Source organism: Sander vitreus, chromosome 11 (genome assembly GCF_031162955.1).
Source record: "Sander vitreus isolate 19-12246 chromosome 11, sanVit1, whole genome shotgun sequence".
Classification (NCBI taxonomy): domain Eukaryota; kingdom Metazoa; phylum Chordata; class Actinopteri; order Perciformes; family Percidae; genus Sander; species Sander vitreus.
The window spans coordinates 13,412,787-13,614,746 of record NC_135865.1 but is presented as its reverse complement, the minus strand read 5'-3'; the positions used below and the strand labels follow the sequence as shown (position 1 = coordinate 13,614,746).

The 201,960-nt window shown below is 40.6% G+C and overlaps 9 protein-coding genes across 22 annotated transcripts; 4 read left to right on the top strand and 5 right to left on the bottom strand.

Annotated features, from left to right (window-relative positions):
• Window positions 1–3,604: 3,604 nt before the first annotated feature.
• LOC144525157 (hyccin 2) lies at window positions 3,605–48,230 on the bottom strand. 5 transcript variants are annotated; one of them, XM_078261710.1, is made up of 13 exons: window positions 47,997–48,230; window positions 32,011–32,095; window positions 25,344–25,422; window positions 22,585–22,686; window positions 20,904–21,083; window positions 18,041–18,121; window positions 15,722–15,837; window positions 12,429–12,524; window positions 11,517–11,633; window positions 9,459–9,546; window positions 9,108–9,264; window positions 8,201–8,374; window positions 3,605–4,725 (listed from the first exon to the last, which is right to left on the bottom strand). In XM_078261710.1, exons 3-13 carry the CDS (start codon window positions 25,392–25,394, stop codon window positions 4,076–4,078), a joined length of 1,812 nt encoding a protein of 603 aa, XP_078117836.1. In that variant the 5' UTR covers window positions 25,395–25,422; window positions 32,011–32,095; window positions 47,997–48,230; the 3' UTR covers window positions 3,605–4,075. The 5 variants fall into 5 exon arrangements, with proteins under 5 accessions (XP_078117836.1, XP_078117840.1, XP_078117838.1 ...); XM_078261714.1 differs by having other exon boundaries at window positions 25,344–25,418; XM_078261712.1 differs by lacking the exon at window positions 47,997–48,230 and adding an exon at window positions 35,070–35,158.
• Window positions 48,231–48,977: 747 nt separating this feature from the next.
• Window positions 48,978–54,389, top strand: LOC144525158 (CASP8 and FADD-like apoptosis regulator). Of its 3 annotated transcripts, none has more exons than XM_078261718.1 (10): window positions 48,978–49,262; window positions 49,413–49,731; window positions 49,832–49,937; window positions 50,094–50,229; window positions 50,915–50,964; window positions 51,052–51,115; window positions 51,323–51,369; window positions 51,477–51,555; window positions 52,215–52,716; window positions 52,814–54,389. In XM_078261718.1, the coding sequence occupies exons 2-10, from the start codon at window positions 49,442–49,444 to the stop codon at window positions 52,941–52,943; spliced, it is 1,404 nt and encodes a 467-aa protein (XP_078117844.1). In that variant the 5' UTR covers window positions 48,978–49,262; window positions 49,413–49,441; the 3' UTR covers window positions 52,944–54,389. The 3 variants fall into 3 exon arrangements, with proteins under 3 accessions (XP_078117844.1, XP_078117842.1, XP_078117843.1); XM_078261716.1 differs by having other exon boundaries at window positions 49,345–49,731; XM_078261717.1 differs by lacking the exon at window positions 48,978–49,262 and having other exon boundaries at window positions 49,269–49,731.
• Window positions 54,390–55,252: 863 nt separating this feature from the next.
• Window positions 55,253–140,063, top strand: dip2a (disco-interacting protein 2 homolog A). Of its 6 annotated transcripts, none has more exons than XM_078261705.1 (39): window positions 55,253–55,792; window positions 105,177–105,248; window positions 109,747–109,866; window positions 109,957–110,076; window positions 114,199–114,468; window positions 116,747–116,884; window positions 118,130–118,171; window positions 120,455–120,574; window positions 121,689–121,886; window positions 122,150–122,241; window positions 122,729–122,839; window positions 123,837–123,960; window positions 124,042–124,151; window positions 124,296–124,398; window positions 125,021–125,085; window positions 125,456–125,549; window positions 126,256–126,375; window positions 126,569–126,683; window positions 127,295–127,434; window positions 127,971–128,107; window positions 128,261–128,341; window positions 129,014–129,141; window positions 129,286–129,400; window positions 130,045–130,246; window positions 130,356–130,456; window positions 130,846–130,926; window positions 131,326–131,443; window positions 131,616–131,737; window positions 131,947–132,058; window positions 132,211–132,320; window positions 132,711–132,841; window positions 132,972–133,140; window positions 133,628–133,798; window positions 135,836–135,897; window positions 136,477–136,534; window positions 136,643–136,717; window positions 137,156–137,330; window positions 137,482–137,605; window positions 137,888–140,063. In XM_078261705.1, exons 1-39 carry the CDS (start codon window positions 55,669–55,671, stop codon window positions 138,138–138,140), a joined length of 4,803 nt encoding a protein of 1,600 aa, XP_078117831.1. In that variant the 5' UTR covers window positions 55,253–55,668; the 3' UTR covers window positions 138,141–140,063. The 6 variants fall into 6 exon arrangements, with proteins under 6 accessions (XP_078117831.1, XP_078117830.1, XP_078117833.1 ...); XM_078261704.1 differs by having other exon boundaries at window positions 130,356–130,465; XM_078261707.1 differs by lacking the exon at window positions 118,130–118,171.
• A 739-nt stretch (window positions 140,064–140,802) lies between these two features.
• On the bottom strand, window positions 140,803–162,144 carry sacs2 (sacsin molecular chaperone 2). Its single transcript, XM_078261703.1, has 8 exons — window positions 162,029–162,144; window positions 159,157–159,202; window positions 157,162–157,249; window positions 155,228–155,339; window positions 154,397–154,543; window positions 152,851–154,282; window positions 152,534–152,622; window positions 140,803–152,427 (listed from the first exon to the last, which is right to left on the bottom strand). Exons 2-8 carry the CDS (start codon window positions 159,183–159,185, stop codon window positions 141,494–141,496), a joined length of 12,831 nt encoding a protein of 4,276 aa, XP_078117829.1. The 5' UTR covers window positions 159,186–159,202; window positions 162,029–162,144; the 3' UTR covers window positions 140,803–141,493.
• Window positions 162,145–162,394: 250 nt separating this feature from the next.
• Window positions 162,395–166,361, top strand: LOC144525152 (uncharacterized). The gene is made up of 2 exons (XM_078261701.1): window positions 162,395–162,750; window positions 163,115–166,361. Exon 2 carries the CDS (start codon window positions 163,180–163,182, stop codon window positions 164,215–164,217), a length of 1,038 nt encoding a protein of 345 aa, XP_078117827.1. The 5' UTR covers window positions 162,395–162,750; window positions 163,115–163,179; the 3' UTR covers window positions 164,218–166,361.
• Window positions 165,142–172,380, bottom strand: prmt2 (protein arginine methyltransferase 2). 2 transcript variants are annotated; one of them, XM_078261699.1, is made up of 10 exons: window positions 172,315–172,380; window positions 172,087–172,215; window positions 171,780–171,983; window positions 170,519–170,680; window positions 169,122–169,286; window positions 168,779–168,954; window positions 166,055–166,184; window positions 165,828–165,964; window positions 165,441–165,615; window positions 165,142–165,231 (listed from the first exon to the last, which is right to left on the bottom strand). In XM_078261699.1, the coding sequence occupies exons 1-10, from the start codon at window positions 172,315–172,317 to the stop codon at window positions 165,199–165,201; spliced, it is 1,314 nt and encodes a 437-aa protein (XP_078117825.1). In that variant the 5' UTR covers window positions 172,318–172,380; the 3' UTR covers window positions 165,142–165,198. The 2 variants fall into 2 exon arrangements, with proteins under 2 accessions (XP_078117825.1, XP_078117826.1); XM_078261700.1 differs by having other exon boundaries at window positions 172,333–172,352.
• Window positions 172,381–175,879: 3,499 nt separating this feature from the next.
• LOC144525817 (DNA excision repair protein ERCC-1-like) lies at window positions 175,880–182,318 on the bottom strand. Its single transcript, XM_078262882.1, is given in 13 exon segments — window positions 175,880–176,202; window positions 176,301–176,369; window positions 176,520–176,591; window positions 176,814–176,913; window positions 177,257–177,333; window positions 178,493–178,592; window positions 178,850–178,953; window positions 179,202–179,354; window positions 179,356–179,433; window positions 179,435–179,502; window positions 179,505–179,634; window positions 179,789–179,939; window positions 182,296–182,318. Coding segments are annotated over 13 exon segments (1,188 nt in total). The 3' UTR covers window positions 175,880–176,139.
• Window positions 182,319–184,346: 2,028 nt separating this feature from the next.
• Window positions 184,347–187,018, bottom strand: LOC144525153 (uncharacterized). The gene is made up of 5 exons (XM_078261702.1): window positions 186,880–187,018; window positions 186,285–186,716; window positions 185,933–186,036; window positions 185,606–185,705; window positions 184,347–184,446 (listed from the first exon to the last, which is right to left on the bottom strand). The coding sequence occupies exons 1-5, from the start codon at window positions 186,937–186,939 to the stop codon at window positions 184,366–184,368; spliced, it is 777 nt and encodes a 258-aa protein (XP_078117828.1). The 5' UTR covers window positions 186,940–187,018; the 3' UTR covers window positions 184,347–184,365.
• A 2,410-nt stretch (window positions 187,019–189,428) lies between these two features.
• sona (SON DNA and RNA binding protein a) lies at window positions 189,429–201,689 on the top strand. 2 transcript variants are annotated; one of them, XM_078261697.1, is made up of 11 exons: window positions 189,429–189,573; window positions 191,023–191,136; window positions 191,354–191,451; window positions 192,439–192,646; window positions 193,219–193,295; window positions 193,396–195,186; window positions 195,703–196,018; window positions 196,261–196,772; window positions 198,456–198,943; window positions 199,145–199,237; window positions 199,363–201,689. In XM_078261697.1, the coding sequence occupies exons 3-10, from the start codon at window positions 191,424–191,426 to the stop codon at window positions 199,217–199,219; spliced, it is 3,495 nt and encodes a 1,164-aa protein (XP_078117823.1). In that variant the 5' UTR covers window positions 189,429–189,573; window positions 191,023–191,136; window positions 191,354–191,423; the 3' UTR covers window positions 199,220–199,237; window positions 199,363–201,689. The 2 variants fall into 2 exon arrangements, with proteins under 2 accessions (XP_078117823.1, XP_078117822.1); XM_078261696.1 differs by lacking the exon at window positions 191,023–191,136.
• Window positions 201,690–201,960: the final 271 nt, after the last annotated feature.

The following is a 201,960-nucleotide window of genomic DNA, read 5'->3' as shown; positions in this document are numbered from 1 at the left end:
GTGGATATTTGTGAAATGATCTTAATAACAGAGCAGTTGTATGGTGATGAGTCACTGTGAGCTCTATCATATTGTACCCCTTGCACATATACAAAGCAGACAGACACTCATATATCCCTTACGCCACAATATTTATTCAACAATATACAGATTAGTTTCTCTCTACATCTCAGACTGATCTTCAGTTATGTTATATTTATCTTGCTTTCACCTTTGTACATTTTATATTTACAAGATTTAAAATAAGTCTTTTTCTCCATTTATATAACATCAATAGTACAGTGTTATCACATCGTCCAGCAGCTTTCCTCGGAGCATCTAGATTAGATTCATCATTGATAATCTGTCTATATCTCATACACCATCTGACGTCTTTGAGCCACAGAGCAGTGAACTGACAAAAGGGCCCGGCCTGCACCATAAGTCCCGGTGCGGCGTTCTCTTTGTGAGCGCAGGCGGATGACAATTGGATGGCCTTCTTCACCCACATGAGAGAGGTCCTTCACGCTGAATCACGGAATGGGGAAGCTATTGAGCACTTGCACCTTAAAAATCATCTTAAATGCATCTGCTCGTCTCACCCGACACGGATCAATGAAAGCCGGTAACACCAAAAACAAAAAAGGGGAAAAAATGTTGCATAGAATCAATTTTTTTTTTTTTAATGTGGCTTTTTAATAAACTCCTGAGACCTTCCAGACCCCTTAATATTTTATTTTTGGTTTTGAAAATAAAAAAATAACAGCTGTACCCTTAGACTTTAACAAAAATAGCATTGTGTTGGATGTGACATCACATAGAAGTACTACTTTAAAGAGACTAAAACCCTGCATTGAGTGTATACACATACATCATTTCAATAACTATCTTGAGGAAAGAGGTGGATGGATTAAAGTGCATTATACTGTATGAAAACAAAGCCCACAGTTATCACATGCAGGACAGGAAATGAACTTTGTCCACCAGCGACAGTGGCTGACCAAGTACACGTTGAATCTCTCTTTTTTTTTTTTTAAACCACATACATACATTATATATATATATATATATATATATATATATATATATATATATATATATATATATATATATATATATATATACACACACACACATACATATATATAAACCTTTTTTGAAATGTAAGCGGACCTTATGTGGATTTCAGGGCTAATTATTCTGCCAAATTAAATAGATCAAATTTCCAGCCACAGTCCAGTTGTATCAACATTCACTGGCTGGTGTTCATTTTCCACCCTGATAACATGCAAATCAGACACTGAGGAATATTTGTCTATCCGTTACTCTAAGTCAACCTACAGAACCAACATGGCTGCTGGTAACGTTGGTCAGGGGCACTCATATTAATGACATGAACACGTCACCAGTTATAAAAACAGCAAAAAAGTGCCACTCAACTCACGGTAAAATACAGCAAATGGGAACACGGCTCGTGAGCCACACAGCACAGGGATGATAGCAGACAGACCAGGTGAGAGTGTGAACTGTAGCTGCACTCCTCTCCTCTTCTTCTTACACAGTCCAGTCCAGGAGGAGCATGGGAGCCCAAAGAGCTGACGACCAAGGCTTTTTGGCCTGAAATGTTTAAGGCTAAAGCGCACACAGGACTCACTCAGGACCAGGAACAGCAGCTGTGAAGGTTTCCAGCACAGCGGGAGCATGAGTGTGTGGGATTTTCACTGCGGACTGAACTGACTTGTCTATATACATTAATCATTCATCCTTATTTTAAATAAGCACTTGAGCAAGACATGGGAAATGCAATACAACAGCTGACATCTACGGTACACAGACGCATAATATACTGCTTTTACATGTGAACAGCAAATAGTGATGACAGTGAAAGTCCAGTGTGTCGCACACACCTGTGATGAGTGAAAAGAATATTCATGTCAAAATAGGTAGAACTAAGGGCACGCTGAGCCATACGTCCAAACATCCCTTTTTTTTTTTGTCCCTTAACTTTGAAATAAGACCAGTAAATGGAACAAAATAGTCATTTTAACATAAGACATCCAAGCAAAACGTAAAATTTCCTTAAGGAGAGGATGTGTATTGGCACATCTGGCAAAGACGAGGACGAGACTTGGGTTTGGCTCGCTGGCTGTTTCACGCATCTGAAACAGCAGTGCTTTGCAGGGCACTAAACATGCAGACAAGCACGCCATGTTCAAATCACTCAGCCTGGGCAGGGAGCACTACAGAAGGCTAGCTAGCACTGTGCAGGCAGATGCAGGCATTTAACAGCAGAGAAGATCCAACTCCATGCACATGAGCATAACAAAATTGCACTTCAAAAATTACATAAAAACAAAAAAGATCAGCAGGACATTTTTGGGAATTCAAATAATCAGGTTAATCCTGTGGTTGTTTGATATATGACAGAAAACCTGAAGACAGTTGTGTTCTTGTTTTGCAGCTAGGTTTTGTGCATGGTGTGATTAAACTGAAATGCGAGGCCGAGATATTCAGTCAAAACTCCTCACGTGAACACAGATTTTACAGTGTCATTACAGTTGCAGTGTGAAACCAGTTTGGTCCCCACTATTTACTCCCCCAGTTTAAAACCTAATGGGGTCTTTAAATCCTGCGTCTGATTGGGAGACAGGTGACTGAGTTGCAGGGTGAACACACAATGAGGTAGAACAAAATGTATCATGAGCATCCAATCAGAGTGCAAAGCGTGAGACCATCGTCATGGTGACTGCTGAAAGCGCAGTGACTAATGCAAGCCTCCAGAGGGCAGTATGTCACCGGCTCAGACATGACACCGCACACAAGCCAGAGCCTGACAAACACACTGACAACTGCGTTGGGATGGAAGGACCCATTAAATGGTTTGAACCATAATAACAATCCAATATAAAATACAGTCATTGCCTTTTAGCTTCAGACCCAAAGCTGCACTGTCAACAATGTTTTCATCCAGTTCTTCCACAAGATTCAGCTTCAGATTTGAAGTCACAAGATGAATTCATTCCTCTTGTAGCTGCACAGTACTGATTTCTTTAGATTTGTCCAGTTAAAAGCTTGGGGCAAGACAAACCCTTACCATATTCCAGTTTGGTTTGACAACAATCTTAAAAGTCAGATTTTATAGATCAAATGAGAATATTATAAATTACACAATAAAAGGAAGTCCATGGGCTGAAGACTAGATAATATCTCTTGGATCTGTCCGATTTCTGCCAAATAACAAGTAAAGAACAAATGCTACCTTATTTGGATTGTGATTTAATAAAAAAAACATTTAAAAAGGAATTTTATTCATTTAAAACCATTTATGCCTATTTTAAAAACAGCAATTAACAAGGAAGATAATCAGCTAGAACGATTGCACGTGAGCCCGGGAAATGAAAGCGAAGGAATTAAGAGAAAGAGCAATAATCCCCACTCTTCTCTACATGAGCGACGGTAAGTGTTATTGCTGATTCATTGACTGATTCAGTCAGGAACTCAAAAAATCTGATAGATACATCTCTCATATATATATATATATATATATATATATATGTGATGCTATATATATATATGTGATGCTATATATATATATGTGATGATATATATATATATATATATATATATGTGTCCCCTACAGCTAGCATGGCATCCTTACATGTTTTCTTTCAACACTTCCTTGTTTTGAGGAGTTTCTGCGTGGAATGCTCAGCTTGGTTAGACAGGAGGATGCAGTGACATGCTGGACTGTAGTAACAGCAATGGGCAGTCATCACTTACTACTTTTCTCTGGTTCCATTTTCAGTAAAGCTAAACCCACCAGCAACAACTGCAGGTCACGATTGTAATGGATGTTAAAAGGGTGGAGACACGACTATTTAGCACACACACGCACACACGCACACCAACACATACAGTATAGGTAGACAATTGTCATAATAGGGTTGTAAAGAGTCGCAGAGAAAAACTGCATGAGGATGAGTGTTATGAACAGGTTGTGTGTGTGTGTGTGTGTGTGTGTGTGTGTGTGTGAGAGAGAGAGAGTGTGCGTGCGTGCGTGTGTGTGTGTGTGCGTGCACCATGTCCTGCACTGTATTTAGACCTGTGATATGATCTGCATGTTGAAACTGGGGGAGCGGGACTGCTTGGTGAGAGGAGCTCCAGGAGACAGGAGGTCCTGGGCGTCCTCTGGCCTGATGAGGTGCTCCTCCTTCAGGCTAATGGTGGAGTGGCGGTGGGAGCCGCCTGCTGGAAGCCCTCCTTCCTTGTCAGAGCCTCCTGCCGCCTTCTCTCGCTCATCATTGCCTCCATTCAGGTTGAAATTCATGCAGTCAAAGGACTTGCTGGAGGAGGTGCTGCCAGTCCGCACCAGCATGGGTCCCGCAGGGAAGCTCAGGTGCTTCTTTATGGGGCTCAGCTGGATGGCATCCAATGTGATGCTGGCTGGAGGTGATTGCTGCCTCTGGTGGTGCCTCCTCACAACAGCCTGGTGATCAGTTGACAAATCTGCCCGTTTCTCTGCTTCCCGCTCCCGCTCCCTCTCCCTCTCTTTGTCCCGAGACAGCCGGGCCGTGATGGCTTTCTTGATGCTGCTGCTGCTGCTGTTCAGGCTGCCGCCCCTCGGCCCCACACTGCCGCCCGCCTTGGTACCGCTGGGCTGGCTGCTGTTAGACGCCCCGGAGGAGAAACCCTCGTCTGGGTCGTTGACATTGAAGGAATCTTCCCCGCCGCTCATACCATCTGCATCTGAACGTGAACATACACGAACAGAAAGAACGAAAGCATGATAGACAAACAGAAAAGTAAGCAAGGTCAGACAACGAAGGTAATGTTGACAAAAGTAAGTAAACTTTTAACCCTAAAGTCTTGTGGCGCATATTGATTTAAAAAGGAGAAGAAAATCTTGACACAGCGCTTTCAAAATACTAATAAACCAATTACTATTAATAGTAAAGTGCCAAAATTCTGAATCTAGACAAACATAATCCAGAGAAATAGAAAGGTTTATAGCTGCTGATTCTTGTTAACAGTGATGTAAACAGGCCTGCGACAAACTGATTAATCTGAGCAGTAACATTATTTTTTATAAAGAATGTAGAACAAATTAGACTAAATGAAGAGCCTTCTAGCACACTAAACAAATCATGCTGTTTCTCTAGCTAACTCATTATGCACCAAAGGTTCAATTCAATACGCTGCACAATGACTTTGAGCTTTGCTCATCTCATGCCATTCAGATCGACTAAAATCTAACTTGCTGTTTGTTTTGGAAAAGTTTGAATTCAATAACCTGCCAGATAAGAGAGCAGAGCTTGTCTAGCAACATATGTCATAATCCATATATATATATATATATATATATATATATATATATATATATATATATATATATATATATATATATATATATATATATATATATATAAAAGTCAATTGTTATCAGGTGATAATTTGATGGAACGGGCACAACATTGACATGAAGACATCTAAACAATTAAACATTTAATAATCCATCTATGAACTCCTTTGAAAGCTGAAAGGGAAAAAGATGATAAATTGAGTTAGAAAAAAAAAAAAAGCATGTTATCGACATACAGTATGCAGGGTAAAGCCTGTTAAACAGAAGAGACAGAGGATCAGCCGTCTGTCTTCGTCATGCATCGCTGGGACAAGCAAAATTTGACGACGGGGAACCACAGGCAGCACCAGAAAAGAAATCGAGAAGAAAAGGTCTGGACTGACATGCACATATAACATGAGGAGAAGACGCATGCTCTCCTGCCCCATCCCTCGTTTCTCTTGCAGCAGTAACCCAGCTGTCAGATGGTTGGCCAGCTGAGACGTGAGCCTGTGGAGAGCACCGAGGCGGGTCCATACACCTCATCAGATCAATAGTACTCCAGTTAGAGCTGACAGTCCACAGGCTAAATGGGCCAGTCTGCAAGCCATTACAAGTCAGTCCAATCTCAGATGAAGAGCTAAAAGTTCTTCAAAGCTTTGCAATTAGAGGATCATAGCAGTGTTTTTACATATTTTAGCCTTTTGACTACAATTTGCTTACGTTTGTTTGTGCAACACATTCATATGCTTGCTATTGGTTTCCGGTCATTGCGACAAAAATCTGTCTGCAGAGCCTAAAATGTACTTTAGACGGATAATCCACTATGGTAACGTTTCTTTGCCTTCATTTTTAATATGTTATTTTGTTGTGTGCTAATGCAACTGTGGAGCAGGGACCACTTTAAAAACTCATCCTTGATGGTGCATTCAAGGACACTGTGACATGCAACATTTTAGAACTGACTGTTGAAAATAATTTTGAGGAATTAAAAAACACTAAAATCACATATATGGATCATATGAAAAGGATAATGTAAGTTTTGTAATAACAAAAACAAGGAAGCGCTACTTGGATCTGGCAGCGATGTAACACAAAGAAGGTGCTCCTGATGTAGGCAAACATCATCCACATGTAGGGAAGTGGATTCCCCGAAAACTTGAAGCATGCAGCTTTGTTAAAATATTTAAGTTAAAAAGCCTATATTATCATGGCTACATTATATAAAAAAAAAAATATTTAAAAAAAAATTAAAACATGACGTATATCCACTGTGTTCTTTGTAATGTCTAGCATTAAAAACATGTTTGGCAGCCGAATTAATCAAATCTAAGATCCAAGCATCCTTAACAATTTTAAAACTGTCCCTTTCTTCTCAATGGCAGAACAAAAAATAAAGCGATTAAATATTTCATAATATATAATTAGAGTAGCTAGCTTGGGTCTGCACATTTATTGGAAACCAATGGCTTCCAAGAAGGAAGGGAAATCTATTATATTTTCCCCAGGAGGGATTAATCAAGTACTGATAATCAAAATATGTATGCTATACCATGGAAAATGGTTGCGGAACAAAGTAAATGCAATTTGTAGTTAACGGGATTAAACAGGCAAAGCCATCAGTATGGTCATTTCCAATATCACTGCAATGCAGCCCAAAACTAAAAGGTCATGTGTTAAGATATTTCTTTCTGCAACAGAATGTCCAGTAAATATACACAGACACTGAGCAATCAATCATCTTTTTAAATAATCACAGTTCTCTCCTAACTGGGTGGCAGATTTCTAGCTTATGAAACAACTTTGGAGATTCTTTCACCACAGCTACACAGAGTTAAATCAACGATCATGGAAAGAAGACGGGATGGCCCTCAGACTGTTAAGCCAGGGAATGAGCTAATTTTCAGTCATGACAAAAGAATGTTTCAAGATTTGAAAAAAAAAAAAAAAAATAATAAAAAAATGTAGCAACCACACATGGAAATGGACACACATTCAACAAGACAAAATGGGCCAAATAACTCCCTGGCAGTGAAGTAGCCTTTGCATCTGACAATATTCAGTCTGCTCACTTGGCCTTGTCATTTGAAATGTTAGTGTTCCAGGGTTTTGTGTTTTAGTGGAAATTTTCGAAGCTTGCCGTAGTGTGCGCATGCATGATGAAGGGCTGGTTCCCACTCACTGAGCTGAGGAAAAGAAATGTGGTAGAACACAAAGTTAGCATACAATAAAGCTGCTGGACTAAGAAACAAAATGGAAGGCCTCTTCCTGCAGAATGGCGGCAGCAGATGGTTCGCTGCTGGCCTGAGTGACCGAAAACTTGTGGTGCTGTCAAGCACCGCGAGGGGCACAACAGAAACAGGATGTCTGTTGCGCTGTGCCAGTTTTGTAAAAATTTATGTCTTTTTCTGAACTACATTATTATTTTTAAAACTACCGAAAAAATAAATCTATAAAACCTTTTATCAGACGTGGAGAGTTGAGAAAGGCCAGAGTAAAAGGTCAAGATGCAGGCCGGGCACTGAACATGCTCAGTGAGTGACAAGGGCACCAGTTTAAAGTATGTTGCAGACATGATGAGGAAAAAGAGAGGATATGACATGATGACAGGCCCATGCAAAATGGCCACTAGCCACACTTCCTTCAAACCCAGAATAGGCGACTCTTCCATTCTCAGATGAGACGGAAAATAGGACAATAGGGTCTTATAGGATGAGTTAGTATACTCTGGGGAATTGAAGAGGCAGCCAAAATGGGAACAGCAGTGTTAACCCCTTGAAGTTGAGGAGGGGTAGGAGGAGGAGGGTTGAGGGGATACAGATCGAAAAGGGGCACCTCCTCCTGAGACCCCCTCTGCTCTGAGTGTCCGCCCCTGTCCCATACCCTCAAATGTGATGGGGGGGATGATGCTGCTGCTGCTGCTGCTGTGGTGGCTGTGAGGCCGCCCTTCTCTCTCCTCTTTGGCTGCGGGGTCCCAGGGAGTGTGGTGGTGGCGGGCGAGGCTAGGAGGATTGACGATGAGGCTCAAGTCTGCACCGGTTGAGTAGTCAAAACAATCTGGGAGTCAACACAGACGGGGAAACGTGTTTCTTTAGTGGCAGCAAGCGTCAACCGATTTGGGCCTCATCATGGGCACAGCAGGCCTAACAGCTGTCTGTAAATTCATTTGTAGATTTACAAAATGAACGCAATGTTATTTTGAAAAGGAGCTGCCCCATTAATCACCCATCTAGTGGTGAAAATGGACCATTTTGTCGTGAGTTTCTCTTAAACCGCAAACCATCAATTTAACTGGTGATAGAAAGCACTGCACACACTTGATAGACAAGACAAGCAAAAACGGAGCAATAAGGAGCAGTGAGTGGCACAAGCACTGCGACACAGAGACTATATGACCACAATTACATACAATAACTGACATGAAACACCCTTTGGACGATGCTAATGGTGTGGCTGGTTTACAGAGAAACAGATTTCCTTCTCACTGTTAAGGTCAACCACCAGAAAAGTCATTCTCTCACCAAATAGTTCCCTCTTGCGGTCTTTCACTGATCGGGAAAAAAAAGTTTATAAGTTTACAGCTTGAATCATAACTGATCGTTGGGGCTTTTTCTTGCATAGCAGAACTCTAACCAACCCTAGAGTGCTAAATCAATAACAAGGGCAATAAAAAAAAGAAAAAAAATAGTATTGTAATGGATGTACTGTGCTGTCTGTCTATCTACTGAGATCTCTCCTGATTATCTTTGCTGTGTGCTTCAGCCATGAGCCAGGGCTGCTGCGGTCTTACCCTCTCTCTTCCAGCGGTGGCGTCGTATGGAGGCGGTGGTGATGGCTGAGATAGAAATGCGGCTAATGGTGGGTGTCACCTCCACCTGGAGCACCTTGCGCCCCCGCGGCTCATCGGGAGCCCTCTCTGGCAGCGAGTTCTTCATGGCGTTCCCCAGCTGGAGATGAGACATACACAGATGCAGATCGATAAGCAGTTCAGTGATAAAACCAGGAAGGTATTACAAGATTTGAAGCCTGATTATGACCCTGATTTTGCATCATCATTACTGATTTGAAGTATTGTGCTGAGCCTGAGCTGACATGTGTGAAACATGGATTGACTCCACAGACATGGTGCTGTTGCTCTTACCAAGAGAGGCTGGGAGTAAAGCTCCAGCTGGGCTCTGTACAGAATGTCCTCCAGTGCTTCCTGCCCCATCTCCCACTCCCCATTGTATCTACACATCACAAAACACAAATGCACACACACCGGCATTTAACAACGTCATGTTGTGAGCTTATTTGAGTGCCTGACAAGATACTTTGATGTCTTAGTCACATCCCCGTGAACTAGAATTAGTTATTTAGTAATGCCTGCAGCTTCAGTCAGGGAGGGAATGAGAAATTGTCTTTAACCTGTGCTTCACCTTATTTTCTTACAAAGGTAAAGTGTTTTAAAAGGAAACACATACATCCCTTAATTAAATCACAAAAATGCACGCAGAAGAACTTCACCATGCATATTTGGCAATTATGAAACCGTTAGAATCACTAATTTGTGTAAATGTAATGTGTTCAAATAATGTGCAAATAGTGTGAGTAAATGATGGATGGAAGTGTAGGTATAGGTAAATCTTTGTGTTCATCACCTGGCTCTTTGCTAAAAGAGGATGAGGGATGTCTTTAGCTTTGCATGGGGTGATGTCACAACCCCGTAAAGGGATTAAAGGAACAGAAACAAGAAATAAATACATTACACATTAAAATAAAAAGAAAAGAATTAGAACTGCACGGCTGAGCTCTCTTTGATCTGGTCCTGCACATGAAATAATCACACAGCCAGGGACAAATGTGTTGAGTTTCCTTTAAACTCAAGATGAAAAAGATGGAATGAATGGGCAGGTTAAAACAGACTCTCTGATGTTGTAAAGGCTGGAAAATCGGTCTGAATACATTTCAAACTTGTTAGAAGAAAATCTCTCTCTCTCTCTCTCTCTCTCTCTCTAGCATTAGCAGACATATTAACCCAAATCCCAGAGTGTCCTCAACCAGTGCCAAGGTCCCTCTGCATGTGTGGAGCTGTGAATTCATGTTTATCTGCCCTTCATGTGTAGGTTTTTTTTTCCAGCAGCATGGACTGCTCCAATCTCCCGATTGCTGCTGTGTACCCTCGTTGGGGCAATGAGACAATGCATCCTCCTTCTCTCCCCCCTCTTCTTGCTACACTATCCTGAACAGTGGTGATTCCAGTCACTGTCGTATCAGGGGATGCACCTCGAGGATAAGCTATCATCGTGGAGCCGTAATTAGCTTTGCAACGACTGTCCTCCTCATAGGGCATGAAATCACCTGCTCCCACAATGCACTGCCGATATAATAATACATTAAATATAAAAGTCTGTACAGTGGGGAGCTTCTGTCTTTATCAAATGCTGTTGGAGATTTTCTGCAGTATATCACAGCAAAATAGAAGAGAGACTGCCCTCATTAGTGATGCCCCGCAGAGGCACAATAACAAAATGAGAAACATTGTGATATGTAGCTCATGAAAGATCTCTTGTGCATGATCATATCTGTTAAGGTGAGCAACAAAAACGAGATTATCTTCCTACCAATTACCTGTTATGTAGTGTCCTCAATAATCTTCCAATAAAGATTGGTGATGTGAAAGGCCATGGATGAAAGCCACTTAAAGCAGCTGCTATATTTAGATTTTTTTAATAATAATGTATCAAATGACAATGTGAAAACAATGTGACAATTTGAAAGAGGTCGCTAGAATGATCACCTGAATCTGCAGCCCCCCTCGGCTTTACAGAGATTCATAGTGAGTTTCAGCTCATTGTTTAGCTGTCCAGCTGCTATTTTACAGTGTTGGTTTACTCTCACTGCTCCCATAGCGTCATTTTTGGCTGCCGCAGTCAGCTGTTTTCAGACTGTTTTTGTACAGTAGCTGTTCAGTACCAAACATCAGAAGGACACTGAGAGTGCCTAGCTGGTGAACATAGTGGAAGATTTAGCAGCTAAAGAGACAGATATTACCCGCAGGAGTTGTTAGACCAAAAACAGAGCTAACAAGAGAGTGAATATTGGGCTTGTATTCACCAGGTAGCCACCAACACAACTCCACATAAATTATAATGTTGCTCCGTCACTGCTAGATGTGTAAATGAGCAACTCATTATTGCAGCTATAAAAAGGTACATACATGGCGTGATAAACTGCAGTCAGCATCTGCACCATGAACTCGGGGTCCAACAGAACGCGGTTGCAAGGTTCCCTCCAAAGCTTCTGCTGCTGCCGGGGGAAGCCACATACGCACAGCCTGAGGAGGGAACACACATACAGTCACGAAAGTAAGGTGAGTAAAGTCATACTGCAAAGGGAGGTAGCATAGATCAGATGACCCTGGATGAGAAGAAGAACTAAATCAGTCACCTCCCCAGTAAACGACACAGAAAGTGCAAACATATCAAACAGTTAGCAAGGGGAACACATTTTTAACTACTTACTTCACACTTGTAGAGGTCAGGCAAAAGTTAGACGACGGGGTGTTCAACACATAGAGGCTAAATTCAAACAGTGAGCATTGTTCTCGTGAGCATTGTACTCTGAAGTCTTCACAGTCACAGTTTGCCGTATGTCTAGACTGAGCTTGCTTCAGGCGTTGTCCGTCTGCTCACTCACAGTAGGGAAGTCTTCATATCCTGAACCGTCTGCGCGCTGCGGTGGGACAATCACCGGCCGGCGGCTCCACTACAGAGCCTCATATTGTGAATTCCACATTGATTCTTTCTCCTAACTCCAGGGCATCTCAGTGTACCCCAGACGGACCGACTCAGACAGGCATCCAGCAAGGATGCTTTCATTTGGCCAATCACAGACAACTAAGCCCTAACAAAATGGTACTTATTATGGTATCAAATCCTCCTGCAACCAGGACAGTCCGTATTGAGGTCAGTATATGGCTACATGGTAAAGGTGGTGATTTAATGCTAGATTCAGTAAAGCAAGTAATGGAGGTAAAAGAGGAGAGGGTGGTCACTAACTGGGTACAAAAAGGACAAGGCTGTGGGTTAAAGACACACAAAAAGGCATGCTTTTCACACGTTTTCCTCACCGTGAGCTCATTCTGCATACTGACTGATAGGAAGATAGGGGCATGTACACCACAGCGGAGTTGTAGCAGAGCATGAGGAAACACAGCACTTCAAACCTGCAACCAGAAAACAATACATCAAGCACAGTAATACAGACTCTCAGTAGGTTCTAATTAACTCAGTTATTGCGCAACACCAAGAATGATATCATATACAAATTTTGAAAACTGATTTCAGCTAAACCTAAACCATGTCCATTTTTGTTTAACATTCTATCCACTAATTTCTGACACTGAACTGTAAAATAGTCTGTTAAGCAAACTGCTTGCCTAACCAGTTTTGTTCATTGTGAACTACTGTATGTAGATGCACAGCCTATTATACTGCACTAATCACCCTTACACTCTCAACACACACACACACACACACACACACACACACACACACACACACACACACACACAGTGTCAGTTGTGTAGAATCCGGCCAAATGCAGTGTGTGAAGACGTTATTGGTATAATAATTGCCAATAAGGCAGTAATTAGTACTGGAATTGACATCAGAATTATATCTGACATATTGCAATCTTTGGATACGATTCAACGGTTAATAAAAAAGGGTGCCTTTTTAAAACTAATAATAAGCCATTTCTGTTTAAATGTAATGTGAATTACTAGCTCAGGTCTCATTTTCACTTGACGCAGCAGGTTGCATGGAGCTGTCCAGACTCTACCTGCTGTAGCAGAACTGCAATAACAGATGTTTGAAATTGTAAAGCCAAAGCCCAAATAAATAACATTTGAGTTAAAGTGATTTGTGATCACCTGGGGCCTCATGTATAAACGTTGCGTAAGCACAAAAAGCTTGCGTACGCTGGTTTTCACGGACACTTTGTGATGTATAAAAAAATGAACTTGACGTGAGAATGTGCAGCCCGTCACGCAAACTGTTGAGCAGTCGTGAGAATGTGCGGGCCGTCCGCAAAGACTTGCCTGGCTCTGTAACGTGGCGAATTCTAACTGAAAAGTGCCGAAAATCACCAAACATCACAAAATAAAGTTTCCACTTACTGGCATATACGTCTGTGATGTTGTCTATGAAAAAACATAATTTTATCCGCCAATACTCCATAAAAGTTTGATAATTTATGTCAATAATGTTTCACATCTTTCACACTACTAACTGTTTAATTTGCAGGCTCCTTAACCTCTGTTAAACATGAGGATGGGAAATTAATGAAAAATCCACTTAGAAAATACTTTCAGTCATCCTCTGTATTTCCCATAGATGAAATATCTACTCACTGTGCAACAAAAAGATCGGCACAGAAAATGAAATGGCGCCTGTGATTCTGTAGTTGCTGAGGATCAGACATCCATGGCGCACAGGAGGTGGGACGCACGGATCCATCTCCCCAGGAACAAACGCTGTGTTGGGTGGGCAAACTCATGTGATGCGTAATTGATCCGTGGATGATTTGTAGGTTATGTAAGCGAACAAGGTGTACCCGGTCCACCAAACACTGGGCCGTCTTGATTCTGCACATATTTTTGTTGCTGTAGTCCTATTTACCATTTCATTATTTTCATCCATTTTTTCACCTGCCGCGGAGACGCTGGCCTCACTAACCTCTCCTCTCCTGAGTTGGGTCTCCCTCGCGCTGGACACGTAGAACATCAATGGCATTACGTCAGTGAGTTCAAACTGCTTATTGTGTGTAATTTGGACTGACACTGAAGTGCATGTTTGGTAACTGGTGTGGCGCTGCTACTATTCTCTTGATTTCCAGTTTGAAATCTTTTTTAATTTCTGCCATGGTTCGGTGCATTCACCGACCAGTCACCATTTGCCACTCTGGGCATTTTCTTTTATTGCTTATCCAAGATGACAAAACTACAAACAGAAAAAGATTTTTTTCGCCCCCCACCCCAGTGATCAGCACCTCAACCTCACAGTCGGTGAAGTTTTTTTTTCCGTCTGCAGAGGTATTACCTGTTGTGATTGGACAAAGAATGACGTCAGAGGCGCATTTATAGTAATTTCCATATATTTATGGGAGGACGGTGTGAGTGGCTCGTTCCCGTGCGCTCAATTTCACGTGGATTGTGATGTATAAAGGAAAGGTGCGCAGGACCTGGCGTACGCCCGGTTTTATACATGTGAATATTTCTGTGCGTAGGTACTTTTCAAGTTTTGGCCGTACGTCATCTTCTGGTATGAAAGCGGCGCAGTTTTTTATACATGAGGCCCCAGGACACCTTTGACTGACTGCAGATACTCGACAACAGTAACTTGTGTAGAGATCAATTGGGACCGAAGCAGCGTTTGTATGGCATCATAGATAATACTGGTATGGTGAAAGGGTAAATGATGGTATTGAAATGATAGTAAAACAAAAATCAGATATCTGTGAAAATATCAATATTGTGCATCTCTATTTGGTGCATGTGTGTTTCAGAGTGTGTGTGAGATGGAAGACAACCAGGAGGAGGACATCGAGTGTAAGGGCCATAATTGACTCTGTGCGCAGGGGGAGGTAAATGGCCTGGTTGTATATCATTAGTCGGAGTGAGCCGGCACCTCTCAGGAGCTCCGGGCTTTCTTCTCATAAACGCCATCTCAGGCCCAGGCACACAAATGGGTTTCCAGATATGCTATGAGGCATGGCCCTGCTGAAATCCATTCACCATATTTATGACGCTCTATGTTCATCACACTGAGGGCCACGCTGCTCTGGACAATGCGCAGGATGACCAGTGTTATCTGTGCTGCTCTTACACATCTGAAGTATCAGAGCCGATTATGTTTCTGTCTCTGCGCATGGGTCACTGAAACATACAGCAGACCATTTTCTGGCAGGACTCCAGCACGCTTCATTACTATGCTAAGATTATCATTCATCCATAGCAGCAGAGAAATTGGGAGAGCCAAAAAAGCTTTCAGGCCTGCTGAGTCTGGCCAGAGGAGGCTGATTTAGAGTCAAGGGTTCTGCTCTGATCATCTTAAAAGGTCTTTTTCACCTTATGGGGAAGGATGAGATGTGAGTTGAAAGAAACATAAAATATATAAATAAATACAAGAGAATGATGACAGTCTGGTGGTGTCACCTGTGTTCACTGAGGCTGAACGGCCTACAGCGCTGCCACTTCTCTGTATCCAAAATGCAACAAAAGGTTTCGCCCGCTGGTAAGTCATTCAGTCTGGTAGACTTGGCACAATGTCTCTAAACTGCTGCAATTTAATCTCTTTTGTGACGTTGCTGCGTCTCAGATTATTCCCCCTCTGTTAACAGCTGGTGGAGTCGAAGAGGTACCTGTTCTGAGCTGTGAAGGTCTCTCTCTGTGGGTGGAGGCCGCTGTACACCACTCTGATCAGGTCATGTTGACAGAGGGCCCCCTCTGTCAGTGCCATGGACCCCAGGCTAGAAGGCTACACACACACACACACACACACAAAAGAAAAACAAATTAAACACTTGTCCACTATGGTGGATCTTACAACATGCTAAGTAAATTGGCAGTGATGATGTTGCGATTGTAGCAGGGCGCACACAAGCTGCTGTGCCCTTCAAGCTGTTGATTGACAAACCGGGCTGTGCTCTGATGGAAAACTGCTGCGATAGTGGTCAGATTTTACAACTGGACTTCTGCCAAACTCTCACCTCTGACTGGTTTAACTGACAGCACCTCATTTCTTTGTTATCGGTTTACAAATTTGGGATTTGCTGATTGTAGAACTTCTCTACTAAAAGGATATGTTTTGCAATTTTCCCTGTATCTGCTACAAAGTCCTTCATGCAACATTAGGCTCGGACGTTCTGCGCCCTACATTCTTTTAACTACTTAATCCACGTTTCTATTTGAGTCTCTCCACTTTCTTAAAAGGCGTCTGCACACATAAACTGACAGGTCAGGGTTTCCTGCAGTATTTTACAGTGGAAGTGAGTCACCTCACCTGACATGATAAAAGGTAATTCACTGAAATAAAACATTAACCATGTCAGGGTGCTATTTCACACATCACATGAGATACCTTTAATGAGTCAGGCACTCGTTTAGGCCGCCATCTACTGACTAAACAGATCATGAGACGAGATCGCTATGGCTTACTACCTCTGCTAAACAATTTCCTGTTTTTTTATTGTAAAGCCTGCCACTTTTTGCTTCTGTAGATCTTTTTGATTTGTTATTATATTTCATAATTATTGGCAAAAGGAATGTAGAGTATACTGTACTTGTACCTTTTGTCACGTTCCTAGCAAATATGGTTGGTATGGCAATAAGCAAATTCATGTTAAATCTTCTCTTTCTTTCATAGAAAGAGGAAGTGGCTCAGTTAATGACTGAAAAAGTGATTTATGTCCAACTGAGAATATGTCACAGGGCCACTTTATTCTGATGGCGAGCAGAGCAATAGTCACCCCGAAATTTAATTGATATTCGGTCCTAAGTATCTTGGGCGATCCTGAGCAGAGAAGCATGGGAGCATGGATTAAAAGAGAGACTGGAGTGTATGCTAATGCTGGAGGCCTGTGATGTGTGGAGCTGTACTACAGCCTAGGAAGCTTGTTGTGAGTCATGCACACACGAAACCCCCCCCCCCCCAATCCCACCTCCATGCTTTCTTCATTCTCACAGCATGGAGGGAAGAGCCTCTCAAGCCTGCAATTACAGTGATAAATCGCCCTCAGCACACGCTGTAGTCTCATCAACACTCACTAACACACTAGCACCCACTGAGTGCCATCATACTGTATGAAAATATCCTGTACATATTTTGCTCTGCTTTGAGTAGCAGAAAAAAAAGCTGGACGACAAGACACACTGCTTCTTTCTGCCCTTAGTAAATGTTCCTAGGTCAGCATGTCCTGTTAAACAAACACCTTCCTAATGAATTCCAGCTCAACACAATAGGCAATAGTGTGCCCTGTTTTAGCAGTCAGGTCAGAAAGTTGGGGGCGTTGCACAAACCAGGACAGAGTGAGTGACTGAAAACCAAAGTTAAGTCTTTTTTTTTTTTTTTTTTTTTTTAGAAACAGAAAAGTTTGAGTATAAGTGCAAACAATTATGGATTTATTCCTGGATAGTCCTTGACGGCCAGCCCAAACTTTTTACGCTAGATGTTTTCATTAGACAGAAAAAGAGAGAGAGACTTCAGGTGTTAGAATGCTCAAAACAAAATGGCAACACTCTAAGACAAGGTGAAAAGCCAGCACAATGAGTGGGACAATCTTTCCTCAAAGACCTTCATAGTGAAGCGTTGTACACACAAAAAGTGACAGAGGTAACTGTGTGAAAAGGGCCCCCAGTTCTGATGTCAGACGCATACTGACACCTTAAAACACACAGATGGATAAGCCCTGGGAGGTGAGGTTAATGAAAATTGACCTCCTGTAGCACCACTAAGGAGGCGTCATCTTCCAAACAGCCACTTAAATAAGTCTCTATAACGATCCAATAGTCAGTGGGAAGGAGGCAAAGACAGAGAGAAAAAGACAGAAGCAGCAAAAGAGGGGGAGAAAGATGAAAAAGGCAGGAATAGTGAAAGTAAATAGTAGAGTACACTGAGAAGAGAGGTGTGGTAGAAAAAAAAACTTCAAAATATTGATTGATAGTACAGACAGGAGCCCCACCTCATGATATATCGATGGCTTGGACAGAGATGGGATTGTGAAGGAGAGGAGCTTGCTGTTGCCATCTTTGTCCACGATCTCCTGCAAAACCAAAGAGAGGGAGGAAGACACAGAAAGGCTGCGTCATTTACATATTATCCAAATGTGCCGGTAAACTGAAATTCCTGTATCGCAGGACAAGGCATCTAGATTATTCTATCAAGAAATTACTGGTTGTATCATTGATTCAATGTCATTTCGATTATGCATGTTCTGCTTGGTACTGTGGATTATCAGTTAAACTAAAAAACAGACTGCAAGTGATGCAAAATAATGTTATCCGCTACCTGTTAAATATACCCCATAATATTTATGGAATAGAGTAGCCAATATTTTTTAATTAGAGTAGACTGATTATTTTATGTGATTTATGATTCTCTGATTATAGAATGCTTATAAACCTTGAATGATCTGTATTATATGTTATTGTCTTTGACCTGAAATAGGTCTTCATTATGTGTTGCATGTTTTAACACCAAGGACCATGTTGGAAATAAGTGTTTACACTTTAACATGCTATCCTTTGGCTTATGTTGTTTGTCAAATCCAAAATAAATCAAATCAAAATACAGTGAGAGTTCGTAAATGTCTGATTTGCATTCAGATTTCTACCTGCATAACCCTAACCCAGTTAAGCCCTTCTCTGTGGACCGGGGGAAAGCATTTAGCAGCATACGGTTAATAACTAATGTACAGTGGTCCAGTGATCCACTGTCCCTCACGCTGTTGAGCTGGTGGAAGACCGTCCTGCTGGTACGTGTTACGGACTCTGACAGATTAAATGCCACTGCTAGCACCCTCACCACTCATTTCCAATTTGACACTGTGATACATAACACAAAGATGAATGCATCCCTGAAAATGATGCCATTTCTAAAAGTTATACCTGATTATGTCTGCCAGTCACAACTGCAGTCAAATCGATAATGAAGTACATTCACAGAGATATGGAGTTGAGCATTTTTCATTTGGCAGAAAGCACTTGTTTTTAGCTGTAAACCAATTATGTGCAGCTGAGGGGGATTCAAGTGGTGTGTAAGAGTTATCAAAGCAATTGTTTTTTTTACTCCATGTGAGCATAGTAGGCATTAACTGATTGAGAGACAGAAATAATCTTGTTTTCTTTGAATGTATCCTCGGTTTGATCTTTATAATCTACGGTAGATGTGGAAGGTGGGGGAGTTTAAGTTATATCATTAAATATTATTCATTATTTCATATTAATGTTTAATAGGTTTGTTTGTTTATGTGTGAACCAACCACAAAGGCAAATCCCTAAAGTCTAACTTACTTTAGCAATAAACCATTTTCTAAATATGGATTTTTAAATATTTATTTAAATGAACATAAAGGAACAACAACGCCACCAGTTCATTCATCCACCGGTCCAAGCATCCATAATCTAGGTTTTGGAACATGGTACCAAAAAGGCTTTATCCCTTTTATCTCCAATTCTACTTGTCGGTTCAAGCCTTGTCCTGTCCTTCACTGGCTAACAGTATATCTCTGAATATCTGATGGGACTGCTGAGAGCAAACCTGTTTATCATAGCTCAATGACCATAAGAGAAAGGTCTATGAGTGTGTGTGTGTGTGTGTGTGTGTGTGTGTGTGTGTGTGTGTGTGTAGTATAGACAGAGGTATAAATTATGCATGGATATATCTTTAGTGCTGGCTGACATGAGAGCTCTTTCTATTGATATTTCCAGCTCTTAACCCATTTCCCCAAGGGTGTTTCCTGGTGATGCAATCTATCCTGGGTCTATCCATTAACTAGGGTATTTCCCTGTAGATTGGCTTTAATGTCATCAGATATGTTTCAAGGAAAAGTACAGCATTCCTCTAAAAATAGCATATCTACCATATCGATCAGTAAAGCAATTATTATGATGTCCTGAAAGTAGGATATTGAGGCTGCTAATGAATAATGTACAAGTGGATGAGTTCTGGACATAGCTAAGGCCTTCTCTTTCAATCGACAGCAATGTGGCAATGTAACAGCCACGCCAATTATCACTTCATGCGTTTAAAGCGTTCAACTGAAGGAATTTGGAGACTAGCGCCATCCCTGCTGGCCATGACCATAATGATGGTGATAACAATGGTGGGATTCTCTGTCAGGGTCAGTTACAGGCAAGGTTCTTGCAGGTTTTAGTCAAATTTAAGACCTTTTTAAGACATTTTAAGACAAAGATTGAAATTTAAGACCTACACGACGCATTACCAAAAAAATGGGTACCGCTTGTAACCAACAGCGGAAATCACTGTGATCTAGCCATGTCTCGTTAAAAGTACACTTTCCCCATTTTCCACACGTAGGCCTAGCCGAACTTAAACGGAGGCAGACGTATTTCGCAGGCAGGTATTGCATTTATCACGCATTTATTTTAAGGCCTTAAATTTAAAGTTCAGAATTTTAGACTTTTTAAGACCCCGTGAGAACCCTGTACAGGGCAACATCCCCTCAAGCTGTAGGGACTCAGAGTATCTATAAAGAACACTTCACCTAGATGTTCGTTGCAGTCACATCTACACACACACACAATCCAGTTGATTGTGTGTGCAGCACAGTTGAAACAATATTCATTTCCTCATTCTTTTTACTGATGCTTTGCTCCGTTTCATTTCAGCTCCTTCTCGGCAGCCACTTTGTGGTTGCCATTTTGCATTCCTCTTTGTAACCATAAAGATACTTTGAATTGGGGATGCAAAATGGCTCACACGTGTTTATCTCACAGCTAGCATGTTAAGAATGAATTGCCCCGAATGTATATAGTGTGCAAGGTCTTGCATGTACCCCCTCACACCCCACTATAGACACCTACCAGGTTATAGATGCCCAGGAGGAGAGCCTCGATGCACCCGTTGCTCTGGCGATCCCTACTGGCTGTGATGCGCAGATATACCCACACCAGCTCAGGCAGGAACTGCAGGGTGAAGCGGCGCAGGCGGTCATCAGAGCTACGATACAGCTCGAAGAGTTGGTGGCACACAGGCTCCAACAGCTGGATTGTAAGGGGTGGGGGCACAAGTTAATGCAATTGCTTACAAGCAAATAAGTAAAGGTCTGACACCCTAGTGAAGAAATACAATATTCAACAAATTAACATGAACGTATGTCTGTGGTGACAGAAAAATCCCAAAATAAGTACAAGTCAAGATGGAGGAGGAGATATGATCAGCTAAAACCTCAATGAATAGCCATGAGAAATACATTTAGAAAGTATCTTTAATTCCCAGCTCCTATTTCAAATCTAAACATGAATGAATGTTATCCTGACTATACCACAGTGGGATGGACAGATGGAGGGAAAGTTTTGCTGTGGGTCAAGAGTGGGAGGTGTGTAGGAGCAGAGGGGATAAATCACTACAATGGAAGTCTGGTCAGATGTATTCTCAGGGGAGCCAGCTGAGCCAATGTGTTTATACTGTTCAGGGGACAGTGAAGTGAGTGCCCACACAGCACTACTGTGTACGTGTGTGTGTGTGTGTTGGACTGTGGCTGACCCTGAAATAGGGGGCAACTCATTAATGAACTTGGCAAGGCCCTCCATGTCATCTGCAAAGAAAACATGCAACAGTCAAGCACTTTCCAACTCATCACACACACTCTTCTGGATCACTTGTCTGACCATTAATGGGATTGTGTCGCCAGATTGACAACATTAATGGAATTTAGATCCCTGCTTGCTTGACACCCAAATTTGACCATGAAAAAGTAGGAAAGGGGGGGAATTGGAGGTACCAACTGTATCATTAGAGTGAAATTAAAGTCTCGTCTCATTGAGTGCATCAGGCCTTTGCTCAGAAATTGTCTCATTGGGTCTTTTAGAGACAAAAACTGGTTTGGCCATGCTGGTATAGGAGACATTAAAGAAACAGTGAGGTGCTTTTGTGTTGCAGCACACCTAATAATAAACTGAGTTTGTGACCAGGTGTGTGTGTGTGTGTGTGTGTGTGTGTGTGTGTGTGTGTGTGTGTGTGTAAGCACAACTCCCCTTAAAACACTTTGCCCCTTGATAAAACTGAGCCAAAAACTGAGTGGTGGACAAAATACTACAACAATAAAAGACGTAGGCATGCTTTACTGTAACTATGATTGCATTAGTAGCCTATATAAACGTTGCACATCATGCAAACTTTCTTAACGAGAATTGAAGCTTTTCTATCTGCTTAGGCAGACAAAAACTCATGATAGACCTCTTCAAATTAAAGCAGAGGGCCTCTTGAAATTGAAAAAAAAATTATATATCTATCTATCCATCTATCTCTCTGCTCGAAGGGGGTCTCGCCCTGGGTGTAATTCAATGTAGAACCGCCCCTGTGTGCCGTCCATCATATTCTTTTTCAGTGTGCATGTATAACTCAGACACAGTCGTTTGTCAAGTTCTTGCTCACTGCCAGTGCCAACTGAGGCTACATCATATGAGTCACAAGCAACACAGAGCTAAAAACAGCTATATTTGGGACTCTCTGTATGAGTGTGTGCCCTCGGTGCCCTCTCACCTCATTGTTGGGGTCCTGGATGACTCTGTAGAGTGCTTGCACCAGGGACTTCTTCAGATGAAGGCTGCCGGCGTAGTTGGGGATGTGGGTTTCTGGTAAGGACTTGAGTAAGGAGAGAGGAAGGTTTTTTTGCTGAGCAATTGCACACAATTTTGTTTTTAAACATTTGTTCAAAATAGTGGTATGAACAAGCGGCAACCTCCGGTGCTGAAAAATGAAGCTAATAGTTTTATTGCATGTTCAAGTTCAACATGGCTCCAAAAAGAAGTCAATCATCACAGACCCCCTGGTTAAAATGCCCAACTTTACAGCAGAATGAAACATGTTTACAGCCTGGTATAAAAAAAACGGTTTTGGTCTCTATAGCTATGTTGCCCCTTCATGACAACTCACCCATTTAATTATATTCAGGCTTAAAGTTCTGCATGAATAAGTGACAGGTGGGTTGCCGTCACAGGAGGCGAGCATACACTGTAGGCTTCATTCAGCTCGCCTTCAGCTCTATCCATGCTCCACATCTTTGTCCGTTTTTGGATTGGACGACGTCAGGCTCTGACAAGATGGTGACAGCCGGAGCCACTGGGACCTGCCCACTTTGAGTTTCATTTCGGGCTTTTCAGAAACCTATGGGCGTCCATATTTCATACAGCGTATGCGTAAGACACAAAAGGCCCCTGCATCATTTCACTGCATCATTGTCACTATTATATGCATGGGAAACAGCAATTTCAAATTAAAAAGAAGTTTAGAAAAACAAATATCTACTGGGTTTAATGTCAGTGGACACATTTATTTATATTTACATTGCAAAGATGGCCCCTTACAAGTTAAAGCCCATGCACACAGGTGTTTGCACTTCTGTAGCCTGATTAGACTTCTTTTCAGGACCATGTGGGCCTGTACAAACTGCAACTGAGTGACATCTCCATCATCACTTTGTTGCACCTATTGGGGCAGGACCACTTACACGGTGTCTGAAATTGCTCCCTTCTTCACTCATTCACCTCTCCCTATACAATAAACACTCAATAGTTTACTTAATAGGGAGCAGTAAAATGAGATGTTGGACATTTACTGTACTAATCATCACCGACAGGTGTAGGACCACATCAATATAAAAGCCAGATCTCTAGATTGCTGGCAGAAAAAAAGTGTACATGCTGTGAACGCTACGATTTTTGTGGAATGTTTTCCCCAAATTTAACCTGATGAAAGATCTAATCAGCCAGCATGATTGAAAACACCCTTGTGAGTGGTCAACAATCATTCAGAAATAAATCCTTCATAGAAGAGGTAGATACACCAAGGTCTCCACCAGCAGCTGCCCGAATAGTCCATCATTTTGGTCTATTGCAAGTCTATTTGAAACCTCATGCTATGCTATCACTCTCTCCACCGAGATGTATGACCCACACCTGAAGGGCACAAATTCACACCGATATGCCTTTTTCTCAGCACGAAGCTCACAGGTGTTCCTAATCACATTAACGATGGCTCTGCCTTTTCCAAGTGTCCCAGTAAGCCATGACAATGTGACAGTGAGCCAGCGTGCACAATACCAGGAGCCTGAAACTGAAGCAGCTAAATAGAATTCAGCCAGCATTAATTGCATTATTTACACCATGTGTTTTTCCTACCGTAACATGCCAACAAAGGGCTTATTTTTGTAGGTAGTGTTCAAAAGCATTCTAGGAAATGTTGAGAAATCACTGACTGGGCAATTCAGTAAGGCATGAAAGGAATCACAAAATAACTATTTGAACTGAACTGACTATTGGAACTGAATGTCAGAAAGGTATGATATCTGACAGGCTCAGAATATCCTGAAGTGAAATTCTTTAAATGGTCAAGACTGTGTGTTAGACTGCAGATGACAGAAGGCAGAGATAGCCTCTCATCATGGCCTAAGTATGGTCATTTTGAGGACAGAACACAATGTGCCCGGTCTGCACCAACTCACACAATGAGTCATACCAATCCATTTCCCTCACTATTCATCATAACTCCCTCGGTTCTCTCTTCCACAATTTTGTGCTCTCCTCTGCACTGCACATAAATTCCTTCTTTTTTTCACATGTCTTCTATTTGCTCTCTCTAGATCTCAGACAGAGCTCTTACAGTTGCAGTAAAACGAAAGCATTGCTTCTACTGTTTCAAAGACTTTGGACATGTGACATAAACAATATACTGTATATATACACACACACACACACACACACACACACACACACACACACACACAAGTCAATAACAAATTAAATACATTATCGAATGTTAAATTATTGTCAGTTTACAAGTATTATCAGCACATTCACAAGTGAATTTTTTGACACAAGCTAGTCCATCAAAAATAGACCTGGTGAGTAAAAATAGCACAATGAAGAAAAGAGCTGGTCACGAGTCTGGCGTGAACTGGAGGTTAGGTCTGTGTCAGTCAGCGTGCATCACTTCCTCATGTTTAAATGAAATTCATCAGACCCAGCTATACTGGTTGCATACATGTATCTGAAGCACACATGTAGCATGCACTCACTGCATTCACTAAAATGAATCACAATTTCCAACAGACTTTAGTCTCCAACAGACTTTAGTCTGTTGGAAATGTGTGACATGCCCACACTTGCACGCTCAACACTCTTTCATCAGTTGTTTCACCAACAGTGGGCGGTTTCTCTGGAGAGAAAATAGATGACCTCCAGGAGAACATTTCACTGACATGAGTCATGATGGACAACAGAGGAGAGAAGAGGTCCTTTTACCTTGAATTCTGAGAGCCATTCTTCAACAACACTGCGCTCTGAACCAAGCATCTTCCTCAGAGACCCCCCCCGCGGCTGCCTGGTGGACAGAGAAACACAGGAGAGGGGGGAGAGAGGGAAGATGGAGATATAGTGACAGAAAAGGAGAACAGAGATTGTGAGAGAGGAGGAGATATGGGTGGGGACAGAGTGGAAGAGAAGCAAAGCAAACAAACAGTTAGTTAGAGGAAGAGATTGAGAACAGTGAGTACTTACTCAGATCACATGTGCTTGCAACGACATGGGGGGCTAACACAAGTGCTTTTTTCATGTTTGTGCCCATTCGCCATTTTTAAAGTGCATGTACTTCAGATTACTGCCAACCATTTTCCAAAGGTAGCCATTGGTTTTCTCTTCAGTTAAGTTCAGTTCAGTACTGTATGCAAATTAACTGTCTTGCAGAGACTTAAAGGTACACTGTGTAGGAATTTCTCCCATCTAGCAGTGAAATTGTATTTTGCATTCAAACGAATAGTGCTCTCTAGCGCCTCGCTTTTTCAAATGCGTGTTGCAACTACGGTAGCCGTTATGTACCAAGAAGCTATGACAACATGTCTTCCAATTTTCGCTTCTCCTGTGGCTCGGCATAAGTATGATCCTCCATTATGAACTAAAGTCCAGTGCAGTCTTTCAAATTTTCCGGGGCAGTGACAAGTGCCTCTCACTGATCTCCTTCTCCGTTTCAGCTGGTTTCAGTCATGTGATGCTGTCTCTGAACTTTTTTAGCTAATAAAATACTTAAAACCCTACACAGTGTACACACCTTTAAAACCTGCTTGAACCGTAGGCACGGTTATGCACATGAACCATTAGGTCTACCAGGGCGCCCAATCATTTTTTTCAAACTAACCTCTGTGTATTACAACGGTAAAATGTTTACTTAAATGGATTGCCTGTTTAAAGTCTTGCAAGTTGAAAAATAAAAAAAACATTTCCTGCTTGGACAAAAGTAATTAGTAATCTTGAAAACGATGGTATGCTTTGGAAAGTGGTCAACAGTAATTTAATGAACATAAACTACTACAGGCAGTGATATGCACTTTCCCAGACTAATCAAATCTGAGGTGGCCAAGCTTGTTTGTTGTTTGGTCCTTGGCTCATGTGCATTCTTATGAAATCTTGCGATAGGCTTTGAAACACTAAACTAAAAAAACTAAAATAAAAACAGAAAACTAGACATGTGAATTTCCTAAATGTTCATACACATTTTATTCATAGCACATTAAGAGAGATGAGATAACAAAAGACAGTTATTTTCTAGTCTCTTCATACAAATTCTGATCTCAAGCTACAGGCACACAGTTATCCCTAGTCTTGCTCTGTGTATCCAGCAGCTAAAATTAATGTCAGCAAACTGCCCAAAATAAAAATTAATTTCTCCTTTAGACTTCATTTCATGGAAAACATATTCTCATTAATTATCTGACAAAAAGGCTAGCAATGATGAAGGCATGTGTCTAAGCAAGTGTGTGTGTGTGTGTGTGTGTGTGTGTGTGTGTGTGTGTGTGTGTGTGTGTGTGTGTGTGTGTGTGTGTGTGTGTGTGTGTGTGTGTGTGTGTGTTGATTGGTGGAGTGAGAGGTGGAGTGAGAGGTGGAGCAGTCAGACTCCAGTGACCGTTTGGATACAGACTGTAGGCGATTGCTAGAAACACAGAGTGCCTAGCTGCCAAAATGACAGACAAACAATGCTTATCTACATTTTAGAGTTAGGGTATAGCTTACCATAAATGCCAAAATCCTTTCACACAAATTGACAACCTTCACTTAAGACGGTCACAATTGAGCTACCATTGTAAGCCTTTAAGAAAGCCAAGAGCACACAATATAATGACAACAACCTGCTCTCTGCAATAAAACTAGCAAAAATGTAAAAAAGTCAACAATATATTAAAGGAAGAAAGAACAACTGGCAAAATGAGCCACAAACCCCTGATTTAGGTCACAGTCACTTTAAAGCCTTTTTCAAAACACAAGCTTACAGTTAACATGACATGCATTCTCAACATGCTGCAGGTCTTATCTTTTGATAATAGAAATGTTTTGAGTCATTGTCAATAACCTCCGTCATTTCAAGGACATGGTGCTACTGTAAAAACGTGTTTCTGACAGAAGTTTGGTTATCTGTGTTGATCTGCGACTGCCATGCTACCTTTGCCCTTAGAAAAACTGTGGCTCATTGGGGTTTTGAGTTGATGGGATTAGGGATTAGGACTAACTCAATATATTCTCATTTCAAAGTGGGAAGATCCCACTTATCATTGCAGGCAACAGCCTCTGTTAAAGGAACACGGGACTTTAGCCTATTCACCGTATCCCCCAGAGTTAGACAAGTCCATACATACCCTTCTCATCTCCGTGCATGTTGTAACTCTGTCTGACACCCCCAGCGCTAGCTAAGCCTAGCACAGATCCTGGAGGTAACCAGTTCCAACAAGCCTACTGCTCCGAATAAGTGACAAAATAACGCCAACATGTTCCTATTTACATGTTGTGATTTGTATAGTCAAAGGGTGTACAAATAACTAGGTAATATGAGACATCTTGTAACTGTATACAAACTGAGAACTATATTCTCAGAAAGGCAAAGCACTGCTACTTCTGTTACTTGGGCAGAGTGATTTGTTAGCAGCACCTGAAGCCCTGTGGTGAGGAGCAGAGAGTTCGCCTGGAGTTCGCTCAGAGTTGGAGTAATAGAGTCAACAATTACTAGATAGTAAAAGCATAGTGATTTTGTTATTTGTACACCCTGTGACTATACAAATCACAACATGTAAATAGGAACATGTTGGCGTTATTTTGTCACTTATTGGGAGCAGTAGGCTAGATGGAGCTGGTTACCTCCAGGATCTGTGCTAGGCTTAGCTAGCGCTGGGGGCGTCAGACAGTTACAACACGCACGGAGATGAGAAGGGTATGTATTGACTTATCTAACTCTGGGGGATACTGTGAATAGGCTAAAGTCCCAATAAGTCGCCATGTTCCTTTAAAAAGGGCAATTCTCTTTTATCAAATACTGTGGATGTGACAGCAATGTTCAATTGTCATAAATGAACAGACTATAATAAAGATATACAGTCATGTGAACAAATTAGGACACCCATGCCAAAGTCGACTAAAAAGAGGAATAAAAAAAATCATCTTTAGGAAATTGATCTTAATGCCTTAATTAAAAAAATGAGGAAAAATCCAATCTTTAAGGACACCAATTTTCTTTGTGAATGAATAATGTATCGTAAATAAATAAATGTTCTTCCTTAAAATACAGGAGGCATAAGTAAGTACACCCCTATGTTAAATTAGAGGCAGGCAGATTTTTATTTTTAAAGGCCAGTTATTTGATGGATCCAGGATACTATGCATCCTGATAAAGTTCCCTTGGCCTTTGGAATTAAAATAGCCCCACATCATCACATACCCTTCACCATACCTAGATATTGGCATGGTTTTATTTCAGTTAGCCTAATAGCTGGTTTAATTTGCATTGAGAGATGATTTTATGGAAAGTACCCCATGCCAGTCTCTATGTACACTATATATATATAGTATATATATATATATATATATATATATATATATATATATATATATATATATATATATATATATATATATATATATATATATATATAAAAACAAGACTCTTTATGATTACATCATGTTATTTGTACTGTTAATGTTGGTTATTGCACAAATGCCACAGCCTAGACAAAAGATAATTCAACACTCTACTTAAGTGCTTTGCAATGAGCTATTTAAAGCAAACGTCTTCAAACTGTGAAGTGATCACAATCTAAGAGTTGACCAGTTCACTCCTTCCCTGTCGTATGTTCCTCCATTTGACACAAACACGTGCTCCTACAGTGTGCAACATGTGACAGAAAGGTTTGGTAAATAATAATAATGGTCAGTGTCCTCTGTTAACTTTGACACATACAGAACTAAAAAAAGTCAGACCACAGAGATTATGCAGACAGTTATTCAGAGACTTAAGACCTATGAAATTGTTCAGATTCAAGAAGAAAAAGCTGTGGGCACAAAATTGTGAATATGCATACAAAGACTGTCAGATTTAGCAACCCCTGCTTATAAGATGTTCACACGCTGTTCCTTTTTGTAAATCCCACACAGGGTAAAACTGTGTGCACACAGTACTCAGTACTCATGCTCACTCCCACAGTAAACCAGAACACTGACACACCCCTGTTTAATCCTATTTGGTACACCCAAATCATTTGCACAAGCTCTAAAGGCTTCTCTGGATGTATTTACATGTCTCCTTCTCTATGTTTCTGACAGTTTTTATACTGCAAGACAGGATAGGTAAACTTTCTTACTTTTGCTGCTACTACTGTAGGCAAATGTAATTTAATTAAATTAAGCACAAGAAACATACAGATATACAGTACGTACACGATACAAAGTAGAAAAGATATGTAAACTTTCTTACTTTTGTTGACCGAAGAAACGACTGCTACTAATCGATGCAAATAAATAAATGCGACAATCAAAACTGTATTCAAGGTCTAAAAAAGTACAATTTCACATGTACTGATAATTTTAATCCCCAAACACAATGCTGTCAAATTTATAGTGCTCATATTATGCTTTTTGGCTTTTTCCCTTTCCTTTATTGTGTTATATATATTTTTTGTGCACATTATAGGTTTACAATGTGAAAAAGCCCAAAGCCCACCCCAAAGGCATCTCCAACAGAAAACTGCTCCAAACAGCTCTATTGTAGTCCAGCCTTTACCTCCGTGACAAACGTGCGTCACTTTGTAACACACGTTATAATGCTCGCCTAGCTGCTAGCATGGCACGCCCTCATAATCTGATTCTGACTGGCTAGTAGTCCTTACCTAGCTACTGAGCATGTGAAACTCCCAAAAAAGACATAATAGAAGTGAGATGCCTCACTCTGTAGCTAAAACAGAGAGCTCAACACACAGGGTGAAAAGAGGAGCTGCAGCAATGTGCAGTACAACAAATATATGGTGTTTTTTGAAAATTAAACCACATAAACCTATTCTGACATAACCTCTAAATACAACTATAAACCTGAAAATGAGCCTCATATGAGCACTTTAAGTAAAATGTAATTCAATTCTTTGATATTATATATTACACTAACTGAATAAACTTCTGTTTGTATTTCAACTACTAGAATGTGAATATTGTTTTAAAGAAGCACAACTAGTTTTCTGGCTTCTTTTTTTAAATTCATACCATTTCCACTTCATTGAGATTCAAACATTTATCTTGGATTACCTTTTGCACCCTCTAACAGTTTAAAGGCACTTCAGTATTTCAAACCAGTATGTGTTACCGACTTAAACAAATCCAACATAAAACGAACGGCTCTCTGAACGGTGCAGATAAGCCTGAAAATGTTACAAAACAGGCTTAGGGGAGCAAAATATCCGATTTGCTGTGTGGCTGAAGAAGATCATGTATGCTGCTCAGAGCAGATGATGATCTGGAAGTCAAATCTTTTTGTGTGAGCTCACTCCTTAAAATCTGAGTGTGAAAGTCACCATTTAGTAAGCTTGTTCAGCTTTTCATGAAGGGCTGACTCATTTATTTCCTCTGTCTTGTCAAACTGTCAAAGACTCACTGGAGTGAAATTCTCCATCGGCAGGGCAGGCTTATCAGTTACCATGGGAACTGTAGTCCTATGACTTTCAGGCAATGGCAAATATTCACACAAAAATAGTCAATTTTGTAAAATCAACGTGGATTATATTGCTCTTATGATGTATATAAAACAGGGGACTGCCAAAGTGGCAGGTAAAAGATCAGCTCATTCACTACCACAATTTAAATGTGTCCATATGTCAATAGCACCATGATGCTTTAACTGTGAGAGCTTTTGTGTTTTATTTTGTTGCTTTTTTGGTTTAATTGCATTCAGAAGACATAAAGTGAAAACATTAAATCTGAGGAAACAAACATGTGCTTAACCTTGATGAAAACATCTGTAACTGCAACATTAAGGAAAAAACATCCATTAAAAAGGTGCTGGAGGTAGGCTTGGGAAGATCCAGGACTTAGCCAAAGAATTTGAACATCAACAACTTCTCAGTCCCTCCCCCCTTTCTGCTAAAGCCCAAAACGGTCTTCTAAGCCCCTCCTCCCCCCACAAGGGAGAATGATTGCATGTGCATAAGCAGTGATTGACACGTAGTTAGACATCCCCCCTGCCCTGATTGGTGCATCTGAACAGGGAGCGGTGGATTTTTGCAAATCACACTACAGGCTGTAGGTGGTGCCAGAGGAGCCAGATTTTTCATGTAATTCGACTTGAACATAGGGTCAGTTTCAGCAACTATGACAGAAAGTTAGTTTTATATTACCTACTGCACCTTTAATGAGATGATTAGGGCAAGAATTGTCAACATCTTATATTTAAATCTCATTTGCATTTTCTGGCATAATGATTCAGATTAATATATAATCATTTTCAAGAGTAACATTTTATGTGATAATGACAATCTATATATATTGAAATAATGTATGCATTCATTTATATCATCAAGGCAGAAAATGAATTCTAGAACTTCCCGATTCAGGTGACCATGAGTATCAATGAAATACAAAATATGAGCCCCTCCCCCTCCCCCGTGCTTACCTCAGTGTCCCAGAACTCAGATCTCCACTGGGAGAGGCAAATTTTTCTCCACGGTGTCACACATCTGTCTATCACTGAGGGTCACCTGCAACACCAAGGAAAAAAAAAAAAGATCCATCAATCAGATTATCACTGGAAGAACTATCATAGGAAAAGTGGTCATCTGCATTAAACGATATAGCTTGAATACATAACATTTGATGGTTCCAGATTCTGACACGTGAGAATGTGCTGCCTTTTCTCGTCTTACATTATAGCAAAATTAATATCTTTGGGTTTTAGACTGCTGGTCAAACAAAACAAGGCATTTGATGACATCACCTGAGGCTCTCAAGAATTTTGATTGCCATTTTTGTCTGTTTTTTTCAAAACGTTGTATAGCCCAAACAAGCTATTGTTCTGTAAAGGAAAGATTGACGACGTTGAAAGGAATTACAAATACACTTCAAACAGTGCTTTTGAATCATTTGTTAAAATAAATAAATAAATAAATAAATAAATAAATAGGAAATTCGCTTGGCAGTGCATGAATTACATGAAAGAGAATCACTCAAGACATTTTACAAAGCAGCTGACAACATGGAGACTGGAAAACCAACAGATGGTCGCTACAACAGCATGGCGCTCCACTAAAAGGTGCACGTTTAACATCAAAGGAGACTTATGGTCATGTCTGACTTGTATTTTGTTTTTCTACTAGAACATGTATACATGCTTTATTGTTAAAAAAAAAAACACACCGTTTCTCATACTGCCCATGGCTGCTGCACCTGCATTCACCCTCTGTCTGAGACACTCTCCCAAAAAGCCCAGTCTGCTCTGAACGCGTCAGCGTTTCCGGGTCTCCGCATCTGTGCTTTGCTCTCGCCGTCTCTGTACCGTCACGACAGTATAGCAGCACTTTCTACCGTGAAAAAACACCTATAAAAAGGCTTCTAAACAATAACCTACCCAACGTGTTCCAGCAGGAATGTGATCCAAAATTGGGGATAAATGAACAAGATCAGCTAGCAAGATTACAGCTTTCCCTAGCGTAAGCATGCAACAACATTCAGTTAGCAGCGGACTGTAAACACTGCAGTAGTGCGCCTGAAGCAGATGACAATATAAAGAAATCTGGCACAGATTGACGTCACCTTGAGCCGAGAGTAGAAAAAGAAAAAAAAAAACGTTCAGAGCGGTCTGAAATCTGAGGTTTTTGCTCAGTGATTTAAAAAAAACAATACATTTACCTACAGGTTTAATTTGAACATACAACATATTGTAACATTATATAACGTATATGACAGAAAATAAGGAACAGCATAATAGGTCTCCTTTAAAGAACATTACTGTGATGCAGAGAAGCCTTCCTGCATGTATTTTGTTTCATAATAACTACGCAATTGTTCAAGAAACGCTTTGTTTGAAAGTTATTTTTAGGCATGGCACAAGGAGTCAATTTTCAAGTTTCTTATTGTTGCATAGCAACAGTCAGCTGGCCAACTTGTTGTTCTTGCCGGCTAAAAATGCATCTTGAGGATCCACACCCATAGTATTTACTGTACTCAGCAGAATGAACCAAGTCTTCAGTGGCACAAAAGACGACGCCGGAGAGCCGGCTCTGCTCTGCTGCGTGTCCATGAAAAGCAGATGGACTGCATCACTTAGCACTCCACCTGACGTCAAGCATTTCCAACACAACCTTGTGTTTATCTGAAGGACTCATTACATTAGCAATTCTTCACAAAGACTCGAGTAAATTAGCCATCTGTATAGAGTTATGTGTATAAAGAAGGTATTCATTTTCCTTGGCCAGATAAAGCAGACTCATTCTGTATGACTCAAAGCTGAAGGTACATCCAGGTCGATGGAATACAGCAAAGGGAGGGACGCGGGATGAATACTACTACTACTACTACTACTACTATTATACTGTTTATATTGAGGTATCTCTCCCTTTAATATCTCTTGATGTACAAGGCCATTCCGGGCAATATTGCAAATCAATGAGCAGGGCTGTTTGATAGTAATATTGGGTTTTTATGTCATTTTTGCATCAGTGTAATGAAGTGCTTTGATTTATGAGGCATTTAACTTACTGGATTAGCCCAAAACCGACAATCCATTTTGGTTACTTTTCTCATTAACAATTCCTTAATAGATTTTCTATTAAAAGTATTACGATATATCAATATTGCAATACACAATTAAATATACTGGATAGAGGATTAAATCCATAACGCCAACACTCACACAAACAATTTTAGGAAGTGTTTTTGTCTTTGTTTCACACACCTCTTACAACAAATGTATTAGATATCTTTAATACGTTTGTCCCATTGTGTTTTTCTCTCCTGCTTTTTCAAAAGCACAGCTCTGTAATAAGGAACCGATAAAAGCAGGAGGTATCTTCTAGAGATGTTCTGATACTGCCTAAAACGCTGGTATCGGTAAGTACTGGAGTTTATGCACCGATCCGATACCACGTAATAAAGTCCTAAAGAAAATCTATGTTAAAGTAGTTTATTTATATTCTTTTTCCGTTATAACTGACTGTCTGGATAATAAAAGAACTTTCTGTGGCATTCATGTTTCACAAAGAGTTTAACCTGAGCCAGACCGACAAAGATAGAAATAATATCACATCCATACAGGGATAGTAGTATACAGTTCTTAAAACATAATAAAATATATGACACACTGGTATCGGATCAGTATTCAAAATCATTTGAACTGCAGTGGACTGCTCTGTGAAATGTTGCACAAGTCAGACAGCATTTTGTAGGTGCTTCAAATTATACAGTATGAGGTCAAATGATTGCACTTTATCAAAAGAACATGCAATTTCTTCAACAATTTCAGTCAAAACTATTTTTGCCTTAAGCCTAGGATATTATGAGAATTTTCCCCATCGTACAAGTTGAACCCAAAGCCACAGTATCAATATACAACTACTGTAAGAATTAGACATTACACCTCCAGCTAAGGCTAGGTAACAGGAACAAAAGGACTAACAGAAATGACAATTCTGTCCCTCCCTTCTACTTACAACAACGCATAATTAGCTGTAACCGTACCTTGGGAGTACAGTATAATTCCTCTCCACTCTGCACCCATCTCATCCCAGTATTTGCATGTCCAGTAACAGCAGTGCTCCACAGCCAACTGTCACTGTTGGCTAAATATGTCATACACCTAATGAGGCCTGGCGAATGACAATAAGCAAACTTTCCTTCGAGGGCGGCTCTTCCTTTAGGCAGGACCTGCTTATTGTTCTGTGGCGGGGTTTACAAGGGAATAGTAGAGTGCCAACCCATCCTGTTTACGGCACTTCAAACCCAAGAATCACAATGACATTGCTAACCACACTGCTTAACGGTGCACAAGGTTGAAACAAAGCCAACAAGTGTATTTTGTGTATTTGCTTTTTCAAAACAGAGCAGTTAACACACAATATGTTCCCAAGTGAATATGCAGTCAGGCAAGTGGATGTCCGTACCAATTGTGTGTCAATCCATCTAGTAGATTATGAGATATTTCACTGTGAAAACTTTGACCTGTATACCAATAGTATTACATTAAAACCCAAACATGTCAACCTCATGGTGGTGCTAGAGGAAAGGTCAGGGGTTCACCAAAGTCATTAGGATTCATCATCTGGGCATCGCAAATTCGGTACAAAGTGTCGTGGAAATCGATCTAATAGGTAAATCTAAAGAGATTATTCAGTCCGGACCAAAGTAGTAGACTGACCAACTGTCTGTCCAACCAACATTGCCATCCTTAACTCTGTGCCGCTAGTGTGTCTAAAAAAAAATGTAGCTTGTCAAATACACAGTTACAAACAACTGTTGCAATTTTTGTTGTATTGTTAATCTGTGTTCAATCCTCCACGGTGCACACAGTTTCCTTTCTCAGTCTCCACACAACAAATTTTTTTTTTTTTTTGGGGGGCTAAAACAGTGGAACCTTTCACACAGCAACTGATTTATACATAACTGAGAAAAGGGCCAATAAGCAGCCCAGTCAGGGAGATATTGAGTGCTACATGTTGTTCTAACTGCACTCATGAGGGAGGGGAACAGCACTGCTCACTATTCACACTCTCTGACTGAGATGGTTTTCATATTGGAGCCTGGAACCTCAGCAGTCTCATGACTCAATACGTACTGTATTTGTTTAGCTAAGCTGGTAAATGAAAATGCAATCAGTCAAGTCAGTGCTAAAATCTGGGGCAGGGGCAAATGTTGGGACAGGACTGCTGTGTGTTTACCATGACTTCAATCTTACCCACACACCGTCTTAGCTAGTCCTCTCTGCCAGTTGCCAGGACATACAGGACTAACAACAGCTGCAGCATGCTAATTGACATGCTGTGCAACTCCATAAACAAACACTACAAGCACGCTAATCAAGTCAGTTCTATGGCAGATAGTACGCTTGTGTGCTAATCCCACACTGCTGTTCTGTATACTGTAAGTGTGTTTACCATACTTGCCTGAACAATAACTTACTGTAGGTGGCAGGCTCAAGTACAACTGATGAGTGTGCTGATAAAAGAACATATATGCAATAATGCAGCTTTAGCCTACAAGCTATCCCCTTAGTAACAGGAGTACGAAAGGGGGGCTCTCTCAAGCACCTAACAATGCTCATCATTCATTACAGACAAATGAATCGCACGAGTATCCTGGACTAAGTGACTCATTAAACCAATGTAAACATACACAAGGTTACAGCCCTGCAAACAACAGAGAACCTCTCTTAACCACTGCCGCACCCAGGACAGGGGAGAGGACAGACATGGATGATTTAAATAGTTGGTCTGTCCAACTTAGTTGTGTTACCAAAGATAACCAATCAACACTGAACTTGTATTAGTTCTTTTTGGCACACAATTTTCCATTTTCCCAGCCAGTATTGGCAGTTTTGTTGTTTTGGCTTCTGAATAAACCACTGTTGAGCAGCCATTGTAAAGTGACTTAAAAACTACTGAAATATCTGACATGATCAACACTTATTTGGGTATAATGTTGCAAAGAGCGTATCTCTTGAGCATGGCTGCAATTGCTACATGATGGAAAGAAAACAAAACATTTTATTTACCCACAAACAATTGGGTGTCAGTGTCAGTTCTAAACATGAGACTGGAAGTTAGTGTCCACAACATCCATTAAAGCAGGACAAATTTTGGAACATTTGGAGGGTAAAAAATATATATATATATAAATATATAAAATTGTTGCAACACTTTTAAAAACAATAAAAAAGTGTTGCATCATTATAACAAATGCAAATGCTGCAGTAGCCTTTGTCAGCGGGTGTGACAACTAGGTGCAATACTTCTCAGCATGATGTGTAAATAAATGTACTAAACACTCAAGCAAAAGACAGTTGCTGCAAATCTCCAAACAAGGGGTGTGATCCTGCCTACAGTTTTTCTCTGCTGCACCACAGCTGAAAACTGTTTTGCGTTTTCATGTTTTGTTTGTTTAGGTTGCACAGAACCATAACTTGTAATAAAAACTGATATCCACACATGGATTATTTGGGAGTTCAATTATGAGACTGATTTTTGGAGAACTGTTGTGCCATTAGATTAGAAAGAGATTTTGGAAAAAAGGAATCTGATTTCAGTCCCTGTTACTTTAGCAAAGCATGATGGGCCTGCTTATTGCCATTATGATTGTAGTGGCAATCTGACCACATCCGCCATCGTCTTAAGGTTAATCCTTTATTTTATAATTGCATTTAAAAACACCTACAAAAAGACTGACTGTGAAAGATTAAAAACGAGCAGACGAGATCTAAAAACATCACTCACACACAGCTGAGGTTGAAAAACTGTGTGGCTTCCCAGATCCTAATTCCTCAATCCCCTTCTCACCTGTGAGTCCCTTTCTAACCTCTGATTACACACATACACACAGGTGCGCAGGTGACGTAGCGAATAAACCACTGACACAAACCTACCACACACACACACACACACACAATACATGCACGCAGCACATGTCCAAATTGGTCACAACAATGATGTTTGTACAGTACCAGGTAGGGGTGGAACGGTACACAGAAGTCACGGTTCGGTTCATACCTCGGTTCAGACAACATGGTTCGGTTCAATGGAGGGAAAAGCAAAACAAAAATGCAGAAGAGCTAAGGGCAGGGCTACAGATTAGGTGTCCCTAAAGAACCGCGTGTCTAACAGTAGTTCCGCATGACATTAATTAATTTGCGGTTTTCTTTATTTTTATACCGTGCATTCTCTGTGTAAATTCATGTACCGAACCGAGACGCCCGTACCGTTTCGGTTCAATACGAATACATGTACCGTTCCACCCCTAGTACCAGCTGCAGTAGTAAGAAATGAAAAACATAGCTGAATATGAAAATCAGTCCAGACTGTAGAAGGGTTTGCAAGTCAGGATCCATTTATTTAGCCATAAAACAGCACGAGTTGCCTCATGTGCCCGATTGCTATGGACAGTTCTTTTTTATGCCTTTTCACAATAAAATCTCATAGAACAGCAAACAGGCTGCGTTCCTTTCTTTACATGACACAGTTGTGGAACACGTTTCTCTCTCACATGTGAATTCAAACCTAGTGAAGATCCAAAAAACAATCAAAGTCAAATAAAGAGCACATGTGAACAAAAGAGTGTTCTTCTTTGTGATAAAGAGAACAGCAATGATGACTCCCTTTACCTGCATGTAAATGTAGGAAAGAAGTACCAAAAAGGCAACTAAAAAATATACTGTGTACGTGGGTTTGTATCTGTCGGTCTCAACTTCTCCTCTCTGCCCTAAATGAGCAGTGCCAGGTTTCAACAGTCCAACACTGGGGATTCTCCAAGGTCAGCTTAGCTCAGTCAGCCATGAATTATTGAGCTTGAGCAAGCTAGGACCCGTTTGTGCCACTTCTGACGCTGTCCTTCCTTTAAGTTTGTTTGCTCTGACCATGACAAACTAAATATCCAACAATAATGGTGTGATAAGTTATTGATCCCTATTGGGAAAGTTTCTTTGTATTTAACCTCAACAGGAAGGTCAGATCACAGGGTCAAGCACAGACCAGGAGGGATTCAGTGCCATGCTCAAAGACACCTAAGCAGGGTGGATGCATGCCATTTTCAGGACTTAAAATGTATAATTAATATGTTGTACTTTCTAAATTAGGGCCATTTAACGGCCCCAATCAGAAATTATAAGTTTAGACACACACACACAATCTTTGTCAGAGGAACAGAAGTGTTCATGACAACTTCTATATTTACTTTGAATTCAATTAACAACGTGGATAAGAATGTATGGGGGTCGTACATTTGTATTTGTTGTATTTAACACAGACACACCCCTAGGTAAAGGGATTAACTCTAATACCGGACCACAGAGAACCAATCAGCTGTAATGTCCATCCCTGTGTTTCTCTCATTCATAACAAGAACCACCCACTCACCAGTGGAGTAGGCTGTCTGCACAGAAATAGAATGTGGTTTATTAATAGCAAATACAGCATTGGAAAATGACCCCTATTGCCGGTTTTTTTTTTAACAAAGAAAATGCATGAAAAAGACATACTACAGGTTATAATACAGAAAGAAAAATAGGTGCACAGAGGAGAGAGTAAAAGATTGGCTCCTCTTTCTCCCTCATCTCTCATAGGCTGGGTGAGGGGAACTGAGGCCTACGCACATATTCTGGGCTAAAATTAGCTCTGCTGCAGGGCCAGCCGTGTTGGGATGGGACACGCACGCACGCACAGGTGAATGCCAATAGCATCCTGCCTCCTTCCTCTCTGCTCTTCACACTGTGGCATACAAATGCTTTTAATGCAAATGTTGCGTGTATACATCCACATACAGGATAAACACATACACGTGCCCTCCAGAGTGCCCCACAACAACCTCGCTTGCAATTATTAGTGCTAGGATCAAGGAGGAACAACTCAACTTGTGAAAGCCAATGGCATTTGCTATCTTTCTAGCAATAACGATCGTGCTCTTTTCCAGAATGACATACAATGGGCTATTGTGCACGGCCAATAATTTTTGGACAAATAAACAAGCAGTTGTATAGACTGCAAGTGTTGCGACAGTGGGGTCTTGATCCTCATGAAGGTTGTAATGTTCAGTTGTTGTCACAGAACTCAATTTCCTAAGCTGTAGTTAGTGGTGGTGTTTTAAAGGATTGCATTGAAAGGTATTTCTAATCAGGGCTGCAACTAACGATTATTTTCATTGTCAATTAATCTGTCCAATGTAACGTCCTCAAATGAAGCAAACTGATTATTACAATGGTTGGCGATTCATTTAATATTTGACAACTCATCGATTAATCTTTGCAGCTTTATTTCTAATATTCTGTTCCATTCATGTATATAAAGGAGTAAACATTACAAACACCTTATCGTTATTATACTGTCCAATAGAGCACCACCTAGGGCTGGGCGATATGGAGAAAATCAGATATCACAATATTCTTGACCAAATACCTCGATATCGATATTGCGGCGATATTCTACAATTGGTGCTTTAACAAAATATCTTCACACTTAGATTTTAGATAATCATCAGTAATGTGGACATAATGTCTAAGTGGGGAAAAGGCAAATAATAGAACAGCTAGAACAGTTTGGTAAGTTCAGAAAAGTACATCACTTTACAGTAATGCAGCCTTTAAAAGCAGTAAAAGACAACACTTATGCCATATTACAATATCCAAAATCTAAGACGATATGTAGTCTCATATCCCGATATCGATATATCGCCCAGCCCTAGCACCACCCCTCGCGACATCCTCAGCGTTAACAAAAACTCAAGTAGGATTTGCATTAGGCCTAATTTGTACAGGGGTACATAATAAACAGTATAAAACAAGAGCCATGAGGTGGAAGTCAATTGTTTTTATGAAAGCTTCGGCAGTCACAAGTTCACTGACAGTTCAAAACATCAGACACATGACCACTAATTCCACAGTATTTAGCACGGCTACTGACTTGGTGCATGGTGTGCGGGGGAGCAGCTAAGCATTTAACTCTATTTCAGAGAAACACGAAAAGAGGAAAAATGCTGTCCTGCCAAATAACCTGCTCAGCATTCTTTTAACAATAGGCCACCTTGAGCCTTTGTGACATGCCAAGACCACTGCACAGTTCACCGGCCTTAGACCACAGCCTGCTTGACCAAAGGATCAACCGGGGGGGGAAATAGAGGAGAGTGGGTGCATTACTACACTGCACTGCACTGCCACCTCAGATGCGGGGGGGGGGGGGTTGCAAAACCACTGAATACCAAGAAACTCAAGCCAGAGAGCTTGGCCTCTCAACGTCTTCCCACCCCAGAGACTCATAATGGTTGTTAAATCCAATTGGTTCCTACTGTATCAAAAACAACAATATGGGCTACATTTTTGCTCCATCTACCCCACTGCAGCAGACGCAAAGAATTTACACTAGCTGGAAAACTACAGAGTTCTGCTAGAAACTGTAGCAAAGCTAATACACATTAAGCCAATGAAACACTACATTTTTTAAGGACATAGACACCTAAAAAAATGACATAACTGTTCCTTTTGACTGTCTATATTTCAGTTAGGTTGCATAATTTTAGAAGTCACCCACCTCTTATTACCAAACAATACTCCAGTGCACTAGCAGCATTAGCATCTAGGCCTCACTAAATGTAAGGGAACACTTTTGTTAACAGGTGCCTCACTCTCCAGTAAACACTCTCTCTCACAGCTTGATCCAGCAAAAGCCCCCACTTCCCTTCCATATATTTCCCATCATATCACAACAACAAATAACTGGCATTAATTCAAAGGCTCCTGGAGTCAGCTTTGGCATCTGTTCAACTTCAGACAGGGGCCGAGTCGTGACCAGCAAGCTGAGCAGAGAGCAGAGAGCCGATCAACGGAAAGGCAAAGCACAGCAGAAAACAGTGGCTCTGAGAGGATGATGACCCATTATCTTGGCTTAAAAAAAAAACCTGTCCATGCTGCCTTATTAACTATACAGAGCATGTGTTTCCCCACTGACATCCAGTACAACAGTGGGAAAGTTCAGGTGCCTTTCAGTCTTGTGTATAGTGTGTTTAGGTCAACAGCAGGATATATCATTTATTTTTGTTCAGGAGTTGCCGTTAACATGTTAATGGTCAATCTGCTCAATGCAGCTGTAACTTTTGGTAGGGAACAGTTTTAAATAACATTACTTTTTCAGCATACTTTATGTGGTTACTGCTTCATAAAAAGATAATTGTCACAGCAAGAGGCTCCCAGAGAAACTAATCTATTTCTTCCACACAGTCCTTTGAGTTTGGTCCCAGTGTGCAATACCTGTGTGATGTTCAACCCTCCTAGCCATTTTGACCTCTAGTGTACTACTACAGAGCAGCAGGGTGGGTCATTTATCAGCCAAAAACATTCATTGACCCCAGCTTCTCATGTAAGGATTTGCTGCTTTTCTAATCACTGTAAATTGAATACTTTGGGGTTTACTGTTGGTCGTAAATCGTGAAAATCTAATTATTACAACTTGCACAAATAGGTTACTTGGACGAAAGTCCCATAAAGTGTGACGTTAATAGTAACACTCTATGTGCACCCAGTCCTGTCCAGTTGTCGTGACTCCAGGAGCCCAGCTTGTTCTGGCTACCTGGTAGTGAATTTAACGGTCGCATCTACGAGAGGTTATGGATTGAAATAAAGACTCTGCCCACTGATCGGAGCTCTCCATGTGTGTTTGCTGACAAAGTATTATCTGTTACTAGAACAAGTGTGGGCACTGGAGTTGAATGAAAACGGTTTTGATTCTACTTCGTTCAGTCTGTTCCTGTCGGTTAGCGAATGCTAGCAAATGTCTTGTCAAGTAACAAAAAAAAGCAGGAGATGAATTAATAATGCAAGTTTTGCTTTCTCTTTGGAGACAGATTATTAAAGTAGATGTCTCTGCTTCTAGTATTGATAGTCCATCGCTGTGAGATCTTGCTTTTCTCCATTTATTATCAACAGTGTATCAGACCGATTTTGCTTGAATATGTTCTGAACTGTCCAAATGTGTGTGCATAATGGTGGATTAAAAGTTAACCACTTGATCGGCTAACACAGCATTGTATTAATACTGGAGGGTTGCAAACATAGCACACACTGAAATGAACTGAAGGAGGTGAGAGTCTGTGGCACACTGAAATCAACCAGTCACACTGTACAGCAGAACGATGACAAAGCCTCTCGCCACTTCCATGGGAACCAGCCATTTTCCCCGTAGAGATAATATAGTTAATCTAACCTAATCAAAACATTCACACACATCCACTCCAAAGATGGCATAGTTTAGCAACATGGGCCAATTTTCACATATAATATGGGATTATTTCAAAATCTTATTCTGCAAGCACATGCCAACCACTGTCAGACCACATAAACAAAAGCAAAGTCTGAGTTACAAACAAAAGAATTTATACAATGTACCAAAATGTGTTCCCATAATGCAGGGTTCAGACCAAGGCGTTTTCGCTGGGACGATTACATACAAAGATGCAAATACGAGAAATTCTTATCCTTGTTGTGAGTTTTTCGCTCGACACTGTGCCGTGAAAGCCTATCAGTGTTTAGATTCTCCTGATGTCCTGATGTTGTTGAAACAGAAATGGAAAAACAAACTACTGTAGCTGACTGTGGGCACTCAGAGCTCTATTGTACCTCATTATTTGTACGGACCGGACACAGAAAGAGCTTTCTTGGGGAAAAATAAGCAGGGAAGTTGAAACCTGGTAAGTTCTGAAATGATGTGTATGTTATTGTGTAGATGGAGCCGCTACAATGTTAGCAAAGCCCTAGGGCTGCACGATATGACTCTAAAATAATAATAAATTTAAAAAAATAAAATAAAATAAAAAAATCACGATTAAGTGCACATTTTACCTCGATAACGATAAATGAACGATTATTTAATTATTCGGGTTTTTTTGTCCTCATAGTTCATTGGCAAGGTTTGTACTGTAAATAGGCTCAAATATTGAAGGTGAGATATTTTTCCTAATTAAAAAAAAATATATTATTATTTTTGTTATTTTGAAATAATTGGAAATAAAAGAAAACACACAAAGCGGGAACTATTATGGCCATTTATTGAAAATGTATAAAATTGAAATGAAAGCACGCATTGAAAAAAGTCACTTTTTTTTTCTTTTTTTTTTTAATTAGCTAAATTATCGTCATGGGAAAAATATGTCGATAATAGCTTCAGAATTTCGATGTCCATACATTTTAGATTAATCGTCCAGCCCTACAAAGCCCCACTCGATCCAAACTACATTCAGAAAACAAGCATTGAAAAAGTTGTTTGTCGTCTTGCGGACAGACCTCGACAAAGTATGAATTCAGACTTTTTACAAATCGGCATAACGGTGTTGTTATTTCTGCATACTTTTTATCCGTTTATTAAAATAAAATAAAAACCCAGCTAAATCTATTCCTTGAATAACGCTGGACCGGAGGTCTTCCAGACACAACATTTACTTCCTGGAGAAGGCGGTGAAAATCACAGCGCTCTTTGCTCCTCCAGATGATGTTCCTTAATGCCACACTCACTGTCAACAAGACTAGGTGGTTTTTAAATGTATTAGATTAGCTTTCCCATAGTAATTTGCTGATTTTTACCCTTCTTTTTAGCTTAGCCAATTTTGAAAATATTTCAGATACAGTACGATGTGGCAGAGGTGTATCCCTCCCTTACTACACATTTAATGCTGCTAAAATGTCTGTTCTCTGGCAGTTCTGCCTTTTACCAATTTCTTGCTGTGTTACTTTTGTTAGGATTTGACAGTACACGCGTACATGCTGCTGTATCGGTGTTTTAAAGGCTGTAGCTACACAGTTTGGTACACCCTTTTGCAGTGACTAAATCCTATTACTTCAGCAAGTTGCAACACAACTACAGTGATTTGTCAATTGATTAATTAGTTGATTAAGAGAAAATTAATTGGCATCTATTTCACAACAGATTAACGGTTTGATTCATTTTTCCAAACAAAAAACACCAAACATTCGGTGGTTCCGGCTTCTCAAATGTGAAGATTCAATTTGGTGCTTTTTTTTGTCATATGTCAACTGATTATATTTGGGTTTTGGATATTTGTTTGGACAAAACAAGCAATTTTAATACATTACCTTTGAAAGAAAATATTGTTAAATGAAGCCCTAAACGCAGGTATTCACCCTCCTGATATGCACGGTGTTTTGCAGAATTGCCTGTATGGTAATACTATTAGCTTGGGCAATACCCTGTGATTCCCAAACCTTGTTGCAATCTGTTTTGTAAGCATTGATTCATTTACAAATGAAAGTACACGTATTATGCTTCTCCACCTCTTTGGAGCCCCCAGAGGAACAGTATGAACTCATGTTTGGCTGACAGAGAGACAAGTCTCTGGGCAGGAGGGTGCTGGGGGAGAGACATACTGTACATCATGGAGACAGCCAACACACAGACAGACCTCATACCTGGCAGTGCAGTGAGTCAGCAGCTCCACAGCTCTCTCTGCATGCCAACCACATAAGCAGCTGATTGTCAAGACTGTCTGCAAGCAACATGACTAGAATGACTCCACTGGTGACTTATAAGTACATCAAGAACCAATTGTGGATGCTGAATGACAACACACAAAAGGAAAATACCACAATCAATTTAAAAAATGCCTGATGTCCAAACTCTCCATGGCAGAATTTTGATGCGTCTCTTTTGCTTGGCCTTGAGGGGACAACAACAAACATGCCAATTCAGATTTTCTCTACTGGAAGAATAGGAAGGACAGGGGGTTGGGTGCCTGTGTGATCCTCTGGCTCTGTGGGAGTGAGTACAGTGGAAAAAAGTCCCTACTGCTAATCCATGGCAGGCTAATTACAGCTTTGATCCCCTAGGCGTGTGCATCACTATAGGTGGGAGGGAGGGAAGCAACACACTCTGGGGCTCATTTACAGTTAGATTATTTTTTTTGGTTTAGAGCTGTCTCAATAAGCTCCCATCTGCTGCAGACATGTGGGCAACAAAAGACAATATTGTGCATTATTAGTCAACTCAAAGTTTATAAAAGTTTACCCCAGCTTCTAGTGAATCCCTGATGAAACAAGCAAGCAAGCTAAAGAGTTGTATACAGCACATGACTCCGGAACTACAGTATACTGCTCAATAAGTGATTTCACCAACTCCACAATATGATCCGATACATTCTGATACATTCCTTCCTTCTGCCCATCCAAGAACTTGGGCTGAATAATTTACCATTTGTTACACTGAGCAATAGAGGAAACTCAACTCCTGGAGACAGAGACACAGATTAAGTGGGTAAATGGAGTTTCTGTCTAAAATAGGCCACAGCTCTGATGATAGCCTAGTCCCAAAACACATGGCGGCAGAGATAGAGCGAGGAAGGAGGAGAAGAGAGGAGGAGGATGATGATTGAGGGTGGGCAGCAGATGGCATGGAATTATCTGGATCTTCAGCTCTACATCTTTGCCCATGATGATGCAATTATCTGAGGGGTAGTTTACCTATCATGACCAATATCACTCTAAGCAGCATTTATTTCATATACCTATGTCAGTGTTAAAAACAGCAGTGTGTTAGCAGAAAAAGATCAACAAGAAAGCAACTTGGCAGAAGTAAACTGGCTTGGCAGAGCAGAGAGGAATGAATTAGGGATGTTGCTGTTGTAAAGAGTGTTGGTTGCATATAACTTTGAGCACTGAACTACTGGTCTGATGTAAAACAATGTTCTGTCCTAGCACAGTTTATCAAACAGCACCAGGGGAAGAGAGAGACCCTGTCTTAAGCCAAATGGTATAGGTAGGTATAGACACCTTGCTTGAAAACAGCTAACCGAATGAAATTTTCTGGCTCCTGGTCTGATGCTCCTTAACTGGTGATGCACTGTGCACTCTCCTCTTTATTTACTGAATCAATTAACACCTCTCAGTTATTTGTTCATACCTAACAGAACTTGGCCACTGGGAGATGTACATACTTATGTTCATATACATGGGTATGTGGTGGCCATTTAAATCACACGGTACTGCTGCTGCAAACTCACATACACGATGGTATGATGACTACCAAACAGTGAGAATTAATAGGCCACTCGGGTTAGCTGCCAATATAGGAAAGGCTATTCAGAGACTTTTAGCTCTGTACATGACAGTGATTTACTCTACACAGCAACTCCTTTCAGACAATTAACCTCACTTAACAGAATCAGACCCAGCCTTTTCACGTTATGTTGCTTCGTATGATATGTAACGTTACTATATGAACGTTAGTGCTGCTTTTAGCACTAAAGAGTTATACATACAACCTACAAGGGTACCCAATTGAGACTTCCGCGTACAATTTCAAAATAAAACATGTTTGAAAAAACAAGCTGCAGCGTTTTTGTAGAGTTCAACTTTAAGAGCCACAGTGGAAATAGACAATAGTGTATGTATTTTAGCACGGAATGTGTCGTGGCTGACGTGCTGCTGTTTTACCTTAATGTAACACTATAACGTTAACGTTAGCTGGCGTTATCTAGCTAACGTTAACGTTAGTTGGTTCTACGCAGCCAGATAGTAAACTGCTAACTAGCTAACGTTTGGTACAACCCTGCCACGACAGCCTGACCTGTACGTCAACGTTAGCTACCTTAGCTTGGCTGGCATGCCGTTAGCGTGTCTGTTCTAGTCAGCAGCTGGTAGACATCCTCATCCTAATTTTTCACAAGTCGTCGTGACCAGGCCGACACGGTTGGCTGCTGGCTCCAACGCAGGAGCATCTGCTCCGTGGTCCCGTCCCTAGCTAAAGACAGTTAACACTTGTGTCGGCAGTGGCCAGCCCGCTAACGTTAAAGCCTCCTCGCCACGGGTTTCCATCCACACTAACAGTGCTGATGATGTTCCAAGTCACCAGCAGCCCTTGACTACGACTAACGTTACCTGGAAAATCAGCTACCGGGTAATGAAATACTCACCCGGACTGAAGCTGCTAATGGCAATGTCACGCGGTGACTGTATCAGTGAAGAAGGAGTCGTGTCACCCAGGTCGAGTATCTTTCCTCCAAATGATCCCTCTCTCCGCGAGCTACACCTCCGTATGATCTCTCCACACTGCAATGGTGCTGAACCACAGCGCAACACGATTGGCAAGACTGAGCGGAACTCTGTGCGCTTTGGTAAGCAGAAAGCGCGACCTGCAGGGGGAGCATAAGTGATGCATTTAAGGCTGTCGGAATACTCAGAATTATGGTTTAGGCGCACTTGTGCATTCATTTACAGTAAATTAATCAAGAAACCAGAGCAAACCGATTTCACTGCATACATGCAGGATGTGTAAATTGGAAGCAGTAGAATACCCTGAAACAAAGCAGATTAATTGGAAAATATGAAACAACAAATATGTATAAAAAACAAATACACTCAGAGTGAATATCATTATCTGAAGGACGAGTCTTTGGTGTTAAAAAAATAAAGTGCAATAAGTAGCTAATCTAATCTAACATTACTTTATGTTACTACCACCAAACACAATTAGATTTTTTCATAGACTAGTAAACATATTTTTTTCTCCAGTGTTTTTAAATATTATTAATGTTAATAATTGTTGTATTGTACGATATATATTTTGTTGCCGCTTTCTATTATGGCACCTTATGTAATACAGGCTTATACATTGTAACTAATTGCTTTATTAATGTTTTACTAATGCTTTAATTAACAGTAAATAAGAACAACTATTGGGTTGCCAGGTTGTGAAAAATCCATTTATAAATGCCGATGGGTTTCTCGCTCTCCAATAAGTCATCACATCAGTTAGGCTATAAATGTTAATTAGTCATTAATAGAGGGTTTGAATCAAGTGTGTAGTTTTAAGTGTTAATACATTGCCAAATGGATTTTGATCTGCTGCCACGGATGTGCCTTTAAGTTTTTTGTTATCAAAGCGCAGTTGCATTTTTTGCTTTCACTTTCACTTATCAGCCTGTTGTGCATTTTTTGAAAACCTATAAGAATTATGCGCCGTATAATCGCATTTGCGTAATTAGAGTGCAGATCTAGGCATATAGACGTTTTTCAACTAACTCGGCGTGTAAGATTTAAGGGATTTCTATAGGTATTTCCCATCTAGACTATAAATACTAGGGTATTTCCCCAAGTTTTAGTCGTGCGTCATCCTTCCGTGTGGTTTACTTTATTCCTCTTTAGCCTGTTCATCTCTTGTCAGATTTCGACGGTGTGAGGTAGGTTGTTTCAATAATCCTTTCAGTTTGTTGTATTTTCATGATAGTTTATTGGGAACTAACAGTAGTTCATCTGATCCAGTTTATAGGCATACCAGTCAAATTGCTATTTGTTGATCAGTAACGGTATATCGGTCTTCATTGCTGGAGTATCATACGTCAGTCTTCTACCAAAGATCATGGCTCTTTCGGACCAGCTTCAGGCCATTAATCAAACAGCGGAGGCTCTCAGCAGCTGTGAACGCAGGAGGCTCTTCTACCTGTGTGAAATCTTGGACACGGACAACAGTGAGGCTTGCATGAAGGAGATGCTGAAATCTAAAGTGTTGTGTCATGAGCGAGGTAACCTGTTTCTGACAGAGCTGATGTTGCAGTTAAGACGTTTTGATATCCTGAGGAAGGTGTACAAAACCAACAGAGATGAGGCGGAGAAGACTCTGAAACACAAGCAGGTTCTGCCAAGATTCAGGTAAGATGTATTTGAAGTTTTAAAAAGTCCTGAATATTTTAACAATCCAAGTTAACACAACATGTGGTTCCCAAAGTAATCATGGTTTCCCTTACTGCAGAGTATTGATGGCTAATATAAATGATGATATGGCCAATGAGGATCTGAACCGTGTGAAATTCTTGTTAAGCAGCACGTTGCCCCGTGAGCAGATGGAAAAAGCAAAGGTAAAAAAAAAATATGAATGAAGTTTTGTTTTCACTTACTGAGTTCTCCATTCCTCTGTGTGTGGGAGGGGAACTTTGGTGGGATGTCACTTGACACAAAAATGTCAAAGAACCTCAATTCAGAGAGAAGAACTTCCCCTCTCTCTTCTGTGACAGAGTTTCTTGGATGTGATCATTGAACTTGAGAAGCTGGATATAGTTTCACCTGAAAGAGTTGACTGTATAGAGGAATGTTTGAGAAACATTGGCAGGGTCGACCTTGCCAAAAAAGTGACTGCGTACAAGACGTCAGGTGAGGCTGTCTTTTAATTTTACGAATGGCTCAAACATCGTACAGAGTTTAAGTATCGCAAACAAGAAAATCCTACTTGACAAAATATGAAAAGGAGATTCTCAAGTGAGGTTTGAAGGTGGCGAGCAGAAATGGTCCATATTTCAATAGAAGAACAAAAAAAACTTGACAGTAGACAGTAGAATTTCAAGTGTCAAAGAAAAATAAACCACAGAACCACAGTATTCTGTTCTTTTACAAAGAAACAGAACACATACCCAATATAAAAGCTAACTACTGTATACAACACATCGTTTCTCAGTGAACATGCATTGAACAGAATGTACTCTGACAATGCAAAATAGAATATATAGTATCCCCCCCCCCATATTTTATATATATTTAAATTATGATATAATGTATAGTATACAACTAAATGCATTTCATTCTCTGTTTCATTTAACTCACATAACTAACAAAGCCTATCTTGTCCATTATTACCAGCATAACATCCAGTTCACATGTACTGTTGGCCTCACAGATATCTTTATTTAGGGCAGATTACATTTGTAATACTTTTCAGTACTAAACTGTATTTATCAAATCACGTTATCTTTTATGTGAAAGAATAATCTAGTACTTTAAATGATACTTTATTAATGTACTTGTATTCACTTATACTTCTGTCCATATACACCTTTTACAGATGTGACATCTGAAGGACATTTATCTGAACAGCCAAGGCACAGAGCTCCTGTAAGTAGTGTACAAAGGTATTCAACATTTCAAGTTTTTCCTCTCAATTATAAAACTAATACTTTTGAAAAAACATCTTCTTTTCAGTGTCCAGTCCCCACTCCAAATAGTTCTCCACAGCAAACAAGACAAGCACAGCCCCTCCACATTGGTAAGACAGGCTGCATATTAAAAAATTATAGCAACTTAAAAAAATATATGTATTTGCCAGAAACAAGTAAAAAAATACCCCTTTCAAACCAATGGAACAAGCATAAGCATAACATATGTCACATTAGGCTTTATAGCTACACAGTTGGAAAGCCACAGGTCGCTCATTGTATTTCACTTTACATATTGTATTCATCTTTGTCATCAGCCACAGAAAATGTACTGCTGCCTGTATACAGAGAGCAGAACTGTCAGGTAAGGTTTACACTCACGATTGCTGCAGTTTTTCCCCCTATATGTTTGAATGTTTCATTAGTAAAGTGCATTTATGAAACTTGTTTGCTTGCTCCTTTACATTACAGAGTCAACTAGATTGTTACAAATTTAACACAAATCCTAGAGGAGTTTGTGTTATCATAGACTGCGTGGGTAATGATGGAGGTGAGACACAAAACACTTTGTACCTACAGTCTAGTGCTGGAATAAGTATTCAGATCTATTACTTAAGTACAAGTACCAACACCAATGTCACAATACTCCATAACAAGTGAAAGTCCTGCATTTAAATTCCTACTTAAGTAAAAATACAAAAGTATCATCATCAACAGGCACTTAAAGTATAAAAGTAAATGTGTACTCATTCTGCAGCAAGATAGATATTGATGCATCAATGTGTAAGCAGCTAGTTTGAACTACTTTTTAGACAGTTAGGTAGTTTAGGCCTGTGGTTTCCAACCCAGGGGTTGACCCCCTCTAAAGTGTCACAAGATAAAGCTGAGGGGTTGTGTAGTGTGTTGGGAGAGGAAATAAGAAAAATGTGTTCTGCTCCACAAATTTTTTTTTACTTTGTGGACCTTTCTCTTATCTTTGCTTTTTTGTGAAATAATATTTACTTTTACCTTTGTTGGCTTCATGAAACCATGTGAGAAGTTTGAGTGGAAATGTCTTTTTTGCTGTTGTCTCATGTCATAGTAAACTGAATATCTTTGGGTTGCGTTTGTAGCATCCCTAGTCTGATAGCATTTTTTCATTGATCTTTTCAGTGACTTATTATCAGGGTAATAGTTCAATTTTGGTTTTCCCTTTCCTTACTCACTCAGATATGTTGGAACATACATTTAAGAATCTTCACTTCAACGTGGTCCTCTACAAGTGGCTGAGTGTGGATGAAACTATTTTAGCTCTCAGAGGAATATTGAGACAAAGAGAGAACCTTGAAGGTGACGGCTTTGTCTGTTGCATCATTAGCCGCGGTACGGCAAACTATCTCCTGGGTACCGACTTGTACGCTGCAGGTCTACATTTGGACAATGTCAGAAGTCTTTTCACTGCTGATGCGTGCCCCATGCTGGCTGGCAAGCCCAAACTCTTCTTCATCCAGAGGTACAATGTCCCTGAGTTTCCTTCCTGTGCCAGGATAGAGCACCGGGATGAGGATCTGGAGACCGATGGGTGTGATGAGCGGTCCAGATTTGTCATTCCTACAGATGCAGATGTGTTCTGGAGTCACTGCTGGACGGATGACCGTCAGCTGGAGCAAGGACAACATCGCTCCTTTTACCTGAAGGCTCTGACAGATGCATTACACAAAGGTCAAAAGAGGTACAGTCAAACACTCAACAGCAAATCCTGCTTCTGTTTAGCACCAGACAGTTTTCATATAAGCTAATAGACTAAACAGTTGTTTGTCTTCTGACAGGAAAACACATCTTGTTGATGTTCATACCGAGGTGAATGGGGCCATCTTTGAACATAACAAGAGGAATCCTGGAGCAAATTACAACATGGATCTGAAACATACTTTAAGGAAAAATCTTTACTTACAATAGACCATCACCATCACTTTCACTAAACCCTCAATACTGTCAGCCACATATTAATATAGCATATTCCTTGCCTGGGACAAAACTTTTCTACTGAGTATGTAGTGACACCTACTGGTTGTTAATTTTTATTATTTAATAATAATTATTATTTTTTACAGATGAAGCAAAACGTATTTAACAGATTGTTTTGATGTGTTTTTATTTGATATTTGAAATTTATATTGGACATATATTTGGATAGTTTCATAACAGACCTACAAATGTACATGCAAGACAAAACAATATTGATACAATAACTCCTCAACTTCTCAACTGAAACCCTACTGACAACAACAACAACTACAACTACAACAGGGAGTTAGAAACAACACACCCAACCAGAGCCTCACAATAGAAGCAAATGTCAATTCATGCAAGACAAAAAGTAGAGTAATATAAAACTGTACATGTACTGCAATCATATATAACTTATTTTGTTTTTTGAAGCATTAATTTGAATGCATGTTTCTTGCCTCATACAGTGCAGCTGAAGCAGGTATAGTGCCTGTGTAGAAATGTGAATATAATTAGTTAAATGAAGAAAATAACTAGTGGAATGACGTAAACACTATCTATCTATCTATCTATCTATCTATCTATCTATCTATCTGGCATTCTCTAACCACATTTTAGATATGTGCTATGTAAATAAAGTTCATTTTATTATTAATAATAACATATCTATTATATTCTAATATTTAAACAAATCTAACTATTTAACTTTGTAGACTACTAACTTCATATTTCAGTGTCATTTTAATAAATATAAGCTCTTTTTCAATAGACTAAACAAAACTAAACAATATAGTCAAACAATTTGTACCTAAAATAGTGTGAAATCCAATAAATGCATGTATGCATTTATTCCCTTCAATTTGTTTATATAATCATAATTATCCCCCCAGGGATCTATATATATTTTGAATTTTTTTCCTATGAAATATATTTTTGTTATACCAATTTTTCTGTTTGCTACATTGAAATAACTTATTTTGTTTTTTGAAGCATTAATCTAAAATGCATGTTTCTTGCCTCATACAGTGCAGCTGAAGCAGGTATAGCGCCTGTGTAGAAATGTGAATATAATTATCTATCTATCTAGCATTCTCTAACCACGTTTTATGTGCCATGTAAATAAAGTTCATTATTATTAATAATAACATATCTATTACATAATTTCATATTTGTCATTTTAACAAATATAAGCTCTTTTTCAATAGAAAATAATTAAACAATATAGTCAAACAATTTGTACCTAACTGCATGCATGCGTTTATTCCCTTCAATTTGTTTTTATAATAATAATTATCGCCCCAGGGATCTATATATATTTTGTCTTTTTTCCTTTGAACTATTTATGTTATACCAATGTTTATGTTTGCTACATTGAAATAAAGTTAAAGAACATTGCTTGAAATGTAATGACCAATATGTTGATGTGACATGATGTCTAAGGCCAGAATCATTTGAGTTGAGGAGTCAGGCCAATGCAGATTCCTCCCAGCCTCCAGTCATGACCTGACAGTATGTGCTCCCATCTGGGCTTTGCTTTTTGTAACCCTCCTCACCCCATCTTCACTTTCTTCTGTATGTGTCTTGATACGTTTATATTACTTTGAGGTGAGAGTGTCAACCCAACTAATGCTGATTTGATGACAATTATCTTTCCTGCTCACCCACCAACCCACATGCCACACAACTGTTTCTGTTCTTTAAAACCCCCGGCATGCAGACTGGTCAGGGGTACAAAAAAACAAGGTGGAAAGGATACTGTGGACCCCCAACTCTCTAGGGGGGTCCGGGGGCATGCACCACCTGAAGAAAATGTTGTACATTTTAAAGTTAAATGCATCAATCTGGTGCACTTTGAGAGCACAATTAAGAGAAAGTAAAGAGAGGCATTTAAATTAAAATAAGAACAGAAGTAAAAAAGAACTATAAACTATAGCAATTAAAGACAAAATTACAATGCAAAAGTGGTGGTGACACTGGTGTGATGACTAGCAGCAAAGTCAACAAGGTAGGTAAACATCGTACAGACTAATATAGGCCATAATATGATTAAGTAATGATACTTATTGTTTTTCTGTATTACCAGCAATTTTGAATAGTACAGTACTTCCCTGGCACGCAGCACTATGATTGTGACAGTAGGAGGCAGGCAAGTTATATGAGGAACATCAGGAGACTCTCTCACACACACACACACACACACACACACACACACACACACACACACACACAAACACACGAGTGTGGCTCGTGAACGCGCACGGCCCGGGCTGCTGTTGCTATGATGCAATGGCGACTGCGCCGTGGGAAGCGAGTGAGGACTTGAATGAGTTCCCTTTACAGTTGAAGTGAAGCAGCCGCCGACAGCCAGGACACCGTCAATGCGGAGGGACAGACAGCAGGCAGGGAGACACTGGCAGGGCCCTGTCCTACCATATTACATGGAAACACACAGCCAGATATGTCTGCTAGCCTCACAGCTAGCCGTGTCATGACGGTTGGAGAGATTTCTCACACATCTGTACGACGTTGCAGCGAGACGAGCACCAACACCCTATTTGCCCTCCTTAGCCGATACCAAGTGAGGAGTGGCTGTTGTTTTTCTTTTCTTTTTTAAATTTATGGTCGCATTGTCCTCCTCACCGGCGACTCAGTGGACGTATTCGTGCTTCTTACCATGGCTGAGAGAACCTCAACCGGGTTGCTAACGATGATGTTGGAGCCCACGCCGGCTGTCGCTATGACCCTGCCGGCGGAGGTCCGGGAGAAGCTGGCGGAGCTGGAGCTGGAGCTCTCTGAAGGTAAGTTAACAACATGTACATAAACTACCGCAACGTGTGGCCAAAGCATGCTGTTTTCCCTGGAGGGGTGCTTTAAACACATGTTCATGCGCAGAATAGATGTCAGAACCACCGCCCTTTATCTTGGCTTTGTGGCTCATGTTTGAAAACATGCCAGCCCCTCTGCCACTATCAGTCTAAAACTGAACTTCTGCTGTAGTTTTCTCCCAATGACTGTTAACTACTGCATCACAGGGAGTTTGCTAAATTAAACTACACTGGTTAATAGGTTGCTCTATTTTGTTTCACCTCTAATGAAGACCAGCTGTTCCTATTGTCCTGAAGTTTTAGATATCAGACTTCTAATACCATATTAGATCAGATGGCTGTCTGCCTCAACGTTAGCAACTGAGCTGACACACCCATGCTGCTATGTGGCTCTGTTTTTCACACAAGGAGCATAATCAAGGGTCTGTCCTTTTTGAAGTTTATGAAAAAGTAAAGTTAAGAACTAATACCCATGCACATGTTCATACAAACGACCATTCTCATCTTGCCTGACCAGATACCAGCTGAATAAAGGTTTCTGTCTCTGAATCATGAAATTAGAGGGTCATGAGAAAAGTTGAAACAGTGACTAGTGTCCTTACATTGCTTAACAAAGGAAACATAGGCTTCAGGTTTTAATGTTAAATGAATATTGGATGGGATCCTTATTAAATTTTTTCAAAGAATGTTGCTAATATTACTAATCTGTACACTTGTTTGTGTACTTCCATGTGTGTAGGTGCACGTGTCCATGTCCATGTACTCCTGCAAAAAGAGAACAAAAAGATCAAAGAGGGAGATCTCCCATCTTAACCCCATCTGCCTGTCTATAAAGTATAAAATACAAGTATTAACATTGAATTAACCAAACATCAGGCCTAAAGTAAAGTAACTCAACTGTCCTAAATGATTTGGGTTTTCATTTTAACATTAAACATGTATCTGATTTGATGTATTTTTCCTTTTCGTAAGGATCAGATAGCCTACCCAAAGTGTATACCTCTATGCTGAACATAATATACAACTTCTGGTTATACTTGCTAAACTTATTTATGTAAGAAAAGAAAGGCCCATTGCATATACAATAACTGTCATACTTACCACTGACAGAAACACAAAGACGTCATAGCATGTGCCTGTACAAAGTCCTAAAAGAAATGTTTACTGATATGATTTATTATGCCACCTAATCACTTTACTTGATAATTGTTTTAATGGACAAATGTCACTGTCACTAATACTGGATGTAACATTTAATATATTTAGAGTTTAGCCTCTGCCATTGGCTTCATCCTCTTGTTGATTTGATATCTTTAAAAGCTGAGTATCAGTACACTGTAAATAAGAAGGTGGTGTTTTTAGTTAAGTGAGCGGCGACTTCAGTTAAGCGGTTCTCATATGGTAAAATTAGCCCATCTGTGGTAAAGTCATACAAATTACTGACCTACATTAAGTCTGATTAGATTTGGGATCTGACCCCAGGGTATGACCCTATTTCTTGCCAACTCTGGAGAAAAGGTTCACTCTACAACAGTGTAGGAAATTAAAAATATATTTGGGGTCAACTTTCAACAAATAGTAATTAGTGCGTAAAGTTGCTGTTTTTTAATGTGAAATGAGCCCAGATTAAAATGTAATCACCACCTTGTGCTAACATGAGTAAATAAAAAGCATACTATTGCTATTGTTAGTGCATTTATATGTAACAGCGCTGTTTGTGTGAGTTTGATAGAGATGGAAATAGAATGAATGAATTGAAAATAAAATGATGGCTTAATGTAGGATTAGGATATTGGCCCAAATTAATATTAATATGTTGGAGCCATTTTTCAATCACCTTTTTTAGAGGCATTCTGAGATTTCTTGGGCCATTTTTGCCCTTTGCCCCCCTTAATTTCTCTACAAACCAATAAATGTAGTCCTAAAACTTAAAATAATAGAAAACACACTGATTCGGCATTAAACCTTTTCATCCTCCATGTTAGCTGTATGCAGTAACACCATACCGAGGTTAGGAGGAATAGACCAAAGGTGCACCCTTTGATAAGCACATTAACTGCCACGAGGCCCCTAATGGGATAGACATGTTTTCAGGAGCGGCTACCAAATGAATCTATATCTGTCCAGTTTCCTCTTCCTGCTCTCCACATGTCACATCCTGCCATGTTGGAGCTCTGATAGCAGTGTCTCCCTGACTCTGTTGCCTTCTGCTTCTCTTTCTGGCTTTTCTTCTACTGACATACTCTGTCGTCTCTCTCTTTCACTGCCTCTCTCCATGACTTCCACCTCCATATGTCCTCTATTTTCTTCCTGATCAAAGAAAAAAAATGTCATTCTCTTTTGGGTAAAGCAAAATAATCTCTTTTCACTCTCAAATTGTATTCCTGTACGCTGCTGTGAACTCTTCACCTCGTGATGATGCCCTTTGGTTGCCTCCCCGTTGCATCCTGTCTCAGGAAAGAATAGACGACTCGCTTTATTGGAAGGAGATGAGAGCCTGAGAATCCTGCAGATTTTCTATGCCTCTCAATGAGCTTGTCTCATAGGGATTTAAAGTCAGGTCTGTGTCACACTGAGAGACACATCTCGGCTTGAGTTTGCCAGTAGGTATGTGTGTGTGCAGGAACACTTTATTATTCATGAAGTTGAATAGATGTGTCATATATGTTTTCTTAAACAGTTTAGCAGCCATTGGAATAACATGAGTTTGAGACAATCCAGCAACTCGGCTGGATAATATTCCAGCGTCAGCAGTTTAGGCCTGCTGATGTGTGAAATAAACAATCTGTGTGCTCTTATTGTGGTTCTAATAAATGGTGTTTCCTCTAGAGAGAGCATTTATTTTCAATTTATCTTGCTCTGTTTTTATTTCTTAGTCAACACGTGTCCTTACTAAAAATATTTAGATTACTTGTGTGTACACTCACACTGTCCTCAGATCAGTTTTTATGGTAATGGGAACCCAATTACCACGTCATTTTTCACAACATGTACTGTACATGTAGGCCAAGTTATACTTTCTATGTCACTTTGAATGTGCATTTGTTATTTTTGTTTAAAACTTCCCTCAATGTTGCATATTTGTTCAATGTGTCTATGTAGTTAAATCATTTGAAAACACTTGTCTGTGTAGACTTGGCGCCTGCCTCATGAAGCAGGATTACTAAATAATCTGTATACCTTCATTAAGTTAAACCTTTTTTTTTTTTTTAGGTTTAAAGCCCCTGAAAAAAAGCTTTAAATCTTTAGCACTCCTTCATGACATACAATATTCAATAAGCAACCATCAAAGTACAAAAACAAACATTTAGGCATTATTTAATAAAATAATGGTTTGACCTTATGGGTAATATGCTTGCTTTCTTTCTTCGGTTAACACTTCATTTTTTTGTACTGATTAAACAAACAAACTATGACATTAATTAGTAAGCTTTAGAGGTGCTGGTAGTTGAATTGTGACACCTTTGTACAGGCTAGCCTTCCCCCATGTTTCCAGTCTTTGTGCTAAACTGTGCTGTTGCTGATACTGGGCACAGTGAGTATGAGTATGAGTGATATCAATCTTCATCATCAAACTCTTAGCAAGAAAGCTAATTATTTCATTTCCATGAACTATTCCTAGTTTTAAACTGTAAAAAACTCAAGGCAATCTGCTTCATCAGGACCAAAAATACAAACGCAGAAGTCTTTCATGTCAAATAACCAAAACTGTTCAAACTTTACATTGTGTATTCATGTCGGACTCCGCCACTCACAATAAGATAATTGTGAAAATGGGTTTTATGTGTTATCCAGTAGGGCTGCGCAATATATCGTTTTTTTTTAATTTTTTTATCGTCATCGCAATATTAACTACACATCGCGAAAGGCTGCAAGATATCGTGAAAGACACTATTTTTTTATCAGTAGAAAGCTGCACTTTAAAACTTAACTGTTTTTTTTCAGTGGTGCCTTTTATATTCAATTCAATGTTCAATATGTTCAATGAAATAATGTTGGAAATGATATTTGTTTGAGATTCAACAAGCAATGTGTTGTATTTTAGCAGAATACTGAAAGCAGCAGAAATGAGTACACTTGAATATCTGTTTATTTATCGCAAGTAATATCGTTATCGCTATATTCAACAACGTTATTGCATACCGCATGTTTTTCTAATATCTTGCAGCCCTATTATCCAGCTAGCTTGGTAATTCTGCTCTGTTAGACAGGTTGGGGCGGTTGTGGCTCAGGAGGTAGAGTGGTTGTCCATTAGTCACAAGTTTGGCAGTTCGATCCCTGGCACTTCCTGTCTGCGTGTTGAAGTGCCCCCAAGTTGCTCCCGATGGGCAGGCATCGCCATTCCATGCAGGCAAGCGCCTCGGATGGCAGCTCTGCTGTTCATCGGTGTGAATGAAAGGCATACTATAAAGCGCTATGTCCGGTAAGGTCTAAAGCGCTATGTAAATGCAGTCATTTGCTGTGGCTTTTTCCCAAAAATGGCTGGTACACTGAAATCCTTTCCTACTAAATTCTACGCATCATAGTTATTGGAGAGTACTTGTTATTTCTCAGCTGACCTGGATGCAGATACAGATGAGTGGTAAAAAAATGAGGCCTAAAGGAGGGCAAGAAGATTGATGATCCCCATTATCTCCTGCAGGGAAAAAAAGAGGGAGAGACGTGTCTGCTGAGTAATTCATAGACTCACTCTATCATTCCCTGGTTGTATTCTCTCCTCCCTTGTTTGCTCTCTAAACCCTCTGATTACAAAGTCATTTTTAGTCCAGTGCTGGTGTTTGCGGGGAAACTGCCAAACCCCTGGTTGGTCTTTGCGCTTGTTTTGCCTGCTCCCATTCAGCAAACATTTACAGAGGGGCAGTGCAGGTTTTTGGTAGTTTAATTGGTGCCTGATTTGTTTATGGTTGTTGTATTCGTAGCGAAAAATGGTTTGTTGCAGGTTTGAGGTGTTGAGGTTTGGAAGTAGATCCAGCAGCGTAAATGTAGCTACTCGCTTTTACAAATCATCTGCAAATTTATAATGAAAATGTTCTTCTTTATTATAATTTAGATTATCTGGTCAGTTTAATGATATATATACTGTTTTTGTTTGTACCTACTCTTATCTATATCCTAGTATCTGCTCCTGCAATGACCAAATTTCCTCATATGGATCATTAAAATTCCACTTTGTCTTATCACTTAGATAAGGTGAAACTTTACTCAGTGTAGACATGTACATAAAGTGGCGACTAGGCACAGCGCCACACTGGTAACTGTAGTAAACAGTCCCTCCAGAAAAACGTGATTATGCCATTGCATAATTCAATGCATAATCAGCCAAAGTCCGCATATTTATGCGGGGGCCGCATTTTTTCAAATACGCCGCACTTTCGCCCCATAAATTGCCGATTTCCGCGCAAAATATGCGGGGCTTGCATGATTTCATAATCCCAGCATTTTCCTTGCAAAAAAGTCACATATATCTTAGCAGAAAGTTGAAAAACGTTGCGTTTACTTCACACAAGAGCAGCCATTTTCCCCTGTTACCATGGGAACGTTATGAAGTGACGTAATTACACGACGTGAACATCATCGAAAGCTGCAAACCCCGCGATGAAGCCATGATGAAACCGCAGTTTTTGCAAGTTCCCGCAATTTCGTCGCATAAAATTGCATAAATATCCTGCATATTCCATCGCATTTTTTTAAGAAAACGTGCCGCATAATCAAGGATTTTTGCCCGCAACAATCACAAAAAAACTGTGATGAAACTCACACACACTTCTGGCACTGACGGAAGTTTGATGGTGTAATGATCAGTTGTGTGTATCTTATTGCTGTAAATGGACCACTGTAGCTTTTTTTTTGGAAGTTGAAATAGGCCTTTAAAGTAGGGCTGGGCAGTTAATTGTTATCAATCTCATTCTTACCTGCTGATTCTGCAGTATTTGTATTAGCAGGGAGGGCTGTTTCATCAAAACAAGGGCTCTTAATTTCTCCCTAAAGTGTATGTGAATAAGGGTGTACAGGCAGAGAGGATAGAAACAAAAACATAGTTAATGTGCACGTGTGAGAGAGGAAACAAGAACAAAAGGAGGAGACTTTTTTTTTATTTAAGTTGCTGTTGTGTGAAACATTTTCAATTTCACACACAATGGTTTTTCAATATAAGCTATTATGAGTTTGTCATCGGTTGTGGTTTACAGTAGACCCACAGTTGTGACCTGAGGCTGAAAGCTTCGCCCAGGTTGCTGCTGATCATTTTTGCATAACAAGTTAGCAGCAGCCCGAGACTTCTAGGACTTTACAGGACTTGTAGCCTCAGCTACTATCCATGCTCCGCTGTCACCTAGTTTTTGTAACTCCTAGCACAATAAGCGAAACAACATTCTATATCCATTTCATTTTTACTATCATGACTTCATTTTATAGCCCAATTCCCAAAATGGATGGGCATTAATGGCATATTTCCCCCAGATTCCCTAGGCCTGTTATACAATCAAACCTGAGTCAAGGTCATGGACCTGTATACAAGGTGTATACAGTTTCCTAAAACCTCTTTTTGGAAAGTATGAGTGAACAGGAAACACCAGTGAGTTGGACTACAGAGTTTAAGAAAAGACCACTCAGTGCAGAGAACAACTGCTTTTCGGTCCTGACTCATTCCTCTCTGTGGTCACAGACTCCCACCACCAACTCACAGAGAAAGCACTTCCACTGGGCTCACCCAGGGAGTTCAGTCTATTGTTTTGCAAAACCAAACATTTGATGAATGTAGAATCACATTCTGCATTAAGAGCTTTGAGAAAATGTAGGATTTAGGGCGATTACTGAAGAGACTTTGTGCATGGCTGCTGGTTAGCTCTGTAATAGGATCCAAAAGAGAAGAATGTTGAGCTAGATGGCTGCTGTGGCTGCTGTAAAGTCCAGTTCGGAGATAAAGAGGCAGCTATGCCGTGCCCCTGCCACAGTGGAGGATTGAACGTGGAGGGTCATAAATATTTCAGGGGTGTGCCTCAGAGCAGAGTAGAGCTTCAGATTCTTGTGCTGCTCTCATATGCTTCTGCCTCTGTATGAGAGTTTGTGCACGTGGAAGCATGTGCGTGTTTGGTCCATTTACTTTTTGCCTGTGTCTCTGCGTGGATTGTTAAGGTGCTCCTTCCAAATCACAGAGCTGTTATATTTTAGCCTAACAATGATCCACAGCACCAGTTATTGTCCTGGCCGTTCCACTACATTGTGTTGCTCTCTAGTGCCTGCCTGTTTGCTTTCTTTACAGTGCTCCTCAACATCCTGTCTCTGTCATTATAGGAGCCATGACTATTTAATGGAATGGGATTGTAGAAATATGTCTTTTATCCTTTTTGTTTATTCAAGCCTGGATGGGTCTACAGAGTAAGAGTTCTGCCAGCACAGTGATTGTGGTGCCCCTTTGGCTTTCCTCGTTGGAATTGATCATATAGGTTTTTAGTATTGGTATATCATTATCAATTGATCTATTGTTTTGACCCATTAACTATTTAATAATGTAGCATTTGAAAAGAATAATGCCACAGTGTTGTAAATGAACTCAAAGTTATTCATGCAACGATTGTATAAAATGGTGAATAGAACGCATCTTACGTTAGAAGCAGTCAATATTTGCCACAAAATTGTTACGCGACATTTGCGTTATTGCTCTAGTTACGTTTTTACCTGATGAGCATGAGCACTCACTCATTGTTTCAGTAATGATTGCTGAATGAAATGAAATTCCCAGCTACGTTGTACATCCCTGTGGAAGTATTGTAAAGGCTTTCAGCTCAGAGGGATTTTAAAGTTTGTACTGAAACTTGAGATACAAAAAAAGTTTTCCTCTCTCTGCGTGCGTGCCGAAAATATGACATTTCTCTCAACTGATTCAACCATGAAGTGACTTACTGGGGCTATTTCAGCAGTGTTTTTCACATATAGTGCTTTATTGCTTGGTTACAATTGGTGGCACAAATCGCTGCACAATTTGATTACACTGCCACACTCCTACAGTCACCAGCTTGGGACAAACAGCAGCATTTCCCGCATACTGTGTAAGAAAGAACAACAGCTGAAAGAGCCAGCAAATGAGTATCTTTCAGTTATCAGTGAAGCTTGATTGACATGTAGTACATTTTATTTATCTGGTCAGTTTATTAATGTATTAAAAAAACAAATTATCCCCAGAGAGAAGTACTATCCACATTTATTCATTGTCAATTAAATATTACAGCTGGCTACAGTATATGAAAACTTCTGATCAGTTTGTTATGAGGCTGATAAATACACTAAAGCCCCAGATCAGGGGATCATGCCTTTGTATTGATCAACACCCAATTCTTGGCTCCTACTGTAAACGGTCTCTCTGCATTTTTCTGTCGTCTTAGATCTTCTGCAGATAAGATTTCCTTAACCTTTTAAATCAGATGGCTGTGTAAAACCAGGAAGTTTGTATTTCAAGCCAACCTCAGACTTGGCCCTTTGCTAATGCAATCAGTTGAAAGATAGTGCCAGCCTCCTGCCAGGCCACCATACTATCCATCCTGCTACAGAGAGACCACTGAGCTCTGTGATTGGCCAGAAGGTGCATTTGGAAGCGCTCAACCAGGGATTGTTTTTAAATAAACGTGCGAGCACCATTTTGCACAACATAATAAATACCCCCCCTTTAGTTTCAGTCATAATGGGTGCCAACTAGTACTGTTCCCTTGCTGCTAGTAGTGACACTGTAGTGTCCTTGCTGCGAGAGAGATGGCGTGTGCAGTGGAGAGCAGGGCAGTGCAGCGGGCACCGGCGCCAGGGAGATCTGCTGACCAAACAAGCCACATGCCCTACTTCAAGGACACATTGCAAAAGTCACTCTGCTCTGTGCACCGCATTCTTCTGCCCAGCAAGGCTTTTGTGTTACCTTCATCAGCTTTCTGGTGTAAATTCTTTGCTGTCCATGCGCCTACCTGTGTGTGTGTGTATCTTTGATCCCTCACCCTCTATGTGCCCATCTGGTGGAGACAGAGGCTTAGCATGAGAGTTGGATGGCAGCTAAGAAGCCCCCCTCCAGCTAACACCATAGCTCAATCTGTCCTTTCTCTGGTCCAATCACAGTCACAGTAAAACACCCATACAGCGTCCTCTTCAGATAGCTGAATGATCTCTAAATGCTGTAAAGAATCGGCTTTAAGAGCATACTTTCTATTACGCATGTTTTCTGCACATGTTCACAGCATTTGTTCTGCAGTGTTATTGCTTGTTTGCTGAGTGAATTGCTTGTAGAGGATAGAAGGGGGCTACAGTGCTGAGGTCACTGAGCTGTGCAGGGAGCCTTTATTCTCCAGAAAGTTTTTCAGAGCCTGAGGTAAAAATCCATTAATAGTTCTTCATTGCATCTCTCTTTGCTGTCCTGATTGTTTAATCTAAACTGTTGTCATTTAATATTTGATTTCTGCGTTTGCTGCTGAAGCATAATACACATTGCCAAACAGCCAAGCCATACTGACACATATACCCATATGCCCATTCACACATTCATTCTGCAGCATTAATGGAATACGTTGCCTCGACTGTACTGTCTCTCATTTACTCTGAAACCCATCAACTCCTGAACACTTTGTGATTGTTCTGCAAACATGAGCTAAAGAGTGTCGCATGTCAGATCTGGTATTATGCGTGTCTGTAGTGCTCACGTCATAATAAAGAGTGGAACTTTAGTAATATTACAACCTCTTCAACCGTGCTTTACTCCATTTGCTGTATTGGCTTCCTATTTACATAATACCTGTCAGGTTTATAATTAAAGGTAGGTTTGGTAATGTTGAAAAGCTAGCAAGATTTGAAAGTAGCATCTCCTCGGGGCTCTGTCTAACCCCTCCCCCTGCCCTCGGGCTCCGACCCACACACAGACGTGTACGGGCACCGCTGCTTCAGAGCGGAGAAAGGACCGCGATTTTACTTGTCTCATTCACCAGTAAGCAAACACCTAATATTATCATACCAAATGTTTGAGTCCATCGAACTATAGATGTGAAAGCGCCCTAACTGTAACTTACTTTGGCAATAATCCTGATTATGATTCTGCTTCAAATGATCTGCTCTCTTGTCAGACGGTGTTGATTATAGTGCTGTTTGGAATCCAGGTTAAATAAGCTACCAATGCCTGGAGTTGGCAGTGTTTAATTACAGTAAGTGATGATAATTCATTCCAGAGTGCTGGTGTAATGATGATACGTTCTGCGCGTGTGAGACGCAATACGTCTCCACAACAGCAGGCGGCGCAAATCTGTATTGTCGCCCAAAAAAAAGAAAACCGGCAGCTGATTGGATGAACGCGTCACGTGGGTCTGGCTTCTCCCGAATTTCAAAACCAACCATAATGGCGGCTCGTTCGGAATACGATCTCGTATTTTACGAAGATAGTTCACCGAAACGTGTTTCTAAAAACATTTTAAGCGAGAAATAGGCCATGCAGTTAGTCCCGCTCATCCCGCTCATCATTTCCGGTAATTGGTCATTGAGTCGGACTACCCACTGGCCGATTCAACAAGTCAAATCGGCCCAAATGAACGCCGACGGCTCCTCCGACTGACGACGGCACAGAACACACCAAACAGACTCGGGTCACCGACCTCGCCAGACTGTCCGATGGCTGATAATCGGGTTGGTGTGTCAGCGCCTTAACATGACCATGTGGAGTCTATGAACTTAGCTCCATCAGCAGCTGGCCAACAAGCAGCCCTCAGTGAAAGTGTGGAGGGAGCACCAGAAAGGGGAACCTTTTGAGAAACCCAGACAGTTATGTGTTGATCCTTTACAGTAGTCACTGTTTGTTGCCAAGAGTGATGTCCAATCACATTGCTCTGACTATAGTGTAACATCACTAGAAAAAGTAAGAGTAAGTAAAGATGTTTTTTTTTAAGTGAAAAACCCAGTAATGAGACAGAAGAGATGTTTGTTGGTTCAATCAATGTCTAGGCCTACTCAGGTGTGATGTGTAGATCAAAGACAAACAGAGCCCTTTGTAGCAGCAGCAAGCTGCATTGTGAGCCTTCCTAGTGGAAAACAAACAGACAGAAAATGTCTGGAATGTGCTGTGACCTATCCACTTCACCGTGAGGAGAGGGGTTTCCAAATCCCCATCACTGCTGGAGGGCACCACTACACACAACAAACAGGCACATAGCATAGCAGGTTGTCCCAGCCTTTTAAAAGAACAAGGCCAAGTTGCCCCCCTCCTCTTTACTTCTTTCCCTTAGGTGTCCCAGTAGAATATGGGAGGAAAGGAATAAAACTCAGTGAGGTTTGTTTTATTGTGAGGCTAAAGCCAGGCTTTTTTTTTTTTTAGATCTCAAACTTAACTCAGCTCACATACCAGAAAATGTGCTTTCAGCCTGTATGCTCTGACAGTTTTAAGCGAGCTTGGCTACTGTTGCTTTCCAGAGACTTTACAAGTGTGTTATTCAAAGTGTACATGCATAGCCAGAAAGAAAGGAGGGACGCAAAGCGAGGGCAAGTCAGGACTGTATTTAAAGTTCCTAAGACATAGGAACAAATGTGGAGTCTCGTTCTGCGTTTAACAATTACGAATTAATGACTGAAGTTGTATATCATCTTGGAAAAAAAAATTCCAAGCTGTTTTTCACAGTCAGACATTCCCTGGTGCTGCGTTTAAGAGCTAGTGCATGCATTTGAAGCACCATGAGGGAAAAGATATACCCTTAAAGAAATGTACCCCCACCCAAACAAGATGAGTCAGTACCATGCACATAGGAGATAAAGGAACAAATGAAGAGACTAGTAATTGATATCAAAACATGACAAATATTAGCTTGTTGATGATATCATTAAAGCAGTTAAAGGATACAGGGTGTGGTTTATTACAACAAGGGTCTTATTTTTGCATTTCATAATTAAAGACTGGCAGAAAGAACTAGCGCCCCACCCTCTCTTGATCTTTTTATCTCCCTTCTGAAGATTTGGATACAGCCGTTGATGAGAGACGGTTTCTTTAATCAAAACACAGTTGCAGGTTTCACTGCAGCCTAACATATATTCCATACATACATTCCCTTATATTCTGTGTATTCCTTTGTAACAATGAAAGGGTAACTAAAACATACCTTTTTTATCTGTAAATTTGACATGCTTTCAGTGGCATTTTTATAGTCAGGCAGGACTTATGCCGCGTTCTATTTACCTTGGAACTCGGAAGCCGGAGCTGGGAATGACGTCATACCCGAGTTGAATGCGTTCTATTTAAAAGTCGGATTTTCATTGTTTTCATTAGCTCTAGCCCGGTTAGCTATTGTTAGCAATACCAGTTGATAACAACGCATTACACCGTTTTTTGTGCATGCAAACAGCGTAACGACACGTCCACAGATAGAAGTTGAACATGCCTTTGTGAACGACTGATTTAGTGACACAAATAAGACATAAGTGCTTATAACTTTATGTTACTGCAGCTTTTCACAACTGTTGATACAAGGGGCAGCCATGTTGGATTTTGAACTCGGGCTACTGCGAGGTTGTACGAGTTCCGAGCTCGTAAATCCGAGGTCAGGGGGTGTGTTTACGACTTTGATCTCGTTAAAACCGAGTTGCGAGGTAAATAGAACGCGGCATTACTATCCATGAGATTGCATTCAATCTCCATTCCTGAGTAATGATGTATGAACGTGGTCTCTCGTACTATGTATGATCAAAGTCTAAAGTAATCACTGTAATGTTTTCTCTGGCACTACCACTAACACACCAGATGTTTTTTTACTGATAAGGAGTGTTTTCTACTCTAGACTGCAGCTAGAAATCTTTTCTAAACCACGCTTCTACCTTGATAATCTGTACTCATCTATGTACAGTATTGGCTTCTGAATACTTTCATAAAATACACCGTTTTGTCACCGCACAGTTTAAAGCACAGTTTTGCGGCTTGTCAACACACCCTAAAGATGTTGAATAACGTTTTTAACACAGTGTTACTTGTGGAATCCCAGGCGCTTGGGAAGGAACAATGACATGGATACAACTTTAAGCTGACCTGTAATCTAATATACACACACATGCACACGTCACATCTCAGTGCTCTTACTCACAACATTCTTGACATAGAGGTCACAGGCCTCTACAGCATGCGGTTGGTGCTCATGGCTGTGGTCCCGTAATGTGTGTGTGTGTGTGAGACTCGCCTCATGATGACAGTTGGAGCTCAGTTGTTGCATCTCTGAAGCCTGTTCTTCATTCCTCGCATCCCCTTCTCCATCACCCCCTTTGCCTCCATCCAAGAAACTCATTAGACAACCAAGTATAAGTTTAACCTTTGATAAACTTATCTTCTTTTGTTACTGTATGGCAGGGCATAAAGCAAACGTTTGTGTTATGTGTGGGTGGGTGGGATTCTTTACAGTATTTGTGCCTGTTCAAGTATGTATGTTGTGTGTTGTCTGTATGTTCTGCATGGGTGTGTTTTTGTGTGTGTTAGGATACAAACAATGATTATTTGTGTGTGTGTATATGTGTGTGTGTATATATATATATATATATATATATATATATATATATATATATATATATATATATATATATATTAGGGCTGTCAATCGATTAAAAAATTTAATCTAATTAATTACATACTCTGATTAATTAATCGAAATTAATCGCATACATAATTAACGGTGCCTGAACCAATACTTTTTAAGAAAGTAAAAAAAGAAAAGAAAAAAAAGGGTACTAAACAACAGTTGGTCACATTAAAGAACGGCTTGTTTATTGCTAAGGCCATATGGTCAAAATTAAATGATTTAATAATAATGTATAACAATAACAATAACTTATTTCACTAGTAAATTGCTGTTGAACGACAAAAACAACAACCAGACATTTACAATAACTTCAAATGTACCACGAGGCTGTAGTTTACCAATTTCATTGAACTCACCGTCTGTGTTGTTTCTCCGACGGCAGCTGCAGATTGTTACATCCCGGTGTTGAATCCTCTACAGTAAAACACAGTCACACTTTCCACCGTTTAGCGTTAGCTGTCAGCATTGTAACCGTGTTTAATCCAGCTACTAGCTAGCGGTAGGCTAACGTTAGCTGCTGTTGAGTATAGTGTTAACTAGCTAGCGGTAGGCTAACGTTAGCTGCTGTTGAGTATAGTGTTAACTAGCTAGCGGTAGGCTAACGTTAGCTGCTGTTGAGTATAGTGTTAAGTAGCTAGAGGTAGGCTAACGTTAGCTGCTGTTGAGTATAGTGTTAACTAGCGTCACGTGCAGCGGTGTTTGTGTTTCCTGTAACGTCTGTTTCAGAGCAGCAGAGAGAAGCGCAGACATATCAGTGGCACCAGATTTTCGTCTGTATGCAAACGTCAATATGGAATGGATTAATCTGCGTTAATTTTTTTAACGCGCTATTTTTTGTCAGATTAATTAATCGAAATTAACGCGTTATTTTGACAGCCCTATATATATATATTATATGATTCACTGTCATATTCCCACATTTTGAAGTTCTCTTGACTGTCTCTGACCCATAATTAACAAAGCTACAGTGGGATATAATAGTTCAATCTTTCAACAAATAATAATTGCAGTAAGCCCAAATGTAGTGTACACGCTGACTCCACCCTGTCGTCATTAGTAGGGAGAAACAGTCAAGTCTGAAATGCCAAGTGGCATATTGCTACTGGGGGCTTTCCTAGTGTGTCATGCCCCTGATGACACACACTTGAGTGCAAACTTTCTCCTGAGGCTTACTACTGCAGCCTCCAATTCCTAGCATAATTGGCAATTGTGGTGTGTGTGTGTGTGTGTGTCTGAAAATCAAAAAGCTAACCCATGACAGAGTTTCTGCTTCCCTCGTAAACTGAATTTAATTTTACTGTTGTCGTGGTTAGGCCTATATTTAGCCATCAGGACATTAAATCCTAGTACTCTGAGGACCAATGCAGATAAAGGAGAGTAGTAAGAGAAGTATGAGTTTGCTGCAAAACTGCCATGTCTGATAAAGATCAATAGGACTAAAACGGGAAGGATTTACACAACAAAGGCTTGCTGTCAATGGAAAGGACACATCACTTACTGTATATTACAGCTGAATCTGTAAATTGCTGCTGCTTCTCATCTTGTGCACCTCGTCTTGATTATTGAATATCGTCAGTGTACCGTGAAACATTTCATTTTTCTACGTTTGCCTTTTGTGTAAGGAGTAGTTAACATCCCTTTGTGGGACATTTTTGAATGAAGGCCATGTCAACCAAGCTACGCTGTTCAAAATGAACAGAGAAATGTACAAAAGAATCAGTGGGGGGAACCTGTCTGTTTCTATTTAAAGATGACATGCCTTTTAAGTCCACTCCAGGCTTGGAGTTTGGTCTGGTTTTTTTAAGGTTAAAATCAGTCCTTCGAAGTCAAATCCATAAAGAGAGTTGTATTTACTGTCCAGAGGGTCAGCTAAAGGAGAATTAAAAAAGGGAGGAGTGGGAGGAATACTGAGGCTGGGATTTAAATTTACACAGAAACAGCTGGAGTATGTCAAAACCTTAGGAAAATCAATATTGACCAATTATTAATATTGCTCGTTTTTAACCTGTTTGTACCAGACGTGCTTCTCCACATAGACTAACACAGGGTATACTAGAAACAATCACAGGAAACCATTTCAAGTCTAATCTTTTTTTGGGACGACTTACTTCTGATTATAGTTAATCTAATGCAGCAACATCTAGAAAAACAAATGCAAAGAATGAAGCTATGTATTCACAAGCACTGGATAGATTATATGGTGTATTCACTCAGGTGAAACAATAAGATGTCTGCAGTAAGGTGTGTGTGTGTGTGTGTGTGTGTGTGTGTGTGTGTGTGTGTGTGTGTGTGTGTGCGCGCCTATGTAGCAGTTTTGAAAACGAATTTGCAATTACTGTGCTTTAAGTAGATGCATATTGATCTAGCTTTACAGAGTAGTAAAAATACATTATTTCTGGGTCATTGCAGCAACAGTACAGCTGACATACCTATACCTACATAGCTTTTTTCCTCAGTCAGACTACTGGAAATATTATGCTTTATCAAAAGCACTTTCCATTTATTGGCTTTTCATGGCGGTGCATACAGCACGATTAAAGGCGTTTTTTTCTGAGAGCTATGCTAATAAAAATCATTAAAATTAACTCCCAACATCTGCATGAAGTGTCACGAACGCATTACTACCCTTCGTCTTCTTGAAGTGCTGTGAAGATGAACTGTCTACAGGCCTCAGCAGTGTTGTCCTCAAGGCTTTGACCTCTGACCCACTGTTACTGATGCTGCATCACGATGAGTGCTGTATCCCCTGCAGGTCACAGAAGACGAATGATAGGCTAATGCAGAACTTCAGTAGTACTGCCATCAATCTGTACTTTCTCTTTCGGGCAAAAGGAATTGGCCACTGGCTAGAGACCATGTGCTATCGGCAACGATCATCTGGGACCCCTGACTCTGCTCCATTCGGTATTGGCGGGCTTTGCACATGTATGTGTTCACAAAAATACACATACAGATACTCCTTCCCTTGTGTCACAGCCTGTTTGTTGAGTTAGGCTGTGGGGTTGGCCCTTGGCTTACATGTGTGTGAGGATAAGTGCAAAAGCAGACCCTGTGCTGGCCGCCCTGTCTGTCTCTCTCTGGAACTGACCATTTATTCTTGTTCTCAGTCCTATTTCTGTAAGGAGTGGTGGAGGGTTATAAGTACTGAATGCCTTGCTCAGGGAAAAATGCTATTACAAGACTTAGCCAAGACAAGAGTTTGTTTTTGTCTTGGAATCCGCTCCACTTGTTTTTGAAGTATCAGCTAACAAGTTAAACCCCACCCTTCTGCAATCTAACACTGGTTCCATAAATATGGGATATTTTGTTTGGTGTAATAGATTGGTATTTATTAATTGCATTTTTGGAGATGTTTATTTTAAAACAATATGTTCATAGGTTCATGCATTCCTGCGGTGAAACTTTTGACTAGATCCTCAAGACTGGACAATAATTCCTGAGGTTTGAACTGAACCTAGTTCACCACTTGCACATTGTTTACTGCTTGAGAACAGTTCACACAATGTCAGCCACACTAAAGTGTTACTTTATTTACTTTGAAACTGCCTATTTTTCTGGCACGCATTAAACTACTGATACACAATAAGCTTCAACATTCTCTCACTCCAAGCAGGTTGGAACTAAGGCGAATAATTATTTGCAAATATTTGATTATAGCCTGTTTGAATGCTATACACATAATAAACTCCCAAAGGACGTGCTTGAAACTCTTTAATTTCCCTAGCAGGCAAAAGCTAATAGAGGCCGATTAGCCTGCAGTGGAGTTTGCAGACAGTATCAGCTGGCTAGTGTTACTGAGCAAGAACAATATCACAGCTGACTCTCTCTGCCTTATCTTCCACATGCTGTGGAAGAACAGTGAGCAGCCGTGCCGTTGCCTGGTCCGAAGGCTGCCTAACTTTAAATTGTGGGCGTATGTGGAATGTGTGGCTGGAAAAAGGCCTTGGGCGGGCTTTGATAATTTTTTTAGAACAAGCTTATTATTCAGTTGTTTTCCCCATGTATGGGGAAGTGATGAGAGCTGGCAGAATACCTCAGGAAGCTGGTGAAATGGGCCTGAGGCTGTTGTCTGTTTGACAGACGTGAGCAAACAAGTCCCTGTGGTTGCTGCTATTCTGTTTGTTTTTTTGCCTGATATAACCCCCTGTTATCGACCATACATCTGTGGGATTGTTCAACTACAACAAGATGATGATCTCTGAAGGTACACCCCCAAGGCTTTGAAGTATCATGTTTGTCAGAACGAAGGTTTGCATACAGTTTAGCTTCAGGACATGTTGGGTTTCTCTGAGGCACATTACTGCATGTTACTGCAGCACAGATGTTCTAGATCTGTCTGCTGTCCATCCCTGTTCTTTCTACCTCACACAGTTTAAAGAGCATGAGGCTAACCTCAGCTCACCTTAGGCTGGAATCTACTTCTATCTTTTCTAGGTTCATTTCTTTCTGTCTGCCTGTCCGATTCCTCACGTCGAGGCTTACCCAGGGGTTTGACCACTGACAATAATGCTTGAGATTTCAGTGGGGAGGGTATTGATTGAGGAGCTGGAGGATGGAGAAGCAAAGGGAGAGACCGAATTTGGGAGACTGTGAAGAAGGGAGTGATGGCAGGCAGCGAGAGGGAGCATGAAGCATAGATATGTGGAAGTAAAGGATAGAGGCAAGATAACTGAAAGAGCTGCTGTGTGACAGATAAAGTAGAACAAAGGATGAGAGTGTGAAGGTTGGAACAAGAATATCTTTTCATCATGCTGCAGGAGGTTTGGCTGATATGTATTTCGTGAGAAAAAACAAATTTGTCTTTCTTCTGAGATTTCTTCTGAGAGCACTACCATTTATGACGTAGTAGCTATCCCTTTGACATTTCTGGTTGTTTTAGATCATTGGGGGCAATATTGCTTATCAATGACCAGGACTGTCTTTAGCAGAATAATTTGAATGAGATTCATCAACACAAGCTCTAGAACTAGCTGAGAGGAAGGGTTATTTCTAATCTAAAGTCAGTTAAAAGAAAAATGTTTTTTTACAGGCGACAGTAATATGCTACAGAACTGATGTCTCACAGGCCTGGAAGACTCATTCACTGCTGTACATTGTGTATCAACATACAGTAGATAGAGCCAAGCCTTCAGGCTATGTCAGCTGTGGGATCGGCGTGTCAGTTGTCTCACTTCCAGTACAGGTACAGCATGTCCCAATGAAAGATGATCACGGTCACTGATGAGAGGATCCAACAGGTTCTTCTGATGCTGACACCATTGATGGTAATCTGATACTCTGCCCTTTTAAGTATCAGTATGGTAAAATGATCTATGGTATGCTTGAATCAGTCAGTTATGAGATTTCAGTGACGTTTCCTGAAGCATTTTACAGTGGATTTCATTCTTGAAAATATTATGATGAAACATTATTATGCCTATTAAGCTTTAGGGAAAATGAGTAGTAGTGCTACAATCACACAGAAAAAAGCCACGTATTTAATGAATGAATAGATTGTCTAAATCATCATCTAGTACTACATCAATAATAAGATGGGTTGGGCATTAAAATCTCTACCGTAGGCCAATTTTGTATCGTTTATATTGCATATTGTTTCTATCGCCCATTACTACCAGCTCCACTAACCAATTTCCTGACCTGTTCAGATTGCACACGTTTAGCCTTTTAGCTTTTCGTTCAATGCATTCTGGGATCAGTTCCAGTCCCCCACAACCCTGCACTTGATACGTGCGTACGTAGATAATGGATGGATGGATTAACAGTGGTGTGGTGTAGATCTGACATAAATGCAGCATCAAAAGAAAGTGTAGATGTCACCTCGCACACTCTAGTTAAAGTCAAATTTAAAGCACAATATATGCAAGTGTTAGGCAAAATCCAGAGCCAGCTAGGTCCCATTACACAGCGCTTAGTCCCACAGCACTTTTTGACTACTAAATGTAATGAGCCTCCAGGTCACAGGGGACCACTTTCACTCTGATTCTCTGGCCTTTCAGACCATTTGTGTGTTTCCTGTCTCCAGATAAGGCCTTCAGAAGTGGCTTTATTCCAGCGCTGAAATGTGTGACTGAGCAGCCAAGCATCCCTAGCTGGGACAAGCATTTTTCTCGGAAGAAGCTGTTCGTCTTCCCTTGCTTACTTCAACCATGCTGCTAGTGAGCTATTTGGAATTTATGCATGCATGTGTGTGTGAACATATATATGTGCCTGCTCAGGCGAATGTGAAAGTGGATGTGTGTCCTGTGATTGCTGGAATGTGTGTTGCATTAGCGTCTGCAAGCAAAGCACAGTCACGGGTCAGCAAGTGCCTCAGTCAGTCACACCCTCCCCCTGCCCCCCCCTCTCCCTCTCTCTCTCTCTCTCTCTCTCTCTCTCTCTCTCTCCAGGAACTGGGCAGCTTGCCTGCAAAGGGGAGTGGTGAGGTTAGCACCATCCTTACAAAGAATCGCTGCACTCCTGCCCTCATTGTCCTTCAAAACGTAACAAGGCCCTTCTGATTATCTGATGAGTCAGTGTCGCTTTTATAATGATGGTGTTACTCCGTTGTTGTCATTGAATAGTCAAGCAAAGTTGAGGCATTAAAGTAGAGCTGGGCAATATATCGATATTATATCGATATCGTGATATGAGACTAGGTATCGTCTTAGATTTTGGATATCGTAATATGGCATAAGTGTTGTCTTTTCCTGGTTTCAAAGGCTGCATTACAGTAAAGTGATGTCTTTTTCTGAACATACCAGACTGTTGTAACTGTTCTATGATTTGCCTTTATCCACTTAGTCATTATATCCACATTACTGATGATTATTTATCAAAAATCTCATTGTGTAAATATTTTGTGAAAGCACCAATAGTCAACACTACAATATCGTTGCAGTATCGATATCGAGGTATTTGGTCAAAAATATCGTGATATTTGATTTTCTCCATATCACCCAGCCCTACATTAAAGGGTGTTTTCCACTGACTCTCAGATGACGCAAATCATTTCTAGCTCACTGGATTTCCCCTCTAAAATGTAACAAGCCATGTTAGAGTATATCATGTATGGTTGTTTTTCAAAGACAACTGAGACCTAAAGCAAGGCCCCAGGTGTATATGTTAATACTCACCTATGGTCATAAGGTCTATGTGTTGTTGGAGTCTGGCTTTGTGGACTTTGTGGTATTAACTGGGACCTTTATACCAATAAAAACATTTTTATGGTATTGCAAGTGGCTCACCTCTTTAAAAAAAATATGTGTGCTAATCATCTGTTACAGCACAGGACTCTGGGCTGAAAATGTATCTTGTGTTTATCATATAGTGTTCAGTCAACCAAAAGAGCAGTCCTGTGGCATAAACAAAACACACAAGGTTAATTTCCAAATGAAATTTCACCTCCTTAAAATACTTGTTGTCTATGGGCAATGGGCATGTAAGTTATGCACATCATTAAAACCTTTTAAATCTTGATATTCAGTGCCACTCTCCTTTGAGGTATTGCACTGAAATGAACCCAGGGTGTGCTGCGACTGAGTCTTAAGACATATTTGGTTTTCGTTTGTTCAGGTGGTTGGTAGTGCAGTGAAGTCTTTTTGGATGAGGAGTTTGCTATGAGGAAACCAACGTAAACAGTGTTATCAGGCAGACTTCAGGAGGAAGTCTCCGTCATCAGCTGAGCGATCCAACCTTGGCTCTCCGTCGCGCTGGTATTTCCGACTTCTGGGTGCCTGACTGACCCTGTTCCCTTTTTGAAAGTCGGATAAGAGCGCGTGTGTTTCTATACAAACACTTAAATAATATAATTGTCTCTAGTGCAGGGCTGAGAAACCAGCAGTCTAGATTCAGATGCTGACTTTGTAGCTGGATGACTCTGTCCACATGCTGAGGTCATATGCAAACGCAGAGCTGCGGGCCTTTTTAGCCCCAGTCATGGGCCATCAGATTTAAAAGAGGCTGTGGACTGAGGTTGACCTTTAATGGCTCGCCTACCGAATTATAACTCCAAGCTGGATGCTGCGTTATTCCGAGTCCCCTTATAGCTGCTAAACTGAAGGCCACTCAGATGAGCAGATGAGGAGCAGCTTTGCAGCGCCACTAAATGAACCAAAGGTCAATGAGGCCACACCTGGCAGGCAGCCTGGCTTCATGACATCAGTTGTGTAGTGCGTGGTGTATCAGTGAGTGTATGAGGCTGAAACAGAGAGAGGGAGAGAAGCTGTTCGGGATTAATGTTATTAAATCTTCTAGTGGGAGAGATTAATGGAACAGTGGTTTCATTAGGTATTACTGTATCCTCCACTTGAGAGAGCGATAGAGGACTACAGTGATTGTATTATAGCCTCTTATAGTCTTCCCTTATATCTTTCCTGTAGTTTTTTGTGAGTCATATAGCCTAGCCTAAACCAAAGACAGTTTCCATTTTCTCACTTGTAGCTTGAGGAGGTTGAGATGGAGGTTGGTCTTCTGAAAGATGAGACAAAGCTATGAAACTCCCTTCGGGACACAATGAACATAGACCCTCATTTTTTAGTGCTCATTTGAGAAAGACAAAAAGGATAGAAATAAAGACTGATGGCAAGACAAATAAATACAAGAAGACAGGCTGAGAGAAAGAAAGGACACAGAGGGAAAGACAACAAATAAAGCCCAGTGTTCCTCCTCTATTGTGTGAAGTTATACATGGCAGGTCTCCAGCCTGCCTTTACCCTGATGTCATCTAACATATATCTGACCTCAGCTAGCATCTTGCCTAGCAGCGTAGGACCAACTGGTATGGCAACCAGATGACTGATTTGCAAAGCTATCCAATGATGTAGTGCCTTTTTACTTTTTTGTGTGGAACCTTTCTTACCATACATGGTCACAGTGAATTATTTGTTGCCTACAGTTAATGAAAGAAGGAAGGGAACCATCTGTATTAGACCCTCTGAGGTCAGAAAATATGATTAAGTTGTTCATCCTTTGGGAAATTCAATTTACAAGGCCAGTATGAAAACAGCAGAGCACCATATGTGCATGCGTGGAAACTTCTATACACAGGTTAACGACTTTCCCACTTAGCAGCACTTAGTTAGTTAGCAAATGGACCTTAAACAGTTCAACAGTTGAACGGGCAATCTGCATGGATCCAACAGAAGTGTTTGATAGAGATCTAATGAAAAGATTTCGAGGGTTGCAGCTGACATTATGACTGCCAGACAGACCTCAATGCTCATTTGAGAAAACAATATCACCGCAAGATGCATTTAGTAGCTGTTCTGGAGCTTTCTCATGATCTTCAGGTGAAGTTTATCTGCTCGAATTGCAGATTTTTAAATTGACATGTTTTTCTGAGCACTTTTAGGACTTCTCCTCCTAAAAGTGTGCATTGTGTGTGTGTGTGCGCGCTTTAAAGTTCATTCCGTACCCTGAAAAGAGCAATAAAAAAACTTCATCTGCTGGTGAAGATCATGTGATTTGATCAAATGCTCCAGAACAGCAACACAATTTGGGCCCTATCTTGCACCCGGCGCGGCGCGGCGCAGCGCGAAACCCGACGCAAGTGTCTTTGCTAGTATAAGACTGACGCAGTTGTCAATTTCCCGTCCAGCGCCCACGTCGTTTAAATAGCAAATGCACCTGCGCCCATCTTTGCGCCCATGGGCGTGCTGGTCTTACAGGGAGGTGTGTTCAGGTGAATTCTTGGCGTATTGCTATCTTGAGGCAGCGGGAAGTGATCATGCCATTGACCAACAAAAACCTGGTCTAAAGTCAATAGCGCTGCATTTCATTGTTATTTTAACAGCGAATTAGTAAAATGCGCCTAGGCTCGTGCACAGCACGTGCACACTATGCATGTTACACACACACAGGGAAGCGCAGCAGCATACAAACATCCAAAAGATTACAAATAAAAATATTACGGTGCAAATCCACCATCATCATAGCAATGCGCCAAGGTACAAACAGGCCTGGCTTTTAAAGGGAATAGGAGATGACACTCTGATTGGTTTATTGCATGTTACGCCCAAAACACACCTATGAATTAATGAAGACACTAAGTACAACCCTTTTGAACCATGCACCCCCCAACCCTTTTTTTTCTGCCATCAAACTAGCAAAAGTGGATTTGGACACGCCCTAAACGCACCTGCGCCACGTGCTTCACGCCGTGCGCTTAGATTGTTAAAATAGGGCCCTTTACCTTTTGGTCCTTTGTTTTCTCAATTGCTCTTTTCAACGTCAAGAATGAGCTTTGAACATCAACTCAATACTCATGTACTCATGAGAGTTAAATAATGTGCAGTTTTTGCTCCACTCAGTTTTCTAATCATACAGGTGCTTTTACTCTGAAATCCAAATGTCTGTTGGGGACAACCACAACAGCACAGCACCGTCTGTGTTTTGTGATGTAAACAAGAGTGTTGTCAGTGTCGGTCACTTTGTTTTGTGTGTGCACGTGCAGTCATGTTTGTGTTGTCTGAGCTGATAGGTGTAGACTGGCCATGACTTATGTCCCTTGTTTCCTGTTGGAGGCCGACTTTGCTGCGTCTCCTGCCATTGTGTGTTGATCTAGTGAAGCTGTGCTCTCATTCTTCTTGTCATTTACTTTTCTCTCCCCTCCCACCTCCCCTCATCTGTCTGTCAACCTTATATTTTCCTACTTCCTTTTGCTTTTCCTTTTCATAGTAATTTTTTTTTTTTTACTTCTCCTCTGTCTCGTTTCCTTCCGCCGTCTTACACACCCCTCATTCTTCCTGCCCCCTGTCCTCTCTGCTCTCTCTGTCCAGTCCTATTCAAGTGAAACCTCCCGTTGTACTCAAAAGGCACTGCAATTTTTCTTTACCTTCAGCAGACCGACTGAATCACTGAATCACCAGTCCATTGGTCCTTATAAGGAAATGATCCAAAGAGCAGGCTGCCTCAGAGAGATGTTTAGCTGATGATTTATTGTAATGCCTCCTCTTCTATCTCATTTCTGGCCCTTGATTTGGCCAGCACATAGCACACCTTCATGACCCGAGTCAGCATTTGTGTTTATAGACTGCTGTGAGGTTGTTCTAAAGATCTGGGCCCAGGTTTACTATTAACTGTTATCACTCAATAGGGATCTTTGTGGATCTCTGTGAAATGTGTCCTTTTTTGCTAACACACCTTATTAAACAACCGATACAGACAGATGAAATAATCAAGTTTGTTAGTGAAGCTGCTAGACTGTGTCCTGAGTCAGAGAGCACATGTTTACATTAGTAATCATTCCAGCACAATGGATCTGTGTTATACATGTCACTCATTAGACCTGGCAGTGTGCTGGAGAGGAGATAATACCAGCTGAGTGGTAACAAGTCAGGTTTTAATAGGGATCTGTGAGGGAAGGTGCACACTATTTAGGTTATGTCTGCACATCATGAGAATCTGGGTGGATTAAGAGTTAGAAGTAAGCTATTGTATGTCAAATGAGTGTTTATAGTGTGGGTGTGTGCACTCATTTCTGTTATGGCATTTATTGAGCACATGCGTGAGAGCAGAGCAATTCATCTGTGCATGCTCATGTCTGTACAATAAAGCATGCATGTGTCTGTATGTATCTGCAAATCTATTGCATAGCATGTTTGCATAAATTAAAAAAAACTGGCACATAAAACAATGATGGTGTGATGTTGAAGGCCACGTACGGGAGTAAGCATTGATCCAACACCAGTTGGCTGCAAACTCACTTAGCTGGTTTTACTCTCCGCTAGGAGTAGAGATACAAGGACTTCAGGGCAAACACACAGCTGAGTTCACAGGTTCACAAAAACAAACACAACCCACATTGATATCAGGAGTCAACGGATAGCTACAAGGTGGGGGTTTGTAAAAACAACACGCAGCACTCAAGCACTGTACTGTCTGGATATTATAGTGTGTGTGTGTGTGTGTGTGTGTGTGTGTGTGTGTGTGTGTGTGTGTGTGTGTGTGTGTGAGAATGGATGTGTGAGTGTGTTTAATGTAGTCTGCCATTAGTGTAGAGTTCTGCAGATGTGGCCTGGGGGTGAAAAGGGGATTGTCCTCTTAGTTAAAAGAGTGGAGGATGTGCATTGATCTCTTTAAGGGTCAAAGTAAGAGACATATCAGTGTTGCCAGTTTAAAAAAAAGTACTTCCTGACAGATATAAGACATGAGATATTTATTAACCTCTACAAGTGATGGACAAATATTTGTAATGTTCTCTAAGATTTTACTAAATTGGCTGTATTTTACAATCTGTCCTCATCGTGATCTTCATTTCCTCCTCTGTATGCTCCCATCTGCAGTCCATTTATTGTTGCTTCTTATCATCACCAAATGTCTCAATCTTTTGTACAGTATAGTAATTTACACAAAATCTGCACAAAAGCTACATTTCTTTTGGAATGGATGTGTATAATTACTGCCGCTTGTGTGTTTGTGCACTGTGTGTGGTCCTGCAGTTCCTTAACCATCAGTGTCGATGTTCCTTTGTAGTTTTCATCTCACTTCTGCTACTTTTTCTGCAAGTTATGTTAAGGTGTCGCCCAGTAAATAGCATGTGCAAACAGGCATTTGGGTTTACCTGTGTGTACATGTGTATTAACTGGTTTACTTACGCTTCCCAGCATGTGTTTAGAATGCGCAAGCATTCATGTCGTCATATGGGAAGATAAGTGTGTGTGTGTGTGTGTGTGTCTGTGTGTGTCTGTGTGTGTGTGTGTGTGTGTGTGTGTGTGTGTGTCTGTGTCTGTGTGTTTTAGAAAGATATAGAGACAGACATAGCTGATGGGGCAGGTGTCAGGTTGAGTGACAGGTGGCAGCTGGGAAATGGGAGGATTTCCTCTTTTTAGCAATGGCTGATTAACTCCCACTCCCTACTCCGTCCACCCACAGAGACCATAGATTTCCAACCAGGGCTGCACAGGACAACTTGTGTGCTGTGATTTTTATAGTCAAATATAGCTGCAAGTTTTTAGAATAGAATAGAATGACTGCTTTAGTTAAAAATAGTGGTGATAGTGTAGAATTCTCACGGTATGACTTAAATGGCTAATAGATTTGTCATGTTTGTCAGAAAATGCTAATGTTCTGTTGATCAAATATTTGATTAATTGACTAATTGTTCTTGCACTAATCTCCAGCATAGCAAAAGTGAACTGAACAGGCAAAAATAGGACAGACGGCAACTCAAAATTGTGTTTAGATATCTTTTCTGTTTCTCAACATTTAGACACAGAGGTCAGGTGACAAAAAGAGGGAGAGAGAGACAGACAATGAAAGAGAGAAGGAAAAGTAATGGAGGGCTAAGATGAGCTCACAGGGAGAGGGAAGGAGGAAAGGCAATACAGTGGTTTGTTTTCCACGTCAGTCCTGTCGGAGGGGATTGCCCTCGTGGGAAAAGACTCTCGTATCATCAAAGAGCAGACGGATGCTGTACAACTACCACTCCGTCTCGAGCGTGTTGTATCTCCACCTCCCTTATCTCCCTCTTCTTTACTTGGTCACTTATATTTGTAAAATAATTTTAATTGTTGGTCGTCTTGTGTGCGCTGCTGCAAGAGAAATTGATCCGATCCCGGCCGTTACAGATCAATTTCATTTCCTGGTGTGCTATTGTTTGTGATGTTTTTCAGGTCCCACACACACACATGTGCTCTCCCTTTCTTCTCTTCATGGGTCAATCAGGGTCTCTTGACCTCCCATCACCCACTCAGATTAGTTTCCATTATTATCACTCTCCATTAAACTTCCATGAACGGCTGAGATGGCCAGAAGTCAAGGGCCCAGCTGTCTTCTTTGTAGTCTAATCTACAGATCCTCATCATCCTAGTGTGGGCCTCAGGTCACAATACACACACACACGCACGCGCACACACACGCACACACGCACGCACACACGCACACGCACACATGCACAGGGTCATCCCCCCACAAGATCAGTGTTTGATCTGAAAAACAAAAACAGAGCGGTTTAAGTGACTACAACATTGGGCAAAGCCTGTCAGTGGAAGGGTGGTTCATCTGGTTCTGTTTTCTTAAATGATTTGCTTCGAGGAAGGACATAGCAGTACTGGGTGTGTGTCGCACCATTTGGTTTTAGGGTGGGGATGGACACAAGACGTAATGGGTGATGGTCAGCTCTACTGTAATTACCCTTTCTGATATTGGAAAGGTTTTGTAGGCTGAGACATGTGTCATTTAAATGTGACATTGGTTTAAGTTTCAAGCTAGATTTGTTTGAGAAATGAAAGAAATGACCCACAGTTACCTTGAAAAATGATCAAGTCTGAATGATGAAAATAAACCAGATCCCTGTTCAGCTAAATTATATTATTATATACAGAAACGTAGCTTTTACGTTTCTGAATATCATTATGCAATTCTAGCCATGTTAGCAGCATGGCTTTAGGGTTGGCAATGTCAGACTGTTGGTTTGTCCCCCACTTTGGCCCAGACTGAAATATCTCAACTACTATTGGATGGCTTTCCATGAAATATGGAGCAAACACTGTTGTCCCCTTAAAAATGAATTGTAACAATTTTGGTGATCCTATAACGTTTTCTCTAGCCCAATCATCATGTTGAATTATAGTTTGCCAATGCTTCAATTTTTGACCAAATACTTCCAAAAAATAATGGCATTCCCATCAGCCTTAGCTGTACTTTTTGTTTTACGCTAATTAGCAAATGTTAGCAGGAAACAATAAGATAGAGGAAATTGACAGAGATTTTACGTGTTGCCCTCTGTGGCCTCCATTATTCTTACTGCTACTTGGAGATCCTCAAACTCACAGTGACATCTGACAGCACAACACAACACCCCCCTCTCAATGCCTCTCACCTCCTCCTTTCTCTTTTATTTATTTTTATATCTTCCCTCTGAGAATTGACCATGCAGACAAACACACACTCTTGCTCCGCTCTGTCAGTCTTGTGAAACAAGGGGCTGATTGGATGATGCCGGGCTGTCGTTACTCTGCTCTCTTTAAATCAGTCTTTCCGACATCTGCTCTCACGTCCGCCTCTCTGCTCTTTTCCCTTGTTGTCCTCATCTCTCCGTTTCTATCTTCTCTGACCTGTCTGCCCAGTGGAACTAGTTTCTCTGGGTTTTGGTGGCAGCATGTTGACCTTTTTGCCACTCTCTCTCTTTGCTCTACTTTCTGTCATTTAAAAAGGGACTGTACAGATTTGTCATCAAAATCCAGTGCAAATTTGAACGTGACTTGCAAAACCAAAACTGTGACAGATTTCTAAGGTGCACTTCACGCAGTTAAATGCGAAGTATATTTCTAAAATTTCAAATGAAAGCGTAGCATTACAGTGGTGAAGAGGAGCGTGTATCAGAATACAACAAATAGCACAATTAGAATGAATGGAACAGTAGAACACAAATAAGATAACAGCAAATAAAGCATATTGTAAATAAAGGTACAACATATTTGCCATGCGGCCTGTTGGTTTGAACAAGTTCTCACTTTGATGACGGGTTTACAGATTGCAATTCACAGCCCTGTGCAAAAATGTGTGTAAATGAAGTGTTGAAGTGTGAAATTACACTGAAATCCAACGGATTCTTTAAAAACCACAGAGTAGATGCTAGACTCTGAGCCAAGTTGAGTGTTTTCCATTTAAAACATCCTTTTAAATGTGATGTCAGAAGGAAATTTTAAACTGACGAGGAGCTTATATGACTACTGAGTGATCTCTATGGCTTATTAACAGGATCTACTGTCACCCTTGTTTACCCTCAGCGAAGAGAGAAGTAGGTTTCTTCTTTGAGTTGATTACCACAGCATGTTGTTTCTGAGTCTGCAATAACACACTGAAAGATTTGGGGCCACATTCTTAGCTTTTAATGTTTTTGATGGAGCGTCGTGATAAATTCCCTCTTTTCTTGGCTATCAGCCATGCAGGGTAGATTAAGAGGAGGATAGATGGAATAGTTCAAGCCAAAAAGTGCTCCACTTTTCCAGAGGCTATTGTGTAGGTGTGAATAAATAAAGAGTGGTAAATAGAGTTGACTGAAATGACATATGTTGTAGCTGAGAGACTACCATTGACAATTTATTCCATTCCCTGATGAGTCATGAAACTGATCAAATAAATCAGGTGTCTAATCTGACTAGCTTTAATGTTTGGCATGTGGCTGTCTAGGTCTGTGCAATTAATCAAAATGTAATTGTGATTATGATTTCTGCTCCCAATGATCACAAAAACAGAATAGTCGAGAAAACCAATTATTTAGCTCATTACGTTTTGCAAGTAAACTCTTATTTTCTCTTGTGTTATGAATGAAAAAATAAAGTTTCAGTAGGAAAAGTATTAAGGCAAAGTTCACAGTTGTATGTGTTTTTGTTTTTTACTGTTGATTTATTTAACTTTTTCAGCTGTTTTTTAAGTTCAATAATTGCAACATCTTTCCAGAAGTCAACAAGTAATCGTGTTAAATTATCGTGATTTCAATATTAACGGAAATAATCGTGATTTATATATTTTTCCCCATTATCAAGCACCCCTATGGCTGTCTGCTTGTGTGCCTGTGTTAAATGTCTGTTAGTTATCTGGTATCGCCCCATCTGCAAATCTACTGAACAACCCTCTTCCTGTTTGTTGGTGTCATGTTCTCTTTATGTTTGAAGTACAGCCCTACATGTGCCTGTGTATGTTTCTAAGTGCAAAAGTCTCCACCAGGAGCTCCTTCCTGGTTACTTGCAAACACAGCGTGTATTGTTCCTCCCTCCCTGATCCACATACATTCCTCTTGTCAGTGTGCTCGACACCAACAGGAAGGGGAGAGGCAACAAAGAACCCACTTCCTGTACGTACAGCCAGCACAATGGAACAGGAAGTGCCTGGACCTGGAGGAGTGTGAAGGAAAGATAAAGTGGTCTCTCCATCCTATAAAGTGCTCTTTCTTTCCCTGTTCCCCCTCTCATGCTTGTCATTTCCCATCACCTTATCTGTCAGGGCTCGACCCGTGTCTGTTTATTTTCTCTTTATGTTCTTTTCTAAAAGGATAAAGCACATCCTATTTCTCCTAGGGCTGTGTATTGGCAAGAATCTGGCGATATGATACGTATCACGATACATGGGTCACGATTCAATATATTACAATATATTTCGATACTGTGCGTAAGGCGATATATTGGGATTTCTTTAAAGTATAATTTTAGAAAAACTAATATTTAAAAAAAGACATGATGTGCATAAAAGTCAAAGAAGTTTACTTTAGGTAAACAATTCAGTACACAGAAAATCAAACTGCCGGTTTGGGATTGTGGTTCACAGGTTCTTAGTGAGCAAATTTTTATATGCTAAAGTAGGCCAAAGTTCAGCCATAGCTACATTGTTAGCTTCTAGCAAAAAGTCAGGCACGGTTAGGCACGGTTAGGCAAGGACACTAGTGGTGCGTCTCAGCATAGCCATCTAGCGGTAGGGGGTTTAAAATCAACATAAACGTGAACCACTGTCTTACATGAATATTTTTGCACATAAACTAAAAAAAACAAAGAAAAATCGATATTGTGTTTTTGAAAATCGATTTAGTATTGCTAGATAAAATATCGCGATACTCAAGAGTATCGATTTTTTTTCTTACACCCCTAATTTCTCCTATAGTCAAATTTCTCAACTTTTTCTTTACTTTTCGGGACAACATTTGTTGTTTTGGAGTTCAGTGATGCACAGTCGTTTAAATTGACAGCATGCAAAAGGAGAACATGTTGTTATCTCAGTGAAAGTGGAACAATACATTGTTGTCAGTACATTCACTCCATGCGTCAGACGACCCTGGAGAGCACTGCTGCTGTCACCATGGGGACCTTTGCTTGGGACAGACAATCTTGGACAGCAGGGCGCTCTGGACTAGTGCTGCAGATGCTGAAAGCCTTTCTTTAAATCACCACTGCTGGCCTGGCTGAATCAGGCTCCCATGCTGCCAAAGTCTGTAAGGATAAAACAGCAAAGAGAAAGCAGTCTTAATGTAGACAGTAGGGCTTTGTCTCTGAACTTCGATATTCAAATATAATTTGAATATTAAAAGAAATATTGATATTCAAACGAATATTAGGCAGCCCTTAATATTCGAATTTCGAAGCTGTTATGGGCAATATTTTTTTGTAAATGTGTTTGCTTGTAAACGTTGTTTTCAATTTAGATTCCGAGGCTTTTTCACGCATTTCAAAATGTAACTCTTGCTTGGCCGTAGCGTACTAGCGTTGCATTAGCTTCTCCATTAACAACATGAAATCAAGGAGAGGGTTAACTTTTCTTGCTCCAGATTTCACCGTGGTCAGAAAGAACAGGGGAGACACTTTGTTTCTCTCACTATGACTCTAGAGTCGCTACTCGCTCTGAAGCTACCGGTGTTCCGGTTTAACGAGAGACCGCGTTAACTGGCGACCGTCAGCCTTGTCAGTCTTGTTTTGAATGTGGCTTGCTGTTAAGGAAAACAGGAAGACAGCGTTGCTCTTCCTGTTATAATGTCTATAATACGTTTGATATAATACACCTATTCGTCTTCAGAGCTTGTTTAAGTAAACACGTCACGTAGAAAACTATTTAGCCCTTTTAAACGTAGAAAATAAATGAATAAACAACTTGGATTCAGACTCATACCATTGTGAGAAACGAAATAATACTGAGCTCAGCTGTCTAACCCACTGCACCATCACGTCGCATTATTAGCTGGTGGGCATGCCATCATATGAAGTCACAGATCACACAGAGTCTCTTAAAATCAGGAGGCAGCCAGATCAAGTTGTGACCACACTGCATACAAATAACTGACAAGTTGCTCTTACTCAGAAATTGTCTTTATTTAGTTTGATTCCCACAACATGCACATATCTTGTATGTCTTGTAAGTTAGTCCCATGTCACCTGCCTAGGGACTGCAGATGAAAAGTAGTTATGGTCCAAGTTATCAAATAAACCAATAAAATAAAAAAACCTTGGACAAACATACAAGATATGTGCATGTTGTGGGAATCAAACTAAATAAAGACAATTTCTGAGTAAGAGCAACTTGTCAGTTATTTGTATGCAGTGTGGTCACAACTTGATCTGGCTGCCTCCTGATTTTAAGAGACTCTGTGTGATCTTTGACTTCATATGATGGCATGCCCACCAGCCAATAATGCGATGTGATGGTGCAGTGGGTTAGACAGCTGTACTCAGTATTATTTTGTTTCCCACAATGGTATGAGTTCGAATCCAAGTTGTTTATTCATTTATTTTCTAAGTTTAAAAGGGCTAAATAGAATAGAACGAATAGGTGTATTAAATCAAACGTATTATAGACCTTATGACAGGAAGAGCAACGCTGTCTTCCTGTTTTCCTTAACAGCAAGCCACATTCGAAACAAGACTGACAAGTTTCCTCAGACAAGTCGACAAATGTCGTTATGTTTTAACATTTCAATGACTGAAATATCCAACCTTCCTGTTGAAAGCATACTGTTTTTTATTTAATCCAGGGTCTGACTTTTAATAAAAAAATTGTTGTGGCAGTGTGTTTTTCTTCTGAAAACATCATTGCACGCCTACTGACTGATACACTGCCCTCTGGTGGACAGAACATATACGAAGTTTGATACCAATATAAGCCTTACTGAAGGCATTTAATGGTCAAAATATTATTAATAAATATTTGAATATTAATATTAATAAACAAACGAACTTCGAATATGATTTTTGGGCAAAAGTCAAAGCCCTAGTAGACAGTCAAGCAAGTGAATGGCAGTAAAGACATCAAAGAAGTAAGTTGTTCAGGTTTTTGCCCCTGCTCCCATGTTTTATGTCTTTTGACAGATAAACATGTAGCAGAGACAAACAGAAATATGGAGACTGAAAGAGAGGTCCACTATAGCTCTTATCCAGCTCATTGTGATTCATCGCCTTTCCCTTTTCTCTAACCATCCACACTTTACGATTGCAGCCCCCCCCCAGGCGTTACTCTGGGGAGGCAGGTCTCTGCTCAGCTCCTAACTTCAAAGCGCATGCCCGTCTTTTTCCTGCCCAATTCCCTCTTTTCCTTTTATTTGTATTCTCTCTCTTCTTTCTATTGTTCAATCAATATCTTTCCATATTCTCTCTCTTTGTCGTTCTCTATCTCACAGCACCTCTTCCCTTTCCTGCTCGTTCCCTCCTTTTTCTCACCCTCTCTCTTTGAGCGAATCCCACCAGCCCAAAGACATCAAAGGCATGTCTCCCCATCTTGTAGCAGTCCTTTGCCCAGGCGGGCGGGCGGGCTCGTTCAAGCCAAGGCCAGGTACCCTCAGGGGAGGATCCAGAGCAGTGTGGAAACACACACTGCACCTTATTGAAGTGTGGAAAAAAGTAACAACCCATATAAGGAATTATGTCATACTTGGTGGAATGTATGGACAAATGATGGTGAAATGTATACGAGGCATTGTTAGGCTGCGTGAGGACGAAAAGGAAAACTCTGTTTGAGAACTAACAACAAGGCTATAATCTGGAATGACCAACATTTCTTTTTTTGGTTTCTTAGTTTCCATCTTTACAACTATTTTTAGAAGAGCTTCCTATTTTCCAGGAAACGGCAACATAAAGCCACTTGTCAAAGCACGAAATATATACAAAACAGGCAGCACTGTACCACATAATATCTCCCTTTAGTTGGCATTGTATAGCAGGCCTAACTATGGGTCCTTACAATCACATGTCTCTATTATCAAATTTCCTGCTACTTTGTCATGCTTCAAATGAATGTAACAAAGGACAGTTTTGAAGTTAAAATAGTCTGCTTTTACAAATGTTTTGAATTCAGTTCCTTTACAGTAACATTTTGAATATCAGTATTCTTCAAAATAGTTGCATACTGGTACATTGAAGTTAGTACCTTTTTCCAGTTAGGGTTAGGGTTAGGGCAGATCGTGTTACATGACCAAAAGATACACAAAGATATGCAGAGCCATTTCCGCACATGCACATTAACAGAGGTAGGCCTACACACACACGCACACGCACACACACATCCCTCTGCTTGTGTCTCTTTTCAGTAAGTGGTGACCTTCTATCAGAGAGTAGGTCCAGTGTGCTGGACAGATTATTTCAACCTGAAGGGAGCGGTGCATTAGCATTGTAAATCCCTTTGAGGGAATGTTAAAGGCTGGCATCATTCTCTCTCGTAGGTGCAGTAAAGAGCAGACATCTGTCCTTCACTGTTGCATCTCTCACTACCTCCCTCTCCCAACCTCTCAAGCCTCCTTCCCTCCCTCTACCCACCCTCTCCCCCCATCACCCACCTCTCTCTGCAATGGCCCACATCTGCATTCTCAGCACTCTCGTTGCACATAAAAAGACATGGCTCATTTCTTAACTGCCTTTCGAGATCAGTAGCTGCTCCTGCATTCAAAGGTCTATCGTTTTAGTGTTACAATCAATACTGGGCTCATACAGTCACTATAAAAAAAAATACATGGAGTACACTGTATATATTTAGTCAGTGATCTAAATCAACAATGCACAATTGCAATAATGATCATAGAATATTTGCATATTCCCAATACTGTAACCTGTATCACCTCTGTTTATATAAGTCTGCTTGTCAGTTTGTTAGGAGGATATGTTGAATAAAAACGATTAGTTTGTGGTTTAGGTGCAGATCCAGGATTTGTTCTAATGATTTCTCAACATTGCATTTTTTTTAAACTATTGTTCTCATGAACTATTGTTTTAACTAGAGCTATCTGCCTACAGCAGATCACCCATAGATTAATAGATTATATCTCTTAAAATAATAGAGATTATCATTTCAGCACTCACACACACTGATGTAAACATAAACCTGTATGGAAAGACGAGGGGTAGTACTTGCCTGGACTGGTCAAAGGCTTAATAGTTTGTGTAAGAATAGCTCTTTGCTTGTGCTGCTGAGGTAAAGTAATTGTTTTGTTGTATAGCTTGGCCTTTGTTGAGGATTGCTAATTACACAGAGCTCAGCCTCATTAAGAGCACACTCATTAGAAAACACATACACAGCCACTGTGATGGCTGAGCACAGGCTAAGTGCTGCCACTTCTCACACATACACACACTCTGAAGCCAGGGTTTACCTTCATCCTGTAGCTCAATCTGTCAATCCATATATGACAGTATCAGGCTCTGTGTGCAAGCTGCTGGTGCTCAGATATAGTATGAGTCACACACTCGTAACAAAGCCCAGAGCCGCCCCTGGCCATGGTGGAATTATGCTGTTAATAGTCTCAAATAGTGGTGTAATGGGGTGTCACATGAGTTTTCACGGTAATACTACTGTAATTGAAATATTCTTATTTATTTCATGCAACAGACTGGACAGGCTTAACATTTTCAGTAGCTCAGGATGACAAAATCGAGACATTTAACATGTAAAGACAAACACAAGCATAAATAAACTCTTTAAATACAGTAGTCCTGTGCAGTGTTAATATGTGTGCAGAGACTGAAAGGAAGAAAGAGGAGAAGGAGAGAAGAAGAGACAAGACTAGATGAGATGAAGGACGAGTCGGTCAGAGAAGTGATGGTGTGGGAGCCTTCAGGCTACACATAGCTCTAGCACCCTCTGTTGGGCAGATTAGACAACAGCCCACCACTATTTTACTGTTGGCGTGCACTCCGGTGGGGTTGGGTGAGATGCTATCATGCAATACAATAAGCCTGTTTGACAGCAGTACTATTCCCACTGTTACCCAGTTGTGTGGCGTATCAATTTATCACAGCCAAATAAATGTGTTTTGTTGATGTGGGTCTGATTTTAGCTCAGGGGCAGAGCATGCCTTTTTTTGTGAATATGTAAAAGATGAATATGTTGTTTAAAAGTGTTCGTGTGTGTGTGTGTGTGTGTGTGTGTGTGTGTGTGTGTGTGTGTGTGTGTGTGTGTGTGTGTGTGTGTGTGTGTGTGGTAGCAGCAGTTATGGTTGCTGTTCTACTGACTAATGGACTCATTAGAATAGGAGCTCTGCACATGTGCTCCAGCTGGACTGTCTCCTCATGCTACCTCTGCTCTTGTTAATGTACTGCTCAGTGTGTGTGTGTGTGTGTGTGTGTGTGTGTGTGTGTGTGTTTTTATGTGTGTATATCCAAGTTAAAAACATGTTTTGCCATTGGTGTCGTACACACTTTGTGTGTGTGTGTCTCTTTGAGTTGAAGTGTTTTTGGTGGGTTTACCAGTCATCACACCAGCAGGATAACCAGTCTAGTAATGTGTGTGTGTGGTGAGGGGGTAGATTGTAGATGAGACACACTCACTCACTCACTCACTCACTCACTCTCTCTCTCTCTCTCTCTCTCTCTCTCTCTCTCTCTCTCTCTCTCCTTCTCTCACTCACTCTCACACACACACACACACACACACACACACACACACACAATTTCCTTCCTTCCTTCCTTTCTAAGGTAGTCCAAGAGATAATCAAAACAATAATAATAATAATGAATAAGGATGTCAAATTGTTACAAAAAACACAACAAAATATGCTGTTGTTACTAAACACAACTCTGCTGGCTGTCAGTATATGTACAGCAATGTTTGTTCTTCTCCTCCAGTAATAAATATCTTGTCTGAGGGCAACCAGATGTTCCAGCCAGCCCTGGTCTTGTTAACAAGGGCTGGGGCAGTGCTGAACTGTGGTGTTAAACATTTAAAAGGCTTAAGTCAGGCCTTGAGAGCGCTATCACTGCTCCACTTAATTGCTTGGTCTCAGCCAGAGGAGCACAGTTTAGCCGGTTGTGTGGCAGGGAAAGTAAAAGTGCCACACTAATGAATTATAGATGAGCAATCACATGCATACATGAGCTAGAAATCCGAATCAGAAAGCCTTTATTGTCATTGCATAGTAATACAACAAAATTAGTTGTGACACTCAGGTGATGCATTCCAACATAAAACATAAAAGCACAAGACAAAGGACATTCAGTGGGATAAAAATGTGATAAATAAATAGACAAATATAAAACTATTTAAAGTGCAGCAAGTGCTGTAAAGTGACACATCTGTGAATGAGGTGAGGCTTGTGGTCATACTGTCGAGAGCCTGGTGCGATTGGCCTGTTACTGTTTGTATGTGTTTTAAACGAGAGAATTGCAGTCAACCAGCAGCGACTTATTGCATCTGTGCATGTGAGCAAAAGACAGTAAGACACCCCAAACTCGTTTTCTAAATGCAATCCATATCACTGATTAAAACCCTTGTACCTGCAATAGACAAAACAAGCAATTTGAAGACATCATCTTGAAGAGATCTGGGAAATTGTGAGGGTAAGTTTTCACAAGTTTCTGATATTTCATAGACTTGACATTGAATAAAGTAATCAAAAAAAGAATACAGTGATATATTTGATTTTGAAAATCATCACTACTGTATTTGCAGTTCTTTAAGAGCAATTCAGTAATCATGGCCTATGCTTAAAACACTACACAGCACAATTAAAAAAAAAAAAAAAAAAAAAAAACCTTATCCAATTCAATTTTGTAGTAAGATAAGGAGAATAAAAGCAAGCATGCTTTTCCAGATAATTATAACCTGATAACATAGCTGTTTGCCAAAATTGCTGTCACCATTCAGTTCGGTTCTTGAAACACGCATTGCAGACTCCATTGGTACATAGTTGTGTTTGAGCACATTTGTCTTACATTGTGGTCCACCTGCTTGTTCTGTTGACCGGCACTGATGCTGTGTCAATCCTAGCCCACCTGGATAGCCCTGCTTTGCTCTCTGTAAAGAGCTGTGTATATTTGGAAACATACAATTTCACATTAGCAGCGATGACAAGAAATAATGGACCTATGGTATGTTTTGTGTTGAAAAGGATAAACACAGGCACACACACACACACACACACACACACACACACACACACACACACTTTCATGTAACCACACACTGGTGCTGGGCTCCCCTCCAAGACCCGCACATGAATCCCAGGCGAGGAACAAAGGACTTGTTACCTTGGAGCAGAGCTAGTTAGCCCTGGCTGCTGACATATAGATATGGATACACGCAACACACAGTTGGGGGCGAAGGCCTGCATCTCTAATACCACTGAGTGTATCTGTGTGTGCACCCTTTAATTGGATTGCCACGGTGCCCATGTGTAGATGTTTAGCTGTTTTGTGTGTTCATGCAAAGCCACCCGGCTCTCTCCCATCCCTATATATCACATAGGTGTGTGTGTGTGTGTGTGTGTGTGTGTGTGTGTGTGTGTGTGTGTGTGTGTGTGTGTGTGTGTGTGTGTGTGTGTGTGTGTGTGTGTGTGTGTGTGTGTGTGTGTGTGTGTGTGTGTGCAAGCAAGGAGCTTAATGGCTAAGCCTGTGTCAGGCCAGTGAAATCATGGTCATTCATATGGTAATAACCAGGCAAAGAAGGAGACAATAAATCTCTCCACATCCTCTGAGACCGTACAGAGAAGTAAGCAGATCCGACAGAGCTGGGAGCTTCAGATGGGACACCACTCCACTCGTATGTCAAACACCAGGGACGCAGGGTTTCTAAGTAGGTGGTAGCTATAGTCAGTAGCAATAGTTCTTCATTAGTGCAGTAGGCTTTTGAGATATATATATATTTATATATATATATATATATATATATATATATATATATATATATTGTGTATGGTTCCTATTTGTAGAGAACAAATAGGAAGTTATGATTATCTGGCTGGCATTCGGGCCCATATTTGTCTTATGCAAAAAATTTAGTGTAATTTTCATCCCTATATTAATCAAAGCCTTGGTCTGTAAAAACATTAGTTTTATTGCTTGGGTAACAGATCCCCTGAGGAATGTAAAACAGTCGGATTGCATGCAACATTTGTGGCTGAGCACGTTGAATACTGTCTGGAAAATGGCACAAGATTTTCCATTAGAGTAGACTATTCTGTGTTTTAGACTCTTTTTGAATTGCGACAAATTAGATGGTTGAGTTTGAGAATAGAGATGTAATGCCCTGAATGGAGGGCATTAGTGAAATTGAGTTTGACTTTGGTTGACTTGATTTCGGATTTCAGTCTCCTAATCATGTCACTTAACAGTTTTTTGTGGGGGGGGTTTGAAGGCTGCTGAACACACACACACACACACACACACACACACACACACACACACACACACACAAAACAAATCAGTTTATGAATGAGGACAAGTTGGATGGTGCTCCAGTTTTAGACTGAGCTATTCATTAGCTGCTAATAGTCTTGATTTTGTGCTGATCACTACAGCTCTGCTCACTCTGTAACTACACCATGGTTTGGCCAAATGACAGTAGCACACATGGTTTTCTGCAGCTAAAAAGAGATGTTGAAGCTGTCAACACCAGCAGAGTTGATTTATTATGCATGCCATCAAATAACTGAACTGTCAGGGAGTATAGTGAGGTTGGCACTCATAAGCTAAACATGTAAAATACAGTAGTTAGTCCATTACAGTGTAGCTGGAGGCACGTTATGCTTGTTGGCTGTAAACAGATTCTTGTGTTTCATGGCAGAGTCTTTCCTCTGAGGCTCCCACACTGGTCACGCCTGTCACACAGATGTCTTGCTCCTCAAATCACACACATACTCTGTAGAGACACACACCCCAACACATAGGCAACATGAAAGGACTCAGACAATGAGAGAGTCTAGTTTGAAATAAACAGTTTACATCACAGTTCTCTCAATCTGGGTTGCATAGTAAAACAAATGTGAAAAAGACATTATACTCAATAAAATGAGGCTGTATATCTGATGAGGTCAACAGTATTACATGCATGTTGTTTTCTGCACTAGCGCTCTTCATTGTCATTGGTCTGGGTGGTTTCATTGAGACATACAGTATATGTACAGAATCACTATGTGATGTTGGATAGCACACTGGCACACAGTTTCTGCTGCTGTCCGTGTAGGTGTTTTCACATCATGCAACTCATAGGTGCACATCGCTCAGTTACCGTGCAGCTCAGTTTGGACTGCAGCCAGGTCTGTCTCTCGTTGTCTCTTTCTCACACGCACTCACACACACGCACATTTATTAGATATTTGTGAAGATATCCATTGACACAATGCATTCCCTGGCCCATTATCCTAACATTATCCATCATACTTAACCCCAAACCTTACCCTAAACTTACCCTAAACCCAAAAAACTTTATCCTAAAACCAAGTCTGAATTGGTGTGTTTGTGTTCATGTGTGAGCAATGACCTGATCCCTCATCTGCTTTAGTATTTGCTCTTGAGTTGATCTGCATCTCTTTGTGAGAGCTGGTGCAAGCATCGTACGTGTGTGTGTGTGTGTGTGTGTGTGTGTGTGTGTGTGTGTTTTCCTTTTTATGTGTGTGCGTATAGTATCAGTGTTTATTTGTTACTGTTAATTATGGCTCCCCCCTCTTGTCTGCTCCCCTAATCATTGCACAGCTGCAGGGCTCCCTAAATAAGGCAGTGCTGCATCTAATGTCTTAGTATTCACAGTGTCTGTCTGCTCACCAGCCATACAGAGCCTGGGGGATGCAGGGGGATTTTGGGCTCTGTGTGTGTGCATATATGATGAGGGGGTTATGTATTAGCAAAGTGGTAATGGAGGGTTCGTTCAGTCTCCTAATTCGTTGGCACTACTTAATTAAAAGCGATACGACGGTATGATTGGAGCAGTTGATGGATGGAGACTGAGAGACACCCATGCGCTTAGGATCAGAGGTGTGTGTGTGTGTGTGTGTGTGTGTGTGTGTGTGTGTGTGTGTGTGTGTGTGTGTGTGTGTGTGTCACCATGTGTCTGTGTGTCTAGTGAAATGAAGAGGAAGTCATTACCTTTTAATAATATCCTTCTTTATTCCTTATCCTTTTTTTCCTCCTCTCTCTTTTCTTTTCTCACCCCCCCCTTCTGTTTCTAAAGACCCCTCCAGTTGCACCCCTCCCTGGTCTATTTCTACAGCTGGCTCTCAGTGTCGAGCTCCATGTCATCTTCAATCAACCCCTCTTTTCTGCAACACTTACCCTTTTTTGTCTTGTCCCTGTGTCTTTAACCTTCCAGCTGGATGTGTGTCGCATAAATGATCCTAGATGTGCATCAGTATGACTCGAGCTGTGCAAAAGAATAAATCTATAGTCACATATTTGTTATAGCCTTGAGGTACCATGACATCTCTTGGCTTTATTACTGCTTTATTACTGCTGTGTTCAGCTACTACTGTGTGAATACTCTGAGCGTCATTTACTTAAATTGGAAGTGTTCAAAGGCAACATATAAAAACATCCTCATAATGCAGTATTGCAGTCCAGTACAACACCAAACTATACTAGGCGAGTCATATAATTGATACAGTACATTTTTACTAAACCAACCACTGAGTTGAATAAAAAATGTATCATTGTATAAAAGTGTACATCCCTGCGTAATGAACTGTACCTGTGTGTCTGTCTCTGAAGTTTGCTGACCTCATTCACATAGCCCTCATGTTCCTTTTTACACTGTTGAGTATAAAATGTAATAAAATGTAAAAGTAAAATAAAAATGTGATCACTATGAGTAGGGGTGCAACAATCATTTTCATTAAGTAATCTGCTGATAGTTTTCTTGATTGATTGATCAATCGTTCTGTCTGTAAATCTATACTTTGATATATAAGAAAAACATAAAATTCTCACATTTGAGAAGCTGAAACCAACAAAAATGACTGAAATGATTAATTGATTATTAAACTAGTTGCTCAAATACTCAATTGACCAACTCATTATTACATCTTTAATTTAAAGTTCAAAAAAGGTATTGCAGGGCTTTTTTTTTTATTGGAATTCATTTTATTGTACAGGGGTTTTCCTTTTATCCACTGGTGTTTAACATGTAAATAGCCTCTTATCATGTGAGTATAAGCCTACATGCAGAAGGTGACTGACCCACTAGTCCAAGGTGAAATGTAGTTCATCTCAGTCTTTAGACACAGAGGAGATGATCTATTATTTGTGGGCATTTGCTGGCATTTGTCTTTGTGCAGGTTCATTAGTGTGTGTGCCAACAAGCAATAATTGAACCTAATTATATGCAGATATTCATTGAGATTTACTGCCGTAGGGTAAATAGGTCTCTAATTTCAGAATTGAAATAGTAATGCACTCACACTTGGGTGATAAGCCTAGGGAGTGCTCTAGTACTCCATCTTCAACCATCCACATCAGAACTCCTCATCCTAGTAAGCCCAATCTTATCTCACTGTAGCTTTTGCTTCACTCTAAAATACAGGCTTAAGTTTTCACAAAGCTATTTTGAGGTGGAAATTACAGTAGAATCACAATAAAGGTCAGAGAAAATGTACCAGTATTTTGTCATGCAGGTTGTCCAGGTGGTTAAGACCCTTGTGTCCGCTTCTGTATTTTTCAGCTGTGGTCTTTGTCATGTTGTAGTAAGCATTAACTCTAATGTTGTGGTTGCCTCCATCAGTATGGAAGCTTCTTTACAGTGAAACAAGGTTTGCATGCTCTGTAACTTGACCTGTATAAACATGTTGTAACAGGCTAACGACGCCTCTTCTATAGTTCTTGTACAGTGTGTGTGTGTGTGTGTGTGTGTGTGTGTGTGTGTGTGTGTGTGTTTGAGATTGGTATGTGGGAAGGTGGGGGCAGGGGTCTGCATTGACACCCTAATCCTGCAGCCTAGTTTGGCTTTGTGTGAAGACCTTAGCATGGAGGAGAGAGGGATGGAAAGAGTGAGTGAGAGAGAGAGAGAGGGAGGACGCGGGAGAAGGAGGGGGTATCAGGGGCAGTCGATGGAAGAAGGGGGGGAGTCGGGAGCATGGGGTTTGAGAGAGGGCGAGAGAGGGAGGGGAGTGATGGGAAGGGAGAGTGAGGGAGATGGGGTTCGTTCATTCTCCTGCTCTCACTATGAAAGGAAACAAAGGATGCTGAAGGGCCTGACTTAATGACAGCAGGACTTCTTTAAGTTGGCCTGTTAGTCTTTCAGCTGGTTAGCCTCTGCTGACCTGACGCCCGTATTCAGTCGTTGGCCTCTTCTTCTCCCTCCATCCGTCCGTGCATATCTCTCTCTCTCTCTCTCTCTCTCTCTCTCTCTCTCTCTCTCTCTCTCTCTCTCTCTCTCTCTCTCTGCTGAAGATCTGACGTCTCATCGCTGCTCTGCTTGCTTCCCTGGCTTCTACATGTGAGTTATTCTGCCTCTGTCTCTGTGTGTAAAAACAATTTAATAGCGGTCTGATGTGGTCATATCACACTGTACTTTTACTATACTTTTTCCTGCAGCTTGGTTAGTGTTTTTTTGTCATGTAGACAGACAAATAAGTGTGACCTGGTTGAATCTGTGGTGGGGATCTGCTCTTTCTCAATCTATCCCTCTCTTTGCCTCTCTTATTCATATCTCTGCTCCTTTTTCTTAGCAATAACTGGTAAATTTTCTGCATCTGTAAGACATACTGTAAGTAAGGAAGAAGTTGTGAGCAGCACAGCTATATTCCCATTTCCCCTGGGCTGGAGGAATTAGAGGAATAATGACTATACACACCTGAAATCAGGTCTGGTCCTTAAATAAACTGTCCACTGCAAATATGCACTGGAAAAGATGAGATTTCAGCGCCTGTCAAGAAATGCCTAATCCAAATGCGTAAAACTAACGTTTGTATGCCGGAGAGCTAATGCTAAATGACAGCTGCTTTTGTTAGCGGCAGCTCACAAGCCTAGAGAGCAAATGCTGCCCTGCCTACATATTTAGATGTGGTTTTCTGTGGCTGAGGGGCAGACGGCTTGGTTGCTAACTTGGCAACAGTGTTGGCACATTGTGGGTAAGCCTGGCTCAGGAACTGACATTAAGGGTGGGTGGGGCCACCTCTCTGGCTGTTTGTTCACTTAGGAAGAGAGGGTGGCAGTGTGGTTTTTATTTCAGGGTAATCAGGAATTTTTGACTATTGATTAGCAGTGGCCATTATGGACACAATTTGAATTGCACTAGTCAGCACAGCATTATCTCGATTAAGATGTTTATTAATGTCTGATATATGAATTCAAAATGTAGATTCAGATTTCAGATTCTGTGAGATTTTGGTCAAATTCAACTTGTCATCATTTATTTTAGAGCTGAGACAATTGACAGAAACAGCAAAAATACCCAAAGTTCCCTAATTCCCCCTTCTCAAATGTGAAGATTTGCTGTTTTTCTTTTGTCTTCTATGATAATAAGCTCAATATCGTTGAGTTTTGGACTGTTGGTCAAACTTAACAAGCTGTTAGAATACATCACTTTGGCCGTTAGGAGATTATGATGGGCATTTTTCACTATTTTCTGACATCGGTTCATTGAGAAAATAATTCGGCAGATTAACCGAGAATGAAAATAATTAGTTGTAACCCCTGTTCATTTAGAAATGACATTTGTGAAACGTATCTTAATATGAGAATTTGAAACACACACACACACACACACACACACACACACACACACACACTAGCTGTGGGTTCTGTTGTTTAATAGGCAGCCTGCAAGAGAGGATAACACACACAGATGCAGGGCTTTAGACATTGAAACTATTGCTGTGATTGTCAAGCTCTTGCTCTTGCTGCTGCTGTTTCTGTTACTATTAATCTGTGTGTGTGTGTGTGTGTGTGTGTGTGTGTGTGTTACCCAGGGAGATACAAGAACAGAGAAAAGAGTTTACATCCCTGTCTGGCTTTCTGCATCTTAAATAAGAGAGAAACTGTGTGTGTGTGACCGTGTGGATGACAAAATCAGATCCTCTTGTTACAAATTCATGTTTTATTAAGGTACGTCTCACACCGTCTTAAGTAAAGCCAATCTCACCATCTTCATTCAGAGCTTCATTATCTATCCGTAATGTGTTTGTGCTGGCTTGTAGAGGAATGTGCTGGGTTTCAGTATTTCCCTCCTGATTGAAGAACTCCATCCGGGCAGATGCAAGGTAATTCTCTAATGGGCCTCAGCTTCACTCAATAGCCATCAGTCAATTATAGTCAATAAGACAAAGCAGAGGACAGTGGGCTTGCTTGCTGTCACTGTTCAGAGTGTCACAAGATTGACCGTCTCTCTTTCGAAATTGAATTCAGTGCAGGGTGAGAGGAATGTTTACGGTAAAAACATTGGATGATGTGCCAGATAAGAATGCCTCTGGTCTCTTTAGATGGATGGAGACTAGTGTCCCAAGACTATACTCAGTAAAAATGTGGACATTAGACATGATATCCCTTTGCTCTTTTGCTTTCTATTTTTTTCCCCTGAGCAAGATCTGTTGCAAGTAATTAAAAGGAGAGGTCAAAAGATGACTAGAATGCTTAGTATGCGTGGACAGTGAGCTCTCTTGGGTTGAGAAGAAGGTGAAGAGGTTAGAGTGGAGGGGTGGAGGCCACAACAGAGGTGGGTTTTGATGAAGGTGGATGCCAGCTGAGGAAAGAAAAAACCAGCTGAGCCCCTGGTGATTTTTTCCAACCATCATGAACTCTGGTTCATCTCCCTCTTTGACACATTCGTTCTCAGTTTTTATTTACTCGATCCCACCACACCCTCTCCCCCCCAGGTGCTTGTTTGGAGATACACCCTTTCCCTTTTCTTTACAGCTCAATTACCAAGAAGGGTGAAGGGGGGTCAAATAAAGTGTTTCCCACTCTGCTATAAATATACTGTAAGCTACAGCATGACCCTTGTGAATGTGCAATTTGGTTTAGGTGCTAAGCTTCCCTCTATCCATCGCTCCATCACTCTCTTCTCTGCATCCCTCTACCCTCTCCCCCTCTGTTATTCCCCAGGTGGCAGGCCACAAATTTGCCTTTATATCCTCCCATTTTTCTCATATGTAGGCACCCATAGCTCAAGCACCGAGTGGAAATGGATCATCTGTTTGTGAATATGTAAAAATGCAGACACACATGCACACAAAAATATGCAAACACACTACACATGGTTCATACACATAAATATTGTGATCCTTTGGTGCCTCAGACGTTTTTGTTTTGCTTTTTAAGACACTCTGTAAGGGTCATTGCTTACCACTGAGTGCTTGCGTCCATTCCTCCATATTTAAGGACAATGCTGTTTGTTCTCAGATGAAAAGATTAGCTTCACTGAGACATAACTTGATGGATCAGTGTGTGCTAGGGGCCGCTTGGCCACTGAGGCCGCTAGTCAGAATTTGGAGCCGCCGCACAGAATAGCCCTCTATTGTTGTGGTTGTCAGGATGGTTGGCTGCTGTGGTGAGCACACTTAGACATGCAGGCATGCACACAAACATATACTGATGTACACACATACAAACAGAGACACTTATCACCAGAAAGAATCAGTGTCAGGTCAGCCGCCTCAGCCTGTGGACAGCGCTGCATTGTTGCTAGCATCCAGCTCTCCTGGACATTTAACAGTGCAGGCATTCAGCTGTTACTGGTGACTCAGGACCAGCGGGCAGCGCAACAACCAGCGTGACCAACAACACCTGCCTTCACACTACCACACTGTTGTGTTCAAGAGGCTTAAGGAGCAAAGATAAATCAAGACCATTAACTGAGTAACATAACTAAATAAATACTAAGTATCAATATAAAGGGCCATAAGATGTACTGTATGGCAAGGGAAAGGTAAAAACAGAGTGTGTGCACAGTATATGCAGTAATATAGGTTAAATACATCAATAAGGAGTAAGTAAAATAAAATATTCCCCATGGTGAGATGAAAAAATGGAATCACATGGGGAGGGTTTTAATCAATTTGTTCTGTTCAGATAGCCGTATTGAACTTATCACTTTTTCACTTGACCTCCACCCTAATGGCCCCCCACTGAGAACCTGTAGAGATTAATATAAATCACACAGTGTAATCCCTATTCATTGGACTTCAGTGTTAACAACTATTGGAAAATCTGACTACTGAGATCTTGCGTTGACTTTTGTGAGGATTTCTTGCTTCCTGCCAAAACAACGCATATGTCATGTCAAGTGACATATTTGACATTGAAACTCCTTCCAGCCCGGCTGTTTGACTGGCATGTTTTCCACAAGGCATCTTTAGGGGGTGTTGGAGCTTGTTTGAGGTCATATATATAAGAGCACAGTTATGTACATTCTTGTGGTTTTTGTACTAGAGGTGCTGCCAGTCAGCCCTCTCTCAGTGAATCAATGTCTTTTGTCATCGAAAGAGCGAGCCACCACCCCATCAGCCTCAGCCCACTCTATCTGATACGCAGAAACACAGTGACATCTCACATCCCCAAATCAACCACAAGCAGCCAAAACACTCCAGTCAGTGACCTTTCAGTCAGTACTTTTCTGTCTTTTGAACAGGTCCCACGTGGACATGGATTTGTTTCAACAGTTTTTAGCATTTTTAGTGACATAGTTCAGCTGTTATATGCTTTTATGTCACAAATATGCAAATATACTGTATTTTGCTGGTTTACGTCTTCTTGGAAAAAGCCAATAAAGGGCCATTGCATACTCTGTGAAGTGGGTGAAGCAATTTGCTCTGTGATTACGGATGAACCAATCCAACTTTTTCTTACAGTACCAATTCTGATATCTCAACTCATTGTATCTGCCGACGGTTGGTTCCCGATCCAATTCCAGTCTTCTCATTTTCCAAAATGTAATATCTGTATACCTTATCGTGCTGATTGGGATCATTTTTATGTTGGGTATCATGAGGTCAGGGATTGCTGTTTCTTTCTTGTCAGATTGTTATGATATGGACATAACAATGTGACTTCATCCTCTTATATCAGCAAGCAATACTGAAGTAGTGGGTGGGTGCTTGGGAGTCATGTTTTTTTTTCTTTGTCTGTTTATTTTTGTCAGTAATAGGGCTGGGCGGTATGGCCAAAATCTTCTATCATGATATAGATCATTTTCTATCTCGATAACGATATATATATATATATATATATATATATATATGACAATATAGCATGTTTTCTGGTAATTCAATCAAGAAATAGTCTGTATGAAGTAACCACACGGTAAAGCCGATACTTGAATACTCCTTACTCTGTTAGCCAAACAGCACCTCTAGGATTGTCTCCCACGTGCAAGGATCAGAATGTAAAGCGCCATCCAAATGACATCCTCACAACCGACATCATTACCACCGACATGGCATTATCCTTGCTAGGTCTACTCTACACCTTTCCAAGTCTAGAGACAATTAACAGATTTAAGCCATACATACCCTGCTCATCTAAAGAGCCATGATCTTACTTTGCCTTATACCTTCACCCTATCTCTCTGTCTCTATCTGCCCTCATTTTTCTCTTTCTTCATACTCTATTTAAATTCCAGGCTTGAAAAGGCTTGTACGTTGATGTTCTTTTCAAATAGGGCTTTTAAAATAACATGCAGCTAGGTCTTATTTAACAGACTGCCTTTTAATCGTGTGTGGGGAGACAACTGAGGCGGATTCAGTTCATGCTGACATCAGCAGTATTTGTACTTCTGGTAAAAAACACTGTGAGGGGAAATGTTCCAGGCGCACCAGACAAATGATCTTTTAAATGCCTCTTGCCTTTTCAATGTTATAATTCAAGTGTTCAGTAGGAAATTCGCCACACTTCCATATCTGTTGGCAAACACTTTTAACAATTGCAATGTCACTTCCTGTGTATGTGTGAGAGAGAGACATAGGTTATCTGCTACCGCTACCCTCCTCTGGTGCCCTGTGGTGCCAGTGTAACCAGCCTGGCAGTGTGATCCTGACACACACACACACACACACACACACACACACACACACACACACACACACACACACACACACACACACACACACACACACCACCAGGGCATGGCTGAGCTAATGACTCATCTCTCTGCCCCCCCCTTCTCTCTCTGTATGTCTGTTCCTCTGTATTTCTCTGTCTCTGTCTGTACAGGGGACATCACTCAGAAGGGCTATGAGAAGAAAAGAGGCAAGCTGTTAGCACCGTACATCCCACAGATACAAGGTAAGACAAACAGGCCTGCAGGACATGTACTGTCCAGAACAGGTTTTTACTTTGCTCTGGCTGCCTGTTAGCATAGCAGTTAGCATAGTGTCCTTGCAAGAGCAAACAGAATGAGAAAAAGTATCTTATGATTTTAATAATGATGATTATAGGAGTAGCTTCATTTTCATACAGCACATTTGTAAAAGAGAGGGAATATATATATATATATATATATATATATATATATACTACACACACACACACACACACATACATACACACACACACACACACACACACACACACACACACACACACACACACACACACACACACACAAACCGAATACAAGCAAAGCCAAAACTAATTCAGAAGTTGCATTTTTTAAATTGAGGATTTGTTAATAAAGTTGTCATAAAGGATACTGTGGAGGATTTTGACACATCTTTACTTAGCCTAATTCATCTTGTTAGATATGGTGTGTCTGCTGCTGTGTCCTTGATTGTTCTTTAACAGTGGTTCTGTGACCCTTTCTGCTGTTATTAATGCGATAGCTCTGCAGCAGCCATATATCATAGTGTGTGTGTAGGGGCCAATAATTTGATATAACAATAGATGCTAACCAACCAAGGCAAGGAAGACATACTGTAATGGAACTGTGAAGATTAGGTGACTCTGCTGGAATAATAACTGGTCTAGATTTGGTCTCATTATAGTTTTGAGTGCGTTGTGGGCTGCTTTCATAATGCCTTGTCTTACAGAATGCAAATTATTTAGAGTAAGGTTTTGTTCATTTAATCGGCAGTTTGTGCATATTTGTGCTTGCCGTCCTGTGTTAAGCTGTGGGTGTTTGAGAAGAGAGGTATTAGCTTAGAAAAATAGCAAGGCGTGAAGTTTCCCAGCTGTATCTCACGATGTATTGTCTATGACTTTTGACTGTGTGGGGGGCTTCATACATTTATATGTCAATTCAGTGTATTTTAAGGCTCAGTCAGTCAGTCAGTCAGTCTGAGCTGCCTCAGGCAGACTATAAGGTCGAGGTGGTTTGTGGTGAATCCCAGAGAGGAGTTGCTGTCTGTATGCTTCATGCTTCTCTGTCCTTTAACCGGGGTCCATGGCAGTCTTTGGTTTGGCCTGCTATAGGAACACCAAGCCTCAGTGGAAACCAGTCTGTTGTGGGCCGCTCACTCAAGGCTTTCCACTGGAGTTAGCAGGCCTGTTATTTAGCTTGGGCGGATCAATCTCCTCCATTCTCTGTCTTTCTCTTGCTCTCTTTTCTCTGGCTTCCCTCCTTATTTCTGAATTCTTTCTGGCATCCATTGTTACATCCACCCAGTCTGGATCCTAACACGTGAAGAAGTGATAGATATAGGGCAGAAATGGATGGGCTTTGGAGTGGGTGATATTCTTCCTGCAGGATGAATGGATGTGTTGGGAATTAATGACACATCCATCCAGCACATTGAATCAGTGGGTTAGGGTTTTACAGCTGCAGGGTTGAAATAGGAGACCAATAGACTGAAAGCTTCTAAGCTCTATGCAAAATTCCATAAGCTGGTTTACTGCATTATATTTCACTGTTGTCTCAGGACTGTACATGTGCCACGTGCATCAAACTAAGGATACAAGGGTAGATTGTTAAATTATATGAGAGAGTAGATTCATTTCCTTTTCCTTCCTTAATTTGCTTTATATTTTAGTGTTTGGGCTTCAGTATGAGCTTTGAGAGTAAATCGTTGCTTGTGTTGACCATACTGGGAAGTCAAACATTTAGGAAAAGTTGTCATGCTTATGTAAGTTTAGGAATATCTGTACCTCCTTGGTGAGAATTCAGGTGTGCCTAATTGTGTCTTGAGTGAAGGATCATTTTTTAAATGTAGTTTTAATGTAGTTTCCATTTTCTGATTATGAATACAGTTGCTTAAATCCCCAGTTCTTTCAAACTAATTTCTATCAATTATTTATGTGTGTGATTCAAATATACAATTGTGTGTTTGATGCAGGCTATTAGCCAAGCGTATTTGTTCTCTAGGAAGTGAGACACAGCACCTGTGTCGTCAGACACCCATTCATCAGGGTTCGCTGTGGACCAGTAACAACATCTGCTGTGATGGAGCACGTCTCTGATTGGCTTAGTGCTGTGTGTCTCTGAAGTGTGTTCTTCCCAGCAACCGGGTCTGGTGTCCTGGCTTGTTTTTATAGACCTGTTTCCTCCGGGAGGCTGGGAAAGGGTGGTGTGTGACTGGGCTGTCAGAGCGATATAAGGGACCAGCATATATTGATGTGTATATGCATGGTCAGGGGATGCTGTGTGTGTATGTGTGCGTGTGTGTGTATGTCAGACTCAATGCATTATGTGTCCTTAAATTACCTCTAGTCTTAATTAAGTTTGATTATTTGAGTTTGAAACTCATTGTTATTGAATAGATTTAGCTGAAGCGTGTGTGAATGTTGCTGAGCATTTCTGTGTGTGTGCGTGCTGCTGCTGTCTGAGAGTTGCTGACAGTGTGGAGCTCACTGATCCCTACTAAGCTGCCGCTGAAAAGCCGGGCGGGCTGATGGCTGGCTGACTGGCCGAGTGTCTGACTGGCCAGCCAGCTAGGTGTTAGATCTAACTGGCTGAATGTGGCTTGGTAGGACTCTGTCCTCAAAAGGCTGTTTTCTAATGGGGATACTTGCAAAGGCAGACACTCTGTGTGGTTCATTTAGTCAACAAAGGTTACAACATCACAGCAAAACTGTCCACAGTCTGGTCATAGATGCTTTTTATTCCACAATGGGACTATAGTTTTACTCACATTTGGCTTCCACAAAGGATGTTATGTGTTTTCATTCATTCAACATAATCAATTAGTTTAACTAAGTCTCTCTTCATTTTGGGCCACTCAGTCAGCTATAATATAGAAACTCTTCTATAATAATTCTGCCCTTTATCGTTTTTATTATTTTTAAACAAAACTGTCAATTGCTGTTAGGCAGCTTTGACTAAAGTGCATTAATATAGCTGGACTGGTAATATGTTAATGATAAGTACAAAATCAACAAAAATATCAAGAGGTCTGCAGAGGTGGGTTTTGTGCTAGTGGTACCACTGGCTTGGTTGAGAGTTCCAATAACCTCAGTTGGCTACAGTAGATTTGCATATGAAAAATTGCAGGGGTTCTGTCACTGAATATTTTAGCAGCCAGTTTCATTGGAAGAAATGGAATAAAAGACAGGCTGTGTTCCCTATATACCACCTCTGCAGTGTGAACCTGAGCTTATGCTGTTTCAAGTTAGTGTTTGTCACCTCCACAGGGGCTCGATTACTTTACTTACACAACAGTGGCATGTATTTATTTATTGTGCTGCTGCTTTGATGTATAATATGTAAGTATAAAACATTAATTGTTTAGGTATCAGAAACTAGCACAGAATAAATCAAAGTACAGGCGGAAACTGGCAGGAGGCTGTGGAAACATGGCACTAGTTGGTATTGTTTATCAAGCATCCTTTTCAACTTTATTGTCCCACTGTCTGGGAAATCTACCTTTTACAGCTGTTGGATGTATTTTTGAGTTATAGTACAGATGCGGTTCCTTTGACGGCTTCCTGTTCCATTGTGTGTGAAGTTGTCCCTCAGCTCTGCCTAAAATAACTGCTAAGGCCTTTCATTACTCAACATGGAAATACAAGCAAGTTGTGGGAGATGAATTTCTTTAATTAGTGTGTTCATATTACATATTGACAGTACATATTTATGTGTGCATTTAGATCTTAAATATGCAGAATAATTAATGGGTTAGGAAGTTCATCTGGATCAAACTTGTGATGTACAGTAAAATAAGATTCAACTCATTTAGTCATATTTTACATTCGTTGATGTATTTGAAGTGTGTACATCCTACATACTTCATACATCAGTATGAGAGCATGAGCTGAATTGAAGCCAATGGTAGAAGACAAAGCTTGAGCCGCGACCTTCCTTCAGGCAGTAGTAGTCTTGGGTTTCCGCCCTGATGTTAACCACTAGTTACTTAATGAGGCTCAAATGAGAATTGCATAAGCAAAAGGATGAATCACTGCCTGCGTCACGCAGAGCACAGAGTTTGAGTGTTTGGTAATTTTAGAACGCTCTAGTTAGAAGATGTTGTCTGTTTGACATTCATGGTGCTTAATCACCTCCTTTTTATTACGTCTGTGTAATTTGCATTTGCTTCCCTTGGAAAGCTGGAAGGCAGCTGGAAAGCTGCGAGAGAGGCTGGATTAATTTAAGGGAAGAGTTTCTCAACTCCAAGCTACTGTATTAGAAGAAAGCAGCCTAAATCGGGATTACCATTAAGCTTGTGGATACTTGATCTAGTCCAGCAATATTCAGAAGTGTTGCTCTATGTCCAAGGCACATTCTGCAAAGAGTTTATATGCACATATTTCTAAAAGTGATATTTCTGCTTTTGAGTATTAGAGGAAGTTATAGCTTTTGTTTCTGTCCTGTTGTGAATTGTCCTCTCCTTGCTTTGGACATGTTTCCCTACAGGTGTAGATCCTTCACTGCAAATTGACAACAGAATCCAGGCCTCCTCCCAAGCTGTTCTTCCAGGTTCCAAACACAACAAGTCCCGGGCGGCCAACACCCGGGATGAACGCTTCAGATCTGGTAATCATGTCTCCATACTGCCTGAGAGTTTTAAATGCCTGGTGCTTTTATTTTATGCTGTAGCTTAACTGTGTTGATGTGTTCTCTTAGATTTGCACACAGAAGCCGTCCAAGCAGCTTTGGCAAAGTACAAGGAAAGGAAGATGCCAATGCCCTCCAAGAGACGATCTGTGTTAGTTCAATCTTCTGTTGAGGCATGCACCCCACCAGGTGAGACCTCTGTTCTTGTAAACCCACTGTTCGCCAATGGCAGGGTTTATCCTGTGTGCGCACACAGCCTAGGTTTATGCTCACACTGGGTTGTTTACATTTGCTCCCATGAGCATTGGAGTGTAGGATGCTGACACTCTGTTGTGTCCAGTGGTAGAAGATGATGTTTCCAAGCATTTGCTACTGGAAAGAAATATGCAGTTTGATGAATGCGTCCATTCTTTGTGACTATAAAGGGCTCAGTTGTCATTGTTCTGTTCCCTGGCAGACCTTCCCACATGAGTTGCGTAATAGATGCATAATCAGATTTTTAACATAATCTCAAAATGTCGACCTATCGTCTGCTTTTATAACAATTTGTATTGTGTGGGCCAGTTCATTTCAATGTCATTTTACTTCATTCTGCAGCTTTTTTTCTGGTCTGATTTTCAAGGCCCAAAAAGCCATTTTTGTATTGTTAGTTTTGCCCAAAGATTCCCAAAAGAAAGTATGTATTCTTTAATCTATAATTAGTCGGTAAGATATCTGTGCAAGATTTAATGACAAAAAACTTGCCAGTCTCTCAAACACTGCAGTGGCTTTATCATTGGTGTCTAAGAGTTAATTGGTGGGGGGCCTTAGAGCCTCATGTCTTGGGTAAAGAGAGAGGACACAGCGGTGGAGCGGGTAAACGGATTAAGAGCTCAGACATTGGGGTTTGAACAGGAGAAGGAGGGGGGCCTCTTCATGGTTGTTTTCAGTCACTCTGAGTGATCTGCTGGTGTTGGTGTGCAGTGCACACAGTGTCATGGTTGTGTTACTTATTTAAACATTTCATCTAAGATTTGATTTTAGATGGTATACTTCATGAGATTGCATTAGCAAAAGTTTATCATGAGCCATAAAGGCACTAAGTTGGTGGATTTAGTGGAGTGACGCCTACTGTATTTGGTGATCTCCTGACTCCTCCTCTAGCACCACCCAATGTGTACTCTTGACTGAAATGTCTCAACAGCTATTGGATGGATTGCCATTCAATTTGGTTCAGACATGCATGTCCCTCTCATGAATTATGATCACTTTTGTGATCCCCTGACTTTTCAGCTACTGTCATTGTCAGGTCAAACTTTCTATTTGTCCAGCTATTTGGTTTAGAGCCAAATACCTGCAAAACGAATGACATTCCCATCAGCCTCAGCTGTGTTTAGTGCGAATTAGCTACATGCTACATGTTACCATGACCATGGTAAGAATAATGTAAGGACTAAACATCAGCATGTTGACATTGTCATTGTAAGCATGTTAGCATGCTGACATTAGCATTTTAACTTAAAATGTAATCAGTAAAAGTGATTTTCCATTTATACTAACTACATATATGAAGCATAAATGGAACCTGGAGGCTCCAATATGTAGGATGTCATTTGTACATTGTCAGTATAGTGATTGTCACTTTCAGGCACCAACCATTACGATGTTGCTTCAGCCAATGGGATAGAATTTATTTTCTATAGAAACAAGTCAGGAAAAACAACCTCAAGCATTTAACTGCTGGGCTATAGCTTTATTAATATACCTGACTTTGTTCGCTTGAACGCAGTATTTCATTAGTGCACAAGAACAACTGAGATCAGTCCCTGCTTACGTTTTTTTCTCTTTTATATCCCTCCCTACCTCCAAATCCTCATCACTGCCTGTCTTTATCTGACTCACTCTTTGCTATCTGATCATGTTTTTGTCTGTTTATCTGTGACTAAACGTCTTTTTCAGTTTCCTTCCCATTTTTTCACCTCTCTATTTCTACTTTACATTTGTTCTCTAACCCCCTCTTTCTATCTCCCTCTCTGCAACTGTGTCAAGGTTACTTGAGAGAGATTAGAAGAGAGATTGGAGAGAGGCAAAGGAATAACAAACAGAATCCTAAATGCGAGATAACCCCCATAAGTCTGCTGGTTGTAGATACATTAAATTCTAGCTTGTTATAATCAAACCTCCTCCAGTCTTCCTCTGGCAGCCTCTGCAAGGCCATGAGAAAGCCTGAGGAAGGTAACCATGATTTTAACAGTTTCTCAATTGATGGACTTGTAAATACATTCTGTGAGTGATTAGGAAGCAGATGAATGGCATGAAGGCTTATTAGTTTAGAGAACATCATCACGCATGTGCTGATCAAACACACGTTTCATCTCTGTTTTCTAAATGTCTCCCTCTCATCCTCTCAGTGGCCTTTTTTTTTTTATAACATTAAAGCGTGATTTATGGTCCTGCGGAGGCTCCACGCAGAGCTTTCGCCGTAGCCTACGGAAGTGGCCTGAAGTTTATACTTGTGCGTTGGTGTGTGCGTCGATCTCTTTAAGAGAATAGCAGGGCTGGCATGTGTGTGTGGAGAGTGTGTGGTAGAGCGAGTGTGAGAGTGACGGTGATTAGCTTTGGAGCGAGTACCGACTCTAGAGTCATAGTGAGACTGACCATGGTGGGAAAAGGTAACCCTCTCCTTGATTGCATGTTGTTTATGGAGAAGGAGAACCAGGAAATGAGTCGGGGGAAATGCAGCGCTACCAAGCCATGGCCGAGCGACATGCGTTGCCGCAGCGTGTAGTTACATTTTTCAAGAGGTGCATGTCAGGCTACGGCGTAGGGTCCAGCGTAGGGTCCGTTTGTCCACGTACCTACGTACGTAGCCACGGCGTAGATTTAACGCAGAAGCATAAATCACGCTTTAGGCTTTGTTTTGTATGTTCGGTGCCTTTAGTTTAATATTTTGAGTGTGAATGAGTTTTGTACTTTGGGTTGTTGCTGTTTTCGTCATTAATGATGAATGTGGGGAAGTGTGATCTTTCTTGGTGATTTTGAAAACCGTTCATTTTCTCAAGTGGGTAATGTCTAAGCCCGCATAGCCTTTTCATTGCAGCATACAAATCCCAGACTGGCCTCATCTTGTGTATGTGTACTTCAGTGATCCTGTCGAAAGAACAGACGTTTCTGGGAGCTTGGCAGATGAAGTGAAATGGGTTAATTTTGAATGATCCTTGCCTTGCTTTGAAAGTTGTTCTTGTTTGGGCTATTTTTGCTGAGACCAACTGCTCACAGCTGCCTCGAGGGAGAGAGAGTAAAATCATCAGTGACTCTGTTTGAGTCCAAGGCATAATAACTCAACCGTAAACTACACTTAGCAAAGTCTTATACCAATATTTTATAGGACATTTGGTCAGGCTATTTCAGTTTGTGTATGAATTATTTTGAGGTAACACATTCAAGCAGCTTCAGCAGTATCAGTATTAGTTAGGTGATATGTAAATGCCCCGATGCAAAAACACATCACATTTTTTTGTCACTGTATTTTTTTAACATCCATATTTTTGAGGACTGTAATTCAACATACATACAATTTATAAGTTCTTATAACTGCTTAGTTATAGCTATTGTAAAAATATGACTTTGTATAGTTTGTACCATAAATATGTCTCTCAAAAAGCTGCCTTTGTTAGTCGTATTCCTTTTAATTAAGTTAATTCAAGTCTACTTTCAGTGTGTAAAAACACAAACTCTTCTTTTTGACATTCTTGTCATCCACAAATATGAAAAACTCTGGTCTGTCTGTTGTCGAAGTCTTGAAAATGGGAAAAATACTGAAGCACACTCTGGCTTCAATCGCATTTCTCTTTAACTCCGATGACGTTTCGGACGTCAAGCCTTGAAGAAAGCCTGATTGTTTGACACTTTTTTCCTACTTTCAAGTCTACTTCCAGTGATCAGCACCTCACTACAACCCCTTGTGTACAGTACTTTACTTTTCTATATTATATGTTGTCAAAGTCATACTTTATCATTCATATAGTACACATAGGTTCAGTGGGCAACGTTATACTTTGTGTTTGTATGGCTACTTTTATAGGCAATCAAATATCAAATTCATACTCAATTCATACCAGTGAAGCAATAATACATTTAACAACAAGCATCCCTCAGTTTAATAACTTTCATCTCCATTGAAATCATCTGGCTGTCCTACAAGCTTAAAATGTACTCTCTCCAGTACAGTATGCATAAGTCGAATATATAATATCAGCATATCATCTAACTCCTCCGTCCCATGTCTTTGCCCACTGTTGTGACGCTGCCCTGTCTTGACCTGTCAAACAGACACCTCCTCAGCGTCGGAAGACGAGGGCTCGCTGCGCCGGCAGGGACGTCTGGCCACCTCCACGCCCTACCAGGGCCACGGCCACCTAGCCGTTGAGCACTGGTTTAACCGTGTCATCCAGGGTTCGTCCACCTCATCCTCCGCGTCATCCACCTCATCCCACCCGGGAGGGAGATCTGTCACCACCACCAACACCACTGCCCACGCAGCCCTCAACGCCAACGCCGCAGCTACCGCACTGGCCGACCTTATGGCACACACCCAGCTAGGTCAGTGACACACGCAGTCTCACTCATTTGGCATCACATTACGGCTGGTCGATCTGTATGTTCTTGTTCCCTTTTAATTCATGCAGCGCCCTCATCCCGTGAGTTAGCTGAACTAGGAAGGTATTGGAGAACTAGAATAATATAACATTTTCATGCCAGGCAAGGAAACAGTATTAGGTGTTTTTAAATTGTTTTATTCTTAGTGTTCTCACTGTTCAAGTGTGCTCGTGGAAGATTCCTGATTTAAATTTGTATGCCTTTGGGGTGCACTGCTAGCTCACCTGGTTGAGCATGCGCCCCCATGCACTAAGGCTCAGTCTTTACCGCAGCGTCCCGGGTTCGAGTCCGACCTGTGGCCCTTTGCTGCATGTCATCCCCGTCTCTCTCTCCCCTTTCCAGTCATCAGCTGTCCCGTCAAATAAAGGCCTAAAATGCCCCCCCAAAAAAACCTTTACGTAAAAAAGTTGTATTGCCTTCATTCACATACAGTCCTTTAACAAGCCTCATCTAAATATAAACATAAATCACAGTCTGTCAAAACAGACTATTTTACTTTTTCCATTCCACAGTTTTTCTATAACTGTAGCTCAATAGCAGACAGCGGTGTCTTAAACATCTGCTACTGCCGAAGCTTTATCTCCCTCCAGATACACAAAAGCACTTGATGAGGCAAGACAAAGGAAACCAGCAACAAAGTTTTAATTCACGTCTCTCTAATTAGTCGTCTCCGTCTGCCATCTCCCTGTCATTCAGTCATGTAAAAGGGCTCACGGCCACTTCCCCGCCAGTTACTCGTTCCACGTTGCCATTTGAGTGTCACAAGCTAGTCAATGAGATTCAGTGGATTCATCTCTATTCGTCTCTCACGCAGCAGCAGCAAAGTAAGATGGTGTCTTGCTCGTCTGTGTGTGTGTGTGTGTGTGTGTGTGTGTGTGTGTGTGTGTGTGTGTGTGTGTGTGTGTGTGTGTGTGTGTGTGTGTGTGTGTGTGTGTGTGTGTGTGTCTGCTGGTAGAACGATATCCTATTAGGATGGTGCTGTTGGATGTCTGTCCAGCCTGTCTCCCCTCAAGGTTGCTGTCATAAAATAGCAGCAGTGACTGGTGCTGAATGGAGTTGTAAATAAATGTCTTATATTATCCTTCCTTCCTTGTTCCTTGACCCCTCAAACTCTGGTTCTGTCTGTCATTCACTTCACCAAAAGACAAATGACTAGTAGGCTATGCTATCACACGTTTTGAAAAAAACACATTTGTTCTGTGCACATGTTATATTAAGTTAATACAGTACATGTATAAGGTATTTTAGAGGGGAACATCAGCCCTCAGTTCTCTATAACCATAATTTAGGCTACAGCAGTTTGTTTTGGTTCCATCAACACTGTGTTACCATAGCACTTTAGTGTTATTAGGTTTACAATTTAAACGCAGTTCCCATCACACCATACCAAAGCACCTATACTCCCTCTTACTTTATCAAGTACACCTGTTAAATCTAATGCAATCCAATACAACAACCCAGCCATAAATTCTACCTTTACAAAAATAATGATGTTCAGTTTTGATTGACACTGTCAGAGAGGTATTGTTTAAACTACATGTTTATTATTGAGGTTGTAGTTTGCAGTGGTGGTGAACATTATATTGAGAGGTGTTTCTAATATTTTGCCCACCCCATTTACAAACGGGGGGGGATGAATATCAGAAACACATCTTAATATAATGCAATGTTACTCACTGAGGGGAATGTATCTGCTGAATAGAAACCATTCATTCATTACCATGGCAGGTAGTTAAAAATGCAGGTAAAATGTGAAATCCTAGTTAAAACACACTATTCTGCAGTTGAACACTCTTCACTTGCAAATGACAAAAAGGCTTTTAGCTTCTCAATTAGAGCAGCAACTAACTATTATTTTTGTTGTGGATTAATCTGTGGATTATTTTCTCGATTAATTGTTTGGTTATAAAATGTCAGGAAAATTATGAAAAATGTTTTTCAAAGCCCAAGATGACAAACTCAAATGTCTTGTTTTGTCCACAAGTCAACGTTTCTCAGTTTACTGTCATAGACAGGAGGAATAAATAAACTAGAAAATATTCACATATTAGAAGCTGGAAGCTTTTCTTTTATAAAAAAATTACTCAAACCGATGAATCGATTATCAAAATATCAGATCAGTTTGTTTGCGGGCTCATGAAGTTGATTTTCATTTAGTAACGATAGCCCAAAGTAGGCCTGGCGTTTGACCTTTTAACCCCCGACGCCCCACTCATCACAGATAACCACTCAGCGCCCCCTGATGTGACGGGGCTGTCGGAACGCTCCTCGCTTCATGCGGAGCGGCCCCAGGTGGCCTCGGTGCGAGGCGTTTCCCGGGGCTACATCCATCACACCAGCGTCATGGAGACTGCAGATGGTGAGTTTTTTTTACTCACACACACACACACACACACACACACAGTAACCTCCCTTTCTCCCCTGCTGACTATCCCTCTGTCTTTTCAGTCTGCCTTCAGACTGGCACAAGCTGCTGACTGACCCTCTTGTGTTGCCATAGTAACACTGCAGCTCTCCAACCCCCCAAAAAACACTATGTTTCTTCCTTGATGCTTAATATGTCATTGACACTAATAAAAGTACATTATTTTATAATGATTTATACAGGAATTGATTCACTTGAGTACTAAAAAGGCAAAGAAAATTCTTCTTTCAGTCAGAGTTTTAAACCACATTATCAGAGGTGATTCAGTTCTTGTCATGTTGTTAGTGAATCAGTGCATAAATATAACAGCCACCAAAACATCATACATTTTTCAAACAGCACAGTCAAGTATGCAGTTTCCAGATGGGCCATCACAGATATTGACAATTGGATTCTGTGCAGTGTAGAGATGGGTAACCAGTGAAATCAAACCAAGAGGATGTGTCATTACGATGCATAAAATACAAATTAAATGAACTGGGTTTTTTTTCTGGTATTAAGTGAACTTGTTTCATGCATGTAAGATTTTACAGTGTACACACCAAGTTTTATTGTCTTCAGAGAGTTGCCATGGATGACTATCATAGATGCCATAGATGAGCAGTCCCTAAAAGCACCACCAATGTTTCCTGTCACCCTTCCATCTTCAATCATTCAACATCAGAGCTGAAATGCTACTTTAAATCAATGTCCAATGTATTTAATAAGCTAGCAGCCAGAAAACTGGAACACTGCTTCAGCAGAGCTATTACCTTCCTGCCATCCATCATCTGTCATTAGGAATGTGTGTGTTGTCTGGGTTTTCACTGCTAATAAATGCTAAACCAGCCCACCTTGCTGACACATAAAAGGGAAGGGAGTTTTAAAAAGATGTAAACAGTGTCATTTTTGTCCCTTCTGTCTTCTGTTTAGTGTTCAAGATGTTTCAAACCCACGCTGCCTATGCAAGTTTTTGCACCCAAGTCATTAAAAAATGACAAAAATAGCTTAAATAGCTAGAAATCCTATCTTTGTTGTTATGGTACCACAACAACAGTCTGTGTCTTAGTGCTTTATAAGCCTACTCTCACCTACGTTTGGCTGCTGGTAGATTTCTCTATCACATTAACACGTTCACATTTCACACGGAAAAAGTTAGCAGGAGTGTTTCATTGACATCCTGATGTGTCTCTCCTCCAGGCTGTGAGTGGAGAAGTGAAGGATCCCTCAGTTTAATGGATGGTATTTATAACTGTTCTTCCAACTCTATGACAGTCTTTTATGTGTGCACTCTGCTGCGTGAGCATTTGTGTTTGTGTGTGTTGCTGCCTTTGCCTCCACTGTCAGGTCGAGCACTTGTCCAAACTGTATTTTCCAAAAGTATATGCAAAGCTACAGTGAATTTGATTCCTGTGTGTGTTTGTGTGTGTGTGTGTGTGTGTGTGTGTGTGTGTGTGTGTGTGTGTGTGTATAGCTGAGTGTGTTGCCAAAGGCTTTAGCGCAGATGTCTTACCTATATGCTCTTCAAACTGATTATGTTAAAGCACAATCTTTTCCATGACAGGTGTAACAATTAATTTGAGGTTGTGAATAATTAGCATGTTGACATACTGGTTTCTGCGCTCACACTGAGACACTAGGACTTGTCAGTCTATGTTTCTCACTATACTCTGTGACACAAGCCTGTTAGCCTGTAGCCACACAGTGGTTTCTTTGATGGCAGCTGTCTAGCACTGTTGCCATTTTAATAACAACACATAGTTGGGTGTAGAAAACAGGCCACACAGTAACTTTGGTTCCATCTGGACTCGGATAGTGACGCTGTATGTGTTGATGGAGCATGCATACTGTCATGCATTTTTCTCAACAAATATCATGAAAAAGCCAAAACCAACAATTAATCCTATTAAGAAGTATTGTCTGTGTATCCAAAGTCTGATATAGCTTATTCTTCTGTGCCATAGACTTCAATTAGTTGTACAAAAATACAACAATTATGATAAAAATTTGCACCGTAGTTTATTTTGAGTCAATTTATCGTACAAACTCACAAGAGCACCAAATGTTTATTGATCCGTGGCTAAAAAAAGTCCACAACAAATGCTCCTCTGTTTTGAGTAGCGTTTGATTAAAAACTACAATGCCCAGCTGCTTCAGGAAATTACTTACTTAAAATTAAACTATGTATTGTAAACTGTTTTGAATAGTTTTTTTTGGCTTCAGTAGGAACAAAGGAGCTTGGGGCTTAGAGCCACAGACAGGGTAAGGAAGTCAAAAATATTTGGAGCCGGACTAACACAGAACTAACACATTGTTGGTTTTGGTCTTTCCATGGGATTCATTAACAATAAGAAAAATGTAGGATAGCCAGCCTTGCTCATTGTCTAGCAAACTACCATCTTTGTTATGGTCTTAGCTTGTTGGTAAATACAATTGTGTTTATTTTATATACATATTACTGCAAACACCTGGTGTGCCATTTCCCCCTAAAATTAAACAACAGCCAGTGTTTGCTCCATAAATGTAATGCTGTGGGTGGATACATTATGAAATCATGAAAATGGTAATTATAGTCATCGTCACAGGTGGGTCCTGGTTGGCTGTGATATAAAGATGACGCTTGAGCGCATGGGGTTCAGGGCCCTAAGATGTTTTCTTATGTGTCTGGGGTTTTCTAATTGGCCCATCAGGTGAAGAGCTGACCCCTACACATCAACTCCCAGTGCATCTGTCCCTACATTAGGGAGGCAGAGTCTGTCTGAGGCAGGCTTATTATAGTAAGATAGATCAGGCAAGCTGGGTGCAGCTGTGGCCTTCGTCTCCTGTGGCTGTCTGGAATGTCTGCCACAGACCACTCCTCCCAAACTAAGTACGAATTCATATGGGGGAAATGATGTCCGATGATGATTATAGTCTGCACATCCATGTCTCAAATGTGAGGGAAATCTAACTGGACACCTCCCCTCTTCTCTCATTTTGAGTCTGTTGTTTCTCTCCTGTCCTGCTTTAAGTATTGCTTTCTTCTTCTGGTTCAGCAATTTTAACATACAAATTAGATGACTTGTATATATTTTGACTTTGCTGGGCATATGGTTGGTTTTAGCCTCCCACAATTATCAGTTTTGCCGAGCGTATGTGAAATAGACACATTTTGAGACACCTCATGAATTACTTACTGTAGGGAGGCCATCTTTGTTGCTAGGCAGCAGGCGAGGAGGCTCCTCATTTTCTGATTTATAGCCTGTGAGGTTTGTCGGTGATTCTACAGTATCTGGACTGAAAGACTGTAACCTTCGACCTCTCCTGTGAGCTCGAGGTTCACTGTTTTGTTGTCTTGCTGCAATGTGAGCTGGTTATCCTCTATCGCATTAGAGCACCACACTGACCTTTTCTCTTTTCTTTTCTTATCTCGCCTCCTCTCATCCATTCCTTTATTTCATCCATCTTTCAATCAATTTGTCTACATATGTCTTTTCTATCTACATATACCCTTTTCTTTTCATCCCCTCCAATCTCATTGTGAAGGTGTACCAGTCAACAGTCGCGTCTCCTCCAAAATCCAGCAGCTGCTCAACACTCTGAAGAGACCAAAGCGACCGCCATTACGAGAGTTCTTTGTGGACGACTTTGAGGAGCTTTTGGATGGTAAGATGGCCTGAAAGTAATTACATTGCTTCTATTAAATCAATAAATCATGAAAAAAAAGCATCCGTCTTTCTGTGGTGTGACCAGCATATCAATCCGACACTTCAGCAGTTAAAGGATGTATTTGATATAACCACTCCTGCTTCTTTGAGTGTGACAGCCACATCCACTTCAAGATGTTGTCTAATTTCTTTGTAGCTTTCAGTGGAGTTTTCAGCTTCAGTATTGGTTATTTAATTTAATTATTGTTGCAGCCGAGATAAAAATGTCTATTGACCTCACCACGTCTCACAAATAAACAGTCAAGGTACACTTTTAGATCACGGGTTGTTATCTTTTGGTGGAGCTGAGACCACCAGGTGTGCTAAGGGAGTGGTTAGGGAATACACACACACACACACACACATACACACACACACACACACACACACACACACACACACACACACACACACACACACACACACACACACACACACCAGTGGACCAGCCCTCTCTAACCATTTCCTCCATTTTAACCAGCCCATCGTGGGTTTTGGGTGGTACTCTGCCAAGCTGAATAAATACTGTGAAAATGAATACGCAAGAGGAATAGTAATACATCAGCAGGTCATTGTAAAGCCTCCCTGAGTCTGGCACAGAAGCTGTGGCATGGCAAGCCCCGATGGTCTGCTTGGTGCGAGCAGAAAAACACACAGAGCTGAAATGGCAGCAGGCTTAACACTATCTGTTCCTGATGAAGGTGTTTTATTTGGCGGCGGACATCTTGCCAGCTTCAGGAGAGTGTGAGGGGAGAATAGTGATAGAGAGTCAAGTCAAGTCAACCCAAAGAGCGAGTAGTGTGCATGGAGGAAGGGAAAGTCAAGGATAAAAGGAGCTACGGCATATTGAAAGGCACAGGTTTCTCTTTGTTTCTTAGCTCACATTTAATCCTGTAGTTTTTCCTCTTCCATCACTCCCATCGTCAGTGTCTTTCAATCCCGACACTCCTATTATTACCTTGCCATATTTTAAAAGAGTTAATTAATTAAATTTACCATTCCTTTGTAATTCACAGCCAAAAACATACATTGAACCACACTCACACTGATGCCCCATTCTTTTCCCCATTTAGTCCAGCAGATAGATCCCAACCAGCCAAAGCCAGAAGGCCAGCACACAAGTCCCTTGGAAGGAGAGCCTCTTGGGGTGGTCAACAACTGGCCTCCCTCCTTGCCAGCAGCCTTACAACGATGGGGCACCACTCAGCCCAAAAGCCCCTGTCTGACGGCACTCGACAATGCTGGCAAGCCTGTCTACACACTCACCTATGGTAGGTATCAACCTGTGAATGATTGGCTCAGAATTTAGAAAAACAATATCAACTCCTGTCATCCATTCTTTGTGGGTTTTCTCTTTGCAAATAATGGACAAGGAAGTGCCTGCATCTTGTCTCTAGATACCTTATTTTGTAATACTGTAATACTGTCATACTGTAATACTGTTATTTTAAGCTATTTTGTGTGTTTGCATATTGATTTATGGGTCTGGGGTTGTTAAAAGTAAAGTATTTACACTGTATCTTTACCTCTGTAGGTAAACTATGGACCCGTAGTCAGAAACTGGCATACACTCTTCTTAACAAGCTGAGCACCAGAAATGAGCCTTTGCTCATGCCCGGAGACAGAGTAAGTCATGAGATAAAATGAGAGTGTCCAATGGTCAGTTGTATATAACAGTTCTTGTTGCATTTCAAGCATTTGGCTGAGGCTCCTAATACAATATTCAGCATGTGCAAGACTGCATTTCTCTGAACATTAAACACAATTTCAAGTGTTGAAAATGAAATGGGTTGAAATAACCCAGCTAAGAAGCTTACACTGAGATCATATTATAATCCCCTCAGCCTACTTGAAATATTGATATTTCTGATTGCTCCCTTACAGAAGGCTGCATCTCAGTGCTCAATTTTTAACCAATAAGTTCTCATGTTTGTGTTATGTCTTTACAAATATAATATCACGTCATTACTTGAGGGAGGAAGCAAATGTTTGGTTTCAGATCTTGTCCATGATAGTTGCTACACACCATGCCCCTTGCCTTCTATTCTTTAACTTAAAGCAGGAACTGCATAACATTGTACCGTAACATATCGTGTCTGTGCTACACCTGTAGGTTGCACTTGTTTTCCCCAACAACGATCCAGTGATGTTCATGGTGGCCTTCTACGGCTGTCTCCTGGCAGAGCTGGTACCTGTGCCTATCGAAGTGCCGCTTACCAGAAAGGTAAAGGCAAATACAATCTCCTGGGAATGTGTGGACATTTTTAATATGTGTGATTCTACATAGACAGTGAAGAGCAGGAGTGACCCCTGCTGGACATTTGACCTATAAATGAGACCCTTAAAAGTTGTGCACAGTTGTTTAAATGTAGATATTTACAATTTATTCCAATATCCCAGAATATCTGTTTGAGCCAAAGAACATCTTGCTTCTTGGTAATGCGTTGCATGATTACATCCCCAGCCGCAGCATTGTCTTTCAAATGTTCTAATTACAGAGTATTATGATGCATCGCAGTTTCCAGCACATCTACCAACCAAATTCATCCACATCCGTTACACAGGCTAAATATTAATGCCTGTTCTTGTTTGCCCTTCATAAGCATGCTGTTGGATGACGCTGTGCTGTAATTAATGAGATTTGAGTGAGATGAAATTATGTGTAATTCCAGTTAAAATATTAGATCACAGGCCAACTATTATTGGGAGTCAGAAACTCATTAGCTCACTCTGTCGACTCACATTTTTCCTCTCTCTTTCAAGCCTTCTTTATTTTTCTATCCCCTTTTTCATCCTCTTTTTGTTTTTGCTCCCACCCAGTATCTCACATTTCCACCCTCTTTTCTGCACAGCATGGTTTGCTCAGCACGAGTCTAGCTGTAAGCTAATTTGCACAGCCAATCAAATATGAGTGAGTGTGTGTCAGATCTTGAGCTCCATTCCTGCTATGATTGGGCTTTGATGCTCAGTGGTATAGTTTTTAATAGTGATTAGCCATCACTCTGCTTTCTAACCTGCTGCTTCTTTGATGTAAGATGCTCTAAGGTTTCTTCTTAAGTCATCGTCCTTCTTTCTCTCTGTTAGAATCCCCAAATTCTCTCAGAGCGTCTTTCCACAAAGCTTTCATGTTCTGAATTCCTAATAGTTGATTGTGACAGACACTGTTTGCCAAAGTTTTTGCCAGTATGAACTTCAGTTTTTCATCCTCTTTGGTCCCCCAGGATGCAGGAAGTCAACAGATTGGCTTTCTGTTGGGCAGCTGTGGTGTCACATTGGCACTAACCACTGATGCTTGTCAGAAAGGCTTGCCCAAAGCACAAACGGGGGAGGTAGCCACTTTCAAAGGTACAGTTTTATTTTCATTTTGACTGTCTGTTGGTATAGTTACATTCGGTTTGAACTAACTTAATGTCTCCGTCTCTGCAGGCTGGCCGCGGTTGCTGTGGTTTGTGACAGATGGAAAACATGTTGTGAAGCCTCCGAAAGACTGGCATCCTCCAATACGGGAAGCCAGTAATGCCATAGCCTACATAGAGGTAAGTGTAGTTTAATTGATGTTACCAATAAAGCACACATTGATTGATAATATTTTGTAGCTACTATTCATTAGGTACTCTTCTTTTTCATATCATCAATGCCTTTTTTTTTAATGGAACTGTTCCAATGTTTCTAACATCCAGTATAAAACCAGCAAGGAGGGCAGCACCATGGGGATCACAGTGTCCCATTCAGCCATGCTGGCTCACTGTCACGCCCTTACACAGGCCTGCGGCTACACTGAAGGTGAGGAGGACACTATGCATATTTAATTTTGCTCTGTGGAGAAAGGCATTCAGTTGGTGGCGGTAGCATATGCTAAAGAAAGCGATCGAGCGATGGACTTAACCAGATTTAGTAATGATAAAAATGTAGGAATATGCAAACGAAAAGCATACATTGGGCTTGACCTTTTGGAATTGCTGTGTTGTTTTCTTATTATTTATACTGCAGGTTAGATAATGCAGAGCACATTCATAAATAAAAAAACAACCTATTTTATAATTGATGATATTATAGAATTTCCCCTTCATGTTGCTCACAGATCCTATCAGAGTGTAATTACAGTCTAGTTTGATAAATGCAGCTGCTCAGCTGGTTGTGTTTCTTTCTGAGAATGTAAGGCTGGGCACCTTCTCTCCTTAAGTGTCCCGGTTTTGCCCTAAATAACACCTAACTGCACCAGCAGCCTCGAGAAAACTCTCCAGGTCTGTTTCTGAAACTTAGTTTGGGGCGTCACTGAACTAATAATGTTACAGTACTGTTCTCATCATTACAGAGCTTGTTTTTTGTTCAATCAGATGATGTGTGATTGCTCTAGTGAAGAATAGGAATGTCAGATTAAATGTCTCATTTTTTTGATTTGCAGCTGAGACCATAACCAACGTCCTGGACTTCAAGAGAGAAGCAGGATTATGGCATGGTGTTCTTACTGTGAGTGGCATTGAACCATCTGGCAAAGCTAATAGGAGGGTTATTAGAAATAGAATAGATCCATGCTCAGTTTGCTGATAAAATTGATTCTGATTTATATGACTGACTTCTTTCCTATGAGGACTTTATCAATATGTAAACGCATTCAAACTAATGAGCTCCTGATGTGCAAAAGCATCTTTTCTCATAATATTCTGTGACTTCTAACACATACCTAACCCAGCTCTGGTTTCAAACATGCCGTGGAATTTATATACAGCCCATGTATCACCTGCTTGTCCACGTTTAAATTCCTAAAATGACCCAACCAGATACGGTAACTTCTGACATATTTTGTTGCTCATGCGATGCTCGTCTGTTTTCATGGCAGAGTGTCATGAATCGGATGCACGTGATTAGCATTCCTTACTCCCTGATGAAAGTCAACCCCCTCTCCTGGATACAGAAGGTGCACACATACAAAGGTGAGGGTCAATTGTCACTTTTCTCCGTTACTCCGCTTGCTGCATCTCAGCCCTATGAAGAGGGCGTTAATACAGGATAAACAAATCTAATTTTATCTTATTGTAGGATAAACCCATTTTTTTTTTGTTATTCAGTATGGAAATGTATTATTTATTTATTATAGTGCATTGTATCATACTTACAAAGTGGCACACATATATGCATACAGTACAGGTTATTCACAATAAAGTAAAGTTCTAAGTAATAAATACTTAGAGAAAAATGCTTTGGTAGCTTGCTTGATGGTGAAATGCTAGTTTACCCAACATTTTGTTATTGTTTTTAGTGTCTGTAAGCCTGAATAAGACCAAGTTTTACTTCCAGAGGGAGTGTGTTTCTCATAACCGTTTTGATTCTCACTGCACGTTTGACAGCGGAGGATAGATTAAAGCAATAGTTTGTTGGACTTGATTGATTTCTAGTTCAGTGTATTAGCCTGGTGGAGGTCGAGGATGGGAGGCCTGCTGCCCTGCTGCCCTGCAAAAATACATCTCCTTTCTGGTCTGAGCTTTGCTTAGTCACCTGTTGGCAACTGAGTCAGACAGTGCTGCTATTTGCTGTCAGATTTTGTTATTTGTGATTGGCTGTCAAGCTGAATGACAGAGGTGTTGATTGGGTGATTCTATTGTGAGCCTGTCTCTTTTGTCTTTGTGTCCCTTTGCACAGCGCGGGTTGCAGTGGTGAAGTCGAGGGACATGCACTGGTCTCTGTTGGCCCAGAGAGACCAGAGAGACATCAGCCTGAGCTCGCTGCGCATGCTCATCGTAGCCGACGGAGCTAACCCTTGTGAGTCCACCTGCAGATTCTCATTCAATAAAATAACCTTTATAATCACCCTGAAGCCACAAGAGATTATCATTGATTTGTTGTTTGTGTTTGGTTTGACTGGATGTGTGTGTGTGTGTGTGTGTGTGTGTGTGTGTGTGTGTGTGTGTGTGTGTGTGTGTGTGTGTGTGTGTGTGTGTGTGTGTTATCACAGGGTCGATATCCTCCTGCGACGCCTTCCTTAACGTGTTTCAGGCACGTGGGCTGCGACCTGAGGTGATCTGTCCATGTGCCAGCTCTTCAGAAGCCATGACTGTCGCCATCCGCAGGTGAGCTGCCTTTACTGCACCCTATAGGAACAAAAGCAACGTGTCACCACTTTGCCTTACTGTGCTATTAAATCACACTGCGTTTGCAACATTAGCTGGATTCTGCAGCAAGAGGAGGGAGATTTGTGCTTCTTTAACACGGAGAGGAAGTATAGGATGTCTCAGCTTTTTGCTGATCACGGGGCTTAGTCATGGAGAAGGATTAGGGTGACAGACAGACTAAAAACACATGGCTAGACTTATATAAATAAGTGAAATACTTAAGTACTTAATACGTGAAAGTCTAAAAATGTAATGGATCCAGAGTCTTTATCTCACAGATTCACATGGTCGTCAATATTCCATCAAAACCATATGCTTTCTTTTTTAAGGTGTCAGTACTGTTGCAATAAAGATGTACTAAGGCAATGGATGGCTCAGTCTTCTGTTTAAAAAAAACGGTATTTGATGAACAAAGATAGAACTGGAATCATTTGTTTGATTTTTCTCTGCCATAAAAGGCAAGGGAAATGAAGAGGAATGAGTGACAGATGTATTGAGCAAGTCTTTCCATGTGTTTCGCTGTGTTCACTAATAACGAGTGTAACTGCAATAATGTCTATGTCCTGCAGACCTCCAGAAATGGGTGTTCCTCCTCCTGGGAAGGCGGTGCTGTCTATGGGTGGGCTGAGCCACAGTGTGATCCGTGTGGACACAGAGGAGAAACTCTCCGTCCTCACAGTGCAGGATGTGGGACAGGTCATGCCTGGAGGTACAGTACACTGCACTGCGTATTCATATTTTTGCTGCCGTTAATGAGTATAATGCTTAAGATGAAAAACATTTTTTTTATAATGACAGCACTGTATGTCCCCAGAGAATGGAGGTGATCAGATAAGATTTTGTAGGATATAAATGGAAAGAAAAACTACCTATGTAAATGTTGACATTTAAAAATGTAGCAATAATGCTTTTACTATCTTATTTAATGGCATCTTAAGCATCTGTTGATGTGTATCTGCTGATTTTGAGTTGTCAAGGTGTTTATGACAAAACATTAGGCAGCTCAAAGGCCTCTTCATATAACATTTGTTAATTACAAAACACCTTGCTGACAATTATAAAAATGTAATTTTGCTGAAATAAACTTGAACTAATAATGAACATTTCCTTATTGAAAGATTTTCACTTTTTCCTCAGAAGTTAAGAAATAAGTAATTCAACAGAAATCTATGGACCAATTTAGACATCTACTTTAAATGATATTTTATTATGTCCCACCCTGCTGTCATCATTATGTGTCTCCAGCTCTGGTTTGTGTGGTGCGGGTGGAGGGGACACCCTATCTCTGTCAGACAGACGAGGTTGGAGAGATCTGCGTCAACTCAGGTAGCACGGGTGTAGCTTACTACGGCCTCCCGGGCATGACCAAGAACATCTTCGAGGTTAGTGACTTATTTCTGGAACTGTTTAAATGAATCCAGAGTGCAAATGCTTACGTGTACTTTCTCATGTATGAGTTATTTCAAGAAGAGGCATTGGACATTTGTACTTCATCCACAAATGTGTGTTTTTAACAGTGTTGTTTCTACTTGCAGACCATTCCAGTAACATCATCTGGGATTCCCGTCAGCGACAGACCATTTACCAGGACCTCACTGCTGGGCTTTGTGGGCCCCGTAAGTTCCACCTCATTAATAGGAAGTTTTGATGTCTTATAGTATTAAGATAGCCCTGTTTCAAACATGGTTGTTTGTAGTTTTGGCAGCACATGCTACCTTAGGACATATCTGCTTAAACCTCAAATATACTTCAATTGTCTTAAATCATCAATCTGTGACATTCAGTGTCATATCTTTTTTATATTTTCTCAGCGTGCCCCTGGTACAGAGTTAGTTTAATCAAATCACAAACACTAGCCTTTAGGAGTATCTAGCCATGCAAATAGTTTAAGTTGTATGTTTGAGATATACAATGTGCATCTGAGGCTTTTGCTGGGACCTCAATACAATGGAGGAAAATGGAAGTTCATTTCAGCTAAAAAATAATTTCTACAAAGAAATTCAACTTCAGTGTCTTTCCAGAAACAACATCCCAGTTACTCTGGATAATTCACAGACCTCTCTGTTCTGCAGTAGTGCAGTTCCAATGAAAACTGTCCACTGTGAGGGCTGATTACTTAGAAACCTTAAGTTGTTTGTTTAGACGAACAGCTGTCATTGTTTTTTACACTTTTATCAGCAAGGAGAGAATCATATTTTATACAGCTGATTATTATTAGTATTAGATTGGGGTAAATGTCAAGATCTACCCATCTAACAGTACCGTATGTGCTTTGTGTTTCCCACCAGGACAGCCTTGTGTTTGTTGTGGGGAAGATGGATGGGCTGATGGTGGTCAGTGGGCGGAGACACAATGCAGATGATGTGGTTGCCACAGCACTGGCAGTGGAGCCCATGAAGTTTGTGTACAGGGGGAGGTAAAAGAAAAACTCTGCACTGCTCTACATATCTCTCATATAGAGAGTATGTCTAATCTGCACTGGATTCTAACTCTCCACTGACAGTTTGATTGGATGAGTACAATCCAGCTGTAACAGTGTTTTTTATGTTGTGTGTTCCAGGATAGCAGTGTTTTCTTTGTCTGTGCTGCATGATGAGAGGATCGTTGTTGTGGCAGAGCAGAGGCCAGACGCCTCCGAGGAAGACAGCTTCCAGTGGATGAGCCGCGTCCTTCAGGTGCTCACTGTGCTCTGTCTTTTTCACATCTTATCACCTAGTCACAGCTAACTGAAGGACTATACTAGTGGGTCTGCATGTTTTATTTTAGTAAGTGCAAATTGGGTATACTTAGTTAATAATACTCCTTGCTTACTGTTTTCTACAGCATGCCATAAGGGTTTAGATTGATTTTCCACTTTGAAGGAGATCATTATTGGTTATCATGTCAGTTCCATATAAAATCCAATTTGCAGAACCTTTAAACTTGCTTTAAATAATTAATACAGTAAATCTTTTTTTTTTTTTTCATCTTGAATGTTAAAGATTCCTTGAATGCATTAAGAATACACAACCACTGTTATGGTCCCTTTAAGCCCCAGTCACAGCTGAAGAAATCTATTTAGAAGTCTATTTTTTCCTTGATTTGAATTATTTTCTAATCGACACGTGCATATAAACAAGATTAATATTAAAACAAGAATAACTGCCAGTGAAAACATCCCTTATGGTGTTTAGTGAAACTAAAACTGGACTGTGAAAAACACAAAGCTCCAGTTTTGTTTTGTTTTTATATTAACATTGAAACACTTTCCTCTGATTTATTTGACAGTTTGGTGATCTCCAGTTCTCTGTTTTTGCATGTGTTACTTGTCTGTTTCCAGGCCATAGACAGCATCCACCAGGTTGGGGTGTACTGCCTGGCTCTGGTGCCTGCCAACACACTTCCCAAGGCTCCCCTGGGCGGCATTCATATATCTGAGACCAAACAGCGCTTCCTGGAGGGCGCCTTGCACCCTTGCAACGTCCTCATGTGCCCTCACACATGTGTCACCAACCTGCCCAAGCCAAGACAAAAACAGCCAGGTAGACCAACAGATGTCCATGCATGGATCTGGTTTAAAAACAAACTTAGCATGAAGACTCTGATATGAATGTAAGATCTAACTTCACTGAATGTGGTTGTGCTGGACAGAGGTCGGTCCTGCTTCTATGATAGTGGGCAACCTGGTGGCAGGCAAGAGGATAGCACAGGCCTGTGGGAGAGACGTGGCACAGCTAGAGGACAATGACCAGGCACGTAAGGTAGATAGTCGTCCTCATTTCACCCACTCATCACCTGCACACATACGCTGCAGACACAGGTAAGGATCTCTACTGGAGGGAGTGGAATCTGAAATACATACAGCTGACGGAGATGATGGACATGGTTTTGACTCCCTGCTGTCTGAGCTGTCTGTATTAACACAGGTGTTGTGTAATTCAGATTCAGCTTCCATCATGTATTGCATCCATCACTCTTAAGTTTCACATATATTGTACCCTACCACCTTGTGCCACCATGCTCCATTAATTCTTCATTGTTTGTGTAGCGATTCATCACTGTCTCAGTTTGTGTCTGTCTTTTTTGTGCGTTACTCTCATGTCTCTGTAGTTAAACTTGTGTGTGTCTCTCTCTCCTATAGTTCCTGTACATACAGGATGTGCTGCAATGGAGAGCTCAGGCCACTCCAGACCACCCTCTGTTCCTCGTTCTCAATGCTAAGGTATTGCCTTTTCGTCATAGTATATATAATTTAGTTTTGCCATGGCAATATTTATTCATATGTAGTTAATTTCCTGTAAATTCAGTTGAGAAACTGTTTATAGATCCAACAATTAGCTTATTCTGCCTATATTGGCTAATTCAGTTAATTTAATAACTGATAAATTATGGTACTTCCTGCACTGATGCAACAAAAAAAAAAGTATTGGTTTGCAATATGGGCCTAATACAACAGGAGATATTAAAATGAAAGCTTGATAGAACGCTCTAACGGTTGATGAATCTAAGGACGATGAAGCCTGGCCATTTTCTTGACCTTACAACTTTGATACCTGTTAAATAAAGTGTAGCATAGCGTTGTAAATGAATGTAACGTGTGTTCTTATCTTTTGCTTCTCAGGGCACAGTGGCTAGTACAGCCTCCTGTCTGCAGCTGCACAAACGGGCAGAGCGGGTGGCTACAGCACTGATGGGTCGCCTCAACACTGGAGACCACGTGGCACTCGTCTACCCACCAGGTAAGAGGTGCTACCATGCTACTTGCCCTTTCAGATCTGTTCTTTAGTGTCACAGCTGGTTCTTCACTATCTCTGTCTTCACTTTTTTAAGTCTGTCTGTTAATCATAATCACACACCAGAAGAGACTCAATAAAGTTCTTAATATTATTGAGTATAAACATTTATGTGCAGGAATCGACCTGATTGCTACCTTCTACGGCTGCCTGTATGCTGGCTGTGTGCCAGTCACTGTCAGACCCCCGCATCCCCAGAACCTGGCGACCACCCTGCCCACCGTTAAGATGATTGTTGAGGTAACAGAGTCCGCTGACCTGCATCAAAATGCTAATTGAATCCCTCTCTGCACAGTTATTACAATCATTAAACCTGGTGAATGTATGTTTTTTTATATAAATAAACTAAATTATATACAAAGTCAGCTCTGCTCTGTGCAAGGGTGAAAATTGTGTGAATAATTAATATAATATATATGTAGTAATACTGTAGTATCTGTGTGTTAAAGGTCAGTAAGTCGGTGTGTATCCTGACCACTCAAGCAATAATGAAGCTCCTGAAATCCAAAGAGGCTGCTGCTGCTGTGGACACCAAGAGCTGGCCCATGGTGCTGGACACAGGTGAATTATACACACATACCCAACACACTTTATGTTCTCATGTTGCCATCAAAGAATATATAGTTTTTAAGTAAAAGGACATGGTCTGGGATTTCTATACCTGCTTTAAAAACTGTTGTACTATTCCTCCTCTCCCTCTGTTCATCCTCCAGATGACCTCCCCAGGAAGAAGAGTCCCCAGATGTACAAGCCCCCGACCCCAGAGATGTTAGCTTACCTGGACTTCAGCGTGTCCACAACAGGCATCTTAGCAGGAGTCAAAGTATGTTGAATGTTGAAGGACTCACATGATCCATCTGGGTTCTTAATTAGGGTGTGGCTGTCATGTCAGGATGCTACCAGTCTTTCAGATAGAGATCATAATTAAGAAAAACGACATGGTTGCTGTCATTCCAAGCTAACAAAATATCTGGTAAACCTCGGCACATTTAAGTCCACAGTTTGTGGCTGTAGTTTATCCAAAGAGTGGTTTGTTTTACTGGCTAACAGTACAATTTCGTTCTGAGCAAGCAACCATCCACACACTGCCAAGGTGTCTGTCATTGAAATAATGGATCCCTAAAAGCTCAAGGAGTTGTTTTTAAGTTAAATTGTACACTAGGATCCAGTTTTGATGCATCAATCTTGTCTCCGTGTGTACCATTATCTCTAGATGTCTCACGCTGCCACCAGTGCCTTGTGTCGCTCCATCAAACTGCAGTGTGAGCTCTACCCTTCCCGGCAGATTGCCATCTGTCTTGACCCCTACTGCGGCCTGGGCTTCGCTCTCTGGTGCCTGTGCAGGTAAACCAGCAGCTCTGAACAAATGAATAACAGTAAAATTGTCAGTGTTAAAGTGCCTGTGCTAGTAGAATAAACATTGAGTTATTTTCTGGCTGAGCCTTATTTCTGGCATGTATGTTTCTGGTTACAGTGTGTACTCAGGCCACCAGTCGATCCTGGTTCCCCCTCTGGAGCTGGAGAGCAACGCGTCTCTGTGGCTTGCGGCAGTCAGCCAGTACAAAGTGCGCGTCACCTTCTGCTCGTATTCAGTCATGGAGATGTGCACCAAGGGCTTGGGTTCACAGACCGAGGCACTGCGGGTCAGTTTGTCTCTTCAGGTGTTGAGTGGTGTCACTGGGGAAGCAACAAACTGCAGCTTTTTCTTCCACTAAATTTAAGGGTTTTGTTCAACGACTCCTTTTCCCTGCGGTGCTGCTGCTACAGCACTGTGATTATTGAGACAAAGTCAGGGTCCTCGGGGGTGAGCTACTTCACTCTGTATCTGCGTGCTGATTGCTGTCAGCAGCACTTGAGACTGGGATTTTTTTTACAAATCATGTCTGTGGTTTAATGAGTAGAATCTATCTAATAAAACAGTTCTATTTATATGAAAATACAACCATTACATTTATCTTGTCTGCTCCTAGTTTACGTGCAGCCACAGTCGTCTTTGCAAATTGAGAAAGAATGTTTGCAAATTGAGAAAGAATGTTACGTTATTACTTTCACTGCAGTGTTTTCACACAATTTCCACTTAATTTATTTTATAGTTTTTACTGATCCAACTCTTCTTTTTTCTATCTCCAGTTGCGAAATGTGAACCTGTCTTGCGTGCGTACGTGCATGGTGGTAGCAGAGGAGAGGCCCCGCATAGCACTCACTCAGTCCTTCTCAAAGATCTTTAAGGACTTGGGGCTTTCATCACGTGCCGTCAGCACAACCTTCGGCTGTAGGGTGAATGTGGCGATATGTTTGCAGGTAAGCAGGAGGAGGGTTGGAGAGGGCCAGATGTCATGGTGGTCAATGTTTTAGGGGCAAAACTAGCAGTGGCTCTATGCAACAATTCAAATAAACATCCAACAAATCCGTGCAACATTGGCAGAACTTTAAAAGACTGAATGTTGATGATGATGCAAGTGGCTTATTATAAAATAGGAAACTTTTTTTTTTTTTACCAACTAATTTGAAGTGAAGGGAAATGTATAATGCTTTATATTTTTTATATATATAAATATATATACGTTTTTTGAATGATGGGAAAAACACCATTCACTAAGTTCCCTTCTCAGTCTGACTGGCCCTTCGACTTTTTTTGTTTTGTTTCTCCCTATCCCGGGTGATTTTGTGTGTGTGTGTGTGTGTGTGTGTGTGTGTGTGTGTGTGTGTGTGTGTGTGTGCATGTGTATCCACGTATAAAATACATATATATCTTTATTTATCTGTCCTGCCCTGTCCCGTCAGCCCAACAGGTTAGGGAAACTGGCTGAGCAGGTAACTGTAGGATAAAAGTTGTTGTTTGCTCATTGGGCTGCCGCTGGGTCTGTGTGTGTGTGTGTGTGTGTGTGTGTGTGTGTGTCTGTGTGTGTGTCTGTGTCTGTGTGTGTGTGTGTGTGTGTGTGTGTGTGTGTGTGCGCGTGTGCTCACACGCACCTGTGTCTGTGTGTTCATGTGCAGGTTTGTTTACTTGCATGATTTCTGAATGTGCTTAACCTTAATTCACAGATTTTTTTTCTCCTGGTTTTCTTTTTCTCTGACAAGCTTCAGCTTTACTTTACCGCTATTCATTTTCTCTCAACCATTGCTTAATGATAGGTTATATGTGATGTGCTACTACATTAAACCATGAGCTAGCAGCATGAACTCTGCCGTGATTAAGTTAATTTGGGAATGCCATATCAAACCTTATGATCATTATTCCACAATGTGTTTTTGTTTGTTTTTTACCAGTGAAAAGACGGTTAATCGTTTTTGACAATCTCAATATTTCAACATTTTACCACACATAGTGTTTGTGTAGTGGATAGAATGATTATTTACTTATTTATATAATGAATATTCTGTTGTTCTGTTGCCTTTTCTTCCATACTAGTAGCCATTTATGAGAGAAGTTATTTTATCCCTTTATTTGTTTTCCCCTTTAAATTGCTGATATTTCACTTTAGAATGAAACTCCTCATTAACAAATACTACACACAGTTTTGACTTTTCAGTTGTATTGGAGTCTGATCATGTTGATCAGGGTCATAAAAGGAAGGAATGCTTGATTGATGCATTTTTAATCTAGGCTAAGGCCTATCAGACTGCTGTCTTTGGATTTATGACAAAGACTAATCTCTGGATTGAGTCTCGTTGATGTTCAGCCCGCTCTGTGTTTGGCTTTGACCTCACAGATGACTGTACAGCGAAACGATGCTAGCTTGTGCTCTGGCTACACACTGGCAAAGGAGTGATGGAAACCATAATGCATTGTGACTAGTCTTACAGCAGTAATGATGACAAATCCCAAAGCAGAAGGAATCAATATGTGACAACCAGAATCATAACTTGAGAAATAGCTCAATTAGAATTCAGGTGCATTGCAGACCTATAGACATTTAATCAAAACAAATGGTGCTCATTTAGTGCACATTTTCTGACATTGTGTGCCTTTTTGTCACATAAGATAAACATTTGAAGGAAATAAACTACAGTTCATTTATATTTTTTAGTTGTCCTCTAATAACTGGCACTGTAGCGTTTCCCAACCATGCTACACGTGTATGAAAACAAACTGACAGCATTAGAGCAGGTGAATTTAACTGTGTGGGTACAATGTCTGTAGCTACATGGTTGTTTTGCCAAAGTCCTAACAATTGTAGCCTGGCTGGTTGGCTTCTGGCTGCCCCCCCCCCTGCTTTGTCAACAGTTGTATCATAAGCAGCTTCCACCTCCACTCAGGCAACATGCAGCATTAATGTCAGGGCTGTAACAGTTACATGATCCACTCATGTCCCACTCTGCTTGTTTTTTCTCCAGGGCACAGCCGGACCAGACCCTACTACTGTTTATGTGGACATGAGAGCTCTACGACATGATAGGTAGGGGGCGCCACTGCAGCTAACTGGACTGACCACGGACAACAAGAGTTTCCTTTGAGAGTGTTCAGACAATCTGATGCATTTTGTAAATATAATGTGTCATTGTGGTTTTCTTCTTTCAGTTCAGTCTTCTTGAACTTTGAATAAATAACCACTAAATAGATTTGTAGGAACCAGACACTGAGGCGCAGACGAACAAAACTCTATTTCTTAAGTACAAAGTGTTTTAATCTTCAGATTTAGCATAATACAGATCAGATGCAGACACATAATAATTAATTCTACACAATTTTTTTTAACCTTTCACGCTACGCTCCTCCTAGTCAGATGGGATGTTCCTGATTGGTCCAGTAATCAAATCACAGAAAGTGTCTGGTTGGCTTTGAATATTTAACACACAGTTATGAATAACTCAGTTTTCTTCAACAAATGCTAGTACATAATTTTCTAGCATATGAATACATCAAATATTAAAAATGAACCTTTTTGACTGTTTTTCGCACTTATTTTTCTACATGTTGACAAATTTAATAAAAATGGACATATACAATTGCTCACTTTGCCCTTTTATTTCTTTAGGGTTCGCCTGGTAGAGAGAGGGTCACCACACAGCTTGCCACTGATGGAGTCTGGGAAGGTACGTCATCACGTTAAACACTACAAACAACTGTGACCCTACACTGCAAAAAGGTTGCTCCTTTTCTAAAGCTTTGGGATATCAATATGGGTCTGTGTGCTGTTGTAGATCCTTCCAGGAGTGAAGGTGATCATTGCCAATACAGAAACTAAAGGACCCTTGGGAGACTCCCATCTAGGAGAGGTAAGTCCCAGCGTCATCTTTGTTTTTCACTTGTTTCACCCTCACCTGTTCCACCTGGTTTTGACCTACAATCAGTGCACTAACATGCACTTACGTTATAAAATTACAGTCGGCTTTCTGCAGTTAAGTGATCTCTTAAACCTCATACAAACATGAAACAACTCATTTCTGTAATCCGAGTAAGAGATTTAGAACAACCTGCTAGATTTCTCAGGGAGAGAGATTACACAAACTGGTTATTTTCAAAGCAGAAAAGGAACAACACAAACAACAGTTGCAATCATTTGTATTTGTAATTGTATTGCCAATGAAGACCAGTCAATAAATGTATTCTCTTTTTATATAAATGTTGGACAATGACACACTAGATCCATAACTTGATAGAGCGCCAGATGTGTGTGATCATTTGTGTAACTGTCATTTCTCTGTGTGTAATAGGTCTGGGTGAGCAGTCCTCACAATGCCACAGGCTACTACACAGTTTACGGTGAGGAGGCGCTGCATGCTGACCACTTCAACACCAAGCTCAGCTTCGGCGACACCCAGACTGTCTGGGCGAGGACGGGCTACCTGGGCTTCCTGCGGCGCACGGACCTGACTGATGCCAGTGGAGGTGAGAATCACAAGTGCTCGCACTAACTCACAGTTACTACATTGCGTTTAGTGTAAGCTGGACTCGTACTTAGATTTTTGTCACCACAGAAAACTAAAGATATTTTCTACCCCCTGCTTTTCTCTCCAACGTCACCTCAAAACTATATCAGAGCGCCATGACGCCCTCTATGTAGTGGGCTCCCTTGATGAGACTCTGGAGCTGAGGGGAATGAGGTATCACCCAATTGACATCGAGACCTCTGTTATCCGTTCTCACAAGAGCATAGCTGAATGGTGAGAAATTTACATCAGTTATTAGATCACTACTTTATTGCTATTTAGTTTGAATGATCCATTATGTAGTCACGTTTACCCATGTTATATTCAAAATAAAGTTTAGCAACATAAATTCTGACTTCTAACTTCTCTCATGCCCTTTTTTGCTTTTCCCCTTCTACTGTCTTTCCCTTATGCTCATCTCCTTTCCTCCTCCTTTCATCTTTTCTTTGCATTTGTCTCTCCTTTCTTTTCTTCCTTCCCTCCATGCGTTCACCACTCCCTCCTCCCTCCCTCCAGTGCGGTGTTCACTTGGACCAACCTGCTGGTGGTGGTTGTGGAGCTGGAGGGCTCGGAGCAGGAGGCCCTGGACCTGGTGGCCCTGGTCACCAACGTGGTGCTGGAGGAGCACTACCTCATCGTAGGGGTGGTGGTGGTGGTCGACCCCGGCGTCATCCCCATCAACTCCAGAGGGGAGAAGCAACGCATGCACCTCAGAGACGGATTCCTGGCCGACCAGCTGGACCCCATATATGTGGCTTACAACATGTGAGCGCTCCCCTCCACATGGTTTATCACACAACAGGGGGCAGCAGGATAGTCAATGTGAGGCTCGTAATTGTAGCAGGCCCGGGGTCAGTGTTGCTTCCGTTGAAATAAAGCGAGCTCTTCTTTCAGCTCACAGAGGGGAAATATGAAAGAAACATGGATGCAAAACTTCACAGCAAAATGGAGAGAAAATTCCAAGAGAAATCAAATCGACACAAACCTCATGTCTGTTTCTCCCTGGGATATCTTGCCTCAACAAATAATCTTTTAAAGGTGTTTTGGTTTAGTTGAAGAGAATTTTTTATGTATGATAGAGCGTCTGGCTACTTAAACCCAGGACACCCAATAGCAGTACAGCAGGTGGTTAAGGTAAAATACTACACTGTCCCATTAACATAATTTACTTTGTCACTCTCCAATATCATGAATGTTAGTTGTGTTTGCCATACACTTGTGCCATAGAACAGGACTGACGCCAGTACCCCAACCCTGGTTCAAACTAGCGCTAATATGTTTTGTGTTCACAGAGCCTCCTGTGCAGTTGCAGATCTGACCTGCTTTTCATAAAAGATTGTCTATCCCACCTACATTTTCACTACATCTGTAGGAGCAGCTCTCCTGATAAGACTGCACCCTAATGTGAACACTGATTTTCGTGTTCCAACTCAGTTCAGATCAGGTTATTGCATCAACAAAGAAGCACATAGCAGTGGTGTCGGAGGGGCAGTTAGTGTTATTCGTTTCTCAGTCCAGCAGTAGTCCTTTTAGTTTGTGGTGTCAGTAACAGAACGCATAGAAAATAGAAATAGATTTTGTGTGACTCAATCTCATTCTTTTCTAAATCTAAAATGTGTAATATAGTTATTTTATCTGAACAAAATGCAATAGGAGTGACGTGAAAGCTGTTGCTTTGAATGACTGCAGAAAGTAAGTGCCGATCATTCGAAGTCATGAGATGGCGAGGAATATAATGGTTGCTTACTATTGGCAACGTGCCAAATAATTATATGAATTAAGCCTTAAGTGTTTGCCTGTTCCTATCCCAGCTCCTGTTTAACTCAATTTTGTGACGTTTATCAGCTGTTGGATAGGGAGGGAATATGCAGAGGGAGGTTAGGTATGGTTAATCCTGCTCTTATTGCACCCAATCTTTCATCTTTTTGGCTAAGATGAATATACTTGATCATAACATCAGCCATTACAAACACACTCTTACTCCAATAATATTTTATTGTCTGTCCCTATTGTCAGTTGTGTTGAATGTGTGTTTTAAAGCAAAAGACTGGAAGAAATTGCAGTTGGTATGGTTTTGATGCAGAATGTCATAGCCTCGTTTTGAGTGCCATTAAGTTGAATGCGAGTTGAACAATGTTGTGAGTTGCATGTACTGTATGAAGGCAAGTGTCTAATATGCTCGTAACACCTTGACCTCCCACCTTATTACATTGACTTTGTAAAGATGCACTTCACTGTATGTTGCTTCTTTTTTCTATGTGTGCATCCCTTCAGAAACAGGCTCCAGCCTGCTGTAAGTATGTACAGGTTTGGTGTAAATTATTAAAAGGTAGAGGAGACAAAATGAAGCATAACACAAAGACTGAATCTGGTATATATGTGAACTTCTCCCCCACAAACAAAGATTATTTGAAATATATTCTCATGTGTGGACATTGGGAAGAGACATGAAAAGCCTTCTAAACATTTTATAATATGAAAGAACAGTGGGAACTGGCCACTTCCAGGATGAGACGAAGCACACTCCGAGCAAATGGAGAAGACGGTTATGTTCTGGTGACAGCTGAGATCCTCCAGAGCAAACTTTTGTTGTTAACATAATGGAAAGATACATTTGTCTGATATATGGTTAGTTGTCATTATTTTCATAACATGATTTCTTAATGAATAAAAAAGTGCTTTTAACTTGAAATGTTTGTCTTCTCTGGCAACTGAACATTCAGGTGTCCTGTCCAATAACAATATTCAAAGTCCGGGGCGCCCTGTTAGCTCACCTGGTAGAGCGTGCGCCCCATGTACTAAGGTTCAGTCCTTACAGCAGCGGCCCAGGGTTCGATTCCGACCTGTGGCCCTTTGCTGCATGTCTTACCCCTCTCTATCGCCCCTTTCCTGTATACAGCTGTCCCATCGATTAAAGTCCAAAATGCCCAAAAAATTATCTTAAAAAAAAAAGAATATTCAAAGTTTGTGGGGTCCATTATCAACAAAACTACCAAGAGTCAATGACATATCAATCAACCGCAGTCTTTTTACACCCACACACTTCTGTGAAATAACTTGCGTAGGTTTATCATTGGTGCCTTAAAGCTCAATTCGAAAATATCTCAACAACCTCATACTGAGTTTTTATAACTTGTGGTGCAACAGTGAAGCAGCCTTTACAGATGTTATAGGACTCTAAAAAGGTCTTCTATCCTAGCCTACAGATTTAATATACTCTTTTACTATTAGAAGTATAATATTGCAGAAATCTCAAACGTGGGTTGCAACCCAATTTAAAAAACAAGCAATGGATTATAGTACCTTTTAAGATGTCTTGAGTAAATACTATCATCGGGAAAAGGACAGAGCAAGTGAATTTACTAGTTATAGTGATACAGTGTGTACCCCTGGTCACAGCTGATTGTGGTATTTAAAAACAGGAAATGCAGTTTTATTTCTTAGTGAATTTCATTTTTATTTCACAAGGTAAACATCTGTAACAAAAATTAACTATGGTGACATGTCCACTAAATTCTTTGATATTGATCCTCAGTGACTAGTTATAAATGATTAAAAAAAAAAACATTTTATTTATTAATAAGGACATTAATCAACATTTTTTTTATTTGTATCAGTGTTAGCTAGATGGCTAATTTTCAAATGCAATCCTTTTGCAAGATGTTTGAAACCAGTGAGGTCATACAGAGATTATATCGGTCCTAAGTGAGTAGTAGTTTTAAATGTTTACAACATTGCTAAACAACTTTTACATTTTCATAAAGTAATATATAGTCATAAATGTTTACAAAAAAAAACATTGGCATTTTCATAAAGTATTAAAGAGAATAAATTGGTCCTCATTGAGTAAAAATGTTGCACAAAATGCTTTAAGATTTTTTTATGACAAATGTATATAGTGACATATGACTGAGTCTTCAGTAATAAGTCACAAATGAAACAATCTTTTTCATTTCAGAATTTTCACAACATTTATCTTATGCTTGTTAGTCCTGATAAATAATATGAATAAATGATTGTATGTATTGTTTCAATTTCACAACATGGCTAACAGCCTTTTTAACATGTCAAAACATCTTAAATTGACTCTGCTAATATGACATTTCGGTTTGTCTTTAATCCCTAATTCACATATGCCTCTACTTTACCAAGAAGCTCAGATGCCTTGTCCAGTGCTAACATTTCATTCTCTAATTTGAACCTTTCATTAGGAATGTGAGGAAATGGATGGCAGTTAGGATACTGAGTCTTTTTGGCATCCACTCCCAGCATCTTCAGATTCTCCACAATTTGAGGCAGAACTTTCAGTTGGAGGTTGTAGAGGGAAACTTGTGAAGCAAGGGCTGAAATAGAGCTGCTACTTGGATGTTGACCATCTCTTTTATATTTTGCAGCTATGAGAGACTTTTCCACTGCTTGGTGAATTTTGAACAGACACCACTCTGTGCTCGCCCCACCAACATCTTTGTGAGCTGCGTTAAGATCACAACGAGCTTGTCTACACCAGCGCTGGGCCTCCTCTTTGTTCGGCTTTGGGACATTTTCATTATGGGTCCAAAAGTTGTAGGAGTGGTTGTCTCTAGAGAATCTCTCTCTGCCATTTCTGTGATGTCTGGCCTCCTGATTCCAATGCTGATAGAAGTTACTGAAATTTGAGTTTCTGCTTGGATAGGACGAACCTGCAGTTTTGCCTTTGCCTTTACCTTTGCTAAGGTCATCGATTTGATTCTTCAAGTATTTGAATGCCTCGGTGGCAAGAAGAGGGCAGTCCGGGTTTTTGTCAGGATGCCATCTAAGGTACAGTCGTTTGATGGCTTTAAGCTTATCCTCCTCAGGAAGAGTCCAGATCTCTGCCAAACATTTGTCGATTTCCATTTTAGCTTCGTCAATAGACGCTGGTGAGGATCTCGTAGAGGAGGAACTTGTAGTTGATGGTTTGGAAGAATGTGGCACAGCTCCTGCTAGTGGCACCAGCTCCATGCAAGAAGCTTCGGCAGATGTGCAAGTCCTCCCTTCAGATACTGGCTTATTTTGTCGCTTAAACTGATACAGGTCAAGACAACTGACTTCAATTGGCTCATCTTCTCCAATTTCTATTTTGTATCTCTGTGAATATGGTCCAGAGTGCAGAGGCAGTTTTTCAACAATAACTGCATAAATAAACTTGTTGTTAGTGTTGTAGCCAACATATTCCCCCTCTTCAAAGTTATTGAGGATGTTCATGTCTAAGGAATCAAGCCATTCCTCTGGAATTTGTGTTCCAGGGGCTGGTGGATTGAGGGGGAAGCTTTTAGTTTCAGCACTGTCACGGATCCCATTGTTAGCCAGAAATTTCTGAACATCTTGCAGACTGTCACACATGAGAAGATGTCCAATGACTAGGAGGTAACGTGATTCCATTCTGTTATCTAAAAGAGCATTAATCTCCTTTGTTAATGTCATGTTGATGCCACTTAATACCATGGGAGCCATGTCATCATTGTGTTTCAAGTAAAATACACAACCTTGTTGCCCTTGTTTGACAAAAACATCGGTTTCAGTGGCAGTTTTGTGTAGTGGCTGTTCATTCACCCAAAGCTTAGTTTTCAGACTTTTGCAGCAGATAATCTCAATACTCCCAAATGTCTTCTTGCACATGTCAGTAGCATCTTCTTGTGTTATTTCTCCCTGAGACTGTGCTCTGATAAGACAAATCAGTCCATGTGTAAATGCTTCTGCAGACAGATGTTTGCTGAACCATCCACTAAATTCACAGTCAGCCCCAAACTCACAAAGCTGTATGTGTGATTCCACTACTTTCTCCTCCGTGAACTGAGACAGCATTATAGGCTTAAATTTCTGAGGTAGCAATTGCAGCAACCGATGATGCTCATAAATGTCACTGCCCAAATGACATTCACTGAGTTTCTCCAGCAACAGGAACTTATTCTCTAGCGCTTCTTCCAACCTTTTGATCTCAAACGTTGTATCGTTGTAGTGGAGTGTGCATGATGGGTATAATTTGCCATCTACTGCAGGAAGATACAAAGTCTTTACATTGTCAACAAGAGGCTGGTTTCCTTGAGTTTTGATTAACATGAAAAGCTGCTCAACAGCACGTTTTAAAGTTTTCTGTTGGTTTGGGTTAGGTTGGGGTTTATCACAGGAATCAGCATAAACTGCTGCTAGAACATTACAATACTGCTCTGCAGTAGGTGTGTCCTTTACACCAATTTTCTTGAAGAACTCTGCAAACATGACATCATGTGGAGAAATTTTGTACAAATACGGTCTGAACTCATGGTCATGGGGGAGTGAAAAAGTAGTATCATCAGTCCTCACAAGTTCTTTGTCTTTTTCAACCAACACAACAGGAAGACCAGCTAGTGGTTGGCCTTCAAACCCGTTTGATTGCAGGTAGGCATACGCACTTCGAAACACATTAGCACGGGTTTTAATGCACCGGTCAGATTTACAGGGCGACTGACAGATGTTGCTCATGTTACTGGTTACACAGTGTGAAGGTGGTTGTTCATGCATTCCTGCATTTTTCAGCATTGCCATGAGCTTCTGTGACTTATAAACTGGTAGATGTATAATTGGCATTGAAGACCAAATCAGTTCTTGATGCTTAGGATCACTTTCTATCAAAGATCCTCTTATTTTAACAGCATTTCTCTCAGCAGCAAATGGTTGGTGAAAGTTGCACAGTTCTTTTTGAATTTTCACAGGAAAAATGAACTTGATGTCAGCTATGCTCTCCAGCAACCCTTTCTCATTGTTTTTGTCGTTGCTTACGATATTCAAGGCTGCTTTGAAAATTGAAGATGATTTCAATTTCAACTCTTCAAGTTGACAATTTCCTTTTGCTTCTGATTCTAACTGTTGTGCAAAATTTATTATGTCATCTTTTGACACGACATGCTTCATTCCAAGGTCTCTGAGCAACTCTTCTGCTCTTTCCCTTTGTAGATTTCCTTCACACAACTCAGTCCAAATTCTCTCAGGCACAAATCTCTCTTGGGGCAACATTTTCTTGTATAGCTCCACACTCTTGTCAAAGTAGTATGATACCGTCTCCAATCTGCCTTGGGAACTGCGAATCAATTTCACTGTTTTCATTGAGCAGATAATTTTGTCATTCTGAAAATAACTGAAAAGTGGTGACAGTAACAGTTTGAGGCACTGAAGCATCTGCATCTCTGTGAGTGTGTGTACAACAGGCAGAATGAACTTCATGAAATAGTCCAAATCAGTCAGGATTTGGATGTTCAATGTTTCTGACAGACTGCAGTTATCTAGATTGTGTTGGAGAAAAATGCTGTTGCTGTCAGCCAGGTTGAACAAATCAGGAAATGTCTTTGAATATATGCTGTTGAGGACAAATACCTCTTTAGGTCCATCAATCCTTACTCGGTTACCATATATTGTTTCAAATAATGGCAAGGATTTGAGCTTTCTCTGATACTCTTGTTTGTCTTTGGACTTGGATACTCCAGACTGCAGGAAACACTGAAGCTCTTTCATCTCATTAATGGAAAGCTGGGGGAAATCTGAGTGGTTAATGTTGTAGACCTGGTCCAACACAGTGCTTTTATCATTCACATCCATAAGTTCAGGGTGTAGAAGTAAACGTTCCTGTCGGTCTACATGTATCTCAGAAAAGAATACACTGTCAAGCTTCATAAAACCAAGTTTAAAGAGGATGCCCGATATGTCTCCTTCTAATTGAATAACACTCTGCATGTCTTTCATTGTTTGCAGGAAGTGCTTGTTGTTCAACCTTGGACACACAACTGGTAAAATGCAGCAATCATTGAAAAGCTTTCTCGCATCACTTAATGTTAGACTTTGATCAGCACCAGGTTTAATTTGGTTCATTAAGAACTTCCAAAGGGAGTTTAACCACTTCAGCATTGTCTCATTTGGGACATGAAGACCACTGTGTGGATCAACTTCACAGTTCTGAAGAAGCTGCTGAATTAACGGCTTCAGATATTCCGCTGCACGGCGAACTGTCAAACATTCGACAAGTTTTAAAGTTTGTAGAACATCAATGTGGCCTCTGTTGGTCACATAATCTGCAAATTGGTCCTCGTAGCCAAAGAACAGACTGTCATATCTTGTTATCAGCTTGGGAGAGTTGGAGTTAAACACTCTCAAAACTTTATCTCTTGTGAGAAGAAGTGGAAGCCCATTGAGTAAACTGGAATTGTCCTTGGTCATCTTTTTCACATCAGTTAAGCAGAAACTCAAGAGCTTTGAACATCTTGTTTCATCTCTGATTAAAGTGGCAGTTATTGGCAGTGGTAAATCTTCATCTGTTTGGGTTGGGTCATTGAGGGGTTTTTCTCTCAGGAAATTCTGCACAGTTGAAGGAGTCACATGTTTCACTTCAATGTCAGCAGATCTGAAACTTCTCCAAACGTTTTGCATGAAAGAAGGGACCAATTTCATTCCAAGATCTTCCAAAATGGGATTCATCTCGTCACTTACTGAATGTGTCAGGTAAGGTGCCTTTGTTGTTTCAGTTTCTCCGACATTACACCAGTCAAAAGAGTATTCCTTAAATTCTCTGCCTGCAATTACACGTGTTGAACTCATCATCACTGGAATCAGATTAAGGCCTCTTTCTTTGATTGATCTGTATACCTCATGTATCATTTCATGCCAATCCTGGCCAACATCTTTGGATACAGTGGGCCAAAAACACAAGTATGAGCTACTGAAGCATGACTCAATACGTGAAAAAGGGACTTTCTTTTTTGCAATACTACATCTGATGTAATGAAGGAGATCTGCATACAGTGGAGCAATGACATTCTGTTTCAAAGATTCATTCCAGTTAGATTTTTGACTTTGCCCATCTTCTTTCCAAAGGCTTCTTCTGGCAGAATCTACCTCAAAGTTTGCATTGACATGCACTGGCAGTCCAGTTTTCCCTGGCAAAGGAAGTGAACAAAAGGCTTCTCCAATAAAATCCATAGGGATGAATAATGCTGGATTTGAACTCTTTGAACTCACACGAGCCGCTATTGCTGCTTGGGGAAGTTTGTCTGATATTGTTAGTTCTCTGTCACCACTGTTTTTGAATGAGCCAAACTGTTCTGCAATGATCCATCTAGTTTGTCTTCCATCTGAGGTTGAAATCATGGTTCCATAAATGGCCTTGTCTGGCATTATTGGTTTGTCAGATTGCAGAGCATTTTGTTGAAGTTTTACAAAAGCATCTTTTACTTCTCTGCATTTCTGTGGAATACTTTTTTCAACCATGAAAATGGTTTTGAGTTTCCCTGACTTTTCACTGATTTCATGGACTTCTATTTTGCAGATGTTTTTCAGAAACAGAATTAGTCCTTCAGGATCTTCAGAGAGGGCAGAGCATAGTTCTTCCATGTCATGATCAGTGACTCCCTGCTGTGATATTTTAGAGCTGTTTGCCATAGTACCCATCCTTAGAGGTAATCTGAACATGGTGCCGTCTTTAAGAGAAAATTTGTCAGGAAGAAAGGATTTGTAGACATCGATGTACATGTTCTTGAAAGTGTCAGTTAGTTTATAGCCAGTGCCAGCTGGTGGTTTGTCTGAATGACTTTCAATGTATTTTTGATTAGGATCAGAAATGCAGAGTAGTTCATCTCCAGTGAGAATTGAGGGGCAGTCAGTCAGATGGTAAACAGAGTTGAATCCTACTCCGTATTTTCCTATCTTCCCTGGAGAGTTGTGCTTTCCTCCTTCTCCTAGCTGTTGAATGCCAGCCAGGTCAGCATCAGAAAACACTTTGTTGTTGAACACACACAGTGCTGGACCCTGCAAGTGGTTCCATTTTTTCCCAAAGGTTTTTTCTTTGCCATGCTGTCGTTTGTCCCAAACAAAGTGAATTTCTGTTGCATCTGCATCATCAGCATTTTGGATAAGCTCTTTAAGGATATCCTTCTTCGATGGATAGGCTGAAATGATGTTTTTAATTCGAACAGTTAGTTGTTCCTGCTGTTCAAACTGAAAAGCAAATGGTGAAATGTTCTCAACTACGTGGTTTTGCAGGGTATGATGCCTGGTAGTTTTGATTCCGAAGTGGCGAGCCACAACACGTGAGATATTCTCGTGACATAATGTGACACCTGAAGCGACTGGCATCCATGGGCTGTCGTTGTAAAACATCTCACTTGCAGGTTGTAAAACACCATGTTTGTTGGGTATCAGAAAGTCACCCGGTGGTTGCTCTTTGGCCTCATATATGGCTGTTAAAATTGTGAGGCAAATTGATAGGGCACTCTTTGGTAGGGTCTTGTTACCATGTTGAGAGTGCAATTCCTGAAGCACAGTTGAAAACTGACTGCTTGTAAAACATTTTTCAACACCTACACTTTCCCAGAGGCTCCTGAAACCAGTGAATGCATGTGGAAGTAAATAGAGATAGGGTTTTGCTTCAAATTGCTCATTTTCAGCTACACGACTCACATTTACAAATGTGCTGCCAACAAGAATGAATGGGAATGAATTTGCCCTTTGTGAAATGAAAGTGGAATTCCCAGAATCACTGAGCCACTGATCCAGAAACTTATAGCATTCATATGCTATTTTGTGAAGCATGGCTCTGTCAATGGATTGAGATTGCGCACATGCTTCTTGCAGCTGCTGAAGCACTTCCTCAGGACTTGGGCTGTGATGAACTCCCAACATTTGCAGTACTGGATTAGCGTTGTGTATTCTCAGATTGGTATGATCCAGCATGTGTTGTGTCATGTTAACGAGTGGGGAGCATTTGTCACTAAAAATATCAGTGGGCCTTCTAAGTGTTGCATTTTGTTCCATTTTTGTATCACCGGGGGAAAATGCTGGGAGAAATTCAGTCATTCTCAGTGTTTCCCAGTGGAGAGAGTTTTCATCATTCAGGTGATTGTTCATAAGTTGAAGAAGACAATTCAATTGCCCATATGCTTTCTTTTTATCAGTGCTCCAGGTTTGGGGGATTGTGCCTGCTTTCTCTGTGATGTCTTCCAATGGGAGATGATCATTTGCCATTCCAAGTTCCAACAAGCGTGCAATCCTTTTGGGCGAGCAAAAGTCATTGTTGGTACCACCAAGCAAGCGTCCTTCTTCTGGTTCAAAAAGACAGGCCACTTTTCCTGACGGATTCACAAGTTTCCTGATATGCTGGAGCTGTCCGCCTTTTGTTGGGATGCATGGATAGCAGACCAGTAGCTTGTCAATTTCTTTGATATTAAGGTCAATAGCATGCAGCACAAGAGCATCTCTACTCTTAGGGTCCATGATACCAAGGTTGTTAAACACTGCTTCTTGGTAAAACTCGTCCCAGTTCCATGTTCTGTTCTGTAAAACCTTCTCTAGGCCAGACTGGTTGAAGCTGTTTCTCAACCACAGTGGAAGAGGAACAACATGGTTGGGTGCCTTTACATGTTTCTTGCACACCTGCACTGCAAGTGCACTAATGTCTTTATCTTCTTCGATGCTCTCGTGTAGAAATATGGCACTGTTCATTGAGCACCAGTGTTCTCCATCACTAAAGAGCTCTGGGCCATTGGAGTGCTGAGCAATGGCGGAGTATAATGCATCGACCAAAGGCTTGAAAGTGTCACTCACTTTCTCTCTATCAGGCCAAAAGGTGTGATAACAGTAAGTTTCCAGTTGCTTGTTTTCAAACATTTTCTTTAGTGCCCAAAGTGCAGTAACATATGCCGTCACTACAGGATCCTGAAGAAGGGCTTTGTTCCAGTCATGTTTCACCCCACTCTCCCACAGACCTTTTCGGTTGCTTGTCACAGCAAATGTCCCATTTACATTAACTGGAAGACCTGTTTTAATGGAAAGAGGAAGAAAGCAAAAGGCCTGTCCAACAAGATCTGTTTGTAACGAGGCCAGTTTCCCAGTTTTTGGATCATTTTGCAAAGGCACAGCAATTCCCCCGATGGGCAGAGAGAACTTTGCTTTACTGTTTTCTTGATGGGCCATTTGCAAAGACTGATGTGTCCCAAAGCAGTTGTACAGCAGCCAGGACTGGACTTCAGTTACACCAGATTGCTGACTGGTTATTTGGACAATGTTGACTGTGCAGCAGTCAATGACCTCTTTGCATTTTCCATCAAGTTTCATCAGTAACTTCTCATCTTGATGCTGCTTTGACACATTGGTTTCATCAGGAATCCTCATTTTACTCACAGTGGTTTTGGAGACAGTGAGGACGGTTTTTATTTCGTCATCTCTTGGTGGAGTTGATACATCGCTTGAGATACTTTGTAGTGATAATGTATTGATGTTCTTCAAAAACAGCAGGTGAGTTTTTGAATTGTTAGTTAAGTGCTGTTGAAAAGTGATGATGTTGTGTTTGTGATACACCTTTGTACTTATTTCTGACTTCTGAGCCTCTTCCTCAGTTCGAAAAGGTAGTTTGATCAGAGTGCCCGGATAGGGTTCAGGGGGGCTTTTTCTGCTGAAATTACAATCAAAGATGCGTTCATATGGTCCAAACTGACCAGGAAACCAATGAAAAAGCCGTTGCTGAGAGAGATCCAGCTTGATTCCAGGGTTTGTTTTATGTTTGATGTGCTTCTTTAGGTGAGTTACATTTGGATCAAGTATGAGAAGACTGCTGCCACTAAGGATAGAAGGAACATCTGTCACATGATAAACAGTATTGAATCCAAGTCCAAACTTTCCAATTTTTTCCATCTTGTTTTCCTTTGAGGCAGAGCCAACTCTGACAATATTTTTCCAATCCTCAGCTGTGAACTGCTCATTATTAAATGCCCAAAGGCAAGGTCCCTGACAAAGGGTCATGTCAGGGTCAATGAGACTTTCAGGGGCGTCTTTGTGCACTCTGAAATCCACTAAGAATTTACAGGCTTCTGCCCCAGCATCCTCTGCATTTTGAATGAGCTCTTTGAAGATGTCCCTTTCTTCATCATACTCTTTAAGAATGTTCTTAATCCTGGTTGTTATCGGTTCAGATTGTCCATACTGTTCTATTCCCACTAACTCTGGATCAAGGATGTAGCTACTGAGAAATCGGATGTTAAACCATTCAGCAGCTGCTTTTGGAATTTCCTCATGTACAACATGAATTTCTTCCTGGCTGTACTTTAGCTCTTTTAATCCATTTTTGCTCACATCACAGAAGACTGCAGTTGACAGTGGTTTAAGGGTATGTTGTTCACCCTCTAGGAGGACTGGCACTGGGAAGTCATCCTGAATTCTTTTCTTCTCTCTCCACAGCCAGTTAAAAATTTCTATTGACACTTTTACCTCAGAGGAACTTGCAAATGGCTGTTGCCTTCCTTCAATGGTTTTCTGGATAGAATGAAGAATGCCAACAATTTCTTCATCTGACAGCAAGGATTTCAGGCCAAACTTGAGAAGCAAGTTTTTGTATGGCAAAAATTCATTTGGCACCTTCCCAATGTAAGAGCTTAGATCAAGATTACGTGGGTAGTCTATAACCAGATTCTGTGGTGATACAAACTGGTTGTGGCTCCACAGCCACGGTGTGTCCATCTTCATCATGGTTGAAAATTCAGAGATGTGGTCTTGCATGTGTTTGTAAATGCTATGCAACTTCCTTTTGAAATCCACATTTGTGTCAGGATCAGCCATTTCCTGGGCCTTTGATGTCAAGACGCACAAATTCTCCATCACCTTTTCAGCTGGGGGTAGGCGTTTAAAACCAAGTTGGCTGCTAACTCTGTCACTGAACTTTCCCACCAGCGGCATTACATGCCCAACAATGTCCTCATTCACAGAAATGCAAAGTCTTATTTCATCCGGGCAGAAGAAACAACTTGTCTGAGATTTTTTGTCATTATCAGGTATAGCACATGGGACCCATTTTAGCATTTTGAGGTGATGAAGCTGCTCAGGAGAGAACTTTGAGAGTAGATCATTGGTATCCAACATCTTCAAGAGCACCTGAGCTCTATTGAGAGCCTCAGTTTGGGAGTCAGCATGCAGTTTGTCAATCAGTGTGGCGGCATGCAACAAGTGCTCAGGTGACACATCTACTTCTTTATTTAGCAATCCAAGATGTGTTAGGCCTTGAAACATCTGCGATGTTTGAGTGTACAAAGGTGGAGGAAAGAAATCTGACTCAAAAATGACTTTAAAGGATTTAATTCTTGGATCAAAAAAGCTTGAGGTCTTTTTCAGCTTTCCATTAACTTCAATGAAGCTCAACTCCTTACATCTGCGTTTCAAGGTCTGATTTTGAGAGAAAAGGGTATCACCATGCTGTAAAATCCAAGTCATAATTTTCTCAGTGTCTTCTTTTCTGCAAGCCCTACTCTCAATACATTCAATGAGGAGATTGGCTGCTTCAGCGGTGTCCAAAAGATTTACTTTGAGCAGCTGTAACAGTCTGCGGTCAGCCTCAGTAGCACACTGCACAACTGAATCAGGCATAGGAAACTCTGTCGGTACTTTTAGGCCAGAAATTAGAAGCACAGCACATTTTGATTGAGCTGCAACACAGGATCCTTTCATGGTTTGAAACAGAGGCAACTTTGAGAGTAAATCTTTCTCAGTGACTGAGAGAGAATCCAGACGAGAGAGATAATCTTTCAGTTTTTCTCTTGCAATGTGAGAGGCGCTCTTGAGTTCTCTGATGAGATTCTGAGAATCTAAATTCAACAAGACTTTCATGACACTCCTTGGAGATGGGCACAGCACATAAGAGTCAAGGTCTTCGTGCTTGAGCCACTCGTTTCCTGTCACTGCTGTGCCACCAACTTCATTCACCAACTGAGCTATTTCTTCTGGCAAGTTCATCTGCTTGCTTTTCTGAAAAATGAGGGTTGTGTTCTGCTCTATCCTTGCTAGTGATACAGGCTGACTGACAGACAGGGGGCTGACTGGTATTAATGGCATTCCAATGAAATTACTTAACTCTTTGTAGTGAGCGTTAAGAAATTTCCAGAAATCTTGGAGCCAGTCTAAAGGTGGATGTTGACTGCTGCTGATGTCCCAGGTAACAAGCCCCGTCCTCATCTGCTTCCAGTCCTGTGGCAAATACCGCTTTGTATATTCAATCACCTGGTCTACGGCAATGTTGATGACCTTGAATAAATCTGAAAAATAGATTTAGAAAATATATATAAATGTATATGTAGTGTGAAAATATGCAGATGACAGATGTAAATAACTTTTAATCAAAATTCTATAAAATAGTCCTACTTTTTCTGGCCAGTTCTTTCAGGTGGAAACTGCAGGCTGGACTGAGATCATCTGGGATGAAGAGGTGTTTGCAGCAGGGTAGCAAGGCTCTGCACAAAGGAGAAGTTTGTTTATTGTGCATGAAACAAAAACAAGTACATTTGCATATAATTTTACTGCACATTGAGTTACCAAAAGCCTAAACAAAAATTAAAAATTGGTACTGTGAGCCGATCACTACTAGTAATTCTAGGATTGGATTTGGGGAACACTTGTTATAACTTAACCTATTTATTATAGACTGTAAAAGAGAATAAAGCCAAATATTAAAAACCTACCTTGGAAATTCATTGCTGTCAATTAAAGCAGTGTCCTCCTCTTTGTCTGTGAAAGATCTGAACGAACCATCGCTGAGTGGAAGCAGCTGAAGATCCTTGAGTTCGCTGTATTTTCCATCACTCAAAACATACTCCAAAAGACAGAGTTTGTCGTCTTTAGAGATGCTGTGCACGCCAATCTTGCGGAGAACGTCCCTTAGGAAGGTTGCTGTCACATGTTTTAGAGTGTTGAAGTGTGGATAGGCCTCTTTTATAGCTCTTGCAACACTACCTGGTAAAGTGACAAGATTTTCCCCACAGGAAACCAAAGTCTTTTTAATGGCAGCCAATATGTCAGGGCTTGTTGGACCATTACAGGGGAACACAGCTTCTGATGGAGTGATGAACTCTTTTTCATCTTTAGCAAGAGAAAGGACAGCCACATTCTGGCTGAATAAGTGATGAAGAACATCCAAAGCAACGACATACCATTTCTCTTTGTGCTTTATCTGGGCGATATCTGGCCACAGATTGTATACTGAAGAGACAGGCAGACGAGATTCTTGGGCAAGTCTGATAGCATCTTGAATGATCATGACGTATGCCTTTGGGAGCACCTCTTTTATCAGCAATTCATTCCACACAGCATGTTCGTCATGTTTCTGGTCTTCCTCTTGCCACTTGATCTGTCTTCTGTTGTCTGTGAGGCCAAAGCACGCGTTGACATAAACAGGGAGGCCTGTCTTGTTGGATTCATTGTTTGGGAGGGGGAGAAAGCAGCTCAGTCTACTCTCACTACAGTCTCTCCTCTCACCACAAGGGAATGCCAAGTCAACTTGAGGGAAAAAGCTTAACTTTTTTGACAGTGAATCAAGATTTTCTACATTGCCATCTTTCATGGTACATGTTGTCACAAGCCACTTTGTTTCTTTGTGGTCTTCTGAGTTGAGGGTTATCAATTTGAACTTTGTTGAACCCTCAATGATTGACTCGTCTTCTGACTCCAGAACGACATCTGTGTGGACTGAGGATTTCACTTCAAGTCTGGGATTAACAGTGCCGTGTACGTCGATATGCTTCAAGGACACAGAAGTCACATTTTTCAGGAACAGAAGGCTTAAATCTGCATCCGCAATAAAACTATCAAAAAGCTCAACCACCTTGTCAGAGTCATATAGATTATCTGAAATATCTGATGCCTCTTTGCGCAAGGGGAACCTGAAAATTGTCCCGTCAAAGTGCTGATCCTCCATGATGACTTTTGACCATTCTTGTCTGCTTACAAGTGACACTATATCTCGAAAGGGTTGGAACTGATCATGCATAGTCGTTAGAGCTTCTTGGTGTTCTGCCTCATCCAAAGACCACAGAAAACCTCCCTTTCTTTCTCCAAATATTTTTTCTTGGGGGTCCATAAAGCCAAGGTGCTCTGAACTGAATATACTTGGCACATCTGTGTATAAAAGGAAACAGATATTGTCCCATTAATTTACTATGCTTGTTCTCTAAACACCAACATTTTAACTGAGACTGTTAGGTATACACGTGTATCTGTACGTAGTTTCACCTGTTATGTGGTAAACAGAGTTGAAGCCGATTCCAAACCTCCCGACTTTGTTTGGGTCATTGCGCTTGACACTCCTCCCTGCCATCTGAATCCCTTCCCAGTCATCATCAGTGAATGCTGCATTGTTGTAGGCGTAGAGAGCCGGACCTTTGCAAAAACAAAAAATAGTTCAGAAGAAAAGTGCTTATGACATTAGGGTTTAAGTATCTGCATGTTCATTAATTCTTTCCAGTCTCTCTAAACTGCTTATATTGAGGAAGTCTATCCCAGCTTGAATTGAGCGAGGAAGAAATGTAAAGAGGCTGAGGTTGTAAACACATAATCAGCAGTCATAAGGCAATTTCTGCCAGAAGGTCTCAACACTCAACTGTTGACTAAATGGGTACAACTTTAACTTCTTTTAGTAATATTATGACAGTGTTAGGGTATTTTCTCTAATATGGTGACCACAGTCTAAATGTAACATGTTTTGCAGAGACTTATGTCTGATGGTTAATGATATAGGGTAGCAGACCCTAATGCCATCTCCTCAAGTGATCATGGGAACCAAGTATGTGTTATTTATTTTAACTTTTATAAAGTTATTTTATGGTTATAGGAAGAAGAAAAAAAAGATTACACACATGTCCTCTATGGCCCTCATAAAAACAAGCAGAATATACAAACTCCAACAAGTAGGGACCAGGGCTGACATTTGAGTATTGGACCTTTTTGCTTGGAAGCTGATAAAACTGTCGGGCTACTTCCTATTTGCTCTATTTATCAATTTCTGTTAAAAAATTACATGATAACCCCCCTACAGCGTGGCTATTCTCTGAACATTCTGCATACCTTGGTATTCTCCCAAGTTATCAGTCCAAAGGCTCTCGGTCCCATAGCTTCTCTCATCATGAATGAAAACCACTTCTGTGGCTTTAGCATCATCTGCATTTTGAATCAGCTCCTGTTGACAAATAAAAACAATAACCATTAACAGAGCTTAGCAGACCAAAGCCAACAATCAGTGATGGCCACATTCCTCTGCACTACTGCTTCTGTGCCAAGCTCCAAATATGGGCTACACACAAGTACACTTAAAGCCCCTGCACACCCTTAGTCCACCTACGCAGCTGTTTCCCCTTACAACAATTATAATTCTTATTAATACATAGTGTTTGGTGACATCATGTCATTTTCAGCACATCACCACCCAGTTTACACTAGACTAGGTTTCTAATCAGCCAGATTAACTGAAGACACCTGTGTGTGGGTGTGCCGGGCTTTGACAACTTTAAATTAGAGTGAGAAATTGATACACAGTCTAAATCCAATGAAATCCAATTCCACATCTCTGTGATAAATGTGGTTTATCATGTTCAGTTTTGTTGACACTGCATCACAGAGCTGTTGATTCAACTGGTAATTTTGGAAGCTGTAGTTTATAGTGTTGTTGAATTATATTTGTATATATTCATATATAAATGTATAGTATTTTGTCCACTGACATAAATGGGGGAACCCATTAAACTTGTAACTATGTATATTGTCAAATGCAAAGGAACCAATGTATACCAATGTTTGACTTTTTACAAAATACATTGTGATATGCCACTGTATGAAAAGTATAGTTGCTACTAATAACATAAATGAAGGCTGAATTCTATTTAGCTGCTTCAGTTTCTAGGGTGCTGGTATTGTGCAAGTTGGACCACTGTCACAGTTTTGGCTTACTTGGACACTTAAATAGAACTCTTAATGTTATCAATAACAACTGTGCTTTTCCAGAAACTGAGAAAAAAATATTTTCACAACAGTTTAATCCAGCTCTGTGTCCCAGATAAAGACCAAAATAGTTTGCTTTCACTAGAAAGCGGCCTTCTTGAAAATTGCAGACATCATGCCACAAAACTGATATCTACATTTAAAATTAGAACATTAGAACAAGATTCTGCCAATAAATTAACATTGTTTGCAAAAAAAAATTTATATATATATACATAGCAAAATCCATGCATACAATGCAAACCAAGTGTTTAAGATAAAAACAGATAATCATAAAATTAATGATAAGACAATAAAAACATCAAATTAAAACAGCTGAAAAAGACACTGTTGACGGATTAAAGGCAAGGAATTTGTCACAAATTTTACTACTGAAAGCCAAGGAAATTAAAATTAATTAAATAAATTAACAATTGCCAGATTCTTCAATGTGAATATTAGAGATATTTTTGGTGAGCAGCCAGCACGTCTTAAACAGGCTCCCACAATTGGTGACAATGTTACATGTAGTTATTTATTTCCAACACGGAGGACTACTTTACTAACCTGTCAACCCAAATGATATGTCTATTGTGGGGAATGCAGCCATTATATCAACAATAAACTGACAGTCTTCATTTGTTTGTTTATTGCACCAAAATATAATTTTGCTGTGTGGTCCCTCAGCGGGGGGCCCATCTGGTTTAAAACAATCAAAACTAATGTGATAAATGGATTAATTGAATGTGAATGTGTGTTGTTTTATTGACCGGACAAAGAGAAAAAGTGCAATTTGAGTATTTCTTCCAAAATATCTGTAAAACAAATAAAATCACCTGCTTTCATGATTTAAAAAAAATTAAGCAGAATCAACATATTTAGCAACTACGCTGGTCATACTAAAAGAAATAGACTTCCAGAAACCAGGTGTGTATAAGCAAACAACAATCTAAAGAATAATGCTTTGTATCAGTTACAAAATATGAAATGTTATACAAAGTATTTGACAAGAGCATTGTACCCACCTTCAAAATTTGTCCACCATCTGGATATCGTCGTAAAATATCTTGCAGGTAGTCAATGAAGGGCGGTGCCGTTGCCCCGAAGCACGTTCTAATCAAAGCACAGAGATTAATCAAATCAACACAGGGTGGTGAGTCCTCCTGAATCAATATACTGTAGATAGGAAAAGCTGGGAATAGAGTCAAGTTTGACCAGAACATACATATATTTGACTTATATGATTAGCCATAAAGTTCAAGTGCTTTACTTGAAATCAGATGACATACGTTGTTTACTTGTTGGCCAATAAAACAGATTCAGAGCCATGATGTTTACAAATATATCGTATGTGACTTTGCCCTTTTACACAGGGAGTGAAAACAAGGCACTTGCTCCACCTAAATGTCCTCTTGTCTGACTGGCATAGATATTCATTGTGGGAATGTTGTTAACTATTGTTATTCTGTTCTTTATTATTATTCCCTCTTCCGTAGGTTTTTTGGCTCTCTGTAACTTCTGCATACTTTCAGCTATTAAAACCATTCAACTTTTAAAATGTTCAGCTCTTTCAGCAGATGTATGCTCTTCTTCAACTTTTTTTCTACTATTTATACTTTTTAAAATATTAAGCTTTTTAACACTTTTTTAACATTGAAGTCAATGAGAACATGCTTCAAATCCTTCAAATCTTCTTCCGCTCCCAAAATGTTCAGCTCCTTCATACTTTCACCTAAAGCCAAACAAACTTTAAAATGTTCACAAATTATTCAGCTATCCGGCTATGGCAGTTTGATATCTTTTACAGTTTTTGTGAAAAAGCTGTTTAAGTTTAGTGATCATTTCAGGATGTTTTGGTGTTTATAATGAGTGTGTATTGCGCGAGCTAGAGTGGATGATGTCATAGCCAGAGCACAGAGCCTTACAAAAAAAATCTTTGTCCCTTCTCTATAAATTGCTCTCATGCCCACAATATCTACTTGTCATACACCATTTATACATCAAAACGTAGGTATTTTTGTCTAGTTTCAGCCAATGTGCTCAGTTATGTGATATGACTTATACTTTTGGCTCGGTGAGCTTCCAAATGACAAGAGTTCCACATGTTCCTCCATTCACTGCCCTGTTTAACATTCTCCACATTTCCGAGCGAAATGCAGAGCGAACCACTTTTTTAAATCGCTGATATGCCCACAATTTTAAGTTTTTTTTTTTTTCTTTCAGCCTTTTCAGACAATTCATTTCAACTTTCATCTTTGACAGTATTACAGTTCAGCTTCAAGCTTTTCTAACAATATATTTTAGCTCTTTCGCTTCCAGCTCTGGCAATTTTCCAGATTTTTCAGCAGTGCAGTGTAATGCATTTGAGCTTTAAGACTTTTTATACAATTTGTTTCATATGTCTGCATTTGTGAGTTCAGTTAGAAAATATTCTCAGACCTCACAATGTTCTACATCTTTTGGCATTATTCAACTTTTAAAGCCAACAGTTCAGTTTAGCGAGCTTTTAACTTTTTAAGGAAATTCATAGTTATTACAACGATTTAAACTTTTTCAACTATTATCACTACTTCAACTTCTTCTTACGGATTTAAGCTATTCATCCAGTTTAGCTTTAGCAATTCAGCTATTCAGCATTCCCACGCATTTTCTGCAGGAAATGCATTTTCTAGTTTTTAATCTTATAGCTTTAGGTGGTAACTGGTTACAAATAGATGAATTCATGTTTGTAATTCATATAGGTGGGTGCTCCAAGACTAATAAAAATCTCCAGTATAAGGGCTTGAAAGTGGTTACGAAATTGTCATGTATTGTTTGTGTATAATCAGTTGTGCAAATAAGCTCTCGTTTCTACGCCAACACACAGCACTTGCCCTCACTTACCATGAGTGTGGGTGATAGTGTCAGTAACTCAAACATTGCTTCAGTGCACTGTGGTCAAAATAGCATGTTTCTCAATTGGTGGTCCACCTCTTACAGTTATCAGTCAGGACATAAAACCAGATAGAGATGCAACTCACCGACTTTTTTTCTTTGTCTTCGAACTCATCTTTCCTGGCTTGGATGCTGTAAGTGAGTCAGAGTACAGTGCATCACATTGCAGAACCAACTTCTCTTTTTATCCACATTAAACTTAAGTTTAAGATTTCTTCATCCATAACTTAAAAATGTTTTCTAAACATAAGAAACAACTCAAACCCTGTGTCAGCAACACCATGGGTACCACATAATCAAAAGTAGGATAAAATACATAAGTCTTACAGTAATAGAAAATAAATTGGAGAAATGTATTCATTTTGTAGACATTTGTAGTTTACTTCTATTAGCATTTACTTCTGTTTTATTTGTCCATATCAAAACTAAGGGTGTGGCTCATTGTTATGGCCTAGGCCATACAGGTTAAAACAGCCAGCAATGGTAATATGGTACACAATTTCACCCCATGCTGTTTAGTACACACAATTTATTTTGCAGTCAGCCACACCCCAAACAATTCAGGCATCAAAACAAAAACATTACACTGTTTGGTTAATTCATAATCCACGTTTATTTCCTTTAGCTTTACATGGTTCAAATGGAGTGCACTCTTTTCTACATTGTAACGTTTTCTGTTATATTAATCCTTATTTTCTTCTTTGTTACCATGCTGGTGGTGAGGTCCTTCCCATTGCAGAAAAGCTGTGGCCGAAGGTGAAGGACTTTTATATACTATGGCCTGCCAATTGGGCCGTACCATCGGCTACCATGCTGGAGGGGTGATTTAGGTTTAGGTTGGGTTTATTTGTATTAGTTGCTTGTTAATTTGGTTTGGCCAAGTCAGTATATATTTCCCCTTCAAGGAGTTCAGTTTTCCGTTTATTTAATTTTTGTAGTAGGCTATTTTAATTTTCACGACTGCCAGACAACCCCAATCAACCAATACATGTACGAACTGGGCTCCTCCTTCAGCTCCTCCCCTCACATGCTGTCTTTATAGATAGAAAAGGGCACAATACAAACTACTACTACTACTACTCAGTTTGTTGAGTCCATATCTTGTTTTGTTGTTGCTATTTTTGGGTTAAGTTATATTGTGTTGACCTCTTTTATAGCGGTTTACGCTGCGTTGAAGCGAGCTGTCCCATCAATGTTGCCATGGTAGCCTAGGGACATTTGTGTCCTTTCAGTGCCGACAGCAGTGTACCCGAGCAACTGACAGATAACATGTCGGGAATTAAAGGTGCTCTAAGCAATGTCACGCATTTTTAAGGCTATAACATTGTATGTCACATACAGCAAACATCTCCTCACTATCCGCGAGCTGCCTGTCCCCTGAACACACTGTAAAAAACAGTGGTCTCTGTAGACAGCCCAGGCTCCACAATCAGCAACAAAAACAAACTGGGCCAACCTGCACCACCAAACATAACAAACAGTGTTCCAGCCAATAACCGACAATAAGGATTTGGGGGTGGGGGCTGGGAGGTTAGTGTGCGGAAGCACGGAATGGAGGGGGAGGGGAAGGGTTGAGGAGGAGGGAGGACAATACTTAAAACGTCAACAAGAAGTAACGTCACCCAACATCTCTTAGAGCACCTTTAATGCTTAGTCTTGCTTCACGTAATATCATTACATTTTAGGAGCGGTGGAAAATAACTATACCATAGGCTACTTCGATTCAATTGTAAGGTTCTTTTAATTGAGTATTTTCATTTTCTCCTACTTATTAGACTACTTCTAGTCCACCACAATTCAGAGTCAAGTAGGCTATTGTACGTTTTGCTTAACTTATTTATTTTATAGCTTTAGTTACTTTGCAGATTCAGATTAATAATACAAAATAATATGAATAAATTATGATGTGTATAGTGGATAAAGATGAGACTTTGTTGATCCCGTGGTGAAATTCACAAGCTACCTACCAAGTCATATTCAGAGACAGCGATATTGTAATATAACTAATTACTAATGACAGTAACTACTAATCAATAATGTATTACATTTTGGAACTAACTTGCACAACACTGCCTACAATGCATTTGTGTATTGCGCATCCACACCATTTTTCTGTCAAAAAAACAAAACGGCTGTTGCGGCGAGCTCGCTGGAGTTCACAAAGTACGTTGAAAAGTACTTAAGTCATACCAAGGGTACTTTACTTTATTTTTATGGAGCGAGCAAAGAGTGATTTGAGTGGAATCAATATAGAGCACGCACGTACTCTCTCTCTTAAGAGACGCACGCACGCACACACATATCCTAGCAGTATTTAAAACCGTATCCTTGATGCAGCAGAGAGAGAGAGAGAGAGAGAGAGAGAGAGAGAGAGAGAGAGAGAGAGAGAGAGAGAGATATCGATCGCAACCATAGACTGTTAATACAGTGGTTGCACACGGTGAAGATGCTTCCTTTTTACGGGGTTATACATTTTTCACAAAATAACATCGCACTGTAAAATACATCCTAGCCACACAACAATGTTACGCATGACTCATGATGAAAAATAGCTGTCAATATTTTTTTTTCTAGATTCATGTTTTCAGGGAAGCTTAAATCTCTTTAGAGGAGCCATGCAAGCTCTCTGGTTCCATGCCCCATAACGCCAATGACAGGAAATGATCAGTATTATACTACTGATCATTTCCTGTCATTGGCGTTTATACAAAAGAATGAATACATAATTTATTAAATACAGACTGCTGCTGGATACTGTATAATATTACAGAAACATTTAGGAATAACTAAAAAAATACATATTTTATTTCGTGGATTCATCTGGTATCAAATTGTTTCGTCTTCCTGGTGCGCTTTGTCCCCCAATAATATATTATTAAACATACTATAGTCTATGTCTGTTATTTTATAGAATTTACTCAAAGATGGTAATAATTAACTGCACGAGTGAAGGCCTACCTCAGTCATATTTGTGAAGAGTCGCGTCAGTTCTGTTGTTGCCAAGTTTGCCAAAGAAACTATGATTAAATCGGTTCGCTGTTTATATAAGCTGCTGATGTCCAACCCCAACACGTCGATTCCAACCAACAAATGCTTGTTGCTTTCGTTTTCCACTAAAGTCAGTTGTGTCATCTTGTAGTAAACGAAACTTAAGGCAGCAACAACCATGCTAATCACAGACCGTTTCTTCTTTACATCCCTGATGAAACGAAACTTTGAGGTTTCGGAAGTTGTCAGTGGCTAAGTATTTCCCCATTGATTACAGCCCATTACCAATAACCACAAACTTTAAGTCTAACAACGAAAATGCACAATATCGGCCACATCGTGTGTCGTATGCAAACAGCGGTTTAATGTTGGATTACTAAAGCAATCCTTTGCTAGGGATTATTCATTTCAATTTAGTTCGGATGTTGTGTTTTACTCGTGAGTTTGTGCCAGCACTGACTCTCCGACATCACATACAGTTACACAGTTACCCATGATATTATACCGCCAATCGCTAGATGATGCTGCAGCCTAGCTCGTCATCAGTAAAACCGGGCAGCCAGCTACGGGAAAACCCACGACATGAAATACGAAGCATCCCGTTGGTATCTGGCTGTTATTGTGATATTTAACTGTGCTTACAAGATAATTACTTTCAACACATGCACATTTTATTAGCAAGAATAATCAAGGTATGTCAAACCTTTTGTTCATGTGCCATATTTGCTCGTATCGAATAACGTTATTGTTTAGGGCGAAGCACGGCCTACAATACATCTTTGTTGTCAAGTAAGCTAGAGATAGTGTATTTCTGGTTTTCAGATTAGCATGGCGATTATTGCTGCCTGTTCACATTGATGCACCTAATCATGTCGTGCACTGGCAAACAGTATGGCGTCAGTAACGAGGAAGTAATAGAAAATATAATATAATACGTGATTTAGCCTTTAGAATATTTTAACAGTAATAAAGCTGATAGGACGCAGCTTTGTATAATGCATGTCTACCCTCAGCACCACCACTGTAAAGCATAACTAATGTGTTTATCCCTTTCAGATGGTGCCTATGATGTGTCAAAGAATGAAAACCCCTCCCCTCCCACTCTGGTTGTAGATTGCACCATGTTAGATACAACCAGTGATAAAGACCAACGGACTGAGCACTGCTCAGACTGTGGATGCATCCTTGTACAGCCTGACTCTGATTCAAGCAACACTTCAGCCCATCCTAAACAGCAGCGAGTGCACAAAGCAGTCAGTCCTCCCAAATGTCCATCCTGCCAGGCCGGCAGCAGCCTTCCAAATGGGCGACGCCCCATCCGCCTGGACCCTCACAGCTGCAGCCTGTGCTCTAAAACCTTCATCTCCTCTGCCCACCTGGCCCTTCACCTCGCCTCTCACAAGGAGAGGAAGTTCAGATGTGGCACTTGTGGCAAGCACTTTCATCAGGCTTCCCACCTGGTGGCACATAAGATGATCCACAGCGGGGACAGGCCATTTAAATGCCCAGAGTGTGGTAAGACCTTCGGCCGCGCCTCGCATCTGAAGACCCACCGGCGGCTTCACACAGGCGAGAAGCCTTTTAAGTGCACCTACTGTGACAAGTCGTTCACACAGAAGGCTGGGCTCCTGGCACACGTTCGTCTACACACAGTGGAGCAGCCATACAAGTGTGAGCAGTGTGGTGAGGGTTTTCGCTCTTTGTCACGCCTGCTCTCTCACAAGGCCGAGGAGTCGTCTGGGCAGAACAAACCAGTGTCGGCACAGGCAAAACCAGTGTCAGCACCAGCACTCAACCAGCCCAAGAAGACACAGAGTAGCCCTGAGAATCTGAAGTGTGGCGTCTGCTGTCGCACCTTTGTACGATCATCATACATCAGACTGCACATACGCCTCAACAAAGGACAGCGGCCTTATCACTGCAAAGTGTGCAACAAGACCTTTGCCAGGCTGGATACGTTTGTGAACCACTGTGATAAACACTTACGAGAGAAAGGGGATAAAAGTGTGGTAAAGGAGGTAAAAGACAAAGTTGTTAAACCTCCCTTGTTTGTCCCACTCTCCAGGCCTCCTCCTCCTGAATCCTTATCCACTCGGCCTTTATCCTCAGAGGTTAACACACGCTCCAGAGCAAAAGCAAAGAGTAAAACAGAGCCATGACCAAGAGGAATGCATCCACACAGACACAAATGGTCTTTAACCAAGAAATGTGGCATAACTATTCTGCCATAGCAGATGCTGGACAGTATTGTCATGTTGTCATTTTCAAAAAAAAATCCCAAAAGAACACAATTATTGAAGTTACTGTATATGTTTACAATTACAATTTACAAATGATCAGAGAAAGGGACAAAGAAAGAGAAAATGTGTAGTTGAATAACTATAAAAATACTGTTATATGATTTATATCATTAGTTCACCAATTGTTAATTGGTACAGTTTGTATTAAGTTATTTTTTATTTAAAATAATTTAATGTTCTATGAATATCTTTGTAAGTACCACAATGTTGCTATTTTATCCCCTGAGGCTAATTAACACTTGTAACAGTAACATTTCAATGGTGTACATTGTTCATTCTAATCTTTAAATATAGAAAAAAACTCTCTATAATATCTTTAACTATTATAATTCATGGTTAATGTGTTTTTATACCCATACAAGCCTATTGGCATGTATAGCACTCAGAACAAATTACACAGAGTAAAAAAAATACACATAAAAGCATATTGTGGAGGACTGAACCATTTCTTTTATTGCACCTTGAGACCACAAATATCTGTTGAAAACAGTTTGTTGTTTCAATTATCGACCATTGTCTTCTATAAAGCATCTTATTCCACCTAGCCCGATGAGCATTCAAGTCAAACTTACAGTAATGCTACACAGTTCATTCTTAGCATGTAACTTCTTTGTTAATCTGCCCTTATAACATGGTTCATGGTGTGCTGTATCACCTCGGCCTGTAGTTATCAGGCTTAACATTTTAGGACTACATGTCCTGTCAGATGAGCTTCCTTTGGCCGTCACACTTTATTCCCAGTCAGCAGCAGCTCCCCGCTGATACCTCACTGATCCTAAATTCAACAGAAGATTTATTAGACTGTTTTCCTGTGGATCTCCATGGCTGACGGAGAATCTGTCACCTCCACATGGGGAAACTCTTTGTTCCAACCTATGGACAAAGAGAAAAAAACTCTAAGGATACCATTTACAACTTACAGGTCAAGTTAGGACTCTTGAGAGGCTAATGTTTGAACAAAGTCACATTGCATGAGAGTCACAAATGTAACCACACTGCTGTAAAAGATAATTAAACAATCTACCACCCCTTGGGCATAGTTAATGCATTAGATAAGGAGAGTAGAAAGTTTAAATGATTGCCTGGCAGTTGTCCGTTTCCTTTTTGCTGCTGTTAATGCTCCAGTGCAAGGTAATGGTCATGTGGCGTCTCCAGACGGAGTTCCTGCGCAGGAGAATGGTTCCACTGATAGAGTCTCCTGCATACACACTAACTGGCCTGTCCAGCATGAACAGAGTCTGCTTCCAGTGTGTTGGCCTGAAGAGAAAAGAGTCTACTTAATATTGTCATGCATTGCAGTTTTTGACCCTTTTTAGACTAACATTTAAGCATATAAAATTGTTTAGAAAGTATTTGCTTGCAACTCACAAATTATGATTATTTGAATTATCTGTATGGGCTTTTAAAGGGCTCAGGAGCACTGCTTTTAGTCAATAAACTATCCTTGGTAAGTGATTTGACTGTTTTACTGTGAGTTTGGTCCAGTGTTTAGCTCCACTGTTGCACCTCCCGTCTCCAGGCTCTCGAAATGAACAGTGAACCAGGAGGTGAATCCATGGAAAACACCAGACTTTTCCACACAAAAATGAAACTGACCCTTTATTTCCTGAGAAATGAAACATAGGGCTCTATTAGTTACACAATCCAACTTGTGTGGGGTGGAGCAATTCCTTATTAAAAGAAACAGAAACAGTACCTCCAGGTCTTTGACTTGCAGAGTGTACATGTCCAAGCATAGGACATCACAGGGAGCAGTGAGGCAGTCATCAGGTTCAATGACATGGCTGAACTTTGGCTTGGTAAAGAACTCTTGCTGTGCCAAGGGCCTGCAGAGACAAAACTCAATTAAAAAAACATATAAAACAGATATCTCATATAACTAGACAGAGAAAATGACAAATACAATTTAAGCACACATAAGATTATAAGAAGATAACTAAGTTATAGACTAGAACATAAACAAATAATACTCAAAAGAGGAAATAGTGTAAGAGACAAGCCAACCTTTACAAACTGTAATCACATCAATCCCATATGCAAACTATAAATGCAGGGCTTGTGCACAATGTAACAACACAACTAGACAAACTTGGTTCAGCCACCCACACAGGTAAAACATGCAAATCAGAGGAGATAATAGAGATAATCTAATACTATTAAATGGGTGTAATTTACTTTTTAACATGTCCTTGTGAAAAAAGGATATGGTGGAAAAGTGATAAGATAATTAAAACAAAGACTAGAGTAACATAAAAGTACCAAAAAAAGAGATGTATTCAGTTGCAGCACCTTTTATGGAAATTACTTGTCCACTCTCTTACCTGAAATATATGTGAATTGAGAAAGTATGTTTGTCAAAGAGATGGGGAGATTTAGAGAAGAGGGTAAATGAGGAATTAGACTTAAAGCCATTTCAGTTGAGTCTACTGAATGATATGTTCTTCAACAGGATGGCTTTGAGAAGAATTGGAAGTGTAGCTCTTTGATAATGTATTGAGTTCAAACATAGAGGGACCGTGACATTAGTTAGGGTTATTCATAAATATTAAGCACTGAGGGGGATTAAGATACACTGTCTTTTGGAGAGAAAAAGAAACATTTGAATAAATGGGATGATATGATATACAGGATTTATTTACTTGAACTGAGAAACTGATGTTCAACCTTTTTCCTTATTGATGGGTTAGAATGAAAAAGTCCTAGTATCTGTTGGGGAATGAGGTAAAACGTTTATTGTAATGATATACTCTGTATTTGTGTGGATAATTTAAGTTTCTGTATGAACTAAGGATATGGAGATTTTGAAAATAGTATGTTTGAAGGAAAAGATTTTGTATTCATGGTATGTATGGTGATATATCGATATCGACAGTTCAGTGTGCTGTATATAAGGAAACTATGAACAGCCTCAGGCACCACCCTGATAAAGGCAAGATGGCCAAAAACGTTTGGTGAATAAAGCACAGTGTACTGGACTTGCATTGAAATAAGTCTCTATCGACGACATTTCATTTCCCGGGATTGTTCAGGTGCCGCCGGAAATTCCGCCGGATATCCCTAATTTTCGGCCGGATGTCCGTCACCTTCCGCTTTCTTTGAGTTGGCATTCTAAACTCTGGTCAATTTATGAGGACTATGGTTAACTGCTCCTCAGATCTCTGCAGGGTAAATCTAGACAGATTTGATCTGTTGAATCTGAGTTTTCAGTTGCACAACTAAAACAACTTTTGAATGTTCCACCAAAACAAGTTCCTTCCCGAGGCTATTTTGCAGAGAGACCTTAATTGAGCCGGGCGCTTTGCGCTGCCCAAGATGATTGTGATTGGTTTAAAGAAATGCAAATAAACCAGAGCATGTTTTTCTCCCATCCCGGAATGTTGTGTGGACTAGCCAGACCTTCCTCCGCAGCGCTGTGGAGGTAGGTCTGGCAATGCGTGGCTATATTGAAGCTCACACTGGTCTGCACCTTGCTGTGTGTACGCTCTCAAAGTAAGAAATTGGTACATACTATATGTTATCACAACATAATATCACAGTCTTTTGGTCACAATATTAAGTCTTATGCCATGTGAACGCCATAGCATGAATATTCTAACCAGGATAAGACTCAAAACTGGGATCCTGTGGTGCATGTAAACACACTCCATGAGATGTGGTTGAATGCTTCCAAGAAAGCCAGCAAATGGCCATTGACACGAGATTATCTTGTCAATGTACTATTTCTTCTTATGCTGTTTAAATACCAATTAGCTGTTTAGGTCAATGTTAATTGCGGTTGGACAATGACCGTTTTCTTGTTTCAGGGCAACATAAGGCAACTTACAGAAATACAAAGTCGTCAGTGAGTTGCTGCCTAAGATGCTGGTGGATCAGTCACACTGGATCTATTTTGAAAACACAATTACTACTTGCAGAATGAGGGATGTATATTAAGAATAAAGAAATGTGTTTTTGAAGCAATGTAATTGGTGCGAAAAAAGTTACTTGTACTTACATTATTGAGTCAACAGATCACCCTGTGTTTGACATACAGTATAGATTTGTGGCATGAAGAGTCATTACATACAAAATGTATTCGCATAAAACAAAGTACTTTTGTGACTGATAAACACGTGTTGCTCACATGTGACACATGCCAGTTTTGAGTTTTATTGTACCACAAGTTAAATGGTTAAATGGCTTGCCATACATGTAGCTTTTACTCTGGATGTCACACATAATAGCCATTCCTACCATATCTAACATCAGTACCTGGCACCACAGACTATTATGCTAAATGTTTAAACTTCACATCTGAGATTTGTCTCTTTTAAATGTTTACTAAAAATGATATTTAATATTGTAGAAAATCTAAGTATGTACAAAATAAAGTATAAGTGAGACAGGATAATATTATGTTCAGTGAGAAAAGTTGACTTACTGAAGAGGAGTGAAGTCCAGGCCATAGGGCTGCTCCCAGAAGGCCATTTTCTCTGCATAATAGCTATTGGCCTGACATGGCACCAAGGTGAGGGCCGCAGATGATGGCCACATCACGCCGCCTTCCTTAAGCCAGCGGTCCCTGGCCAGCAGAACTGACTCTACCATGAACTCAAACTAGACCAGAGAAAACACAATGTGGTATATTCAAACCTAAATGGGACTGAGAGTGGAAGAGCCAATCAATCCAATAACACTGCAATAATACAGAGATAAAGCATCTTAAGCAGAACAAATCTTCACACAATAACTTGTATTATTCGTAATGGCAGTGTCATTTTTACCAGCAGGCAGTTTCCCATCCACTCAGACACCAGGACGTCCACCTGCTTAGGTAGCTCGATCTCCTCAGCTCGTCCCTGGAGCACCGTGACCACCTGCTCACAGCCGTTCTGCTTCACCAGCTGTCTGGTGTACTCGGCCATGGAGCTCGCCTCCACAGCATACACCTACAATACCACAGATACATCATGCTGTTAAGGTAGAAAGAAACACTCCTCGTCCAGCAGATGGGAGTATAGGTACACCAATGTTTTATATGCAGTGTACCTGTGAGTAAACTGAGTAGTTTGGTACTTGATATAGACATCACGACATTTCTCATATTTCAGGCTATTTTTTCTAGGGGAGAAAGAGCTTAAACTCTGGATTATGCAATTACAGTATGCAAATTGTCATTATATTTGAGTGTTACCAGATGCAAATTTGTTCTAATGTTCTAAAACATCTTGGGGTTAAACCTTCTTAGGTATCTGAATTAGAGCACTGTTTGTGTGTGTATGCACATGCCAGGCAGGATTAGAAAGCTCTAATTCATTCCCTGAATGGTTTTTATTTCCCCAACTTATTTTATTTAAATTTTCACAACACGTGACATACAGCACAGTCCATGGTGAACAAAGCATAGTAAAAACAGTGTGTCACTGTTCCCTTCAATTCCCCTACCCACCCACAAACCAACCCAGTTCAGGTCCAAAACAGACGGGGACACAAAACACAGACCCATGGACACTGACAAACACACACCAGTAAGGGCACACAACATCAAAAGACAAAAGTGAAAAAGTTAGACAAATTAAAAGAGATACAGGAAGAGAGGAAATGAAACAAAAAACAACAAAACAAAAAAAAGTGTGGGGGTCAGCTGGTGTCAAGTAGAGCGGTACAGGGCGCTCGGTCCTCAAGTCAGGAGATAAGCTGAGGGAGTCAAAGAGTTCTAGGAAAGGGTTCCATGTCTCTAGGAATGTCGCGATAGAGCCTTTCAGAAAATATCTGAGCTTCTCAAGCTTCTTTGGTGAGCACCTCTTAAATCCAACGGTCGTGTGTAGGGGGGCGGGAGAGCCTCCAGTTGAGTAAGATCAGTCTCCGGGCTAGCAGAGATATAAATGCCAGGGCCTGCCTTAGTGCAACAGGGAGATCAGCATCAGAGGAACTACCAAAAATGGCTGACAAAGGCTTAGGGGGGATAGTGCGATCGAAGGCTCTGCTCAAGGTGTCAAAAATACTCAACCAAAAAGTGGTTAATTTAGGGCACATTCCCTGAATGTTCGAATTAATATATGCCTCAGGATCTGAGCCAAACTGTCTGTACACTGTAGACTGCATTACCAGCCACCTGGGTGTTTGTGTGAAAGAGCCTCGGTGTTTGAGTAACTTCCCCACCAGCCACATTTTACATTACCTCTGAGGGTTGTGCCAGCTGAGCGCAGAACAGGCTGATGATGCCAGTCCCACAGCCAAGGTCCATCACCACCTTACTCCTCAGAGAAGCGCTGTTGCTGACAATAACCTTCCGGTACGCCTCAGTGCGACTCTTATCTGACAACATCTCCAAGTGAAGCCTCTGTGTGATTTAAAAAAAAGAAGTAATAAAGTAAAATAACTGATGTGATATGAGGATATGACCTATCAGTGCAACGTGTGACAAGTCATGACACATGTTGTAGTCAAGACGATATTGGTAGTTACAGTTCTTTTACAGAGACCCAAAGGTTACAAAGAAAGATGAGATCATGAATAAATAATATTTCAAATCATTACTGACAAAAAAGGAAGACATTTCGAAATAATCTAATAATTGTTTTTAACTCAAGTACAATAGGCTGTCCACTCAGCAACAACCAATCACATCCTAGTTTGCCTTGATTGAAAGACAAAGACTGTGTGATGAAAAGTGGAATAAATAAAATGGTCATTGAGAAAAATGCTGTTGTGAAATCAAAACACAGACATTTCATGGTTAAATGAAATTATCTTATTTATTTAATATTAAACACTCTAGTTTTGCCCATTAATTAAAAAATGTGCATACTTTCAACATCTGACAATTATTTTTCAAAGCATGCCTTAAATTTACCTCCCAGGCAGCCATTGTTTTTAATGTAATGCAGTACATGATGACAATCACTGCACAGATACTCGAAACCTTGGTTGTCAGCTAATCCATCACAGCTTTAGTTTTTTGCCCCAGGAAGGAGGAGGGTAGTGGTATTATAATAATAATGGGAATTTGAATAAACTATTAACAATCATTGTAATATAGCAGGGCAAGAGTTGATGTGTCTTCCTGTGTGGTGCATTCTAGGAAATGATGACCTGCAAATGTTTGAAAGTCAATAGCTGAACAGCCGCCTTTTACATTTAATTTACATATATATTCTGGGTTTGATTTTTCAACATTATTTTATGAATGTAATGCATTTCTGCAGCTATCTGAAATCTCTGAAGTTGTCCTTAAGAACACCACCAAATAATAGTGCCATATAACAACTACATTACAAGGATAAAATCACTTTGACAAAAGAAAATATGTTTACTGTGATGGATTACATAGCTCAAGTGAGTTTCAGGTCTCTGCATGTTGATAGTCTTATGTTGAGTCTTATATATAGATAATTAGGCTGTGACATGTAAAATAGCATGATCCTTTAAAAGGTTCTAACCAGTGTCCCATAATTGCCGAAGTATTCTTCATCTTGCCATTGGTCCCCCAGAGAGGTGTGCTCATCCTCCTCTTCCTCAGCAGCAGCATCCTGGTGCAGGTAGCTGGCAGGGACATAACCTCTGACTCCAAGCAACTCTGCCCACCACCACTCTGATGAAGGCTTGGCGTGCACGAGCAGCTTGTCCCCACTGCTGAAACAAAGCTGCGGGACAAAACAGCACAGTCAGAACTACCCACCCGACTTTCAACTTTCCGGTAAAGGTGTGCAATTATTACACTGTAATGCGTCTTTGTGGGGTTTTAACCTGGTCGCTGCTACTTCCAGTGAAATTAGACAGGGCAACATACTCTTCAACAGATGCATCACCCTCTTTCTCTTTCTCAGTCTGCATGTCTGACGGTGGTCGTTTCGACTCGCCTGCGGTTTGGTTTTCCTAAAAGAAACTAGTTAAACATTTTCACGAGACAAGACGGTGCATCTGCAGGTAAAGAATACATGTGTACTTTTGTGAAATGAGCGGTAAAATCATCACCATAACATTTCAACTAACGTTGAACGAATGCTTCCTGTTTTGACGTCATATTAAGTTACTTCACGTGCTGTCTGAAATATCGGAAATATAATTCGAGTCCAAAAAACATGGCTCGCGAGTTTCTCTGTCTACGCTTTCTGTACATGTTATGTACGCGATTATGTAAGCGTTTTTAAAAAAAAAACATTGGCAGATCTGGAACTGCATCATATGGCAAATGTTTGGCGTTCCACTAAATACATTTTTTATTCGTTTGGTTTTCTTTTATCATTTTAGATTTGCGCATATCACACGTAGGCCTATATTTCTTCCTCATTTTGCCACCATATACAATTTTATGTTTGAAGTGTCCTTTGACACAGCCAAATTGACATATTGTTTCAAAGAACTCAAAGTAAAAGTGTAACACCTTGACACCTTAACATGGTAAATGAATATCAGAGGAGCACATAAATGCAGCACCAAGCTCTGGAATAAATGGGATACCCAGGTAACAATTTTTGGTTCAGAACGTTCGCCTAACGTTGCAACTTTTAGAGAACGTTCCCCTAACGTTGTAACCTTTAGAGAACGTTCCCCTAACGTTATTTTTTACATTCCCCTAACATTTAAATAACTAACGACTGTGGTACCAATTTTATTATTAGTTTAAACTGTCTGTGCATGAGCAGGAATGAGTTATTATATATTGGCAGGAATGAATGAACAGGCAAACTTGATGGGATTTAAAACTTTAATATAAAATTAACAAAATACAAAAAATATGAAAGGCCTAAAAAATAACAATGGAGTGGGATGTAGAGTGCAAATGTAGTGTACAAAGATGCATATTGGAATGATAATGTAATTAATTATTATATATTAGCATATTAACAAATACAATTGCTTTAATAAAAAAATACAAGCTGCAAGATGGATGGAAAAAATACAAAAATAAATAAATAAGAAATAGAGCTCCATGGTTTGGCTTATAGTCCTATTCAGCTGGCCTAAAAAGAAACAACTCCATGGTTTGGCTTAGTCCTTCTCAGCTGGCCTAAAAAGTAAGAAACAAAAGTTTGATATGTCATACTAAGAATCAACACGTTGACAAAAGCAAGACCAATTGCCTTACTAACAACTCTGTTTTTTCACATCATATAGAAGCATTTCAATTTAGCGTCTGTGTGGGGCAAACTTCAGCGCTTGCCCGATCAAGTCCTCCACGTCTGCTGCAGTCAGCGTGGGGAAGTTCTTCTTGGAGGCCGCTAGAGTAGAAGTCAAAATGAAACAAAGTTACAAGTCAAGTCCAAGTTCCGTATGGTGGTTAAAACATCACCGAGAGAAGTCTCTGTGGCCAACTCTGATGTATCCATGGGGCTAGCAGCGCTCGAAGCATAGCTAGCTGTGGCAAGCTAACTTGTTTCCCGCGTTAGCATACGGGCTAGCAGTCTTGAGCGGAGAAAAGTGTTACCGTTGACCGCCGACAATGTCTTTCTTGGTATCTTCGTCCTACCTTGTAGGACGAAAAACACCGTCGGTGAAGTGTAGTCAGCATATGTTTTAGTCAATGGCAGTATTTCAGTTCGAATTTGGGACCAAAAGAACGGATCTTTTGTCTGCCCTGTTCGCCAGGTGTTGTATACGGAGGACAGGACTTGAATCGGTCACCTGAAAGCAGAGGCACTAGTTGTTTCTCAATGTCAAGGAAGGATCCTTGACATTGAGAAAGGCCTACTGGCGTGGGGGTGTTAACGGTTGGATTTGTACACTGAACTGAGCCACTTGTTAGAAGTGAAATGTGAAATGAATTTTCTTAGTTGTGAAAATCGTTTTATTGATAGATTCTTGTTTTAAGTATTTTCACATAATACAGTTAAAAAAACAAAATCAAGCACAAAAGTATTGTTTTTAACAAAATTGTTATCAGCCTAAAAATAAATATATTCTCTTGCTATGTTGTATAAGACCAATCATTTTTGAGTGAATCTAAATCAAGTGACTGCAAACCTTTTTATATGCTACTTCAAAAACTTAAATGGAGCTGGTATAAATAAACATTTTCAAAACCGCACTCAGAACAACCAAAAACAACCAAACGGGAACGTTGTGTGGAGGTACAGTGCAACCACAGGAGAACGTTTCAGTTGGTTGGTTCCCTTAACGTTTAGGGAACGTTATAACCATGAGAGAACATTCCCTAAATGTTAGTTTTTGGTCTGGTTCGAACTAACCTTTAGGGAACCAGAAACTAACGTTCCCCAACGTTCCCTAAACGTTCTGTGTTAGTGGGGTAGAAACTACTAAATTCTGGGTGCTCTCCTTTTCTTCAAACAAAAATTTCCACTTATATTTGGCACATATAAGATGGGGGAAAACTCTTGAAAGGACTACTGCTTTTAGTTTACTCCTTTTTTAGTGTAAGCTTACTGCTCTTCATATTCAAAGTGGTACCTCAACACACACACACACACACACACAAAATAACACACTGCTTCATAGCGTGTGGTACAGAGAACACGGCAGGAAGGAACATGAAGGACAACATGAAAGAAGGAGAAAGGGAATGAGAAGGCAGTAGCAATCTTATTATTGCTCATTAGCAAGAATGCAAAATTGTGGAATTTAGCAGAAGGTTTTTGTTTGGTGTCGAGATGTGTTAACATTCTGAGTTTTATTTTAATTTGTTTCTGCAGAATTCCGTGTGGCCTTGCTAGTCATTCAAGACCAAATGTATACTTCAGTTAATATACAGTAGATCAGTAATCCAAATCTGTAACATATTCAGCAGTTAAGTGTCAGCCCAAGGTATGGTTTCATTCCTCCTCTCTCTCACCAAACACTTACATTTCAATGTTCAAGTTTCATATATATACATACAGTGGCACTGAAGCGTATGAACCCATGCTAAAGTTGACTAAAACGAGGAATAAATGAATAATGTATTGTAAATAAATAAATGTTCTTCCTTAAAATACAGGGGGCATAAGTAAGTACACCCCTATGTTAAATTCCCATAGAGGCAGGCAGATTTTTATTTTTAAAGGCCAGTTATTTCATGGATCCAGGATACTATGCATCCTGATAAAGTTCCCTTGGCCTTTGGAATTAAAATAGCCCCACATCATCACATGCCCTTCACCATACCTAGATATTGGCATGGGGTACTTTCCATAAAATCATCTCAATGCAAATTAAACCAGCTATTAGGCTAACTGAAATAAAACCATGCCAATCTCTAGGTATGGTGAAGGGCATGTGATGATGTGGGGCTATTTTAATTCCAAAGGCCAAGGGAACTTTATCAGGATACATAGTATCCTGGATCCATGAAATTACTTACTTATGCCCCCTGTATTTTAGAAAATCGGTGTCCTTAAAGGTTGGATTTTTCCTCTTTTTTTTAATTAAGGCATTAAGATCAATTTCCAAAAGATGATTTTTTGTATTCCTCTTTTTAGTCAACTTTAGCATGGGTTCATAAACTTATGAGTGCCACTGTATGTTTGTATGTGCCACAGTATATTTTATTTATAGTTTTTATTGAGAACAAAGTAACTGTAAAAAAGAATTAAGGTACACTGTATACACATATTAAAATATTTATTTTCATGAAAAATGAATTCAACAATGAACAAATTATATAAAACCATAACTCAATAAAGCATAGAATCAGTGTGTAGTTTTAAGAGAGTTCAAATCTTAAAGTCTTAAAACGCACCTTAGCTGATTCTCAGTCTCACAGTAGTCACTTTTCTATATTCACCTCAGTAAATGAAAAATGTTTATAGCATTTAATTCAGTCCTCCAGTGTGTGTGTGTGTCACACATTCCTGGTCAGAGGTTTCAGCTGTCTTTTGTCTTCGACTTGAGGAAGGGCTTATGCAGCACATCATAGAGTCGCCGTGCCTGCAACCACAAATATCATCATGGTAAATTGAGCAATGTTCCATCTTCCTTTTCAATATTCATATGGTGCAGATGTATTTTTTTTTTTTTTTATTCACTTTTTGTGGTCCAAGTCCTGGACAGAGAACCAAGTCTTCCTTAGAGGCACTGATGATTCCTTCTACAGACTAAAAAAAAGCACAAGATTCATCATCTCAGTAGTAATGAATAGATGCATTGTACACCATAAAATCAGCCTCTGGATATGTCTGTGCATATACACTGATTGCAATATAGCAGCAATCTGAGGAGAGATTTTTCGCTGTTGTGGTACTCACTGAGAAAGTGGACAGCAGGGTAACGGCATCGGTCTTGTTTATAGACTTCACAGTGGTCAGGCAATCAGTAACCTTAAAACAAACCAATCCAATTAGCACTGCATTGTTCAAAGACTAAAAAAGCACTGCAAGACTTAGGCAAGTACTCCAAATGCATTTACATTCTATGTGACTGCATCATTTTCAGTCAATCATATTAAAATGTCTTCCATATTTTTCAAATTGGCAACGTGATCACATTAAAAATAGCAATGGACCTCACCATCTTAAATAGAAACGGGTGACTCTACTGACCTTTGACAGATAGTTTTTTTCAACTTGCTCCTTCAGTAGGTCTGCTGGTTTCTTTTCATATGACTTATACGTTTCCAGGTAACGGCCTGCTTCCTCTGGACTGTCAAATCAACGTGAAGAAAATATAAGATATGTTTGTTTATTTTTAGGCACAAAGGAACAGAAGTATTAGTTAGGCTAAAAGGCTAATTTTCATCTGTTGATCCTGGCCAGAATAAAACATAATAAAAACAGCATTATGTACATGCTTGAAGTATAAAAATACATTAAACAGCCATACTACCCAAAGATGCATTATAACATTTAAAAAAACAAACAGATTACACACTTTTTAGGTGGCAAGGCCAGGATCATCGACAAGTAAACATTTAAAATGGTTTCCAAATACATTCTCCTCTGTGTCTGTGTGTTCAGTCCTCTTGGCAATCTGTTGCAGGTCTTACCTCCAAGCCAAGATGAGGGTGCAGTCAGCCATAATGCAGATGCGAGCCAGTTCCTTCAACGTATGATGAGGATCTTTCTGAGATAAAAAAAAAAACCGCAGGAAAAAAATAAAAAAATATACATTTATAAAAGGAACTTGGGACTAAGGCATGCTGCACATATGTCCTGACATTTTTTTTTTTACCCGACCTGAGTCTTATATACAGTATCTAGTATTTTTCAACTGTGGAATTTATAGTTTCTTACATACAGTACTGAAATTGCGACCAGCTGCACACTTCAGACTTCAACTACACTACTGTTAGCGAAACAAAGTCCATTGAGGGAAGATATACTGAGGAAGATATTGTAGATCGAAAACGTTACCTTTATATAAAAGAGAAATAAATTATTTATTTGAAGCCTAACAGTGTGCAGCCCTCTTTTGTGCCCTGCATGCATATATACTTGACAAATTAATAGTTCTGCGTGGATTGCTTACATTACAGCTCTCCTTTCATGGTTTAGTGTATGTTATAGGCTGTTCCATTTTGTTAAATATAACGTTGCTGGACGTTAACAAAACCCACAAAAAGGTAGAGGTGTTTGTGTCTCTAGTTTTGTTATAAATTTGCTTTAAAGCCCTCGTTTTTGCTACTAGCTGACCAGATATGTCCATGGTTGGTTTTATTTTACATCTCCTAGAAACAGTTACATATTTAGCTGAAACCAAAAATAACATTAAGAAAGAGAGTATCGGTCTTGAACTGCTGTAATGGGGAGCTTTGAACAGAATTTGGACAGCCCCCTCTTCATTCCTGGCATAAGCTAAATATAGAAGTTCAAATGTAGTTTTCACAACAGTAGCACAAATGTTTTTGAACTATTGAGTCTGGGGTGTACCACAAGAGTAATTATAAACTTTTTCACTGTAAATGTTAAAGCAGGAGCTAAATGAATTGTGAGATGGAATAGGACAAACAGGCAAATGAATAAATGGAACAACAAATGTAACATTGTAATTACTTAACTTTCTAATTATTTATTAAATACTTCATGAACAGTATAATGGCATTTTTAATTGCAAGGCTGTATCAATTAATTGTAATTAAACATGGAAAAAGAGCTTTGTTAGAAATAGGTACTAGTTTAAACAGACTACAATAGGAACTCTAAGACAGAGTCAGATAGTATTCACTAAATGAATATAACTTGTCACAGTCAATGTTTTGATTACAAAAGATCTTTTTACTTACCACATCTACTTGTACCAGTAACACTCGCAGGGTAAAAGTCTGTCCAAGATGCTTGAGACGGTCGTGGATATAGTTTGGATTGAGATTGTGATACCTCAGACTTTAAGCCAGGCCAGAAACCGACATGACAGCAAAAAAAAAAAACGAGGGAAAAAAAAACATGAAAAAAAAGGTTTTTTGTACATGAAATATAGAAATCAGTGCTCATCAAAATAAATTATTGTGTATGACACTGTCACGACAACAGGGGAAAACACACACACACACACACACATACACACACATACACACACATACACACACACACACATACACACACATACACACACATACACACACATACACACACATACACACCTGAGGAAGAGAGCACAAGTTGTCTGGCCCAAGACATAGTCTGGTACAACATCTCCAAACTCCCAAGGGACAGTCCTCACAAACTTCAGGATGAGATTTCCCCTCTGAATTAGTAAAAAAACAAATATGTAGATACCTGCTGTTGAGCAAGCCACCTAACAAGCCTAAAAACAGTAAAACCTTTCCAAGCTAATAGAGAAACACTGGACGTCAGTATCAACAACAAACTATTTTTCCTAGTAAAGCTAGTGAATCTGAATGGGAATACGAATGTACAGAGAGGATGGATGTACGAATGGGAATGCAACCTGCTGTTGCCAAAGTCAAGAGGCGCATACATGTTGATGCATACCTGTCGAGGACTGACAATAATGCTGCTTCCAGACCCCAGTGGTTTGGGACCCAGGCTTGGATAGGACCTTTGACAGCTCTCCTCTTTTTGGTCTGTGTCAGCCACCTGTGTCTCCTCGCTCTTCTTAACCCCTTCAGAACCACTTTCAGTCTCTTTTAGCAGAGTTCTGAACTGTTTCACGTTCTCCTGAGGCAGACGACACGGAATCTAACTCAATTTGCCTCAGATTGGTAACTCCCAGCACCTTCAGTCCTGAGCGGTTTGGAGGGACCCTCTCTCTGAGTAGGAGCAGCCACATTGCTTTACTCTGGACGATATATTCTGCATAGGAAAAGGGTTGGCTCAATGGCTCAGAAGCAGGCTTTGCTAAAGATGAAGTCGAGGCTGTGGTGTTTTGTCCTCCTTTTGATGAAGGTTGAAACTGCGGCTTTGGCTGGAATACAATCACATGGAAATCCTGTCTGAATGTCGAGAATTATGAAATGAAACATGCAACGTTAAAACAATCGTTTTTAGCAAGCTATCCTGATAAAAAACCTTGTGCTGCTACGTTGGTAAGCTTTAGTAAATTCTAGCAAATTACCGACCAGTGTCCTTTCTTTGGCGAAAGCAGAGTCGTCCAGGTTGATGTTAAATCTCTTCTTCATGTCTTTTAGCTGATAAAGACTTTTCTTTGAAGACACTCGCCTTGTTGAGAACAGAACTACAGCATCAACATTAAGACTTCCGATCCGATTCCTTCAGAATAAAAAGCACCGTCTCCACAAATAATTCTTCTTCTTTTTTGGTTTTACGGCAGTTGGCATCCTATGCGTTGCATTACTGCCTCCTACTGGTAATTACTCGTTATCTATTATTCCATTTATGGAAACCCCACTTACATCTTTCCACTGGTCCTAATTTATGTAGGCCTAGTCCTCTTAACATGACCCCTCTTTCTTGATTGTATTTCCTGCATGAAATCAGGACATGCTCTACCGTCTCCGTTTCCTCACACAGACTGTAGCCTAGTGCCCAGATGAGTGTTTTCCTATTATAAAAAAGTGTACGGTTCAATCTACTGTGACTGATAATTACTTGCTCTATTCGGTTAGCCCCACTGTTTCTCACCCCTAAACTTTATTTTGTATTGCATGTAAGTGTCTCCATTTTTTCCCCACTATCCCAAGTGTTGCCACTGTTTTGGAAATTTCCCTCCATCCTATGCTTTTCCCCTCTGATTTTGACAGTTTAATATTTAGTTCTACATTTCCTTTCTTGACCGCCTCCTAATCCTTATCCTCATTTCCTGGAATTCCTGTATGTGCAGGTACATTTTTACCCTGATTGGCGAGCCTTGAATTAATAAACAAAATTTCATACACCAAGTCTTGATGATTTGTGGTTGAAATGCTGACACCTATGACTGACACTGAGTCACTACAGATGAGTATTTTACATACCGTCACCTCTTCCACCCATTGTAATGCTAGTAGAACTCCAAGTATCTCAACTGCGTATCCTACTCTTGAATAATCTGATGTTCTCCTACTGACTCCAGTCTGGTAACTGCGACTCACCACTGCTGCCCCCGTTGCCTCTGTTAGTGAATCTTTTGAGCCATCAGTAAAAGCTGTACACAATCACTGTATCTTTATAACTGTAGTATTCTTGAACTAAACTTAGCACAAAAAGTAAGGAAATGTGTGTTTGGTAGATTATTTCTCTGTGGTAACAATGCTTTTGGCAATCAATATTGTTGGAAAACCTGTTTAGTTCCCTTTCAAATGATGCCCCATTTGTAAGGAACATGCATTTGTGGGATGAGCAGCAGTGCAGAGTATGTGAGTTGCGCCCATGAAAAAATGAGAGATGGTGCTCTCTCTCTCTAGAGACAGATGGTGGAGACTTCTATCAAAAAATTTGCCAAATCTTCTCTGCCAATACCAAACAGCTTATTCTGCAATTGACCTGTTTGGTGTTTGGTGGATTGGATGATTGAAGTTTGAAGAAACAAGACATATTGGCAATTAAACAATGTATTCATTTCACAAACAGGAGCCTCAGTAGGGTGTGGAAGAACCATACACAGCCACAACAGCCTGGCTGACTGCTGTGGGATGGCATCCCATTCTTCAACCAGCGTTTGTCGAAAGTCAGCCAACGTGGTTGTGTTGGTCAGTCTGGCACAAACAGCACGCCCAAGCTGATCCCACAAGTGTTCAATGGGGTTGAGGTCAGGACTTCTGGCAGGCTTAACCCCGCCCTGTGGGGGCGAGCGTTGTCATCTTGGAGGATAGAGTTCGGTCCCAGACTGTGGAGATATGGGATTGCCATTGGTTGCAGAATCTCAGCTCTATATCTCTTTGCATTGAGATTGCCTCCAATGATGACAAGCCTCGTTTTTCCAGTGAGGGAGATGCCGCCCCACACCATCACACTGCCTCCACCAAAAGGTGTTACTCTATCGGTGCAGCAATCATAGCGTTCTCCGCGTCTTCTCCACACTTTGACCCGATCCAACTGCCGTAGGCAGAATCATCCAATCCACCAAACACCAAACGAGTCAATGGCAGAATAAGCTGTTTGGCATTGGCAGAGAAGATTTGGCAAATTTTTCATGGGCGCAATCCACATACTCAGCGCTGCTGCTCATCCCACAAATGCATGTTCCCTTACAAATGGGGCACCATTTGAAAGGGAACTGAACCCGACTTTCCAACGGTATAAGATTTATTGCCAAAAAGTATTGTTACCACAGAGAAATAATCTACCAAACACACATTTTCTTACTTTCTGTGCTAAATTAGCATAGGTCTGCTGTTTTATTTCTGCGCTTGAATCTCCACAAATACGTATTAAGCATAGACTGTAAAGACATATTAACTGACAGGAAAACTAATTCGGCATAAATTATATATTATTCTGATGTTTACTTTATTCTTACATTGACATTAAATCTGTAGCTATTTAAGAAAAGAACAGATCCTGAAATTCAGGCTCGAGTAGTCTCGCTTTATATGATAACATCAAGACAAAAAACACGTAATAGAGATTATGCATGGGAGATTATTGGTCATTTGCTACAGTTTGCGACTATGGAGCATGTAGTTGCCTAGGAGACAGTGACGCCGCCATTGAAACCGCGCAGCATTGCATTTGGGATATCTTCCTCCATCATGGCGGATTAGGTAGTCGGCTAACGTTAACGGTTAGCATTGTCACGATTGTTTGGTTTCACACATTGAAGGGTGCAGCTATCTGGCATTTACTACACAGGGACTGCAGCCACCGAATAAACTGGGTAATGATATGCTACAGAATGGACAGCTGTGATGAGCGAACGAACTTGCTTTGAAAGAAGTATCAGATAATTGTTTAGCTGGCTAGCTAGTTGAATAGCTACGAGCATGCTAAAGTAGCTAGCTAGCGGTAATGGTGGCGAATGAGTTGGCATTGGCGGCGGCGTGCAGGCATCATGTTTAGCTCTTTGGCCTAAACATTGTCCAAGTGGTAGCTAAGCGTGCAAAAACAATTAACGATTCAGGAAATACTAGTTTTTATTTAATTAAACGCAGCCATTGTTTTATTAACTTAAGCTTTCATTAGGTAGCTAGCTAATGGCTGTAGTGATCTGTGAATGAATGTTAGACATTGCAGGCCTGACGGTAATCAGCGTTGTCTGTTATAGTGTCTGTTAAGATGCTGCTTGGAACTTTTTTCCTTTTGATTCTATTATCCGCGCAGCTTGATCTAACAATACGTATTAATACTTGATGTTATGTGTCACTCAATACTGTGACATGATGTATCTTTAAACAGATGGGCTAACTTATTGTTAGCTAACGTTACTTGAAATATAAAATAACATCTCGGCAACCGTATCTTTGATGGCTAACAATAGCTTTAGGCATTATTCAAGCGTTAACGTTCACCATGTTTTGGGCTACGATAACGTCAAATGCTTTTGTATTACAATTGTTGTTTTCGGATAAGTGACGTTAACCATTGCTTTGTGCAAGTTAATAGTTTACACAAATATATGTTGTATGTGTGTGAATAAACTATGTGAGATTCCGGATCATTGCTAATGTCTGAGTAACGTTAGCTAATGTTAGCGGTGCTACTCACATGTTACGTTTGTATGGTAACGTTAGCAGGGGCTAATGTTGGCAAGCTTTACGACTACTTTGTAGAACGACTACGTCAAGCGCAGAATGGTCTAATCTTTACTGAATACTAGCTAGCTACCCAACGAAGGAATAGTCGCTTTTCAATTTTGAAATTTCACATCAGAAGGCCCTGATATTGTCCGAGTGACACTCTGAGTCGGTCTGCTATCACGTTGAAGTGAAATTCATCCATAGAAATATATATAAACCTCCCTCATAAAATCAAAAGTAAAAAGTGATCTGCTACTTTGTTATCCTCTCAGTAATCTTGTCATCTTTCGATATTACATACTACATACTGTAGGTTTAACTAAGCATTGGGGTTGTGGGTTCCAGAGATGAGCTGTCTTAGTTTGCCAGCCAAACCGCCAAGTTATTGACGAGAAGAATTAAGTTCTTGTTGGACAGCACTATGTGGTTGAAACATTAAGTATCACAATGGTCAGAAGATGTTCTTCTGATGTCAATGTTTATCACAATACCTGTTTAGGAAGAGGAGGATGAGAGGAATGAGACCTCAACATTTATTTTTATCTGTCTCATTTCAGCATAAATTGGAAACTGAACAGCTCTGAGCCTGAACCTGTAGATATTCTAGTCTACAATTGGTTTCAGTCACAAATGGGTCAAATACAACAGTAGTCTGATACAACAGACGTGTGGTAAATCCCTACCTTCATGTATATTAACTTTTTGTCCAAACTGTTTTTAATGCGATATTGATTCAGCTAAATTTGGAGGCTGTTTTTTTTGTAGTTTAGGTTATCAAGATGGTGTTTCTTACATTTTACCGTAGCATAGCTATGAAATCTATGTCCTCTTCTGTTGGTGCTGCATTCTTTGCTGCTTAAGTTTCAATACCTTTTGTTTCCCTTTGCCAGTGCCAGTGCCAGATTACACACTTTTTAGGTGGCAAGGCCAGGATCATCGACAAGTAAACATTTAAAATGGTTTCCAAATACATTCTCCTCTGTGTCTGTGTGTTCAGTCCTCTTGGCAATCTGTTGCAGGTCTTACCTCCAAGCCAAGATGAGGGTGCAGTCAGCCATAATGCAGATGCGAGCCAGTTCCTTCAACGTATGATGAGGATCTTTCTGAGATAAAAAAAAAAACCGCAGGAAAAAAATAAAAAAATATACATTTATAAAAGGAACTTGGGACTAAGGCATGCTGCACATATGTCCTGACATTTTTTTTTTTACCCGACCTGAGTCTTATATACAGTATCTAGTATTTTTCAACTGTGGAATTTATAGTTTCTTACATACAGTACTGAAATTGCGACCAGCTGCACACTTCAGACTTCAACTACACTACTGTTAGCGAAACAAAGTCCATTGAGGGAAGATATACTGAGGAAGATATTGTAGATCGAAACGTTACCTTTATATAAAAGAGAAATAAATTATTTATTTGAAGCCTAACAGTGTGCAGCCCTCTTTTGTGCCCTGCATGCATATATACTTGACAAATTAATAGTTCTGCGTGGATTGCTTACATTACAGCTCTCCTTTCATGGTTTAGTGTATGTTATAGGCTGTTCCATTTTGTTAAATATAACGTTGCTGGACGTTAACAAAACCCACAAAAAGGTAGAGGTGTTTGTGTCTCTAGTTTTGTTATAAATTTGCTTTAAAGCCCTCGTTTTTGCTACTAGCTGACCAGATATGTCCATGGTTGGTTTTATTTTACATCTCCTAGAAACAGTTACATATTTAGCTGAAACCAAAAATAACATTAAGAAAGAGAGTATCGGTCTTGAACTGCTGTAACGGGGAGCTTTGAACAGAATTTGGACAGCCCCCTCTTCATTCCTGGCATAAGCTAAATATAGAAGTTCAAATGTAGTTTTCACAACAGTAGCACAAATGTTTTTGAACTATTGAGTCTGGGAGTGTACCACAAGAGTAATTATAAACTTTTTCACTGTAAATGTTAAAGCAGGAGCTAAATGAATTGTGAGATGGAATAGGACAAACAGGCAAATGAATAAATGGAACAACAAATGTAACATTGTAATTACTTAACTTTCTAATTATTTATTAAATACTTCATGAACAGTATAATGGCATTTTTAATTGCAAGGCTGTATCAATTAATTGTAATTAAACATGGAAAAAGAGCTTTGTTAGAAATAGGTACTAGTTTAAACAGACTACAATAGGAACTCTAAGACAGAGTCAGATAGTATTCACTAAATGAATATAACTTGTCACAGTCAATGTTTTGATTACAAAAGATCTTTTTACTTACCACATCTACTTGTACCAGTAACACTCGCAGGGTAAAAGTCTGTCCAAGATGCTTGAGACGGTCGTGGATATAGTTTGGATTGAGATTGTGATACCTCAGACTTTAAGCCAGGCCAGAAACCGACATGACAGCAAAAAAAAAAAACGAGGGAAAAAAAAAAAAACATGAAAAAAGGTTTTTTGTACATGAAATATAGAAATCAGTGCTCATCAAAATAAATTATTGTGTATGACACTGTCACGACAACAGGGGAAAACACACACACACACACACACATACACACACATACACACACATACACACACATACACACACATACACACACACCTGAGGAAGAGAGCACAAGTTGTCTGGCCCAAGACATAGTCTGGTACAACATCTCCAAACTCCCAAGGGACAGTCCTCACAAACTTCAGGATGGGATTTCCCCTCTGAATTAGTAAAAAAACAAATATGTAGATACCTGCTGTTGAGCAAGCCACCTAACAAGCCTAAAAACAGTAAAACCTTTCCAAGCTAATAGAGAAACACTGGACGTCAGTATCAACAACAAACTATTTTTCCTAGTAAAGCTAGTGAATCTGAATGGGAATACGAATGTACAGAGAGGATGGATGTACGAATGGGAATGCAACCTGCTGTTGCCAAAGTCAAGAGGCGCATACATGTTGATGCATACCTGTCGAGGACTGACAATAATGCTGCTTCCAGACCCCAGTGGTTTGGGACCCAGGCTTGGATAGGACCTTTGACAGCTCTCCTCTTTTTGGTCTGTGTCAGCCACCTGTGTCTCCTCGCTCTTCTTAACCCCTTCAGAACCACTTTCAGTCTCTTTAGCAGAGTTCTGAACTGTTTCACGTTCTCCTGAGGCAGACGACACGGAATCTAACTCAATTTGCCTCAGATTGGTAACTCCAGCACCTTCAGTCCTGAGCGGTTTGGAGGGACCCTCTCTCTGAGTAGGAGCAGCCACATTGCTTTTACTCTGGACGATATATTCTGCATAGGAAAAGGGTTGGCTCAATGGCTCAGAAGCAGGCTTTGCTAAAGATGAAGTCGAGGCTGTGGTGTTTTGTCCTCCTTTTGATGAAGGTTGAAACTGCGGCTTTGGCTGGAATACAATCACATGGAAATCCTGTCTGAATGTCGAGAATTATGAAATGAAACATGCAACGTTAAAACAATCGTTTTTAGCAAGCTATCCTGATAAAAACCTTGTGCTGCTACGTTGGTAAGCTTTAAAAAAAAAAAGTAAATTCTAGCAAATTACCGACCAGTGTCCTTTCTTTGGCGAAAGCAGAGTCGTCCAGGTTGATGTTAAATCTCTTCTTCATGTCTTTTAGCTGATAAAGACTTTTCTTTGAAGACACTCGCCTTGTTGAGAACAGAACTACAGCGTCAACATTAAGACTTCCGATCCGATTCCTTCAGAATAAAAGCACCGTCTCCACAAATAATTCTTCTTCTTTTTGGTTTTACGGCAGTTGGCATCCTATGCGTTGCATTACTGCCTCCTACTGGTAATTACTCGTTATCTATTATTCCATTTATGGAAACCCCACTTACATCTTTCCACTGGTCCTAATTTATGTAGGCCTAGTCCTCTTAACATGACCCCTCTTTCTTGATTGTATTTCCTGCATGAAATCAGGACATGCTCTACCGTCTCCGTTTCCTCACACAGACTGTAGCCTAGTGCCCAGATGAGTGTTTTCCTATTATAAAAAAGTGTACGGTTCAATCTACTGTGACTGATAATTACTTGCTCTATTCGGTTAGCCCCACTGTTTCTCACCCCTAAACTTTATTTTGTATTGCATGTAAGTGTCTCCATTTTTTCCCCACTATCCCAAGTGTTGCCACTGTTTTGGAAATTTCCCTCCATCCTATGCTTTTTCCCCTCTGATTTTGACAGTTTAATATTTAGTTCTACATTTCCTTTCTTGACCGCCTCCTAATCCTTATCCTCATTTCCTGGAATTCCTGTATGTGCAGGTACATTTTTACCCTGATTGGCGAGCCTTGAATTAATAAACAAAATTTCATACACCAAGTCTTGATGATTTGTGGTTGAAATGCTGACACCTATGACTGACACTGAGTCACTACAGATGAGTATTTTACATACCGTCACCTCTTCCACCCATTGTAATGCTAGTAGAACTCCAAGTATCTCAACTGCGTATCCTACTCTTGAATAATCTGATGTTCTCCTACTGACTCCAGTCTGGTAACTGCGACTCACCACTGCTGCCCCCGTTGCCTCTGTTAGTGAATCTTTTGAGCCATCAGTAAAAAGCTGTACACAATCACTGTATCTTTATAACTGTAGTATTCTTGAACTAAACTTAGCACAAAAAGTAAGGAAATGTGTGTTTGGTAGATTATTTCTCTGTGGTAACAATGCTTTTTGGCAATCAATATTGTTGGAAAACCTGTTTAGTTCCCTTTCAAATGATGCCCCATTTGTAAGGAACATGCATTTGTGGGATGAGCAGCAGTGCAGAGTATGTGGGTTGCGCCCATGAAAAATGAGAGATGGTGCTCTCTCTCTCTAGAGACAGATGGTGGAGACTTCTATCAAAAAATTTGCCAAATCTTCTCTGCCAATACCAAACAGCTTATTCTGCAATTGACCTGTTTGGTGTTTGGTGGATTGGATGATTGAAGTTTGAAGAAACAAGACATATTGGCAATTAAACAATGTATTCATTTCACAAACAGGAGCCTCAGTAGGGTGTGGAAGAACCATACACAGCCACAACAGCCTGGCTGACTGCTGTGGGATGGCATCCCATTCTTCAACCAGCGTTTGTCGAAAGTCAGCCAACGTGGTTGTGTTGGTCAGTCTGGCACAAACAGCACGCCCAAGCTGATCCCACAAGTGTTCAATGGGGTTGAGGTCAGGACTTCTGGCAGGCTTAACCCCGCCCTGTGGGGGCGAGCGTTGTCATCTTGGAGGATAGAGTTCGGTCCCAGACTGTGGAGATATGGGATTGCCATTGGTTGCAGAATCTCAGCTCTATATCTCTTTGCATTGAGATTGCCTCCAATGATGACAAGCCTCGTTTTTCCAGTGAGGGAGATGCCGCCCCACACCATCACACTGCCTCCACCAAAAGGTGTTACTCTATCGGTGCAGCAATCATAGCGTTCTCCGCGTCTTCTCCACACTTTGACCCGATCCAACTGCCGTAGGCAGAATCATCCAATCCACCAAACACCAAACGAGTCAATGGCAGAATAAGCTGTTTGGCATTGGCAGAGAAGATTTGGCAAATTTTTCATGGGCGCAATCCACATACTCAGCGCTGCTGCTCATCCCACAAATGCATGTTCCTTACAAATGGGGCACCATTTGAAAGGGAACTGAACAGGCTTTCCAACGGTATAAGATTTATTGCCAAAAAGTATTGTTACCACAGAGAAATAATCTACCAAACACACATTTTCTTACTTTCTGTGCTAAATTAGCTAGGTCTGCTGTTTTATTTCTGCGCTTGAATCTCCACAAATACGTATTAAGCATAGACTGTAAAGACATATTAACTGACAGGAAAACTAATTCGGCATAAATTATATATTATTCTGATGTTTACTTTATTCTTACATTGACATTAAATCTGTAGCTATTTAAGAAAAGAACAGATCCTGAAATTCAGGCTCCGAGTAGTCTCGCTTTATGATAACATCAAGACAAAAAACACGTAATAGAGATTATGCATGGGAGATTATTGGTCATTTGCTATAGTTTGCGACTATGGAGCATGTAGTTGCCTAGGAGACAGTGACGCCGCCATTGAAACCGCGCAGCATTGCATTTTGGGATATCTTCCTCCATCATGGCGGATTAGGTAGTCGGCTAACGTTAACGGTTAGCATTGTCACGATTGTTTGGTTTCACACATTGAAGGGGTGCAGCTATCTGGCATTTACTACACAGGGACTGCAGCCACCGAATAAACTGGGTAATGATATGCTACAGAATGGACAGCTGTGATGAGCGAACGAACTTGCTTTGAAAGAAGTATCAGATAATTGTTTAGCTAGCTAGCTAGTTGAATAGCTACGAGCATGCTAAAGTAGCTAGCTAGCGGTAATGGTGGCGAATGAGTTGGCATTGGCCGCGGCGTGCAGGCATCATGTTTAGCTCTTTGGCCTAAACATTGTGCAAGTGGTAGCTAAGCGTGCAAAAACAATTAACGATTCAGGAAATACTAGTTTTTATTTAATTTTTTTTTTTTTTTTAAACGCAGCCATTGTTTTATTAACTTAAGCTTTCATTAGGTAGCTAGCTAGCTAGCTGTAGTGATCTGTGAATGAATGTTAGGACATTGCAGGCCTGACGGTAATCAGCGTTGTCTGTTATAGTGTCTGTTAAGATGCTGCTTGGAACTTTTTTCCCCTTTTGATTCTATTATCCGCGCAGCTTTGATCTAACAATACGTATTAATACTTGATGTTATGTGTCACTCAATACTGTGACATGATGTATCTTAAACAGATGGGCTAACTTATTGTTAGCTAACGTTACTTGAAATATAAAATAACATCTCGGCAACCGTATCTTTGATGGCTAACAATAGCTTTAGCATTATTCAAGCGTTAACGTTCACCATGTTTTGGCTACATAACGTCAAATGCTTTTGTATTACAATTGTTGTTTTCGGATAAGTGACGTTAACCATTGCTTTGTGCAAGTTAATAGTTTACACAAATATATGTTGTATGTGTGTTGAATAAACTGTGTGAGATTCCGGATCATTGCTAATGTCTGAGTAACGTTAGCTAATGTTAGCGGTGCTACTCACATGTTACGTTTGTATGGTAACGTTAGCAGGGCTAATGTTGGCAAGCTTTACGACTACTTTGTAGAACGACTACGTCAAGCGCAGAATGGTCTTTATTTTTTTTTTAATCTTTACTGAATACCTAGCTAGCTACCCAACGAAGGAATAGTCGCTTTAATTTTGAAATTTCACATCAGAAGGCCCTGATATTGTCCGAGTGACACTCTGAGTCGGTCTGCTATCACGTTGAAGTGAAATTCATCCATAGAAATATATATAAACCCCCCCCCCTATAAAATCAAAAGTAAAGAGTGATCTGCTACTTTGTTATCCTCTCAGTAATCTTGTCATCTTTCGATATTACATACTACATACTGTAGGTTTAACTAAGCATTGGGGTTGTGGGTTCAGAGATGAGCTGTCTTAGTTTGCCAGCCAAACCGCCAAGTTATTGACGAGAAGAATTAAGTTCTTGTTGGACAGCACTATGTGGTTGAAACATTAAGTATCACAATGGTCAGAAGATGTTCTTCTGATGTCAATGTTTATCACAATACCTGTTTAGGAAGGAGAGGATGAGAGGAATGAGACCTCAACATTTATTTTTATCTTTTTGTCTCATTTCAGCATAAATTGGAAACTGAACAGCTCTGAGCCTGAACCTGTAGATATTCTAGTCTACAATTGGTTTCAGTCACAAATGGGTCAAATACAACAGTAGTCTGATACAACAGACGTGTGGTAAATCCTACCTTCATGTATATTAACTTTTTGTCCAAACTGTTTTAATGCGATATTGATTCAGCTAAATTTGGAGGCTGTTTTTTTTTGTAGTTTAGGTTATCAAGATGGTGTTTCTTACATTTTACCGTAGCATAGCTATGAAATCTATGTCCTCTTCTGTTGGTGCTGCATTCTTTGTTGCTTAAGTTTCAATACCTTTTGTTTCCCTTGCCAGTGTTGAGTGACGGTGCAGCACACCAGTGTCATTAAGAGGGCATTTTACAAAAATCAGGGAGAACAGCACAATGGAATGTGCATTGGACATCCCCTCAGGTGAGTACTGGATACGACACACATACACTTGTCATTTTAAGTAACTTCCATATTAAGTACTCTCATTACATTTTTTATAGAGTCCTTGCATGCAAGAATAGGGTCCAAAATGAATTTTGGATGACGTCTTGAAGTAGCGTGGGATAAGGAGAGTTGTTGTCTTCATTATTAAACAACCACAGGTTTTTTTTCCTGCTTTTATACAGTTTTTGTGCACCGCCTAAGTGTATAAACGTAAAAACAATGTGGAGTGCATTTGGACGACAAACTGATGCACTGGATGGGCGTCCACTCGTTGTCTTCTACACAGTGGGCAAACAGTGTCATTGTGTGATTGTCGTTGAGTCTAAAGTTAGCAGTAAAGTTATAGCTGCAAACATAGCAGTTCAGTCTGTGTAAAGTGTATCTGTCGGACCCAAGCCCAGTTGTCATATTTTGCTTGCTACCTGCTGGTAATGTAATCGGTGTATGTCCGACCACTGTGTAACACCGGAAACACAGACTACCGCGGAAAACCTAGTAGGATTTGCTTGGTGGCCGGCATGAGCCACTTGTCATAGTAGCACAACATAGTAAGATATTGATAGTTACAAAGCAAAAAAAGAAGTGAGTACTCAATATGTTGAACAAATAATGATGTCCAAAACAACTTATTAGTCACACAAATAAGTACGGTTTATCATGCCATGGCTTGTTATTTGTATTCCATCTGTATTGGATAATATAACATTATATATAATGCTGCATTGTCTAATTGAAAGACTAACCAATATCTGCCAAATGCCCCTTAGCCATACACCACTTTACTCTTTGTCTACTTAAGACATTTTACATAGTAAAATGATAATAAACACAAGCCTTCAGATCAACATTAAATTTAGGCTACTCATAAGTGCAGCACTAATCACATAACTTGCTTTAGGTTTTGTACATGTTATGGATTTGACAAATACTTGTGTAATCTTAAATACTGGCTGCCATGTGCAGGTGATGACGAAGCACCTGAGAAAGATGAAATGAATGCAAAGGAAGGGAATGAGCCACCCCACAAGAAAAACAAGAAGCACAGAAAACACAAGAGCAAGAAGAAGAAGAGGAAGAAGAAGGGGGAAAAGGAGAGCAGTTCAGAATCTGGTGCTGAGTCGGATGCAGAGCCGCCGCCGCCGCTGAGGGCTGTCAGGACCACCAGAGCCAGGTCAGAAGAACTAACATTTTAATTAAAACACACATTGTGTAAACTAAATATACTGCTGTCTGAGACTTGGTAGATGTATTATAAACCTTTTTATTTAAATTTTTTATTCAAGTTAGCTTACAAAAGGTATGTAATAGTGAGCTTTTTTTTGTCAATATTTCAAATCTTTTGCTGTTCCGATTTTATATTATTAAGCGTTGGCCACATGTTTTAAATATGAATTACCATTACAAAATGCATTTCTGCATTCTTATCCAAAAGAAGCATTGTTAATACACCACAATGGAATCTTGGTGGGTTTTGTGGTGGTAGATGTACAAACAAAATGTTGTATGGAATATAAGGTGTAATAGGCACTAGGCACCAAGCCACATTTCGACACATGTAATGGTCTAGAATATGTTTTAAAATACAATATTTTTCCGTATTATCTAGGGATATTTGTCTCAGAAAATTTTACCAACATCACTGAATGGATTTGTTTGTATGCCTTACCCAAACTGAAAAGGAGGTCTTGTTTGTATTAGGAACTTAAAGTTTTCACATTCATTTCTTTTCCTTTGTGTTTGTAGTGCCAGACTGGCAGCAGCTACAGGAGCTGGAGACCCAGCTGGGCTAAAGGAGGATTGCAGAAGGGACGTAATTACAGGTACGAGACCCTCACACAAATACAATTCATATTTTCTTTGAAAGTAATGGATTATTCCTGTTATTTGGTTAAAAACAATTCCCCTCACTTCTCCTCTCAGATCGTGCAGACACGGAGGGAGATGCAAAATCCAAAAAACACAAAAGACACGCTGCCAAGAAGAAGAAAAAGAAGAAGAAGAAAGAAGAAAAGCAGGAGAAGAAATCCCCATCTCGCTCCCCATCTGAAAGCAGCTCAGCTTCAGGCTCCGAGTCTGAAGGTGAAGGAGGGAAAGGGGCTGCTGATGGCAAATACTCTCCTGCTGCAGCATCTGAACTGCAAGACCCAGTGTCCAAACTGATTTCAAAAAGCAAACGAGGGGAGAAAGCTGAATTACTTGGAGTGAAGAAAGAGGAGATATCAGATATGGATGTGTCCCCATCTGGAGGGAAGGGCAGTAACACCAATCGATCAGAAAAAGATACGAGGTCCCCCTCTGCAGGCCAGGATGAGATAACACAGACAGTGACAGTTAAGGTTAAGACAGAGGGTAGTCATGCTGATGGTACATTCAGCCATGCCCAGGAACTCCCTGACATCATCCCTAAACAGGAAGGTGCTACCGCAAGAGATGACCCAGGCCTTAAAGATCAGGCAAATACAGTTCAGAGGGCAAAGGTCAGGGAGCATGATTCATCCAGATCCAGGTCTCCTTCCCCTCCCAGGGGCATAGACATTAAGAGGTCTGGGTCAAGTCATAGTCGTTCCCCAACATCTAGTCCTAGCAGGCAGCCCTCTGATGGGCAAACAGCAGCAGCAAAGAAAGAACGGTCAAGAACCCATTCCAGGTCAACCTCAAAGGGAAAACGGTCTACAACTCCTTTAAAGAGTCGGCAGCTGTCCCGCTCTCAGTCCCGCTCTCAGTCCCCTAAATCTAGGAGGAAGTCTCTCACCCCGTCTCCCAAGAGAGCTATCTGCCAGTCCCGGTCCACCTCTCGCTCCCTCACCCCGAAGAAGATATCAAAGTCTCCAAGGAAGTCCAAGTCTCCTAAACGTCGGAGGAGTTCGTTGTCTGTTTCTCCAAAGCGACGCAGAAGTTCCCGCTCTCCCAAAAGAAAGGTGTCGCGATCCCCTAAACGTGGTGGGCGCAGGTCCCCCTCTCTATCTCGGTCTCCAAGGAGAAGTCGAAGGTCAGAGTCACGTCCCCGTGGAGGCACAACACACTCCAGGGCCCGATCACCTAGACGAGGTGGTGCAGTTGGCAGGCGTTCAAGGTCACGTTCCATCACGAGAAACCGTCGCTCCAGCTCTAAATCAAGACGCCCCGTTCGTCGCTCCAGGTCGCGGTCACCGGCAAGGCGTGCAGGAGGTAGGCGCTCCAGGAGTCGATCTTTGTCTAAACGTAGGAGGTCACCACCCCCCAGATCCCGCCGCTCACGCTCCCGGTCGACCCGCAGGAGCAGGCGAACTCGGTCCCGATCCGTTGTGGTCCTCAAGCGCAACCGGCGCTCCAGATCTAAAAGTCCCCGCAAACGGACCAGATCCAAAACCCCTTCCTCTCGACGGCGCTCCCGTTCCCCCGCCAGGAGAAATCGTTCTCCACCGAGGTCTGGCAAACGCTCCAAATCTCGCTCGTTGTCTCAAAGGCATCGGTCAAAGTCACACTCACCACTACCTGTCAAGAGGAAGTCCAAATCTCCTAGGAAGAGTGGAAGAAGGTCAAAGTCTAAATCCGTCTCTGTGGGCTTGAACAGATCCAAGTCCAGGTCTGAGTCAAGTGATGGGCGGTCTGACAACTCCTCCCCAGCCAGATCCACATCTTCTTCTTCTTCTCCTGTTAAACAGATAAAGCCTTCCTCTCCTGAAGCAAAGCAGACAGCTGGAGAAAGTGGAGGATTTACAGCTACAGCAGGTCAGGCTTTCTTCATTGCTGTTTTTAAGAAAACTACAACAACTTCAATTGATTTTGTTTCTTAATTTGTATCTAAAATCGCTGTATCTGATCAGGTACCAAGAGTGTCAACTAACAAAAGTGAAACTCAACTTTCTATTCACCGCAAACTAGCTAATGTTATTTGTATTATCAATTTGATGTGTAACATTGACAGAAGTGCAATATTACAGCTAATATATTTCCTTAAAACTCATAATCAAATTCTAGTGTCTCGTTACCTTCCACCCCTCAGGCCTCCAAGACGATCAGAATTTTTTTTTTTGATTGTTACTGGATTCCAGCTTCTTGGGTTAGCACATAATGTTTTAACGTAACTAAAGTAAGGGCGAATATTCACGACTTGCAAAATACTCCAAAAACACTCCAGCCGCCTCTGGCGAGTAACGCAAGGTAAAAAATTGGCTTTGCATTTGGTCTGAAAACACCTTTACTGTTGCCTTGAAATGGCCTAATGTCTTAACATGTATCATGCAGGTGCCTGGAAACCCATGCCCTCATCAGATGCCAGTTCCTCAGATACGTTGCAGGAGCAGCCACAGGCGCTTTCTCCCAACCATGACAAGGAACAGAGGGCGCGTGCCAGCTCATCCAATGAACGAGATGTTTCCAGGTCCAGATCTGGTTCTAGAGAGCCCAGCACTGGCCCAGATGGGTCAGATTGTTCAGCAGGCTCGGATGAAGAAGAGGTTTCTTTCTCCCCAGTTAAAACGGCATCTAAACACCAGAAAAGCTCAACTTCTTCACCTCGACGATCAACGTCCAAGTCTACATCTCGAAGGAAGCAGTCTAGGTTTGTATGCGTGTCTGTATGTGTCTGTCCCACATCACAAATCGGGGTTCTGTAGGTCTAAAAAGAGATTAAAATTTAATTTTCTTCTTGAAAGGTATTAAATGTTAAAGACTTCGTGAAATGGGGACTTTTGGGACTAATCCCCAGACCCAATGCTAAAATCATGTCACTCTAGAAGGTGTAATTAAAAAGTCGTTATTGTGCATATGTACAATAAGTCTATATTATTCACCTTTTCTTAGGTCCAAGTCTCCTGTGAGGAAAAGAGAATCTGTCTCTCCATCAGAAAGGAAGAAACGACGGTCTAAGTCTCGGAGTCCTGCCTGGCGACGGAGGTCGCGCTCTGCTGCGCGGCGTAAACGTTCACGCTCCAAGTCACGAACCAGAATCCGGCGATCCAAGTCCCGCTCTCCAGCACGAAAAAGACGATCCCGCTCACCCAATGCCCGTGGGAGGAGGAGGTCCAAGTCCACAGACAGAAGCAAGCGATCAAAGAGCCGCTCCACAGGCCGGCGGAAAAGGTCAGGAGACAGAAGTAGGCGATCAAGGTCTCGTTCTTCTGATCGCAGACGCAGGTCTAGGTCAAGGGGCCGAGGGAGGCGGCCGGTGTTTCGCAGTCGTTCGTTTGATAGACGGGACAGGTGGAAAAGGGAACCCAGCCACTCTCCAGTTCTCATTCTTCGCAAACAGCGACGCTCAGGGTCCCGGACACGACGCAGCACCAGCAAGACTCCTCCACGCCTCACTGACCTGGGTAAAACATTTTGATAGTAACTAACAGGCATGCACACTTGTCACCTTAAGAGGGAATGAAATTAGATAAGTTTTGAGTGTAAAAATCTCTTATACAAGCGTTATGATAACCTTAATTGGCTTAAAGGGATATTTCACCTCTGGAAAGATGAATATGTATTAAATTGGGTAATTTATGTAGTAGAAATGTGAAAAATAAAAAATTTAGACGTTGGTGCCTTCTAGACTGAGAAAAGCCAGAAAATGTTTTTTTGGCTCATGTGGATGAAAGACGACTCCCAGAATGCACTTGCTTTGCTTCCCTACGAGGCCACTCCCAAGCCACGCCTACCGTTTACAGACTTAGACAGTGAAATTGGTCAAGTCAAGTGTGTTTTGTTGTCATTTCAACCATATACACTCAAGTGGTGTTACACATTTAAAATCTATAAAAACGACATTATATAAAAACGACATACGAAACAGGCTACATTTAGTGCACACACATTCTAGGCTCTGTAAAGTTCAGCTAACGCATTGGTAGCATTAACGCTTGGTTGGATGTAGCTAAACACCGAATATAAACACAGCTGTGAATTTGCGGAGAATGGTTGGCATTAAACAGTCACAAACTCCACCAGCATTGAGCAGTAGTTGGATACAAGTACCCCATTTCTGCACCAGTCTGTGTTAACAGCACACCTCCACGTGTCTTACCCGGCGACAGAGCATATCTCTATCTGCTCTGAAGGCTAGCAGGCCTGGTAGCTGGATAGCGGAGTCCGGTACACTTGTTCAGCAATGTTTCCACAAAAACACAGCAGTCTCTGAACTCGCGTTGGGAGTTGCGTTGACGTTGGATGTAGTCCAGTTTGTCTAATGAGCGGACACTTGCAAAGAGGATGGATGGGACAGGTGGCCGGCTAGCGTTATTGTCATTCCAAATAACTTGTTTTCGAAGAAAACTCCTGCACGGTACTAGACCATCTTGAGTTTAACATAACTGACGTTATCGTCTGGGACTATTTTTTACGATGATTACAACATTGAGCTCTTCAGCCAAATTGCTAACTTACTTAACGTTAAGGTTAGCCCCTTATGGTTCCATTTTTTTATGCTAAGATAATATTAGCAAGGCTAATACTGTCCTAACCAAGACGTAATTATTTAAATGTATTTGTTTATTTGACAGGGATGATGCACACTCCTTAGCAGTACCAGAGTTAGCTTTACGCTAATTTTCATCTGTATTGGTAACATTTCTGTCACGTGGCAAATTAAACAAATTGCTTTTGGATTTGTTTTGGAACGTGAGACTAATTCATGAGACAAATGAGACAGTTAAACGAAACGCTTGTTAGTAGCCCAATTGTCGCTTGACAAGGAGGCAAATGCCAACCTCACAGAAAGCAGAAGCTGAATTAACATGACCTTGTAGCAGCTGCAAAGAGCAAATACCACATTAATTTTACCAGCTATTCCCACACATCTTTGTCACCTTTTTCACCCCTGATGAGTTTGCATGCCTCAACTGACAGTGGCACTTAAGACATTACATTTATGAACATTCCCCGTTTTATTTTTGTATTAATTGTTTTTCAGATTTTTCTAAGTTTATGCATTGTTTTACACTGCTTGTTATGCTTATTCTTGCCTTTTCCCTCTCTATGTCCTGTTCATATTACCCCTTCCTCTCTTTCTTCAGATAAGGACCAGTTGCTGGAGATAGCCAAAGCTAATGCTGCTGCTATGTGTGCTAAGGCAGGGGTTCCCATTCCTGAGAGTCTTCGGCCGAAAGCCATTCTCCAGCTCCCTCTACCCACTCCATCTCCTACCCCCCTCTCCTTACCTCTACCGTTACCTCTCCCAATGGGCATGGGGATGCCCAACATGCCGAATATGCCCAACATGGGTCAAATGGGGATGCCCAATATTCCAGGAATGCCCAGCATGTCAAACATCACCATGAGTGCCGCTATGGCAAGTATGACAGCAGCTACAATGACAGCTGCCTTGACCAACATGGGTGCCCTGGCAGCCATGCCTCCCCTTGCCCCGCTTCCTACCATCACTAACAAACCTCCCCCATGTCTCGTCCCCCCAACACCAACCCTTAACCTGGACCACATTGAGGAAGCAAAGAGGAAGGTCACACAGCAAGCTAACATTCACACCATCAAGGAGCTTACTGAGGTAAAGTGGTGACTGTGTTAATGTCTGTTTTTGTTGGAGACTAATTATGCTGTAATAATGTAATGTGCACATTTGATAGAAACAAAGTTGAATCAAAGAATGTTGACGAGTGAGTAATGTGGAGTTTTTTTTCAAGGTGTTTATGAGCACAACTGTGCCAACTCAAAGTTCACTGATTTGTTTTTCTCTGTGTTTTTATAGAAGTGTAAGATGATTGCAAATAGCAAGGAGGAGATGGCTATTGCTAAACCCCATGTCTCGGACGATGAAAGCTAAAACCGCCAAGCCCTCACGGTATAATTTTTAATCTTTTGATTTTAATGAAACCTTATGTTCTCTGTAGACATCAAATGGTGAAACAAAACAAACTTAACCTTTTCTCTCTCTCTTTGTCTGCACACGCCCACTCCCCTCAAAAGACTGAAGGAAAATGTAAAAATAATGCAGGAGGACCTACCTTCCCACAGTTCCCTTTGGCAGCCAGATGACCTGACTGAGCCTCATAAACCAAGAAGAAGAGCACCCAAGTTGTCACAGTTACAATATAGGCACACCAGCCACTGCCCCACTCAGAGTGTGTGTGTGTGTGTGTGTGTGTGTGTGTGTGTGTGTGTGTGTGTGTGTGTGTGTGTGTGTGTGTGTGTGTGTGTGTGTGTGTGTGTGTGTGTGTGTGTGTGTGTGTGTGTGTGTGTTACCACTGAGTGAACTGGACACATTGACTTGTGTACAGTTGTATGACTGTATAGTGAGTGTGGGTCTGTGTATGAATTGTTGGTGAGTGTGTGTGTATATATAGTTACTTTCACCACCTCAGTGTTGCTGCTCATTTAAGCAGTCACTGAATGAAGAGGAAACGAACCAAACTAACTAGTGGCGCAAGTGTTTTTGTAAAAGATTAGTTTCTCTAAATTGCTTTTACTTTTATGCTTTCCTAAAGAATTGTCAAGTGGAGACTGCTTCCTTGTTCTGCTGTATTCCCCTCGGTTATCGCCAATTCCTAGTTTTATAAACGGATAATGCAGACAAAGTTTTGGTACATTCTTACATGTGATTTGTTTTCAGAAGCCCGGGTTTTCACGGCAAATGAGTGACCACATGTGAATCCTGGAACAGGGTGCCAGATCTGATTATTTTTGAAGGAATATAATAACTGAATATATTGACTGCAAGAAGAAGGTTTGATCTTTGGCTATGATAAAGATTATCATCTTCATTCAGAAAACATAACTTTTAGCACTGCCCTGGGTGTGAATTTTGTTCCCTCTACTTTAAACTGCACCAACCTAATCTTTGACTACCCTGGTTTTTCATTTGGACTATGTTGGGGGATTTTTTTGGAAACATGTTTGCTGTATATTTAAAAGAATATTTTATCTGCCACGCTTTTAACACCAATATCCTAACATGCAGTGTTGTGTGTTTTGCAGATATAATTTAAGATGCATAAAAAGCATACCATTAGTATTCCCTGGGAGTTTCCATGATAGGATGATAAAAAAAAAAAATTTAAAAAAAGAAGACATTTGGTTGAGTGTAAACATTTGAAAGGTCTATATTTCTATTATTCGTTATCCAGGTTTGATTTTAAAAGCAATGCTGGTTGATGGCTGTCTTGGAGATCCCACATGTCTGGACCTTGCCATCAGAACATAACCTACCATAATACCAGATTCATATCACAACTGAGATCCAATTGACTTGACCTTGAGCCACCAAGCTTTAGCTATAGCAATGTAACATGTTTTTGTTTTCCTGATATGAAACCAGATGGGTGAAAAATGTAACTTCCCTTAAACTTCACAATGTAAATTAAGGTAATTACTTGTTTAGAATAAAATGTCTAATTCACTGTGTTACTGAATACATGATAAGCAATAGGCATTTTTTTTTTTTTAAATACGCTTTAGATATGCTTTTGCCTTTCTGTTGCTGTTTATTATTAAAACATCAGTGGCTTTTATTGAGGCACACATGAACATAAGTAATGTTGTGCTGGGGCTGACAAATTACTTGTAGTGGTTATAGAGTTGAATGTAGAAAAGTTGAGTATGTCCCGAACTGTGCGATTGTTAAACATTTTTTGTATAGACAATCAAGGTTCTTTGTCTTAAGATGCTTTTGTTTTTGGAGAAAGGGTTATTACTATAGCTATAACCACAATTTATACATCTTGCAGCATTGTAATCAGGTTGCAAATAAGAGAATTGTCGTGGATAACTGTACAAACAATAAAAAACCTAGCAAGCCCTTTTCATTTAATCCACTGACGCATTTAATATTTGCTGTAAATGTTACCTTTTCCCCTAGTTGGTCTTATGTGTGAGCTGCGTCTGGGTAAACACGTACATGTTTTACTGAATGCTTTTGTAACCTTGGATAACTGATGAACAAGGCAAACTTGGTGCTTTGGGGAAATTTGGCAGGGGTGAGGTTTTTGAGGAATCTTGCACTCGTAACTCATTTATTTTCATTGGAGATGGAAATAATTCTGGATTAATTCTTTTTTGTAGACCTCCCACACCCAGGGCTGTTAACTGGAAGATAATCTGTTAGGGTTTCCAACTAACTATACTGTCTGTACCAAAAGCATTGTTGAATTGATTCCCTGAGGTAATCTTTAGCTATTTTAATGATAGAAAAAAGATGAAAATGCATTTTAGGTTTGTTTTTTTTTGGGCCATTTGAATATGACATTGCCTGCTTTGTACATAAATGTGTTGATTATTAAAAACCTCAATGATCTGTATATATTTGTGTCCTTGTGTGCTGTGTTCACTTTAGTCAGGCTCACATGTAACCCTGCACATTTATGACAAATGTGCCATTGGAGCCAGATGAACTATTTTAAAACCGTCAATTTTATTATAACTTCATGGCCGATGAGTTGGTGCATTGCTTTAAATCATAAGTCGTCGTTAACCAAACCTCTACATTCAATTCAATTTTATTTATAGTATCAAATCATAAGAGTTATCTCAAGACACTTTACAGATAGAGTAGGTCTAGACCACGCTCTA

Coding starts and splice junctions, on each gene's coding strand:
- LOC144525157 (XM_078261710.1), bottom strand. CDS start 25,394: ATGCTTGGTTCAGAGCGCAGTGTTGTTGAAGAATGGCTCTCAGAATTC. Junction 12,525..15,721: donor ACCTTCACAGCTCAGAACAG/GTACCTCTTCGA, acceptor TTCTGGTTGCAG/GTTTGAAGTGCTGTGTTTCC. Junction 9,547..11,516: donor ACTGCAGTTTATCACGCCAT/GTATGTACCTTT, acceptor TGTGATGTGTAG/ATACAATGGGGAGTGGGAGA.
- LOC144525158 (XM_078261718.1), top strand. CDS start 49,442: ATGGCTCTTTCGGACCAGCTTCAGGCCATTAATCAAACAGCGGAGGCT. Junction 50,965..51,051: donor AGCCAAGGCACAGAGCTCCT/GTAAGTAGTGTA, acceptor TCTTCTTTTCAG/TGTCCAGTCCCCACTCCAAA. Junction 51,116..51,322: donor AGCACAGCCCCTCCACATTG/GTAAGACAGGCT, acceptor CTTTGTCATCAG/CCACAGAAAATGTACTGCTG.
- dip2a (XM_078261704.1), top strand. CDS start 55,669: ATGGCTGAGAGAACCTCAACCGGGTTGCTAACGATGATGTTGGAGCCC. Junction 130,927..131,325: donor TCCTCGTTCTCAATGCTAAG/GTATTGCCTTTT, acceptor TTTGCTTCTCAG/GGCACAGTGGCTAGTACAGC. Junction 132,059..132,210: donor GCCCATGGTGCTGGACACAG/GTGAATTATACA, acceptor TTCATCCTCCAG/ATGACCTCCCCAGGAAGAAG.
- sacs2 (XM_078261703.1), bottom strand. CDS start 159,185: ATGAGTTCGAAGACAAAGAAAAAAAGTCG. Junction 154,544..155,227: donor TAACTTGGGAGAATACCAAG/GTATGCAGAATG, acceptor GTTTTTGCAAAG/GTCCGGCTCTCTACGCCTAC. Junction 152,428..152,533: donor GAAAGAACTGGCCAGAAAAA/GTAGGACTATTT, acceptor TCTATTTTTCAG/ATTTATTCAAGGTCATCAAC.
- LOC144525152 (XM_078261701.1), top strand. CDS start 163,180: ATGTTAGATACAACCAGTGATAAAGACCAACGGACTGAGCACTGCTCA.
- prmt2 (XM_078261699.1), bottom strand. Junction 171,984..172,086: donor CTGGAAGTAGCAGCGACCAG/GTTAAAACCCCA, acceptor TTTGTCCCGCAG/CTTTGTTTCAGCAGTGGGGA. Junction 165,232..165,440: donor AGGAAACGGACAACTGCCAG/GCAATCATTTAA, acceptor CTTTGTCCATAG/GTTGGAACAAAGAGTTTCCC.
- LOC144525153 (XM_078261702.1), bottom strand. CDS start 186,939: ATGAAGAAGAGATTTAACATCAACCTGGACGACTCTGCTTTCGCCAAA. Junction 186,037..186,284: donor TTATTGTCAGTCCTCGACAG/GTATGCATCAAC, acceptor TTACTAATTCAG/AGGGGAAATCCCATCCTGAA. Junction 184,447..185,605: donor TACTGGTACAAGTAGATGTG/GTAAGTAAAAAG, acceptor TTTTTATCTCAG/AAAGATCCTCATCATACGTT.
- sona (XM_078261696.1), top strand. CDS start 191,424: ATGGAATGTGCATTGGACATCCCCTCAG. Junction 193,296..193,395: donor CAGAAGGGACGTAATTACAG/GTACGAGACCCT, acceptor TTCTCCTCTCAG/ATCGTGCAGACACGGAGGGA. Junction 196,019..196,260: donor TCTCGAAGGAAGCAGTCTAG/GTTTGTATGCGT, acceptor ACCTTTTCTTAG/GTCCAAGTCTCCTGTGAGGA.